The 250,987-nt window shown below is 40.9% G+C and overlaps 2 protein-coding genes across 5 annotated transcripts; both read left to right on the top strand.

Moving 5' to 3' along the window:
* The first annotated feature begins 14,276 nt into the window (after positions 1-14,276).
* Positions 14,277-203,371, top strand: CARMIL1 (capping protein regulator and myosin 1 linker 1). Of its 4 annotated transcripts, XM_030943981.1 has the most exons (39): positions 14,277-14,666; positions 18,472-18,569; positions 92,599-92,649; positions 96,071-96,130; positions 98,351-98,472; positions 100,439-100,536; positions 100,889-100,959; positions 101,103-101,176; positions 106,185-106,260; positions 108,841-108,929; positions 114,634-114,728; positions 118,690-118,776; positions 122,416-122,519; positions 124,442-124,519; positions 124,634-124,710; positions 125,633-125,737; positions 130,537-130,606; positions 132,662-132,673; positions 134,871-134,952; positions 136,246-136,345; positions 136,433-136,487; positions 141,720-141,892; positions 144,181-144,249; positions 148,545-148,638; positions 150,818-150,916; positions 152,611-152,739; positions 153,002-153,133; positions 157,291-157,466; positions 159,431-159,518; positions 162,215-162,364; positions 180,224-180,290; positions 180,609-180,805; positions 184,755-184,861; positions 186,976-187,408; positions 192,382-192,460; positions 195,234-195,467; positions 198,067-198,201; positions 199,789-199,935; positions 202,319-203,371. In XM_030943981.1, exons 1-39 carry the CDS (start codon positions 14,627-14,629, stop codon positions 202,453-202,455), a joined length of 4,290 nt encoding a protein of 1,429 aa, XP_030799841.1. In that variant the 5' UTR covers positions 14,277-14,626; the 3' UTR covers positions 202,456-203,371. The 4 variants fall into 4 exon arrangements, with proteins under 4 accessions (XP_030799841.1, XP_030799844.1, XP_030799842.1 ...); XM_030943984.1 differs by lacking the exon at positions 199,789-199,935; XM_030943982.1 differs by lacking the exon at positions 132,662-132,673 and having other exon boundaries at positions 14,627-14,666; positions 202,319-202,455.
* An 11,771-nt stretch (positions 203,372-215,142) lies between these two features.
* SCGN (secretagogin, EF-hand calcium binding protein) lies at positions 215,143-241,633 on the top strand. Its single transcript, XM_030943281.1, has 11 exons — positions 215,143-215,215; positions 215,766-215,836; positions 225,042-225,134; positions 225,716-225,805; positions 226,703-226,759; positions 227,631-227,708; positions 237,337-237,392; positions 238,846-238,891; positions 239,004-239,063; positions 239,946-240,014; positions 241,359-241,633. Exons 1-11 carry the CDS (start codon positions 215,143-215,145, stop codon positions 241,485-241,487), a joined length of 822 nt encoding a protein of 273 aa, XP_030799141.1. The 3' UTR covers positions 241,488-241,633.
* The last annotated feature ends 9,354 nt before the right edge of the window (positions 241,634-250,987 follow it).

Raw genomic sequence — 250,987 nt, 5'->3', positions numbered from 1 at the left:
CCAAGGTAGCAGTAATAAAGCAAAAGTTCACAGAGCTCCTAGTTTCCTGGGAAATGTGCCTACAACACTGCCCTTGGAAAGGAGCAGTCAGCCTGATTTGTGTCAGACTGTTCGTGCTCAGCATGGGGCAGAAGGGCTATACCCCTCATCAGGAACCCCTCGAAACTCCCTGGAGAGGCATGAAGCAATTGTGGCTGGCACATGGATTAGAAGAAAGCTGGATCTCCTCAACAGTTTCAAAACATTAGTGGTTTTTTTTCTGTCGTCCACCTCTGCCCCAAAGGAATGGGTTTCTCTCTCTCAAACCCTGTCTTTTGGGTGTTCTGCTATTGCTGCTGCAGATCTCAGGAGTCTTGCTGATTTCTCTGCCAGGGCTCTGACGTGGTAAGGTGAATGCTGATTTAGCTCTTTAACTTCTATTTTCACCCAAAACCACAGTTTTCTACCCCGGCTTCCTCCCAGCCCTATCTGCAAGTATTGCAATATGCATATTTTACTGCATACTCACTATATAGGATATTTTTAACCAGGTTGTTTCAATCTCTCATTCTCCTTATTTTGGTTTTAATTTATTCCAAGTGCTACAATTAAAAGAAAGGTAAGAAAACCCTTATATTCATATGTCTGTTTGCAGCACAAGGAGTGTCACTGCCAGCTTCATGTGTCCTTGAACTGAGCTGGTCAGCTGGGCTCTGCTCCAGAGCCTGGGGACATTGGCAGGGTCGGGACAGCCTCTCAGTCTCTACAGACCCCTCTGTCTGCTGCCATGCTCATTTCAGGTCCTATCACCCATCAGAAACACAACCATGCTCACTGAACTATTTAATGCAAGGTTTCTGACAAAGATTTTCAGCTTCTTCAGCTTCATTTGCATTACATCGAATGCAAATGAGTGTGTGTAACTCTGACCAAAGTTTCCTGTGATGAAGCTGCATGTGAATAAGAGAACTCACTTGTCTACCCAGGTAAGTTCAGCTGAATGGGAGACTGAATAAAGCCATGCCATGAATACAGAAATAGATTATATCTTCTCTGGTTATATATAAACCCAGATTCTTGTAACTTTCAAAAAGCCTACGGCAACATTTAGCTAAAAACTATTTTAAAGGTAGAAAAACAATGCCAGGAGCCTCCGTGTGAGTATCAAAATGAAGAGACTTTCTTAAGAGTGCGCCAAAAAAAAAAAGAAAAGCAAGCAAGTAACCAAAGTAATCAACCAGGCTAACCAGGCTGCTGGTAGACTACAGTCCTGTCTAGGAAAGAATTTTAGCTGCCTGTGTCGCTTGGTGTCTCACCAAGCAAACCCTCTCTTCCCTCTGTGCCAACTGAGACAGCAGCCTAGCTGTTTGAAATCAGAGAGCAATGGAATTTTCCAAAGCACAAAATTTAATGGGTTGTTACAAAACAAAAATAATTTTTGACCTCTTGCTGAAGAATGGGGGACTAATGCTTTCTATCAGCAGAGAGCTGTTAATGCGTTGAAAAGATGGCGCTGATTCCTTGATGGAGGCACGAATGAATTAGAATGAGGGAAGGAAAATTGTCATCTTGTACTGAGCACCTCATAATTTTGCTGTCAGTTGAAGAGCTAAGATTACTGCCAGCAGCAGATAATACACAGTGAAAGGAACCAAAAGCATCAAGTTGCAGGGGAAAAAAAAAAAAGTGTGTGTGCAGTGAGGCAGGGAAAGAAGAAAGGGTAATAAAAACCTGTTCTGAACACTACATTAACCACTTAGGGGCAGACTGAAGGCTGCTAAATGGATCCTTTCTGTTGAAATGAAGAAGAGCTTGTCCCTGACACAGCTTTGTTTTACTGCACATAATCATAATAACCCAATATTTTTTTTTAGAAATGATGTTACAGAAAATGACAGCCAAGGCTGGTGACTGGGAAAAATGCTTCCAAAAATCTTCAACAAAATTCATTATTCCCCTGTGGAGGTAACCAGTAATTATTTTCAGAGATCATTTAAGCACTTGAACTTGATGAGAACTGGTGCTCCTATGCCAAAAGCAAACTTCAGGCTGATTGTGAAATAAGTTGTTCTTGTTGTACTAGTTTGTTATGTAAATTGTCCAGGGGGATAACAGAAATATTACCATTTGACCTATACTGCTGACAGAAAAACACAGTTTGTAAACTGTGAATATTACAGCCAGTCATACAGTTTTCTATTTGCAATCTTTATGTCCTGCCTTAAATAATGTGGTCTTGTTTCTGCTTCCCTGACTGGGAGGCATCTGTAATTGAGATCAAAATGTGGGCTGGAGATTAGAAACTGCAGATAGTTATTCATAAACTTGTGCTTTGCAGATCACTGATTACATTCTGAAGACCTATGTGGGTAATTCTTTCCTAATAGCAAATACCTTCAGTTAGTGTGTGGTCTTTCCAATGGTGATTTGAGATCAGAGAAATAGCAGAATGGTTTAAAGCATTCACAGCAAGTTAAAAGACGATCTGTGATTTTTCTGGAGCGTCTGCTCTTTATGAGTGTGATCTCAATATCATGGTATACTGATTTGTTTTTGATATGGATCTCCTCACCTGGATTTCAGTACAGCCCTGCAAAGAGTTGTAACAGCCTGGTCTGTGTGTCAGCCCTGGTGGGCAGCTCAGCCCCACACAGCTGCTTGCTCACTCCTACCATGGGTTGGGGAGAGAATAGGAGGGGCAAAGTGAGAAAATATATGGGTTGAGATAAACACAGTTTAATCAGTAAAAAGGGAAGTATACTAAAAAAGAAACAAACAAAAACCCCCCACAAACACACATGCACACACACAAAAACAATAACAAAAAAAAAATCACACAAGAAAGACAACTGATGCAAGAAACAGCAACTGCTGTCCTTGAGCCAACTAGTGCCTGGCCAGTCCCCAGGTTTATTGCTGATCATTATGTTGTATGGTATGGGATGTCCCTTTTGTCACAGAGGTCAGCTCTGCCCCATGTCTGTCCCCCCCTAAACCTCCTGCCCACCCCCAGCCCACTCACTGGTGCATCAATGTGAGAAGTAAAAGCAGCTTTGACACTGTGTAAGCACTGCTCAGCAGTAGCTAACAAATACCCATGTTATTATCAACATGATTTTTCAGCAAAAACCTAAAAGATAGCACCATATAGGCTGCTGCCAAGAAAATTAACTCTGTCCCAGCCAAAACCAGTACAAACCAGTCAAGTGACTATGAAATGTGGTAATAGGGTGAGCAGAAACGTCTTAGGCTGTTTTTGCTGATGGCATTCCATGGAACTTCAAGGCAGGCTTTCCTTCCACAACCTCCTCATATTTGTGGCTCATCTCAGGAATTCTACAAGTGTTTTTCCTTCTACTGTTCTCAAAGTGCTCCCTTGGTGCTGCTGGCTTCAGGTCACTGCCTCTGCAGCAAAATATCCAGTGATTTCATGGTGCTGGAGAAGTTCTCTGAGCGCCCTTCACCATGCAAGGGAGGAGAGACTGAGCATGCTCAGGCTTAGTGTAAATTCCAGAAATAAACTGTGCCAGGAACCCCTCTCAGCCCTGGAAAGCAAACATTGTATTAAAAAGCTGCTCCTGGATTTGAGTTGCCAAGTGCCAGCTAGCAAACAACTCTCCATCACCGCATAGCGAGTAAGGCGCTCCACGGACCTTTTGAAGGCTAAGGGAGCTCATTAGCATAGACACAAGCCCCCACATGCTCATCATCAGTCTCTTCCAACCCAAACCAGTAACCCAGGTTTGGGTTGGAAGAGACCTTAAAGATCATCTAGTTCAACCCCCTGCAATGGGCAGAGATGCCACCCACTCGACCAAGTTGCTCTAAGCCTCAGCCAGTCTGGGCTTGGACACTTCCAGGGATGGGGCATCCACAACTTCTCTGGGCAAGCTGTTTCAGTGCCTTGCCACCCTCACAGTAAAGAATTTCTTCCAAATATCTGATCAAAACCTACCCTCTAAATGTTTAAAACCACTGCAGCTTATCCCACTACGTGCCTTTGTAAAGGCCCCCCCCTCTCTGGCTTTCCTGTAAGCTCCCTTTAGGTACCAAAAGGCCGCTATACAGTCACCCTGGGGCCTTCTCTTCTCCAGGATTAATAGCCCCAATCTCTCAGCCTGTCTTCAAAGCAGAGATGCTCTAGCACTATAATCATCTTCATGGTCCTCCTCTGGACTCACTCCAACAGCTGTGAGTGAGTCCTCCAACAGGACTCACTCCAACATTTTCTGTGTTGGGGATCCCAGAGCTGGTCTCAGTACTCATCACTGGGCCATTCAAGTTATTAACAGAAAAACAGCCTGTCTCTTCTCGCATGTGGTGTGGCCATGTTTCTCCTGCTTTTCTAAAGGTACTGATGTAAATTTTATCTCTTTTTTTTTTGCTGGTAGCCAGAACACCTGAGATGTGAAGTAATACCCTCAGTCACTGGTAGACTTCCTTGCAGTACCCTGAGGGCCACCATAAATGGCAAGAACTGTTTCTTGCCCAGTTAACAAACCAAAACCTCTCAAAACATTTGGTTCAGTAGTGGCATTAGTCCCCAAATACCAGCCCTCTTAGGAATTAAAAGTAGGGCTTGGAATTAATAGCCTAAAGATACCATTTTTCACTGAGACTGAAATGGCCATATGTGGAAGCAAACCTACTCAGAGGAACATATGCGTGTGTGCTGATGAAAGGAGGTTGTGTGTGTTGGTGATAATCCTATTGCACAGGATTTTTCTTCAGGCTTGAAGAGTGATGATTTGAATATGAAAAAATAGCGCTTTTAAAAATAATTTTCTCCAAGTCATTGATGAAGTATATCCATCCAGAAAACCTGATGTGACCTCAACTTTATTGTGTTAGTCAATTCTTATGTTAATATCCTGTTATGGCCAGACCCGGAAATGGAAATTTCATTTTGCCAGTAAATTCCTATTACATTGCAATACCACATCTGATGCTATTTTATATTAGAAACATGCAGCTAGGACATTCTTGCAGTTTGTTCACATTGCTTTTCCTGCTTGCTAATTCCCCTGTATTTTATTTGTAAAACTTCCATAAGCTGTCCAGAGATGACCAGTGTTCCTTGTTTTATTTTATAAAACATCTATGACAACTTAAGCACTCTGGAAATGGCAAGGACAGCTCTAGAAAGATCTCATCCTCACAGGAAGTTCTCATGAATGTAGAGATAACTGTGGATTTTCAAGGTGGCTGCAAAGATGAGTGAAAAAAAAAAACCAAGAGTCCCCCCACATAGTACTGTACCAAGCTGAGCAATTTTCCAGTCTATGAAAAAGACCAACATAATTTTAGTTTAGAACACCATCCTGCAAGAGTTCTGTAAATGGTTTACCAACATAAGTGTGCAGAGGGTCTCAGACTACACTGTGCAAGCTCCTCCATGGGAAGAAGCTTGTGCAAAGGGAGAAGTACCATACCAGCTATTACTGCTACAGGACACATCAGAGTTCAGGTCTAGTGTGTGAAAGGAGACTCCTGCATGTTCTAGTCACATCCCAAACTTTTCCTAAAAGTGGCTGCAATTCAAAAGGTTGATAGCTCAATGTACCTAGAAAGTTTGTTTTACACTTAAAATTCACATGTAATTGCTGCTAGTGTTCTCTTTAGTCACTATATATGCCACCTTTTCTGGTCCCAAAGCAGTATAGGCCAGGATAATTTCTCCTACACGTTTCTCACCCTTTCCTCTGTCTCTCAGGCTATCACAGTGTGAGCTGGAGAGTTATGTCTCACCATTTACGCTTAGCATGCTCTCTTAAAGGCTCCTGATACACCATATGGTCAATGGCCTCTCCAGAATCTGCTGCTTCTGAGAATGCTTTTTGAGATTTAAAGAATGCAATTTTTGCAGCAGAGGTTGCTAGGTTGAATGGAAGGTACTGGTATTGATGGAAGGACTTCTAGTAGATTCTGCAGGGGAAGAAGTAAGAATAATAAAGGCTGAGAGAGAAGCTCAAACTACTAAAAAGGAGAGAGAATCATGCTCAGTTTGAAATTTAGGTCAGAATTACTTCAGATTTATTTTTATACAGGTTCATTTCATCCACTTCACTGCTACAAAGAAAATCTGTCTTCTTCAGTTATCTCAGCCAGTACAAATAATGCCTGTGGACTTTCACCACCTCGATTACAGGTACTAGTAAATATCACAGGGCTGGAAACCAATCAGGGAGTATTGATTGATTAAACTGGAGTCAATGGTAAGAAAAAGAGACTGCCAAGACATCTGACATCTCCAGTAGATGAGAGATGAGATTTCACATACCCCAAAGCTGATGGAGCTTGCCTTGGGGATATGTGACCCAAGTAGGTGCAATGCTCACATACCTGTTTTAAATGCTTTAAAATGTTAAGTTTTCATTCAGTATCTTGCTCAGTGTATTCCACATGTTGCTAGTAATACCTTGTACAGAATAGAGGAAAACAGGATGCCAGTATAGACAGTTCATTTAGGAATGATCTGCTTTTGCCCCTAGTTCAGCATCTCAAGTTATACAAATTCTAAGTGTCTGAGTGTGATGGGATATGCAAAGGATTATGCTTTCATGAGAGAGCTAAGTAGCAGAAGCAAATGAGCTCTTTAGCAACAAAGATCCTGGTTTTACACAAATATGCCAGCTAAAAATGTTAGAAGCAAGAGGAATATGGAAATAGATGATAAAATAATCACAGAATCATTTAGGTTAGAAAAGACCTCCAAGATCATCAAGTCCAACTGTTAACACAGTACTGCCCAATCTATCACTAAACTGTGTCCCTAAATGCCACAACTACATGTCTTTTAAATACCTCCAAGGAGGGTGACTCCATCACTTCCCTGGGCAGTCTGTTTCAATGCTTGACAACCCTTTCAGTGAAGGAATTGTACTTAATTTTGAATCTAAACTTCTATCTGCCCAAGACAGGCTTCAGCTATCACATCACCCACCAATTCCTCCTCTGCTTAAAAACAATCTGCCCAGCAGGTACATTCCCTAGTTGCCTTCCTTGCCAGTCTTGTCTTGCACACACTCCAGGACCCTCCCAGACTATTTTCTCTTTGCTGTATTTCCAGCAGACATCAGGTAAGTTGAAGTCTGCCAAGAATACAAGGTCCAGTGGTTTTGAGACTTCTCCCAGCTGCTTACAGAATATTTCATCTGCCATTTCATCCCGGTTGTATGGTCTATAACAGGCTCCCATCAGGATATTTGCCCAGTTGATCTTCCCCCTTATTCTTACCCATAAACACTCAACCCTATCATCACCATCACTAAAGCTCCAGACAATCAAAACACTCACCAACATCAGGGCTACCCCACCATCTCTCCTTCCTTGCCTACTCCTTCTGAAGAGTTGGTAGCCTTCCATTCCATTGCAGCACTCCAGTTGTGCAAGTCATCCCGCCATGTTTCTGTGTTGGAAATCTGTCAGTTTTCTTGCTGCACTGTGGATTCTGGTTCCTCCAGTTTATTGCCTGTGCTGCATGCACTGGTGTAGATGTACCTCAGGTGGGTTATTTGTCCTGCCACCTTCCTGGAAGGAGAAGCCCTATTTCCTACCTGACCATTGCAGGTACTTTTGTGGTTTCTGACATATCAATGACCCTTGCATGGACCTCCATCTTCTCCCTCCACTGAGACAGCAGGCAAGGACCTTGCTAGAGCTCTGTGCCTCAAACACTGGCATGCTCCTCCCAGACTTATCTCCAGCGAGCCTGGTTTTATCCCTTTCCCCTTCAAAACACAGTGGAGTAACCAGAATTTTTCTGAATAGATTTTTTAATTTTAAGAGTTTCATGAGGCATTAATTGTTCCTGGTATTTCTCTTCTTAGTGATACCATCAAAGTATGTCTTATCAAAACATACATCTTTGCTGCTGCATTTATACTCACCCTCTTTAAATCAAGACAAAATACTTTTTTTTGAGTGCAAGGTACTGAAATAATCATAGGAGCATATAGAAGAAAGGCTTTGAAAAGACTCAGTCACAGATAACAACAGAAGACTACTTACAAAGTCTGACATTTCCTTTACCAAACTAGGACTGATGTAGGACACACATTTCTCCCTATGAATTTTGTATCAACTGGTGAAATGCAAAGAAGGCATCCAATCATCCAGCAATATAAGATATATTTATCATTGTGTAATTAGCTAGCTGCTTATTTTCTGCTCTTTTCCTAACTAAAGGTTCATGTCAAAAGATCCCTAAGTCCTGGAATATCTACAGGCTTCTAAACATACGCGATCAGTGTGAGGGGCCTAAAAATCACATTTAATGTTATCATACATAAAAAATGAACAGAAAGATATATATTGGGTAAAAGTTTTAACAAACAAACAACTGGAGAGATCCCAAAACTGGAAGTGCTATAAATTATTTTCAGGCTGAATGGAAATCAAGCCAGCATGAATGTGTAGATTTCATGAACAATTGGGCTCAAAAATAACTGCAAGCATATGTCTTAATTGTGCTTCATATACTTCCATAGAATGGCAGATTAGCTGCCTTTTGGTCTTCAAAATGCCCCTAATAATTGCAGTGATTGAAAAGAAACACTTCCTTAAACAATACTACTCAAGGAAATGCCTGGCTGGCTAGTACTGTGGTACTAGACAATATAGCCCTGTTCTGTCTGCCTTCAACCAGGGCAAGAAACAGAATCTATGGGATTGCACAGGCATAGCTGGAAAAGAGTTCACCCCTTCAAATCTCTTAGAATTGCAACTGGCAAACCTGAGTAGTTTATACCTACAATTATTTTTTTTATGAGACATTCTGCCTTTCACAGGATGTTCCAAGTTTATACTCCAGGCTGCGAAGCAGCTTTGCAAATCAGATTGGATCACCTGGTTTCTCCCACCTTGATGCAGCAGGATGACTCCAGGGTGTAACCTGAATGTCAGTCTGACACCTGCTGTTAGCATCTGAAATATTTTCCCTGTCTTCAGGAGGATCATTCAATTGATCATTTCCTGATGTTGATAGTACCATTCTGCTGCTCCTCAGGAAAAAAAAAATAAATAAGTTCTTCAGTGCTGAAGCCATTATACAAGGGCCAGAGAAGTTGCCAGGAAGGACATGCAACACTTGAGACTATAAATACCCTGCCTTATGACAGTGTACATGGCTTGGCAACAACTCATATTGACACCTGCCTTATCTGCAGGAGATGACAGGATTTAGGCTGAGAAAGAGGACAAGGGCAGCAGACAGGCAGGGAAAGAGGAATTTGTTATCCTATACGTCAGTACAGCTTGTGAGGTGCCACGATAATACAGACCTGCAAGAGGTGGAGTCAAAAGTCCATCGAAAGTTACTTTGTTCAATTAATGGTTAATCTGATGCATAAAGGCTGCAGTTTTGAAGACATTTCTCCTCCACAGCCCTTTCTGTGTCAATGTCTTGCTGATCAATGTCTTCTGAAGCTCTTAATGCCTCCCTCCCTGCTCTGTTACTGTCAGTTAAATACAAACTCTGAATGCTGCAACATCCCCTGCAGCCATCTAACCCACATACAATCCAGCCCACTACTCTCGTCAGCATTTCTGTCATGTCAGGAACTAAAACAACTTGAGCAGCCTTTAGAAAAAGTATCTTCAACAAAACCACACTCATCCCATTCTTTTGTTAGACAAACCAGTTATCCTTTGAAAGACTTTTAAAATGACTTCAAAGGCATTCTGCTCTGGCAGAAGACCACGTAGCCTCTTTCCATCTCCATGCACCTGCTGCATGTGTGATATACAATGTTGCGGTGCTACCGCACTAGCCAACTACCTGAAAGGAGATTGGCTCCCACCTCAACACAGTCTCTTCTACTGTGCCTACAGTGAGAGTTCTAAAGGAAATGGTCTTAAACTGAGACAGGGCAATTCAGATTAGATATTAGAAATAAATTTTCATTGTTAAGATGGTCAGACTTCAGAATAGGCTGGCCAGGGATGGTGGAGTCACCATCCCTAGAGGTGTTTAAGTGGCATCTGGATCTGGTGCTGGGTGATGTGGTTTCGTGGTTTAGGGGTTTCAGTGGTAGTACTAGATTGACAGGTGGACTTGATGATCTTAAAGGTCTCTTCCTACCCCAATGGTTCTATGATTTTGCTGGAGTGTGATCCTAACTAGAGCACCTACATTGTGATCATTTGCATCAGTGCCCCTAAAGTGGGGTTACAAGGCTCTGCAAACATAGCCAGGACTGCTTGGGGGCAGCCAGGTTATTAAGTGCACCTGAGAGTTAGGAGAATGCCACTGAGATCAGACAGGAAACCCATCTGCTTCTGTTGTTGCAGTTTAAATTGGGCACCTCCTTAGCTGTGCCAACGTGTGTCTATTGGCAGGCAAAGAGGGATAAAGGACGATAAAAATTCAGCTACTGAAATGAGGAAAGCCCCTTTCTGCCCCCTTTCACTAATTCAGGTTACAAGACAGTAAAACAATTTCTCACACTGGCACAACATGAAAGGGGAAACAGCCACAAGTGGATACAGATGACTTGCCATAGGGAGCTGAACTTCTTCAAGCATCCCTGCCACTGGGACAGATGCCAGTAACACCTGCATCCCTGCTGAACTGACTAGGGAGAGTAGGGGTCAACAGGAAAGGATGAAAAATCACACCTTCTTACAAAGCCAGCAAACTCTCCATGATGAGGCTTTGCCTGTAAACTGCAGAAGAGTCTCTGGAGACTCCAGGAGTTAATTGTTTGGGATCTCTACAATGGTGGTCCAGTCCTCTCTGCACTGTGGGACATGGACCCTTGGGATTAGAAATATCCTTGTATTGACAGGCCAGACTGTAAAATGACACTGTGATAGTGTCAATACCTAGGCATTACTGTAGCTGGAAGAGCAGGAGCAGCAGCCTACCCGGGCAATCATGTTCTACCTCCTGACTAAGGAACAAGGATGGGAAACCATGCATTTTGCTGTTTGAACCTAGTCTTGGAAGCACTAATCTGTTGTATTGTACTGAATAGTTTATTTAGTTGTCTTTGTATGGGTGATGGGAAAATTTTACTTGGTATGTCAGGTCAGGGGGATGGTGTATTCCCCCCTTCCTACCACATGGTCTCTTCCCCAGGTATCCCTTTCCATACCCTCCTGTTTCTGTGGTCTGTCCCATGGGTGGCCCCTCCCCATTGGCATCCCATTGGCCACGGTCCCCTTTCCCCTGGGCACAAAATTCCACTGCCAGGGGGCCCGGCCTTTTTTCCTGCCTGGATGGTATCGTTGTGGGAGTATCCGGTCTCAAGCAAATAAATGGATCCTTGCATCCACACGGGGAAGAGTGCTTCTCGTCTTTTATCCTTTGTCTATGCAAAGTCCGTGCTGGGCTTGAGTTCGGGCTGGCCGAGTTTAGTTTGTACCTTCCCTACCTTGAACCAGGTCCAGTCTCCTAAGCACTAAAGCAGGAATTATACAGTAGCCTTGGCAGCAGTGCTACTTCATTAACCTGTAGTGCTGCTAATTAAAAAACACAAACCAAAACAAACAACAACAAAAAAGCCGTTATCATCCTACTGCAAAAGTTCCATACGGTTGTCTCTTATCACAAAAGTTTCATACCTTCTTGGTGTTTTTTGTGGGCTGCTCCTTGCAGCACTAGCTCTTTCTTCACAAGGTAGCCAACTGACACCAGTTCCCCCTCAACCAGCCACCCCACTCTTTTATAGCATTCTTCCTCTCACTGGCTACAGCTGTGGCCTGCTAAAGTCAGGCCTGCTCCTAATCTTTGATAATTGCCCCAGCTGCAACTCCTTAGGGGTAAGATGACTTTCTACACTATCTTTATTTTCTTATATTCTATCCCCCTACAAAAATCCCTGCCTGCTGCCATCATTCATTCTTCTTTTCTTTTTTTCTTCACACAACCTGGGCTCACTGTATGTGTCAGCTCATGGTAGGAAACTGGGGTGGAGGAGGTCTTAGCAGTATTCCAGTAGAATGCTACAGGCAGGCAGGCAGGCATGGAAGGAGCTCATCATTTTTGCAGCTAAGAGGCCTGTGGATGTCTGGCAGCAGCCAAAGAGGCAAGGTTCATGTTTCAAATACTGTGTCAAAAACAAGACAGTGGGGTAGTAGTGTAAGAAACTGTCATTCTTAAGAGGTCATAGATCCAAAAATATATTTTTTTTGTAGAGCAGGTGAATAGTGGTGGAATAAAAGTTATCTTTCTAGAAGTTTAGCTGATAGGGAATTAGACTCAATATATAAGTAACTATATGAAATTTTATGGCCTTTCTTATGTGGACTTGATGGTCTAACTTTTCCCTCCTGGGTCTTAGAAAAGATATGAAATTTGCAGATTTTTTTTTTTTTGCTTCCTGCCAGAACAAAGAACCCAGATCCAGGTTCATTGGTGGAGGTAAGCCTATGTGTATCCAGTGAGCAAGAAATGCAGTTTTCTGCTGAGCCATGAGGAAAAATTGGCAGAAAAGGAAGGAAGAGGTCAGCAGGTATTCTATGTCCATCATAAAAGGATGCAGTTAGAGTAAGGAAAGAGCAGAGGTGAAAAGGAATACAGTGCATTTTATTGAGAGATATATATTCATATCCAGATAAGATTGGTTGACATTGCTGTATATTAAAAGCACACAGCTTACTTTATTCTTTTACTAATACTTTGATTTTTTGTTTATTTTCTTTAAAGGATATGTTTATTCTATACATGTAAACAGCAAACTGTAAAGACTGCAAATTGTATCCATCTCAGTAGTAATGGTATCTGTTGGTAAAATCATCTCTGACAATTTAGAGATCTGGTTGGTGTCAAGAAAAAACATGATATATTTATTTGATAAGTGACACCAATTTCAAAGTGGTCATGTTTATTCTGAAGACCATGGTATACAGTAGTCTGTGACACACAGAGAAAAAACATGATATATTTATTTGATAAGTGACACCAATTTCAAAGTGGTCATGTTTATTCTGAAGACCATGGTATACAGTAGTCTGTGACACACAGAGAAAAAACATGATATATTTATTTGATAAGTGACACCAATTTCAAAGTGGTCATGTTTATTCTGAAGACCATGGTATACAGTAGTCTGTGACACACAGGAATGCAGCAGCATGGTACTGTACCAGCAAAATAACTCTTATTGGACTCACATTGTTGCTCTCACTGAATGCATTTCAGATTTTTTAATTAGACATAAATGACTTTGATCTCCCAGATCCATCACACACTTGTAGAGTGCTTGAAATATGAGGTTTATCCAGTAATCCACCCCTTTAGGATGGAGGGCGACCAATCGCAGTCCTGCTGCAGTGAAAATGATCTCTGCACTGAAACCAGGCATCACTACCAGAAGTAAGCCATAGGATTTCCAGGGCTGCCGAGCCTCTTCCTCTGCTCTCATCCAATAAGCATCTTTCTGTGCTTATATTTATGAGTGCAATTAGGCAGCTTGTGTGCTGTGTTTCTATAATGTGGCTGTTAACGCATGACAAAAACCCTCGATGGCAAAGTGCAACAAGCAAAAATGCTGCAACTTGTGGATTTTAATTTGGTCCTGAGAAAGGAGGCATGTATCCCTTCAATGTAGCACAGGCTCAGCAGCACGGAGGCTCCCTGCACAAGGAGTTTGCTAAGCCATCCCCAGCCATAGCGTTATCTCACAACAGGTGCCGAGGCAGCCGCCGTCCCCATGGAGATAAGGTGACGGAGCCAGGGAGAGGCAGATGAGTTCTGGATCAAAGGTTAGCCTCTTCTAGGCTTCGAAGTGACCCAGCTTTTCTGGAAAGGAAGTGGCCAATCCCTTTCCCAAGAGGCCAGGACTGACCTAACGATGACAACCACCCCCTTCGTACCACAAACCCGTTTTAATGAACCCAGAGGAGAATTCCCGAGGAGCGAAGGCTGAGGGTGCAGCTGCGGAAGGCACGGGCTGCTGGGGAGGGCCGGCGCTGCTGCCGCCTCAGGTGGTACCCCGGCGGCGGGGCCGGCCCAGGCCGGTGCAGCGCCGCGGCCGCCAGCAGATGGCCCCCGCCGCAGCGCCGAGCGGCGGCAGCGGCCGAAGGAGGGGCCGGCGTCGCTGCCGCGCTAAATCTCCGAGCCCGCTGCCCTCCTCCTCCTCCTCCTCCTCCCTCGCCGCGATGGCTTCCTAAGGGCGATGCTCCCGGCCACCACCGCCTTCCCGCTCTGTCGCCGGGTGCTCGGTGGGCGCGGGCGAGCGGGCGACTCCCGGCGGCTCCCGCGCGGTTCGGGGGCCGGGCCGGGGCCCTCCCGGGGCGGGGGCAGCCGCCGCCTCCCGCCGGTGCCGGGCGGGGAGCCGGGCGGCGCGCAGGCGGGAACGGGGGAGCCGGTGCGGGGGCCGCCGTGAGCCCGCAGCGCCGCGCCTGACGGCCGCCTGCGGACCATCCATCCCTCCCAGGAAATGCCCCTCCTGGCCGCGCCGGCAGCCGGGGGCGGCATGTAGCTCGGGGGAGCGGGCTCCCGCGGGGGCGGGAGAAGCCCCTTCCCTCCGCCCGCGCTCGCAGCAGCCGCGCACACACCCCGTGCTCCGCAGCGAGGCGCACGGCCGGCCCTCCTCCTCCCCCGCCCGCTGGGTGCATGCCCGCCTCGCCCGGCGCAGGGACGGTGCGCCGCTGAAGCAGCCCCGCCGCCGGGCACCCCCGGGCGCCGGGCAGCGCCGCCGCCATGGCCGAGGAGAGCTCCGACGTCCCCAAAGAGTTGATCGGTAAGGGACGGGGCATGGCGGCGGGGATGGGGGCTGCGGGGGCAAGTTTGGAGGCCGCCGTGCGCGGGATGCAGCGCTGCCGGAGATGGGGCTCGGGGGAATCCGGGGCTGGGTGTGTGGAGCCGGGGAAGCGCCGCGGGGACTGGCCAGGGAGCCCGGGGGGCTCCGCTCGGGGCTGGGGGGACTCGGAGGAACCGGCGGGGGGCGGCGAGGCCGCGTTGCTGCGTGCGGGAATGGGCGGGCGGGGGCTGCGGGGCTGCGGCGGGCAGCGGGGAGGCGGCCGCGGGCAGGGACTGAGCCCTCGGGAGCCGCGGCGGGGCACGGTGTGTGTCCCCCCTCCGGAGCGGTCTGTCCAGCGTGCCGGCAGGCTGCGAATGCTGGCGGACACGCTGGGAAGCTGCCCCGGCTCCCCGCACCGCCGCCCGCCCGGGGCACGTCCTCGGTGCGCCTCAGCCTGGCGGCACGGGCTGAAGCTCCACTCGGTGATTCTTTTATTTATCCTCCCGGGTTCTGCGTAGTTTAAGACTCGTTTTCCTCTGGACGTAGGAGGGAGTGAGGGTATTTGTAATTAAAGTTTTATGGCCCCGTGCACACGAGCCTCCATCCTGCATGGTTTACGCTTAGGAACTCAGTCACAGGTGATGGCGAGGACCCTGAAAATGCTGTCACCTTTTTGGGGAGCTTCCAATAAATGGATCGTTACACAGGCGGCGTGTGTGTAACCAGTGTCATTTGGGGATAACAGGTCTGATGCTCCAGGCCCTCAGCTACCTTGTTCAGGCCGAATTTCCTTTGATTTTGCTTGTTGAAGAGCTATCTAAAGATCTCACCAGCGTTGTAATAATTTGAAGTGTTGTCTTAAAGATAGATGGAAACAGAAATTTGTCAGGCAACACGGTATATGTGACATTGAATACAATCCTTCAGACCTTATGTAGGTAATTTACGTTCTTGCATTTCCTTCAGTTTCGTCGGTCAGCAAGTGGTTTTAGCATTCATCAAATATTGGTAAAGTCTGGGTGGACGTTTGCAGCTGCTGCAGATATTTTTTTCTGTAGAGTCAAAATAGCTCTATTTTGCAGTCCTTTTGGTCTCCAAACTATGTGGTTTACAGAGCGACTGTAATCTATAGCTCGCTGCTAAGAAATGATGAGCTGGGAAGAGTTCTAGGAGTAGCTAGGGTTAAAACCATGCCATTTTCCTATTTTAAAGTGGCCAGGCATGTGAGGTGCTAATACACAGTATTTCTTACTCACCACGGGTCTGTACTCTAGTGTTGTAGGTGAAGTGTGCTGCATACTACAGGGAAGAATGAGGTGAACATCTTCACAGCCTCCTCTTTGAACCATCTTAAGAATTACACCCCAGCCCTGGTGTCCTGCACCCACTCAGCTTGATTTGTCAAGGGCTATTCTGAGGTGTGGGGATCTGTTCACATAGATTGGTTTAATTTCTAGCAGTATTTTGGTGTCTGCATGTTAAAATTTAACCTCTAAATAGGCTCTTTGTAATAACCCTGTTTTGAGAGCAGGATGAAAGGATGTGCTTTAACACAGAGTGATTGCAGTGTGGAGATTAAACTGGGGGTAGGAGTGTTTGAGCTGCAGTTTTTGTTCTGTTACTCACTTCCCGTGTGACCTTTGTCAGGTCTCGTAGGTCATAGTCTCCAAAGAAACCCTCTCTTACTGCTGGCTTGCCTGGATCCACTCCTGCCAGGTGTGGATGTCTGAAGCTTCCAGCATTAGAAAAGTGAACCTTAATGTTATGTTTCCATCTCTCAGTGTGAAAATTTATTTTGAATTCGCTTGTCACCCAATGTGGAGGGAATTGTCTTTAGTCCCATGTAGAGTATCTATTAAATCTCTATCTTAGCTCTTTGAAGTAGTGTTTTTAGCCCTTTCAGGCAGATAGAGCCTTGTGAGGAGCTGATGTCCTGATGATGCTTTGTGCAGTCTGGGGTCCCAGGCCCCTTCTCTCCTTATGGCTTGTTGGAGTAAGAGTGCTGGAGCTGAGGGCTTGCAGTCATTCCCATTTCTGCTGTGTGGGACCCGTGGGACAGCAAAGGGAAGCATGCCTCTCTATGCAGGTGTGTCAGGAGGAAGTCCCTGCTAGATGTAGGGACTTGGAGCTGTTTGTGGGAGAAGAGAAACCAAAAGCACAGGCTGCACATGGAGATAAAGTGCCAGAGAGAGCAGCAAGACCTTCTACAAGGAGACAGGACTTGATGAAAAAGACTCTGTGGTCAGCTTGCTACTGGGGTCCCAAGCGGGGGCAGAAAGACCGGAATTGGGCATTACTCATGGGAGAGGAAGCCTTGGGAGAGCAGTTGACATCGGGCTGGACTTTCCCCCGGGTTCCGCTCACCTGGCTGCTCCGGGATCTCGCAGCCTGGCTCCGGACCAAGCGGTTGCTCCGGGCGCCGGCCGCGCTGGCTGCCGGCCACCGGGGCTGCCGCGGCTTGGGACAGGCTTCTCGCTGGGCAAGCCGCTGCTACCGAGGAGCTTTTGTGTCCTGATAGGAAAATTAAAATTCCTGGGGAAAACATGCCGGTTCTGCAGAAAGAGCTCTTTCGGGTGAAGAGTCTCTCTGACCGGCCACATTTCTGACTTGCACACCCTTCTGCCCCGCAGGCAGAACACAGTGGCCTGGGTTAAACATCCAGGCTTAATAAATGGTGTGTTGTTTGTGCTAACGTCTTCTGACTACCGAATGAAAATTGTGCAGAACAGCGCTATACAGAGCACTATAATTAAAAGCCTTAGGAATAGCCTATTATCTTTCATTTTTGCTTTTAAACTTAAGCGTGCCTGAGGGCAAAGTTTATGTGTCTGGAGAGGGTGGAGACTTTCCTTTTACAGATGCCTGTTGTTGGGTTGGAAATAGGTTAATGTGTTTAAAAGATTTCTTTCTCATTCCCTTTCAGTGGGGGCTGGGGAGTGAAACTTACGGGAGGTGCCAAATTGGCTCTTCTAGATGAACTCCTCTGTTTATCTCTCAATTACATCAGTGTCAGTAGTTGTATAAGCTTTCTAGACACAGTTCCCTGTGTGTGTCTGTTCCCTTCAGGCCAGGGTGCAAATGTTCAGGGGAAAAGCTGGTTCGTGTCATAATTGGCAGAGATTGTGTAATCATGTGTGTGCATGTACATATTAAAACGTTATGGCAACTAAGGTAGCTTTGGTGCTGGCACCATGGAGTGGCTACGTTGTTGCTGGGATTTGGACCAAGACCAATGTTGCCTCCACAGCATCCCCTGCATAGCTGCCAGGTGTTACTATCTGGAAGTCTGCTTGGTTTGCTTTGCTCCTTCAATGCACAGAGTGCAAAATGTGTGAACAGTTGCTCTTCCATTGCCTGACCCATTTAGCCTCCTTGATATTAACAAGAGGTTGAAATTTTTGCAATGCAAGGAGCTAATTTGCTTTAGTAAGCTTTTCAGGTACAAATAATAGCAGTGAGGAATTTGTTTCCCCAGAATAGAGCTAAGCAGTGCTGTGGCTTGTCTTGGGAATGCTTTTGATATGTAAGTAGTGTTGGAAAAAAAAATCAAATTGTGTTTAGAATCCAGGCATATGACATCAATAATGCTATCATAGTAGACACAAATTATTGTGTAGATAGCATACTTGGAAAGTTGTACTTGTGTTAGGTTGTGTTAGTACTGGTGCATGTGCATGAGACTTCCATGAGTGCAAGCAACTGGACGACATAGCTCTGAGTCTTTCTGAAAACTCAACAGTGGCATCTGTTTCCTTCTTGTGTTGACACTAAAGGTATTTAATGAAGATATTTTCTTTTGTTTCAGAAAGTGTCAGGGATGTTATTGGGAGGAAGATCAAAATTTCTGTCAAGAAGAAAGTAAAGCTGGAAACCAAGGGAGATAAAGTGGATAACAAAATATTGGTAAGTACAATAGAATTACTCTGATTACAAAGGCAAAGGAAAAGCCAGTATCTTTTCAGAAAGCATTAATTCTTCTCTGGAAGTATTCTTTGAACACTGTATGTGCTATTAGATGTCCATGTGATTTATTTTCTTACTTTTTCTTGCTTTCATGATAGCCTGCGTAGGGTTGGTGTGCAGCTGTGCATGTGTACACACACTTGTTTATCACTGAATTATTTTTCAGAGTTTTGGATATTGTGTTGTGGACTGATGATAAAGCAAGCTATTATCAGAACCTGTTCTAAAATATTTTGCTGCTTTTGCTGGTTAAGTTTCCTGTTTATATTCATAAGAGTTTTAAGTGGCCAAGAAATGCAAAATGAAGTGTGTAGAATTAATTTTGAGAATCTGAAGCTGTTATGCAGTGAAGAGCAACAGTAAAACTGTTGGGCTTTTTGAACTCAAATGACTATTTGTGTTTTTTGGTATTCTCAACATGTTAAGTCTTACATCTGCATTTTAAAATAAATGCTTAATGTGTGGGATTGTAAATTGTTCTTAAAACTGTAATGGAGGAAAGTGTCAAATTAATCTCACTTAAGTATGCTTTCCTGTTTTCTCAAGAATAGTTTTGCTGGTCTCTCTTGATAGGAAGAAAGCTGTGGTAATGGGCTGCTACATTTGCATACTATCTTGAACACGCAAAAAGACATGGAACTGTATTTCCTTGCTCTTGTGATACAATTCTGTCAGGAGAACTCTTAGAGTAACAAACACAATTAAGTACAATGCTGCCTGATATTTTGCAAGATATTTGAAATTTGGTGTCTTGTGTTCATGCTGTTCCATATTTGAAAGTTTTGTTGCCAAAGCTGTTATCACAGGTATTAGGTACATTCTCCACGCAGATGGGCTATTTTGTCTTTCAAAACCACAACTTTTTAATCACTTCTGAATTATCTTCTTAAAGTACGTGTTGCTATTCCTGGGCATTAAGACTGTAGATAATGGGTCACCTTTCTGTGAGAGCCACTACTTAAAGGAACTTGAAATATTTTCTGTTTAATATCTACCCATGTTAAATCTAGTTCCTCGATTTACAGTTTCTGTACTGGAAATAGATTGAATATGTGAATGGTGATTGATTGTCTCTATTTATTTGAAAGCCATGTTTATAGGGAAGGCTGACAGGTTTCACTGAAGTAGTTACACTTGATTGACTTTTGGACTTACATGGAATCATAACTATTATCAATAGTGAAATATATTGTGGAAATACTGAAATACTGTTCTGAACTGATGGGATCAAGAGAATGTCAAGCTTTGAATCATCAGCGAGGTTTCTGAGAGATGTACTACTTGGCTGTAAAATGCCTAAATGTGCCTTGGGTGTTTCTTCTCTCTTTAATCTCCTGAGCTCTCAGGTCGGGGACTTTCACCTTCCATGACTGAAGAGGTACTGAAAGGGAGAGAACATTTCAGAGGTTCATGAGTTAGTGAGCAGTACTTGTGTACATACATGTAGGTTTCAGTGCACAAGATAAGTGTTTCAGGGGAATGATTTACTGGATGTTGTCTGGTATAACCACTCGTTCTTTGATGCAGAAATGCAGGGGATTTATATTGGTGGGGAAAAAAAAGTGTTTTTTCTTAGAGAAATTGATTATTGATCACTGGAATTGGATTTTGTGTTTTCCTTTGCTGTAGAAGGAAACTGCCTTTTGTGAAGCTGCAAATCACTAAAGATGCTTTTTTTACAATATTTGTCTGACTGTGTAAATCTTTATGTGGGATTGTTTGCTTTGGGTTTTTTGTTCATTTGGGTTTTTGGGTTGCTTTTGTCATTTTGGGGAGTTTTTTTTTCTTTGCTGCAGAGGTGCTGAATGTTGTCTGCTGTGGCAAAGGCCTGCAGAGACTCTGGTTCACTTTGGGGATGCAAAGTTCTATGAAATGTAGAATGCTCTGAAAAAAATTACACCAGAAGCGCTTTAAGTTTGGTACCCCAAATTAATGGAGACTTTTTGGCCTTACTGTGTCAGTACAATCTCACTTCTTACCTGCGTAGTAGAGGACATATACCCTTCTCTCATCAAAAGAGTGACACTGAAAATAAATAACCTTGCTTCAGAAGTGAGTGCTTAGTACTAAATGCTACAGGAAATCTGCCTGCAAAACTATGATTTTTTGTACTCTGAGCTGGAACTGAAAGGTTTTCAGTAAATAATGCATATGGCCGCATTCTGACCGGAGTGGGTAAAACCAGGTTGCTGTGCCTTGGGTGAGCCTGTCAAATGGAATGCTGAATGAAGTGCTGGCAGCAAAAGCAGCTCAGTAATTAAAGACTGTATCCTTAAGTGAACGCACCAGTGGGCTCAAATGTGATTGCATGGGCAGCCTTCATGCCAGCACTCCTTGACTCCTGAGAGTTTGGTTTTGAAACATTAATCTTCTGAGTACTGTCTCTTGAGTGCACATGTGGCAGTGGATTGTTTTGAGATTTTTGGTTGAATTTTATTAGTGGTTTGGTGTTTATAAGCAAATTAGGTGCTGTGCTTTGGGTCTAGCACTTAATAGGGAGAAAATACTAGTTACCCTCATCTAGGTAACCCCCGAGCTGTTGTGAAATGTGCTCATAGCTTTAGAAGAGGTTGATCACAGAGGCTGGTGCTGAGCCCTGACACCCAAATCTGTGCTTTAATTAAATGATCTCTTATCCTTTCTTCCTAGGGAAATTCAGCAAAATCAGTACCACTTTGAGCAAGGGAGATTATTTAAAAATCACTGCACTTGGCAGGTAACTATAAAAACGCTTGACTGCTGGCCCTGTTTTTCACAGTGTATTCAAGGTACAGAGTACTAGAATAAGGATGTAACCATCTGCTTAAATCACTCTGTTATAGGAAGTTCCTCTGATAATTAAGATGAAAATTAGAATCTGAGACAACAGAAGAAACAGTGCAAAGCCCCTGGTGTTGCTTGCAATAGGATCCCAGTATTAAACTGGTGAAGTTGGAGGATGAAGACCATGCTTGCCTTAAGATGCTTTGGGATCCCAGATTTGGGTGCCAGAGTTTGGAAATTATGTCTAGGAATTTTGATATAAACCAGATTTTTTCAGTCTGCACAAGGAGTTTGCTGCCTCAGTAATCTCAATCTGCAGTTATTTAGTTTTTCAGTTAGTCATAATGATGCAAAACAGTAAACATCACGAGCTGCTGAGCTGCCTCTGGTCTGCTGGCACCAAATCTCATGTGTTCGGGCAGCAAACGGGTATCCAATCCTGAAAAGGCAATAACCAGCTTGAACAGGCAGAAAAATCAGTCCTCAAGTGATTAGGGCTAAACCCCAGTCCCATCTGTGTACTCTTGCAGAGCCAAGCTGCACTGGGGAAAGTGAGGAAACATGCAGGCATATGGAGACCTTGAAAGGTGACAAGCTGCCCCACAGGGTGAGCAGAACAGACATTGTGGGGCTCCCCAGTGGGACACAGTCCCACTGTGGGACAGGGAGACACTCAGCAGGACTGGGGTGGCAGCTGCGCTCCAGTGGTGACAGCACTGCAGTGATCCACAGCTGGCTCTGTGGGGTGGCCTCAGCTGGGAAAGCGACTGAGTGCAGGTGTAGCTGTGGTGTTCTCAGGCCAGGGTTGAGTGCCAGAGCTCTGAAGCAAGGTGGGGGAGCCCTGGTCAAGGCTTGTTCCTACCTTTGGGGTCACATACCTGTGCCGTGTTGGCTGCAGGCAGCCCAGCTGTGGCAGAGCCCTTGAGCAGGCTGCCCCAGGTGGCCGTCAGTCAGAGGCAGAGTACACCTGGAGTGAACCCAGCTGTGTTTGGCTTCAATGGGATGCTCAGCACAGTATTTTGATTGGGTTAAAATAGATAGAGATGTCACTCTTTTCTAAGCAGCAGAGGATTGCTTTGGTTTTGTGTGATTGTTTTGTTCAAACCTGGTTTTCTATGAGGACAAGGTTGAAGGCATTGTGCTGAGTGCCAGTGTTTTTCCTCACACTGATAACTTCTGACCTTCTCTCCAGTTTCAGCTTAAGCTGATGGGTAAGGAGAGGTCTCTGTTGTGATGATAAGAGGGGAGTGGGGGAGACAGCCAGAAAAAGAAGAGAAACTTTACACACCTACTCCCTCTTCTGAGGCCTCCACCTTTTGCCACCGTAAGGGATCAGGCAGAATGCCCTGTTGCTGTCTGTGAGATACTTCAGTATTTTCTTTTCCTTTTTTTTTTTTTTTTTTTTTAATCCAGAGGACTTAGTGATTATCAGGTTATCACATGCAAACAAATGCTTTTAGGGACTGGGCTTCATCTTAGCTTTGGTGTTTGTGCTGCTGCTTTTCCCCCCTCCAAACAGCTGAGATATCTCTATATAATTTTACTGATTATTTCCTACTGCCTTTTCTTCCTCTCAGATTTATTGTAATTAGCAGCAAACACTGAGAGGTTAAAATGTGAGCTAAAGCCAATATATGAAATAAATGTGACCAACTCCTTATGAAATATTGATGTTTTTAAGAGTGGTTCATGACAGGCCAGAATTCAGGATTCATCTTATTTTTTGTCTTTACTATTAGAAGAAGAGAATATTCCTGCTCTAGTTGCCTTTGAGATTAGTTTTCCTTTCCAAAGTAGTACTATTTTAGACATAAAAGATAAGGAAATACTGCAAGTGGCCATGCTGTCTATATGTTTGGTCAGGTCTCTTTGTTGCTGGGTTTATTTTGATTTTTTTGTTGTTGTTTTTTTCCCTAATCTTAAGGCTATAGAATAGTGTGATGTGGCATAGTGACCAAAACCACTTTAATGGAAATCCCATTGAGGAGTCTCTGTTATGCTTCTGTCCTCAGTCATTTACATTCTCTTTGTTAAAATATCACAGTGTTACTTCTGAAATTGAGACAGTTGCTTTGGCAGGTGGCTCTCCCTAAAATGTACTGTATGCCCAACATAAATTCACTGGGAGCAATTCATATGTCCTTGTCACTTTCTCTGGGACATATGTTTCCACGGGCTTTTAAAACAAAAAACTGAGTTGACTCCTGTCAAAGAAGTTTATATTTTTTTCTGTGCACATGGTCTGAGATTTCGTGTTCTGTTTCTAAAGACTCTCTTATAAAGACTGGAATTCTATTTAAAAAATAAAATCTATCTGTGTTTACTTTCAAAGGAGCAATTATGGCCATTTTGTGTGCTCTCCATGTGGCTTCTGAACACTGCTTGAACAATGTGGCTGACTCTCATGAAGCAATGGAGAAAAGCCTGAGCTCCTGTGCCTGTTCAGCTATCAGGATGGCAGGCTCTGGATGGAGGCACTAGTATTTTGCACTGCCAAAACTATTTTGGGATTAAAAGCTCTGGTGCTTGTTTTCCATTGCTCATCTTTTGTCTTGATCCATCCATGATATTCAGTTTGAATAGAGAAGAATTTCACATCCTGCCTTAAAAAATATGCACTTCTTTTAAACCACTAAGAGCATGAAGCTCACAGGGTTGTCTAAGGTTGGTTTTACATAAAATGTGTGCAATCTCACACGTTATATCATGACAGCTGGTGTGTGATAATGATGTTAAATAGGGACATTCTTTAAAAATAATGGTGTTTCCTCTTCCCTGCCCAGAATATTGACTGTTATGACATATATCTTAAGTGTGTCTTTATGAAGATGAAAGGAGGTAGGTGTTGGTACATCCCTCATGTCAAGAAATCTAAGTGAAGTGAGGTAGGGTAATCAAAAAATACTTAGATGTGAAAATGTATTTTAATACATTTACAAGGTGTATCTTAGGGAGCAACTGAACTGTGGCCTATAAGATTACTACAAAAAACTGAAATAAGAAGACAACTGCAGGAAATAGAATTTATTAATTCAGTCATGCAGTTGCATATGTTTCCAAAATATGACACATTTTTAAAAAATACACATGTGCAAGTTTCACTGAAATTACATTAATATTACTCACGGATCCATAAGGTTACTTTTAACTGGTGGGAAGATTTACAAACCCAGCATTCTGGAGTACTGTCCAGCTCTGAGACCCCCAACATAAGAAGCACATGGACCCACCTGCTGGAGTGAGTCTCCCCAGGGATTCTGCCCCTCTACTCCATGCTTGTGAGACCCCACCTGAAGTGCTGTGTCCAGCTCTGGGGCCCTCAGTGTAAGGACATGGACCTGGAGTGAGTGCAGACGAGTACCTTGAAGATGATCAGAGGGCTGGATGGAGTACCTCTCTTATGAAGACAGGCTGAGAGAATTGGGGTTTTCAGCCTGGAGAAGAAAAGGTTCCAGGGAGACTGTACTGCAGCCTTCCAGTACTTAAAGTGGGCTTATAAGAAAGACAAAGTCAATTTTTTTAACAGAACCTGTTCTGTTAGGAAAAGGGGGAATGGTTTTGAACTAAAAGAGGATTAGTTTAGACTAGATGTAAGGAAGAAATTTTTTATGAGGGTGGTGAGGCACTGGAACAGGTTGCCCACAGAAGTTGTGGATGCCCCATCCCTGCATGTGTTCAAGGCCAGGTTGGATGAGGCTGTGAGAAACCTGGTCTGGTAGAAAGTGTCCCTGCTCCTTGCAGGGGGTTGGAACGAGAGGACCTTTAAGGTCTCTTCCAACCCAAACCATTCTATGGTTCAATGATTCAGTGGTTCAATGAATTGCTGGTGATAGTGCATGTAAGTGTAGAAATTCAAGATGATTTCTTGCACCTTGAGTATAGTGTGTTCTTTCCATGCTTTGGGAGGACAGAAACGCAGCTTGTTTGTTCTCCCTTGCTTTAGCTCTGGGCAACTGGTATCGGCAGGGAAAGAAAAAGGGACTCTTTTCCAGTGCCCTTAAAGCACCTGCTGTTGTCTTGGCTCATGTGCTTTGCATTTGCACACTCACCTGCAGTGCTGTGGAAGGAGGAAATGTGGACATGATCTCACTCAGCATGTTCTGGTTTTCTGTGCACAGTTCTAACTGTTACTGGGGTAAAAAAAAGTGGTGGGAGACAGGAATCCACTGTGGCTCTGAATTGATCATGGAATCTTTCCTCCTGTCAATTTTTTGTAACCCAGTTAGAAAGCATTTCCTTTTTAAACTGCCACACTCTTTCTACTTCTCTTGCTGAATATATAATGTACCAAAGTGGTTTGCTAATATGCTTTTGCTTTGAGAGGGCCTGACTCCTTGCCACCATTATTTATGAAATGGAGCCTTTGCTGAAAGCAAGGATTTTCACTGAAATCTGTGCATAAAAGAGGCAGAAGACTGATTATTACATATAATTTCCCTAAAGCTGAAAATAAAAAATAGAAAATGAGCATTAGGGTCAACTTCTTGTCTCACTTACTCTTTGCCATTGGTGGCTTTTTTTCCCCATGAAAGAGAAGGCTTGGAGGGGAACAGAATGTGTTATTTGGTAGACATATATTTGTGTGGGGTTTCTTTTTTTTCTTTTTTCCTATTACAGCTTGCTTCATCTGCCTGACTTACTTTAAGAGAAGACTTCTCATGCAGAGAATGTGGTTTGCTTTGGTGTGAGTAGTGTGAAGGAGGACACAGTAAACTTGAGAATGGCTGCAAGGGCTCCTAAGTGAAAAGTTAGTGCAGTGTACTGTGAAAAATGCTTCTCATTGCTCAGAGTCCCTCTCTTCAACTATTCTTGTGGTGGAAAAATTGGTGAATGCCACTGATTTGTTTGATTATTAAAATACTTTAGCTCACCTAGAATTCTTTTTTTTTTCTCATGATGGTATTAATTTAATTTTGTGTAAAGTAATTACAGGCTCAGGATATAAAATTATCCTTTAAATTTCGCTGCTGCTAGTGATGCTCTGTACAGCTACCTTGAATCCCCAGGCTGATTTCTGCCCTTGGTCCTGTCTCATCTCTCCCCATTTCTAAAACATCTACTCTGTGTCAACTCATGAGTGATATCTTTGTCTTAGTGATAGCTTCCCTAATTTGATTATTTCAGATGACAAACTGTTAGGATGCCAAATGTAATTATAAGAACCAGATTCTTATAACCCTACACTCCTGAAACAGATTTAACCAAATTAATTGGCCTCCTGAATTAGGGAAGAGAGACCTTGGCTCAGGGAGTTGGGGGTGCAGAATAAGATCTGAATAGCTGTGCCATGTGAAATTTAAGGCTAGCACAACAAAACAAGTTTCTGCTGTGAAGCTCAGAGAAGGAGTCACGTTGCTGGTGTTGATACAAATTTAAAGGGTTTGTGGGTCCTGTGAGGCTACTGGAAAGGTGTTCACAGGTAGAAACTGTTGCCAAGTGAGAAGTAGCTCTTATTTGAACAGGTTACGTTTCTGGATCTTTCTTGCAAAGTGACCTTTATAAAAAAAATAAATACAAGAATTGTGGTCTGGACCTGTCAGTGTATGTGGAGGGATAGAATGTAAGAGAAAAGTGCAGAAGGCAGTCTCACACCTGAGGAGTTGCAGCTGTACTAATCACCAAAGATTAGGAACAGGCCTGCCCTTAACAGGCCACAGGTGTGTCCAATAAGAAGATGAGTGCTACAAAAGAGTGGGTGAGCTGGGTGAGGAGAGAGTTGGAGTTTGTTGGCTGTGCTGTGAAGAAGGAGGAGTCAGTGCTGTGAGGAGGTGAGGAGCTGTCCATGAGAAATCACCATGAGAAGGTATGGAAGATTTACAATAAGGTGGCAACAAGTGTGGGGTCATGCAGCTTATCCCCTTGGCAGACAAGTGACATTTGTATCCCTGCATAGAGCAGAAGGCCTGTGTGACAGCAGGATGGGCTTCAAAGTGTGCATGTGGAGATGGGAAACAGAAGAGGAGATGCTGGGTCTATATTCCCCTTAACATTTTCATCCTGCTTTGCACTTTCAAGTGGTGATTGTTCCTATGCTTTGTAGATCAGTTGATAACTAATTTTCATAGCTGAAGCAGTGGTTAGCAGCATGCTGCCTGTGGGGTAGACATTGGTCTGTTTGGGATGTCTGGAAGCACTCTCTTAGCTAGGGCTTAGGAAGCTGAGGTCCTTTGGAGAAAGCCATTTCCACTTTGTGCCTCAAAGATGCTTGCCAGAGGCATGTCTGTATGCAGTAGCCACTTAAGGCACACATCACTTGAACTGCAATCATTCCCTTGTACCTAAGACTTGGTCAAACCACTGCTTTTGTAGAACTCCATGAAATGTTGAGGATTTCAGTGAAGTTATAGATACCATTTCTTGGGGCCAGGGAGCAAAGCAAGAGGGTGAGATAGCTGCTGCAGAGCAGCTTCTACTGAGATTTGATTAGAGGAAGTGAATGGCTGTTGACCTCAATCTGAATTGGGAGATAGGGCGCTGCTGTGTTTGTTCAGGGTCAGCCTTTGAATGGAAAGGCTTCTCCCTCTCTGCCTTGAAGACCACTAGTAAACCATTCACAGAAAACTACTGATAGAGGGAAAGCCTTTCAGAGGCTCATCTCTTAACAAACACCAGAGGCTGATGCTTAAGAATTATACCTTTTACAGCCATGTATGTGAGCCTCTACTCCAGTGTGGAGCTGAGGAGCCTTAGGAAGGCAGCAGTGAAGCTAGGTCAAAGCGGATGTTTGGATTTTTAGTGCAACTGGCTTTAGATGGCAATCTCTTCTTCTGGTATTTACAACTTTGCAAGTTAATATTTGAAGAAATATTAGCTTTGTTAGGTACTGTTGCTTTGTTGAGTAATAATTTCTGCCACCTTGGTAAGTTTATTAATATCTCAAAACTAAATTATGCATTTGTTGTTATAGCATGAAAAATGAATTTTAAATATAACAAGCAGCTTTCTTGACTGGTTTATTCTTCATGTATGCACTTTGTGAGTGGCAGAAAAACACAGGCTTTGGCCTTTCTCTTTTCTCATCTCGAGAAGGTGCTAAAATCCCTGCACTTTTGGTAAAGCATATTGATGTATTCTGTGTACAATTGTTGCATACACTATGGGTATCTTAATGCTCCTCCTTTTTACTGTCCTTCCATATCATCTGCTTCAAAAAGTCCCTGGAAGCTTTCCTGTGTGCAGATTGCTGTCAGGACTGGAGTCTGCTTTTTAGTTTACCCCTTCTCACTCTAGTATGCCTATTTTTCTAACAGCTCATATTGCCCCACTTCTGTTCCCTTTTCTTAAAGAGATAAGACAAATATCCCCAAATTCCTCAGTATCCCTGCAAATACAGGAATGATGGACATGATGCTGCTATGCTAAAAAGTATTGTAGGCTGCCATAAACTTACTCTGTATACATTTTTATCTTGTTTTGCAAGCCAGGTTATCTGCTTCCTTGTACAATTTAATCAAAGTCTATGCTAGGTCGATGTTATTTGTGTCATGGTGGCAGTTTTCTTCAGGCAGGACATTATACTGTTCTTTCTGTAATTTGGCTTTAAGTTCTTACCACCTTTCCCAAAGCAGCTCTCTTTGGTTAAAAAAAACCCCAACATAAAAAAAAAAAGGCAAAACAAAACAAGCGAAAACTCATCATTAAACCCAAACTAACTGCTAGCATCTCAAGAAAGTGCTGTGCAAATTCTGCTTGTCCTGAGGGGAGGCAAGGCAGTACAATGGCTGCAATTCACTTGCATTTCTCTCTCCACATCTCTAGATACAGGAGCAGTTGGGCTGAGAAAAGGGAGAAAGTTAAAAGAAAACAAGTAAAGAACTGTAGTATAACACGGCAATTTAAATGTAATTAGCTGATGTGGATGGTGCCAGAGCAGTGTAAAAGATTGTGAAATAGCTTTAAAAGGGTTTCATCTGTGAATACAATGCTTTGTTACCCAAGTTTTATAGTTCTACCTCTACTTTGGGAAGGCATCCTCTATGAGACTTGACTCTGCTGGTGGAATTTAACTGTATTTTATGTAATCTGTACTATTTCCTTCACATGTGATTTCAAAGCCAGTTTTCTACCGTTTATTTGCTCAGCTACACCATGTTGGCAAACTGCAGGAGAAGCTGCATGCTGATTCTCTTGAGGTTCTATGTGGGCATGTCAGCTGAAGTTTGGAAAAGCTGCTTATCTGCAGAAGAGTGTGTGGTCAGTCTTTAGCCAAAATGCCAAGAAAATTCTTCAGGACTGACCTAATACTGCAGGGATTTAGATGGTTTGTTTGTTTGTTTGTTTTGTTTTGTTTGGGTGGTTTTTTTTTTTTTTTTCAAATTTAAACTGTTGCTTGTTTTTTTTTTTTTGCCTACTCTGACTACTAGTAAAAAAAGCTAAGAGGTGCAGCTCTCAACTCTTACAAGTTGCATGTTCAAATTAGAAAGATTATAGATGGTTGCAGGTTTAATGGTGATACTGAAAATACATTGCCTTTTTGCCTTCTCATTTTTAAACTATCACCCCTTCCAGATGACAAAGATTTCTGAAACTGAGCAAATGCTTATTGTAAGCCTTGGAAATATATTCCTCCATGTTAAATATTTTGAAAACATTTAGCCAAAAATAGAAAACCTGAAAATACTAATTTCATGTGATATTTCCAGTGTGATGCAATCCTTTTAATGTATTTCCTGTAACGTTATTAGATATTCCTGCTATTGTTTATATGTGTGTGAAATTAAAATTCTGCAGGTTTTTATACGGTATTAGTGTATCACAATGTATCCTTAATGCAATTTTAGTAGGTTTTTGTTCAGCCTGAGGCCTTAAGTCTGCCCCAAATACATTATTCTTCTATTTTATTTTTCCACATTTTCTCTTATTTTTCTATTTTATCTTCCATTGTTTATTTTAGAATATTCCTTATGTTGCTTTTCTGCTTGGAGTGTCTGTTTCCTCTCACCATAAAGACAATTGCAGACAGTTCTTTGATATCAAAACTGGCCTTAAGGACATACTTATAATTGAAGGAAACATTGGCAGGTCAGCTTCTGGGCCTCCCCCTTTCACCTCTTAAACTGCCCCAGTCTCCCACTGCTCTCTGGGTTGTGATTCCTACCATGTCCATGGTGCCTCTTCCTTCAGCTTGGAGCACCGTGAGCCTTCTGTGGAAGGGGCCAGGGAATTGTGCTTGGCACAGAGCATTGAGAACCAACTTTCCTCTGCCTTTCCTGGGAGCCAGAGCTGCCTGGGGCTGGCTCTCTGTGCCTCAGAGCAAAGGCAGGGTGGTGCCTGGGAGGAGGAATGCCCTCGTGTGTGTACTCTTGAGATGTGCTGCAAGGAAAGCTTTGCTGTGCAGTAGCCTCTCTGTTTCAAGTCCACAGCGTGGCTGTTCCTTGTGTAATTCGTGCAGGGGAGCTGGAAGAGGCTGGACTGTACTGGGGGAGGAGGTGTCTCTGCTTGCACAACTCCTTCTGTAATGCTAGACCTCTCTCTTGCCAATGCAGGAATCTGCATGGTGCTGCTGGGCTCCAATGGGAGGAAGGGATTCGCTGGTTTCACTGCTCTCAGAGCACTGGAGAATTGAGAGTAAGGGAGCCTAACAGAAAGACTACCTGCTCTCACCAGCCTTTTTACCATACATGTGCTATGAAGGACCAGCCTCAGAAAAGAAATGTTTCCCCATGTCATCTTCACCTTCTTTTTTTTTTTTTTGCGTTATTGATAGTACTTCTGAAAAACTTCAGCTTGTGCAAAAGGGAATAGACAGTGTGACAGAACTACCAAAAGGAAAAGGAATAACTTTCTCCACCTCCCATGCGTCACTGTTTTTGAAGTGGTAATAGCAGCTTTTCCTGGAACATAAAGGGGAAGAGCTGGCAGGGACATGAGGCTCTTGTCAGAAGCCTGGCAGGAATTAAGCAGGCTTCCTTAGTTGTTATTGTATTTTTGTGTTCCCTTCAAGTGTACTTTCCATGGACCCAGCAAAAATACTGCACCAATTTCACTGGGCATTAGTTATTGGTAAAGTAATTTGAGAACCTTTGGGAGAAGATGTTGTTTTCATATGTTTATTTATTTTCTTATGCCCTTGTAGTTACCTTTGAAGGAGAAGTTGTTGTTGTGGTTTCACAACTTTTGAATAGGTTTTATTTCTGTAGGAAAACCCTTGTGGGAAATTTAGCAAATGGACAGAGGATTGCAGAAGAGTTTTAAAACAGTGCACAGACATTTCTCCTCTCTCCCCCAAAACAGTTTCAAGCTGTACATTAGTCTTTGGGTTCTGTTCTCTGGCTTAATATCTGATATAATAAAGTAGGCTGAAAAAATCCTTAAACATCCAGGGTCCAGATGCATTTTTGCCAAGTTGTGCTGTTTAGTACAGCGTGGTTCTTGCCACTTAGTATCTTGAAAGAAGCTGAGTAAGTTGGGTAATTGACTTTATGTTCATGGATATTGAATGATCTTCCCTTGGGGAGTAGAGAAGTTTTCATAATTGACCTTTGGATAATCTGATCGCGTTGTCTTAAGGGAAAAAAGAAAAATACATGGTCAGGTGGAATTGGTCTTGCCATGTCATTTAAACTTTGGTGGTGAAAATCCATTAAACGCCAATCTATTTTTGGCTTTCTGAATAATCCATCTGTTCACTTATGTTGAACTGTATCTACTTAAGATGTGACCAAAATCTGATTTTGGTTTCTTTGCTGTAATCTCTTGTGGTATAAGAGCACTCTCAGGTGGCTTTTAGACCCCACACACTGGGTGGGGGGGTCAAGCTGAAGAGTGGATTGGATTGCCCTGTCCAGTGTTTCTTGCACAGTCCAAGGATAAGTGGATCTTCTGGTGTGTGATGGAGCCAGGCCAGTTGGACGAGGCATTTAGGTTAATGCTTGGGGCATTTTGGATGCATTGACGTGAGGAAATTTAGTATCTGGGTTACAGTAGCCTCTGGCTGTTATATTTAGTTGATGCTACTGTAAGAAAAATACTCCTTTTCTAATTTTTTTTAATTCCCCCTGTGCGGGAAAATCTGTCCTAAGCTGATTTTAGCATTACGTGGAGGTAAAGATTCATAGTGGTTTGCAGTTATCATTGTGCCATGGAGTGATAAGGTTGCTTTCAAGCATCTGAAATGGAAATATTGACGTTTTTCCGTTCCTGTTGGTAGAGTTCATGCGTAAAATGAACGTTGAGCTTTTACGTGTGCATAGTAATCACTCCTCCCAGGAATGTATACCAATGCCTATAATGTGGCACAAGTTGATGCTTTAAATGGGTTTGTGATGTAAAGAGCTACTTTATTATATATTGCCTAATAGATCACACATAGATTATATAAATTTCAAAGATTGTAGTGTTATACTCTTATTTTAAGGTTAGTAGAGTAATTGAAGCAAGAGGCAATAAAATCAAATTTTCCAAGCCCAGCATGCTGCCTCTTGCGTCAAGATGGTGTTTGGTTGCTGAATGTGTTTTTCCCCAGACAGGGAGTGCATCTGCAGATTCTGCAGGGCCCATTTGTTTCAGCCTGAGCACAGTCCTCTGTTGACTCTTGCTGTGAAATACCAGAGCCTGGTTCACCTTCTGTGCTGCCGAGTTCTTGTAGCTTTATCTTCTTCGTTTATTAATTATTAAATGCATGCTTTCTGCTTGACAAGTGCTATAAAATCCCTTTCACTGTAGCTGAACCTAAGAACCTCTGCTGAGAGCCTAGAAGGGTTATAATTTTTTTTTACTGCAAATATATGCATTCTTACTTTCTGCTGAAGTGCTCTTCAGACCAGACTCCTTAACAGGCTGGTGGATACTCCCTGTCTTTCTCTTTAAGCCCTGTAGTCATGAAAAGATAAATGCTAGAAATTTCCAGATTGCTACTGGAAACAGAAACAAGAATGTCTCGTGTGTTGGAAAAATGTTTCTAGAGGTCTGTCTGATAGTGTATTAGTTCTACATGAACATTAACGTTCATACTGTGTAGTTTGTTTGCTGTTATTACATTCTTCTGTATTGATGTAGCTGGTATGCAGCCCCCATTAAGAACATAGAGCATAAAACTGAAAGGTATGCTATTCTAACAGGGGCCACAAGAATTCTAAATTTCTGAAGCTGTGCTTTTAAATTGAATGTAGACATGCAGTGTTGAAGTTTTTTAGGTTATTTGAAGTTTTATGATTATTTGAGAACAACAGACAAATCAGGGCTTTGGGTTTCCTTCCTAAGCTGTATCTTATATAAGCACTGTATTGTCTTTGAATTCCTATTAGGCGTGTTCTGACTTGTTTTTATTACATTATATTTTATTTATCCTTTCTTAGATGAGCATTCCACTACTTAGGAGCTATAGACACTAATCCAGGACCCTAGGTTTTCCTCCAAAGGGAGAACAACAGAGTTAACCTCTTGATCTTGGTTTGATAAGAAGATATCTTTCCAAATACAGGCCTTTTGCTTCTGATTCTTCTCAGAAAATATAGCCATGGCAGATTTTTAGCTCAGCTTTCACCCGTGTATGTTTACTTGTTTGCTTTGAAAATAATCCGTTTGGGACTGTAAGATTCCTTTTCTGTCCGATTCATGTCTTGATGAATCGGAGCGGTAGCTTCAGGATTTCTCCTGCAGTTGGATGTAACACCAGCAGTGACCTGGGACAGCAGTTTTGCTATCCGAAATAACCAGCAGTGGGAGAGCTGACTCTTCCCCTAGAAAGAACAAAGAAGCAGATGGGAGACTGTCTGAAGGGTATTTGAAAGCAAGGCCAGGAAGAGTGAGATCAAGGCCAGAGGAAATACTCAGACTGCTGAGTGAGCCTTCTTTTTGCTCTTTGTACTTGACAACCCACAGCTGTGAACCTTGTCCTCCTCCATGCAGCAGAAGACCTGTAAGCAAAGGCACAAGTTTTTTTCTCAGAGCACAGGTCAATTAGGGTTTATCTAACTGGGTGAAGAGAAGCTGAGAAGAAAGTGAAGGAGGCTTTGGGGAACTCTGTCTAATGCTGAATGTTTTTTAAGACCATTATTAGTAAAGAAGTCCAAGAAATTGAACCTTCCCACACCTCAGGTTTGTGGTTTTATCTAGTCTCAACTGTGATCATCTTAGAAGTCCCACAGCTTCACTCTTACCTGGCCAAGGAGCAGCTGTGCCTCTGCTCCAAGCCCTACCTACAGCTGCTGAAATGGCTGTCAGGTAGCCACAAGCATGGCAGGTGGTGTGCAAGGCTCCTCAGAATGCTGGCTACCAGAAACCAGTTCCTCCTGACTCGTAGGCTCTTGGTCTCCCACTCAGTGTTGAAATGCTAGGACAGTTCTCTCTGGGTCATAGCATTTCCTCAGAGGAGAGATGCTGGATTCCAGGATCAGTGTGCTGCTGATGGTCATGGCCCTTGACAGACCTGGAGTTGGTACTGGTTTGGTTTAGCTCCACATGTACCACTACCCCTTTTTGCTAAGGAGTGCTGGTTTGGTGCCAAAAGTGTGGTTATTAGGTGAAGGCTCTTCTTCTCAGTAACACTGGATCTGCTGAAATGCTTAAGTTTCCAAGGCATAGGGTCAAACTTTCCTTTCTTTTTAGAGCCACAAAAAGTGTAGAAGTTATAGGAGCACTAATTGGAACCAAGTGTGTCATCTGTAATGAATGAGTAATTGGCTAAATTTGTATCCTTACCTCCTCCGTGTGGTCATGTGTTTACAAAAATGCCATGGTGTTTGTTTTAAAGTGGATTTAACACCATTCCTTGGAAATCTCAGGCACATTTGCAGAGCTCTTTCAGCACTTGCTGTTCAGAGGCTTGAGTCTGTCTTACTGGGTATTTGAATGTTTTTTCCACACCCAAACTTGCAGATGCTACAAACATTTCTGTTGTGAATATTAGTGTATGTCTTCTGTTAATATTCATGGGGCAAAGCCCCACTATCATTTCTGTGAGTGCTTTTCCAGTAAACTTCGTTTCTCAAACACTTCTGGAAGAAGTGAGCATTTGTGTGAGAATGTTAACCTACAGCTGCTCCCGCTTGCTGAGAACAGTGTGTGGTTGTTGGCTTAGCCTTGCCCTCTAAAAACAGTGCTTTACTGAGATACCTACTGCTTTTGTTCTTTCTGGCTTTTGTAATTTTTTGGGGAATGATTGTGGACAAATATAAACTTGGAAATAATCCCCTGCCCCTTTTTTTTTTTTTTTTTTTTTGGCACTTCTGGTATCTGACAAGATAACTTTGTATGAGAGTACAAAAGGATGGCATGAACTCATTAACTCTGAATTGCCCTGAATTTCAGCGGTTGTGTTTATTGGTGAAGAGTTAGAAAGTTGGGATCTGGCAGCTTCTAGTGACAGAAAGCCAGAAGGAAAATCTGTTACCTCAGGTCCTGTTGACAGTCATGTCTGCTGCCACGCTCATTTCTTTAGATAACTGGTAATAAAAATCTGAACAGCAGCTTGAAGCAGTGTATTGATAACTGAGTGAATGTTAAGTATGGTTATTTAATAGCATTAAATACTGAGGTGAAGATGTATAAAAACCTCTAGGCAGCAGCATCCAGTAATCGAGTGGAGCTGTCACCTATTACAGCCATCACATAAATCATCTTACACCCATTCATGCTGAGTCTGTACCTTGGGTCTTCCACCCCATGGCCCCAGCCAAGACAAACCAAATCAATGTTGTTCATTTTTCCCCACCAAATTAAAAAGGTGATTATTTGCATGGAGTGAGGGGAATGGTGTAATGACAGGAGAATAAGGTCTTGAATCCTGGACTTAAAAAATGTCATGTTTCAGCAGCTGTCTGTTTTCATAAGAAGGCAGGCCCTTTTTGGGAAGGTGCCCTTCTGGAAAGGCTCCCTTTTGCAGCTGGAAAAACACACATCGAGCAAAAATACAGTTTGTGTTGGGCTTAGCAAACCAAATCTTTTTTAAAAAGGTTGTTTTCTTCCAACATCTTCTGTGTCTTCTGATTATTTAAGTTATTGTGGCGCAGTTCTGATGCTTTCCAGTTTGTGCTTTCCAGTGAATTCCATGTGACAAGCTCTCCTGGACAAGTGTTTTCTTTGCAGGGCAAGTAATTGTCCTTGAACATTAATAAGCTGTGGTATTCTGGGAACTTTGGGGCAGACATGGCTGCTGACTTAGACAAATAAATGATGACCTGTAGTTAAAAATGTTTCTCTTACACTAATATAGGCTACCCTTCTGCTTTCAAAATGCTTATTTTTTATGAGATATATATATATATATATTTTTGCTTGCACATTGTAGCGAACTATTGCAATATATTATCAAAGGGAAAACCTACCAGAAGGGAATTGTGTCTGACTCTAGATAATATCACCTGTAATTGAGATGTCAAGCTCTTCTCTGAAGGAAAAACCCTATGCAGGAGTTTTATTGTAAATAGGGAAAAACATATCATGAGGCAGAAAAAGTATTTAACAGATTTAATAAATACACAGTATGCAAGGGCATGAGAAAATATTTACAGTATTACAGGTCTGCTAATTTTTCAAATGGCCTTGAAAATACACAAGTACAGCTCTTCTTGTTAATGTGACAGGATGCTGCTTAGGAAAATGTGGGTCTTGTAGGGGGTGGGTCAGATCCTTGCAACTGAAAGTCTTGAAGATATTCACTGGTGACATTAGTATTTGGTTTGATGGAGTTGTGTACAGATTTGAGATAGATAGACTTTAGGAACGTGTGCTAGGATTTGGGAACAATCCCTAAATATTTATCTAGTTTTGATTGATGAGGCTGATAAACAGATATCTTTGCTAAGAAACCAGCTTGAAAATAATGTTGTAGCTTTTAAAGAAGAGCTATTGCTCTTCAATAGTTAAATAGTGGATATGAGCTATATAAATTGCCAGAGAAACTGGAGGCTTTTAAACTTTTTAGGCCCAGTTTGATTTTGGGATTGATTCCTGCTGCACAAGAGGTCTAGGATAGAGACTACTTCTCTGTGTAGTCCGGTAGAAAGAAAATACACTATTTACATGGTCAGGATGGCCTTTGCTGTGGAGTGAGGATGTTGAATGACTGTGTCAAATGACAACAATAAAGTGATTAATTTCTTTGCACTTCTCAGTTGTCTGTGTGTGTAGTGAATAAACTGACTGACCTTGATTCTTTTTGATCTTGTACAAAAAGGTTGTCTAGTTAGGACTTGCCAGATGTAAGACAGGATAAAATTTTGACTCACTCTGGAAACTTGCCTTATACAGAGGGATATGTAGCATAATCCTTTCTCCAGAAGTTAAGTAGTTTCCATTTAGAAGGTCATTAGTGTTTAAAATGTATTTGAAAAAATTTCTAGGAACTTTGAGAAGTCATATACTATCAGAATTTTACCTATCTAGGCTAAGTGAGTTAAACAAATTCCCTGGGCTCTGTGATAATTTTATTTTTTCAGTGAAGGATATGCTTCACCAGGTTTGTTTTCCTTTGTAGAGAAGTCCACTGATCCCTTGAAAACTTGATACCACAGTTGTTAAGTTTCCTTCTGTGTAGAGCTATTCCCTTTCTGCTCTTCATTTTCTGAGTGTTCTGTCCCTTCAAGCAAGGCATTACACTCAGGTTTATGTTCCCTTTGTTAAAGCATCTTTCCTTTGATAAAGCATTTTATTTAAATGTGGATAGCTGTATGATTGCTAAGGAGAGAGCTAGTATTATTGGCACACTTGGCTTTTGCAGCTTCTCTCTTAGCTGTGTTTAAAAAAATAGCTGTCACAGCTGATTTCTTTGTAATGCCCCACCCTTAATAGAGAGAGCAGCAACCACCTATGGATGTTTTGAAGGAATAAACCCATAGCAATAGCTTTAAACCTTCTCTCTCCCCTGGAATTTCCTTTATCATTTATTATGCTAGCCATAGGTAAGAAACCAAGCTCTTTGTGGTGGGTTTTCATGTTTCTCTGGAGAAGAGGAGGGGAAAAGGCTTTCCAGATGGAGAACTACTGCCCATTACCGTGGTCTGGTGTGTTTTCCTGAGTGAAGTGCTGTGATGAGCAGAGTGACAGCCAGTGAGTAAGCCAAGCAGACCTGGGCTGCTGCAGGGCAGTTATACCTGTTAGTGCAGACAGAAGCCAGGTATCAAATCAAAGTGTGGTGTAATAGCTTGTTAGCTGTAGCTAGCGGGCTTCGTGGTGCCAAGAAGGAAAAAGCAGATGGAAACGCTCAAATGCATTTCCTCCCTCCCCTTTTCTGTCTCTTGGATCTTTTATTTCAGTCAGCAATGGAAATCTGTGGTCTGAGTTTTGAATGAAGGGCTTATACTGTGCTAGTGTTAAGTACTTAATGAGCCTCATTTCTCAAAGATCTTGCAGTCTGCCTCAGTTAACCCAGCTGCTTTTTTAGGAGTTCTTGTTTTGGCAGAGGCTTTTCCATGTGTATGAAGAATGCACAAATAAACCGTTGTGCAATTTGCAATTAAAAATGAGGTTACAGGGAAAGGAAGGTTTTTAAACTAGGAGATCAGAGGCTGCAGAGCCAAGGAAAACAATTGCCCAGCATCACTCTGTAAACCCCAGTCTCAGCCAGAGCTGTGTGTCTGCCTTGCCTGCTGAAGAGAATAGAAATGAGTCCATGCTGGGGAAGTCCTGCTGTGCATGTAAGGATCAGGCCCCAGCAAGGGGAGAAGCAACCTGAAGGGGCCAGGAACTCACTTGTGCATTTTTTTTCTTTTCCCTCTCCAAGAAATAAACATTGTATGGCAGAATTCTGCAGAACATGTGCAGTGATAGTGGTTAGGATTATTGAGGTTAAAATGAGTGACACTAGCAACTCGGGAAGTGTGTACTTTCAGAGAGTGTTTGAAAGGATACAGACACATAAATCTAGACTGTATCCACAGCTGTGGAGTTGTTTCAATTCATAGACATCAGTGGTTAGCCATAAGAGTAGCTGGGCTGAGGTTTATCTTTATGCTAAACTCAGATTTCTGCATTGATTATGTTAGATTTAAGCAGGAGTAGTTTGGTCTGATGTAAATTTTATTTAGGATGGAAGGAGAAGGAGGGCTGTTGCCTGGGTAATTGCGTCACATCAGCAGTTTCAGTGACAGCTTGGTATTGGCTAAAATTCCAATTATAAGTGTGGTTTTAAAGATGTACCTGTCTTTTTCTTCCTTTTGTTACAGGGGTCTTGAACAGCTGTCTCCTGGATGCGATGCTTTAAAAATCCTTCACCTTTTAGAAGTACCCACTACATCAAAGCAAGCATAGCTAAAGAGGTTAAAAATGTTAGCTGGGGTTACACAAACAATTGCCTGAATTGCTGGAGTTCCAATATCTGACCTATTTGTTACAGCTGGTGTTTGCCTGCATGCCTGCTCTTAAGCTGTGACAAATCCTGGGTAACCCACCTGCTCTTGGGTGGTGGTCAACTTGTCACATGTGCTGCCAAGCCGCTGAGATGTGATTCCAAATGAGGAGAGAGCTCTGGATCCAGATTCTTCAGATGGTGTTTTAACCTTACATCTCCATCTTAAATAAGAGACCACAGCTCAGTTCATCCCTGAAGGGGCAAGACAGAATCTGCTGCACATTTAGCTGGCTAAAAGCAAAGGGTTTGTTATTTTAGCTATTTAAGTAACTGAAGAACAACTCTGGAATTGGGGGTTGAACCCCATCTGTGACTAGAGAAGGACCAAAGGGGTCGCCTAGGCTTCAGCTTAGGCTAAATGCCTAAGTCTTTTAGATGGCTCACACTGCACAAAATTATTTTCACCTTGCTTCTTTGCACTTGGCTTTCATGTTTGTGGAAAGAAAGAGTGGCTTGGTGCTGCCTTGGGTAATTAACCATCCTTTTCCCTGAGTGCTGTGTCCTGCTGGCATGCAGGGTATTCTTACTGTGATGATTTCCACAAGTGTGTGTGGTACTTGGTTGTGCTGTTGATCTCTCCATCTGTGCTCTGTGGCAGGCTGTAATTGTAGCTTCTGGTTGTCTTCTGAAGCCTATAATGGTTTGTGGGCTTTTCTGCTGTGGGCAGTGGCAGTGCATTTAGCAGATGTTTTGTGGCATCTGCTAGGCACCTTTTCTACCTCCTTCTGGTCTTTAAAGTGTCCAGTGCTGCTGCTCCTCTCTCAGGAAAAGAAACTGTTGGGAGAAATGTTCAGAGGTGTTGTAGAGCAGCCCTGAATGACTGTGGATTTGGTCAAGAGTGAGTTACTTAAGTTACAGGTCTCTTGAGATGCAAGGCTCTCCTTGACTATCCAGAATGGCGACCTTTGATACTATGCTGCTGCAGTAAATTTGGGAAATGCAACAAGTGCTTTAGCAGTCCCCTTCCTGTGACCAGCATGGGTGCCTCTTCTGTGATCCAGGTGTGGCTGGGGTCCCACCAAGTGCTGGAGGAAAGAGGTGTGCTTTTCATTTTGTGATAAATGCCTCTCATCAGCTGTCTTCCAATGGCTTTGGATACCAGAAATTTTTCCTTTGTTTCTGAAAACAGCTTTCCAAAGATCAAATATCAGAATTACTTTAAATTAAATCAATTAATTTAAAAGACCAGAGGCAAATGCTCTTAAGTCAAAGATGTGCAGAATGAAGTGTTGTCTAATCCATCTCCAAAACTCAGATGAACTAGGTAGCAACTGGGGAGTGTATCACAGGAGCAGTGAAGACAGTTCAGGAAATAACATAAGCTTATCTTCCTCTCCTCACGCAGGAATTTCTTGTTATGGTGCTGGTAACAGGGCTCTCAAAAAGGCCTGGTAACAGGCCTCTGAACTGGTGACTTGCTTTGCTCTGATTTAATATTATCTTGGCAGTTTTTGAAAGTCCAGCTGTGAGCCTACTTTATTGTATTAGCCATGGGATCCTATTTAGTATTCACAGAATGTTTGCTTAAACACAATATCCTGGGAAGGGTAATAATCTGTGGTAAATATGATATAACCCCTGAATGCCTTATTTCATGGAGCTCCTAGTCTTTCTCCCTTCCCGCAAGAACTCTTAATTATTTTTCTAGCCTCTTGACGCCGTTCTCTTTAAACACCTAGATTTATTTCTGTCTTCACTCTCTTCTTTCCTACTGCTGTTTGCTGTACTGTGATGTCTGGTCTAAAATGTTGAAAGTTTTCTGGGGTGGGGCAATATCTGTATTCAAGCAGGAGAGTCGACTCTCACTTCTAAAACGATTTGTAGGTGTTGCTTGAGTGGAGATAATGAAACGTGAACTGCTTCTGGTGCTCTTTGGCTTGTGAAATAAAAGAGAGACAAGTTTAATGATGAGCTATTAAAATGGCCAAAGCTACTCTTGGAAAAACTCCATGTCTGGAATCCAAAGCATTTTTCCTTGTATGAACTTTTCTGGCTGATGTCATCAACCACAAAAAGTGTTCCTTGAGCTGTGCTGCTGCCTAAGGTGGCTGGTAGGCATGACACTGACAAATACAGTGTCACAGTCTTCTGGTGAATGGGAGCAACTGTGTGTGTTTCAGATGATCAGCGCGTCTAGGTAACTCATTGTCTCTGCTAAGCCAAGTGAGCCAGGCTGTTATGAATGTGCAGGTTGCCAAGGATGTTTAGGCTGATCATGGTGATGGGGAAGAAATGGAGCGAGTCCAGGGTTCTACATACAGGGTACGAGAGGCATCTCAGCAAAGATACTTCTTGCTGTGACTGAACATGACCTACTAGGGTGCTGCATACAGAGGCCATTTATGTAGCTGTTGAATATCTCTTCAAGTAGGTGTTGGTTCCTATGGAAGTACTAATGAGCAGCTTTGCAAAAGTTCTATATTATATATATGTCCCAGTCACAGACAAAAAAAAAATTAACACGTTAATAGGCTGCTAAGACTTTTTGTTTGCTTTTCCTTTGCACCCAAGTGCCAGATGTCACTTTCTTTCTCAGCAATTTTACTTATGTCTCAAATATGGCATCTCAGCAAATGATGTTCCAGTACCTCGTCCCACTTTCCAGAGGATTTGGGCTAGAATCACCAGATATTGAAAAACCTCAAAATCCTTCAAACACCCCTGAGCCCTCTAAACCCCCTGCTGAAAAAAGAGAATGCAGCAATTTGCATGCAGGATTCTTGGCTACTTTTTCCTGGCCTCTACCTTTACAGGACTGCAGTCCAATGGAGAAGCTGTGGCTTGTTTTCCTTCCTTTGTTTTGGAGAGTGACTTTCTGAGAGTAGATTTGGAATGGCCTGTACAGTCCTTCACTTGAAGACTCCTAGGGTGATCTTTAGATGCCAATTTTAGCTGTGAGAAAAAAGCGTTTGTTGTCTATCTCAGTATTTCTTGACTGTCTTACATTGTTTTTAAGAGGTGCAAGCTACAAGTCATGCTTGATGCAGTTTGTCAGAAATGGTAGCCAGTTCCAAACTGAAGTAATGCAAACTTTCTTTCACCCTCTGAGTGTACCCATACCTGAGAGAATTACCTCTATAGGAATGACTCTTGAAGTGTGTCCCATCAGTGTGCCTGCAGGTGTACCTGCCTCTCTCTGGTTATGGCAGGAAAAGAGACGCGGCTTTTATTTTAACTGCTTTGATTCCATGGATGATGTGGAAGGTAAAAGTGAAACCAGGAAACTCGCTCCTTCTGTCCTTGACTGCTGGTGTGTGGCTCGTGTCTCCTGGCCCTGCTCTGCAGTGATGCTCTCTGAAGGGACATGCTGGAGCTGCAGAGCGCCAGGATGCTGCCAGATCCCCGGGGAAAGAGCTGCCAGGTGAGCTGAAGCACAAAAGCAGGACTGGAGGGAGCTTAGCTAAGCCTGCCTTGTGCTGCCACACACCAGGACTGCAGATTAATGTGGGGCAAGAGGCCAACCTGGCAAGCGTGGGGGAAACAGAAGTGGGGAAACAGAAGTGTTGCTCATCACAGCAAACTGGGACAACAACGGGGGAATTGCTAAAAATTCCACCAGAAACATTGAGTGTCCCGTGGCTCCATTACAGCCAGGCCTAACGTGGCCTGATCAAGTTAGGATTTATTGGCATGGGAGTGGAAATGACAGATTGAGGCTGTCACACAATACTAAGTTAAAAAAAAAACCCAAACCAACCAAATAAGAGAGCATCTATGCAGTGGTGGTAGGCTTTGCGTCTGTTCTACTGTCCAGTACTGTGTAGTTCCACTAACATTACTGACCCCATCCTGTATTCTGTGATGGAAAAGTTCATCTTTTAAAGCTGTATACAAAGGTGCTGTTTTTAAACCTGACTTAGAAAGGTAGTACATGTCTCACATTTTGTTTTAAATCTGGACTATCTCAAAGGAGGAAAACTGTCAGGAAGAGAGTGCATCTGTGTCCTCAAAAAGATGTATTTAGGAAGGAACGAATGATGGACAAATGGTTTAATGGCCTATATTGCATTAATTTATCAATATCTAGCCCACAGGAAGACTTTAAAACGTTTTCTTGATTGTCCCTTCACCTTTCTGAATGCTGGCTAAGTCCTGCTTTTTCTAATTTATTGACATATTATTTTTGAGAGCTAAACACATTAAATTTACTCTGTACCCTAGTGGAGCAAACAGAGAGGATCACTTTTTCTGTTGAAGTGTTTCCTGTAGAAAACAAAGAGCCACTAATTAAGCAGCGATATTAGCTAGGTGTGGCAACATGTGTGGATAGAAGTTTGATAGCAATTCCACATGTTTCTTGCTGCTTTAATTTTTTTTTTTTTGAAAGTAAGGACAGAATTTCCTGTTAAAGGGCATTCTGTCTAGACCTTTTGAAAATCCAGCTTGTTTCATGACTGCATTTATAAGCATACCTTCTAAGAACACCTCTGGAAACCTGCTTTGTAACTGGTAACTGATGGAAGATTAGGGAAGAAATTCCATTAATTTGCATTCTTTGTGAGGATCAACAAAATGAAAGATTCTGTAGGGAAATAAAATTTTCTGAATTATTTTTACTGTGGAGCATTGTATGGAAGTAGCATGAAAAGTTGTTTGTAGTGGTGATTTTGTAGCCAACACAGTGGAATCAAGTCTTGCAAACCATCACTTCTTATTGCCAGCTATTTGTTTATTGTTTCTTTGGCTTCTAAGATATGTGGAAAACTTGTACATATTTCTGACAATGTTCATATGACTGGGATAATTAAAAACCAGGTAAGAAAATGAATGTGTTTGTGATAGAAGGCTAGAGCAAGATGGGTAAGTGAAGCCACTCAATTTTGGTCAGTGAGCCTCCTTCTGTTATCAGTGTATAGATCCAGGGCCTTCTCCAGACAGTAATTAAGAGAATCCAGGCTAAGCTCTTCCTCTGAATCTCTTTGTGGAGACTGCTGTATCTTTCTGTTGATTGTTATTTAGCTTTGAACTCAAGTAATTAGTTACTTGCCTCCACATAAGCAGTATGAATATCCTCTGCTGCCATGCCCCTGAGGAACATGAGTTGGAAAGGATGAGGTTGGTTGGGAGGGAATAAAAAAAAAAGGGAGTACTACAAAAGTTCAGACTTTCGGTATATGTTAAGTGAGAAGAAAAAAAGGATGTCTGACAGTGCCAAGTGCAGGGACTTTAAACTTTCCTTGAAAAGTTTTGCCTTTGACAGTTCATTAGTTTTATTGCTCCAGTTTTGGCACAAACCCAGACACAGCGGTATAATGTCTGCATGGACAATGAAGACTCCATTTATAATTGTTAGAATAAAAACCTATCAGTGTGATTTAAATGTGATGTATTAGTAAGTGCAGTTCTCTATTTCTGAAATTGCTCAGTAGTTCTATGTTAACCTGCCCATCTGGTCCTCCTAGAAATTGTCTTTTGCATGTAATTCCATGTTGCTTCCAGAAGGTATCATTCAAAATTTTTGCAACAGTGTATGTCCCCTATAGGAAATATTGTGAGTGGATATATGTGCTTGAGTTTTGGCACTGGTTGCACTGTCAGTGGACAATGGTGACTTGTCAGTATATGGCTGGATGACCACATCAGGCAGGAATGCCACCGCCGGGGTGGGGGAAGGATGTTCACTAACCAGCAGTTGCAGAAGTGTGGAGATTTCAGAACTGAAGAGAACAGGACTAGGCCAATGTCCCCTTTGCATGTTTTCTGTATCAAGAATTGAAGTAGTAATTTCCAAATATTGTAGAGCATATGACATTTCTTCCCAGTATAGTAAATATTGTTTATTCCCTGTCCTTTTTCCTTCTTATTTTTCTAGTGATAAAAAATGTAAATTGCATTGACTGGCTCAGCGCATTTATAATGAAAAGAAATTAATAGCTAGATAGGTCCTTGTTTAGTATTCATAGTATGGTGTTTTCTAGGAAATAAGATGAAGCTGTTGAAGCATCCAAAGAGGCATTTTTTTTTCTTACCTTGGGACTTGTGATTACATTTAATTATGTATTTTTATCCTTACAGCTAAGCATGTCATGCATCTTCAGCCTCAAACTGTATCACATGGAAGATTAGTTATTATTTCATGGCTGATGAAATCAGCAGAAGCAGATTCTATTTGGCTGTAGAAAACTGGTTATGCTCCCTGCTTTGTGTAGGCAGGGAAGCTGACTTAATGATGACCCACCAAGCAGTATCGTGATAAGGTAGTGCATATCCCAAAATCTGAGACTTGCAGCTGGACTCTGACTCATGGAGTGTGCTGCAGGCTTCCTCTACTTTCCCAGGCTTTGCCCAGGAAAGCATCATACTGAGTTGCCACAGTGGACATGGTGGGGAAACATGCAGCTGAAACTTTTTTTTTACTTTAGGTGTGGTAGCTGTTGTTTACATCTGATAAAGGCTTTCTGGAACTGAAGGGTTTGCAGTTTGTTGAAGCATGATCTTTTTTGTGGGTTTTTTTTCCTCACATGTAGTTATTGGTAGGTCTTGAAACAGTGCATGCTTCTAGAGTAGAAAGCTTAATAAAGATGGGACAAACATAATAAAAGGGAACAACAACAGTAACAACAACAAAATGCTTTTAGAAGATGGAGGAGGTTCTCTGTAATGTCTGGGAGATAGCAGCGGGTTGTTTCCTTTTAGGCATGGTTAAAAATAGGAAGGATGAGTGCAGTTATCCAAAAGGATTGTGTGTTGACAAACACTCGGAAATCCTCTCACTGGCTTCCAGAGAGGGACAGGAGGGTACTAGGAATGCAACCAGGTGTGCTATGTATAGAAACAGGCAAAACCAAGTTTTCCAGAACACATTGTGTGGTCTATGCCCACAACTGTTTTATCTGCAAAGGGGCAAGCAGCACAGTGCTTGTTCAGATTTTTTTTACCATTGAAATGTGCATTTATCTGACTTGGATAAGGATTAGATGATGCTCTCTGAAAAGAATGCGATCCAGTTGCAACTATTTCCTAAGGCTTTGCCTTTTCTAATTCATATGAATATCTGGTGACAGGTATTCATATGAATAACCAGTCACCTTCCTGGTGGACCTTGTGTTCTGTATCTCTTGCTTTTAATAGCTTTTTCTCAGTTTACTGCAGTGAAGTAATAAAGATTTTAAGGCTTTGTTTATCACAGGTTTGCAGAAAAATTGTTATTGTAGAAAAGCAGTTTTGTATCCTCATGATTATAAGGCCAAGCTAGGAATTGTATGAGTTTTCACTGGATTTGAAGGCCAATTCTGATGCTGAATACTGGACACTTGCACATGATAGCCATCCCACGAAATGGGGGTGTTTCATGTGACATTTCTCTTATAAGATTGCATTTTGTAGAGTTACTGCCTTGTCTTTAAGGGGTGTGTGTGTGGTGTTTCTGCACTACATTGGTTTGACTGGATGAAGATGTTCGTTCAAAAGTTTGTGTGGGCTGTGTTAATACCGTGAATCTGGGTCCCAGAGAGCAGCCAGCGTTGGGTATTGCGTGGTTACGTGTAAGAGCAGGATGAAATAATCCCCCAAATCCTATCTGGGATTGTCTCCTGGGATCCTGTCTGCTCCTGGTTTGTCCCACCTCTCCTGGCAGCGGGGTGCAGTAACAGTGCCCGCGTCGCGGCAGCGGGTGGATGACAAGGAAGTGACGTGTGCCGGTGATTAACACCAGGCAGCAAGAACAGGACGTTCAGATCACTTAGGAACATGAACTTTCCTACTTTTTTTTTTGTTTTTAATTTTTTTAAAAAATCTGCTATTGTTTAAAACTGACCTGCTGCTTTCTTAGATGGTGTTATTTTCCTAGAGGAATGTGAGTTCTGTGATTGATTGTAACTTCAAAACAAAGAAACAAGTAATAATTTCATAACGATGAGGAATCAAAACATGATGTTAATGTGGGGAATTTTTCCCCAGCAAGGGTGCAAAATGTGTCAGTGAGGTCGACAGTGATAATGCACTCGCTGTCAAGGAACTGAGCTGAAAGCAAGTCTCTGTTTATGCTTTGTTTTCATATTGCTGGCTTGGCTCCTGATTTTCTACCTTTCACTTGCTGGCATGTTAAGCCAAGTGAATATACTCTTTGTTTAGCAGTTAACTCCCTCTTTTCCATCACTTTGGAACATGGAATGTTGGTAGTGCTCTTAGAAAAACCCCATTTCAAGGATGGATTTCTCCATTCTTAGCTTTATAGTGAAAATCACTACTTACATATTTGCAGCTCCTGTTCATCAGTAGATACTGGGGGGGAAGAGTTAGGGGGAAAAAAGTGCATTTGTACAGCTTTTCACTTTGTATCTTTGCAGATGTCTCACTGTTAAATGTTTCTTTTGGAATACTTGTAAAACTCAGCAAATGAAAATAAAATTGCATTTGCTTTATAATGATCCCTCTTCACATTTAAAAGGTGGCTCACACTGAGCAGTCCATTTGTACTTCATTTTGTCAGTAATAGGACAATTTTTATATAACATTAAAACAGCAGGACTGAAAGGGATAGCATTGCTGTAGTTCCAAGATGCTTTAGTTGTTGGACAATAAATTTGTAAAGTGAAAGTAATGTGTTTATGAATTCTGTAGTGTCAGCTCCAAGTTGTGATAAAATGGCATTATCCAAAGTAGTGTGAGATACCCTTTTTACCTTTGATAGATGATTTCCCTGCCCCATTTGGCAGAGGAATCCCACTCACACAATGCGAGATATGGCTGCTGCTACTTCCTATCAAATCAGTCAGTGCAGGGCATTGTTGGGCGGTAAACAAAGACACAAAGGTTGAGTGACTTGCTCAGGAATGTGCTGGCAGGGGAGAATTCGGGCGTCGGGGCCTGGCTGACAGTAGAAGATGGGACTAGAAAACATCAGTTGTGCCTTTGGACTGCATAAACCATTGTGAGACAAAGAAATGTGAGTGTCTGTGCCTTAGGTGAGACTTGTGGCACAAATGTGAATTACTTGTGTGCAGTTACAAGGGAGGATTTCTGAGGCAGTTCCATATTTTGACATCAATCCCTGGTATCTGGAGCTCCTTATCTGGTTCCATAAAATAGTCAGGGTTTTACTTGATTTTTTTTTTAAGATATCTTCCCTCTGTTCTCAGCTGTTGGGGTACTATTTCCTGGCAAGTATTGCAGGCACAGAAACCAGTTCCATAACTGCTTGATAGTGCTGGCTGTTGTTGCAGGAAGAGAGGAGGTCTGTTAGTTACTGGAAGAACCTGTAGTAGCAACCAAATTTGGAAACGGGCTGAGGACTCTCCTGTTTCCATGGATCTGATGAGTGCTAAGCCTTGCTCTAAGGTGTCAGCAGCCAGCCTGTCTCTGCTGCCAGGGTTTGGGTTGCTGCTCCCCAAGTGTTCCAAGTGCCTGGGCTGGGCTGCAGCCACCTTCCTGCAGGTCCCCTGCCTCCTCCTAGCCGTGTGTTCTCCAGCGCTCTGGGCTCAGCCAAAACTCATCTTTAACCTTGCATGAGCTCTTTAGGGAAAGCTTTCCTGAGGAGGACAACACTTCTTTATTATTGATATAATCAACTTGTATTTATTCAGTTGAGAGGCTGGATTGTAATAGCTGCTTAGAATGCTTCAGTAGAAATGCTGTTGACTCCAAAGCAGTAGGAAGAGCTGATTGCTTATGGGCAACAACTGTCTATGGCATAAATTATTTACAGTGTGCTTAAATTGTCAGAGCTCTTGAGAGAATGGAGGTTAGTTGTGTTCCATGGCAGGGCTGGCTTGTTCAGCCCTGCTGGGAGAGAGGTAAAGATGAATGCAGAAAACATGATGTGTTTGAACAAAATGAGTGTGGGTGCCCGCTCCTAACGCAAGGAGTTTCTGCTCTCCCACTGTGGCTGTTCATGGCCATCCCAGCTTCACAGGTTGGTTGGTAGTTTTTGCTGGAGCAGCAGTGCTTGCTTCGTGTCCTTGGCTCTGGTGATGAGCTGCTGTGAAAAGTGCTGTGTTTCCAGAGAAGACTGCATGAAAAACCACACTTTTATATGTTTGGGTCCCAAATGTGTGCAGACATGACAGCCTGGACGAAGAATACATTGAGCCTGGAGTTTTGTGTATGTATTTATGTGTATGTGCTATGTGTAAAATAAAACCTACAACTCAATGTCTTCTAGGATTTGGTCCATAAGTAGTTAATCAGTCTGTAAAGCACTTGGTAAAGGTACAAAGCATTGTGGTTTTGCAGAACACAAAATCAAGAAGCTTAGCATCCTTTCCCTGTGCTATGTGACCGATTGTGGTGGAGATCTTGGAAAATTGGTCATAGGTCTGTGAGATGGTTTGAAAAGCTACAGCATTGGAGAGATTTAAATATTCACAGAAGACAAATGACTCTTATAAACTAGTTTAAAATGGTTCCAAGATATTTGGAGAAAATAGTGATTTTTTTTTTCACCCCTCTTCCCCTCATCATTCAACAACTCATAGTTATAGGGCAATGCTGTAGACTGTTTTCAAGTTGTTTTTTAGATGCTGGGATACTGTACTTTAGTATCTGGAAAGCATAACTAAACAGTTACATCATATTTTCTGACATGACTGGTACTGTACTTGTAACCAAAACATCCCATTAATTGTTTATCTAACTTAGAGTTATTTCCTCCAGAGGAAAGGATTACATGCATAAATACTTTCCTTAAGACACAGAGGCATTTATAAAGAAAAAAAATGCCATGGATGCATAGCCAAATATTGAAAGTGTGTGCAAGTTACTTCAAGGTTAAGGCAGCCAAGTGCTCTCCAGGAATAGGGTTTATGTGAGAATTCTACAAAGCACCTCCTGCTAAAGTGCTTTGGCTCTCAGAGGGTGCTGCTGCTTCTCTCTGGAGGGTCTAGAATTCTGTTACCTCTTCCCTCCTTTTTCAGAACATAACATCTTGTGCATTTAGGCAAGCACACTCTTTGGATGACTGCTCAGTGAAGAGTTTGAAGGTTTGATCCAGAGCACAGAAAGCTCAGTATACCATGGGAGTAGGAGCAGCAGCAATGGATTCAGGGCTTTGGAGGATTATGTGAGTGGTGGTATTGCTCACCAAAACTTTAATCTCCTGTTTTGAAGCCGGAATAAAGCAACAGAACAAAAAGCTTACACTAGTTTCATAGTTACATTTTTTTTTTTTGACATTGACAAGGTGCAAAATTATATACAGCACTACAGTTGGGGTGGTTTTGTGCAAAAGGAAACATACACTAAGGTTAAACAAGGATTGCTATAGAAATGAGGCAGTAGTAATATTACAACTTTAGAGAAGAATTTGTGCTGTGATGAATTACAAAATAAATGTTTTTTATTCCTTAGGTTAATCTTGAACTTGTGTGACAAACCAGAACATTCTTAGAATAATGAAATGGCTTGTGCAGCAGTAATGCCTTTGTCAAGGCAAATGGCAGTGAAGTATTGCTATGTGTGAGAGAGAGCAATCCAAAAGCCAGGAAGAGTAGTTATAGGACATAAAAGCTGCACATCGTTAACAGAAGCTAAAACATAGATTGTGGAAGTCTTCCCAGTTCCATTCATACACTAGCAGGCCTGATGCCTCAATCTTGCCTCCTCTTTATTTGCTGAGAGTGTAAAGATTGGCTGGAAGAAACAACCACAGCCTAGGAATCCAGCTCCAGCAGCCTGGGCTAAGGAAGGAAAAAGAAAAATTGATGTCTGTGCTCCGCCTGACATGGAGAAATTGGCTCATGAGTTTCTACCCAGTTTACTGTTTGAGCTCTAGCCTTGCATGTATGGTGACACCAGTTCAGCAGGCTTGGGTGCCTGCCTGTGAAAGCCCCTGAGCCACAGAAGTGTGTTGGGACTGACTGAGGAGCGTGGCAGGCACCAGCTCTTGCTGCCCCTCTGGATCAGAGGGGATTGGGCAGCAAGGGCTGTGCCTTGCAGGTAGCCTGTTCAGGCCTGTTGGACTCGCTGCTGCTTTGTGCTTTGCCCCTTCCCTGCTGCCGGGGAGCTGGAGATTTCCTTTGAGCTGGTCTCAAGGCTTTCTCTGTTCTGTTTAGATCATCTCTCGTGCCTCATCCCAAAAAACAGTCTTACTCAGTTCAGTGGGGAGAGGCTGGCCTCTGGGGTGGCCACCAGGCATTTTACTGGCTTCAGCAAAGTCTTTGAATACCTCTCTGAACAAAGCCAAGATAAGCGGTCCCTAATGAGCTGAAATTCACTTAGTAGCTTCTCCACTCATGTTTTCTGAAAGAGTAAAATAAACATTGTAAAGGGGTGCAGTGTCAAATCCCAAACCTTTATTGCCCATTATCTCTCCAGCTAACTCTCTTGTGCCTCTGATATTCGCTGGTACAAGCTGAAGGCTGTGAATGGCAGAGAAATGAGGTTTGGGTGGTTTGCTGTGAATGTTCCTCATCGTGAGATTTACTACTTAGAGTACTGCTATTCATCATCTACTTTTTCTTGTCTTTAACAGTTCATTCACAAATCTGACATCAAGCTGTTAGTTTTGAGAACCAGCCTCTCCTCGTTTATACATAATAAATCCAGTGACACTTAGCATTCCTTAAAAAGCCAAACTTAAATTCAGTTAAGTATTTCTGAGCTATATGGGAAAGACATCTATGTTACATGCTCTACTGTCTTTCATAGTTATTGCTACATTATTAACAATTACTTTAAGTCTTTTAAATATCAAATGAAGATTTTTTTGATAATAGAAACTTTTTCTCAAAATTTCAGTGAATTTATGGCATATAGAAGACACAATTATATTAGTGACTTTAGGTGTTATTGTACCATAAAATTTTAATTGGTGTAAAGTGTTTCTATAAGTCACAATTAAAGAATTTTTTGGAATTCAAAGTAGGATTCACTTTAATTTGATAACATTCAATTGAAATAGGCAGCCAGCAGTAAAAGATAAGAGGGAAGGATGTGATAAAATTATTTATAAGAAAAAAAGCGAAGATACTGTATGGAAAAATTCACAATGCCAGAGGTTTATGTCCAGACAGGAGACAGAGGAGTCCAGTAACTTTATTCAAAAAAAAGGGAGAGGCCATGGGGCATTTCCCTGGCATCTCTCAAATTATTGGGGGACGCAGCCCCCTTTCTATCCTAAGTTCCCAGCTGCATCACCCTCTTCCTTTCCCTGCTGGCTGAGGTACTCCGAAGATACAGATTTCCAAAATCGCCTACTCTATCCCCTCCTCTAATATGTACCCTCCTTTTGTTATATAAGAGAAAGAAAAAAACCTATTCATGATTCTATTAAATCTTTGTTCTTTTTCTCTAAGTTCAGGAATTTCACGTGGCCTTGGCTGAGCAATGGTCTGTGTCAATTAGTAACATTTTCTAGAACTGATAGTTTAAGTTATTTTCCTATCTATAAGTTCCTGGCCATATATACAAGCAGATTTTCATGGTCTGTTTGTAAAGACACATTCATCTTTTTCCTTTCAATATTATTCCACGTTTTATCAACTAATCATTGGTTTTAAAAATTGTTCTGTAAAATGTTGACTGACATATTAGGGGGTCAACAAGTGATGCTGTATTAAATACTGGTGGTTTTGTGGTTGGGGGGATGTTTGGTTTGGGTTTTTTAATCCTTTCTGAAAATACATGCCATTTGCTGAGAAAATAAAGTGATTTTGTTGCTTAAGTTTTCAGAGCCTATCCAAGGCTTTTCTTGACAGACAAGTTTTCCTTGGAAGTGTCAGGCTTGTGCAGTGGTTGACGTCCATCTGTGTTAGATAACTCCTATTCCTTGGCTCTGAAATGGCATTCATCCCAAATCTGTGGTTACCCTGGAACACTTTTTCCTTTTGTTATTAACCATGCTGGTGATTTTTCTTCTACCCTTTTGGATAAAGATATAAACCTTTCTATTAATTTCTATTGTATTTATGAAGGAAGTTCCTCATAAACATTATTGGATTGTTTTGTGAGGAAAGAATATTTTGTAATGGACCAGTCACTTTTCTTGTACATCAAAGAACGAGGCTCCTGTTATACCCAGCAAGTTGATTACAGTATAATCCAGCCTTCCTTGGCAAACCACGTCTGTCACAATTTTCAGGACTGGGACAGTGATCATCATCCCCCTGTAATTGGCGCTGGTGAGCCCACAAAACAAATGCTGTGAGGAGGAGCCCAAAACTGAACACAAGAAGGACATTGAGCTGCTGGAACATGTCCAGAGAAGGGCAACAGAGATGGGGAAGGAGCACAAGTCTGATAAGGAGGAGCTGGGGTTGTTTATCCTGGAGAAAAAAAGGCTTAGCAAGGAGCTCATCACTCTGTAGTACTACCTGAAAGGAGATGGTGTCAAGATAGGAGTCAGTCTCTTCTCCCAATTAACAAGTGATGGGATGAGAGAAAATGACCTCAAGTTGTGTCAAGGGAGGTTTGAATTGAATATTGGGAAAAATTTCTTCACTGAAAAATGGGTCAGGTATTGGAACAGGCTACCCAGGGAAGTGGTGGAGTCACCATCCCTGGAGCTCTTGAAGAGAGGTGTGGATATGACACCTGGGGACTTGGTTTAGTGGTGGACTTGGCAGTGCTGGGTTGACAGTTGGATTGGGTGATTTTAAAGGTCTTTTCCAATGTAAATGATTCTATTATTATAATGCTTAGTAATTAAATTATATTGGATTAAATTAATTACCATCAATAGTTAAAAAAACTCAAAAAGAATCCACAGCAATTGTGGATGTTTCCCCTTACTCCTCCTTCTTTTAAGGTGTAGTCTTTCTAATGTAGCTGCATTGAACATCTTTAATCTGCAGGTTTCTATCCAAAGTTCTTAGAGCCACACAGCTCATAGGTGTCAATCTGCAGCAGATCCCAGGCTTGGACTGCCTTCCAGCAGCCTCACCTTCCACCTAAAGCTGATGTGTCAGCAGGGAATTGCCTGATTTTTGAATTAATTAGATATTCTGCTACTGCACTCGTGGACTTAGTTGAATTAATGAATTAGTAGCTTTGTGATTTATGTGGAGGAAGAAGATCATGAAGACATGTTGGCTGTCCAACATGTTTTTTAAAAAGTTTATTTCTTGTTAAGTTTAGGTTACTGAATGTGTGGCAATAAAAGCACTGATCTGGGTAAGTATTGTATAATTATGATTATTTTCTGAATTAATTTGTTCCTTACAGCCCTTCCCCCTTTCTATAACAGAATATATTTTAGAGAGAAGTTTTTGGTGGCTCTTTTAATGAAGACCTGATTTACATGTTTTAATTCAGTTCAAAAAACTTCAATACTGAGGAAAAGTTTTTTTTTTTTTTTTCTATCCTGCTTCCTGTTATTGTTATTTTTCACACCCTTTACAGTAGCACCCGGTGTCTGCTATTTGAAAGCTGCAAGAACAGAGTGAAACAAGTAGGGCTGAGAACATTTTCAGCCTGGTGGGCTTTGGGGTGTCAGGGAGAGATGGAGAGCTGGCAGGGGGAAGGATTGCCTGCTGGGACAGTGGGCTTCTCATTTCTGCACCTCCTGGATGCTGCACTGGGCACAGGCATTCTTCCACTCTGGACCCCTGTTTTCATGTTGTTTTGAAGGGAGAAATGGGTGCAGATGTAGGCTAACAAATGGCAAAATCCTACTGCATATGCCTCCATAGAATGCATAGTACAAAGCTCAGTAAAGTAGGGAGCTGCTGGGAAGAGCTTCAGTGTACAGTTTATTTTGAAAAAGGTCTCTTACATGTTCCTGTATAGCCATTCTAGACTCCTAAAGCAGGTGTTTCTTATATGTGCCATATTGTTTAAATTTCTAATTTGCCCAACCAAGTCGCCAGAGTGCTAAAAGAAGCACACCAAGTAGAATTTCAGCCAAGTTGATTTTATTACAAATGTCTCCTGTGCTTCTAGTTCCTAGCAAATTGCTCACTGTAGTAATAAGAGCAAATGACTTGCATTTGATTCCCTCAGAGTAAAATCAGCCCTTTTAAGTACATCTAAGTGACAGCTGCATTTGCTGAGGATGGCCGTACCTCCAGAAATGCTTCATGTTGCATTCTGAAGAAGAAATGATGATTGACTTTTCTTTGTTCAAGTTTGGATAGTGTATCTTCTTTCCTGCCACTCATCTGACCTGGGGTGAACTGCCTGACTTTGTGTGGACATATTTTGTGGTCTTCTGCATTAGACCTTTATTAAAGAGGTCTTACAGGGAGGAGTTAAACCAAGAAGAAGCCCTTGGTAATGCAGTGGAAAAAAAAGATAATAAAGAAGGATACTTGTTTTTAAAGTAGGTGGTGAGTAGCAAGAACTGCATAATCTCCCTGGCTGCACAGAACTGGGTGGAAATCACCTTTCTTGCCTCTCCATATTACAGTTTTGTACACTTGGTGACAAGCTGTTAGAGCTCATGAAGTAACCATGCTGGTAGGTTAAAAATAATCAGGAAATATTACATTGGCAGTTTATTGAAGTAATAGTTTATTTAAATAGAAATTATTCATTAAATCAGTAATTCTTTAACTTATTTTACTGCTCTTTAAGTGCCTTTTTGAGGCAAGATTCCTGCTTTTTCAGGCTTGGCATTCAAAGCCTAAGTCTAATGTAGTGTTTCTGCCAAGTGTTGCCAGCTTTTCTTGGGAATGGTGGCATTGGATCAAAGTGTTTTTCACTGATTGATGGTACACTTTCCCACATGGCCTAGGTTAACTTTTAATTTCTGGGATTTTTTAAGCAAGCAGTAGTGTTGAGGAATGATTTATGGGAGCTTGAAAACTAGGTGAACTAGCTGAATAGCAAATTGGTCAGGAACTTTTAAGACACTTTGGTTTTCAGGCCTGCTGCCTGTTATTCTGCCAGTGGTAAAATTGGCCTTTAGTTGACCTCTTCCATTTCTTTGAAGGTTGTTTTTGACTGTTTTCTATACTGATATAAGAGAAAGTTCCTGAACAAGTTTACATTGTGCTACATGTCCCCCCTTGTTTCTTTTCCTTAAATCTCTAAAAGTATGTGGCCACATGGGGTACAAATAACTTGCAGACTTTGTAAATCACTGACAAGTTCGATGTATGCTAATGTTTCTTAAACAGATGCAGGTATTTCTTTGAGGTCTAAACATAGGAAGCCTGGGTGTCTAGTGAAGTACATAACTTTTAAGTTAGACAGTTGTTTATATAATACAGTATAAAATTTTTATAAGTTATCTGGGCACTATTGCAGCAAAGTAGGTTAGCACATGCTGAAATCCAGCTATTTAAGCAATATCTGTATTTCAGCATAGGGTTATGTGTTCAAGGGGCTTCTCAGGCAAGAGTTAAAGAATTTACAGAGGTTTTTCCTTGATTTTTTTGAATTGAAAAAATATATATGGCTAGAGACTTAGTTGTGCTGTAGGAATTGTTTCAGGCTTATTCTTGATATCTTTGCAAGTAATATTTGCTTGGGGTAATTTTTTTTCTTCCTAGGCAGTTATTATCTGAACATTATCACTCTTAAGTCTTAGTTAATAATTGATAATCTGTCATTGAGCAAACTTTTTCCAGGGCAAGGAGGAAGGTTGGAAAGAAACCGGTTGTTCTCTGAAGTGATAGAAATGTTTGAACATGTCTGTTTAGTTACTTTTGAATGGCTAATAAAGGTGTGTCAGGTGATCTGCCAGTGGGGTTCCTCCATGGATTGCTTGATTCTAGGAAGCATCAAACATTGCCTAAATCTTGCTTGAGTGTGTTCTCCTGTATTCTGGGTTATTGATGGCGAGTAAAAGCATATAATAGTATCTAATAAAAGGTTTGGTTGGTGTTTTTTTTTCCCTGTTTCAGAGGATTTTGGTGGTTTTCAGAGCTGTGAATTTGCACAAAACTGCTTTGTCTCAGCAAAACTGTTTCTGAGGAATAACATAAACCCAGAGTGTCCTGGGGTTTCCCCAGGTGACTTCTAAAGAGACAAACTCCAGAGGACCTTGCCTGTTTGCTTTACACTCTGGCAGGGGTCAGACAGCTTGAGGTGCCTTTTGACAAGCCTGGAGAAGAAACTCTCGGGAAAGAGAGATCTGTCCTAGCCTGGGGTATACTGATGGATATTTTCTAGTTTCTTTTGAACATTTGTGTCTGGAGTGGTTTCACAGGGCCACTGAAGCTGTTGACAAACTTAGAGCTAATGTGATGTCTGTCCTTATCCTGTTTGCTGGATGTCTGAGCAGCAGGTCTGATAGAGCTGTGTTGCACCCTAAATGCCTGGGTGTCACACAGCTGCTTCACTAGCATGAAGATTTTGTTATAGCTTCATGTGTGTAGCATTGGCTTTGCACAGTTTTTCCCTGACATGTTAGTATCTCATTGTGTAAACAAGCTGTATGAAGAGGGGAAGCTCGGTGAGAGCTGCTTTCTCACAGAGATGTGTGCAGCAGGAACAACAGCCTGATGAGGAAGTGCTGCAGGGTGAGAAAGGTAACTGTGTCTCTAATGGCTTTATCCTGGCCGTGACATGTCCTGTGAGGCCCTAGATCTCACATCCTTCAGTAAAGGAACTGCTCGTGATGTACACACCCATATTCACCCATTTCTTGGCTGGCCAAGGATGAAGACTGTCAACAGCTGTTTTATATTAACCTCTTCAATTTCAAAACCAGTTGCCTTTACCCTCAGTGAGTTGGTTAGGATCTCTTGAACAGATGTGTCTCCTGCATATGTCTTTTTTCGTGGCCAAGCCTTTAGAAGTGCTACGTGAGTCCTAACAAGAAGAGCTGTAGGCTTGTCTGTTAACAAATATACAAGGTACTTCAGTCTCTTAGCCAGGGAATTCTTTGCTTTAATTCTTGTTTTTCAGCAAGTGGAAGCCCTCCAGGGTTTAGTAAACAATTCCTAATAATTATTTTTTGCAATTGTATTTTGAGTATTTCATCTTGACTTATCTCTGTACATGGAAGTACTCTTTGTATACAGTAAGAAAGAATCAGGTCTCACTAACTGCTTGTTTGCGAATTCTCATAGAAACAGTGTAACAAAATGTGAAGTAATTGACTTCTAGAAGAATACAAAACAGAAACTGAATTAAGATGTGTATCAAGAACTTCTTGAGAATAAAATTTTGGCTGTGGGAGAAGTTTCTTTAAAATACCTTAGGAAAATCCCCCCCTTTTACAAAGAAATTTAAATGGTAAATGTTTGGAGGAAGCCACATTGTCACACCCCAAACATATCTCAAAATGATGTAATAACACGTGAAGAGCTTTTTGTTCTATCTCTGTCTTACCAATGCTGAACTTTACAGAAGTATGGAGAAAAGTCATCAGAGGATAAAATGATTAATACCTATCATGGGTAATAATAAGTTATCATTTTCATTTTGCTTCATCAAACAAGGTACTAATTACATTCTAAAAATGTTATGATTCTCTTATTCTCATAATAGGTTTTTCTTTCTTGTTACACCAATTATGTACTTGAGTTGATTACAGTAGAGCAAGAACAACTAGAATAATTCTAATCACATCTTATTACTTTTAAGCCCAGTGCTACTCATGCAACAGAATCCCTGCATTTTTTCAGTCTCCTTCATGAAGACTTAATTTGTTCTGTGTTTACCCAGTGAAGTATGACAATGTGAAATAAACAGTTCCAAAATAAAATTATATCCCCATAATCTCTTCTCATTATTCTGTGCCTTTTGCTCATTCACTATTACAGATTTCAGTAGGAAATAAATTACTTCAAACAGATATCTTGCAAAAATCTGAGTGAATGGAGAAGTGGGCTCCCTATAGGTTATGTAAAATTAATGACATTTATAGTCTGTAGGTTTAAAAATATGTATGTTTAAGGCATTGTGATAATATGAGATGGAAAAAGCCCCCATGGGTAGAGATTACTCTTAGCACTTTCACTGCAGTTCCCACTGCAGGAAAACTTGGCTGACATGTCCACAGAAAATTAGTGACTGCCATGTCCTAACAGAACAATTTTTTGTGTACTATTTTGTCTTTGCAGTAAGTAAGCAATATTCTTAAAATTAAGTCATTGCTTTAGTGGGTAAAAGGGAAGATTAAGACATACAGTTTGAAAATATAATAAAAGATGGAAATTTTGAAAAGCGTGGGTTGACAGTTTTGAACTTTATTGAATCCTTTGATTGGGAGTTACTTTGATGTTTGAAGTTAGCAATAGTGTCTCCAGGATGAGCAGGCTGGTTTTAAAGGGATTATCTTATGTGACAAGTACCAATATTGAAGATTGATTCTATGCTGGATTTACACATTTGTTGACCTAGTAATTCTGAGAACTCTTAAAACAAACATTAAGGAATTAGTAGGGTTTTCATTTAAACTCACAAAGACTTTTGTGAAGTGGCTTTCTTAGTGAGTAGCTACACAACATGTGTTTAAAAAAGACTATCACTGACAGTGGGCTAAGAAATGAGGTATTTTTAATGCTAGCAGGAGAATCAAATGTTAAAAACCCAAACTGAAACTGCACAGCACCATTTAATTGTTCAAATTAAATGGTACATCTGGCCACCCACAGACAAGTTTTTAATTTCTCAACTTAAAAAATTACTTCTGATGAGCATGTTAATGTACAACAAACTCAACAGCCCTTCTCTAGTGAGTGATAAATGGTAAATGCTGTAGGGTTTTTGTTGAAAAGGAGCTGAATCAGCCAAAAAAATACTTCCTCCCTCTTCTACAGGATAGGCCTGCACAGACCCTGCCCTCTTATTTTTTCAAACTGGGCAATTTTAATTTCAGCATGCATGCTGATGTTCAGCTGGTTACAAGTGTCTAATTATTGTGATTATATGCATGCAGACTTCATCACTTTTTTCCCCCCAAATGGAGCTGGCAATGCAAGATGAGCTTGGCATTTTATCTACTGTATAATTTGCTTGTTTTTATGCTTAGTGTAACAGCTTGCTGAATAAGTTGCTGTAGTGAAATGTAGATAAACAACAAGGGGAGGGTGGGCACCCAGGCTGGCAGGTTCCAAGTGGTCATTGCACATATCTAAAAGACCTGTCAAACAGGCAAGGGGAAGCCGAAAAGGTGAGAGCAAATTCAGAAGTAACTCCTGCTGCTGGGTCACCTGAGTCTTCATTTTTTTTCCTTCATGGAAGTGATTCCTCTGTAGGTGAATGACATCTGTTGATGTCCCCATAGCGGCCAGATGTGTGCTCAGCTGGTGTCTCCTTGTGGTGGTGGCTCCTCATGTGGCAGTGGCTGCTTGGAATACACAGGGGTGTGTGGGGAGAACATCCATTGCCTGAAGTCATGTGCCCCACCAATTCTGGGATGGAAGCAGCCAAGGATGGTGGCATTATTCTGAGAGCAGACCCGGCTGCTACCCTGCCACCAGGGCCACTGCAGCCTTGTTTACTAAGATCTGGTTATAATCAACTCTCTGAAAATATAAGATGACTTCAGTCAAAAAGAAGTGTGTAAATGAAGTCCTGTCTACCCCACTGGGACAGAGTGAGAGGCAGAAGCACCTCAAGGATCATCTGCTGTCAGGACATGGTGGTGGCTCCTTGCTCATCGTGCTGTTGCACTTGATGAGGGAGCCTCCCGTGTACCTGGCCTGGCCCTTGCTGCTGCTCTCTGCAGTGGCACAGCAGCCCCCTCACCCTTCCAGCCTGACTGTGTCACAGAGTGTATGCTTGGCTCCAGTCCCCTGTTTACTTCCTTGGCAGCTGCACGTGGTTTGCAGTTTATGTGGAGACATTTACTGGAGGCCACTACCACGTTCATGTTAACAGCTTCCTTTGCCTCAGATACCAGGTGACAGGCAGTGACTAGATGCCAAAGGCTGATGATTTTGGTTTCTAGCCTCGCAGAGAGCTTGTGACCAGTCCGTATTCATAGATGGGGCTGTGCAACTTGAGTCAGACCAGATGTTAATCCTGGCCAGTGTCCCAAATAGAGGTGAAGGCTCTCCGCAGCCATACTTGCTGCAGCTGTGCTGGGTCTCCTTGCTGCTTCTCCACTGTTGGACTCCTCATCCACCTTCCCCCTCTTTGCATACACCGAGGCTGAGTGGTCATGCAATGAGATAACCCAATCTCAAAACTTGTGAATTTTGTGTGGCTCAATTTAGCCCTTGGGAAACTGACTTAGTCACCTGGCATGGGGCCTGTGGCAGGCCAGTAGGCAACTTCCATGACCTGCACTAAATGTTTTTGTGTGCTGCTCGGGTGGTTCAGCATTGCTTGAGTGTTTCTGTACAGGGCCATGCTCTAAGACAGCCTGCCAAGGGGTGTAACAATCAAGTGACAGGACAGCACGTTACAAAACCAATGTATTTTGCCTGCTGCTTTGGACATGTCCCTGGACAGAGTGCAGGAAACTGTGCTAGGAACCTACTTTCTCTCTGATTTCAAAAAAAGATTTCTCAGTATTGAATCTTTTTCAAAAAAGATTTCAAATTTTTGCAGTAGCACCTCCTGAATTCTGTTTTTCCACTTGACCTTTTAATGGGTTAGGAGATGAAAAGTTGGTGATATTTGTGGTTCTTAAAGCAGTGGCTTGGTTTTATTTGTGTTCTGATTTTATAGCTTTTAAAGTGAACTATGGTAGCACAGCCAAGGTTTTCTTGCAAGACTGAAGTCTGTGTTCAGGTGGTTTTGGAGAATGTGTTCTTATAACAGTGTTCTTATATAACTCTGATACTAACACCAGGATGTGGGATTTATGAAAACCACTAGAATTTATGAGACTTGGCAGGAAAATGGTGAAAGGTAGGTTAACATCCCTTCACAATTCTGCCTGAAGTAAGCTCATGGAAATTCTCAGTTACCTCTAAAAGGTCACTAGCTTGCAGTAGGAATCCTTGGCTTCTGGTAATACTGCAGTTTGTTCATATTTTGTGTTTTTGAAATTTCAAGCATTGTAACAGGAAATTAATGTTTTCTTATCTAAAAAAAAAAAATAAATCCTTAACAAACCAAAACACACTTTTGGGAAATATTCACAAAATGACAATTCTGAAATAGCACTGGGGGTGTGCGTGCGTGTGTTTAAATGTTGAATTTCAGTAATGGTGTTAAATTTTAAGAAAATAATTGTTTAAGGTACTAAATAGAACTAGGACATGTGTCTACTCTTGTGAATACAAAGATAAAGGGCAAAGTAATTGACATAGAAATGTCAATGTCATTTTAGTTTAAAATGCCTATACATCTCCCCATCTTTGTATGAAATGCTGAGCTCTTGACAAAGTGTTTTGGTGGTGGTGTTTGTTTGTGGCTTTTCCTGGTTTTAAACTTTTTTTCACTGAAGTATTCATTTGAAGTGTTTTTAACAGTCAGTCTCTTTCTCTCTTCTGCCCCCTCCCCTTCTTTGATTTTCTCATGTGCCATATGCTATGTGTCTTTCTGCAAGATCACTGGGGATAGATGATATCTAAATATACTTTTTCTCAGTTTTAACAGAGTGTGGCTCTGTTCCTAATTAGGACTTGAATGTTCTTCAGGATAAACATGTTAAGGAATATGATGCCATTTGTGAAATGGCTCCTTTATGAATATGGGAGGTTCTTTGAGCCTTCATCAGAATCAGCATTTCTCCAAACTGTCTCAGTATTTCAACTGAATAATATATCAGCCAAAACCATGGGATATTAAGTAATATGGTTATAAAACAAATGTTTCTGCTTTTTAATCAGATTCCATATGCACAGTATACTCATGTACTTCTATGAGTTGTATATCCCCTGAATAAGGATTTCAAGACAGATATATATTTAGACTGCCTTTAAAAATCTAAAGTTGAATTAAGGAAAAGATATTTCAAACAAATACGCTAAACACATCTAAACTGCCTGTTAAACTTTCTCTCATACCCATAAAAGCAGTTCTTCCCATTGTGTATGATCTCTAATGTGTGTTAATGCTGACATGTTGACGCAGCCTTATCTGTGGGAAGTGTCTGGTTTAATAGAAACCGCCCCATAGGTTTGTGCTGCATTATTCTTTGATCTCAAGTAGGACCTGCTGCTCATCCCTCAAAGCAGGTGAGCCAGAGCCATAAACTGAGGCAGCTGCTGGAATTGCTGGATAGAATTGGCAAAGCATATGTGCACTGCTTGAGCATGTCCTGGGTAAATAAGAGCAGGACATTCGACTAAGCTGTGTTCTGTCCTGGTCTGAAAAAACCACAAGTTTAAAGTGTGATCTGTTCTTCTGTTATTTTTAATTTTAATGGGGTCTAGAAATACAAAAGCAATTTTCCACAGTGTTAAATCTAATGACTAGGGATTCTTGGGTAAGCCTAAACCTCACTAGCTTGGATACTAGAAACTGTATAGTACAGAAAGGAGAGGGTGAAGCTATGAACAGCAGCCTCATAGTGGTATAGCTGGGCTGCTTTACCAGCTAGCTCATGTTTTTCTGTGTGCTGCAGTACATGCCAACTAGACACAGCTACACATTGCCCAAGGCGCTGTCCCTTCCCAAAGCTGTAAAATAACAGACAAAGTAAGGGAGGATTATCAGGATTCTCTGAAGTACAGGACTTGTTTGGATTTGCTGGCAAGGTCCTGAACAAATTGAGGTTTTGTACATGTCCATGAGGCTCTGATCTGTTAGATACAGCCCGTTTGTAGCTTGTTCCCTAATGATTCAGTAGAGGAAGAACATGGGGAGTAAATAAAGGAATGCCAAAAAACTATAAACCTCTTGACAGAGGGGTGTGTGTATAGTAAATTCAGGGAATGGCAAGCATGTTTCCTTTGTGCTCTTGGTTTTCGGGGTGTGTTGCGAGTCATAGACTTTGGAAAGAACAGATTTCTCTGTGAGATCTCAAATGCAGCCAAAAACTGTTTAAACTCTGCTTTACAATTATTGTGGCAGGCTGTAGGGAATGCAGTATGTATCTTTATGGCTAAATTTGTAGTATTTCTATGAATGCTGAAGCATTTATATCTGACAGTTGTGTACTGTTTGAAACTCCAGGGTAATCTTTCTTTAGCAGAACTAATAAGAGATGGACTGATAAGAAATAGAAATCTGCCTCCCGCTTACTACGTGAATTACTTGATTTTCTGCTTCTTTGCCATCTTGCCATTTTACTTCCTCTGTTGGTGATTGTGAACTATTTTTAGGGGATGTGAACTGTTATGGATTTGTAGGTATTAATTTAATGATATTATACTTTCTGGCAGCATTTTTTTTCTGCAACAGGGAAATCTAGAAGTGTAGTGGTTTTTGTTTTAAATACTGGTAATGAATAAATAAATAAAAGTTGCTCACTTGAAAGTGCATGTTATTTCAATGTAAATTTCTGGGCTTAGTGTTTATATAAAGTGAACAATAACTTCCATTTTGGGAATGTTACTGTTCCTGTTACTGAAATTTACTGGAATAAATAAGATCAGATTTACTGACTCATTTTAAGGATATTTTGATTCTTTTTTTATAAGTTGAGCAACTGTTCTGGGATTTTTGTTGTTGTTAATTATATTCTATTACTGCTCACATCATCCTTGGCAGCTATTTCTGTCCACCTTACATACCATGCCGTTCTGGATCCAAGCATGTGGGTGGGTATTTTTTGCTAGCCATTTTTTCAAGACTCATGTTAAATCTTTTCCCTATCACTACATCTACCATTCTCCAGCTTCCTAATGAGATACATCAGTGGGAACATTCTTCTGTAACTGAACTGGGATACAGAATTTTGCTTTATATGTGCATCTGACATGAATTCTGTAGATCCAGGAGATCAGTCTGTGAGAACTGAATGTGCTGCTGGACCTACCTGCATAGAGCTGGGTCTAGCTACACCTACAGACCCTCAGAGTCCCAGGTGTCTGGTAGGACTGCACAGGAATTTAATAAAAATTCCACCAGACTTCCACCAAAGACAGACAAATAGTAATAGGAAAGGCTAGTCTGTGGGGGGAGCAAGAAATCTGGGCATTGAAGTAGAATTTAGATGTGCAGGGTATGTCTTACATGAAAATCAAGATCTTACAGTGCCATCATTAAAATTCACTTTTTCTGATTCTTATTAGACCTCTTGTTTCCTGAGTGAGGTCATTGTTGCATTTCAGCTGTGTAATGCATTAACTAGACTAGTGCTACTTCTCCTTTATCCTCAGCCACTTTGAGGAGAAGGTGTGCTGGATGTTGCTGCCCTGAACCCAGTCCCAGAACTTGTTCCTGCAGAGATTTTTGATGCCTTCGAGACTTGATCCGAGCAAGGAAGCATAATATAATTTAAAACAAACAAATCAACTCTCCTTCCCCTCCCCAAAACCGAAGCTCTTCTGGTATTTTCACACTGTAGGCATATTTAACTGAACAGTTAGTGCAGGCTTAAAGTCTTCTGACAACTTTTATTATGTGACCACCTGTTTGAGTTAGCTCTAGTGGAAGAGGAAGGAGGCACCTGCATCAAAAATCTGTTAAAATACTGATCAATAAAAAAAACCTTTGCAAGAGAGGACTGGTTCATTGACTCTAGTTCCTGCTGTTACAGGCATATCACATCATAATCTAGTGCTCATATGTTAACCAAACTCTGTCTGTAAGGTTCTTGCCTTTACTGTACCCATCCTGTATTTTTATCTGCTGGTGGTAAGGAGTGTTCCAATTTCTGACATGTTGTCAGTAGTTTAACCATACTTGGTTCTAGTCCCAGTTAAAATAAATGAAAATTTAAGTAGTTCTTGTCCTTTTTCAAGATTTACTGAATCAGTAAGAGAGACATTTACAGCCCCCTCAGAATGCAAATACACTGAGCTTTTTCTGGTGTTCTGTTACACAAGGAGTTGCCTCTCCCTTCAAACCACTTGCTGGTGAGGCCTTTAGACTTAGTGCTGAGGACTTTTGTATCAGTGTCTTGGGTTAAATACTGACTGATGTAATAGTCTGGTCTCTATCTAACCCTCATTTTGTCTCTCATAACAAGTTTCCTACCCACATTAAAATTATTCATTTTCACCTCCAGCATGCTCAACAACACTGGTGCATGTTTTAGGGTATGCAGCTATGTTAAAGCTAACTTTTCTTTCACCTGAAGTTAATATTTCCCTCATCTAGAAAATGAGCTACAACACTGAGACATAAAGTCATGTTTGTCTGATGTGATTTTTCTCATTGGTGTTGGCAAGCTGATGTGTCTTATTCTGCTTTCCTTTAGACTTTCTTTAATGATGCCTGCCTTTACAATGTGTTCCAACACCCTGTGTTTCTGCTGAGGTGTTTTATGTGAGCAGTAGTTGCCTGGATGACTTGGCTTCGCTTGCCGTTTCCTCTGTGATGTATTTTTTCAAATCTAGTTACTGTGCTTATTGAATATTTTCATATTATATACTATCCTATACTTAATAGTTTTATTAAAGCCCTTGCACCTAGTCCTGTAATTGCATTTGTCAGTTCTTTAAGAATCCACTGATGATGGTTACGGAGTTTTTTCTAGTTTTGAATGGATTAAACTCTTTAAGTTTGCTGCTGTTTTCATGTTCTTTGCCTTACAGAGGCATCTTGAATTTCCCAGGCTGTAAAATAAGAAAGTTAATTCCATTTTGAGGCTATTGAAAGTGGGCTGTAGGGCATCTTGATGTTGGATGCTCTGCACAAGTGTTGTGGGATAACTAAGTGAAATTTTCATTTCGTTGTTTAAAAGTAGGCATAGCAATGCCATGGGGAATATAAAACCGTGTCCTCATTTCCCTTTTCACCTTAACGGAACATTTCTCCTGCTCCTTCTCTACATGGCTCTGTGTGCTCGTTCATGCTAAGCAGGAGTGGCAATAATTCCTCTTCCCAGTGCTCACTCCACCACTCAGTGATGTACCATCCACCAGGCAACACTGCCAGCCACCTTGTCCTTTTGCCCAGAAGGGAAGTTGTGCTTGTGCTGCTCCTGTGCTGAACTCTCAATAAAAAAAACAAAACAGGCAGAAATTTATCTGCTATGTCTCAGGATTTTGCCAGGACAAAAGAGGCAAAGCCGCATGTCTGGGCATTGAAATGTGGCGTTTCTCAACAGATGATAAACCCCATGAACGTGTGTAGTAAGGCTAGGAATGGGTTAGATGTGAATGATGAAGAGAGCTAGGCTGACTCACTCAGACAAATTTAAATTACTTGTGTAGTTTTAGTTCACAGTGTGTTAAAGTCCATTCAGATTCATAAACACCATTTTCCCATCTAGTGAGGTGAGTAAAACTTGTTCATTTCTGGTTTCCCTGGGGAAGTACAGAGTAGGTAAGAATAGATAAGAAAAATCAAGCCACCACAAAAAAAGCGTATTTGAGGAAGAGTTGTGACTTTGCATGGTGACAAGTTCTCTTAAAATAAAAATATTTTAAAAAACTGAAGCTCAGCAGATGGCTACATAGTCTGTTGTTGAGACTGTAAAGATGGAGGCTGAGGGGACTTCTGGAAGAACCTGACACACCATGATCGAGGAGTGGTACAGTGTTTCTGCTTTCCTCGGGTCCTTCCTTGCCTTCCATCTGGCCTTCCCAAACCCTAGGGAGCAGACACAAACCCCATTAAATTCAGGCTGCTGTTAACAGAGGGAAGCTGGAGGGCTGTAAGCAAGTGCAAATTTTGGAGTTCATAAAGTGTAAATTCCCTAGAAATTGAGTTTTTCTATTCTTTTTTGTCTCTTGAATTCCTCTGGGGACTAGGACTAAATCTTAAAAACTTTACCAAAGTTTTTTACAAAATCTTAAACTTTTAAAGATCTAAAATTATTTCAGTAATTTAGAACATGGTGTTTTGAATCAGAAGAAGTGAGGAGGCAATGATTGTCCTTCTGGAAAGGACAATTTATTCAAGTGAGGATGATGCTATTGCTTAAAAAACTGCCTGCTCGGATTGCTGCTGGAGAGGCTAGTTGGACTCTAATGTTTTTTGTCATTGCCAAGCCAACTTCTTTTAGCCTTTCACAGAGCAGGAAAGGTAAGCCTTGCTCCCATTTTGAGGAGTATTTGAAACCTACTGTTGCCTCGAGCTTTAGCTTCCTGTGCTGTGCAGTTGAGTGTCTGTTAATGAAGCATGAAAGCTTTCTATTTTTGTCTTGTGAATGTAGCTCATGTTTCATGGGCCAGATTGGTTGGGTCTTGTGGTCCTTTTTGGTGCTGCCTTTATTGTGGGGAAGGAGGGAAGAACAACTTCAATGAGGTGCTAAATTTAGAGTGGTTAGAAGTGAGCATGTGTATCTGGGGTCTTCCCAGCTTTTCAGACTCAAGGCACCTGAGGAGGCTGAATTGTGACCAAGCATGGTTGAGTTGAAGGGACAGTTCCTGGGCACCAGAAACCCACTTGTCCTTTACCCCAATGAATATCACAAGTGGCAAATCTGCACACCTTGTGAAAGAAAAGACAATTTTTCTCTCTTTGTCATTTGAAGTTTACACTGCAGACATAGCTGTCAGTGGTGCGGTCTTGATCTAGTCAAACTCAAAATATGCATTTAGAAAATTATGATTGGTTCAGGATGTTTTACTTCTGTATGCCTGGTACACTAAAGAACTTGATACAAAAATTTTTGTTTACACAGAACTATTTTCAGAGATGAGGGACAGTGGATTTGTAGGTGTCTTTGCTAGCAGTGCATCATACAGAAGAGATGTTAAATAGGACAGGTGCAAAAAGAGGACGTAGAGGAGAGACCATGACGTTCCGTGCCTTGCATTTTCTTCACACATTTTCTGCCTAAATTTATTTTGTAAACTTGCTTATCTGAACTGTAGTTATCCAAGTGTTTTTAGTGAATAAGTATAAAAGCAAAATATGATTTGTACTTTCTTGCTGTAATACCCATAGCCTAGCTGTAGAATTACTATATTTTTCATTATAGTTGTTTATACTGGATTGTTCTCCTACCTCATTTTGCTCTCAGATGTTGGTATTTCCACTTTCTTTTTTAGGATGATGGAAACCTTCATTAAAAACATTTCTGCACATGTGTTTCAGAATGAAATGCCATATCTATTCACAGTTTCTGCTGTAGGAATTTTTCTGTGGAGACAGAAGCCTGCATAATTGTGTGTGCAGTGTGAAGCGCTTCAGAGGAGAGGCTCTGTGCTTCAGCACCCATGCCACAGTCCAGCTTGCAATTCTGACTACAAGTCACAGCCAGCAAGTTCTATTGCTCAGCCTTCCTTCTCTTTCTCCCGCCAGCATAACTCCTCTGCAAGTGTGATCTGTGGGAGGGAATAAAGGCTTTAGCTGTTCTGGTGGAGCTCAGGTTAAGTGAATGCTACTGGATTTCACCTCCTCCTGAGCACTGATGCACCTGGACAGCATTCCACACTGAGGGTGGCTAAGATCCATAGCAGTGCTGTTTTCCCTACAAAATAGTTGGGGTTGTTAACACTGAGAGTAGGTGCTGCTTTTTATGAGGGTGTGCCCAAGCTACATCTTCAGAGTGTGAATGGCTAAGATGTTCAGCACCACGCTGTCCTGTTCAAAATGAACAGCCTTAGCATAGTGACAGTAGGTCCTACTTTTTGTGATGACATTATCCAAACTACCATCTTGTGGAGCCAGGTGACAAGTTCTCTTTTGAAAAAAAAATCATGTGGGTGCTGCTGACAGCAGGCAGCAGCTTCCAGGTAAATCTGCTGGGTTGCAGGTGAGTGTGAGGAGAGTTCAGCAGCCAGATGCTTTCATAGAGCATCCACAGCTCCTTGTCATTCCCTGTGTGTGTGGTACGGAGAGAAGCACTCAGCTGCTCGGGCAGCCCTTCCTGCTGAGAGAGGTGGTATCCTGTGGAAAAGACATGGCTCACATGAAAGCCTCTGGGAGGACTTCATTCGCCTTCTTGAGTGTAGCTCATTTTCTGGAAAGCAAGAGCTGCGCTAGGGCATGTGGTTTCATTGCTTTGAGTAAGTGAAAAGATTCCTCCAAGACTAGGAAGATGAGAATAGAGCACAAACAGGGGAAGCTTTGTACAAGAGCTAACTTCATGTTTGTTCTGCAATATGAGCTCAGTGCTTGTTTTTACCTGGTTATGAAAATATGAAGCTTCTTAGGTTTTGCTGTTTCATACTTACAAGACAGCACAAAGGGTGTCTTACAGTGTATCTTTTTGATCCTGTTTGCTATAATTCAAAGCACTGTATTCATATTTATATGTCCAGAAGACATAAAAGTACATCCTAATCCCAGTCAAAATGACAAAAAGGAGTATATTTTGGGTATCTGCATTTGGAGTGTGCTTGAAGTGAGTTGCTTTGTTCTCCATGTGCTCTGAGACAGAACAGGTTGTTACGCAGGACCTTTGTACACTGACTCCCCACCTCTCCCAGCAGCTCGGGAAGCTCATGGCAGCCTGGTCTGATACATGCTTGAACTTGCATTTTGGTAAACAGGGCTGATTGAGTGCAGTCAAGTAGGGTTTGTGTGGAGGATGCAATTAAGGAGGCTCTGACCTGCTACAGAGGGGCAGCATTTGAGGGTCACTGTGTGCATGTTCCCAAGTAATTGTCTCTGGGAAAGGAATGGCAGAAAGCTGACCAGACTTCTGGCTAAACAGTTACTGAATCTGGTTAAGCTATTGCAGGTGGATCATTCACAAAAATAATGGTTTGTTTTTACAGCATCAGTTATGTCTGCCCTGCCTGTTTAGCATGAGACAGGGAGTTGTTTTGAAGAGCATTGCAGGCTGGTTTTGTTCAGCTTCATATCTGCAGCTGTTGCTTTTCCACATGCGCAGGTTTTTTCAACACTGATGGAACTAAATGTTTTTCTTCTTAAATTAAATGTGTTCACAATTTTAAAAAAATCCTCGATAAGCCAGGTTCTTAGTGGCTACAGATTTGCTGGAGGCAGGCCAGTGGGGCTCTCTGACTGAACATAAGAATTGGAAAGCATGAACATGTAAATCTAGAAATGGGAAATGCTGCTACTTGACTACACATGGCTTAGAACTGCTTTGTAAGCAAAGTCTGAGCACATAAAGAGCTGGTGACAGGTCTCTATATGAAAAATAGTTTTGGCTTACAATCCACAATCACTTTCCATGAGTTACAGAGCAAACTTCAATTAGTGTTTGCATTTGGTTTGGTTGGCAGTTCTTTTTCGACATTGCTTGGGTTAATTTGTGCTCTTCTCTTTTTCCTGTCTTCCTTCCATCTTACAGTATGTGGTGCAGCTATCTGTTGGCTTTCTTGTTGTCCTACTTGCTGCTCACCCTGTAGGGAAGGGGATCAGCTTCTCCACCTGTACACTGTGTTGGTAACCAAAGCCACTTCTCTGGAGCATGGCAAGGAAGGGAAATCAGTATGGTATCAGTAATTGTATTTATAAACTCAGAAGTCAGCAAGGTCTCATGCTGCACCAACATGACATTTCTTTTGCTAAAAGGGGTTTCCCAGAGTGGGCAGGAGCCCTTTTGGACTCAGAAGAAAAGAGGTCTGTGTAAAATCACAAGCTAGTTCTTATAAATCAACACCTGTTTATTAATGGTTCTGTCTTTATGACAAGTTAGGTTTGTGGGGTGAGAAATGACTGTATGAATCAGCCCAGAATTACTTTAAAGTGGTGTCACACCTACAATCATTAATGAGTTTAATGAATTTTCAGTATGTCTATTTAAAAAATCATGACTTTTTCTTTGCTAAGAGACAATAAGAATGTACAGCAGTACCTCTAATGTTGGACAGACTCTAATCGAAGGCAGACAACATGCCAACTAGAAAATAACTGCTTTGTCATTTTATTTTTGTGTTTGGTTGGGGTTTTTTTGGGTTTTTTTTGTGATACCCCTGATCACATTTGGCATCACAAATCTCGACTGCTGTTTAAAAGTTTCCCCATAGAACTGAGAGAGAAATCATGACAGTTCAGCAAAAACAAATGTATGAAAATGTTGAAATGTGCATTTGATGTAAGAACATTAGAAGCACATGCAGAAAGGAGAGATGGTGCTGCCTGGAATACTTGTCTTTGTAGAAAGGAGATTTTATTGCTGCCCTGTTTTTCTGAATGCTCTCAAGGTTTTGAGGTATGTTTTGTGGTTTGTAATGCGCAGTGGCAAAAAGCAGAGATGAACTATTCTGATGATAACATTTGGTAGTTCATAAAGAACATTATTTAATATCTTTGCTCAGCAAATGTAATTGTTGCTGACGAAAACTGGGAAGTTAATACTTGTGTGACCCAAGGCAAACAACTTTGAACAAGCCCATTCCTGAAGTTTTCAGTTTTAGCAGATACCTCAAATCAGACAAAACTTCAAATGCATGACTCCTAGCTGCCAGTTAGAAGTGTTGTTCCTAAGGGTACAAAGCAATTTATTTTATATTTTGGACAGTGAGTCATGGCTGAAAAGCAGTAGTGCTTCTAAGCAAGCAGTAGTCAGTAGTGCTTCTAAAGGTAGATTGGGAAACAGTGATTTGCTGGTCAATGGATGGAGTTCATGCACCCTTAGCTATCTGTGCGGATGGACTCTGGTTTGATGTGGATTTACTCATAAAAGATGACTAAGTGGTTCATAAGGTTTATTTTGCTGGTGTTTTGGACCTCCTCTGGAGTCATTGGTGGCAAAGAGCTGTGAGTTTCCACAGTTTGATACTGGTTACAGACAGATAAGACTGTTGATGGTTTTGATCTCATTGCAGGTAAGTCATGGGATTATGAAACGAGCTGGTAAGGCCTGGCCTGGTTCAGCTCTTCTTTTCCTCATGCACCTACCAGGACTTGCAAAATGAGCAAGTTCCACCTGCCGGGTCAGCCAGGTTGCCAGTGCTGTGTCCTATGGCCTTGTGGGGTGTCCAGCCTCTCCATCAGACTAGTTCAGCTTCTGTGCCATCACCTTTGTGTCCGTGTGGTTTCTGACTTCTCGTTGCATTTAAGGTAAAATAAAAGCACCTTGCCATCACTGCAAGCTCACCTGATAAACACTCAGCCTCATGAAATTATAGGTGTTTTGCGAAACCCCTGGTAGGAAGGATGGGGTGTCAGCACTTCCTGTAGTACAGTAGCTGTGGATCTGGAAGAGAAATCTAGTTCTCACCTGCCCTTCCAGGTGAAACACTTGTGCCTGCACATAGTTGGCAGCGGCAGCCATCGATTAAACTGCCTGCCTGCAGGTCTGAAGTTGTTTCTTCCTGTGTGGGAGGGAACTTTGTGCTCTGGGATAAGTATTCTGGCTGCACATGTGTGACTGCCTCTCTGTGGCACCCTCAAGACCAGAGGTAAGTGGGGCATTTCAGCTTCCTAAGCTTCCACGTGTGGGGTTTCTCAGGTTGTGGTAACATCCTGATGCAAAGGTATGGGGATTTGCACAGCTGATTCCAAGTCGGAGGTGGAAGAGCGTAGAGGATGGTTGGCATGTCTTTGGAACTGCTCCCTCATGGGGCACCTCTTCTTTGCTCACGCAGCAGGCAACAGACAAGGAAAAGCATAGAAGTATTTCACAGTTGATGGGGCAGCTGGGCAAATGACTAAGTTCCCTGGTGAGTGCTTCTTCAGAGGCATGGATTTTATATCGTGAAGGGTGTAGACTGCAGCTGGCTTCCCCAGTGACTCTGCCTGTCTGCTGATAGTGTCGTAGATGGAAGATAAATTGCTCATCATTGCAGTCTGACAGCTGCCTAGAGAGCAGAGTAGAATTAATTCCTGAACTTCTTCCTTAACTATTTCATTTACCTGGGTGGATGTTCACTACTGAATGTCTAACTCCTTCACAGGAACGAACAGTAATAGAATTATCTGCTGTGTTTGTTTCATGTGTGCTTAGCATCCTAGACAGCACAGCAAGTATGCTGTTTATCTCTCTCAGGAAAAAAATGTAAGTAGTTAAAATAAGCTGGAAATGCAGTCTTACTCTATTTGGTAGAGGCTGTTGCCTTGGGCTGTGGCTTATCTCATTAACCAACCATGAAAATTGTGCAGTTTTCCATCTTTGCTCTTCATCAGATAGATTACCGTTCATATTATTTATCTACAGTTGTTCAGGGCAACAGTAGGTAGGGTATTTGTGTATTTCTGGTCTATTTGCACCAGGCTGCTCTCTGATTATTGCAGATTCTGGAGTTGGCTCTTTAAATGCATGTATTGATGGACAACTGCTCTGTAATTAAATAAGAAAATGCCCTTTTTATTCGCAGCAGGGGTTTGCTTACCTTGTATTGTGCCTTTCAGTTACCTATTGAGGTATTTATGCTGTGAATGTGCTGTGGTAACAACAGGCTGTTGAAAAAGCTGGTAGCAAAACAATAGCTTGAAATAAAATACTTTCTGGAGGCCTCTCAAGGGTGGTTAATAGACAATTCCTGAGCTTTTAGCTGTTAAAAGTCTGCTCAGAGCTCCAGCCAAGTTACAAAACATGTTTTGTCTGGCAGTTGTGTGGATCAGTGAGCCAAAGGGCTATGAACAGTTAGAAAAATCCTTTCTCACAGAGTTGGGGCCCTTGTTTTGGAAAAGCTGTTGAGATTGTATGAAGAAGGTAGGGTTTCTCCCAGGTCTCCAGCACAGAAGTTTGAGTCACTTAGGTAAGCAGGGTTTGGGATATGTATTTGTTGTTTCAAATCCATGCTCCTCTATTTTGTTTTTCTACTGATAAGATTCATTAGTGGTTGGAAAAGGCATCTTGGCTACTAATTTAGCATGGCCATAACATGTCAGGAGGGAGAACACTCAGAGTACAGAGTCCTGGGAGAGGGCTAGGGGAGCTGCAGGCACCCCAGGCTGGGACCAGAGCAGGAGCAGGCAAGGACCCACTGATAAACCTGGAATCTCAGAGAGGTGCTCTGGCAAGGGCTGGAGTGCAGCCCAAATGTGCCAACTCCAACAATGACTCTGTGGCCACCTTTGCTATTTTTAATAAAATTGTGGTGCTCTGTGAATGTATAAAAAGGAGACCCTGGGAAATGTTGTCATTTGAAATGTCTAATTTTAGGTTGTAATTTATTAGAGCATTTTTCTGAAGATGAGACTCAATTTTTTTTAGGTGTCTTTTGTTTATTTAGTACTTTGAAAAAGAAGATTCTTTTTATAAAATGAAATGTCATTGCTGTGTACGGTTCTGGGACAGATGCTCTATGTTGTCATGTTGTTCTCATTGGAAAGCAAACATAGATATAGTTATAGCAGTGTTAAATGCTGTGACTAACCTAACATACTCTATTACATACTGTTTAGGATTTTATGCAGCCAAGCATGTTATCTTTCACTGAAAGAATGTTACTACAGTTTTATATTAGTAATCTGCAAGGGGCTGCTAAGTGTACATGACAAATGGATTGCTTCTTTCAGTAATGTGAATAAATTTGTAAGAAATTCTTGATGAAGTCTTCTGCTCCTTTAGTACCAAAGAAGTCCTGTGAAAATAAGTCTCTGTATCCTTCTTGTGTATCTTCTCCCTCCATTGTATACATGTATGGGGAGGGAGACTGATGGAGACAACACCCAATCTGAAAAACATGTTTATTTTGTTTTCCTCTATTCAATTGCTGATGGCTTTAAAAGTAAGAGAACTATCAGGTCGTATGTTGTCATGTATTTCCCTTTCTATTTAACCAGCTGCACAGCTGATCTGTATTTTCCTTTGTGTTAGATAGAGGCTCTTTTACTCTTCTACTCCAAGTAGCTACAGTGTCTTCTCCCATGGCGCTGTGAAGCTGACCATGTAGGTGACCTCTGCTTTTTAATTTGCTAGCAAAACAAACTTTGTGTGAGCGCACAAGCATAGGTTTGGTTTCTGATTATGGTTTACTTTTTTAAAAAAAAGCAGAATGAACCTTTTAGAAAACTGTCTGAAGTATAAATGTACTTGTCTTGGCTGATGCAATAGCTAAAGGGGAGCTGAAAGAACTCTTTGGAAAGCCCCTGTGTATCTGTGGATAGCAGGAGTGCCAGATTTACAGACCTCTTGACCAAAACTACATACTTTGTGTATGTTAGGGCATATGAATGAAGCATGCTACCTAGTTAATTTGCCCAAACTGGAAGCTGATTTTACAGTGAACTAATTTCTTTGCTTCAGCATTCTTAGCTTTGCTGTTTAATTCTGTGAATTAGCATCAATACACGTGGGAGGACATTTTCTGTGGATCCTGTATTAAATTATTCTGAAGAGGCCCTGACAGGGAGAGGAGTATAATGTCTGTCTCCTCATCTATCCTCTTAATGGGCCTTGCACTGTGTATTTTTGCACCTATTTGAAGCAGTGATATTAGTTTTCCAATTACTGCTCAAGCTCTTTGACGGTGACTGTGAGCAGTTATGCAACATGTCTGAGTTGCTTCCTTTTTCCCAAGAGTGAGCAAGGACTGACAGAACAAGTATTGGCTTCTTTGTAGAAGTTAACTCTTAAACTGAAATTTGGAGCTCATGCTGTGGGTATTTTGAACAAGTCCCTGATTAATAAAGATGAGAGGTTACAGCTATTAAAGAAAAGGTGAGTGCTAGCACCGTATCAGGAGAGCTGGAGTTGGTTCTGGTTGTTCTGAAAAGCTGAGTACAAGTTCATGTAGCATTTTTGTTTTTCATCCACTGTAGGGAGCAGTGACATTTTATTTATTTTAGGTTAATCAGCCCAAATGGCACTGGTTGTTCTAGTGTAGGGGTTAAACAAATACATAAAGCCTTGTGTGGGCTTGTTACTCTGCTACTTAAGTGCTTCAGTGATCTGTCTTACTGGCCTCCAGCATTTGTTTTTCTTCAGGGACATCCACCATGCCTGTGCTGCCCTTTCAACAGGAAGCAGCTTTGCCAGATTTATCAGCATCTCCAAATGAGTTGTCTGTGTCTGGTAGGATGCTGAGGATGAGCTGCCAGCAAAGGGCTGCCAGGGCTGGGTCTGGATCACAGGAAGACTCAGTCATGCAGATGTGGTGCATCACTAGGTGCTTAATTACACCGACCTTTCTTTTGTGCTCTTTCCTGCAATAATGATACCCATCTCATGGCTGGTCCTCTCTAAAGAAAAGTTAGGCTAGGGTTCTCTTCTCTTTTCTCTTTGGGGGTTTGTCCTCTTGGGGGAAAGCAAAAGAGTGGTAATTAAAATTATGGGACTTGTCCATCTCTCAAGGAAGGCCCTCTTTCCAGTAGCTGAGCCAGCTGCACCCATTCTAGGAAGTTTCCATTTCTGTTTGCCACCTGCCCCTCTGGCAGAGGTCACAGCTCCCCTGTCGGGGTTGGTGGCACAGACCTGGCAAGAGACACCTACAGAGAACTGATCTGGTGTATGTGCAGTGGTGGAAGCCCTCAGCCTGGCTGAGCCACCTGAGCAGCTGGGTGGCTTTGGAAGCGCCCTGCAGCGTGGTGGAATTGTGGGGGAGTGGGCTCAGCTCCTCTGGGTTAGCTGTATTAGGCTGCGTTACAGCTGCATCCTAAGACTGCATTTTGGCACATGCACGGAGGCTTTTCTCTTCTAATTTATTTCCTTCACTTGCTTGCCTGTTTTGTGCAAGTGTGACTTAGAATGTGAAGTGCCAAGTCTGATGCAGTGCTCCTTGCTTTGCAAGCAATTTTATATCTTATTCCAGGGTATTAATTTAGTTCCCTTTTTTAAAAAATTAGGAGATATTCCATCTTGGATTGAATGATTTAAATTTCCTGCTGCTTACCAATGATCTAGTGGATGTAGTTGAGTCTTGGAAGAGAGCAGTTTATATGCATAAAAGAGAAGGTAGATTCTGTTTCTAATACTGGATCATCCTCAAATATTTCTGTGTGAATATGGTTAGAATAAAAGGCACCATGTATTTGCGTGACTGTTATAAAGCTTGATGTCTTCCTCTGTAGTGTCCCAAATTGCGTGTAGCTATTACCACCCCCACTGCCATCTGTTTCAATTAATAACAAGGGTAAGACAGAGATGATTGTTGAACTCTAGACTTCCTTTTGTGTGTCTGTTTTATAGATTTGGTGACTGTATTTTGATAACAAAATTGATTTATGGAGCTGTACCAGAAAGGTACCGGTTTTATGGGTTGTGGAGATAGCACTGATTATAATTTTTAGTTAGTTAGTTTGTTTAAATACATCAGCTTTTAAGTCTTGTCCTTTCCTTCATACTTTTCAGATGGCCTCATTTGTTTGTAGGTTCAAAAGGTTTCTCTCTTCTCCAGGAATCAGCAAATTAAACACTAATCAGTATGTTTTTTTTCCTTCTCTAAAACTGTTGGTTACCTTGTATTTGTAGTCTCTCTGTGTCAGTTTGTTATAATGAGCCAGAAAATACTTGAATCACTGCTCCATTATAAAAGTAGTACTAGCTGTACATACACAGGAGTAAATGCACTGCAAGTGGTGGTATTTCAAACTAATAATCTGGAATAGAACACAGCACTGCCTCATTTAAAGTGTGGTTCTGCAGCTATCTATGCATTTCCTAATGGAAAAGGTGGGTTTATAACATCAACAGAGTGAATTTAGAGAATCAAAACATGTTCCATGGTAAAAGGGACCTGGAAAGAAATATTTTCACACAGTTCTATGTTACCACTGTTTTTCATTCATTACACATACACACATCCCCGACTGAGATGTTTTCTGGTCTTGTTTGTTGGTTTCAGCTTCCTGGCTTTCACTAAGAATTATTTAGTGTCCCAGATCTGCCAATTATGAGCTTCTCAAGCTATGGGCACAGGAGCAGAGGGACAAACCTCCAGGCAGAAACATGGTGCAATAGCACTGAAGCAGCTGCAGACAAAAGGGCAGGCTGTGCATTTGATGAGGAAGGATTCAGTGTACTAGAATTGCAACACAGGCATATGAAAGGTGACAAATTTAGCCCAGGGTAAACTTGCCTTTGGGAGAGAGCTCAGTGTTAGTGTCAGGTGTTCAGAGCTTTTAAATCAGGACTGCTTGTCTTGGCACAGATTAACCCTTTTGTGAACCTCTATCCTTGATCTTGGCAACCCCCATGCATTTGAGTTTCTCTGGTCATGTTGTCTGACTGCACTTGGGGTAGGGGGAAACCAGAACTTGGTAGAATATTGAAGGTAGGTATGATGCATTTCTCCTGGATTTCCAAGCCTTTGGTGATCCAGGAGAAACCATGCATGCTGGATATCTGGAGATCGCAGCTACTCTTTTAAGTTTACCTGAACTCAACAGCCAAAATCCAGTATGTCTTGCACGGGCAGCGTGTCAGGAAGGGTAGTGTATCTCAAGCATGTTGACTGATCATGAGCAGAGCTGCTATCAGCAGAGCAGCCCAGGCTTTCCAGATGTGGAAATTCAACTTGCTGTGTGTAAGTGCAATCTCTTTGTTTCTGCATAGAATAAATCTTACAGAATCACAGCTGAAGAGGTCGCTCAGCCTCAGCCTAGTTTTTCTTCTTACCAGTTCTTCCTCAGAATGCTGGCATGTTGCCGGCAAGTAGCAACTTGAGACAGTATAAATAAAAATCACTGTCCTTAGCAATGAAGGTTTTTGTGTGATACTGGAGTCTTTGGACAGATTACGCAGCCTGCTGGAAGCAGAGATGTAGCAAAGACTAGAAATTGAGTGAAGAGGAAAAATTATTGTGTTACTCCTTAAACTGAATTACCTTGCCATTTGTCACTTCTGTAGTGTTTTTCCTTTGTATTAAATCTTCTTTCTAGTTTGATTGCAGGGAAGTATCATGTGCCACTCCCTAGGAATGATACCCTATTATGAGAGCTGATGCTTCTCCCTGTTTAGTTGTGTCTTACATCACATTTGATGACCTCACTTTTTTTTATCTGTTGCTGCACTGGCTCAGTGCAGGGCTCCTTGAAGCCTGTGCTCTATAGGCTTTGACCCCCTTGGAAGGAGCATTATTGAGTACCCGGGTTTCCAGACAGGTGTGGTTCCTTCATCATTTGTTTATAGTGATGTGATTGTTACAGCCAGGGTCAGATCGCATATTGTGAACCCTGAGGAGCTAGCGAAGCTTGTGTTTTTTCTAGCTAATTTACCAGGCTCCATAAACTTCATAGAATTGATTGATTTTTACCATGAGTGAGTCAATGATGTACTTTGAAAGCTGTTATGTATCTTCATGTGGCTGCAGGAAAGTGAAACTGCCCCCTCTCCCCCACCCACTTTTGCATATTTGAAAGCAGAATTCTTCAGACTTTTTATTAGCAACCACAACAGATGCTTCGCTTCTGAAACGGCTCTGAGGCATCAGATTGAGAGGAGCTGAGGTTACAGGCTCGATTCTCATATTATTGGATGAAACACTGTGGTCTTTATCATGCAAAGAGTGGGCATAGATATATTATTTTAAAACACTGGTATTTGGCGTCTCTTCTTGAACGGGTTATATCTACTTGCTTCTGTCACCTGCATTTTCAGATTAAGGCCTTAACTACATATCTGTGTATGTTAACAGCTTCTAGGGTAGGAGCGGCCTCATTAAAAATGTACTTCATGATCGTGATGATGAAATTGTTTGAGGCAAACAGCCAGATTTTGTTTTTTCTGTTAAACATGTTTTTTCTGTTAAACAAGTGAGCACTCTTGCTTTTTTAGCTTGAGCAAAACTGTGTCTCCTGGAGCTTCTTTACACAGCCTGGAGTAGATGTCAATGGGGTATCCCATTGTTTCCACCTCCCTTGACCTCTACTTTAGGAGATACCTATATTTGAAGACAGAAGATCTCTTAAGTTCCCATCTAATTTATGAGCAAGGCGGAGGTAGTGGCCTTTTCAGAACAGGTGTGAGCTCTGCCACACAACTGAATTTGAAAAGTCATTCCACCACAGACACGTTGACATGGATGCTTTCTGCTCCTTGTCTTCATTTCTTGGTGCACTTGTAAATGCTAGGATTTAAGGAAGGGAAAGAGAAGACATCTGTATCTAGCCTGCAAGAAAATGAGAAATGATGATGTAGACAAATTGAGTGATTACAGGACCCTGACACAAAAGATATGGAAGATAAAGCTTGGGGGATTTTTCAGTGTTGCAGTTGTGGGTGGGAGGTTTTGAGTTTTAATGGCTGTGCTGCTTTACTGACATCATTAATATTCTCATCTGAATAATGAAGTTAATTATTCAGTAATACAAGTGTTTGTGTGTGGGCAGGGTTCAAATCTTCCATATATCTGATAGTCTGTTGGGTAAAATTTTGTGCAAACCTGCTACCAAGACACTGATCATTTATTTATGGCGTGTTTGGGAACTTAGCTGTGTAATTCAAAATCTTTATAGTGATTTCTTTAAAACTTCTAATTTTAGTTGTACAAAACTCCTCTGTTGATATAAGCATCAAAGCTCAACAAAAGGAAAAGAAAACATTTAGAACTTCAAGCAATGAAAGATCTTGAGAAGAGATAATAAACAAGAAGTGGGTAAAAAAAATGGTGATGACACACACTAATCAGCTATTTAGGCAGCACAATTGAATGACATTTTTCTTTCTGATGTCTGTGAGAATACCAGCAAATTGACTGAATCCAGGTGAGTTTATTGAAGTGGTTGAGGTGTAACTCCAATGACAGTTAATCAATGTTACTTTGAATTTAGGCTAAGGGTGATAGGCACATTAGAAGCAAATTTAGCTAAACTGATGTGTGTATATGAATGCCATGCTTTATAACTGGCATAAACTTAAAATTGCACTTGCAGGCCTTGTTCTTACAAACTAAGATGGACTATGGTGGTTTAAAACCTACCATATAAAAAGAACAAAGGCCATCATTCTCAGCTTTACTTTCCTTTTTGGCAGCCTGTGCTATACCTCCATAGAGAAAAGTAAAACAGCCCACAAATTGAAGAGCTTGTAAATCATTACTCTAGATAAAATTATAAAGCCCAGGAGGATCTAGTTCACTCTACACTTCTGCAGCTTGCTCTGACAAGCAGAGTGAGTTGTAAGTTCACAACTTAGTGAAGCTGCGAAGTAACCTTTTAAAAGCTCTCTTCCTCTCTCTAAGACTCTTGAGTTCTGAAATCAGCCATAGTTAACTAGCATCAAGCATGTGGATCAGTGGTTATAAAAGCAAAATTCACACACAAAACTGTTCTGAAAAAGAGTTTGATTTAGAAGACTTTTGTGTCATGTGCAGAACCTTCGAAGGCTTTCTGGGGAAGCAAGAAATTTTTTTCCAAACTTTCAGAGGCATAGGTAGTTTAAAAACTACTGAAACTTTTGAATGTTGGGTACCAAGTTGCAGCAATTGTTATACTTAGCTCCTAAGTTTGAAGAGCAGAATCATTTAGTGGTTTTTGCAGTCAGTGAATTGTTATTCCCTTCTTTTTGAGCATGGTTTCTGACTTTTTGTTTGTTTGCTTGTTCTTCCATTTGGCTGTTAGAAATTGAAGTTGTTCTCAGATAAATGGGGATGTTTTGTTATTACATGCATTTTTCCAGGTTAATATATTGTATAAGAAGCTGCATAAATAACACATAGCCAGTAATAGTGTGATACACTCAAGAATCTTTGCAAAACCAGAAATTCTGAAAATGGCTTTTATATTGAATAGGAGCATATTAATTTTTAATAATTAACAGCATTACATAATTGACATCATATTTAAAAATCAGCAAAAAGAAAAACAGCCCTCCATCCATGGTTACTTAGTGGTTTTTGCCCAGCTCATGCAGCCTGTACTTTTTAGGTAGACAAGATAGTGTTCATTTGGAGAGTGGGGGAGACTGCCAAGTATTTTTTTGCAGCATGTTGGAGGCAGAATTGCTTCTCTGGAATGTGGCAATTCCTGAATTTCTGTTTAAGGGGAAGCCAGATGCAATCAGCTGTATCACTGCTTGAGGCTGGCCTGGTTGCTGGGTTTCCTGCCTGTTAGATACAGAGTGGGAGCAGGGAGGGGACTTTGTTTGGTGCAGAATTTCCTGAGAAAGAAATGCATCCACCACCATGCACCTGCATGACAAGAAAGTGGGAACACTCTTCGCACCTCAGTTATTTAGCTGCCCTGGCTGTAAGAGTAAAGTGCATGACAGGCAAGGTGTTGTGAGTTTTCTCCAGGAGATGGTAGCTACTCATCAGCTGAGGGGGTGGGTGGGTGGTTGGCCCTGGGGAAGCCATCAGGGGATGCCCTAGCCATCTTCAACTCCCACCACTTAAATAATGAAGTATGAGAGCTGTGGGAAAGCTCCATATTGGAAGGGGCCTCCCTTTCACTGCCCTTTTCATGCTGGGATAGCAGTGGGCAAGGGGAAGTCCTTTTCAGCCTTGCTTTCTTGAGCAGGGACAGGGGAGTAGTTTGCTCCATTTTTGCCATTTCTGGAAGGTTATTTTAGACTCTGAAAGAAAAGATTTCTTTAGCAGAGGTGATATGTGATACATTAGAAATAAAATAGCTGTAAAAGGGATCATATAAAATGTAAAACAGTATAACAAAATATCTGAGTTTGAGTGTCCTGCATATAGTGGTGGCTTTTAAGTATTTTAAATGACCAAGTAGCTGGTTTCAGTACTCAAGCACCATCCCTCTCATGAAAGATTGATGGTCTTAAGATATCAAAGTATGTAAAGATGAAGTCTTGCAGTGTAGCTCAGGTGATTAGGGATGAAGTGGCTGTCACAGTCGTGTTAGTTCCAGCGGGTACATCGTATTTTACAGATGATAGGGATGGAAAAGGGGTACTGTGGGGAAGCAAGAGGAAGAAAAGGAAATCAAGAGTGCACCTGAGGACAGCAGTGAAGCTCCTATAGCAGTGTAGGGGAGAAGACCTTGTATCCCCTCTGGACCTAGTCATGAAGAGGGTTTTGTCTTGCACCCACAGCAATGGTTTCATTGGGAAAGAACTGCTTTGGCTTGGGTTTTTATGATGCTCTGCCCATTGGTTTGTGTTTCAATTTGTGTATGCCGTGGAGAGTACACAAAAGACTTAATTATACAGATTTATTAAGCTGATATCTTTCTCTGGCCCTTAGCTCTTGGGGCTGTCCAAGGTCAATTTTTTTGAAACTGCAGTTTATAGCAGTGCTATTGAGGAAAACTGTTCTACTGTGCTTATTTTATTTGTTTCACTATCCATTGTAGCTAAGCACATTACACTTCAATAATTAAATCTTTATTTAATTGTTGGTAGCTAAAAGTAAACAGGAATGTCTGTAGAAGAGTTTCTTATAAAATGCTTGCACTGTGGATCAAATTGCGTTTCCTCTGAACCTGAAGTTTTTGTTTTGTTTCGTTTCCTGGTCTTTAAAGTTCTTCATTATGGTTGCTGTGACACACTTAGAAAGAGAGCAATCCCCTCACTAAGGATCACTGCAAAATGTTTAATCTGGCATTTCCAAGTGATGAAATTAAAGAAGATAAGAATAAAAGCACTGTAATAGCACAATCTATTTCCAGCTACTTCTGCATGGAAACAGTGTCATTTGCAGCGCACCAAAACGCTTCCATTTTAACTGCTGTGCGTAAACACAGAGAGAAGCTGTGCAGGAAGGGGGAAAGGGTATGGGCTTTTCTTATTATTAACACCATGGACAGGTAATGGGAGGGTTTTTTCTAAAGGGTGCCTGTACCATCTTTTTGTGATGGAGAGAAGAGCATAAAAAACTGTTGCACAGAAAATGCTGGAGCCCAGGCTCTTTTGAATTACTAGTCAACAAAATGTTTTCAACCCACTTTTTAACCAGGTGTTGGGGGTCTAGAACATTGTAAAAGGTGAGTATGTGGGAATCCTGCTGAAGGACATTGTAACCTGAATTTCAGCACTGAATCTGTGTAATGGTTGTATACAGATAAGAGCAAAAGTAGGAAAAAAAGTGAAATAAAGGTATATTGACACTAATGTGCTAGTGACCTATTTTTGTATAATGTAGGTACAGAGAAAAAAAAACCCCTTTGAGGTGTTACCCCTCATTGATGAGCTGACAAATTAAGGTATGTGGTTGAACCTGCTCCCCTCTTGTACCTTTGCTGGGATCAGCCCTGGCTGTGTCCAGTGCCATGGAGAGGACTTTGAATTGTTGAAATGCGGCTGCTGATTCCAATTTTTATGGCTCAGAGCAGGCTTAAATAGCACTCCAGGTGGGTCTTCTGGTATTTAGTGTTTTACAGCATTATGGTTTTTTGTTGTTGGGAATTGTGGTGTGGTGTGGTGAGCAGTATGACAAGGAAGCTTTGCAGCCTTCAGGGGATTGTGTTTAGTGCTCTGTGTTGGACATCTCTCATAATGCCATGAAACTGTTCCATGACTGATTGTTTGCTAGAGCAAGGGGAGCCCTGTGCACACAGGCAGTAGGTGGCTGCCCCTCCTCAAGCAGCTCTGTGGTTAATAAAGCCTAAGATAGAAAACTTTTGAATGTAAAATCTGTAAATCAGGACAGTCCCAGTCTGCACCACTGGTGACCACATCCCAAACCACTTCAACGGGCTTGGCAGTTGGAGTGTCCGTGGGTCCTGTTGCTGCCATAGGTGATGTCTGGCCAAAGGTGAGCACATCTCAGTTTCTTCTGAAATCCCACCTTTACTAAAACAGCTGGATAGTTTGCTTGTTGCAGACAGGGTTATAGCAAGTGTTCATGTTTCTTTGTGCTTCACAGGTTTTAAAGAAGCACAATTTGATTCATGTGTTTTTTAGAAACAGTTCACAGGCCTAGGACACTGCCTGTAGGTGTAGTGGTAGTGTTGGTAGAGCTGTTGGAACAAATTTAGTTATGTCTGGAAATTTTGTCTTAATTTGCTGATAAACCTCCATGCTACTTGTTTTCTTCTCAAACATCAGAATTAGGACCCTTTTTACTCCAAGCTTCTCTTTCAAGCTTTACCACTTCATTTTGCCTTTTTGTTTTAGGCAAATTTTTCAGTGTCCGTGCCTTAGTTGTTATTAATTCTAAAACAAGGATATTTTTTTCTTACCTGTCTTCTAGGCAGGATTTGCTCATTTCTGCCTCTGAAGTAGAAATTGCTCTGCAGATTTGAACAGCTTTCCAGGAGCTAAATAAGCATTTCTCTTAATGGGTCCTCTGACTTGGACTGAAAGGGAAATGTGTGTGAAGCACTCCATTGTGCCATCTTGTGGTGTCCCCTGTCTTGTTCCCTGCAGTAACGTGAAAGGTGCTTCTCTTCTCTAAAAATGGCAGATTTATTGGCATCTCTTCTGATATTTGAGCACACATTAAAAAAAAACCAAAAAAACCCCAAAAAACCAAAGCAAAACAACAACAACAAAAGACCCGCTAAAAACTGTTCCCCATATACTATCCTCTGCTATCCAGAAAATACAGAAATTGGTGGCCCTTAACAGAGTAGGCTTGAATTTTTAAAGTAGTGTGGTGGCAATAAGGACCAGTGAAAGCTGTGATCTGCACAGCATTCCCATGGCAGGCAGGCTCATGCTCTGTCCATGGCTTCAGTCAGGGAGCCTTGTTGAAGAAGCAGTGGTTGACCTGAGGAATGATAATAGAGAAACATGCAGCAGAGCAGCCCTTTATGGGGATGGCTGAGGTAATTATTTGTGTTGCAGAGCTTACCCCTGTCTTGGGCAGGAGAGAATTGTACTGATGCAAGTAGCAGCTCCCCTTACTGTGTTTTGGTCTTGGCTGGCCACACAGGCACCAGCGACTTAGGCGAGCCTGGGAATGTGTTCAACTTGGCTAAGGGTCATTTCAGTGAGGGAGAAACTCTGTTTTTTGTGTGTGAACTGAAATGCACTAAGCCTTTCCTAACAGTACTTCTTCAGCAGCAAAAGACTGCTTTAGTATTGGTGTATAAATAAGGGGACATTTGGAGTAGGAGTGAATAAGGTCCGTCAGTGGTTTTTTCACAGATGGTGCTTCAAAAGTGGTCGAGACCAAATGATCAGATTCAGACTCAATGGTGAGGGCTGTGTGGGTGAAGGTGGTGGTGCTGCAAGCCCTCAGATTGGGGATTTTTCACTGGTGTCAGCTCTCTGCAGAGAAACCCACCATATGCCAAGCAATGCCAAGCGTTTCAGATGATGCTGCATACGTGTTCCTGTTGTGCCTGAGCTGATCAGCCCTCCAAAAAGCCCTCCAGGATGTCAGCTAGCCTCTTTGTGTAGCGAGGCTCAGTGCTTTTAGCAGGAAGTGCCTCTCTCAAACCCAGCTCTAATATCTCTACCGTGGTGCTGAAAGGGGCCTTTTATCTAATCGAACTCCAGTTGCTTCAGGATGAAGCATTTACAACATCAGGCATGCAACCCGGGAAGGGAGCGGTCGATCCTGTAGGGACCGAGGGAGGCTGGATGCTCTAACATGTATTGATTCATCTGTGTTTTAACCAAGCAAAAACTGTATTAGTGCTGCTGCTTTACCTCACATTATTGTGTGCACATTGGATATTGAGTCAGCAGTAGCAGTGGAAGGCTTATGAGAGAAATCATAAAGGACCTAATAGAGGTGGAAACTTAAAAATGGTGATGTTTTGGATAATAATGGTAATGAATAATGAAAAAAATGGGGATGGTATAACTAAGATATATATAGAAAAGTGACTGTCTTCTGGATTCAAGGCATTCTCAAGATGATGGCTATCATTAGAATGTGACAAGAAATAAGGAAAGCTGTCACAAATGCAGCTTTCCACAAGTACATTATAATGGAAGAGACTGAATCAGTTTTGAGGCTGACAAGATGGCAGATGCCAGGGGCTACAGAAACTATGGCAGAAGGAAAGGGGAGTACATTTTAAGGAGTAAAATTGCAACAGTTGATCAAAAAAAAGTACAAAGTTGGTTGTTGGTTTTGATTTTGGATTTTTAAAAGTATCTGTGTTCATCGGTTCCCAGCAAGGGAAAAATATTTGGTTAATCATCTTTATTTTGAGATTTCAGCACAAGGAAGTTTCAAAACATCTGTGGTAGTGAGTGGTGGGAGCATCATGCAACTTCCCAGGCCCATGAAGTGCTGAGGAGGTTTGATTTCATTTCATGTCTAGTCACGAAGCCCAAGTATGCTCACTGTGTTTTCCAGAACTCTTCATTCCTGAGCATTTTAAAAAGGGTAATGGTGTTTTTCAGAAGATTTGCATTTCCTTATGGATTTGAAAGCGCTTTAAATATAGATGAGGTAGTTTTAGTTGCTGTGGTTTGTCTGGCAAAATAGATGCAATTAGCACAGAGCTGTGTTTCTCTAGCGATCCTCCTAAGAGTGACTGCCAGGTAGGGTGGCTGGGTTAACCCAGTGCAGCCCTGTTAATTTAACTTAGAGTGCTAAAATGGGTAATAATGCCAGGATTTGACAATAAATGACAAAATGCATCTGTGTATTTGTTATATTGACATGCTCACGGAGGATCTATGTTATTTACTGAAATATATTATGTTTCTGGTAAATAGAAGATGACCTTGTAGGCCATGAATCTCTGGAGACAGTAATTTGCAGGATATGTTTTTGGTGAATGCTTCCCAATTTTGTTTCATGGACATTATGAGTAGTATAGGGAGCGTTACAGAATTTGGAATGAAAAAACATTAAGAAATCATCAACTTGGGTATGTATCTGTGAGTAGGAGTCATTTAAAATTCAAATAATAATCCTATTTTATGCTTCAAAAATGACAGAGTAGGAAGATAGACCAAAGCTGCTGTTAACTAAATATAATTCTCTTTTGTTGTCCTTTCCATTGAGCAACAGCCAGGTTGTGTATCCTGTATAAAATTTGCCTGGATTTTGCCTGATGTGCTTGGTGCCTTCACATCAGTCACTCACTAACCTTTTGGCTTACAGGTGTGTTAAAGCATGAATTAACTCCTGAGCCTCTTTCTTTACCCTGCCTGTGCTTATCTTTTGATGGGATCTTTTAACTTCATTAATGATTGAGTACTACTGGTACCCAAACAAAAAGGTTCTAGAGGAGCGGGGCTGTGACGCATTAAGTTGAACAAGTGAGATCATTTTGTTATCAGATGATAAGGTGGATTATACACCGTGCCCAACTGACATTCCTGATGGGCTGTGAGCCAGGGAGCTCTTTATTCCAGGTTATCCCTGGAAGTTAGGGTGTCTGCTGCTCTGAGCCTCTGGACTTCCAAGCGACTTTGACCATGACACTTCTGTGCTCAAGGTTCCCTGGGTGCAAAATGAGAGTAACAGTGACAGAACCTTCTTGGTGAGATGCCTGAGGATTGCTTGAGAGTAAGGGTGGCTGCATCTGCTTTTTAGTTTCTTTGTATGAAGAAATCAAAAACCCCAGGAAATCTAGAATCTGCCGGTTCATGAAAAACAGCACTCTTGGATGTTTCTGAAAGCCCTAGACAATTGTGCAATCAGACACATACTCATTCTTGTCAGAGGAATGCACAGAGACCTGGGTTTTCCTGCACAAAAATAGCTTGTTTCTCAAGAGGGAGCTTGAACTGTCATGTGAAAACACCTCCAGTGCCTCTGCCTTTGGCACCAGCATCACATTTCTCAAGGGAAGGACTAGAGTGGTGTGGTTTTGAGTAGGCTGCAATACATGTTCTGTTGCCCTTGCAAGTCCTAACAACCATGCAGAATCCTATTGTCAGAGACTTGGGTGAGCCACATCCTAAGAGCCATTACTTGTTTTTTTGCTGCAGCCTTATTGAGGAGAAGGAAGTCATTGAAAACAAACCATTTATGTTTCACAGCTCGTCCAGCAAGTCTTGGGTTGAACTGGGGTACAGGCTACCCTGTTGCTAAATATGAGCAAAACCAGTGATGTTAAAATGAAGATGTCACTGTAAAATTTTGAAAATATTCGGAAAAAAACAATCAGAAAGCAGTAAACTAAAGTGGATCCTTTCAAAGCTATACTCACAGATTTTAACAGCTAAAATTGTGATAAATGGCAAGCCTCAGCCAATTCTGCCATTGTAAAAAAAGTTTTTAAAAAGTAATAAATCTTGTCCTGCTGTTGTCAAGATAGACCATTAATTTTGCAGTAATAATTGACCTTCTCTTCAAGTGATTTTATGGAAGAATCAAACTCTTGTTTGTGAGAGTCTTAACTCTGAAAACTATAGAAATTTGTGTTACTGGATTAGAAATTTAAGGCTTTTGTTTCTTTTTGGGTACCATCTTATTGCTCAAGAGTAGTCATTTACCTGCTGAGTGGGGAGTATCATCTTACAGCAGGCCTCTTCTTTGTACATAAATCATCTTAACGTTTGTGGGTTTTTCATCTCTGTTGGTTTTAGAAAGATCACTTTGGGATCATTGGTATGTCTGCCACAAGAATATACACTGCCATGTGCTCTATTGGAACATTCTTTTCCAACATAATTTTGTTAGGACCTTCTGGTTACCTGGTTTACATTTAGCTTTGTTGTTTGGACTGCTCATGTGTACAGTAGTCATGTTAAATTGACCCTTTCTAGGCTCATAAAGTAGCTTGAACCCTTATATGCAAGCAAATATTTTAAAGCAAGACTGTGACATGATTCTCCTGTAATGAGCTGTCCCACTGTGGTGACATACACAGAGCACTCACATCTCTAATGTGTTGTTGGCCACTACCTAGCAGGTAAATATGGAAAGCAGTTCTTCAAAAAGTTTCCTTTCCCCTGTCTCACTTGGGCATCTCGGGTGTAGTGACCAGAAGCTGCTCTGCCTGTGACCCTGAAGAGGATTTTTTGGTGGCGCCAGTGCAGGGAGGATGCCTGATCACCTACCCCTCTTGACACATTGGCAGCTTGTGGATGGGTTCACAAGTAAGAGGGGCACTCCTGCTGAAAGTGAAGCTGTTTGGTGAGCATGGGGTGTGATCTTGCCAGAGACTCCCGGGCGAGTGGTGTGCACCTACTGTGTGGGGCTGCCCTGAGGAGGTGGGTGAGGCAGGGAAAGGATCAAGGTTGTATTACTGTGAGAGAATGCTGCTGCTAGGCTGGGGAAACTGTGGCTGAGCAGTGGAAAAACCCCTTGGGTAGGCCCTTCCCCTTTCTCTTGGTGCTGGACTGTGGAAGAGATACTTGGGATAGGCATAGCTGGGAGTGGAGCACGAGAGGCTGTCTCTCCTCTATGCATGAGCAAGGAAATGGAGCAGCTTTGTGTGACAGGGCCAGGCTGTCATAAGAGGGCTTCAGGGAAGGGTTGAGCCTTCCAGGAGGCATGGGTTATTCTGCAGCAGTTTGGCTCTATGCCAGTGGTAACCAGAGCAACCGGCTCTAATCATGTGAACCCCAAAATAATCTGCTAATATTCAACACTGGTGCAGCACTGGTGCTCCTGGGACTTAGCAAGATGTTATTCAGCTGAGGAACTGAAGCTGAAATCCAATCCTTGGAGTGTTCAAAGTTGGACACTGGATTGCATTCTCAGCCTTCTTCTTCCTCTCCAAGTGAGGAACATGCTTAGTGTCAACCTTGATCATGGACACAGGGAAGGGCTGAGTTCAGGAGGTCCTAGCTGTGGGAAAAGCTCTGCGTGTGCTGTGGGATTTTGATGCAGGTGTTTGAGTAGAATTTGCTTCTCTTTTTTTTTTTTTTTTTTTTTCAATCTGGAAAAAGATGTAGCAAACAGCAGATATTTCTGTGGGTAAATCAACAAACAGTACTGTAGTTTTGCAAGATGAGTAACTCCTTTTTGAAAGAGTAAGATCTGTGAGTGGGATGTGCTACCGGAGATTGGAATGATATGATATAGAATCATTATATTTTGATTGGCAGTAGCTTGCAAAATGTTTGTTTTGTTGTGCTTTCTCCCCAGAGGGACTGGTCTCACTAGTCTAACTGCATTTTTCCATTGCCTTTGCTGGAGAAGAAATTCAGATGCTATGAATGAGAAATCTTTGCGTTCTTACTCAAGAAATGCCCCAAATGTGTCCAAAACTCCCCTGTTTGCTTACAGTCTCTTATATTGCTAATAACATCATGATAATCTTCTAATTTTTTTTTTTTACATTTAAATACATCTTGTGTTCCTGGACTTCTCATCCTTGGTTCTTTTTAAAATGTCACTAAGATTTCTGTTATATGATCTTGAGAGATTGGTTGAATAGATTTCTTCAGTTCACTGCTGTGCTAACTGGCTTATAGCTGATCAGATTGCAGCAGTCTCTTCAGTGTGTTCTACTGGATCTGATCCCAGTTTTGCTTCTTCTGGTGTATGACAGCAAAGGGAATCTACACTCACTCTGCTAGAGGCTTTTTCCCTCTGCTTTCAGGATTTTCCTGGAAAAGAATCTTTTATAATATTAAATGTTTCTTACGAATCCTGTTCTTTTTTATTTTTTCAATAGGTGCTGGCATCATGTCGAGCGTTTCTTTTAACGTCTCGGATTCCCACCAAGGTAAAATCACTGTGTTCCTATAAATACTCTGGGGCAATAAATGAAAGTTACATAAACTAAGTAGCAAAAATTAGCATATTTTAGTTATGTACATCTGTTTAAAAAAACAGAAAACTGAGGAATGGTATGTTGCATGCTCTTGAGTTAGAATGGTGCTTCTATTAGTATATGCCTTAAATGAATCTATACATACATATATATATATCCACACACTCCTTTTCCAGAGGAATTTTAATTTCTAGAAATGCAGGTGGCTGAAGGGTTGCGTTGTAAACTCCAACCTGAAGAACTGTGAGAGGAGCCTGATGAATTTTATAAAAGGACAGTTTATGTGCAAACAAGCTGATGGTATTATTCCCTCTAGTGTTTGTAGTGTCAAATAGGATTATATTTGATTTGGAGGCAGAAACTCTGAGTTTTATTAAATTCAGCTGTTTTCTAATGATTTTTGCTGTTCATTTTGAAAAGCAGTTTGGCAGCTTGCCTCGCCAATGCTGGTGAATTATTTTTTCTGTGCCTGTGACAATTCGTAATGATTGTTGTAGAAGAGAAATATGATTTCCACATGAATAAAAATGACTGATGTGAAAGAATGTCTCTTGTCCAGTTTGGAATCAGTGAATGGGAATTTGGCACATATCCTATTTTTTTGTATTTGACATGTGTGTGTCTAAGTGTGTGTGTGTGTATATTTATATACACGCGTATATATACACACATGTTATAGAAATACCAGAATCCAAAAATTGAGCTATTGATGCCAGATTTTCAGTTATGGTCACTGGTAAATGTGACCATTGGTAGCTATAATTTGAAGATGCTGACTGACAGGTAGGATGAACTGCAGCTTGAATTTCTGCTGATATTCATTTTCCTCAGTCGATCACCCTGTCCCTGCAGCACAGATGTCTCCAGTTGGTTGTCTGTTGGTGTTTGAATCACTGCAGTTTTTAGCCAGGGCTTTTGCTTGCTTGGAAAGATAGATCCAGTTGATGAACAGCTCAGACTTCAGTGCAATGGCAATATGATAGACAGGTGGTAATCATGATTTTGTTAAACAATAGCAAAGCCATTATAAGTCATCAAAAAGCTCTTGAAGGCTGAGGCTTGGAATACTTTGTGATAACTCTGTTTAGTTGAGTGTTTCAGACAATTCTCAGCACTCATTAAGTAGATTTGCATAGTTGAAAAACTTGGTTTTGTTTTCATTAAAATCTAAAATACGTATTCTGTAAGTAGAAATGGAATTTTTCTGATAGCAAATAGAAGGGAAGATGATGAGAAGCTGTGCTTATGATTTATGTAAAAATTAAACATTTTATGTCTGAACAATTATTAGGATGGTTGAAAATGCATTTCTAGAAGGGTTAGTCAAACTTAGTAAATTTTCTAATGTCTGCAGTATTTTCAATAGCTGCTTAGAAGCTTTCTGAGCCCAAGTACTTCCAATACGTGATAGGCAGTAACTCCTCAAAAGACAGCTAAAAACATTGAGTAAAGACACATTATTTCTCTGGGGACCCCAACAAAATTGAGTATGCCTAGAGATGGGCAGTTCTGAGTAACTATTACTGCTGCATTCAATTCGAAGCTATACTTTTGCTTAAACAATGCTGTTGAGATGTATCTACTAAACAAGGATCAAAGTTAAAAAGAATTAATGTTGTTTAACTCCAACTCTCACTATTATCCTAGGAGCGAAGATTTTACAATGGCCACCTCTAAACTTCACACTCTGGTCCAATCAGTTCATTCGCACTAATCAACACAGACTGATTGGGAGGGAAGGACAGTACTTAAAGCTTGCTAATTCTTGCTACAAATTATATAAAAAGTAATCGCAACATTTGTAATGTTGGATATGTCATCAAGCCCTCAAATAAGCATATAAAATATTTGTAGGAATGTAATTCAGATCTGTGGATGCATTTCTAGTGCAACTTTCATTAATTTTTGGTTGAAAAAATTGAAAACTGTGAAATTAGCTGTCTGGTTAACTGAAAGGTTCCTAAATGAGAAGCACACATAACTTTTTAAGAGGATTTAAAAAACATATAATTTTGGGTAATAAATGAGATTATGCCTTTTAAAACCTTGTAAAATTTATGTCTTAGTTTGAAGTAGATGATGTTTAGAACGTGTTTTACATTTTTGCTGCAAAGCAAGGACTATAAATTCATATTTTTAACTAGAAAAAAAATGAACCAAAGATTAGCTGTAGAGATAGTGCTATGTTTCCTGACATTTGTTAATTATAGGCAACAGGATTTGCAGACTAAATTCTTGAGACTGGATCTGTGTGAACTTTTCAAATATTTTTGATTGTGTATGCACGTAATGACAATATGTGTTTGGACATACATACTTCAGCAAAAAGAAGAACCCTCAAGTTGATAGGTAAATTATTTTCAAAATATGAAGGATTTCAATTACAGAACCCCCCTACCCCCCAAATTTCATTGTGATTTAGGCAAAGAAATATTTACTTAGTACTGGAAAAAAAGAACTGGGAGCACCCTGACTGTGAACCTAGGATAAGATAAAGTACAGGAAACTTTGTGCAATTCAGACAGACTGCTCAGTTGCAATGGTTTCAGTGATAACTAAAAGGAAATGACCTAATGTCTTGCCCTGTCGTCACAATTCAGTCCAAGACGTTTGTTTCTTTCTGTATATCTCAGCTGTCAAGATGATTGTCGACATAATTGTGAATTCAGACCTTAGCAAACTCCCTGTAGCCCTAGATTTGTCCTTGGAGAAGAATTCCCTGCCGCCTTCTCCACTTCCATTTGGAGTCAGTATGTTCTTCCCTGCCTAGTCTGACTGTCATCCAAACAAACCACTTAGACAAAGTTTATGTATCACTTCCTCTCATACTTTTAGATAAGCTAAAGCAGTCCTTGGACATTTATGTTAATATCTTTACTTATTTATAGATGTTATTTTTATTCATATATATGTATAGTGTATATACATGTCCCTTCAGCTTCTGTGCAGTAAAATTTTTCACATCTGTGATCAATGTAACTAATGAATAATTGTGAAGCTGTAAAGATTGTAATGAATGGTTAATCAGCCACAAGAATACACATCAGTAGCGTATTGTACTAATGATGCTTTTTATAGGATAATTTTTTTATTAAATTGATTATAAGCTTTATGTGCTTATAGCTTGCAGTAAAATGCCCAGTGTGGTATTCCTATAACATCTAATAACCATTTAAACCTGTAAGAAACAAATGTAAGTATTTTTTAAATGAAAAATGCATCCAAGTATTAAAAAATACTTAGTGTCAATTACAGAAACTGATATCAAATATCTGCAGCCTGCTAAAAGTTTTTTTAACCTCATTGAGAAATGTAAGTGCTCTTAAAATAAGATGATGTTTGCACTAATGTCGTATTTCTTTTCTAACTACAGTTAGAACTAACTTTCAGCTACTTGGAAATCCAAGGAGTAACTTCCAGTAAACCAGGCCAGGTAGGTGTATTCTAGATAAAAGATAGTTGTTTACACATTGCTAAATCTGTGCGAGTCGAGGAGGTAATGCTCTACCATGCAGGTGTCTCCTTCCACTGAGCACACTGTGCATTTGTCTTCTTGCATTCTTGCTGGTCAAAAGTCTTAAAAATAACAATAAGAATTTAAAGAGTCATTTTTAGGAATGTTTGTGCACTTGGAATAATGATAAGAAATAGGGGTTTTCTCTAGTTCAGTATGGTACAAGTTTCCGTTTGTATCATAAGTGTATCATTTTCTCAGAGCCTGGTATGCAATCATCACCACACAAACTGCAGTGGCTTCTGTGGTGAATACCTTTATGGGGCAGCCAAAAGCTAGTGCTTATATTGCAGGCAGGAATGCTTTGCTTTCAACTATTCTTTGTGCCTTTACTGTGTACAACACAAAATATATTTGACAGCAAGTTACGTGCCCAAAAAAGTAATGTCAAAGGGAAGGTGCTGAAAAGAAGAATGCCTTTAGAGCGTTTTTAATTCATAAGATGAGCATGTTGACAAGATTTGACAGTTCAATTGTATCAAAGTCTTCATGTGTTTCATGTGTGTTTGGCTTTTAAAGAGCTTTTAAGGAATAGGAGTGCGTGAGCTACTTTGAACTCTGAAAAGCTCTCATTGTATTAACATCTTGTCTTTTTAATCTGTCTTTTGAAGCTTTCCTTAAAGGAGGTAATATAAAAGGTCCAGGTGTTTTAATGGGGAGACATTTACTAAATTCTAAGTTTTTGTGGCTTTTTTTTAAATTAAGGTACTAAAATGCCAGATAACTATTACTAATTACTCCTGGAGGCATAGACAATCACTGTTATAGCAGTATTTAGAAGAGATTTTCAGCAACCTCAATGAGCATACACTGTTCCTAAAATATTTCTTAAGGTTTTTCATGTTTACATTCATTTGTGTTTGAATTGTGTGAGACGTCTAACTGAAGGCAGAGAGAATCTTAGATTTCTTGTGGAGCAAATGGTTTTGTTGCAGTTTTCCTGCAAAGAGCATATTATAGCTGTGATATCAGAAGGGTGTAGTTTTGTGCTGGGCATCTTGCAGAGAGCCACGAAGAGCTTCCTACTGTAAGGTAAGTGAACAAATGGACAGAGGAATATAAGGAAATGTTGTGCTAATATTGGTGATGATGAAAAACTGTGGTAAGTTGCCCACTCATTCATCATCAGGGAATGGTGGCAGCAGGCTCAGAAAGGAGTTGAATTGATGGTAAAAGGTGTGAATAGTCTCAGTGTGCTTTAGGGGTAATACAGCCTCTTCTAGGATTATCAGGGTGGTGACCCTGGGCCTGAATTGGGAACCAAGATAGCCCTGGGAGCCAGCTTCAATAAGAAGCAATCCCCTGTATCATACGGCATAGAGTCCCCTCTCCTCCTGTCTGTCTTCACTTATTTATTCCTCATATTACCTTTTCACTGTGGGTGCACAGCTTCCTATCTAAAAGAGGTGATGGCTTGGGCTGTGCTAACTATTCACACTAGAGTCAGCAGAAACATTACATTGCTTCCTGTGATGCAGCCAAAAGCAGCAGCAGAGCTGATGTGTCACTCATAGCCTAATCTGATTTGGTTCTGAACACTCAATATCTAAGAGAGGCACGGTGCAAAAGGCTTTATTTATTCATTCCCCTCTCTGAAGCACACATCCCCCAGACAGCGGGACAATCATGCTGGCTGAGTTACTGCTTCATCTGCACAGACAGACAGCACAGCACCACAGCATTTTCTTAAGCAGCACAGAACAAAGCACTAGAACTTTTCCAGAGGATCACAGCCATTAAAGACTTTTACTTTTTGCTGGAGGAAACAGGCACCCTGCTCATTCAATAGTTTCCTGTAAGGCTGTGCTTGCTTCTCCTGGTGTTCTGGGACATGTTTCAAAAGAGGACAATGCTGTGAAAAGTTCTTGGTTTTCAAAGTGTCAGCTGAGGTCAGGATCCTTTGAAAATTGTATTCCCGTGGGAAGCAGGGCACTGTTAGAAAAAGCAAAGTTTGAATACGGGGGTCTTTGTACGTTCAAGAAAAACTTTCAGAAACTTTACCTGGGGCGTTGCTGTGTCATGTTTTAAAGAATAACAGATTCCTGTGAGCATTCAACTGGCATTTAAAATATTTTCTTGTTTATTGCTTGACATGAATCATATGATACCCTTCTCAGCCTATTGCACTTTTTTTAATAGTTGATTATGGAAACGGAGAAATGCAGCATCTCCATGAAGATGGCATCCTCAGAGGATGTGAACGAGGTGCTGGCACACATCGGGACCTGCCTCAGGAAGATATTCCCTGGACTCTCACCAGTGTAAGTATCCTTTAGGGCACCTCTAGTGGGAACTGACTGTATGGAAGCAGTGACAAACCACCCCTTTTTGCCTGCTGGTCTCCCCACCCCAATCTCAGAAATACACTGAGGATATAAGAATCATATCCACAGGCATTAAGCTTTTGTCCAGGTGTATGGCAGAACCAGGACATGGTGTAGAGCACTGGTAGACTGTGTGTCATCCTGTAGGGTCATAAGAGCTTTTGGGTTGAAGAGGGGTGCAGTTATTTGAGGTCTTAAGTTTCTTGCCTCTCCAGCCTCAGGTGCAGCTTAGGTTCTGTCTTTTTTGTTGTAACTGGCTCCATGTTCTGCTTTATTTTCTCCCCACCAGAAGTAAAATCTGAGTTGGGAGAGGAGGGAAAAGTTCCATTTACTTTCAGTGTTTGTGAAACAATGCACATGGTTGTGAGCCTTGTTCTTCAAAACTAAGCCCTGGGCAGTCTTGTCATATACTTCCCATGGTTTAACTGACTCCTTGAATTTTTGTCTCCTTGTCTGGCTTTTCTTTTCATTGCCTTACTTGTGCCTTTGGTTTTCTCTCTTACCTGTGTCTCTGGATTCATCTTGCAGCAATTCTCCGTAGTTTTTCTTCATTTTCTTTTCTTTGTTTTCAGTCATTGCCTCATCTTCATCACTCTCTACCAAGTCGCGCAGCTCTACTGTATTCTCTTCAGCTCCTGGTTTTCAGCATTATTTAAAAAAATGGGCTGTGGAAAAGAGTTTTCCCAGACATGTTGATTTTTATATGTGAACTTTAGTAACAGACTCTAGATGTGAATGGTTAGGTTAAACTTATATGTTTTATTTTGGGTGCATGTCTTTATTATTCACCTTTCCTGTAGGTGGAGTAGGAAATCAAGTTCATAAACTCTAGATGGCAGTTTTTTTTTTTTTTTTTTTTTTTTTTTTTTCCCACTTCCAATTTTCCTCTTGGGCGGTGTAGTTAACTGCCTTAGTAGAGATTGAGCTCTCCCTTCAAAGAACATGAACACAACTGAATATTTGTGAGGAGGGTTGCTATAAAACCTCAGTAATAGTGTGAGAAATGCAGACAAAAAGAATAAAGAGGGTTGCAAGATTGTTTCTCTGGTTGTTTATGAAGGCCTCAAACTCTCTATATGTTTTCTGTGGGTTTTCTTGAGAACATTGCTGGAGCAGGTTGGGTGCTCCAGCATGGACTGCTTGCTTCCCAGAAAAGAAATCAAATTGCTTGCCCTCCTCTCAGATGGCAGTTTTCCAAAATGAAGGCATTGGAGTAGTTTAGATGATAGAGGACCAGATCAGGCAACAAAGGGGGAAGAGGTTTCTCCAGTTATTATTGCTTATTAATTCTCTTCTGCTCCACCTCCCACCCCCTTAGACCCCTCATAAACTCTGTAGTTTATGAGGCACTCTTGCCATTCAGAAAACCAGATAATTTTATTTCTTAAAAGGTAGGAAGGTATTGTGTTTCTTGTCTGTCTAGGGAAGGAAACTGCTATCAAATTACAAAGATTGGAGCTGGATATCAAGAGTGCAGCCTAGAGGCTACATGGAACTGCTCAGCTCTTTGCACCATGGTGCTGTTTCTGAATAAAAGCAGTGTATGTACAGCAGTCGTTTCAGGGTAACCATTAATACCATGTCTCTTCCCTATTTTGGGCATCCTGGTGTCAGATGAGGGCCACAAGCCTCCTTAAGTGGAGTGATCTTGAAATACAAAAGGATTTAGTTGCTCCAGTTGTCACAGGGTTAGTAAAAAAAAAAGAGAGAAAGAAAGAATGAATAAATGTTACTCCTGCTGTGCTGCATAATGGTATGTGTGCCTTTTAGGTAGGAAAGTGGGTTGTATTAAAAATGGTAATTCTTCCTATACACTCATTTAAAAACACTCTTAAAAAAGGTTTATGTGTTTAAAAATACTTTCAAAGCCATGAATGATGTTTTCCCCCTCTTTTCCATCTAGGAGGATTATGAAAAAAGTAACTATGGAGCCTTCAGAAAGACTGGCTAATCTCCAGGCCCTGTGGGACAGTCAGACTGTGGCAGAACTTGGACCTTGTGGTGAGAATGAATTTAAATGCTCAAATATAAAAGAGGGCTGGAATTGCAGTGTCAGGAAGTTTAATTCTATTTTGAGCAGAAGCTTGTAAAGGTGTAATTAGTTTTAAGGTGTAATTAGTATGAGGCAGACTTCTGATTGGTAAGTGAAGGCACTATATTAAGCTTTCTTGCAACTTACCATGTGAAGATAGGATAGCCTCTGTTCCTTTCATAAGCACAATGCACAGTCTTCTGAGAGAAAAAGAGAGTGAGTTTTAAAAACTGGATCTTTTAGTATTGAAGTGTCCTTTTAGATGTACATTTGTTTGCTAGTGTGACTACTGTGTTAAATAGTCTCTTGGGTTGTTTGTAGGAGGCTTTTCGCAGATGTATGCCTGTGTTTGTGACTGGCTTGGATTTCCCTACAGAGAGGAAGTACAGTGGGTAAGTGCTTGTCTTGTTCTGAAGCTCTTTTCAGCTACCTGTACTAATGATGAAAGAACAGGCAAATCCATAGTGCTTGACAAAAAAAAAAATCAAACCACTACACTTGTGTAAAGATGTGTTTGGTTATGTATTTTCAACAGGATGTTGATACAATTTATCTGACACAAGACACCAGAGAGTTGAATTTGCAAGACTTCAGCCACCTTGACCACAGGTAAACCATGTGCAGTAATCATGCTAATATTGATCAAGTGGGATGGCCCCATAGCTGTTACTGTGAAATTTCCATCTGTAGCATTTTTAGTTTTCAGCACAAAGCTGCTGTTTTTGCACAAAAGCCCCATGGAAACCTCATTTCATTCAGGAGCCAAAGAAGATAAATATATATTTTTTTTGGAAGCAATCCAAAAAGTTAGAGTATAGATACTTTTCCTGTGATGGCAGATACAAGAGCTCAAATTCAGCAGATAAAACATGCATCTACATCTGGTGGGCAAAGCAGAAAAGGAAATTATGAAGTCTTTACTTCTGCAGAATCTTTTTCTCATGGTGTACACAGTAAAGGAAATTAATTTTTGTCAGCAAGTCAGTAGAAGGTTTAAGTTGTTCAACTGAATTCCAGCCAGTTGTCTCTTCACTTATAATAGATGCTATCAAAAATATATACTTCCAGAAAGGAACTAATTGAGGGTAATTTTGCTGTGAGATGGTGAAACCTCACTAAGTGTTGTTTTTAGTTTACTGAATTTATCTGGCTGAGAAAATTGTATTCTGAGAAAGTTGAATCTGGAGATATTACAAGTAGGAGAAAACAGGAGAGAAGTTTAACTAAAATTTGTCATTATACAAAGGAAACTGCAAATTTAAGAAAGTGTAAATAAGATTGAGAAAGCATTTGTTTCTTTGGGAGAATCCAGTGAAAGAATTAAGAATCTACCACAGATACAATGTTAGAATATCATAACAGAAAGGCTGACCTGGAGGTAGGTAAATAAGAGTATTTTGCCACAGCAGTCTTTGCAGGTTTAAGCTATCTGGTGTGTGAACTTGCAGAATGCCTCATTCAAAGATGTAGCTCATTTTCTGTGCCACATTTTCACAGTCTGCAGTGAATCCCTTGGCAAAGTTACCAAGCAGTATCTGTGTTGACCAATGCAGAGGGAACTCAAGACTACAGGGCTGCAGCTGGTGCGTGACAGATGTAGTCAAAGACTCTTTCCTTGCTTAAGCCTTGCTGAAAGAGGATAAGGGGAGGAATACTTTTAAGCACAAGCAAATTTGGGGCAAGAACGTAACGATGCTTTAAACATTTATTGCAAGAGGAAGTGATGAGAAGACTGTGGGGCATACCTACAGATACCCAGTCTCAATAGATATTAAATGTTTGAACAGTTCATTAGGAAATAGTAGATAGAATTGTTTTAAATATTTAGAATATCTCAACGGGTGCAAATGAGTTTGGCTTCTAGAAAATGAAATAATGGGTTTGTTGTTTTAGAAAATCTTTTCATTAAAATATACCTTACAAAATAGCTGAAGAAATGTATTTGTGCTGTTAAGCAAAGTCTTTTTTAAGTGCTTCAAGATTGTCTAAGTCCAAATGTTCAGATTATTTTGGAGCCATTTACATGCTGTGGAATCCATCTTGTGATGAGAACATCTACATGTTGAGGACTGAACTGAAGAATATTTTGGACTGAAATTTCAAGAAGATTAAAATTTTAAGAAAGCCAAACTCTTGCTATTCACTAAAAATACAATTTAGGAATCCCAGTCAATTCAAGAATGTTTGTAAGCATTTTCCAATATATTTAAGATGGTGGAACTGCTGTAAATTCACAGTATGCCATTATACTTGGATTTTGAGAGACTGTTGTATATCTCATTCACCTAATTTTTGAGATTGCTGAACCTATATAGTTTATGTTGTGTAGTGGCTCTGAAGCAAGGTAGGACAGGTGCCTCAGTTCTTTAAATACAGGGGCTATGCATTGCAAAAATAAACAATTTGTGTTTTTCCAAGTAAAACATTTCAGTTAAAGGTCAACAGAAGATGGCATGAATTATAGATGAATTTAAGTTCCCAGAGCATCACAGCATGGCTTGCTGCATGGGAACATGACTTCTGAGGTTTTATCTGAAGCTATGTTGTGTTGTGAACCATATAATTGTTAAAAAAAAAAAAAGACCCAAAGTGAAAAGTGACAAAGGGCTTATTTGATACGGTTGCATGATCTTCATCTGTGTTGCATATGTTTTAGGTTATTTGGACATTCAAAAAATTTTAAGAAAAATGTAATTGTTTAGATTTTTTTCATTGTGCTGTTGAGATTTCTTGCCATCTGAAATACGCAGGGGGACTGGGATGTTGAAAAAATGTGAAGGCATTAGATAAGCTGGAATCTTGTTGAGGCTTGGAGAGATTGTCTGCATTCCAGAAGTACAGAATTTGTTTTTATTTTAAGATGGCACAGATTTATCTTTTATAAACACTACTTTATTCTGGATGGCAATTTTAATTACTGTGAACATCTTAATGTAACTCAGTGAGGGAAAGTTATGGGAATGCCCTGCTTTTGTAACTGGTTCTTAGCTTTCTTTCATACCATATTGGAAAAGAATTCAGGCTATTGTTAAAACTACATCTAGACTGCGGTAAAATAAAGTGAATAAAGCAATATATAATTTTGAAAAGAAAAACTCGATAACAAGAATATTGGGGTTAAATGACCTTAAAGCAAGAGAAGGAGTAGAGGTAAATTCCTGAAGGGGACCCTTCTGCCCCCCAGCTCAGAAGCACCTTCAAAAATTGGAACAAAAATGGAGAAAAAAAAAGTCTTCCCTTGAAATCAGATGGTAGAATTTGATAAAGCAAAGTTTGTAGACAATAAGTACAGCTGCTTGCAGAACAGGCAGGGACTCCACTGTCTGCAGGAATGTTGTGAGTAGGGAAAGAGATGTGTGGAGGGGAGCAGTTGGTGTTTGTGAAGGTCCCAGGCAAGAGCTGTGGGGTTTGAACAAACAGGCCTTGGATACTGCAGAAGATGAAACTATTCAAGAAACATTGTTGCAGCTGGACAGGAATATTTTAAAACAAATCAGCCCAGCTGATTTGCAAGTTCTCATCTTTAAGTATTTCTTGAAAGTGTCATAGCTCTGCCCCCAAGACTGAGCACCCCTTGTCCTTCAGCTATTTCTCTCCTGAGCCAGAGAGGGAAAGGGGAGAAAGGCACAGCCTCAGGCAAGCTCTGTCTGCAGCCACTCTCCTTTCCAGAAGTTCCTGAGCTCTTGCCAGCCCTTTGAGCTGCCTTACCACCTCCCCGGCAGTGCGAACACTTGCAGTTGGTGATCCCAAATCATTATCCCTCTGTTCCTTTGAGGAACTGGGCTGCTGCTGACAGCTGACCTACAAATGCTCGTGGTACCTTCTGCTGCTTTTGGAGGTGGTGCTCCACAGCATGACCAGCTCTACTCCACCAGTGCCAGCCTGTCCACTGTGTGCCCAGCTGTGCTGCCTGGTTACTGCTGCATGAACAAACCAAAATTTCACCTGAAAATTGCTCTTGTATTCATTCCACTTCCAAGGCAAAGGCAGCGGCAAGGGAGGCATCAAAGCTGCAAATCCATTACCACCTTACTGATCTTACCAGGGAACCACAGAGGAGAAGCAAACCTCTCTGTCTGTGGGTATTCCATACTCCATGGAAAGATTCCTGCCTGCCCAGCCTAAGGGGGAAGTACTTCTGGGTTGTTATTTTTTCTCACCTAACATTTCTGCAGTTAGCTATTGCTTTACATGGAGATGAAGCGTGTGTGTGTGTGTGTAGGAGCAAAAACAACGTGGGGGACAGAAATAAATCTATACACTCCACGAAGCTGCTAAGTCTCTGCTGTGCCTGTGGAAACGAATTCACCACACAACGTGATGTGTGCTGCGAACAAGATGGAAAGATTGCTTAAATCCTTGAAGGGCACCCCACACTAGTTCCTTTGCAGGAGTGTGAAAATGTCTATTTGCATGAGCTTCTCAGTTGGTGAGCTACAGCCTTTTGCTGCAAAATGCTGCACCTTCGAATCTGTTACCTTAGTGATGCTTGTACTTCCAAATGTAGCAACTGTAGTTCCCAATATAGCCTGTGGATTGCTTGTCCACGTGACCTCGCCTTGTCTCCTGGCTTTCCTGTGTGTTTAACTATCTCCCCAAAGTGTCTGCGTGTTTGCAGAGGAAAACTGGAGGAGGGGAAGAATAAAAAGAAGATGGGAGAAGGGTGCTGCATGTTAAGTGCAGACCTGTGCCTACCTGCATGTGTCCTGAATGAAGGGCTGGGCGGGGTTGGACTAGCTTATAAAAGCCAATACTTTAAAATTCTCCCTAGAAAAACAGGCTTGAATGGCACTGGTTTGCTGGTTTGATAAGTTAGTTTGTGTATGTTACAGCTCTTTATTTCATTATGAAGACAAGGACTTTCTAAGGAGCTGTTAAGCCTCTGTGTAGGTGTATGTAAGTGTTTAATATGCAGCACCAAGCTGATCCAAGTGCTGCACTGCTAAATGGTGTGATAGTGCTTGATGAATGAATCTGCTGGGGGGGAGTGTGCAGACGTGACATTCATCAACGCCTGCTGCTGGAGAAACTTAACACAGGGAGAGCAGATCACGTTAAGAGGCTTGGAGTGAAGAAAATGGGAATAATTTAGAATTTCATTTGTGAAATCCCTTTCACAATTAAGGAGGGTTTGTGCTGAATGTCGCATTATCCTGTTGCAGGTCTCCTGTTTCCTGGGGGAATTTAACTATAAGCGATGAGACAAGGAGGGGTTCTCTAGAAGCATTCAGTCATGGAATTCTATTAAATCATCAGACTGCCAAAAAGCTTTTTAGCGTCATGCTAAATTATAATTAGAGGTGATTAAGAAGCTTAAACATGTCATAGGCTGAAGAAAAAGTTATGCTAAAAGTAGGAATGGCAGCCCAGACAGATTCCTGATTTAAAAATTCATACTAGAATGGATGCCAGTTGTCCAGTCAGAAATTTTTATTAAAATAAGAGGAAGACGTGCAGCTGCGGCTGCTGTTTTTTAGAATGAAGAGCTTTCAATAATGGGGATGGTAGGCAATTAGCATTGCAAAGCTATGGGGAATGAGACATGGAAGAACACTTAGGAGATTGTTTCAAATGTCAGTTATATGAAATGTGTGTAAAAGTGTTTTTCTTTTTCTAGAGACTTAATACCTATAGTTGCTGCTCTGGAGTATAATCAGTGGTTTACAAAGCTGTCCTCCAAGGATCTGAAATTAGTAAGTAATAAATTGAAACAATATATCTGCTTCTGCCAGGCTGTGCTGTGTTTTAAAGGATGCTGTTATAATTTTTAAAGTGAAATATTTTTGGCAAGTACAACTGGGCAATCGCTTGCCAATTTTTTTTTTATCCTGGAATCATATCAGGAAAATATAAACTGTTGGATAGTCAGTTAGCACCATAAAAACACTGCTGAGAATCACGTCTTGTCAAAATTTCAAATTATATAGTTTGAAAACTTAATTGGTTGATAGTAGTAGCCTATAGAACTTCATTAGGCATTGCTGACTCCCCCAAACAGTATTATATGACTGATTGTAAAGTAACTTCAAAGCAGCTAGAAATCTTTGTTGCCTTTTGGCGGTGAAGAGAAAAGGCCAATATTATGGGGATTTTTTCCTGCATAAAGCACATTTTTTATGTGTAATTTTCATTGCAACTTGATGATTTTCTCTCCCAGTTTTCCAAAACACTGATGTGTGGCACCGGTATTTTTCCATATCAGTTTTCATTGCTAAAAACAAAAAGAGGGCATGTCTAAACAAGTTGGACTACTGAAAAAAGGGCCAAGAAAAGCAATAATTCAGTGACAATTTAAATATATCAAAATATGCTATTTCTCCCAAAGATTATAGTCACAGGTGGAGTTAGTTGTTTGCTTGAGAAACTGCTTTTATGCATCCCTCCAGAAGCTTTTGCCTTTAAAAATTAATATTAAATTTTCTCTTGTTTAAATTGATGCCATTTTATTGATCTGTAAAGCTCTCATTATATTGCTAAGCTATCATTTCCAATGAAAATTCAATAGGAACTTACGTGATTCTTGGCAAAAGAGTAGGCAAAAAACTTCTTTCCTGCTGGGAGATCTCTCTCAAAGTTATGCCTGGAATGAAGATGGTGGTATTTTTAGTGCTGTTGTAGTTTGATGTTAAAATCAACCTTGTTAAAAGGTACAATGCAATTAATCGGTTTCTGCTTCAGTGAAATGAGATAGTTTGCTTAGTTAGAAGACTGGCTGGTGTAGTTTGCTTAGAACAAAACCTGGCCCTGTTATCTATCTGAGATACATTTCTGTGAATGTTTCGGGGTTTTTTCTTAGTAGCTTTCTTGTGGAAAACAAATAAACTTAGTCAGTCTGGAAAATGCATTGGTTACTCAAAAAACCCCAACTTCTTATCTTCCACACATTCAATTTTTAAGTCAAAAATGAGGAAAATGTAGATTGTTGGACAGTAAATCCATGCTATGAGAACACTGCCAGGGGTCACTATGAGGTCAGACATGTCTGGAGGCCATTGAGTGCATTGTATTTCACTCTGACATTGTGTTTTATACACAGTACCCACAGTGGTTTTACAGTACAGGCATGAAACTTTCCACTTGCAGTCACAGTACTGTAGAAATATTGTGATAATATTCTGAACTGTTAAAACATGGATGGTTATAAAGAAAGCATTGGGAAGATGGCTGAATTGACAGTCTTCACCAAAAATTGTCAACCTTTACTGTGTAAAGGATTAATAAGATTTTACATGTGCAGTAGAGCAGATTTATTTTGTTTAGGGTGGGGTTTTTTGCACATTCACTTAGTTTAAAATGAAAAAAAAACCCAAACCCTGAAAAATACACAAACTAGAAAATGTCAGACTGTCATTAGAGACAAAGATATCCCAGGTATGAATGTCACATTGTTGTCTTTAAAGGCAGGTAGCAGAATAGTTTCAGCACTTCATGATCATGACTGAAATTCAGCTTAGGGTATCACATGAACGCTGGTTAGTGTGAGCTTGTAGGGGGAAAGAAAAGTCAAATCCAGAAGCAAAATAAAAGTTTATTTTAAAGGTGATGAGGTACAGAGTTCATTGCATAGCTTTTGAATGATTACGGTTTTATCTCTCTATCTGAATGAAAAGAGCAAACAAACTCTTTTGTTGTCATGTTTTGTTCATGGCACTTGTAAATATCCATGCAAATTCTAGAATTCAACCACAGTAAGAACATGAGATGGGATTTGCTTCTCCATGGGCTGGAAGAATTCATACTCAAATATACTGGCCCTTAACCACTAATCCTTGGGAGCCTTTGGAGGACCTGTCTAGCTAGGGTACTTTTGCTTCTGGGGTTTTTGGGATTTTTTTTGTTTGTTTGTTTGCCTTCTAACATATTTCTTTGTGTTTAGTTGTTATTCTTGGTCAGACTTTATTGTCCTTTGCACTAGTTACCACTTTTTTCTGCAGGAGTTGTGTGCATAGGAATAAGATTTCTTTTAAAATTGAGTGAGAGTTTTTCCTGAACCACATGATTTAGATTGGTTTCATTGTCATTATAAAAATTCTGTCCCTTTTGGTTAGGCAGCCTGGTTCATTAGTTACTTGCTTTTAGTCTGCCTCCTGCTTCTCTTAAGTCTTTTCCAGAAGTCTTCTGTTCACTCCCTTGAATGTTTCTGGTATTTTTACTTCCTATTTATGTATAACAAGAAGATGGTTGTGGCCTGGATCCCATTACAATGTACAGCTTAACTCAATAACTGTCTGTTCAGTGTTTGTGTTAACTCTGTTCTGTCTTTTCTGTGGCAGTCCGCTGATCTCTGTGAGCAGATACTGCGAGTGGTGAATAGGTCCAGTCGCTTGGAAGAGCTGGTATTAGAGAATGCCGGGCTTAGAACGTAAGTAATTCCTTCACAATGTTGCTTCAGGTGCTGCTTGCTCCCACTAAAAGGGATGTGTGGTGTATGTTAGCCAGAATAAGCATTAAAAAAGCTGTGCTCAATGTCTGTCTAGTTCTGAGGAGCCTCTAGTCACAAGCTTTTTATCAGGTTTTCCAGAGGGTCTGTATGTCCAGGAAATCCCTTTTTTTGATTCTGCCTAGAGAGTTGGGCTAAGTGTAGCAAAGTGATTGAAAGAAGGCATAAACCTTAAACTGGCTCCTACTGTTCCTCTCCCAAATATGGGTCCAATAGAAGTATCAACACGTTTTTGTAATTTAAAAAACAGTGGTTTAGGTTTTGTTAAAACAAGCATACTATGCCATATTGCATAACACGTTGTTGTTTCATTTCCAAATGAACTGGTGTTATCTTAATGTGGATTGCTGTCTGCTCAAACATAACAGGACTTCTACATTAACAACTCTTTTGAAGAAAGTAGATCAGTACATTTAATGGCTTGCCATAGACTTAGAAGGAAGATAGACAGAAATAAGCCATACAATTAAATCATTGCATATGTTTTAAATACAGTAAGTTGTAGTTACTAGGTATTTGCTTTTTTTCCCCCTTCACAGGAAATGGAAGCAAAGTTAAAGTTACTTCCAGTTGTGCTAGTTTATACTTGCTGTGCTTGTTTTAGTGTTAGGATAGTGTCTAAGACAATGTAGACAAGATAAACTCTAGAGCCAATGCATTTTTTTAATTAAAAAAGCAGTGTAAAGATGGGAGAAGCAGAACCCTATGCAGAATTACAAATAAAGGGAAACAAGCACAGGGGAGATATTTGGTGTGCCTTACATTGTCTCCTCTTCCATTGTTGAAGTCTTTTTCTTCTTTTTAAAGTGCACTTTGCATTGAAATGCCTTTAAAAGAAAATTGCCTACATGGCACAAGAAATTTGAGGTCGAGTTTGGAATAATATGGGAACTTTCTGATCACTAGTGCACTGCCTTTAATAGCTGTCATTCAAACTTAAGCCCCTGGTTTTAATCTTGTTTTCCAGTATGTGCCTTGAAATCTAGTGATAATCATTAATATTAAAGGATATGTTGAATACCTTTGCACATTGCCTACCTTAATTTATCACAGTTGGATTAACTGCTTTCAGTTTTAACAGGACCTGACAGATAATCAACCTGTGACTTTGGTTTTCCTGTCTCTATCTATATGCAGAGTGTTTGGCATTGTGCCTTGGTGTGTATCTGTTCTGATCAACACTGTCTGTTTTTGCCAAGGATGCATTTGTCAGTTTTGCCATTTTTCATATCTGTTTTCTAGAGACCCTGTTGTTGCTGGCTATCTTCCTTCCCATGGCTTACAGACCAGTCATTTTTAATGAGCTGTGATAGAATGCCAAACCAGGGTTAAGCAAGAGCTACCAAGAGTAAAGCTATAGGAAATAACCTGAGCAGCTGCAAGAACATATTTCTTCCTGCAGCAGAGTCAGTTTAAGATAATTCTGTTCTTTTCTATCTCCAGCCATTCATTTCTGCAATTTGGTTTGGGCCACAGCCTCATAAACACATGTCATCCTCCCAAATGATGAAACAGCAAACTATTGTGCAGTAGCAGTAATAAGGACCTAGAACTAGGGAAGTGTGAACTTCCTGTTGGGAAAAACAGGATGTCAAATGAAAGCCCTGTCTGATAAGATTTGTGCTTTCCAGTTTAGATGCTCTTAGAAATTTTATCCCCATTTCTATTGCTTTAACTACACATAAAGGATGCAGTTTAGATAGCACTGGAAGGCTTCAATGCATATAGCAATCACTAATGGTTTGGTGAGTGTTTTAATTAACGTACTTGATGTCCAGGTTTCAGGGAGAGCAGAGTCATTCAGGCTGGCCCAAAAAATAAGCTTGAAAAGAGGGTTAATCTCTGAGGTATTTTAGAGGAATGAGGCAGTATGTGATAACCAAAATATTGATTTCTAAGTGGGCAGCTCAGCCAATTGATTAGGCTGGGCTTTGGTGTCTATCAGGCTTTGAAGCTTGGCCTGACAGGCACAGGCTGGGTATGGTGGGAGCTGCCTTTGGCCTGCACTGTTGGGAGATGCTGAATGGCAAGGACTTGGATATTAGGAAAAGGTTCTTCCTCCAGAGGGTGGTTGGGTGCTGAAACAGGCTCCCCAGGGAGCCAACCTGGCCCCAACCCTTCCAGAGCTCAAGGAGCATTTGGACAACAGTTTCAGGCACATGGTGGGGTTGTTGGGGGTGTCCTGTTCAGCACCAGGAGTTGGACTCAATCCTTGGGAGTCCCTTCCAACTCAGGATGTTCTGTGATTTCCATGGAACTGCAGGACAGACTTCCCAGTCTGCAAAGGCCTGTTTGCAGGAGCTGGTGCAAGTGATTTATTTGTTGCGCTTCTGTGCTCTCTGAAAGCTGGGAGACAGAATGTCCCCGCTTCCTTTCACACTGTCCTGTGCAGCCTTTTTCCAAGGGGTGTGGCCAGCTGCCACATGGGGAACAAGAGAAGTGCCTGTTGATTGCCTTTGAGGGTCTAGAGGGCCTTTGACAGTCATGTAGATTCTTATCTTTCCCTTCTTGACAGGGTCTTAATGTCCTTAGACCTAACAGTGTTGCTTCCTCCCATACATCCTCTTTTTTCTGTTACAGGGATGTTGCCTAGACAGATCTCAAGGAATTGTTTTGTTTGTCTGAGATTTCCAGATTGGTAGTATTCTTTCCCTTGATGAAATATCCTTAGTCTGTCATATGTATAGTTGAATTGAATCTTTTTGGGGCTTTACCTCCAAGCCTGAATGAGCTTGTTTCAGCCAAGCATGGCTGTGTAATGCATATAGGTCAGGCTTGATGCTTTTTAGAATGTTTCCGACTTACACCACATGCTCTGTTCCTAAGTGTGCAGCCAAAAGAAGTAACAAATTTCATGACTTGAAACAAATAGTGAGCAAAGGAGGAGAAGAGATGTTCCCCCATGAGCAGAGCCAAGGTGCCTCTATTTATGGCAGAAATTTCACAGGGAGTGTGTTATTTGTTGTATTATTTTTTTCCAAAATGAGCCTTGGAAATGAGCCCTGTGAGCCCAATATAAATAATCCAGGGCTTTATGGTGGAAGTCACTTTGCTGTGCCTTTGCTGAGTAGTTCACACACACTCTAGTTGTCCAAAACACTCTGGTAATCCTGCCTTTATTGTTGGCAAAAGCTGGAGCAGAGTTTGTAAACAAGCCTGGAGGTATAGGCAAAGTATTGTAATGACAAGAATCTATTAGGGATAAAGGAAGAGGAGGAAACTCCTCCAGAGGAAAGGGTTTGTTGCTTTTTAATTCAAAACCTCATTTTTCTTGGCTGGACATAAGGAGCTTGATTCAGATGCCTAAGGGCAGGCATCTAGCACCGTTTGAAATGCTGGAGGATTTTCAGAGTGTTGGCAAATGTCATTGAGGACCTACAGGAGATCTGTAGTCTTCTGCAGCAGCAGCTGGTAGCAAAGCAGGAGACCCTGGGGCCTGTCAGGTGGCAAGGTTTCAAGTCCAGAAGTTCTTTTTGTTGAGTGTTTGTATCCACATGCTGCTTGTATTTTAGGAAGAGAATATGTTTTTCCTAAAGGCAGCTCTTCATCACGCATCTGCAGTGCTGGAACCTGTTCTAGCCCCAGAAGGACATAGGATTTCAAAGAGAAATTAAACTTCCCTGGAGCATCCCTGTACTCCAGTAAACTTTGCAACTTCAGATAACCAAAACCTATTGAGGCTATTGCTGTTCAGCCTCCTTTCTTTTCCAAATACTAGAAGAGGATGCTGCCTCCACTGTGGTTCTCAGCACAGAGTTTGGTGGTAGGCAGGATCTGTTCCAAAGAAAGAGGGCAGTGTTAATTAGCATTTTGGTAGCTCTCCACTACTGGCCTACAGGAGGAGAAATAATGTACTTCAAGGCAGAGAGAAAGAAGGAAATTGAAGACATAGTTTTGCTTTCTATCTTGGTGTCTAACTTATGTGAAGTAAGAATACCGAAGTTACAGCCTCACTTTATCAAAAGCCCACAGCAGGTCTAGTCCCTTATCACATCGTAACTTCTCAGCTGGTATGAGAACAGGTTTGAGGATTTGTCGTAGAACTGATAAGACATCAGCCTTCTGACTTCTTGCAGGGAATGTGTCTCCACCAGAGTGTGACAGTGTGGGGTGCAACAAAACCCAAGCTAGCTTTCAGCTTAGCGCTGATGGCAGGTGCATCAGAGATTGCAGGCAGGGCAGTGCTCCCTTGCCTCTCAAGTGGCTTTGGAGCAGAGGTAATTTACCTACCATTGGTTGGTAGGTAAATTACCTCTGGTTGGTTTGGTTGGTTAAGGTTGCTTTAAAGCTCTCTGTGCTGCCTGGCCTGGCTGTTGGTCAGCGTTACAGAACTGATACTCTGCATGTCTGTCTTGGTTTGGGAAGACAGGAGTCTGCTAAGGAAGGCGGGAGCCTCCCCTGAAATGGAGAATGTAAACCCTCCCCACCCATCCAAATTGCTATAATTTTAAACAAAGGGGCTCTCAGGCAAAAATATGGGAGCAGGAAATAACAGTTCTTTAATAGTGAAGAAAAAAGGAATAAAACAAACAATGCAGTCCACTAGAACAACACTGACAGAGTCAGAACCCAACCTGACACCCTGTCGGCCAGGGTGTTGGTGGCAGTCCGATTGAAAATGTGGCTGCAGTCCTCTGAACTATCAAGTGTGGTTCTGTTGGAGCAAGGAGGATCTGTAGAGAAGGATGTAGTCTTCCTCTGAAGATCCAGTGGAGGAAGAGGCAGCTGCTGTTCCTCTGTGGAATCCCGTGCAGAAAAGCCGTGCTGGTGTTCCAGAATCTCAGAGTATATCGGGGTAGCCATGCTTGGCTTCTGCCTCTGGGCGGGGCATCTCACAATGGGACGTTACAGTTCTTATCAGTCATGCACTGATATTCAATAGTCTGTTATCAGCAGAGGTCCCCTCCCGAGGAAGGTGTGAATGTGGTCACTCAAAGAGAAAGATAAGGCAAACTGCCCACTTGACAAAAGATAATCTGCCATACAGATGGTAGTGGAAAACATCTTGCATGCAATCCTCAACAATCTCTTTTGGATCCATGGCTGGGGCTGTGATGAGCCAGTCATGCCCTTTGATGCTTCTGACTGTAAAAAGAAGCAAAAGACCAGCTCATCAGTGTGCTGCTGCTCTTTGAGAGAGCTATTCCTGCTGTTTTATAAGGTTAGAAATACTTCTGGATGTGCTGCAAAAGCCTATCTGTTTGAGTGACTATCGGCAGAAAGCTTCTGCAAGTGAGCTGGATGGCTTGTGAGTGAAGGAGCTGGTGGTGTGCAAGTTGATGTGTATCTCCAAATCCTGTGGCATGCAGAGAGATGGAAGATGTGGTCAAGTTTTGAGTTATTCTGTGTAACTCCTGTTTTGTACCTTCAGATCTCTGTGAAAAGCATTTTAGGCTTTGATTGTATACTCTTCAGTCTCTTAGGTCACAGAATGAATAAATAAACTCCCTGTGAAAGATAGCAAATTAGCCAGATAAGCATTGTTTAGAACTACAAGGAATCAGTTAGTGCTCTGCACTAGCAAGGGCCACTTGTGTCTAGTAATCCCTGGATGCTTTTAAGCTTTGTATGTGCTGTTGGCAGAGGAGATAACAGGATTCCTTCTCGCTCTCTTTTTTTGTTGCAGGGATTTTGCACAGAAACTAGCCAGTGCCCTAGCCCATAATCCCAACTCAGGACTCCATACGATCAACCTTGCTAGCAATCCACTTGAAGATAGAGGTACTGTAACATTTACATTTTTCCCTTTCTAGAAATGTAATAGGAGGATTATTCTTTGCCTGAAGAATAGGTTATTGTTTTGTGCTAATGTTGCTGTAAATTTCTGTTGTTCACAAATGACTGAGAATTGCCATTCTTTTTGACTTATGCGTATCCATTGGTGAAATATTTAAACGTCTAAACCAACCCAAGATTTTAAAGGAAGACAAAACACAGTGATTGTTTTAAAAAAACCCTCTAGTTTTTAAGAGGTGTACATTTTTAAAAGCAGTGTAATCAGTAGAAGGATGAAGTGTAAGGCAACTTTGTTTTTTTGATTTGCATTTTTCTGATGGTTTTGAATTTTAATTCAGCTGTAATGCCATATTTCTTTTCAGTATGAAAATTATCTCTTTTTCTCAGCTCTGTGGTGGCCTGCCCTGTTGTGAGGTCTTAGTGATATTCAATAATACTGGCATAACTGGCATTCCTATGGAGCAAAGTGCTGTTAACTCCACAATATGGAAAATCAAGCTGAGCAGCTCAGGTTTTCTCAGACTAGGCACCCCTAGGCATGATTTCAGTACATATCAAGTCATTCCTCTCCCTTGTATACTCTTTTTTCACCCAAGGGGCATTTATTTTTAAAATAAGGTTACATTCTTTCAGTCTGGAGTTGACCCTTCAGTGTTGCCCATGTGAGATTTCCATTTGCTTCACTTAATGCATTCCAGGCACACAGTGTTCTGGGATCACACTGTCTTGTGCTCCTGTTGGGCCAGAAGAAAAATAAGAAGTTTACACAGTGAACCTTTTCTTGTTTTATTTGGTTTGTTTGGGGGAATATTCTATTCTCTTTGCTGTCATGATTCAAAATAGAAAAGCTGTTCATTCTGATTACAACCTGATGGACTCAGAATGTTGTTAACACAGAATTTTGTAGGTGTCTCTTCTCTCTTGCTGGTTCAGTGAGGAGAAAAATAGCTGGGAAGGGGGTTTTCTTCCTTTCTCCATGTGTATCACTTTTTTTTGACTAGAAGCAAGTATAATAATGTTTTTGTTTTTAACCTATTCTGAGTAGTTTTTTATTTGAAATTGTTCACATGAATTGCTTTAACTCTCCTGATTACCTCTTGCCTGCTGATTATTGCTTGTCCTCGTTAAGAATTCTCATCACATGAAAGCCAGTGCTTCGCTGAAGAGCATTATTGTTACAATGTGCCGCAGGCCTACTGCATTTTACAGAAATGTCTGTTGTAAGCTGGAAAAAAGGCTGCTACGTTGTTGATTCTGCTTTTGAAGAAGTGTATTTAGGTTGTGTTATTTGAAAGGGTTGTTTTTTTTTTTCCTAAGGAACTAATTTTTATCCTGGCAGCAAAACAATTGACCGAACATTGGGTACTCTACGGTGCAGGGGATCTTTTTTTCATTTTTTAAACATATCCATGGGGGTACTTTCTTTGCAACACACCTACAGATTCAAGCCATTCCACAGTATCCACATGTAAAACAAAAATGGAGTGCCGAAACTACAACTTGGAGAAATTAGTAGGGTTTTTTCATTATCTCAGCCGCTCCTATCAAATATGCAATTAAGATTGGACCTTTTCATTAGAATGCGATAGGTTATAGAGTACTTAGAAATTAATTATAATTGTAATGTGCAAATACTGCAGCTTTTCAGTTCAAGAAAATTCACTGGGTGCAAGGTAGTTTTGACTTTGGTAAAATGGGGTGGTAGGAAGGATTTCACAAGTTAAAGCAGAGATTCATATAAATGTATGGATTTTGGAAAATACCTTTTGAAAAATGACCTGCAGGAACTGGAACTAGATTATTTTGCAGTTATAAGGGAAATCACAGAGTTGTTTGTTTTCTGGAGAAGAACATCTTGGACCCTGTATGAACACAAAGATACACTAAGCTATTATATATTGCTCAGTACCAGTAACTGAAGGCATGACATTATTACATATTAATGCAACTGTCTGTATTCCAATGGGAAGTGGGTTTAGTTTACCTAAAGCATAGGACCTCTCTTCAGTTCAAATACACTGCAGTGTTTATATGCAGTGATTTTTTTACTGAGACGAGTCTCTTAATCTGTGTTTGGCTGTCCTTTACGGTACTGTCAATATTTGTGAGACTAACACCTGAAAACTGAAAAGTTTGTTATCAATCTTGTCTGTAAAAATCTAGCCACACTGAAGTGATGGTGGCTTTACTTCTGGCTCTGCTAGGATCAGAATTTAATCTCCTATTTTGTTAAAAATAATGCAAAACAAACATACTGAAACCTAGTAGTACTCAAATTCCAAACTGTGTGCCTGGATGCAGCTAACTCCATTTCTGCCATGTGAGCTCTCATCTCTGTTATGCCGTTAGCAAAAATGAGTGACCTAAAGGGTGTTCAAGGGCCAGAGTAACCAGAAGCAGTTTTTCTCTTCTGCACCTGATTCCTGTATCATATAAACATGACTTAACTTAACTCCCATGCTAGTAAGATGTGAAAATTATTCAGCTTGGCTAGCAATAATTAGCCTGCAGATTGTTAGCTAAATACAAAGATGGAGAGGTAAAACTATTTGCTGCATATCTTAGTAAAAATGCTTAACAGCAAAAATTACATTTGTTGTATCCTTAGTGATAGTGATTGTCCTTATAGAGATATGGAAGAAAATCCTGTTAGTATTTGATTCATTCTTGCTGAAAATTGGTGAAGGTATATGGTTACCATTGTGCTTTACAATAAGTTATTCCAGTGTCTCGTGGATCTAATGCTTTAGCAATATAAATAAAAATTGTTTATTGTTTTTAGCTTACATGGGTGTTGCACACAATGCTTTCACAAAGAGCATTAAAAAAGACCCTACCACAGTATCTGCAAGGTAGCTGGCTCCTCCATTATAAATAAAACAGAATAAAACCAGAGTAAACGTAGGTATGTGACCTACAGTTTCATGTTTCATGTCTGTGTATGTGAAAAGGGTATCAACTTTTTAATTTACTATCTTTTCAATCAAGTAAAAGGTTTTACCCTCTTTCTCTGTGCCCTTTTCTCTCCAAATGGATTGCTGCAGACAACTGTATTACACACCTCAGGTTAAGCCTGGAGTTTCTATGCTGATTTATTACTCTAATAAATATTTCACAGCTTTGTTGCATTGCTATTTAGGATGTACCCTCTTAATCAAATATCAATCTTTTGCTTTAAATGGAGCATTAAATTTCTGGAGTCAGGAACTTGGACACTCTGGGTAAAGGCTTTAATGCAAAGTGCCTTCTTATGGTTTTCTTCTTTTGTTGAATTTGTACTGAGGTAGTCCAGTCTCAGCATCTTAATAGGTTTTTACTCTTTAGGATTGCAAGCAGTTGTGGCATTTCCAAGCCCATGTCCTGGCTGGTAGCCTGCAGGCTGCTGTAAGGGAATTAAGTGGTCATTATGACTTGGTAAAGGTTTCAGGCTCTTAGGGTTTGCCTTAGAAAAAGAGAGTGATGTTGGCTAATGTGGGTACCTTTCTTGCCTTGACAGCCCTTCCTTTTAAAAGAAAATAAAAATAGTTTGAAGTTTTGTGTGAAACACCATTGTTGGGTTTTAGTTCACGCTTAGATTTTTTTAATTTAGTTTTTTTTCCTGACACATAAAGCTTCCAGATTTTCCAAGTGCTGACTGCTTGGTGTGTGTAATAGCTTCACTTTGACTCCTTCCCAAAAGTACATGTGTATTATAAAGTTTTAAAGCTAATTAAGGAGGATTACTGATGGTTAAAAACAAAGTTTCCTATTCGTTCAGTGGTTAGCAAAGCAGGGATCTTGATTACGTCAGCAAAAGGTTCATAAAATGACAGAGCTCACCTGCACAGTGAGTGCAGTTCCTCCTCAAGTGCCACTGGTGCAGTTTGCCCCTGCTGAGATTTGCTGGGAAAACCTGAAGTCACAGAGCTCGCCTGAAGACATCTGTTTTGTCTTTGCTCCCCAACAGGTGTGTCATCTTTGAGCATCCAGTTTGCCAAACTTCCAAAGGGACTGAAGCATTTAAATTTATCTAAAACCTCCTTGTCACCTAAAGGTAGGTTTTATAAATATGCCTCTTTTTCTCCTCTAAAACTTTCAGACTTACATAAAAAGAATACTTTTTCTTAACAGATTATAAAATGATTCATTTTGTTAATTATTTACATGTATTTTCTCAACAGTGCAGCTGCTTTTTTTGCAGTCCTGGGTTGCTGAACCCTGGGCTGGGTTCTGAGTACCCTTCAGCACTTTGATAAACTCACACTTGCTTCTGTAAGGATTAAGTTTGAACCTGTATTATAAAGGAAGACTGAAATTAAGATTGACTTGAAAGATATGTTTCATAGGCACTTCAAAAAATGTCTGAAGCAAAAATGTGTAGGGAAATTTCCAAATGTTTTGTACACAGTTATTTTATAAAACCAAGCATTGTGACAATAGTTGGTGAGTGACTTGGTCTGACGTAAGACTTATTTGTTTTATAATTTACAAATTTCTGATTTGGTATTATTATTGAAATGGTTGTATATTTAAAAAGCAATAACAGCAGTGAAACAGAAACCAGAAGCTTTCAGGATTTTTTACATTTTTGTTTTACAAATAACAGGAGCAGTGACCTCTTACACAGATGGCACAAACCCAGGGTCTCCTGTATAGGTAATGGGTGTTAAAAATAGAAAAACCACACTGACATTATTGCTGCTTTTTTGTAGATGTTGATGACCTGGAAAAGATGACTGAGTTAGCAGCATGAAGGACATCAGTTGATAACAGATAGAAACCATGCCCTTTTATCCTGTTTATTATTGCTCTGTGAAGTGCAGATTCTGTGTTCTCCTTAGCTTCAAGGATTAACCTGGGGAAATATGGGTGGGGTAAAGGACTTTTTGTTGTTTTATTATGAGTACCTATGGCTCTTATTATGCTTACATAAACAATAAATCCTAAAATGAGTTTATTCAATAAATATTTTCACTAAAAATACTTTTATTGAACTCTGAGGTTGTTGTTTTCTACTCCTAACTCAATTTTTGGTGACAGTTGGTTAAGAATCTTGACTAATGTAACATGTACACTTGAAATGAGATACTCGTGAATTTAACAGAAATTTATGCAGTTCTGCTATGTTCATTCATTCTCTACTTTTCTTCATGTGAGCTGAATTATTTCAGCAAGTGATAGTGAAGTTTGAGTCGAGAGAACATTCTAGCAACATTTCCTTCTTCATAAAGAATAAATGCCAGCTTGATGAAGTTCACCCACACATCTCTTGTCAGTGAAAGTGAATTCTGAGGTTATTAAAAGAATCTGAAGGTTTTTAACATCCTTTTAAAAGATCTTTAAGCAAAATCTGAAAGTATTTTCTAGTATCTCTAGTACTGAGGACCTTCAGATTAACATGTTACCATTAATGTTGTCCCATGGAAGTTCCTCAGTATTTATTAAAAATAGTATATGCCATGTCTTAAAGTGGGAATTCTTACAACCCGCAGGACCTGCAGCAACTCAGGTTGCTGCAAAGCTGTCAATTCCTCTCTAACCGAAGAAGACAGTAATGATTTGGTTTTAACTTGGGAGGCTATTTTTGAACTTGTAATACTTTCTGTGGAGAAAGTCTAAAAGAGTCCCTGGATCTTGGATTCAGTAGACTCCAAAGTGCATGTATTTTTTCCTCCAATCTTTTTTTAATTTTTTTTTTCCTTTTATCTTTTTTTTTTTTTTAATTTTTTAAGCTTTTCATAAATTCAGAACAAATCCTCACAGGTTTTGACCTTATTTTAAAAGTGCTTTCTATTTGAGATAAGTTTCTAAGATTGACAGGTGAAGTTCAGGTGGCAACTTCCCAGCTGATCTTTCTTCAAATATTGTATCTCAAAGTTCCTGAGAGCTATTAACAGTCTGAGCCTCCTGAGAGTGGTAAAAGAGCATAAAAGATTGTCTGCAAATGAAAGTGAGATTACTGTTAGAGTCTAGCATGAGGTAGTGTGAAGTTCAAACATAAATTTGTTGATTTGAAGATTCTGGTTAAATGGAAAATTCTAGTATAGTCATTCAAAGATAAAGCTTGCTTTTCTGAGTCCAAGCCAGAGGTTAATTTAAAAAATCCCTCATTCACATTGTTTGCCTTCACTGATGTGTCTGATTATGAGCAGTTGGTCCTTTTAAAGCATGAAACAAGCAGCAATATTATTAATTGTTTGCTAGCTCTTCTCCCTCAAACTCAGACACTACTTCTGAATTCCCAGAATTGGTTCTTGGTTGTACATACTGAATTGCTGGTAGTTTAACCCAGCTGGAACGCCAGCTGATAACAAGGTATCATCAAGCAATCAGGACAAAATCGCTTTTGTTCCTTCTTCTTGGTGTTGCTTGCAAATGTTGTGAGAAGGCTCGCTAATGTGAATCCAAAGCTGTAATGTCACATATTTAAACAGAACTTTTAGTTTTTTTGAAGTTTCAAAATGTATTGAATTTGACCTTTAGCAACAGGGTGTAGATTCAACAATACCATCTCAAGCTAAAAGAAAAATGACACTAAGCAGAAATTATTTGAGACTTGACAAAGGTGTTGTTGTGCTTTGATACTTTCCAGTTTCAAAAGTCTCCTGAAACCAGGAGCCACACTACTAATATGGGAGACTGTCTTAATATTTGAAAAGCACTGACGTCGGTATTTTTGTCTTCAGTAGCTTGCTAGCTGTTTCTTCCACATCCTCACCCTCAAATCAATTTCATAAGTTTTTAAGTGAAGACTGGATGTGTTTCATCCATTGAATGCCCATCCAGTCTCACTGACCAGCCAATCATTGAATGTTGTGTAGTAGATCATTTGCCTTCTGTATAGCTTTGGCCAGGAACTTAGAAAAAAACTGCTGCATCAACTAAAGGACACAGTGATGCTTATACATTTAAGAAAAACATTCATGTCATGCTTGAAAGGCAGCAAAGACCGTCTACAATAAATTGATAAGTTGATGATAAGCTGCAGAGTCCTCAGATGAAATTTAGATTTGAAGGAATCAGAAATAGCCATGTCCTAATTTGTGTTTTGAAAAGCTGGAAAGTTTCAATGGAAGAAAGCCCTGACTGGTTTGTTCCCAATGTGAGCTCTTTAATTTTAATGTGTAAAATATGTGTTTGTTCTGATAAGCAACCCAGAGTCTTTATGCATCTCTTGGTACTTTTAATACTATTTTTATGGAATTACAGGCAAATACATGAATTGAAATATTTTTAATTTCTAAGTCTTGTCAGTTGCTTTTGAAGTTCTGGCAATTATAATTGTTAATGTACTTAGTCTTCCACAGATGCTTACATCTACTTCCACAGATAGCTTTATCTAAATATAATTGTTTGTAGGAAGACAGTGGCTTAACATTATGGAGCATTATGTGTTTTTAAAATCTGTTTGAAAATGGATCTGGATACATCCTGGATCTGGGACATATAACACACTGTGGCTCCATCAGGGAAGTTGGGAGAGTGTGGTCCTGGTGGAACTGGGCAAGCTGTGCCAGGGAAAGGTCTCATACCTGCCTGGTGATCTGTGTTCCTCAGCTGCAGTACAGTGATGGCAACAGGAGGTCATTAAACATTTGCTCGTGTCTGCGTTCACTGAAATTGTGCACTTGCAGGCTCTGGGCCAGCTTTGTGTGGAGCTGGCTCAACTGAGTTGTGACCTCTTTTTTGGCAGGGGTGAACAGCCTTTCCCAGTCACTGAGTGCCAACTCGCTGATCGCCAGCACGCTCGTCTATCTCGACCTCTCAGGGAACGCGCTCCGCGGAGATGATCTCTCAGTAAGCGCTTTCCTCTCGCCGGGAGATAATGAATGTGTGTTAATTAATGGTTGGGAGAGAGGAAGTAACCTTTTGGTTTAGATCCTTTTTGGCCTTTATTTCTGTACAGTTTTAGTAGGGATAGAAAATAACAGTTTTATTTCTGCTCTTTGGTATAAAGTCAGAGAACTGCCCCACACAACTAAAAAAAATCCACATAATTTTAGTTCATGCCTTTAGTCTTTGGCTTCTCCTGATACATGAGAAAAGTGCAAGGATACCATTTTTTTCCAGTGGACTTACTATTCTCTCTGAGTTCTGTTTGAAAGTGACAAAATGCCATTAAAAAGCCCTCATCATCTTTCTAATGATAAGAGTATTACAAATTTTTCATTGGAAGGCTGGAAGCAAATTATTTCTTTTTACTTGTAAAGAATTAATTTCTGCTTTTCAATATTTTTGTTTGTATAAATAAATTTGAGCACCTCGTTGACATGTCCTGTTGAAACCCCTGATTCTTTGAAGAATGTAATTACTTTTTAGACTCCTTTGTTTCAGTTCATCAATTGCCATGAAGGTGGAGCTCTATTTCCTCCATAACGAAATCCATTTACTTCTCAATTTGTATATATTCACTTTCTAACTATTACATTTGCATTTCTCTTTCACATCAAAAGTTATGTGTATGTGACTGTCGGGTTTTGAATTCTAAGTATTGAACATCTAGAAGATTCAAAACTACGGTCAACCAATCTTATAATTTAAAGTGGCTTTTTCAAATATCTTACTTGCAGATTCATCAGCTTATTCAGAGAACTAGCCTTTTCAGACATGAGATTAAAGGATCAGAGGGACAACAGGCTTTTAAAGGTAGCAAATAAATAGTTAAATGTAAGTAAAGACACACAGTAAATTACTCTGAGAGAATGACATAGTAAATAATGTAAAAATAAAAGGTAAAATAAAATGTAACAAATAAATCTTTGGCAGACTGTTTTAAAAAAGCTAAGGTCTACCTACAATATGTTAAGAGATAAATGTAGGAAGTTGGGCTTTTCTTAGCCTATCAGAGGGATGGTTCAAAGATAGAGATTATTAATACTGAGGGCTCTTAATCTGTGGAATCAGTTTTCTAACAGGAGCAAGGAAATCCTGTTATTTAGCAATTAAAATAAACCCTAGGAAAGTACGGAAATTTTTAAAGTGAGGACCTCTCATGCATTGTAGTTATAGGGGCTAAATGACCTAGTTTTTGGGAAGATGGATCTATTTTAGAAATGTTAAGTGTGCACTGTTTGGCTGGATTTCATGTGGAGTTGAGCTTTCCACTTTTCTCTGAATTAGGTCACACTTTTATCTTTCTGTGTTGCTCTCCGAGACTAAAAAGAGCCCAAAATGAAACAGTGTATAGTAAGAAATTTTACATATGCTAATATTTACAGGACATATTCTAGGCAGTACTGAAGCCATCAATGTTAAAATCTTGTTACTGGTTCCATATTCTCCCTTAAACCTGTAATGTGCAGCTGATATTAAGAACTAACCATGGACTTCAGGTGCAAATTAGTTGCTTCCCTCATGCTGAAGGAATCTGGCTTTAACTTACAAACCAATTAGCCTTTCTGAAATGTAACAGCAATCTGAGCGACATCACAAATCTTTGTTTAATTATCATCTTAATTAATTATCATCTGCTGCGAAAGTTAAATGCAGTAACTCAAGACCTATGCTTTAAGAGAAGTGTTGGGTAAGTGTAGTCTGAGCTCCATTTTTCTACTATTAAAAAAAAAAAGGCCTACAAACGTAAAACATGTTGTATGATTGGGTGAAGTTTCAGGTGATTTTATAGTAAAAGCCAAAATGCGATGACAGGTAGACATCCAGTAACAGTTGTCATAATATAAAAATTAACATCTGTAATTCTTTCTGTCAAATCATTATAGAGCCTGTACAATTTTTTGGCCCAGCCAAATGCCCTTGTTCACCTGGATTTATCCAACACGGAGTGTGCACTAGATATGGTAATGATCATTTTTGTTGCTATTTCAATACCAAGGGAACATTCCCCACCTTCTATCCCTAGGTACTTTTTTGGGTTAATATAAATTAAAATGATTTGTCCTATTTTGAACCAGGTGTGTGGAGCCCTCCTTCGTGGATGTCTTCAGCATCTAGCTGTCCTTAGCCTCTCAAGGACTCTGTTTTCTCACAGGTACAATTTAAATGTCATTACCCTCAACTCCTGCAGTATTTTGGTTTATAATTTTTTGCACTTATGTAGCACATTTTTTTATAGGAATAAATCTAAGACTTTTTATTTATAAAGCCTTAGAAGTCTTAGTGCTCAATGAAGTAGGTACTACTTATTCTAAGCAAAATATTTTCTTTCCCTTCTGCTCTTTGCTAAAGGTCTGTAAAGTAAGCTACCTTGTCTAATATGTGTTTGTATGATGCTGATGCAGCAGAAAGTCTGTATATATCTTTTGTCTCTAAAGGGCAAAGCACCACACTTTGAAGTCTGGCTGACTTGATTCCTCTTTATATATGATTTTTAAAGTTTGTATTTTTCATGATTTGATGATGGGTACAAATGCTTTTTTTCCTCTTTTGTCTTCTGGGAGGAACTCCCTTTGAAAGTCTTTGAGATTGAACATTTACATTTTAGAGTACTTGCATTGTAGAAAATATTAGGTTCCATTTTCTTCAGATTGAAGCTTTGGGTCCCTATCAGAGATGACACCTAATTGATGCTAAGGTATTCTAGCACTATGTAATTATTTCTAGTGGTGAAAAAGCAAATTCAGGGTTTTGTTCATGTCCTGTTTGATCTGCTTGTGAGATGTAAGTATGTTCACTATTAACCAGATCTAAATGATCATTCTTTGTAGTTCACCAAACAGGAGGTAGATAGTAATGTCTTCTGTGCAGCAGTGCAGTTGTGAGGATTGTTTGTTGAATCAACATTTTGATGACATTATAATTCTAAGCTAATTGAGAGCCACTGATTACAGAACTGCTGAAGGTAGAGCAATTAAACTGTAAAAGATCATTACATTTCTGATGGCTTGCATTCACTATTTATTGGAATGAGGAGTGTCTAAATGCTACTTCTTAATGAATCTGTTTATTTACAGAAAAGGAAAAGAAGTCCCTCCCTCCTTCAAACAGTTTTTCAGCAGCTCACTTGCTTTGATGCAGATTAACCTTTCAGGAACTAAACTCCCTCCTGAGCCTCTAAAGTAAGAATTTAATTTCATTTTCTCCTGTGCCTAAAACCTAGTTTGCATTTTTGTTATATGAGTGCCTCATATTTAAAAGGAAGGGGAAAGAATTTTGCTTTCTTATTTTGTTTTTCCCATTGTACATTATTGATATTAGAAGAATGAGTTTTGTGATGGTCACACATTCATAAAATGTTCTTTCAGTCTCACAGTTGAGGCTATTAATCATATTTCTTACTCTGGGAATGTCACGGTTGTTTAGCTTCTGTCAGCATTTTTTGGGGATATATTTCTTTCTTTGTGGCTCATGAACAAAACTGCAGTGAAATGGGATTATAGACTTGTGTTAGCACCATTCCTTTGGGACTGCATTATTGCAACAGCCATAATGAAACAGAACCTGTTGCAGTGTTTGGGAGGAGAAACTTATTACACTGAGCTGTGTTCTCCTTTTGGGGGAGGAGGCAGTGGCAGCAGTTTCCAGGAGTACTAAGTGGAATGAGTCTTTTTATTGTATGTCACCCAGCCTGTGACTAACAGGTTCTGCAGGCTGAGGGAAATTGTGAAGCGCTTGTGATGTGTCTGGGTTTGAACTGTGTTGAAATTTTCAGACATTAAATTTTTAAAGTGTGTTTTAAAGTCAAGAGAGACCTAGATAGGCTATTCTGTGATTCTGGCAGAATATTGGTGTTTATTTGGCTTAATTAAAGAAAGGGCTCTTTTCAAAGTGTCATCTTCCTAAATAATATGCATTAAAATACACATAAACTTATCTGTAGCAGACACCTAGACACATTCACTACCTATTTTGCAATCTGAATATGGATATAGGTGCATGGATGTATCCCTGTATTGCTGGGAGCCTGCCTTCTGAGGGGGAGGGGAATGGGGAGCATCTAATGGACAGGAGTTGATGGCAAAATTGGAGATGTGGGATATAAAGAATAGTTAGTGAGAATGAGATGGAAAGCTTTTGATACACTCTGGAGGAAGCTAAGGGAAGGAAGAGTGACAAGTGCAACAGCAGAAAGAGTAGTGTACGTAGCTTTGGAGTATTTTTTCTTAAGGCACTTCAGTATTGAAGGGGGCAGTACAATATCACAGAATGGGTCAGGTTGGGAGGGATCATTGTGGGTCATTTGGTCCAACCTCCCTGCTTAAGTAGGGTCATCCTGCAGCACATGGCACAGGATTGCATCCAGATAGTTCTTGAATATCTCCAGTGGGGAAGACTCCACAACATCTCTGAGCAGCCTGTTCCTGTGCACGGTCACCTGCACAGTAAAGAAGTTCTTCCTCATGTTCAGGTGGAACTTCCTGTGCATCAGTTTTTGCTTGTGGCCTCTTGTCTTGTTCCTTGGCACCTCTGAGAAGAGCCTGATGGTTAAATGAGATGCACTGGATTGAAATCCATATTCAACTGCAGGAGCCATTTTAGCTCTGACCTTTCACTTTGTTCTATGTGATGCTCTTTGTTGTTGTAGTGCTTGCTCAGACTTTGCCAGTATTAGGGAGGTGTGGTAGATGTGTTTTCAAACACAAGCTGATTTTTTTGAAACACGCTTGATTCTGATTAATTTAGAGCTATTGATCCTATGGTGGAGGGCAGCAGGGAAGAAAAACAAGGATGGATGTGACTACTACAGAAGACAGCATTGGTTGGGCAGGAAAAAGAGAATACTGTGGGATGTTGAATATATCCCCAGAGATTAGGAAAGGTGAGAAGCACCAAACATTAAGGTTCATTAAGGTTCTCTTCTTGTCATGTTGAGTATCTCTTATGATATGAGGAGTGTGAGCAGGTGAGTGCTGTACAATTGCCTGTGCTCATGAAAGATATTATTATATTAATTTATCCCAAAAACTTGGGACCCTTTGCCTGCCAGCTGGGCAGCAAATGGCATCATCGTAGCCCTTTTCAGTCAAAATATCCATTAGCAAAAAACTGCTTCTCGTAGCGTTTAAGATAATCTGGCTCAATTTGACTGAATGGGTTGGAGGGAGTTACTTGCCTGACTGGTGTTGGGGAAGTCGAGAGGCAGTGATGGGGAGCATAGGATGAGCTTAGAGCAGAAACTCTTTCACTAGCTCAGAAAGTTTCAAGGAGGGGAATCTTTGCAAAGTCCAGCTGGAAGTGTATGGTCTCAGAGCATCCATACCACTCTCAGCTATCTGGTACTTTGGCGTGGTCTGCTTTTGTTCTGGTGGCAGCATTCACCTCTGCCTAGGAGGTAGGACAGGAGCTGTCAGTACTTTTTGGCAATTTCTGTGATGTGCTTTTTCTCTGACCGAAATTTTTCATTCAGTTTAAACTGAATGTGTCGCAACACTACAGAGGACTTCGATCAGCAGGACACCTTGTTTTACCTCTCAAACCCTACTTGAATGATCCACTTCAAAAATGTCCTGTTAAGTTAATCTGGTGTTAAAAGGACTGAGGATGTGTATTGTGGGACAGCTGCTCGGCCTTTTGTTCTTGCCTGCAAGAATTACCAACCGTGTCCGGAGCCATCAAGATCACAGTGGTGGTTAAACACAAGAAGATAGAAAAACTTTTTTTCAGGCAGGAAATTGTCATTTGCAAGACTGCAAGAGCACATGAGAGATGGCTTCAGGAAGCAAAAAAAATCAAAGCTATGGCGTATCATAATAGTACTTTTCTAGCATCATTCATCAGCATATGTCAAAAAGCTTTTGGAGCTGGAGCTGTCCAGTGACAAAAGAGAAGTTCCTGGTTTGTGTCCATGAACCAGAGGTCACCACATTGAATGTGTGATTCAAGGCCAATCCTGCCTAGAGAAAAAAGAGATAGATAAAATGCGGATACCTGACATTCTGAGTTCCAAATTCCTCTACTTAATTGGTTTTTTATTTCTTTATAGGCTTCCTTTAGCTCTACAGCTGTGGTATGTTTAATTGCGTGTGCTAGCTCAGTGAGTTCAAAGATATTGGTTAATCAGTGCAATCTGTGAAGGACATGAACTTGCTTGGACAGTGTAAATCAAGCCTTTCAGGGAGCAGGTTTGCTGATAAAGCTGTTCTATGAGGATGCCATGTGGTGGGTGGAGAGAGGGTATATACCTTGTACATAGGTAATATAGCTAATGTTCCATTTGCAGTTCACTCTTTTTTTCACCATTTTTAATGGAGTCAGTTTGTACTCTTGTCCTTGTTGAAGTGTAAGTTGGCATTTTTGTTGAATTTTACAGACATTGCCAGAAACTGTATTTTGATCTGTCAGTGCTGTAACAAGACAAGTTTCTGATATGCTTCTCATGCAAATGCTAATTACAAGGCCAATTCTTGCATTCTGCATCATGCACAGTTGATAAGACCTCTCCATGTGTTGCCATGTGTGTGATTTAAACATAGTGGCCAAGTGTAAGTATAAGATGTCTGGCTTCAGGCCCTTTGAAGGCTGGTGATTTTTCATGAGAAAGAATTGAGAAATAAGGAGATTTTCTTAGGGTGAATTTATGGGGAAGAGGTTAGGGAAAAAAAACCTTTTTTTTTTCTTCCTGTGAGAAGTGTACAACTGAAGCAGCACTACGTGTCTTTTTTTAATCTGTGCTTCTTTTATGCTTCCACTGTATTTTTTTGTTTCCTGGAAATGCTTCGGAAGCTCTTTGCAAACTTACCATCAGCCAGACTGACTGAATAAAAAGCATGTTTGGGTAAGAAAGATAGACAAGATCATCTAAAAATTTGTGAGAACTGTTGCAGAACTTTCACTTCTCTCCCCACCCCCTTCCCCCCCTCATATATTAATAGCTTAAGTAAATAAGCAGAAGACCTCTGCCTTTGTTAATAGCGAAGGTCTGATTATACCTGCAGGACAGAAGACATAAATAGGTTTAAATGAAAACCTGCCCAAGGCACACACATTTCAAATGTAGCTTTGACACACTACTTGCATAGCAAGTGTGTAGACAAATGGCTCATCAGAAGGGGTTAGTTTTTATCTCCATGCATCAGTCACTTGGTTAGCTGCTTTTGGCTGAAATGAAGTTGGAGAAGGAAGTCCTTCTGTTTCTCTGTTGAATTATTAATTCAAAACTGCATCTATTCTGAAGATATTAGAAAGTATACACAGATTTTGTTTGTTTCTTCTCTATTATGCATACTATTGTGCTTTCTGATATGACAGTATTAATGTAAGTGTGATATTAATGCTAACTTTTAGATGTGGAAACAAACTTCTGTGAGACTTTAAAAGTGGATTTATGAGAACCATAATTAGTAGTTTCTTCATGCGTCTGCCAATATGCCCAAAGGCAAAGGATACCTTTGCATAGGAATACCATTTTGAAATCTGTAAATACTTGTTGGGTTGTGGATATGGGGAATTTTGTGATACTGGAACATGCTCCAGCTTTTGAGTGTTACAGGCATTGTGCCTGACTGAAATGGATGGCTGCATGGCATCTACGTATTTTAAAAACTTTATTCTTTCCTAGATTTTTCGGAAAATCTGAGAGTTTGTATGGTTGTATGACAAAACACCCCAGTTATAACCATTTGATGCTCTTTGAAAGCAAATGTTGAAAAAATTCATCTCTGATGAATGTTATTAAATGTTGATGGTGCATTAGCTTTGGAGTTTCTTCATTAGCCTTGCATCCCTGCAGTTTTTGAAGCTCCTGGAGTGTTCTGAGTGTGCAGGCTTGTGCTGCCATTGTCATTTAAGAAATAACTGCTCAGCTGGTGTTTTGAAATGAATCTTTGCATTATAGATGTATTAACCTGTGATCACTTAGATGATGATGTAAAGCTGCCCTTTATCTTTTTAAAACGGTTCTAAAATTGATCTTTTTCAGAGCGCTTTTATTAGGCCTGGCTTGCAATCACAATCTGAAGGAGGTGTCTTTAGACCTCAGTAGCTGTGAGGTAAGGAATATTTATCAGGATGTGTTCGAAATGTGCAATTATGAGGTTTTAGAGTTCCTGTGAAATTCACTGGGCAAGATATTCTTCCTCTGTAGTCAGAAGTTGTGGGAAAGGTGAGAAGCAGAGAACTCAGAGAAGCCCTTATGATAAAAGTTAGGATGTGTGTTACAGCATCCTAAATAATGAGCACAGAGGTTCAAAGCACCTTATTAGCAAAAGCCTCCTTGCAGTGCAGCTGTACTACACACTGAGCCAGCCTGTTGGATGCTTGGCTGTTTCTGCTCTCTGGTGGTGTGATTAGCAGCAGGATTTTCCAAGGTGCCGAAATTTGTATGGCTCTAAGGAAGCTGCATGCCCTGAAGGCATGTCTGTGGTTCAATTGTCTTCCTTCAGAACCGAAGGCATGCTCCATCTTCTGCAGGTTTGCTTTTTAACCTTGGGAGAAATTCCATTTTCCTAATCAATTAATCAATTCAAGCCAATAAGGAACTTTGGTAAAAGTTATTAACATAAGAAGCACTGTCAAAGTGGCCTCAAGAATAAGCAAGAACAATTGTGGCAACTGGTTTGCTTTATCTTGTTTCCTCTTGCTTCCCTGTGCTTTGCTGTGCACTCTGTTTCCCAAGATTGCCCATACTCTTGCAGGGTGACTCTGTCGTGGTTAAAGCAGAATTAGAAAAGTTCAGACACAACCCTGGGAAGCCACTTGAGGCAAAGTCATTTTGTTGAGAACTGTGTGGTGGACTTTTGCCAAAACCAACATGAACTAGTTTAGGCTTTTTCTGACTTCCCCGGTTTTTAAGCTGCAAAGAAAGCCTCCCATTTGTTAGATATTTCCAAGGCCATCTGAGTATTAACTGTTCTAGAAGTGCCTGCAGATACAGTGGTTGTCCTTTAAGTAGAAAACATGCAATATTGATAACCATGTTGAAGTGCAGTAATCCTTGCCTTTAGGTTCGTGATCAATTGCTTTTGAAATGTGCACAGATTTCCTTATGAAGAAAAAACCAAATAATTGTGAATGCGTATCATAGTTTCTGATATTTTAGACTTCTTGGAAAATATTATTACTTTGAAGAGCACTACACGTAAATTCCAAATAGCAAAGCTTTCAAGTCCAGTACATATGCTTCTGATTTCTGAGTAGAGGGATCAGATGGATGATAATTTATCTTCTAGAGTAAGGAAGGAAAAGGGAGGAGTAATTCACATAATAAAAATTAAGTCCTACGATGATGATTTAGCCTTAAATGAATAAATCAATAAAACACAAATATAAGTAATGAGAGTATAAATTAGCATGTAAATCAACAAGGGCTGACAGGGGAGAAAATATTACCCTTTCATGAAACAACACCCAGGGTGGGAGTGAAAGAGTCCTTCAAGGAGCAATGAGATTTATTGGACACCAAAGCACTTGTGGTCATGGCTGACTCTTGTGACAGAAAGGAAGGAATCCTGCCCAACTCAGTGTTGTCTTCTGTAGCTGGTCCCTCCAAATTGACAGTACTTCCTTAGATCCTTCCCTTAACATTTTTTTCCCATCACTGAGCTTTATCCATTCTCATGTGCTTTGGAAAGAAGTGATGCTTCCACCAGCAGGGAAGTTGATGTGCCAGCAGCTGGGAGTGCTCTCAATGGGCCCAGCACCTCAGGATCCTGCTCCACCTCTCCCTGACCCTCTGGGATCTGGGCAGGGTAATCTACACCTGGAAAGAGAGTGGTGGGAAGCTTGGAGCCAGTCACCACTGCTCCCAGTTCCTGCAAGCACATGCTCCTAGGGGGCTATAAAGCTGATGCTTCAGCTTTGCCCTCTTCTTTCCTGCATCAGGCAAGCTGTACTCAAGTATGGAAGGATAAATCTGTGTTCCTTCCCTCTTCCACCATTTTTCATTTGCTCCCATAATTTTCTGGTAAATTATCTCCAAGCTTAATCATTTTCTATTGCTTGTTTGGTTGTTTTTTTTAATTATTTTTTTACTATGAAAATTACATTTTTATTTCTACCTGCTCAGCACTGATGTATTTCACTCTTTTCCCTTCTGCTTCCCTTAGCTTGGTCACTGTGTAAGTACTCTCCATGCTTTACCTTAATTGTTAAATCAGTAAGCAGCTTTGTTTGCCCTTCCCATATTAGTACCTCATAGCTTTGAACACACTTGGCATTTTTAATTGTAGAAAGGTTATACTTTGTTTTCTGATAAGAGCTTTTCTTTGTAGTCTCAGAAGTATGTCATATAGAAGGTGTTGCAGAGAGTCTTTTTGTCAGTATCACAGTCCACATTGACGAGCAGCACTTCAATTTATCTCTGCTTTTATATATATATATTTATATGCATATTATTTTAACACAGTTGCAGCAAATTGTGATCCTAAAAGTGGAGTTTTTGTCATCACTTTCAGATCAAATAGACATCACCATTTGTGCTCATGAAATGTTTATATATTTAAAATTTTGAATGTAGAATTATCTGGTACAAGATTGAAAGCTACTCCTGAAAATTTGTCCACTTCAGCCCTCAAAGTATATATAGCCAAAGCATTTGGATTCTATTGTGAGTACAATTTTAGTGTATAGAACTTTACCCTACCAACAACCAATCCAGTTCCATGTATGATCTGCCATAGATTCTGCAGTAGTAGATGTGACACTCTGTGAGAAATGTTTGTCTTGTGGTGAGCCACACTGAGAGAGCAGCACAAAGCAAAACAGAATGATTTTGGCTCTCATACAGCAAATGCTATAAATGCTCTTACTAAAATAAAATTGAGTTAAATTTGCAGCACTTCTGGCCCAAATACAGCCTGTAATATGACTACTTATTGAGAGGATGAGGTGAAGGATAGGCAGGCTTTGATTTATGGAGAGGGGAAAAGGTGCCTTATGTTCTGTACTTCTCACACTCTGGATGCGATTTATGATTTAGGTGCTATCTTTGGCCACCAAAGATAATCATTGGCTACCAAAGGCCATTCTCCAAATACTCAGGTCATGTTGTCCAGCTGCTTGTTAACCCATCATATACCTCAAACATTCAAAAACGTGCCAAATCAAATCTTTATTGAAAAATGCTTCTAGAAGGCGTTTGGGGCTCTTTAATTATAACTTGGATAAAAGCTGACGGTCCACAGAAATATCAGCAGGTAGATTCAGGATATTTACCCAAGCAAGTGAACAAAATAAAAAACTTCACAGTTTCTATGCACAGGAGGTGAAAAAGCTTTGAGGACGTTTGAAAAAGCTTTCCATTCTTTTTGAAGCAAATAACGTGAAGATAGAAAATGTAAAAATGAAATTTCCATAGAATTTTTTCCTACTTCAGCTAAAATCTTTTACAGAGAGATGTTTATAAAGTGAAATGCACCTTATATAAAAGTGCATAGCTGCAAAAAAAAGAAAATGCTTTTGCTCCTTTGGAAAAAAAAAGATGTTAATTCAGTAGCATTACTAAATAAGTGTGTAAGATTTCACATTTAATGTTGATGTTTTCTCTTAGAACATTTCATTGTTTTTTCATTAAATCCTGACTTTTTTTTATAGTAATGTAATATTTCAGATTAATAATATCATAATTGATACTTTGCAGCCAGGCATTTTTGTTATTGTTGCAATTTTTTTCTTTTATTGCTATTTCTTAAGAATGACTATATTACTTTTTTCTCTTGTTTATTGTCTTTTATGGCTGTTTTACAATTGGATTATTTGAATTTTCTTTTCAGCAGCAGAGAGGTATAATTTGAGATTTTTTTTGTATGCTCCCCACTTATCTTTTTGGGCACCTTAGCATTGTGCTAAGAGCTGGAAGAAGATGCTCACTGTAAGGCCTGACTGTAGTGGAGTTCAAGGGTGCCAGGGTTGCAAGCTGATAGACTGGTCTAAGTTTATTTTTTTGTATGACCAGACCCTGGAAATGTTCATGTAGAAAATGCTCACCCCAATACTTCAGGCACTGCCCAGCACAAGTGCTAAAGGATTTGCTGTGTTCAACCATTTAAGTATTTTCCTCATTTAAAGGCTGAGAGATAGTTTTCGAGAGAAAGCAAAGAGAGTCCCTTTTCTCATTTGTATGCAAATACTGAGAGTAAGGATGAGGACAGTAGGAATGTGTGCATAGGCTGTCATTTTGATGTCTATAACTTCTTCTGTTGCTGTTGTTTTTGCCGCTGCTAGTGCCTTCTGTATTCACAAAGCTCCTACCACTGTCTTCTGTGTGATCTTGAATCCATAACTAGTTTGCAAAAATGGATGATGTTTTGTCTCTAGTTAAGATCTGGAGGTGCACAAGTCTTGGAAGGATGCATAGCAGAAATACACAATATCACCAGCCTAGATATTTCAGACAATGGTAAGTACCCAGATCAGGAGCGGAGGGTTGTGCACGTCAAGAAATGCTTTTTGTTTCAGCTCTCAGTGTAACCAAGGGTGGTTGCTCTTGCTTTGTGATTATTGGCCATGCTGTTATGGAAATGTCTCAGACCAAGGCCTCTTACTAAGAAACATTGGAAGACTAACTGTACCCTCAAAAGTTTGTTGTTTGAGATCAGTGTAACGCAGCAGAATAAAATAATGGCACCAAGCTCATATTAGATCCAGAGTAAATTGGGCGTAAGTACAAGAGGTTAAGAAGCTGAATGAGAATTGGAAGTGTAGTGAAAGAACAAAGGGAAAGGTCTGGTACAGAATGAAGCTGAGGGGAAAATTTGGAGCAAAGAGCCAAGAGCTTCAGGTCAGAAAAGGCCTGCTTGAGTCTTTGGAAAAGTCTTTGAATATTTCTGCTTTGGAGTCTCTGTGCTTCCTAGCACAGGTATTCCTGGAAATATGAACTGGCTTCTCATCTTGCAGATTCAAGTTGTAGATGTATGAACTGGAAAAATTCACCTGCTGTGTTTGCCCCTCTATCAGCCAAGTGCAGAAGTATTTCAGAAACAGATTCCCAGTACAGTGAAATGCCCAGGAAGGGTGGGATGGACACGCGGAAAGCTGTGATTCAGCCCAGTTAGGCAAAAAGATTTATTGTTATAAATAAAGATAGATATTTGAAATCTAAATTATGCTGTGAATCTGAATTCTAAATCATTGTAATCCAGCTAGTGGACTCCTCAAATACATAACTAGCTTGGGAATACTAAAGTTAATTTTCTTTTACTCAGGAGTAGAAAAAAATCTGCCTGGTTTTTCTGGTCATTTTATTTGTAGTGTATTATGTTAGCCTTTTTTGCAGGCTTTTGAAGGCTTTGAAATATTGTTGGTACACAGCTCTACTAAGTCTAGATAGTGATTAGCATTATTTTAGAATTCTCCAAGGAACTTAAAACTCTGCCTGACTGTGCAAGTGGCTGACAGTGGCTGGACTGTGGATAAGGGACTGAATTCTATTCAGTGTTTCTGAGAGGTGTCTTTAATAGCTGATTAGCATGGAGATGTAAAGGGTTTATTTTAGAGAAAGCATTTATTCTCATAGAAAAGCAGAGGCACTAATGAGAAAAAGATTTAAAGATAGAAGAATGGAAATTTTCCTACACATTTTGGAAATTAGTACACTGACATAATTACTTGAATATAGCATCAATAATTGGACCTGGTCTGGATCTTTTGTGAAAATGTGTTTTAATTCCTAATCTAATCTGATTCTTTACAGGCCTAGAATCTGATCTCTCAACCCTTGTAGTCTGGCTTAGTAAAAACCGATCGATAAGACACTTGGCATTAGGCAAAAACTTTAACAACATGAAATCCAAGTAAGGATTTTCTTTCTTCTAAATAACAAGAGAATGGATGAGGAGAAACTGCTGATTTCATCATCTTCCTAACTTTTCTTCCCTCAGAAATCTCACTCCAGTACTTGATAATTTAGTTCAGATGATTCAAGACGAGGATTCAGTGAGTATCTTTCTGCCTACTATCATCATGTGTATTTGTACCCTCACAGTCTATTTCTGATAATTTTCTTCATTTTGTTAATTTGCTGCATAAGATTTTGATCACAACCCTGCACAGATACATCCAGCATTTTGGATTTGGTTTTTTTCAGATTGTAATTTTGATTAACTTGTGCCATGTAGTTGAACATTTTCTGAGAATAGTCTTAGGATCTCTGGTTGTTGAAAAATATTCATTTTAAATAGTTGGATGTGTGTAACCTAGTTATTTATGTCTAAATTATACAGCCCTTTAGGCACAAATTTTCAGAACTTTTGTGTCCTGATAAGAGATTACAATGGTAGTGTTCTCAATAGCAATGCTTTTTTTTTTTTATTTATGGAATGCATGATTTCCTGATAGCTGTTCTCGTGTATTAACTTTTTTTTTTCCTTGGCAAAATGCAAGGTCACTGCAGTGATCTCTCAGAATTCCTTCCTTCTTCAAAAGATGCAAATAAACCATTCACTGTGCTGTTTTTCACCTTTCTTAGTCTTGGGAGCAGTTTCATAAAACCTTCTTAGGGTACCTTGCTGGGATGCTTGCTCACTTCCTTAATATCTCTACTTTTTTTATTCTGAAAGACTTTTGTGGTTGAATTTGTGTTCTTGCCCATTCTTGGCATCCTAGTTATGGTTAGAAGCGGATCTTAAGATGCTCTGTTACTCTCATGCTTGTCAATCTTTATTTCTCTATCTTAGTCCTTTCTTTCTCCTTGATTTCCTGTGCAAGTACCAAGCAAGCTTTCCTCATTCTCCAGAGACAGCCGACTGTAGACTCAGGTTGTCTGAACACCTGCTACTTCCTGTTGTCTTTATTGTCTCACCTCCAAGTTCATGCTCTTCATATTAACTGCCTGGCTGTCTTGTCCTCCCATCTGTGTCTGTATCTGGCAGTTTTAACCAGGATTCCCAAGGTCTCTTGCCTTGCAAGGTCATTCAACTCATATTCCGTATTCCCTTTTTCTTAGTTCTCAATTGTATTTGAAGTGATTTATTAAACTAGTCCTCTATGCTCTTTCTGTCCTCTTAAATGGGATTAGTGGTACTGGTGTTTCTTGATTCTGTGCCTTCCTCCCCATTTTATTCTTTAAAACATGGGATATCAGTGTGATGTGGTAAAGTTCTTCATACAGATACCAAAACTAACTCTAATTGAGGTAACACCTGTAATGAAAGCACCTTAATAAAAATCCTTGTTTTCACAAGTTAGATGTAGGGTTGTGCTAAGTAATGTATTGGTGGAGCTCTGTGTTGCTTCTTGGTGTACCAAGCTGGCCTTTTTGTTTTGTGCTGTGTAACCACCTCTTTCTACTCTGCCTCTAAAGGGAATGCTGCAGGACTGCCTTCCCCTCCTTTCCTTTTCCTTTTGATCCTGTTCTGAGTGATTTCGTTTCATCAGATACTACCTGCTGCTTCTGTGTGGGCATTTGTCTCTGTCCTGCCCTGTTTCTCATGCTTATCCTTTCACAGCTGTCCTGAAGAACTGAATCACCAGCAAATGTAATTTAGTATGTTTTCTATTTTCATTATTCCTTTGTTCTGTTGCAGGTGAACATTTCTTGCCACTCAGACCATACCTTAAAACACCTCATCAATGCACTCTGTGTCCTTGCAGTGCCCAAATCATCTTATTAAACACGCTGTTGAATTTTTTCCCCTATTTTATGACTCCTTTCTTTACTATCTTTTCTTAAGAACAAAAATTTCTACTTTCACTGTATTATTTCTACTTAAAGTGTTACAACCTTCTGTTTATCTTTCCTGGCTTCTGGTTTTGAAACTTCCAGGTTATAGGAAAGAGTAGCTGCTAAATTTTGTGTGTATTCTTGCAGTTGTCTCTCCTTTGCATCATTAGCTTCCACTTCTTGCATTCCTTTTCTTTTCTCAGCCTCATTTGTTGTTTGACTTTCTGCCTTTTACACTATACACTGGTCAGATGTGCTCCTGTAATTCTTACCATGTTTTCCTGACCTAACCTAACAATACACAATGTATTGTCATTCTGTTTTCAAACAGTGTTATAATGAAATAATTCACCAAAAAGTTGCTTTATTTAGTTACTTAGAATAACTGTGTCTCCTTCATGTCACTTCATTAACATTTGGGATATAGCATATGATCCTTTTGGGGTTACGCTGCCTCTTCTTTCCCCATGTTCTTTTCTCTTGTTAGTTCTCTTCAGTGAAGGAATCTTGGGTTTTTTTTTTTGTCTCATCAAGCACTAAAACCAGCGTGAACCATCTCCTAGCAGCAAGAGAGTTGAGGACAGACTCTGTAGCACTATGGGAAAAATATGTTGCAAAAAGCTGCCTAGTATTGTCCTCACTGTATCTCGATGCTAGAAAATTATTTTAAGTCTCTAGCTATTTCAATTTGAATCTTAAATGGGGTGGTCCCCATTCTAACAATACTATGCATTTACTGCCACAGGACATGAAAAATTTAAGATGCAGTTGCAGAGACCAGGGTGTGATGTTGCCCAGAGCACACTGCATGGTTTGGGGACTGCACATTGTCTGCATGGAAAGCTGAAGCAAGTGGCTTTAACCTAAAATAATAATCTCTAAATGCTTCTTCATGTGTTTATGCACACTTTAAATAGCTCTGTTGCTGTGTTAGTGTGAGTCATGAGTAAAACGATTTAAACAATCAGTGGCTTGCTTCTATGACTGTTAAAATAGAGTGATACCCAAATGTAATTCTGCATAATTTAAAAGCAGTAGTAGTAACCTACATAGCAGAGCTTCCCAGGTGTTTTATATAAGAAAGAATGTAACATTTAATTTCATTTTTTGGGTTCTTTTCATGTCTTTTCTATATAAATAGGTGCTATACTGTGCAGACTATTATAATGTATTCTTAATGTGCCCATTCCTTTTCTTGTTGCAAAAATGGATGTTACACTGCAGGTATGCAGTGTTGTTGCTCAGAGTGGTAATCACTCCTGCATAGGTGCAGTGAATTTCTAGTGATGATTATCTTTAGTTGTTAGTTCAGTGCTTGCTGCAGAATTGGCTTCTGGAGGCTTTTTGCAGCATTTTTGTTCTTAGGAAAAACAAATTTAGCTTGATTTAATTCCTAGGGTTTTTTCCAACAGAAATATGACTGAATCAATGAATAAAATCATACAATTTCTAGTTGTATATTTGTACTTCGAGAATTCCTCTTCCTTAAAAAGATTGGCGTTTTCTCTATATTGGCAAAGTACCTGTTTTCTGTAGCAGGGACACTGAAAGTGCTCCTTAGACTTCTATTTTCTCAATATCTAGCTAAAACTATTAAGTTATTAAAAGAAGTTAGTGTTTGTAGAGTATTGCCCATATTTGTTGGGGATTTGGTTTTGATTCGGGTTTTTTTGTTTGTTTGTTGTTGTTTCATTTGGGATTTTTAATGTAATGATCAGATAATTTAATGAATATTTAGATGGTGCATAGCTGTCAATCCTTACAGAACACAGTACAGAAGTGTTTTCAGTCATATATTGTTTTGTCAGAGTGTTGGAATGCAAGAAGCTTCCTGGGAGGATATATGAGATTTAGAAAAATTATGTGGGAGGGATCATGTGCAGCTCAGTTACTCCAATGCCCATTTCTAAAGTGACACATGAAAAAAAGAAACAATCTCATATTCACAAGTTTATTGCTGATTTCTCCTAGTGCTGCATGGTGCTGCTTTACTGTGAATCTGTCAGCAAAAGAGCTTCTCAGACTTCTGTCAAGAGCTCCTGAGTGCCATTCTAAATGTGATGTTAGCATTTTTATGTTAATGTTGCTTTTAAATTCTTAATAATTCTTTACATTTCTCTTCATGTCATGCAATAAAAATTGAAAACAGACAGATTAAGGGTATTAGCATAGTAGTTTAATAACTTCCATTTAAAATAAAACCAGCATGTGGCTTGTGTTATTATTAGACTTTATAATTATCAACCTGCTGTGCCTCCAAATTTTTGTGCTTTTCCTCATTAGTAAGTGCATTTCTTGCATTGTCGCAAGTTTTTTGGTTATCACTGTAATCCAGTGGTGTCTCTGGGGTCAGATCCCATTGTATAGCAGGTATGATGCAAGGACTTTGGACCCTGGAAGGTGTGCACAGTTTGGTTGGTTTATTTTCACTAATCTAAACTTCAGGATCTAATATAAGTTCTGTGGCTCATTGTTATAAGATGTTGATTTTCTTGTACTGGCTATTTGAGGATTTTAGGCTCCAATATTTCATCCTTCAACACATGCCTAAGTGGCTATATAATGACGATACACTCCCCTGTATGGACTCACACTTGAGCAAGGGAAATGTTTTGTGGAGTCCTCATCCATCACCAAAGACAAATTACACTTTTAGGAGCTGTAATATCTATGCAAGGCATGGGGATAGATTAACCATGGTTCTTGAGCTCCTGATGTTGAGTGTTGGGGGCATTTTTAGCAAAGTTTTTTTGAGGCTTGGAGTGTGACTTGCTGGAGCCAAATAAGATAGTTTCAGCTTAATATGCTTCATGAAAAAATAAAGTTACTGAAAAATACTGTAGTATCTATTACAATGAATAGACCTACTCATTGTAATAAATACTCAATATTGCTTTGAATTTCAGACCTACTATAGTTTTGTCTTTTCTTGAAAAGCCCATGCCCTTTGTTGAAGGAACAGATATGCAAAATCATTCCTAAATTTGAAGTAACCATAATAAAACACTTTAAGGAAACTGTTTATGTTTTAACAATGCCTTGGACTGTAATTTGCCCTTGGGCAAACATCTCAGCCTGAGGGATAGAAGGGGAATGGTAAATACTTTTATTTCTCACTGAAAATGTGAATGCTGGTTAAGCAAAACGCACTGGACACTGGAAGATATCTTGTGAAGCTGGTTGTTGTCATCTTGCCTTTTTTGAGGTTTACACTGTATTCTGTATTTAGTAGAACTCAGGAAGTTGGAAGCACTGCCACTTGAAAATAATTTTTTCACAAGGCGTTAAAATTTAATCTGCTTGTGAGCATGTTTGACACCTGTGCTGTAAGTTATTAACTCCCAATTTATCACATGTTGTAGGATCTGCAACTAACACAGAAGTAATTTTTTGATGTTTACTGCTGTTCCCAAGGGTTTGGCAAGATTGTAACTTCTTTTAGTTGGTGTTTGAGGAATGAGTGCATTATCAGCTTCTGTTATCATTGCATTTTCTATAATCCACAGCCTCTACAGTCACTGTCCCTCGCGGATTCCAAGCTGAAGACTGAGGTCACCATCATTATTAATGCTTTGGGCAGCAATACTTCTCTCACAAAAGTGGATATTAGTGGAAATGCCATGGGAGATATGGGAGCAAAGATGCTGGCAAAAGCCCTACAGATAAACACCAAACTCAGGTAAGGGAAACTTATTTGCAGTAAACAGTAGAATGGCTTAATAATACTGAAGTTGTTGGCTTATTCTCAATCTGTTTCTCTTCAGAACCTTTCTATGTACAGCCACTTAAGAGTGTCTTTATTTGGAAGGATTCTCATCCTTCTTTTACTTAAGAGAAAGGAAAATAACAACAGAAAAACAAGAGAAGCAAGTTGTCCCATCAAAAACATTTCCTTAACTGAAACTGGGACATTTTTCTACATTTAAACAGAAAGGCCTCTTCTTAGAATCAAAAGACTTTTCAAATTTCTAGAATGACAGAAAAAATCACATTGTTATGGAGCTCTCTATTAATTAAATCCAATGTTCTTCTCAAAGCTGGGCCAATTTAAAGCTATGTGAGGTTGGTCAGGGACTTGCCCATGGAGGTTTTGAAGATCTTTAAGTACCAAGATTCCACAGTGTCCCTGGGAACTCAATTCTAGTGCTTAGCTACTCTCTTGTGTTCTGCTCTCTCTTTCTTACTGGAGGCTTTCCCAGCAGAGAAAATTCTGACACTTGGGTAGGAAATTGAAGTGAATTATTCTTTGTCTTCTGAAGTGTCAGTTTGTAGAATGTAGAGCATGTGGAATTCAGAATGGGGAGCAGCATGGACCATCCATCCTTCCTTTCTCCCCTTCCTACTGTGTTGATGGACCTTGGCATATCTTTGCAACTTCATCTGTCCAACAACTTCGCTGCTTTTTAGCATGTCTGGCACTGATGGCTTGAGAGTATCACTCTTTTTCTATCCAGCATGTGTTTCACAAACAGTAAAACCTTCAATCAGCATAAATCTGGATGGGGACCCCTAAATATGTCACCCTCATCAGGAAAGATAATCCTCCCTCCTCCTTGTCAGACTGTGCAGATGAACCTTCCTTAGTGTATTGTCAGTGTAAAAAACCCACTTTTTACTTGGTCTCCAAGTATTTGTTCCCTGGAGGATAAGAAATTCCCCCAAACAGTCTTGGCTATTTTGTTCAAGAGGCAGGGGTCCTCTGGCCTTTGTGTTGCTATGCCCAAACTGAATATTAAAAATGTGAAGAAAGCACTGGAGGGATGGCTTAGGTTTATTGAATGCATTAACCTGAAATGACCACAATATTTGAGGAAATAAAGTCTTGATACATTTCAGGGTGGCAGACTGAAATGTTTCACAGTATGCTGAATGTCACAGCTGACATAATGTCACCACAGTCTGTGGTGTGATTACAGTCTGAATAATGCAATGGTAACCAGTTCTGCCAAAATGTTATAAAATGACACCCAGGTAGAAATATAAACACACTTTCCAGTGGCAGAAATATTCAAGATTTGACCCTTAGCATATCTGATGTTTGCAGAGTGAGTGTAGAATCTCTCTTCCTCTCTTTCTTACCTTTCATCTAAAAAACAGAGGGATAATTCTGGAACAACAGAAGGATGTCAATACTTGTGAAAGCATGCCATCTATCTTTTTTTTTCTCTCTTTTAAACACCAGAAATCTTTGTTTGGTTTTGTGCCCTTTTTTTTTAAGAACAGCTACAACTGGTGCTCTAGCAGAAGCAAGATTTATCTGCTTGTCTGTCTCTTCTGCCTACTAATGAGATCTTTGAACATGTGTTTGCAAATTGCCAAGCAGTCTGCTTGAGTGGTCTGAATTGGGGGAGGAGGGAAAGGCTTGATCACTCTTAACATTACTGTGTATTCAAAAGAGCTACCATTTATGCACCCAACCTAATGGTTTATTTTGGCAGCTACTTGTGTTGCATGGGGAATCATATGAATGGTGTGATGAGCTTAGTGCAGGGCTGAATGTGTAATAGCCTGCAAATTTTGACCTCTGATCAGCATGAATTTTTAAAATACGTGTAGCCTATGTGGAACAGAGATTGACCAGTTACTGCAATTTTCTGTTTTTTCAGTATGGCCTTGCAAAGCAGACATTTGAACTTTGGTTTTGATGCTATTCCTGAAAAAAGCAGGAATTTATGTCCAAATCTTTCTGTTAATTGCGTTTTAGAAAAGTAAGGTACTTATGTTAGTGATAGAAAATACAGTAGAGTCCCCTTTGAAGTAAGAGAAACTGGATTTTGGGTGTTTGTCCATAATTTCTGTCATTTCAAGGATTTACTGTCTAAGTAAAGACGAGTTTTTAAAGTGCTGCCTTCTGCAATTTTGAATATTCAGCAGTGTGTTATTTCAATATGCAGAGCTTCATTATGGATTTATTTGGTGGCTCTTGTTTAACTCCTACTTTTCTTTCTTCTTCCCACCACCTTTCAGAACGGTAATATGGGACAAGAATAACATCACTGCACAGGGCTTCCAGGACATAGCTGTGGCGCTGGAAAAGTAAGTCTCAAGTAATTGAATGTCTGATGAAGAGGCCAAAGATCCTGAATGATCTGAGCAGCTGCAGTTCTCACCGCAGTCAATATGATCTTGAAGATGCTGAGTGCTCTCAATTTTAAGCGTCAGGATGTTTAATCTAAAGGAAAATTCATGACTTCACATCCTTCAAAAGGATGGGAAGAGGCTCTGTGACTCTTTCATCCATACTCTCCTATCAGCATTAAGGTCCTTGAGTTCTGCTCTTAGCATTAAAATTCTGAATTTGGTAATATTTTCCCTTTGCTTCATTCTCTTGTGTCGATAGTGTGCAGAAATTCTATTCTAGTGAATGAAGCTGTACATAATAACAGAAAATTACTGAAGTGGGCCTTTGTGGTCTGACTTTTTTTCTTTCCCCTAGCAAGTTGAAACTAATAGTGATGATCTCAGGAACTGCAGTTTTTCGTTGTAATTGCTGTGCTTTGGGTCATTTTGTTTCCATGAGTTTACTCACAGATGCAGCTATTACCAGTGATAGAAGTTAAATTGCTTTCATCTCCCTCCACATCCATCACATTTCTTTATATGTTAGTATTACTTTTCTTAAGAGAGAAAAATTACAGATTTAAATTAAGCAGCAGCTGAAGTTTTTCACATCATGAAATCCCTCTGGCAGGAGCAAAGGCTGTCTTTGGAAAGTGAATGTAACCTACTATTGCTAGGTCCTAGACAAGGTATCTTGTAAAACTGTGTAACTACTTAAGGGAGCATCTTAACCCTTGCAGGGGGCATGAGGCTAGAGCTTATAAAGTTACTTGGTTTGTGAAACTATTGTAGTCTATATGGTCACTTTTGAAATGAATTCAGTTCCTCTGATATGGGAAATTAGATAAATTATGTATAATTAAGCAAATAATTTTGCAGTGATTCCATTGATAGTAGTGAATAATAATTTGCAAAGGTTATTTGTCAACTTGCAGACATTTCTCTGTTAAAGGGCAATAGTGTGGGGAAGTCTGGTAGAAAAAGAAATGCACTTGTTTTCTGGCTAGCATCAGCTTTGTTTCTCTGTTCCAAAGTGTTTGGATGAGTAAATAGAGAAGGGGTGGGAATCCTGAGGCAAAAGCAAGTAATTTAAACAAAAACACCCCCGGAATGCCCCAGTTAATTATGTGGCATTGTACTTTTTCTGGGTGACATCTCATTTATTTAACTTGGAAGCTGAGGTCATTTTATGTTGCCTTAAAGATTTTTAAATTGTCAAAAACATTGATAACATCACACACTAAGCCACAAGCAACAAAGGTTTAAACATGAAGAGAGGAACTGTCAGTACTGGCTGAAAACAATTAGGCTGTAAACAATCCATCTTGAAGACATTTTGAGAATATTCTTCACCATATGTTTCCTAAAAATACCTGAAGCCATCAATATTCTGTAGAAAAGAACCATTGCTCAAAATTGAATGAAATATACTGAAGATGTTTGAGGACATGTGTTCTACACGTTATTCTGATTTTTTGAAAAATATTCATCTACCAAACCTCAAAACAAGAAGAAAGGTAGACTTTAGTTGCATGGGCAGGAGGCTGAGGTGATTTGTAGCAGACTTTAAAACAGGCTGAAGTAATTGGAAGGTTTTTTCTTTCCTAATCTCCAACTTTTCTTCTTCTGCTTGTTGTTGTTTGAAAATGTTATTCCTGCAAGGGAATTCCAGGAGCATGGCTGGTGGCAGATGTTGCCCCAGGGGCGTCCCAGACCATGTGAAGTCCTGAGAAGATTTTCTGCAGAGTCCCTTGTAGGTGTCAGTTCAGGAGGGCATTTGAGAACAGTGGGCATCCTATTCAGCTTGGCCATTAAGCAGGGTCTCGTATCTCTGTAATTTTAATCTGAAGATAAACATGTGATTTGCAGCCTAGAGCCCCCTCTGTCACAGGACTCTGCAGCATTGTCTCATGTTAATTTTTGAAAGATTTTTTTTCTATATGGACTGACTGAAGAAATAGCTGAAGTTCTAATATCTGAGGAGAAATGCTGGAGTCTGTTAGAGGGCTGTGAATTCTTCCATTAGCAGTGATGTGAAATTCACACACCCTGACCTGAAAAACAGATAATCTTATTCCTGTAAGTAAAATCTCCGCTGCAGCACAGAGCATATGTAGCGTGTGGATCAGAAGTTACTACAGGGAAATAATGTGATGAAATGTAGGACTGTTGTCACACATGTTGTATCTAGAAGAAGAGGTTTTGGGTACCTCTTTTGGGACATCCTCTACAGTCTTTGAGCACCTCTCTGAAATTTAACATCCTTTAAATATAGGTATTTTGCTGAGTATATCGATGTCTTAGGAAATTACTGGATTATTGAGTTTGCAGCAAAATGTACTCCTTTACAAGAGACAAGTGGAGTGTTAATAAAAAGAAGAATGGGGGAATATTTTAGACTTCAAGGAAACAGAGAAACAAAGCATAATGATAAAGTTGAAAAGTGAGCTTTAAATTCTTGCTATTTTTCCCTAAGGGCTGGTGAATTCTTAGATGAAAATAATACTGTGTGTCTGAAAGTAACCCAAGTACAGAGGATTTCCTTCCTCCCTTAGGGCAGTGGTCTTCTAAAGTTTTGCCTCTGTGATTGTGTGTCCATGGAAATCTCCTTACCGTCCATTTGCTCTCCTCCAGCTCTGTGTGTCCATATGTGTGAGGGAAGGGTGCACCAAGCCTTTGACTAAATTGAATTTAGCATATAGGTGCTAGCATGAGAGCTGGCAATTACAGATTTCAATGAATGGGATGTATTAAATGTCAAAGAGCTGCAGAGATCCTTAGAAATCTACCTTCTTTTTTTTTAACTAAATAAATACCCCACCTGTCAGGCAATCAGCAAGTTCTGTAATTATCTGTCTTTGAGCTCAGCATCTTTGACATTTAAAAATTCTCCCCATGGTGGTGGACACTGGTTAGTATTACATGAGGACACATAGCAGGGTCTGTATAGTTTGCAATGTTCTTTTGAAGGACAAGACAGCTAGAAAGAAGAGTTAATTTTCTGACTGATGCAGTAGACAATTGGACACTGTGGAAGGACAGGGACGTTGCCTGCCACTGACAGCTATACATCACCATTTGCATTGGGGAAGAAACATAAAAGCCTTCCATTATAATTTAAAATGTTGGGTGGTATCAATGAGGAGTTGGTGTGTTTGCAGTTCAGGAGGACACTGCCCTTGCGAGAATGGTGTTGCACGTGTCCAAGCACCTGGTGGGAGGAGAAGGGAAAGAAGCTTGGAGTTTCGCACTATTTAAGGTGTCTGCTGTTGGTAGTAGCATGGTCTGCTGTCATCAGTGGTGGTGACTCAATTGAAATTGCCAACTTCAAAGCACTCAAGAATAGAGGGTTCCAAACATATTTGTGTAGCTCTGGGTGGAATAGGAGCAGACGGTTAGTGGGATGTTTGCAAAAGGAGGAGAAAGAAATGTTTGCAGGAAATAAAGGATTAATTGAAAATAGAAAGAATAATTTCCTTTCCAGGTTTTAAAAACTTCCTGCTGGATTTTTTTCCCCCATTTATTCAAGTCTGAAGTTGTCTGGACATACCACTTTAGGTGGCATTTTAAGTATAACTGTGTTATGGTAGTCAGTTTATGCTCTCAGAGTTTAAATGTAATTTTGACTCAGGCCCAAACTCCTGTCTTTAATTTCTTATTGCAGCAGATGGACAAAGGTGCAGAAATATTTTGCAAGCAAATAAGGAAAATGCAGGGAGCAATTGTTTGCATAAAGCAATGTGGAGATGCTATGCTTGTTTTGTCAGCTTTTTATTAAAAATGCAGCAAGTGTCTTCAAATTGTTGTAAACATGAGAAGTTATTAAATAGTACATTTCTAAAACTCAGTCTCTTAGTTGCTATCTGTCTATTACTGAATATTTCCATTTAGTCTTAGATCTGATACTGTTTCCAGCAGGCACGGATTCTCCCTATACTGTTTAGATACACAAAAATAATCTAGCCTTGTGCACAGAGGTACAGAGGGCAGTATGCTTTTAATCAGCAGCCACTGGGCATCAACCATGTAACTGTTTTTCAAAATCTACCCCTCTGTCTAGTAGTAAAGAAGAATTAGCAGCAAAAAAGAGCATGTATACTTCCAGCTATTCTGCTTAAAAATGTGAAAAATATATTCTTAGTGCCTTCCATGGACAAGCTGCATGCACTTTATTTCTCCCTTCTAGGTTATTTTTCATTAAAAAAGTACAGTGATTATAAAGAGATACAGTAATTAGATTAACATTCACCATCAATTTTTTTTTTCTTTAGGAATTATACATTGAGATTCATGCCTATACCGATGAATGATGCCTCCCAAGCGCTCAAAACAAATCCTGAGAAAACAGAAGAGGCGCTGCAAAAGGTATTGCATATGCCACCAATGAACAGAAATCAAACCAGCAAAAATACAGTCATTTTAAGTTTCTGAGACTTCATAAGAATTCTATACTGCATTCAAGGATTGTTTGGTTTGCAGAGACATATACGTGGTAATCAAGTGCTGCAAGAGCTTTTTATTCCGCAGAATGCTGGGAGTGAAGACTGATGGAGTGCAGTGGTGTAGTGTCAGAATATCATAACTAAAATAATGCAAACTAGACCTGGTATTACTGTGTGCCTGACTATGAAAGAGAGAGTTAGAAACTGCATGTTTGTTACATATGTGCCTGTGGGTATTACCAAATGTTTAGAATTACTGGTGCATGCTTTTTATATTGGCATAAAAAGTGCAGTCAGCTCTGTACAACACAAAGGGTGCTCTTCAGTTTGAGGGAGGATGAAAACATTTACTGCCTGTATTTTATATTGTACATATAAAATTCACACACTGTGTTGCCCTAAGTAGGCAACTGCACCAGCATGTTCTTTTGGATGAAAAGGTGTTGACAGTATCTGTAGTGTTTCACTTGCCTGAGTTATAAAATTCCCAGCTGAGTTTTAATATGGTAAATCTTGCAAGCTCCAAACAAGCCTCCTGCTCAATCAGGAGGCACACATTTCACATCTCTTTAATGAGCAGTTTCCTTCAGCCAGGGTAAGGTCATAAAAGCGTTATAAGTAGTTCTTACAGATAACTGTGATTAAAAAGCAAATGTGTATGATCCTTGCTTTCTGTAATTTGAGTATCAGAGGGAGAAGTGTTGGTAGTTAGTATCTTTTTCTTTGATGCATGAAAATTCTCTCAATTCTGCTTTTAAAAATCTGATTCATGGGGGATGGACATATTTCTTACATCTCATTTAATATAATTGGCCTGGTTCACATCTAGACTGGTAGGTGCATTTCTGAAAAAAATACTGGGAAGCTTCTGGCCATGGGGATTTAAATTCTGTGTGTTAATTAGGCACTGTGTACAAAGAGCATTTCCTTTTATTCATATCAAAGTTGCTAATACTGTTAGACTCGGAGTTTATTTTAATGTGTGGTTCAGGCTTTCCTCACACAACATGAGGAAGTTACCTCCTAGAAAAGGTATCAGTGTCAGGAGTGGTGCTGTGGACACAACACAGGTGATTCCCTGCAGGTGAGGAATGCAAGCCTCCCTACATGGGCTGAGCCTGGTGCTGGAACAACCGCACTGACTTGACTGATGAACACAGCAGCCACCCTCCCGAGCTCTGGTGTCTCTGCAGCACACTTGGCTTGGGATGGGCAAACTGGATAAACCCAGGGATTTGCTCTGGGCCATGGTCAGATGTTGCAGTTCTTGCTACTGCTACCACCTTAGAGGCAACTGTCCCCACTGATCTCAGCCTCACAACCTGCTGGCTACTCCACTCATCCTTTCCTCCCCTCTCTTTTTCAGACCAGGTCCATCACTTTTGATGAACCTTGAACAGTTTGTTAATAGGTGTTTTTGGCTTCGCCAAGTTTGATAAAGCAGGGTTAGGGGGTTATTCTGTGTGCCATGAAGCTAACTGATGGTGGGTGTGTACTACTGGTGACAACTGTGGTGGCCTGTCAGCAGGAATCACTTGTCTCTAAAAAGCACTTCTGTACTGCTTAGCTTTAATTAACCAACAGGTGAACTGAAGCTGCACTATCAGCTAGGCACTTTTAGATAGTTTATTTTCTCTTCAGACATACTGCTATTCAAATTTGTGTCTTTGCAGCAGGACAAAGACATCTAAAATAAATGAATCAAATATCTTGAGTCATCATGAGCTCTACAACACCTAACAGTTAAGAGTCCCTTTAAATATTTCTCAAACCAGGATCTAATCCTTTGTCAGCATAACTTGCTAAATTGTTCAAAATAGAATAGTCTTTCACAAAATATTGGCAAAACCACAATGTTTAACCATGTTTCACTAGTTTGTGAGTGAATTTGTATTTGCCGATGTGGTTATTAAGCACTGAGGCACAAAAAATAAAGTTTGCAGATGATAAACAAATAATTAGGCAGCTTTTCTTGTTAGTCCCTAATTCTGACACAGCAGAATTGAAAAACTGAATACACAAAACTGAAAACAAATTACAATATGAAGACACAAATCAGTCTCCTAATCTGACTTTTTTTCTGCCTTTTTTTTTTTTTTTAGATAGAAAACTACTTGCTTCGTAACCATGAGACCAGGAAGTACCTGCAGGAGCAAGCATATCGGCTGCAGCAAGGCATTGTCACTAGCACCACTCAGCAGGTAAGAATTTCTTATTTAATGGACATCTCAATTCCTAAAATGTGCTTGGGGAGGAAGTTCTCTTTCATTCTGAGTACTTTTAAGATGCGCCTCATGGGTTATACTGTTTCCCAAGAGATATTAATTATCAATGACAATGTATTTGGAAGCAAAGCATGTGTGAGATGAAGGTCTTCTATACAGCAGTACCATGTGGAGAAAGACTCAAGGTATTACCAAGTAAACTACTGTTGAAACCAGGAACAGTTTGGTTTGCTTGTGCTCTACCTGTGTTATTCAAATTTAATGGATAGTGTTTTGTTACTGGAACCTGAAGTTGTACTCTAACCTCTTGAGAGAGAAAATGGTATATGGAGATATACTGGCACTAAAAACTGCAAGACCAATTGTTCTATTCTAGTAATTTTTCTGTTCCAATGTCACTTTCTCCCCCCAGTAAATAATCTCTACATGAAATAAGTTCAGATTTTTATATCTTGTTGGTTTTAGTTGTGCTTTTCTCCAACACCACATACACATCAAGTTTCAGGAAATGTAATTTATTGTTATTTTGAAATAAAGTTACTAATTTCTGTACTAAATTGTGTACAGTAGGGATGGATTTTAAAAACAGTTTTAAAAGAGAGCTGAAAAAGACTCTCTAGTATGATAGAATTGCATTATTATTCCCAGAGTGTATTTTTTTTTCTGTCCAGATGTCCCAATGAGACTTTCTACTGTCTAATAATTAATTAGCTTTTTGTACTTAAAAAAAATACCCACCCAAAACCCTTTGAAGAGAAAGATTCATGTGGATCTGAAAAGGAGCATGCTGTGAAATTATTTCAGTTCTCATTGCTAATGATATAAGAAGCTGGAGCTGTAGCCTTTATATGATGGTGCGTGCACTCAGATGTTGCCTCAAAATGTCAAATAGCCGATTCTGATGTATGCTAAGTGGGCTGATAAAGACTTTTAACTATTATATCTCCCCGCCTCATATATCTTAATCAAAGCTGACTATGTGTCAGGCATTCTTAGTGGTTTGTCTTGTAAGATACAGATATACCACCTGCCCTGCATTTGCAGCATGTTGAATGAACTGTCTTGCGGGTACAGATTAAGTTCAATTTATCCCACTGTGAAATGTCTGATGGAAACTTCTGCTTTGATAGTTTTAATTCCCTTGCAACTAGGAATATTTACATTTAAAAAGAATACTGCAGAAGCCTGCGCATTTGCGTTTTGCTTACACTGGAGAAATCGCTGTTAGTATTTGTTGAATGAACAGAGATTTCTTTTACTGTCTGAACTTCTTAACAATTCAGAGACCTTTAGACTATAGTCTTAGGTACATCAAAAACGTTTTCAGCATTTAATTTGATCCAAACCAGAGTAACGCTTACGTAGGATAACTTGTTGATTATTTGCAGTTATCCTGGAGGTTTCTGTGGGGGAAATATTCCATAGCATTTATTTTTCCTGATGGTAAAGTTTTATTTATTTTGCAATGCTTAGGGGTGTCTTCATGAGATGTAGTTCTTTCCTTCAATAGTATTGACGTACTGCCAAGGTCTTATCATGCCTTTCCAGGTTGTTATATTGTCACTGCAAATCTCATCATGCTACTATTGATTTTCTACCTAGACTGGATTAAGGTTGTGTTTGACCAACGTTCTGATGTTTTATCTTTTGTATTCCTTTTGTTCAAGTAGATGATTGACAGAATATGTGTAAAAGTGCAAGATCATCTCAACTCTTTAAGAAACTGTGGTGTGGACGCTGTACAGGAGGATGTCAAATGTGCAGAACGGCTGATGCGGGATGCTAAGAACTCCAAAACAGTAAGCCTTTCCCAGCATGCTGGCAGTGCTGAGAGCAGTTCTGTGTGTGCTTGCAGCTTTTCTCTTTTTGGGCAGTGAAAATAATAATATGTGTCACAAAAGAGTATTTTCTTCAGATCACCAACTATAGTTAGTATTTAAAGTGATAAGATAATTCTAATTTATGAAGACTTTGTTTCAGTCAAAGAAATTTCCTGCTTTTTGTCCTGGTTTGAAGACAGTGATCAGCCTGTTTTCTGAAGGTACTCTTCATGTCTTACAGCTCTTACCAAATCTGTATCACCTCGGTGGAGCTTCTTGGGCAGGAGCAAATGGTTCACTCTCCAATCCAATCCAAGAGACACTTGAATCCATGGCTGGAGAAGTCACAAGGGTAGTGGACGAGCAACTTAAGGTCTGTGGATAGATGTGTTACCATCTCTCACATGCAGAAATAACTAAGTCTGAGGTTTTCTGTTGCTAAATGCAAATGTGCCATGCTTCATTTTTCTTCTCAGTATATTTGTATGTAAGCTAGTTATCTTTCCATTATTAGTTTCTTATAACTTTGGGCCATGTAATTTGGATTTTTCCCAGTTGGAATAAAGTAAAAAGTTGCTTTAGTGTTTTCAGTGGGTGGAAGGAGCATATACTGATTATTATCATCTTTTCTCATCTGCTAGAAGGGGAAGACTGATTGATTGCTCCTTCAGCCTTTTATAAAGGCATTTCTCAAGCACCCTAAGAAGCCTCGTGCCCTGCAGGAAAGTGCTCAGTAGTTAAGGAGTCCTAGTAGAGTGAAAGCTGCTTTTTTATAGGCTCCATGGCAGGTTTTTTTCTCAGTGGTCACTTTGAACCTGATGCAGGATTTCCACTCTGTTGTTAATTTGTAGGTATTGAGAGTGCCCAAAAAACTGGTACAGGCAGTACCAGTTTTTACAGGAAATCTTCTCACAAGTTGCCTGCCAAACCTCAGCTTGAAATAGATGTCATTGATCTGTCAGTATTCTCACCTGTGTGCTCAGCCAGCTCCTGCTCAGAAGCTTGCACCTTCAGTTATGTTTTCTCTTCCTGTGTAACAAGCAAAGAGCCATCCATACAGCATGTGCAAAGGTATCAGTCCAGGAAGAAGACAAGGTGGAGAAATTTTAACAACAGTAGGGATCTGTATGGAAGCTGATGAATTTAAAAATATGGCTCTGGGGCAGCTCAGATCAACTTCTGTTTGTGACTAAGCTGCTTTGTCTGTGTTCTGCAGTATTTAAAAACTTTACAACCTTCATCTTCAGATTCTTTGATCTTTCAATTGAAACATGAAAATGCTTCAGTCAGTGGGAATATAATGAAGAACAATAATAATGCCATATTACTAATTACTTTTTTGAAATTAAAAAGTTAATGAGGAGGAAAATGGAGCTCTATTTTTAGTATGTTTCTCCCTTTCCCCGTTACATGAAATATGGTGAAGATTTCTGCAGACATGGTTTATCCATAAGATTCTTCCCAGCGGAACCTCTGGGGTATTAATGGGACAAGAGTAGTCAGGTCAGCCCTTTGCGCTGGGCTTATGCACTTAAGTAAGTTCATCTTGGAGAGTCTTATGGGGGGTGAAAAAAAAGCCTCTTCAGCATTTGGAATGTTCCTGAATTAATGTGTTTTCCATTTACACTTTTACGCATTTACAACAAAAGGCACTTTAGCTCAGCCATTCTAACTTTTACATTTACTTTTGATCTGTGTGACATTCACATTTAAGTGGTTTACAAAAAACTATAAAGCCATAATGCTCTTTGTATACTCCAACACTCATTTTATTAATTTTCAATTAAGGTGGAAGGATTTTCTTTTAAGTTCTATGTATGGAGGAAAAACTGTTGAACATGGATTAGAATTACTTTTTCCCCCCAGTTGTTTAGGTCAATTCAAAACATCATAAGCAGTTTATTATTTGTAAAGATAGATAAGGGAGCTCACATAAGGACAATTCTTTTTGTAATTGTTGGGGGAAAAAAAATCCTGTGTGCTGTAAGATGAGTTTTGATTTTTAGTTTCCATAGCAACTGGACTGTGATTCTAAAATGAAGTTTGGAAATTGGTTAAAGGCAATGAACATATTTTAAGTAAATAAGAGGTTCTTTTCCTTTTTTTTTTAACTAAAGGAAAGGAAGACAGATGAAGAAAGGAGTTAGAATAAGGAAAAACAATATATTGGAATCAGTTGAGTTGACCAGAGGAAAAATTATAGCAAGACCCTTGCCTTTTTCTTCTCCTGCTGGTGTCACTGTGGACACACAGAACCTGGAGATGCATTATTCAGTCAGCAAAAGCCCAAGGGAAAATAAGCAAGACAAGTGGAACCTATACAAACACGATTGCTTTGTAATGACAGAAGTGCTCAAAATATTCTTCCTAAATTTTGTCCTGGAGCAAAGGGTTTGTTGACTCCATCATCTGTTCCAGTTTTTATTTTGATATCATCATTCTTCAGTCCTTTTCCTCACCGTATCTTTCTCCTGAATGTTAAAATTCTTTAACTGTGTGTAGTACTTTGTTCTTTTCTTTCACCTGGTGACTGGTACTTGCAGCCCTGTGACTGAAATGCGTGCACTTTCACAGTCAATATTGATAGCTATGGCTTTCCATCAGTAAAAGGTTTGGGTATGGAATTAGGAGGCGAGGAAGGGTTTCTGTAGATACCTTCTATAGATAATGGTCATGTGACATCAACAGCTAAAATCCACCAGTAGAGAAATTATGTTGAGCTGCACAATTAAAGATAAGATCCAAACTCTGTTTGACTTAAATTGCACATTCTCTCAGTTTTTTTGAGTGAAAATTGATTTTGGAAGTTTCAGGAAAGGTCTAGTTTTTCCTGCTACTTCCCGGTGATGCCTTCTCAGAGCATTTTTTCACATGATCTATTTTGAAAGACCCTGCTTAGACTGCAATTGTAATTCAGCATAGCAAGTCTATCACTTTTATCATTGTGATTCATCAGTAACTCTTGGATGATTTTTTTCACAATAAACTACACAATTGTACCAATGAATAGATGCTATGGAAAAAAATGGATGTGTCAGGAACTCTGATTAGTAGTTTACTTGGCACAGTGTTCTCTAACATTCAAGTTGTTCATCCCCCATGGGGATATGGCCACAGAGGCTTGAAAGTCTTTTCATTAGTCATGCTGCCCCAGAATCTGCTTGAGGACTGAAGGAGGTCATGTGGGAAGAGTTCTTAAAGGGCATCTTGAGAACCCAGCAAGAAGATATATTATTCGCTATAATGGCAGTTGTCCCTAAATCAAATGTTGCAAAGATTGGATTTTCCTGTACACTGTGGCTGCTTCGTGTTGCTTTGTTGTTTTTTTTCCGGTCTGTAAAAGCTACAGACTGAAAGATGCTGCTTTGAATCACTGAAATTTTTATGCAGCAATGGTGTTTTTTTCTTGCTCATTGTCTGCATAAGGAAATTACTAGTTATGGTAGGGCTGTGCAAAGAAAAAAAAGCTCTGATACAATGGAGTTGAATTTGCAGTCACTCACCTGTGGTATGGGATTGAGAAGAAAAAGGAAATCAATAGCATTTTCAAGGAGTGCAGTTCTTATTTTTGTACAGTTTACAAGTGCCTAGGTAAGATTTAGGCTTACCATTCCATGGAAATGTTGTTTCTTTTATTTTATTATTTTGCTTCTCAACCCTCACTCTTATCAGAGACAAGTTGGCCCATTTCAGTAAACTGGGCTCTGGCCTGTTCCTTTTTTTTTCCCCACCCTCCTTTGGATTTTTCCTGTGTGGGTGGCCATGCATTGCAACAGGTTGCCTGAAGGAGGGTGTGGAGTCTCCCTCACTGGAGATACTCGAAAACTCTCTGCACACTATTCTGTGCCATGTGCTCTAGGGAAACCTGGCGCAGGGAGGTTGGACTAGGTGACCTTCAGTGGTCCCTCCCAAGCTTTCACCCATTCTGTGATTCTGTGTGAATAAAAATTGTTGGCTATATCTAAGGTTTGCTGTAGATTTACATGTATAAATGTATATGAGAGCCATATAAAGGTTTGCATGGCAACTGCAGATCGTGCTTGTGTCTACTTCTTAATATTCAGCTGGTATATTCCAGCCATCTACAGCCTGCTGAGTTCTCAGGATCTCTCTTCCTCATTTACTGATGCTTCTTACAAATTGGCAGGTCTGGAGCACTGATGAAAATTGGTGATTCAGGGCACAGTTTAGTGGGAAGGCAGCTGCAGCAGAGCATCCACTGCAGTGGTGGGTGCACAAGGGAAGCTAATTTGTTCTGACAGTTCAACACACAGAGATGTAAATGTTTCATATTTGAAAAGGCAAACAAGTGCAGTCGCGGGTCATTTTCAGAACAAGTGTTTTGATTCTCAAAGCTATATTTTGTAAAATGTCTTATATTGCAGCTGGATGCAAAATAGATTGGGAAGCAGAAGAAGAATTGTAAAAAATACAAGTCTAAAAGTGTCATATTCGACAGAATAATGCTGTCACCTCCCAGCTGAAGTGAATGCCAGTGTCTAATGTTATTTTTTGCTTACTGTGCTGCAGACACTCCTTGAGTCTATGGTGGATGCAGCAGAAAACCTTTGCCCAAATGTAATGAAGAAGGCTCGCATCCGTGAGGACCTCATTGAGGCCAGCACCGAGAAGATTTCCATCCCACGCACTTTTGTAAAAAATGTCCTCTTGGAGCAATCTGGAATTGATATCCTCAATAAAATTAGGTACTTGAGGAGGCTAATCTAAGAAAATTGAAATTTGGATTTTGGGTTGTGTGTATGTGTGTTTGTGTAGTAGAAGAATTTTGGAATGCTTTTGTGACTCACAAGGAAGCATATTGTGGCATTCAAAGAGCAGGAAATTGTCCTACAGGTCTGGGAACTCAGATTCATATATTTGGAATCTCTAGGGATGTTAACTAAGATCATGAATGCATGTGCTCTCTTATTTAGAGAAAGATTTTATTTGTGGTATGCAAATAACATTTTCATGACTAATACTTTTTTAAAAAAAAGTTATTTTCTCACTTAACACTGGATTGATGAAATAGAAGGAAATTACACTATTTGCTTTGAGTGGCAGTGCTTTCTCTGTTGTTATGTTTGGTCATGTCCTATAGCTGGAGCAATCACTTTAAGACTTTGTGTGGGAGCTGTGCACAGCAGACAGACGTACTTAAAAAATGGAAACTTGGATATTCAAACCACAAACCTGGAGCAGAAACCACTACCCTAAATAACTCTTAGTTTGTCCTGTAAAAAAAAAAAAAAAAAAAAAGAGGCTTTTACCTGACCTTTTATTGCTTTTTTCCATACTGAATATATACCAGACAGTATATTTACACAGTATAATGTTGTTAACCTGTACTTAAACCTTTTCAGTTCCTTTCTGCCTGATGCTTGAAAAGCGTGACATTTTGCATTGAGATGCTAATATCTTTGAGGAGGAAGGAAACAGTTTTGCAGAGTACAGCAAAATAGGCAGGAAAAGGTGTTAAAGACTTTTGTTATACCTTCGGAGTGTTTAAAATGGTTCAGGGAGTAAGTTTTCTTCACTTCAGTGCTATCAAATAAATCTTGGCCCCAGGGCAATAATACTGTCTCTTCTTGTAGAAGCTGGAAATGTCAGTGAGGTGAGGGTGCCACACTGTGATCTTTCCTGCCTTATATTATTTGAAATTAATTTTGGTAGCTGAGGGAGATTCCTTCACTCCTATTCTCTTCCCACTGTGGCTTGGCCATTCTTCCTCCCTATGAATTGCATTGCCTTTCCAATGAATTCCTTACCTTTTTCTCCAGGTTCTCTGCAGCAGTAATGCTAGCTCCAGACAGCAATAGCTTTGTTAATCCAATACAGCTCAGTCCACACATAAAAACCATAAACCAAAATCATGTCACTTGCTGGCAAATGCCAGTTGAAAGAGTTGTTGTTGAAAGCAGAGGCAGCAGAGGTGGAGCTTTGGGCTGCAGCAGTCATGCTTGTTGGCTCCACATCAGCTGCCCTCCACAGCCAGAGCATTTGGTGCTGTCACCAAAGATGGGACCCCAAGGGAGCAATTCAAGGTACATATTTCCTTGAGGGGGAGTTACTAGGGTAACCTAAGCTCACTGTGGAGGTGTGGTGGTGTTCCACATATGTCTGTGCAGTGGAAAAATGGCTGACATGAAGTACTTGAAACAGAAAATGGTTACCTAGAGCAAAAGAGGAAGCAAAGTTGTGATGGCATTGGCTGAAGAAACGGCATTGTACACTTGTCCTTACCAGCTGATCACAAAAAAGAATTGAGGAAATGAATGGATTGTAGTTGTTCAGTGGAGTAGTGTTCTATAGGCAGCACTGTCCTAATCCCATTCATCTTGGATACGTGTTTGTCTGATTTTAGTGGTGGAGTATTCCTCTCTGAGTTTCACTTCTTATTTTTATTCATCTCTCTTACCCAGATGTTTTCATTTCATTTCATGGAAAACTGTGAGAAGCAGGTTAAATATGGTACAGAGGCTCCTGTGTTTATTGTGTGATTCATGAGTTTATTTCTGAAACCTGCAGTCATGTATCCTGACACCCTCTAATGTTTTACTTCAAATAAAATGACAACACAGTGGATAATCGTCACACTGTTGAATGTGTAATAAAGATGAAAATCTCCTGTGTGAATTAAGAAGTTCTCTCATTTTTAATCCTCACACAGTGAAGTAAAGCTGACAGTGGCTTCTTTCCTGTCTGACCGAGTTGTAGATGAAATCCTGGATGCACTTTCCCATTGCCACCACAAACTGGTGAGTTTTTTCTTGGTTGATATCTAATATATCAGATCTCAACAATGCATTTATATTTATAACTTGTTCAGTTTCTCTTTGACAGCTCTATTTTGAAATTTGTCTTATTTTCGTTGACATCTTGACATCTTTTGAAATATAATTTTGGGGCTCTTGCTGTAAGAAAGATGTAACCTTGGAAGAGACTGTGTTACATACTTGTCCTATTATCTTTTGAGCTGTTGTCAGATCTCAAACTAAAAATGCCATCAGAATGCAGTATTGAGTTGTTAGTTAAGACCAGTCCTAGTATTTATAAAGGTGAGAGTACAAGGCTTGGTTGCTCATGAAATGAGAGGTAAGATTTCATTCTTTAGGATTCTTCAGGTACTGCTGGGACCTTGTTCCCTGAATGAATATGTTTTGAGGTTAACTCAGAAATGGAGGTATCAAGTTTGAAGAGAAATGAGTCGGAAAGTAGGAAGCACTCCTACTTGAAGGTCCTGAGCTGTTGGAAGGCACAAATATTTATTATAGAGGTACTTGCCTCATCAAGAGTAGAAGAAATAAACTACTGTGTATCCACAGAAGATCTTTTTTGCTTCTAATGCAATGAGGCTTTAACGACAATCCAGTACTCTTTTTTTTTTTAAATAACTTAGTGGGTGGTTGTTCTGATTAAAGTTGCTCTTCAGTTCTAATTGAAATTTCTCTGGCTTCAACTTGCAGTTATGATTTTTTCTCAGATGCTTTTCTCACCAAGATAAGGGAACTATATATTCTCTTTATTTCCTCTCTGTGAAAGTCCTCACACACATAAAACAAATAAACAAATCACTCTTTCTGCCCCCCCTTTTTTAATGGACTTTTAAAAGACTTAGTTACTTAGTTACTTGAGCATGCATCTTTGTAATACAGAGCAGCATTGTGTAAAGGTACAACTTCTGGTATCTGGAGCTATGCAGCAGCAGCAGCCTGCTGTGGGAGAGAGCACATGAAGGAGCTCCAGTTTGTCCTGGAGGCAGCTCAGCTGGAATGAGCAGTGACTGGGCTGTGTCTGCCCAGCGGTATTGCATAACCTGGACATGCCCAGGTTCCTGCACAGTACATCATTTTCTCCAGCCTTTGAGTCACTTCACTGAAAATCCTCTGCAATTTTTCCAGCTGTTTAAGAAGTCACTTTTAAAACTGTGGTTTCCAGAACCATACAGACTATTTAAGTGTTTTAACCAACAGAGTCCACAGGAATGAAGTTGTTTGTCTCCTGATATTCCTTATTCCTTGTATTTACATGGCCAAGAATATAAGAATTCCTTCCTTCTGTCAGAGTTTCAGTGGCAACTTAATTTTAGGACCAGGTTTGCTGGACCTCCCTCCCACTAAAGGCTTCTGGATGCTTGTTGTTTTTCAGGATTGTGGAATTGGCTAATTGCCAGTGCTCTTGGTTTCTAAGGAATGACTGTACATTTTGGGTTGGGTTGATTTGCTTTGTGATCCATTTTGGCCTACATGACTAACATGTCCCTTTGGCCATTTAACTCTGCTGTGTTTCTGTTACCTCTAGGTTCTTTGAGATGGTATAGCACTGATGAAAACCTTGAGGAGTACAGATCTCAAAAACATTGCTAGGGAAACTCCTGTCTAATTTGACACTGTTAATCTTCAACTGACAGCTGCAATCTGAGAGCTGGCAGCTAGTTCTTCGTGCAGCAAAGATTAAATGCACTGATGCAGTTCTCAGCCAGCTCCTTAAATTGGAGTGTCATGTTCTACTAATTCAACCACCCACAAATGTCTGTGTTTGTTGCATTGGCATGGTAGTGTTTGAGGCAACTTTGAAAAATTAACCTTGTTTGACAAGACCTCAGTTTGCCTAATGAGATGACGATTAGCATTAATTATTATTGCAGCTATTTTAGTGTGCTTGAAGATAAAATCATTGCAGCTCTCCAGTTGCTTTTCCTAAGTAGACACCAGACTAAATGGGCTACAATTAACTCAGGTCATCTGTTGACCTTTTTTGATGGTTAACAAAACAGCAATCCACTGGTTGTGCTGCATTGTGCTGATGTGAAGCAGTGGACTACAGTTCTCCCTAGGTGCCTCTTTGAAGACTTCTGTGACCAACTGATTTGGGACAACTGATCTTCAAATATTTGCTTTTAGCACATGTTTTATATTTTTATATTCTTTTCAGTTATCAAAATATTCTCTTCAGTTATCAAAAGAACTAGAAAATATTTCATCATTTTCATGACATCATGAGCCCACCCCATTCCAAATACAACCCAGGGTGGTTTCTATAACATTCTCTGTGGTCCTAGTAGCAGTTTTTGGTATGCAGGTCTAAAAACAAACTTTACTGTTGTTACAGCTTTTCCCCATCTATTTCTTCAGTGAAACAGACCTGAGGTATTTAAAACTGTGGGGTTTTTGTGAATAGCAGATTATAACATTTTGGTCATTGAATAATTATGATTGGCTGATATTGTACATGTCTTTGTTAATTTAAAAAAATGGTTCAAGAAAAACTTCCCTTCCCCGCTTTTATTTTCTTTATAAGACAAACCCAGTGTGAGGACTAACCAACATAACTGAGCTTTGCTTTTGTGCTTGGTCTTCCAGGATTTTTGATCACTGAAATTCTGTAAACTTACTGGTTGGGTTCTCTTTGTCTTTTTTAAGTTTGACTGGCGTGTTCCTGTCTTTATCTCCAGGCTGACCATTTGACCAGACGTGGCAAACCGCTTCCACAGCAAGAATCACTGGAGATTGAGTTAGCTGAAGAAAAGCCCACTAAACGCTCCATGATCACAGTGGAGGAGTTGACAGAGATAGAACGTTTGGAGGATCTGGACACTTGTATGGTAAGACACATTCCACAGCTTGTGTGGTTAAGCACACAGGTGCTTAATGAGGGAAGATGCTTTTCAGAATATCATTTAGCACATTTGTGGTACCGGGAGACTGAAGTTAGGAATTAGCTTCTAAAAGAAGTAAATGTTAGCTTGGAAGACTTTTCCTGAACTGCATCTTGTTATTCAGCAGAAGAAAAGCTTTTCCCTTTTCTTCACTTCTTTCCTCGTGCCTGTTCAAGGGCCTTTCCCTTGTATACACTGCTAGTGCAGTAAACACCTCTTTCATGGGGCACAGTTTCACAGAGCTTCAGCTGAGGTAATAATTTGGACCATTCTATGCTTTGACAACAAGTTGCTTTCTGCCTTTGTCTTTCTTCTAATTAGTTTTCTTTCACCTGTAACAAAAAATATTTCTGCCTGAAAGTTATGTTACTGACCATGAACAGAAGTTGATTTATGTGTGACTTTATTATAAAGATGGCTCTGTGCCATATCATCATCCTTACAAGATGTGAACCCACATGATTGCAAATATAACTGTTCTCAATCTCAAATTCCCCTCCACTCAGCTCTGTCTGTTGGGGAGCTTTACTGTGGACAGGAACTTTAGCACGCGTTTTCTCTATTACAGATTAGTCAGTCTAATGGGTGGTCACTCCTGCAAGGGATGAGCTCTCTGCTCTACCTTCCTACCTGATTCCTTGGCCATGTGCTTTCACCAGAAGCTAAGATGGTAGAAAAACTGATTGCAGCTTTTTGTAGAAGGTTTGTTGATTCAACTCCCTGAATAAATGTACTGCAGAGTCAGACAGTACCAGAGAAGGAGCAGCAGGGCTGCTGCTGTCTCCAGGAGCTGTTGGTCTCATTTATCTGTAAAACAAAAGCACACCTTCATTGCAAATATCAGCTTAAAATAGGTTCTCCCTTCCAAACCTCCTGTTTCACTGAGAGCTGATTTGAGACAATATTTGTCTGAGCATCACAAATCCCTGTGAGGTTTGTGGTGTTGATTACATCATCTGGTTCATCGCTGGTACTGTCACGTTCCAGAAGCTTTCTGTGGCCAACATTCAGTAATCATTTTGAGCCCTAGCTCCTATGGGAGAGACATCCCAGTAAAATATGTGGCATCTGAACGCTGTACCTGTAAGTTAGTTTTTGCATGCTGGCTTCATATATAGAAAACTAAAGGCTTGTTTTGACACCCCACACTCTGCCTTTAAATTTATTCTTGTAGCCTGTTAGGATAGTAATACTGGAAATGTAAAAAATAGCTCCTGTCTTTATCTCAATCACCATGGTTATATGACAGCATCATATCACTCCACTGTTACCCTTCACTTTGGCCATATTAAAATAATGGAAATGTGATGCTGTTTACACTCTCTAAAAAATGCATTAGATGCTAACTGTACTTATCTTCAGAAGTGTTTATATGTCTTCATTCTCTTCATTCACCCTCATCTTGCACAGAGATTCAAATACCTTTGTGATCCAGATTCTCATCAGTATCTAATTTCTGAAGAGAATGAAGCATCAAATAAACATGAGACAGTAATCTTAGTCAGTGCTAAAGAATCCATTTATTAAAAACTGTAATCCATATTTGGGAGCTGCTTTTTGCATCCTGACTGCAAATGATGTTGCTTGCTGCTGTAAAAATACACAGATGAATAAATAGATGAATTCATAGAATAGTTTGGGTCAGAGGGGACATAGAAGATCATGTTCTGTGGACAGGGACATCTTCTATTAGACCTGGTTGCTCAGAGCATAATCCAGTTTGGCCTTGGACATTTTCAGGGACAGGGCATCCACAACTTCTCTGGGCAACCTGTTCCAGTCCCTCATCACCCTCACAGTAAAGAATTTCTTCCTAATATTCTTATCAAAATCCATCCTCTTTCAGTTGAAGCCATTTCTCCTTTTTTCTATCACTACATGTCCTTGTGAAAAGTCCTGCCTTTTTGCAGCTCTCCTTTAGGTACTGTTGTAAGGTCTCCCTGGAGCCTTCTCTTCTCCAGGCTGAACAACCCCAGCTCCTTCAGCCTGTCTTCATAGGAGAGGTGCTCCAGCCTCTCATCATCCTCATGGCCTCATCTGGACTCATTCCAGCAGGTCCATGTCCTTAAATTGGGGGCCTCAGAGCTGGAACACAGCACTCCTGGTGGGTTCTCACAAGATAAGAGTAGAGGGGCTGAACCCCCTCCCTCGCTCTGTTGTCCACTCTGCTTTTGATACAGCCCAGGATACAACTGGCTTTCTGGGATGCAAGTGCACATTGTCAGGTCTTTTTGAGCTTCCCATCCACAAACACCCCAAGTCCTTCTCCTCAGGGCTGCTCTCAGTCCAGTATCTGCCCCAACCCACATGTAGGACTTAGAACTTGGCGTTGTTGAACTTTAACATTGACACAATGGCACAGCTCCAAAAGGCTGAGTGATACAGGGATTTTTACTGAGCTAGTGTTTGTACTGAGTTTCTTGCAACTAAAAACACTTCAAGAATGAATCTTCTGTGTGGAGTTAGTAACTTCAAAGAGAGCACTTTCCAAGTGATTCATTTTAGCTATGGGAAAATCCTTCAGAGTTCAGATATTATCTTGATAAACATAACCTTATTTGTGGCAGATTTTAAGTGTCACATAGGTATTTGTGTGGAAACAAGGAACCTTCTGAAAGGGACATCAAGGAATGCTTTATGAGCTGGTCAGTGCAGGACACAGATATATAGCTGAGAGATTTTACTAGAAAGAGAAACATATGCTTTTATGAACTATAATCGGGAACCTAATTTTGAATATTTTAAATCTTAAATGTGAAATAGATATTTAGATAAAATGGCATTAGTCCAAGACTCTGCCTTGCTTGGTCATTGGAAATCCTTAGGTAGATCTTAGCCTTTTGATTAAATGCACCTGGCTGTGTGTTAGGCAAAGCTCAAACCTGAAACCCTGAATTGCAGCTTGGTATTGTGCTTGTTTGGGAGCCTAATCTCCTACAGCCAAAAGTATTTGGAAAGTAGGATAAGGCTGACTATGCTGCTGGGATGCCAGAGAAAAATTGCCTGTTCTAAGCTCAGCCTTGCTCCAACTGGCTGTCAAGATGTTTTGGGAAGAAGAGATTTTGGCCATGAAGGAAGGGCACTGAGCTTGGACCACCATTTGGGGGAAGCTGTTTCCCATTTGCAAAACAGGATTTGTTTTGCAAACCCCCATTATTTTCATCAATTCTTTGTTCTTGTTTTCTTCATCCATCCTATTTAGATCAGTATTTTGGCTGGGGTAAACCATACAGCTTCATGTTGTTATTTACCAGCTTCCCTTGAATCTGGATTTCAACAATGGGGGGAAAACTGGGTCTGGATTCACATTTGACTGTGGTTGTAGGTAGATTGTCTATCACTGAAGCTATATTAATGACTGGGAGTGAGGAGGATATATTGGTAATAAAATGTTTATGAGCTATTTGTTTTCATGTGTGCATTGAAAGCTGAATACAGAAAAGTTTGGAATACTTTGGCAGCAAAGGGATCTGAAGCCTCCGTTGCTGGTGATAGAGGGAACAGACAGGCACTATTTCAGAGCCTGCCCACCTATTCTCAAGCAGAGAGCAGAGTGGCTGTGGCTGGGAGGATTTCCCTGACAGAGAAGAAATTTAGATATGTATAAACAACACAGACAAGACAGAATGAAATATCTACAAATGGGCTCACAAAATGTATCACTGAAAAATACTGAATGTTATTGCTAGTATTTTCTGTTGTGAGGATTAGGATTTCCTAAATACCAAACTCTGCATTAGCACTTATTAGCTTCAGCTTAGGGTAAATTTCTTATCCAGCCTTTAACAGTGGCCTGAGAGCCCATAATATGAAAGACTTGTCAGTCATGCCAGTATTTGCCAGTATGTTAAATGAGTTGTGAGGAACACTGGGAGCAATTGAGTGGTCCAGTGTAGGATGAGATTGCTGGAACATTACACATCCAAGAGTTTCTGATCTCCCTGAGCTGCACTACAGTAAATTGATGCTTCCCTAATCTACAGCTTAGGGAAGCATCAAATGTAGTCTTAGTTGTCTACATTTGATTAGAGCTGCATTGATGGTAATGAGTCATTAGATAAAAGTTGCATGCAACTAAGATGGAAAAAAAAATCTTTATGCCGAAAATGACTTGCTCTTCTCAGATGAAAGGAAAACCCATGGCCTGCTTTTCATAGCTTAGACTCAATCATGAATTAAGTTCATAAAATAGTGTGGTTTGTCTAAATTGTCCTGTGTGTATATGATGAGTGTGACACATATTCAACTCATGCATGCATTTTAAAACTGCCTTTAAATAATGCACCCTTTTTTTAACTGAGACTGAGTATTATGTGTCCTGGTATGTGTGATCATGTAGGTAGGTACTATCTGATTTTGATTTCCATAATGCTTCTAGTTGTCATGTACATTAGTACTTTGCAGAAGTAAGAAATACTAAATAATGCTCATTCCCCACTGAAAGATAGTGGAGCATCTTTGTTAGATTGTGTTTAACAGTTATTTTCTTAAATCTTTTTTTTTAGTTATTTGAATATTATTTTGGCTTGTAGAGCACTAAATAGAGCTCAATAGAGTCGAGACACTATTTAAAGATGTTTTGAGAGAAACAGCTTTTCTTTTACTAACAATCCATGTACCCATCTTTTTAAAATATCTCTTTCAGCAATATAACTTTATTACTATAGGTAGTAATAAGCATACAACCAGGATAAGTATTGTTTTTAGAGCAAAGTAGAGGTTATTTATTTTGTGAAGAGATATGGTAGGAAGTTGTTTGAAACATGTAAAGCAATTGTAGGTTGCAATACAGAAGTTTGCCTATAACTCTTCTTTAAAGCATTTCAGTCTAAGATTGAAACACTTGGATGGTAAATTGTGTTTGAAAAAATGCTAGTGGCTAATGGGACAGGACTGCCTGTGATGAATATTGAGTGCTAGCCATTTTTCATCTACTTCTAATTTTAACAACAGAAATTGTTCTGTGATTTCAATGAAGGAAAGTTTAAAAAAAATCTCATTAGCAATATATCAAAGTTCTTTATTGAACAATAGATTTCACCTGTAGAATAGAGAAGAAAATTTCCAGAAATAGCAGAACACTTGTGGATTGGTGGTGTATGTTTATGACAAGGAGTGTATGGACCTCAGTGTTTTCAGAGAAAAGGAAAAAATGGCACTCACCAAGAATAAAATTATTGAAAACAAGCAAACAAACACAACAAAAAGACCACCCCAAACTCATGAAGCACCACCTGTAAGCTTTTCTCCCCTGACCCACCCCCAGCCCCTGCCCCCTTCCCATCAGCGCAAGTTTGAATTAAAACAACAGAAACCTCTTCAGTTGTTTTCACTGGCAGAAGGAGGAGATCATGGTGCACACTCAGGAACATGTGCACTGATGCTGTAAGAAGGAAAACCAGTGCACAGATTCTCTGGTATGCCCTGACTTACTAGCATATCAGATTCTTGCTGCTCTCTATTTACCTGCAACAGAATTGTCTCAAGCATAGACTCAGCTTTTTGGATGAAAGACAGAACACCTACTGCAAATGAACCCAGTTTCCTGTTGGACTCTATATTCTCCTGCTCTATAAATAAAGCTCCAGCTCTGTGACTGACTTAATCCAGCAAAACTCTTCTTTGTGCTGAAATGAGCATTTCCACTTTCCCCCGTACACAGTTCGCACTTTCCTGCCCACAGGCTCACAACAAACTGGGTGTGGGAATTGATTCGACTGACAGTTCAGCTTTTCACAGAGGATTTCTTTCCCAGGTTAGTTTACAAACCAACTAGTCCCCTGGTTGAGCCCACAAAACAAATCCTGAGTGGCAGAAACAGGCAGATAGGGGTGAGGGCAAAGGCAGCAGCCTGGATGAATGCTGGATTAAATTGATTGTGACACTTGAGTTTCTCTCTTGTATGCATTAGCCAAAATGGGCCTTTGATGTGCAGTAAATACAGCACTCTGTGGGAAGCTAGAAACTGGCATTATGGTATGTGAGCGTGTTCTTGGCTTCTGAAAAGGCTCACAGGCATGTGAGCAAATCTACTGCACTGGGAGTCCAGTCATATTTCTGACTCACCCTGAACTAGGACAGTTTATGGAAATATCACCAGGAGGAGCAAAGCACAGTGCCAGAGTCCTCCTTAAGCCTTTCCTCACACATGCAGTGCTGTGGCTGAGAAAGTACCATACAAAGAGAATCAGTGGGATCATCTTGCAGAATGTCGTGTTTATTTGCAATTTATGTGTTATCCTCATTAGAATTATGAATACATTAATTTTAATAGTGATTATTCATTACCTATCTTTTCCTGATTTCCTCTGTATATAATTTTGCAGCATCCTCAGTGCCCTTACCCATGTTTATTCAGTACTTGATACATGTATAGAGTACCAAGTACAGGCTTATGAGGGTGTTACGTGTTCTCAGCTGAAACACTCTAAAAGAAACCTGTCTTTCAATGTCTTTTCTTGGGTCTCTAAATGGAAGGAGGTGATGGATAATTTATAGATGGGGTTTTTTTCTTAAACCAGCTGAGATTTCTTAGAGTTCAAAGCTGTTTCTTATAATCTAGGGTTCATTATTGGCACGATATGAAGTAAATGAAGAAAGTGATGAACTGCTTAACAGCACTGCATTCATGTTTAAGAAAAAAAGTAGTATAAATTTGGAGATTGCTTTCTGCCTAGGTTATAGGAAGAACTGTGGAATGCAGCTGCTGGATATTCTGTTTGGGTGGTGACACCTGTACCAGGCACTTGTCTTCCTGCAATACTGGTGCCTTAGCAGACCCATATTTGTGCTGGGGGTGGAGAGGAGGGCGTGTAGTTGTTGTGATTTCATCTGGCAGGCAGCTGAACATCACGCTCACCTCCCCCACAGTGGGATGCGTGAGAGAATCAGAAAAAAAGTACAAAACTCATGCTTTGAGCAGAAAAACAAGTAGAGCAGAAAAGGAAGGGGGTATAGTAATAATGATGAAAAAATGTACAAAACAAGTGATACATGATGCAGTTGTTCAGCACCTGCTGACTGATGCCCAGCCAGACCCTGAGGAGCAGCCACCACCCCCTGGCCAATTCCCTGCAGCTTTATGAGCTGAGCATGATGTCATATGGTCTGAAATACCCCTTTGGTCAGCTGGGGTCAGCTCTCCTGGCTTTGCCCCCTCACACCTTCTTGTGCACCCCCACTCTCCTTGCTGGCAGGGCTGCATGAGAAGCTGAAAAGTCCATGATTTAGTGTAAGCACTGCTCAGCAACATGTAAAAGCACCATCATGTTATCAACAGTGTTCTCATGCTAAATCCAAAATACAGCACTGTACCAGATGCTAAGAAGAAAATTAACTTGTTCCCAGCTGGGAACAAGAAGGCACTTACATCCTTTGTGGCAGTAATTGTCTTACTGATGCTGAGTTTCCATTGGTTTACTTCATGTGTCATGAAAAAGCCACATGGAGAGGAGAGTTCAGTAACAAACCAAACACCGGTCTTGAGAGGTGAACTTCCCTGCAGGGATTTTAAGTTCTTTTTCTACTAAGAAGTTTGTCTGTGGTGGACAGAAAGGTCTTGAATGTGCAGCTGTGCAGTCTGTGGGTAGTGCCACTCCTGGCTGCTCAATCCAACCCTTTGCCACTCTGCAGGCAAGAATTTGAATGCCCAGGCTGCCAGCACAGGCATCTCAGCAGGCACCAGCTGGTCATAGGCTGTCACAGCCTGCTGATGGACACCCAGCCACCACTTGGTGCAGAGGTGACTGTCCCTACCTGCATTTGCTTGCCCATTAAGCCAGTAGCTGAATCACCCCAGAACTCACCTGCCTGCTTCAGGTAGAGTTAACAGGTTATGAGGGCAAAGCCCTTTTGCACAGGTTGAGTCAGGGAGCACTCATGTAATCCCTTTTGCCTGCAGCACCATAGAGTCAGTTGGTGTTCAGCACAAACAGATACAGAATCATCTTCCCACAGCCTCTGCTTATAAGAATCTTCTTGTTATTTCCCTGGTAGATCAGCAGGAGCTCCTTTGGAGTAGTTCTTGCCAAAATATCTGCTCTGGAACCTTTGGCAGAGGGGCAACAGCAAGCAGCATGAGAATAGCCTGTGATAATGCTATTTCTGTAGCACACATCTCTCTGTAGCCATGATGTGACACAATTCAATTAGCATCTGGCAAACTGACCTTCTCAAATGGCTGAGGAGTTTTCTGTATAGGTTGTGTGGTCCTTTCTGCTGCTTTTTTGATTCTTCCAGCATCTCAGATGAACAAGTTGGCATCAGGTACTTAATCTGTGTTGTCTGGGGAAATCTTGTTTACTCTGAAATCTGGAGAGCTTACTGAAAATAGCACAAGCATGAGTCTGTCTCACTAAGAGTGCTTCACGCTTCTTGTTTCACCCAGAAGAACATGAGGCTTGCCATGTTTTGCTCTGCAACGCTGATACTTCATATTGCAGGGATAAAGAATAGTTCCTCACAGGAAGAGGGGAGATAAAGTCTGTGTTAGGGTAGGCAATTACAGAGTACCGTTAGGCTTTGCTATATTTTGTCAAGGAAAAGTAGATTAGGATGAGCTGGGTTACCAGAATAGGAACGTCAAAATAAATAAATAAGTAAATACAATCAAGTATACATACTGCCAAAAGGTCAGAAGACAGCTTCCAAGTCATCAAGTCTCATCACTGCTATCATTTACAACTGCATCACACAGCCTGATTCATAAATCTATCAGGCTTCCTCTCAAAACATCTTATGTTAGACTAGAGGACAACTTAGAGGAAAACGTACTTTCTTTGGATGTTATTCAGGTCAGCTAAAACCTCATTACAAAGTGGTGCATCTATCCCTGCAGTGAGATTGTATCTCATGTTAGATCAAGTTAGTGTGAATTTTTGAGGTCAGTATAGGGGCAGGACTGGAATACTAATCTGAAACCAAAAACACTTAAACAGGTGGAAGAATGTTCAAGTATGCAGATATTAAAAAAATGAGAAGAAAAAAACGAGAGAAGAACAAAGTGATTGAAAAGTCAGATCGAAAAGTTTGGTTTCACTCAAAGCTGATCAGAACCTCATTTTATCTGCTACAGTTTATCTATGAGTAATTTCCAATACCATGGTATTTAGATACTCCTGGGAAGTTTGTGTCTATACAATCAGCATTTAATTCCATGCTTGTGGTGAGCAGCGCTGCTTTGCAGGGTAGGCATCTTCCAATCCTTTCATTGTGTTTCTGTCCCTCCTAGGCTCATGTGCTGCCCCATGACTGTCTGACCAAGCAGCATTAGTTAAATCAGGTGTCATACTTTAGTGTCATCACTGCATAAGTCACCTTTTGAGTTTTGCCATCCTCTCTTGGGTAAATAATGATTGACATTTTCTATCAGTTTGTTTTATAGAAGAAACTCAAATATTCTATTCAAGTATTTCAGTTTCTCATGCAGGGTCTTTGAATATTTGCTAGTTGCCTGTCAAGATATTTCCTGTTTTCAACAGGAAGATAACTTGATAAAGTATAGGCAGGACTTAAAATTCAGAAAGTTGAGAGGTTTTTTTAATGTTCTAGTTCATAAAGTATATTTCGAAATGTCTGAGGGGTACAAAGATTTATTGTGCATGCTGGAGAGATGTCTGAAGCAATATTTTCTGTGAGAAAATAACAACAGCTCAAGTGTGCCTGAGTTTTCAAGAGTAAAACTTCCCATCATAATTCTGAGCATAGAGTCCACTTGCCCCTCCAGAGTAAACTCACTGTGATAGTGCTAGTCCCTGTAGCATTTTCCCTGTCAAATGCCACCACAAGCAATGCATCATCTGCCCACACAGCGTCTGACAACGGTGTGAGGATGACTAGTAGGTTTTTGTCTGGATGACTGCTTATCCTTTTGGTAGCTGTTCACTTCAGGTTGTTGGATGGAAGGAGAGATGCAGAAGTTGTGCTGGTTCTCAGTGCTGGAAGCTCTAGGGCAGACAGGTACAACAGTTCTTTTCATAAAATCATCAAATGGTTTAGGTTGGAAGAAACCTTTAAAGATTCACTAGATCCAAGTTCCTGCTGTGGGCAGGAGCACCCTTTGCTAGATGAAGTTGCCCTAAGCCCTGTTTTTCCTGGCTTGAACACCCATTCAGGAGTACATTGCCTCTGAGCTGCTTTAATGATGTTCTTGCCCAGGGCACCTGATACATATGGTAGCTGTTAAAGGACTGCCTAAGGCTATCTTGAATAGTGTCCACCCCTGCATGTTTGCCAAGTTTAAGAGCTTTTTGTTCTTACTGTGTGGAAGATTAGGTCATGAGCAAAGTAATTTTAGGGTCGGCTTTTGCCAGCTGAAGGTAATAAACAATGACAAGCAAGCAGGTTATGGTGACTTGAAGATATAGTTTGTGCTAGCTGACCCGCAGCAGCTCTCTACCCTGCACTTAGTTTTTAACTAAAATAGCTATAAAAGCAAAAGTAATGTAGTTGGAACCATCCTCTTGGATCATCTTGAAGCCCAGGTACTGCAGAAGATGTTAACCTCTTTATGAGCAAATAGAAGGCAAAACTGATGCTATGGAGAATTGCTTTTTCTTTTGCAGGTGGTAGTTGCAGGCACGAATTCTTTGCAGGATACTAATTCAGAACATGGAATTAAACATTTGGTTTAGTAATTTTAGGAACCACTCAGTCTAATTTGTGTGTCTGATTTTTCACTCTTCATAGTTGAAGCTTTGTGGTTTTTTATGCAGGGATGTTTATTAGCAGGAATTTTACACGGCTCAAAAGATGTAAGTGCAGAATTATTAATTAAAAGAAAATACTGAAATTCTTGATGAAATATCTAAGTACATGCACCACATCTTGGCAAGCAGAAAAGCAAAGGTTTCTTGGCTAGTAAAATATAACAAGCTCAAGGGCAAATCTACTGAGCTTATCTTACTGCAGTGCTACTCCTTTTCTTTCAGAAAATATTTCTGTACAAAGTAATTCTAAAGGTTAGGGTGGTTTATATGAGACTAATTGAATTAATAGTGAACCCATAGCTTCTTCTCTAGAAATTCAGCTCTTCAGGGAGGAAAGACGAGTAAACATACTCCTGAAAATCACATATGGAGTATTTGTATGCCATACTTATTTATTCTATCTATCTATCTATCTATCTATCTAATCTATCTATCAATCATTTCCAGATAGAGTACCAAACTCTGAAATATGAAGGTAAGAGCTGATATGAAAGATCATGGTCCCTACATTCAGAACTGTGGGGGGCTTTGCTCTCCTGTCTACTGAAAAACAGTCCATTAGGTGTCACAGATTTTAGCATTGCATATAACTTTCCAAGGACAATGGCATTCAAGGGGCAGATTCTAAGGAGAGTGGCTCAGGTTACTGTCACTGCTGGTGGGAAGTGCATCACTGGTTTTCAGAAGCCACATGGGGGCTTTCACCCTGGAAATCACATCACAAAATCTTTTGGAGTTGAAGTAAGCAGTAGCAACTTCCTAGTCCCTAAGGTTTTCTATATAGATGGTGAGATACCTGCATGTCCAAAGATGCCATGTGCAAAACCCAGAACTGGTCAATTTGCTGCTCTGCTTTGATAAGAAATTTTTGTTGGTTTTTTTTTTTTTTTTTTTTTTTTGATTGGTTGGTTGGTTGGTTGGTTGATTGGGGTTTTTGTTGTTGTTGTTGTTTTTTAATGAGACAATAGGTGTGTGACACTATCAGAGGTGGTTAGGAGACTAAAGGAAGCGTGGCAAATGTTGATTGACTGAACTGGTGTCATGGCAGTTTTGCAGGTCAGATTTCCTTACAGCAAAAGTAAACAACAGGACTTGTGATAAAATGCCTTGTTTTCTTATACCTCTTTCTTAAAAAGGCGTACCCCACAAAACGCATACAGCTGAAATGGTATAGCATTGAATAAATATGTTCTGTAAAATTCCTTTGAAATATTTTTATGACATCTCAGACCTCATTGGTACATTGTTAGAATGCAGTTTCTGATTTTGTTTGGGTTTCGTTTTCTTGGGGTTTTTGGTTGTGGGTTGGTATTTCATCTTCAGGGATGATCCATGAACACTGCGAGGCAGACCACTTCATATTGCAATTATGCTGAGCACAAACAAAGAGGGGAAAGGTTCAGAGGCCTCATGGTCTCTAGCACTTCAGGGCTCTGGACAGTGGCATTAGGTTCCCTGCAGAGCAGCCAGATTCCTTGGTGGCTTCAGGCAAGTCCCTTGGTCTTTGCTTTGCTTAATGGCGCTTCCTCGTCTAACCTGTTGCCTGCTGTGCGCCTCTTTCTCCCTCCTGACTCCCCACCCACAAGGTGTTTGGCGCCTTGTAAGTGCCTCAGTAGTCAGGAGATCACTGAAGTATGGAAGATAGGAGTTTCCATAAGCCCTTGTTGGATCAGGACCATAGACTGTAAACTCCCTCAAATCCTGGGATTGCTTCCATTTATGTGTGTTACTTTGCACTTTGGTCCTCATCGCATTTCCAGCTGCATATATAATACAAATAACTTTCCTGCCTGTGCATTAAATACACAGAAAATGCTGGACTACTGCCCCAAATGCTGTCTGAAAGAGAATCAGTATTGCTGGTTTATTTTTTGAAGTGTGCAGGAGCACTTTTTTTAAGATTGTATCAATTTTCAAGGTGTTTGTCAATTGGTTCTGCAGTCTCTCCAGCAATCTCAGAGCAGCTGTAGCGATTGGTAGTGTAGAAGATGGGCAAGAGAAGAGAGAACATAGATTCTGACAGTGAAATTGAGTCATATGTGTGCATGGAGAGTAATGAGGTGGTTTGCCTGAATCACTGCTAGCTGAGAACTCTTGCATAAAGCCAAAGTTTCTGAGGGTAAAAGAAAATAAAGACAAAAAAAACCAAACTGAAAAACCCCCAAAACCCTGAAGCAAAACCCCAACAAACAAACAACTGACCCTGAGGACAGCAAGAAAATAAAGGAGAGGAGCTGGGTGCAAGAACATGCAGCACTTTCTTGACAAGATGCTTAATCCAGACCATGATTACTCCTGCCACATTCTGCTAACACCTGCAGTGTTGTAATAGCAGCAGTTCCCATCCAACTTGAAAACAAAAGCACACTTCTAATAAACATTTTTTCTAACCCTAAATTCAGGAGGAGCATGGTTGGTCTTGAGCCATAGAAGAGATGGGATATGGCATTTGGGATTGCTTCATTTCCTGTGATGGCTGTGCTGCTTCCTTTTTTTGCTTATAATTTTTGAAGGGAAGAGAAAAGGTTTTGCTTCAGTCATGAAACAGCATCTTTCTCATGTGCCAAAAGTGCTTGAAAGTCAGCGCCTCTAAACCTCCTTATGGGAAGGAGAAATACTGTTGCCTTTAGTTTAGATTTATTTAAACCGCAGGAGAACAGACTTCCATCCTTTTTCATTCCTTCAAGAGAAGCTTTGTTTTATTTTCCTTGCTTGCTTGCACACCACAACAAACTGGCAATTTTTAATTCAGAATCTTCTTTCAGACTAGGAAGTAGGAGAATTACATTTTTTTCCTTGCTACTGGTGCCAGCAAAATGGAAAAATTGGGACAGCAGGTGGCAGGTTGGCACCATTGGCGAGTGCCTTATATTGGAAACAAATGTCAGAAAACCTTACTTTGTCCCAATGTAGATCAAATGAGAGAGCACATATTTCTGTGGTTATCCTCTGGAAATACAAATTTGTATAGCACTTCCAAATACAAGGGATTTTTACCTCATTCTTGCATGTCACCTTTCCTGCTAAGACTTCCAAGTGTTTTGGCTTTAGTTTTCTTTATTTTGGTGATTCCTGGTTTTGCCTCCTTTCCTGAGAACTGCTATTGCTTTGTCTTCCCCATTCATATTCTTTTTTCTTTCTTTTTTGCTGCATGGAGACTCTCTGCTGTACAAGTGTAAGTATTTTTTTAGCTCTGCTGTTTCTGGCCTACTTGTTTATGTTTTTGTGCTCCATTTGCCTCTGTACTGCCTTGAGAGTCTCCTGGGAGACTGTAGTGCCATCCATCTGCACCTACAAGTGAAATAGGCAGTAATTCAGGAATGAGTTGGATTTACAAAAAGGTTCAGCTAACATAGCATCTGAATTTAAGGGATCCCTTGGTTTTAAGACCAAACCAAAGCAGAGTGCTGATGTCGGAGGTATAAGCACAAATATTACTGCTCAGAAGGAAAATCTGTTGAGTTGGTTTTATATTCAAGCATCATTCAGCTTAATGAAACATGTTCTCAAAGCTGAAAACCCATATGTTGAAGGGAGTCTGGTTGGGGAGATAAATTTCAAGAGGGAGCAGCAAGTTGTTCATTTGTTTGTTTGAAATCTTCTGGAAGGGGAGTGACAGGAGGGTCACAGAGCATCTCTGTATCTAATAGGATTGAATATAATGACTGTGAAGTAGGAGGAGAAAAACATGGAAATAAGCATATCCCTCGGCACTTGGAGTAATTTCAATTATCTGTATAAACAAAGAATGTCTGAGATCCTGTTTCTGAAAGTACATTGTTTTCTAGCATTCAAAACAGAACTATTTCAGTTGTTGTTTTTAATTCCCAAGGTACTAGTGTTCTTCTACAGCTGGTAATACAATTTCAGAAAACTCCAGAGAGCTCAGACAGTTTTGTGAGGAAGGCAGTCAGAAGGGAGGAATCTGGAAAAGTGATCAGGGGAAGAGATACTGGGAGCTTAAAGTTAGCAAGGACACATGACAGTGTGTTAGTAAGCTCTTATTTGGAAGTGTGGTAGAGATCTGCTGGCCCACATCTACTGCAGAAGGGCACATTCATGGAGCCATCTCCTGAGATCCTCTCAAATTCCAGAGATGCAGTTAATATTTCTATCTGCTCTGCCAAGCAGCCTACAATGTGCTTATGGAAAAGTAGGCAAAACAAGGAAGAATTCAGGAGGTGGTGTGCTAGAATGGAAAGTCTGTGGAAGTTGTGTATGAGAGGAGGTGATACTAGCAGCTATTCCTCTGTAAAGGCCACAAGGGAAGCCTAAGGACAGAGAGTTACGTTGTGCTTGTGGGGCCAGAGGTGGTGAGAAGGCAGAAGATGTGCTTCTACCAAAGCTGAACTGCTTCCATGAAATGTAGGAAATGGGACTCAGGCTGGGGAGTTCAGATATCTCCTCTAGCAATGACATGTGCACTGCTGCTGTAGCAGACTGTGTGGTGGCTGAGATGTTAAGCAGAGATTAAGCCTAATATTTTGTAAAAGAGCACACTGGCCTATTTAAATTAATGCTTTGACCCATTTTGCTCTGCGTGTGATCTAGAAAGTTCACTTGGCAAGAAGCCTTTCATCTGTGCACTTCCTAAACAGGAAAGAAAACAGAAGGTTTTCCAATAAAAGTGTATGTGGAGCTGTTATTCATGCTGTTATAGCAAATGGGACGCATCTCTATCCCTCTGCCTTCATCCCCAGCAACCAAGCTGCTGATGAATCATGCCAAGCTGACAGTAAGTTACAGCAGAAACTGGCTTATGGTCATCAGCATGAGCTCTGCAGGGTCATCTGGGGGCACTTTCTTGTCTGGGAAGGAAAATGAAATAATTCTGTTCCTGGCTGTTGGAGAAGTATGTGGAGCATTCCAGTCCTTGCACAGGAACCTTAAAACTTGCCCTGTGATGTTTTGCATTGGTGCCCTGGGCCAAGGCAGCTCTCAGCTTATAAGTGTTCATGCACTCAGAACACTGCCCATGGCTGTGCAGCTGCTGAGTGACCAGGGCTCTTCCATCAGTGTTTTCTGTCCTTCCTTCTGGTCTTCTTTAGCACAGAAGTTGCTGTATCTACTAAATGTAACTTCCAGTCACACCACCCAAAAAATCAGGAAACAGACCGAAATGCATGTGAATGTACCTTCACAAGTGAAATGGGCTGTGTCTGGAAATGTAACCAGGACTACTGATAGTGACTTGTGATTGCTGTCCCCCAAATGCTGAGCTGCTTCAACTCTGTCTTAAATGAGGTGTGAACGCTTTGGTTGTTTCAGGTTTGGGGGATGGATGGACAGCTGTTGAGGTGTGCAGTTCAGAGGCTGCCCAGCTGCCTACCTCTTGCACAGTCCACTGCAGTTGTGGCTGAAAAAATTCAGCACCTCTCCATCCACTTACCATCCAATCCATTGCATTTAATTTATTGGTAACTCTGAAAGTAGTGTCTGACCTTTTGATGCAGCAACACTTTGCCTGCTCATTAGTGTCAGAGCGAGTCTGCTCAGGTGGCAAACTACTTCCTGGCTCATCTTGAAACTATTGTGTCATTTACTGATGGTTGTCAAATGTGGAAGTGGAAACGTGCAACAGCTGAAGGTATCTTTTTTCCCTAACAATGTACATGTCAATAAAAGCAGAGCTCTGGTTTATTTATTTATTTGTTTGTTTATTTATTTATTTATCTATCTATCTATCTATTGCCCAGGCAGTGCTATCACTGCCCACTCTGTAGTCTTCAAGTCCTTTTCTGGTCTTGAGAACATGGGTAATAGCTGTCCTGTCACAAAAAATCTGTCATAACCCTGAGCATGTGAGTAGTGGTGCAATGATCCTCGGGGCTACTTTGGGAATATGAATTCGGCACACACGAGTCTGTGCACTGAACTTTCCATTGATAAAAACCAGCAAATGTTTACCCTAAATAGTCCGTGATTTGTCTGAAATATTAATGCCAACTATGTTTTTTCTGGCTGATATAAAATTGATACTCCTAACCTTCATTAACAATTCTGTTAATGACTGGAAAGCCATAACAGAATTTGAAGCCACTAGATTTGAAGTCACTAGGATTCAAGACTAACGGGTTAATGGAAGTATATGGGTATCACTAAAGCCAGCATGTACAACTCTACCCCAAAAGGAGCCCATCTTTATAGAACCTGAGTGATTTTAAATTAACTCTTGAGAAAACCTGCAGTTCAACTTTTAAACAAAAAGTCTGACAATGCCGAGCTGTGTTAAGAGGTCTGAAGTTGGTGATGCATCCATTTCCTGTAGCAAAACTGTCTTTCTCACCATGCAAACTTTCAGAAGGCTTCAGTAAAGATAAGACAGACAACTTTCTTCCAAAAAGAACAAACTTGAGTCCTAAGTCTGGGTATTTACGCTCTTAAGGCACCATACTCCTTTTTTGGGCAATGTGAAGATCAGAAGGCTGATAGCAGTTATCCAGTAACTGTGTTGGATGTACTCTGAACTTGCCACCTCTTCTCAATATGTCTTAAGTCCAGGGAAGTCATGTGTTTGCTACAGATACTGCCGACACTGACATGGTGGTTTTGTTTTTTGTACTCCCCAAGACTCATTTTCCTAGGGAAGTTCAGTGAGCTGTGTGGTGATGTCCAGAAGCATCGATTCCCAGTGACATACCACTAACAAATGAACTGAGGAAGTGTGTTTTGTATCAAAAATAAAAGCCAGAACAAGGGGTATATTATTCCTGGTATTGTCATTAACTGCAGTGTTGTACAAAGTAATTAAGTCTTAAATGAGTCCCTCGTGATCTCTGCAGAGGTGAGATTTTAATAGTTCCCTTGTTTTACAGTTGGAGATCAAAGAGTTAATGCTTGGACAATTTCAGTAATCATCCTGTGTGCAGCCTGCACTTTTAATGGGAAAAATGAACTACCTCCCTGGTTCTGTTCAAAGTCAGTTAAAATACAAATTTAGAAAAAGTCCTGAATGTATGAGAGAGGGAGGAAAAGCCCCATTATTCCCTTCTGGTGTTAAATCAAATCAGATCTTTAAATGGTTCATAGGTTGAAAAACTGTTTTGTTGTAATTTCTTTTGTCCCCTAAAGTAATTGTTATTTTGTTTTGTGTTGATAGATGACTCCTAAATCAAAAAGGAAAAGCATCCACAGTAGAATGCTCCGGCCAGTGTCCAGAGCTTTTGGTAAGTGAGAATTCCTTAAAACCATTTTTTTTCTTTGCTTGCCTGAGGTGGTTCTAGATGGTTCTTGATTGAATAACTCAGGTGATTCTCCCTCCCTCTGGATTGCATTTGTGGCCCACACTGGCTGCTTTGTTTTGGGACTCTGCTAATGTGTTTGATAGTAAATAGTTGCTCACAGTGCTCTCTCTGCTCACAGAGATGTTGTGGCTAAGTTCCCTGAATGTGCTTATAATTATTTACCACCAAAAAGATGAATGGCATTGTCTTTTGTTTTAAATATCATGAAAAATCTAATTAGAAAGTTTTGATTTCTCTTAGAAATGGAATTTGATCTAGATAAAGCACTGGAAGAAGTACCTATCCATATAGAAGACCCACCATTTCCTTCCAGCAGGCCAGACAAACGAACTTCTGGATTCATTTCGGAGCTGCCATCAGAAGAAGGAAGGAAACTGGAACACTTTACAAAATTAAGGCCCAAAAGGAATAAAAAGCAGCAGCCCAGCCAAGCAGCAGTGAGTCTACGTTAAAATATTGCTGGCAATGTCGTGTGTGGATTGCGTTTTGCCATGAGTCAGGTCTTGCAGTGTAATGAGGACAATGGCTGAAGGTGTAAAAGCCATAAGCAACTACTTAATTTTTCTTCTGGTATTCATGTCTTTCAGTGTGCTATCCCTATTACAAGCTTTTTGTCTTGTTTGACACAGCCTAAATCCAGGATATGTTTTATTCTTTTTTATTTTGCTTTTGGTTTTTTTTCATGGAGGCAGTTTCTGGAGGTGCTTGGAGCTTTCACAGGAAATGTACAAAATATCACGAGACTTTTCAATTATATTGCAAGGGTTTGTTAAGTCTTAATCCTTTTTTCTGCCTGCATTAAGATGTGGTAACTTGGCATGAATTCTTCTTTCTCTCAGCTCTCAGAGGAGCTGCTCTGTGACACCCAGCTTCCCACAGCTCCTAAACTGAAGATAGTGTTTGGGCCAGCAAATCTGCATAGTCACAGATCTGCTTTTCATGCTGGAGCCTGCCATAGAAAGGCAAAACAGAAGAGCACTGTCTGTTCACAAAAGGCATTGGTGTGAACTCAATATACATGTGTGGAGTTCCCACAGCTCCACTTCCTTGGCACACGGCATCAGTAAAGATTTATTTCTGTGATGGTGTGTCCTCAGGGTATGTGAGGACAGATCTGGAGGAGATACAGAGTTATCTCACAGCAACAGGGCACAGCTGATATGATAAGTAGCCCCATCAAGGGGCAGCCGTTGCCTCTCTGTGTTAGGGTGCCTCACAATAAATGCCTGTGGCCTTTTTTGCTTCCTGAGGATTTCCAATTGAGAGGATCCTTGAAAATTTCCCTAATACTGGGAAAGATCGTGGAGTGGAGTGCTTTTTGTACCACTTGGAAAGGGAGAAACATTCAAGCAAAGGGAATATTCAAGCCAACTTTCCATTCCCTTGTGCTTCACTGGGAAGGTTAGAGGTAGCAGAAGAATGGATTTGTCTCCATGTAGTGAAAACACATCTGTGTTTACTCTCCCAGTTCCACTGCTGCAGAACACACATGTTTTCCCAGTGGCTTCCAAGCTCAGCATGTCCTGTGCCATCAGCACAGGGAGGTGCAAGGACTGGGGGCGTGGGAGGGGCAAGTGCTTCACTACCAGGCATGGAACTAGCACATGCAGTGTCTTCTTCAACAGCCGCAAAAAGGTCACTCCTTGTAGACAAGTCTTACTTCCCATGATAGTGCAGTGTTGTGGAATGCTCATCCATATTGAATTAATTAGGAAATTGGGAGTTTATTTAGTTGCAGAAATTGAAAAGAGCTTTTTTTTTAGTTAAACTCATATGTCCCTGTCTTGTTTTTATGAACCACTTAGTTCCTTACTAGTTCTGGCCTCAAAATGAGTCCAAAATTTTTTTGAAAGACTTAAGATGTTTGTTTTGATGCTTCTGAAAATAAAGCAGCCAGATTTTGGAGGTCAGAGTCATGAGTGGACTGTGACATTGCTTGCAGAGTTGATTTGCTGCTGGTTTTGCCACTTCAAGAATACAGGAAACAGTTCTTAGGGAAAGCACTTGAAATGTGAGAGGCAAAATCTTGACCTTTTCTGCCACTTAAAGCAGCTCTGTTGGGTTGTTTGCTGCTCCCATTATTTGTATTTAGTAATTCAAGGGGTCTCAGATGATCATAGCTGTACTTCTCTGGTTTTGCTGCAAAACAGATTTGTTCTTTGGAAGCTGAAAAATGTTAGAAAAGAAAGGAGAAAATGGAGAAAAAAGAGAAACTTTTAACTTGAGTTGAGTGGATGGGCAGAAGAAAGATTTATAGTTTTGTCAGAGTTTCTACTGGAATGAATGTTTAGAGAGGGGGAAAATGAGAGGGAAAAAAAGAAAAATGCAAAGCTATCCAGTCTCAAGTAGCTTTAACTTTGAAGCAAAATGATAAAACAGTTGTTTATAATTTAGATTTTTGTGAGATCTTAACTTCATGAGTTCTTCCTTCATGTGTGAAGATTTAGTACAGCAAAGGAGGTGAATCTCTAATGTATGAAAGAGATTGTGATTCATCTTATTTATTTCTGCTTCAAAGCCATTTTTTTCCTTAACAAAGAAACATGCTTGCTTTTAAACTTAAGCATAGAAAAGAGATGAAAAAGGACAAATGAAGGCTTAACACTTTTTTTTTTAAGAGTTAGGAGGGTAAAACACAAAATAAACCAGAGCTCAATCTTACAGTTAATGCTGATACCAGAAGGTGTTACAATAAACAGCTATAAGAATATCCTGTGCCTTGAGGACCTTATTAGACCTTCAACATTTCTGTACATCTTTCGTTGTTTTTAAGGAACTTGCTGCTGTTTCAGATGCAAATTATATATTTTCTCTTTATGAGGTAGATCTCATTTGCTGTAGATCATTAGATCCTGGAATTAGTTCCCCTTCAAGAGATCCTCTTGCTTTTGATACTTTCATGTTTATCCCTACTACCTGGAGGACTAGCGTATCAATATGAAGTGTTTTCTCATGTTTGCTAAAATGCATCATTCGCTTTTATTTTGTGTTTTGGTTGAGATGCCAGTGATAAGGGGTTTGTCACTGAGACCAACCCAGATGAAGGCATGTGCACCTGCCTACTGTGAGAGGTTCCAGCTCAGCAAGCTCGCCACAGAACATACCACAGTTGGAAATCTGATAAATCATTGTGCTAACTTAGACTAGAACTGTTCTTCATAGAAAATCTGTTGCCAGCTTGGCTGGCAGCAAATGAGGTGGGCTCCTTTCAGATCAGTGTTAGATTGCTACAGCATGTATCAATAAAATATTAACTGTTATCTTTGATAACAAAAATAACAGGGTTCAGGAATGGAAAGTTAAAAGTTTCATGGCTCTGTCAAAGTATGGTTCATATGAAGCCCACTTTCCTGACTTAATGAGACTGAGTTTGATATTAATAGCAGCTTTTAAGAGTATTGAAGCATAGAAAGTTTGTATTCCACATCAGAAGAGAAGCTGGGATTACTCTTGAGTTATAGTGGCAGCTAGGAGATTCCTTAAATTGAATTGTTTCAAATTACAAACCCTGTTATTTTGTGTCCCGGTCCCTAACACTACCAAGAATACAAATGGGTTGGGTCTTAGGGAGTCCCCTGTAGTCATCTAAAATGTTTCCATGTGGCATTTAAATTAAAGGAAAGTCTTTACTGGTAATAGAGCTTTTCCACATCAAAGCCAGGTACAGGAACTAGACCACATGAGAAATCCTCCCAGGAGACTGCTTGTTTCATCTTCAGGAGGCTGCAGAGTCACCAGCTAATCGTCACAGGGCCTTTGTGGTTGGGAGGTATTTCAAAGCCAGCCTGGTTTATATGCCTGAGGTCACCCATATTCAAAATGTGGGCATTGAAATCAAAGATGGGGAGCAAGTTTGTTGTTTTCAGACATTGAGCAAAAGTCTCTGTTTGGTTCCTAAAATGGAACACCTGATTCTGTATTTAGAGTCTCTGCTTTTAGAAGTGCTAGACTGAATTAATTATAAAAGGCTCTGTTAGCCTGCTGGAGCTCTAAGTCCAAAATCCAGAACATAGGTTTTTCTCCAAATAGGGAAACAACTGACTGTTGAAAATACTTTCTCTTCAGGTCACCACCTGATCAGGATTTATTTTTTCTGTGTTTTGTTGCTTGTCTGACTGACCTCTAGTCTCTCAAGCCCAAGGCATTTGATTCCTGGCCTCATGCATTGCAGCATCCAGTTTGTCCCCGGTGTTTTGGGTTATTTTGCATTTGATGGTAATGAATCAGCTGGCCTGACTAGAGGGGGAATTCCAGTGGTGATTCTGTTGTCTGCACTGAGTTCTGGTTGGCACACATAATTTTATAATGTCTTAACTCTTAATTATTATCACTGGAGCAAACATGCTTAGATAATTATATAACAAATAGAGTTTTTTCTTCTGTCAGGTGTCTGCTGGAGTACCACCAGAAGGGGATCAGAATGGCCTCATGGGGAGAGTGGATGAAGGTGTGGATGAATTTTTCACTAAGAAAGTGACAAAAATGGATTCAAAGTAAGTTGAAAAAAATTTTTAGAAGTTATTTTTTTAAAAAATCCATCTTGATAACTGGGCAAGCAGCTCTTTCAAGCTGTGTTTGACTCCTGTTCCCAATATCCATGATTGCTGTTGTCAAAGTCAGAAAATACCTTAGTAGTCAAGACATTGTGAATTCAATTACCTGGCCTTAAAAGTGGCTACTTTGAAATAAATTGCTTTACTGTACCACGTTGAGGGGATTAATGGCTAGTGTGTATTTTTATATTTCAGTTGACTTCATTTTACCCGTCAGTGAAGCTCATTAGAGCTGAAGCAGAGCTTTGTATTGGTTGAGAGTCTCCCCAGTGCTCATTGTACACATGGTGTTTCTCTCTAGTGAAGAGTGCTGCTGGGTACAGTGTTTCCATAGATGACAGTAGATTTATGCTGGTTTTGAAATATGCTAAAGATGTGTTTCACCAATTTGTAGTATGCTAGGTTTAAGCAAAAGATGTCTCCTTCTTTCTATAAGGGTTATATATATATATAAGAGCTTATGCAGTTGCTTTGGAGCTGGCATATTTCTGTATTCTATATTTACAGAACCATGCATGTAGATGTTCTTAAATTCACACATGTTTGTGCACGTGCACACACAGAGTATTTCCATAACTAAATGAGAAAGCAAGGGTGATTTCCAGGCAACTTGGAATGATCCTTTCTTTGTTTTCCATTAAGGAAGACAGTAAATGTGACTGGTAGATAGCTGTGCCAGGAAAAGCAAATGTTCCAAAGTCACTATGAGTTACAGATATCTGGAGTGACATGTGAAACCATGTGTGATATACTATGTGGAGGCATGAAATTATGGTAGCTTTGAAAAATGCCCTAAGCAGATTAAGATCAAGGTGCTCACAGGCTTGCATTCTCCTGTGCTTGCCTCGGGTGCCTGCCAGCTGCTCATTTCAGATGTCTCTGTGAACTTGCACCATCCCTGTTTGCCCATCCCTGGCCATGTTCTTTGCTGAGGATCTTTATTTGGGACACCAGTGGCTCTCTTTGCAGTTTGGTTGCTTTTATGTGAATGTGTATGCGCTCAGCTTTGCCCTTAATTGTGAATACTCTGCAGTGGCAGGTGGGCTCTTTAGGGATTGGTTTTGGTTGTTTGTTCTTTTGGGTTTTGGGGCTTCTTTTTTTTTTTTTTTTTTAAGATGAGCATCTGCACTATAAAAGTGACCTCTGTATTTCTAACTGAGAGAAAGTGGCTGTGCCAGCTAGTTCCTATTTCAAGCAGGGCCCTTAAGGAACAAGATCTCCTAAAAGCCATGTTAAACATGTGCCTAGAGAAGTTCTTCTCCTTTTACTAATAGGCAGGTGCAAACCACAGGTAGTGCATTCTGGAAACAGAGGAGAGTGAAATTGTATATTGTGGTGGATTGACCCTGTGCCCACCATCGCTGCTCTATCACTCCCCTCCTGCCAGACAGAGGAGAGAAAATATGATGAGAGGCTTTTGGGTTGAGATAAGAGCAGGGAGAGATGTCTTGCCAGTTGCTGTCATGGGCAAAACAGACTCAACTTGGAGGAAAATAAATTTAATATATTACCAATCAAATCAGACTATGTTAAGGAGAAATAAACCATATCTTAAAAATACCTCTTCCCCCCACTCCCTCTTTCCAGGGCTCAACTTCACTTCTGATTTTCTCTACCTTCTCTTCCCCAGTGCCACAGGGGACAGGGAATGGTGGCTGAAATCAGTTCATTACACATTCTCTGCTGCTCCTTCCTCTTCAGCAGGAGGACTCCTTACACAGAAGCTACTCTTGTACACGCCCTGCTACCAAAACCTGGCCATGCAAACCCAATATCTATGTGCATAGACAGCTTGGTTAGAGCTGTCTGGTGTTAGAAACAGCTGGATGCCCAGTGCAGATGAAACAACTGCACAAAGCAGCACGGGAATCCTCAAGATATGATCAATGCTAGTTGTCCTGTTTTTAATATAGATTCACCAGGTAATGATTGGGCCTAGGGCAATATATAGGTCATATAAAAGATTAGCTTTGCCTGGAAGAAGTAATTTGATACTATATTAAAAAGGATGGGGTGGAGTGGAGAAAAGTTTGAAATGTCTGTGTCTTTTTTAGGAGACCATCAACTAAAAGTTCAGACAGCAGCGAGCACAGTGAAGCGGGCGATGAGAAGAAGAAAAGGGACTCGAGGAAGAGTGGTTTCCTTAACTTAATCAAATCGAGAGGCTCCAAATCCGAACGTCCCCAGACTGTGTCAGTGGCTGAGGAGCCCTCCTCACCCAAGGTTGCTGCAAAAAGCCCAGCTTTAGACACAAGCAAGAAGGAGGCAAAGCCTGCAGAGCAGAACGGTGGCACAGAGCGATCCGAGGAATTGAAGACACCAGACTCACTGGAGGAGGTGCAGACGGATGATGTGGCAAAAGCTGAGAGGGGTGACAGCAAGGGAAGCCCCCAGGGAGGCCGGAGGTACGGTGTGCAAGTGATGGGCAGTGGACTTCTCGCAGAAATGAAAGCCAAGCAGGAGAAGAGAGCTGCCTCTGCTCAAAAGGTGAAGGCAATTTGATTTCTTTTGAGTTGTTAAAAAAAAGAGCCAAACTGTGTGTCTTTGGGAGAGGTGGTTTGGGACTGCAAGGGTTGGTGGCTGGGGCGTGACACATCAGTCGTGCTTTCCAACAGGGATTGTGGTGTTCCTTCAAGAGGACTGCTCTCTGCTGTGGTGGTTGAACACAAACAGCCTGGCCAAGGCACGGGCTGCACATGTGGTGCAGGAGTTGCACCCTTAAGTCTGGGCTTTTGTTCCCCTTGGGGAGGGAGTGACATCTCCCTTGTACTTGGTGTCAGACCATCACAAACACAGAAGAGGACGTGTAATTGTTTGCACACGTCACAGAATAACTTGGGGCCAACTAGTAAGCCCAGCTCAGTATCTCCACTCTGTATGATGTGTGGCTTGTTCATGGTGCATACTGGAATTGCTTCAAAAAAGGTAAAACTAGGACAGGCTTCTTACTGTGTGCCCCTTGCACAAAAATACCTCTGGTATGTGGCACAGTTAACTACAGTGGTGGCTGGCTGTACTCTTCTCTTTTAGAAAATGATGTAAACAGATGGAGTGGTCTTCTGTATCTTAAATTATATATTCCATGCAGAGAAGTAAATCTGGCTACCAATCACTCTTTACAATATTTGGGATATACTTTTCTTGTTGTACTTTTTGATTTTTATGTCCTTTTGTACCACACCTAATTATTTTTATGCCTTTGATTTATGTATTTCAAATACTAACAATGAAAGAAAATAACCTGTTAAAAATTATTTTCAGTTGTCTGTCCAGATTCCCTTTGCTCTCTGTAATTTTCTCTTCTGTAAGTGCTGATCCTGGGCAGGAATTCTGCTTCACTCTGCAAATTTACAGAGTGGAATATCCTTGTGTTCCTCCAAAGCATTCTGTGCTGGCCTATTTTGCCTGATGCCCATTTGCCCGTTGGTCTTCCGCATTATTATCCTCTGCTTCCTGCCAGCTGCATATTTCACAAGCACCAAAGAATCAGCCTTTTTGCACTTCTCTCCTGCTGTTCCATGTGCAGGGCACTCAGATGTTCTCCATTTGCCATCACTGTCCCCTGTCATTTAAAAGGTGTTACCTTACAACAAAGCTCGTGCTTTGTTGTGTTTTCCTTCCTTTGACATGTACAGAGTTGTCTTGCTGTGGCCAAGCAAGGCACCCAAAGTCCATTTTTATCTTTCTTCATAGCCGTACAGTGCTTGCCATGATGTGTGAGCTGTTCCTGACAAGACACCAGCATCTTGTCACAAGCAGATTTGAATTAATGCAGTTGTCTATGGATCATTAAAGGGATCCTCAGTGCAGAAATGATTTTTCTAAAGAATGACCAATTCCTTCCTTTCTCATTGGTATTAAGTAATGCCCATGAATAGTCTCATTGACTTCTAAAGCACCAAGTTTTCAAATAAAATGCCATATGATTTTAAATAAGAGTATTATGCCCAGCCTGTAATTTATAAAATACCAAGCTGTTCCAGATTATATGAATTTTTACAAGTGCATAATTGTGTATGCCTTGTGCTCTTTGGGTCCTTAACTGTTGTTATCTCAAGTAAAATCTGAGTCAAGTGAGTCAAATCTGAAAGGATGTGACTGAGGTAGAATATTAGCATGTGTACTTTTTTTAATAAGTGGGGAAAGTAAAAGTCCTCTTCAATTTATGAGCTTTCATAACATTAATTGGAAACCTTAATTTCATCCTTCAGAAGTAAAAGTTGTTGATGTCTATTCAAGGTTTTGGGATGGTTTTTTTACCACACTTAACCTATTTACCGGCTGGAAAGGTTAGTCCTCTTATTTCAGGTTTAAATTATGAGAAAATAATGTTATCTATCTTATTTTTTGTACAATCTTATATTTATGGAATGCAAAACTATGTCTTTATACATATACATATATAAAAGAGTGACAATAAAACTGAACTGAAATAGGAATCTGTACACAGCAGAGTACTGAGTTCTATCCTTAATGTTTCTCAGAGGACACAAATTTGAACTGCTGTTCAAAAGCATTTTTCACATACTTCATCCATCACAATATCAAATAATTTAGGTTTGCACTTTTATTCATGATACTCATGAAGGTGGAAATCATACAGTGTCCTGACACCTGGGCTGCAGAGAACAGCATCCCACTGCTACATTGTTTAGAATGGTTATGATATCAAGTTCTGTAACATCTTCAAATTTATCAGAATTTCAGTATGATAGAAATTGTATCTTCTGCAAGGTACAGATGGCTGCTTATATTCTAAGCTATTTTACGTGAAAACAAAGCCAGAAGGAATTTACTATTTCATTCATACCCTACCACAGTCTGGTTACAGATAAAAGTGATGAACAGGTGCAGAGTAGATGGAAAGATGGTAAATGCATTTTTGTTTTCTTGTGCTTAGAATACAATGGGGGAATTGGCACTAATGGTAGAGTCAAGTATTTGGAGATCAGTGTTACCCCAGGGCACACATAAATAGATCTTTTAGCTCCATCTAGCGTTACACACTGGATTTTTAAATACCTGAGCAAGGCCCACGAGGAAACCATCATTCATAGCCTGTTTGTTCCCTCTCAGTGTCACCCAGCCCTGCAGTGTTTCCCAGCCTTGCACAAATTCCTATAAAAATACAGCTTGGGCATTATTTATCTACATGATGAATTCACCTGCATTGATCTGACTCATTGGGGTAAACTTTTGCTGCCAGTGTTTAGTGTTGTTTGGGGACCATAAGCTGTTTGTAATGTGTGTGCAGTAGGTAGCCAAACATGCTTGCATCCTAATTGCATTTTTAAGTACTACACTAATAGGTGCCAGCACTGGCTTTTCTGCTTGTCTTGGTACGTGGTCATATTTCCCCAGTTGTCCCATAACTGGAGAGGGAGAAAGGAACTACAGTGAAATTAGTTTCATGCAGTCATGCAGCTCTCCTAAGTCATTTACTGTAGTTAAGTGTTATGTATCTTTCTTCAGTATTTGCATAAGAAAATTAGCTTCTCAGTGAAAGTTCAAGAGAATTTACATTCCACGAAAAGATTGTTGCAACAAAAGGTGGTTTTTCCAAGGTACAGAAGAAAAATCCAGCAGAAGGAGAGTGGTGTTCCCTTAAAAAATATATAGCCAAGACACTCTTATAGAAAAACATGTAACTGTAGGAGGTAAACAGGTGAGAATTTAGCCAAAATATCAGTGTCAGTCAAGAAATAGGAACAAAAACTGAATTTCTGCCCAGTGGCGCAAAGCACTAATGTTTCTGTCTTTGGAAGTGACTTTGTTTTGTCCGTTGGACACCGTAGCTAAATATTCTGGCCCTACAAGTCACAGCATTTCTAGAGTTCATCTGTCCAGAAGACTTCATTGTATCAGGGTAGTTTTACAGCGCAGGAAGCTTAATGATTATTCTAATAGCACCCTCCTTAATGCAGTGTGCCATTCTAAATGTTCTAAGGGGAGAGGTTGGGAGATATCATCACCCTGCCAAGTCTTACACAGGAATGGCAAACACTCAGCATCTCCATGCTCTTTGTTGTATTGAAGAGAGGCTTTGTTTTGGGAGCTGTGAAATTGCAAGAGCAAAGTGGAGGTATCAGTAAATCTGTAAGGCCAGCTACACTGTCTTCTGCATCACTCCCCAAAATCAGCACAGGAAAGGCACATGGCCAGCATGGATATTTAGAGATAGTTTCTTGATGCTTGCATTTGAAATACTGATTTCACTCTAAATACATCAGTTTTTCTGTAGTAGGCATGTACTTCTGCTACTTGTAACCATTTTCTTCCTTCCTGTGTTGCCTGTTGTCCCATTTTAAACTATATGCTATACTTAGCAGTCTTCCAGGCCATAACCCCCAAAAGGCAGTGATCATGTTTACGCTGTGTGGCACATGGTTGAGATTTCTAAATGCTGTGGGAAGGACAGTCAGAGTTGGTGTTGGAGCAGTAGCAGTGACCTGAACACATCAGTGTTACTTAGGCATGGGTATATAACCAAATGCAGTGCTCCCCAGAACAAATAATTTGCTTTCTGTCATTTGCCACACTGACTGTCTTGAAATAGCCAATAAAGATCAAGATTGAAGCTGCCTGGCTGCAGACTACTGAGACTATCCCTACTTTTATAGTTTAAAAAAAAAATCTCACTTCTATCCCTAGTCTTTATAAGACTTTCTCTCTTAGTATATACTGCACCTACTTCTAGGTGCTTTTTTTGAATCCTCTCATTTGTCCTTCTGCCCAAGCTTTGGTAGCAGGTAAGGCAGTAAAAGGAGATCCTGCATATCTAAACTTCTCCCGATGAAAACACAGGTTTCAACCACACTTAGCTATAACATGACAAAAGCCTTCAGAATTTATGGGTTTTTTTGAGATCAAGATGTTAGGAAACCTATTATTTACAATAGAAGAGAGGCAAAGTATCAACACATAAACCAGAAGTCCCTTTTCTTTTGAGGTGCTGAGCACCTAGCAGTGCTGGTGATGAGTAGCTTTAAAAACTTTTCAGTAAATAAGGTTTGTAGGTTTTTAGAGGAATCTTGTAAATATGTGAACACTGCTACTTCTATAGTTCCAGTTTTATCTAAAATAATAAGTTATTCTTCTGTGTAGAAGAGCATAAGATCAATTCAGCAGTTATATTCAAAATCTAGGTCTTCAGAAAAAGATTTTCATTTCAAACAAGAAGTTTTTAGATGCAGAGCTATGCTAGGAGACCTGTTGCATAGGAGGCAGTGTGTCATTGCAGCTCTGATAGGCATGTGGCAGTGTTAGGTGCCAATCAGGGTTGTTTCCTTCCCACTTAGCTCTCCAAAATCTGAAACAAAGAGAGAGAGTGCACCATTTCTTGTTATCACCGATTTCTCTGCCTCGTGGCTTCCAAATTAGAGGGTATTTCTTAATAGGATCACTGAGTTGTATTAATTGCAGATATGCTACTAATCTGAGAACTTTTCTCACTCTTTCAGAAACTTGGGAATGACATAACCCCCAGAGAGTCTTTTGACACAGCAGTGAGCTCAGAACGACTGGATGGAAGTGGCACAGGTACAGTATGAGTTTCTTGGTATAAACTTCCTAGAAAATGCAAAATGCCTGATGTCCAAAATCTTACTTCCCTCTTCAGACTGAATGTCTGAAATTGGTTATGCAAAGTAGGAGTTTACACTATATGAAGAGCATTAGAAACAAGCTACTTTTTGTGCTATGGATGGCACTTCTCATGAAGTCAGCTCTAGGGCTGAGTTTGTGGCTCCCTTTTTCACTCTTGTTGCACAGGAGAGAAAGTACTTGGTGCGGGTGGCTGGGGTGCCTTTGGAAGGAGGCTGGCTTTTAATGGGATCAGCAAAGCTGAAGCTCAACCCAAGAGCCAGCAGAAATGCCTGTGCACAAAGAAGTGGAAGTGCTCAATATATCTGAGGATGGAAATATGACCAGTTTTCAAGCTTTAGGTGTGCTCATACTAACTTGAGTAGTGCTGACTTTCAGCTGACTGCGGTGCTGTCAGTCTGTCAGCAGTCCTGACTCATAGTCAATGGCAGCTGGCTCTTCCAGGATTTAACCAGTCTGATTGAAGCCAGGGCTGTCTGCAAAGCTGTGGATGCCCCTGGACCCTGCTCATGTGCACAAAGCAGCTCTCTCTCTGCATTGTGTACAAAATGGTGTTCCGCCTTGCAGTGCTTAGAGCACCACCTCCCTCTGCACCTCATCTTTCCATGCCCTTGTCAAGCCACAGTCCTGGGCCCTGACATGGCACACTGCAGCCAGCCAAGGACAAGGCTGACAGACTGGTTTGCATGTATACTTTGGGGACTGGCCAGTGACGGTTTCAAAAGGGATTCAGCTCTGGTGGTTTGTGTTTACTACATGAAAGGAGTGGTCTGAACTAGGATATCCAGGTCTGATTTCTCAGCAGAGGTGGTATCCTGCAAGCCTGGCACACAAGATTGCAAAAACATAGAGAAAAAAGGCTGGATCAAACAGGCTGAAATCAAAATCCAAATGTGGCGATCTTGATTGAGCACTTCAAATACCAATTTTGAAGTTTTATGTCTTTCTAAAGCTTTTTTAAGAAAGAGTATTCAAAGCATGCCATAATCTATAAATCAGTGCTTTTAAAGCCTGCTTGTCTTTTGAGGAGGACCTCGTGTGTCCCCTGAAGACAGCATACTGAAGTCAGAGGAGCAAGAATAGTCTGCACTTTGGGCATTGCAGTAGCTGGGGGTGTCTGACTCAACTTTTCTCTGGTTGTTTTTTCTGTATATGACACATTTCACCCCCACCACACTGCACTGTGCTTGCCCCTTCCTTTTGGCCTCCAGCTGTCAATTGTTTCCTTACCAGTCTTGCTTGAGAGCTCCCCAAGGCTCCTTTTCAATGTTGCAGCTACAGTTAGTCTTTGGCTTGGGCTAATTTATTTTAAATTACTGTGCTCTAATAATGTTAGAAGGCCTGAGGTCAGGAAGAAAAGAAAGAAAGTTAATGGAAAATTGCTGGATATTGTTACAGGAGAACTAAGCTAGTGGTTCTGAAGGAGAATAAGTTTAGGGGTTTTATTGCTTGCTTTGTGTGTGGATGTTGCCTGCTTCTTTTGTATGCACACATGCACAGGTGCAGGTGGTGCCCCACTGTTTCACTTGCAGCAAGAAAGTATTTCACATGTGCAGACACAAACTCTCCCTGTCACACACTCATGCTCATCTCTATGCACCATGCAGCTGTCTGCTTTGCCAGAGTTTAACTCCAGCTGGGCTGGAAAACAGCTACATAGGCTGGAAAAACATACTGGAGATTGGCTTGTAACAAACTGTATAAACACTCACCCCCCCCTTCCTCCCACTGCCGTTAAAATGTCTGTGCTCAGCACTTCCATGTTCAGTAGGCTTTCTGAATGGGAATAGCAGGTAGGTAGGTCAGGTCAGCATCTGTGAGCACACACTTGGTTTTGCCAAGTAACAAGGCTACCAGTCTGCATTTCAGTTAGTCTGAAATTCTCTTCTGAGATTAAAGATGTGAAAACTGTAGAAAGTCCCAGGCTAAGAAACAAGTTCCAAGATTATAATTGAAACTGCTAGATATAAACTTTCTACCTCCTGAAAGCTGCTGAGTAGGAAAGTAGAGCAGGCTTTTTGCTTGTTAGCAACCTGGAGTCCAGCAGACTTTCTACCAGCTTGCACAGCTAGATGGGACTGACTTACTACCTGCAAGTCACTGTAAATTGATCTCTAAATACTTTGGTCTTTGTTTGGGACAAATAACACGTTAGTAAACTTACTAATGTGTGGAAACTGTAAGCCATGTACAGTGTTATTAGACAAATCAAAATACTATATAAAGAATACTTTGATCTGGGCTGAGTTTCAAAATCTCTTCTAGCACTTGCTAAAAGCAACAAATAAAAAGATGTAGCCTGCTGGTCACACACTTGGGATTTATTTTCTGGGCTAGGATTTCTCTGTTGATCTTTGAAACATAACCTTTTGTCTGTAGAGACACAAAACAGTCAGGAGCGGCTTTTTCCACTGATCCATCACTGTTTTCTCAGCGGGTAGGCTGTGCCATCTGCTCCTAGAAATGTGAAGGAGGAATAAGGTCCAGCTAGCCATCACCTCAAATATATTATAAAGGGAGACATGCAATTGCTATCTTGGACAATTGAATCACAAACCTTAGCACATGTCAAAATTAGCAGGTTTAGAGGCTTTGCTTGCAGTGATTAGTGCATGTGTTAGCTTGTGGTGGTGTTTTCCACACCACCATAGCTGTGCATGGACTCTTCTGTGCTGCAGCAGACTGTATTTTATGTGTCTATTTATTTCAGTGCCTAAACAACAGCACACCCTTCCAGAGAGTCGGTTTGCATCGAATAAAGGCGACTCCATCTCAGCGTCGTCAGAAAAAAATTCAAAAGCTGAACCAAAGGCAGAAGCTGGTGCAAAGGCAAGAAGTTCTTCCAATACACCAACTAGTCCAAAGCCCCCACTGCAGTCAACAAAGCCCAGCCTGGCAGGACGACCCACAGTGCCACAGAAACCACGCTCTGCCTCTCGTACTGGTGAGAAGCTCTTCTGGGCAGTTGTTATCCCCAGCTCTGGGTGCTGTTCATGTGGGCTGTGGTGGAGACAGCCATTGCCACAGCCTGAACAGAAGTTAAGAGGAGAGGGACCGGTTCTTCATTGCCTTGCTCTTGACTCGCATCCTTCTTTTCCACCTCCTTTTGCCCTAATTCAAATAAACTTATTAAAATGGTTTAATCTGTGATCCTCAAGAGTAAAGTGTGAGAAGCAGTAGTGGCAGTGGCAGAGCTGTTTTTGAGTTAGCTGCTATGACAGAAGAGGTGAGCACAGAAAGCTACTTCAGCATCAAAACCCTATTGTAGTAGCACTGACAAAAATAAATGTGTTTTCTCTAAAAACCTGGCTCTATATACTAATGTTCTTGGGGTATTGTGGCAGGCTGCTCTTAGCCCCTCAAGCAAGTGCCTGTTTGTTAATAACTTGTACAAACCAGCTGTCTCTTTTTCCTTGTTTAGCCTTTGTTTATTTCCTTATTGCTTTTGACTGAAAATAATTGAACTGGGCTTTATAACCCTGCAAGGCTGTCTTCTGCCCAGATACTATCTTAAGGTTTCCAATAGTGAGAAATGTTTCAGCACATCTCCCATGCATTTGTCTGCCTGCTGTTTAATAGACCAGTGTCACAACCTCCTCTTCCCAAAGTACAGCCACTGCAGTTGAGGAGAATTAAAAGCCAGTTACAGACTTCCCAAGTATCTACAGCAAATACAGCTCATTAACTGCCAGGGAGTGAAAAATATGAGTATGGCAAGAGCTTGCAGCCCTCTTGACTTTTCCCATAACCACTGTTGACCTTAGAATGATGTAATTTCTGATAAGGATGAGGAGTCAAAGGGATGTTAGGGCCTCCTCCCTGCCCTTCATGTGGAACCTGAGCCTTCCTTAGTCTCTGCACTCCAGTGGGCAGAATGTTGTTCACATACAATATCACCTTCAGATTTTAGGTGGATTTACGTTTATTTTATTGACCATTTTAGAAACTGTTAGATGCTCATGAAGATGAATACAACAGGGAGGGTATAGATTATTTGGTGGTGCTCAGTCTGTAAAATAGGCAGTCAGGAAGACCTGAGCTGTCTGTTTCTGCCAGCTCCTATTTCCTGCAGAGAGAGCATACTGTGGATTTAACACAAGGGGGTAATTAATACTTACCCATAATAAGCCAGCTCTTTGGCCGATAGTAAAAGCAGCACAGCTCTGTTGCAGTCTAACTTCTGTCCTAGTACTTATAGTAACCCACTGCCTAAGGATGCCCAGGCGATGTGATGAAGAAAACCAAGCAATCATCCTTTCTGTGTTCCTGCTCTCGCTGATGTTTCCAGCACTGTGGCCACACAAATAGTAGCAAATTTTTTGCTAAGTAATCTGGATGCAAAGGAGCACAGCTCAGATGTCCACCAATTGTCAAAGACTGAAAGTCTATATCTAGCTGTGTTTGCCAGTCAGTGTGCTCCTCCTTGTGTTGATATTGAGCTTTCCCAAGCAAGTGGCCTCACAGGCATATCAAATGCATGGAGAAGGTCCAAGAATTATTGTGTCTGTTTGTACCAAGTTGCATTTTGGAAGCTCATGATTTTCCTGTGCTGAAAGTGAAATAGTTGACTCTTTGTGGTCTCTCCTTAACAGAGATAATTTTTGATTAATTTCTAGTATGCAACTGAATTAACTCTTTTTACAAATACATAATACAGATGATACTCTGACTTCCTTTTGTTCTTCTGTCAATGCTAACCTATCTTCCTAGTTCCTCTGTTATGTACACATGCCACTGTTTACTTCTTGAAAAGCAAACTTAAAAGCAGTTTAATAATCCACTCTGGCCATACTTCCCTACTGTCTGAATGAGGCCTGTGGACCGTAAGACTGAAAAGGTCTTCCTGTAAGGACTGTAAAGATGGTAGTCAGCTTGCCTTACATAATCCATATCCAGCCTTTTAGAGAAACAAGATATCCAGATGGTTTTAAACCATAGATTTAAGTTTCAGATTTTCTCACAGTCTGGAAGATGGAAGTATTTTTTTTTTTAGCAACTCTTTATGGATGCCCTTGTGTTATGCTCTGGGAAGTTATTAATGGAACTACAGAGTTCTGTAATGCTTTTTGTGTATATTTTTTCCCCTGCTTCACTTTTAGACCTTATCATTGTGAAACAGGACATCTAAATTGATGAGTTTATTATGTTTCAGAGCAACAAAAATATAACTAGAACAAATATTTCCAGAAATCCATCCAATTTTTTTTCAGGTGTTCTTTACAAATTGCTACATATATCTTGCAGGTAAATCACATGTTCACGTCAGATTTCTATTTGCACTACAATACCAGCACACATGAAAAATGCTGAAATTGAGATCTTCTGTTTGACTGCTTAAAGTCTTTCACCTGGACTGAGGTCCATACAATTTGTTCTCTTGTTGTAATGTAAATACCTGAATCCTTCTTTTTCTGACACAGGTTCTGGCTAGTTTTTGTTTGTGTATTGTGTTGAGGTTTGGTCCATCATAAACAACTGTTTCTGTGAGCTTTAGTGTAGATACAATTTTTCCTTCTCACCTTTTTGTTTGTGGTACTCCACAGAGGATGCTCCAGAGTCTCCCTCCGGCCCCAGTTCCCCAAAAGTTGCCCTGCTTCCACCAGTGCTGAAGAAAGTTCCTTCTGATAAAGAAAAGGATGGTCAGAGCAGCCCCTCAGTCAGATCATTTTCTCAAGAAGGTAGGAGTATTTGTGTAACCTGGTGCCTTCTAGCGAAATTTGATGTGTCATTGTCTCCTGATTTGTTGTCATCTGGAAGGGAAGAGGGTTATGCATTTGAAAGGGCAAAAAGCAAGGAAAATTTATCTGGTCACTTATTCAGCATTTTTTCCACCTATCTTTGATCAAATCAAAATAAACAATTAATCCCTGGGTATTAATAATGTAACTGAATAATTAAGGGATTTATGTGTACATTTATGGTTGGTTTGGTCTGAATGAAGATGTTCAGACCAATAATGTGAAATTTCACACAATAGTGTGAAATGCAGCTCTGTGATTCAGCATGTTTCCAGGGGAGCAGCCATAACTTTGTTCCTTGCAGCCAGCCCACTGCTCTCTTTGTTTTCCTTCCTGTTGGTCTCTGCACATGACTGGGTTTGCCTCCCCATCTTTGAGCAATGAGTCTCTGTGTGCCAGGGCAAGGCTTGGTACCTGCTATCTTTTATACACAACAGTTGGCTGCTCTCTTCTCTTTGCTGATTTCATGTGTGCACTGAATTTTTACTTTTGCTGATGCATTCTCATGCCCTGAGTTGATTCTTAGAAGAGCTCAAGCTTCCTCTGATAGCATAGGGTATGTGGAGAAGTAGTCACAGGAATGTTGCTCACCATGGTGTTAGCTGGCACAAGTCATGACGTTTGAAATCTGGGGGTGAGATGTCTTCCTTCCTGGGTCTCTCCTCAAAAAAGACGTCTAAGGTGATTCCCATCACTTAAGTTGTGAAACAAATGGGTGCCCTTTCACACTCTGACAGCAGATTTTCACAGCATAAAATGGGAAAAAACGAGTTGAGGTAGCTACATAATGCTGGGTTGTGAAGACTGAGAAGTTGTGCTGCCTACAGAACCCACTGTTGTCATTCAGATGATCCAGATTGCCAAAACAAACAGAAGTCAGGCACTGTGCTTTCTTACTCCTTGCTCCTCAAGCCCTTCCAATCAAACACAGAATTTTCTATTCGGCTCTACATGGCACTGTACATATTTTATCAATAATAGTTTAGACTTGCCAGGTCCTTAAGGAGCTGCTGGGCTTTGCATGAAATTGTTTGGGAAAGAGTAAATTCTGTTTATTTTATTTTTATTCATTTTCATGTTTTCTTTTTAATTCATTACCGTCCTACTTCCTCACTTAGCCATTCCTCTGTCCTTGCTTTCTGCCTCTCTTCAGGCTAGCATATTCAATTTATTTCTGCAGCTGGTAAATCACTGCAAATCTGTCCGAGTTAGTAACAAAATTAAATCTCCTGTGAAATAAAGCTACAAATTAGATGATACTTGATTGTAAATTTGCTTTATGTGGATGATTTTAACTGTACTTCATGGGACAATCTGAAAATACGCCTCTTTGCGCTGTGCAGCTTTGAGATCGGGCTGCAGTTACCAGCACCTCAAGATATCTGGACTACATTTAAACAAGCAACTGGCATACTGATTACTGCTCTCTGATTAAATAGGTTGGATAAGTGAAAATTTTCATATTACCTTCTGTATGTGGGCCTACAGAACAGCTTAGGAGTATAAACAAATTCTTTTCCTTGCTAGAGCTAACAGGAGATTGTCAAAAAAGAGATGCAGCTCTTGACTGTGCCAAGCCATCTGGCAGTGTGAGAACCACTCCGGGGCAGTATTCTACCAGTGCAGAAGAGGAAGCTAATGTGCTTGGGCAGAGGATGGCACAGTCAACTTCTGGTTAGAAGTTTTCATTTTTCATCAAGGTGGTGCTTGATAACTGGCACTAACAGTTGTTAAGAAATGGTAATAGCAAAGAAAACACAGAAGGGTGTTGGTTTGTCATCTGTCATTATGAGAAAAGTAAAAATCTCATGGGGTTCTAATCATATTTCTGCCCTCATGGGATTTACATGGCATGAAAAAATTCACAGAGAAAACATGTTTTGTGCATTTTTCCTCTGTGTCAACTCCAGTGACCAGTCCCATCTAGCACATGCAGCCCCTCTGCAGAAGAGCACTCACTACTGTCTGTGACTGCTCAGTGCAACAACACTGGCACGCTGCAGGTAGGCTGGCTGCTGCTTGCTGTGCTTGCACACCTGTCATTTCTAAGATCATTCACTTTTGTGTTTCAAAAGACTTTTCAGCTTGAATATTGTTAGTGCCAGTTTCAGTGCATCACTCACAAAACCATTTGAGAACTGGGTAAATCAAATTATTTATTCTTACTTTGATTTTCAGTTGCAAAAGCAAATAAAAATACCACCTAAAGAACCCAAGCCCAGCACCTGTTAGTTGAAGGAGCAGCTTTGACTCACAGTGAGCTGATTCAGTAGGCTATAAAAATGTTCATTTCCTTTATGTGCTTTTAAAATATAAAAGCTCCTGTTCTCAAATGGTACATGTTTATATGTTTTTTTACCTCTTAAATGGTTGGTTTGAACAGTTGTTCAAAATTACTTTTTTTTTTTTTTTTAAGGTATTTTAATTGTGTATTTGAACATCTTATGCAATTCCATTTACCCACAGTTTTTCTGTTTATAAGACATCACATAACCTTTCCTCGGGCCAAAATTTATCCTTTTTGTATTATAGAATCAAACTTAGTCCATCCAAACTGGGAATCTCCCCTCCCTATCTGTGAAATGGATTTAAACACTTTTCTCAAAATCTCTTCCTGTTTCCCAGCTTGTAATGCCAGGATAAGAATGCAGAGTGTGTGTAGCTGCTGGCCCTTATTTCCTCACATATTTTGGGCTAGCACAAATGAGAAAACTGGTATTTTGGATTCAGGAGAACTATCTGGCTGCCTTGGGATCCCTCTCTGTACTTCCCACATTCCTGGCAGTCCGTGACACAACCTGCCAGACTTCGAAATGGCGGCAGGGATGGTCAGTGGCAGGCTGCTGCTGTGGCTGGAGCTGCATGCTGGGGACAGGGTAGGCTGTTCCCTGCAGGGGGGAGGCTACAGGTGACTGGTACATGGGGAAGGAGAGGTGGTGCTGCATGGCCACAGCAGCTCCTGGTGCCTTGTCAAGAGAGGTATTCACAAAAGTGGTCAGGAGCAAGGATCAGTGTGAACCAAAGCCGACCATCCCTACCCGAAATGGTGGAGCAAAGAAGGTCTTGTAATGACAACATTTAATTTTGTGGGAGTGAAGTGAGGTGACTTGCAGCAAGGTCACATTTAAGGGCCACTGTGTGTTTGAAGTTTCACTTCAAGTGCAAGTATGAGATTTGTAATGGTATCAGTCCTTGGGTAAGGTCACCCTGGTTGATGTGTATAACCATCTTGTTACCCTAGCAGTTGTAGGCCACTGGTTAGGTCAGGAATCTCAATAAGGTTTTACAACCTTCTTTTCCAATTTATTTTGAAGCTTATAGGTTTGGAGAAAGCCCTGGCTTTATGGAGATTTCAGAGTGCTTGGTGAACAAAATGTGTACTGTTGCATTTAAATCATGAGAAGTGAATATGGCCTCCTGCTTACCCCATTGCCGAGCAAAGCAAGGTGCAGAGCCATGGGTGACCTTCTTATCAAGGGACTGGGAGGACCTTGGGACCTGGAAGTGTAGAGGAGCAGAGAGAAGAAGTTTGGGTAACTTGGATGCTGAGGTGAACATCTGTCCTATTTAAAGCTGCTGAGTGAAAAAGGAGAGCACAGATGTGTCCTGCTAGGGAGACAGGCCTGCCTGAGATGTGCTTCACTGGTCTGAGGGGCGCCCAGCAGGCACATGTATCAGCCTGAGCCATCAGGAGTACACTATCTGAGATCCACCTGGAAAAAAAATGCTGTTTTGGTTTGGAAGTGGTGTGATAAGAAGAAAATTTCCAGGCCATTTCTAACTGTAATGCCAATCCATGTCACAGTGAAATACTGTGTCATGTTTCAAGTTTGCCTGCTTGCCAGTCAACCAACCAGTGGAATAAATCCTGCTCAAACTCTCTCTTCTCACCTTTTTCTGGAGTGAAGAATTAATGGGCCTATGCTACTCCTCCTAGTGCAAATTAATTCAGTGGTATCAGGAGCAGCTCCCATGTGCATTAATGACTTTTTTAATTGTTTTTTTTCTTCCTTTCTCTTCTGCAATCATTAGTAAGTCCTGTTTCTGTTTTATGCAGCTGCAAAAAGAAGCCCTGGGCAGCAGTCTCATGAGTTCCAGGAACTGAAGCAGAGGTCCTTAAGTAAAGACGGCCATCAGGGAAGCAAGTCCAGTGACTCTGGAGAAGAAGCAGATAAAGATTTTATTTTTATTTAGCAATCAGTACAAGTGCTTTGTAGCGCAAGAGCTTTTCATAACAATCAGGGTTCAGCAATCAACAGCCCTTTTAGTCAGCTGCTCTTTCACCACAGGTACATTTCCCTGCAGAAAACCTGATCTTCCAATCGTGACTTACAGTATACCTGGCATTGATTCGGTCCTTAATTTCTGGTGTGTACAGTGCAAGGCATTCCTTTCCATGCCTTTGCCTAAAGCCAGCTATTCTTTCATGTATTCGACTTGAATTTCTCTGAAGCAGCTACAAGGAGTGCCCTGCATTAGGGCATTTAGAAAGCAAAGCAAATTAACTGGACACTGTCTTACACTAATACACTGTACAGCAGGTAATGTGTTGTACTGCTGAATGTAAATGTGTCAGATCTGCACGTGACTTACCTATAAATATATTCTTGCGATATGCAATTGCACATTGTAATTATATTAAAAGAGCACACTAATAAAATAATTTGTATAGATTATATATATTAAATGCTTGGGTATGGTTTTTACATTCTCCCATAGGAAACTTCTTTCTTCCTGTTCTCCCACTGTACATAAAGCTCCAACGCTTACATTTGTGTACTGTCAGAAAGCACAACAGAGAAGGATTTGGATTATGTATAACCATGGTATGCTTCCACATTCATATATTAATGTATATAGTTGATTGGAATGAGAGCAATTGAAATTTTATTAATATTGGTGTTTTCTGGAGGCCTTCCTTGGTTCTGTCTGCATATTAGCTTCATTTCAATGTGTAATTCTATGAGAAACATTGTTCGACATCTGTAAAAACATGTCAGCTTTTGAGGGAGGGGATGCAAATTTCACAGCTACCCACTTACATTACAGGTTGAAGGGATTTTATTCATATGTATATTTGTAACAATAAAAAATGATTTTACAACTGAAATACTAGTCTTCATTTTTACAGAACTGTTTGTGGTCTGATGGTCTCTGATCTTTGAATGCTGGCATTGGGTCACATGGGCAAAGTGTGCAGTTAAGACAAAACCTGTTTAATTTTTCTGCTTCTAGCAAAGTGCCTGTTCCAGCTGAAAGGGACACATACACATCATAAAAATACTGAAGGAAGATCACTTCACTATTCTCCCCACTTGGAATCTTCAGAAAAATACCCTTTCTGTGAGCCAGAAACACCTATTACTTAAATTCTCAACTTTGGTCCAAAAGAACAAAACAAAACAGGTTTAGTAACTCTGTCCCATGAGCAATTTCTCTAGACCTTTTGTGGCTTCTTGAGGAGACAAAAGTGCTCAGATACCTGCCTGTCTGATGACCTTCAATCTGATCCCTGTGCACATGAAAAAAAATCTTCTGAAAGAGAAAAGAAACAATTACAGAGACTCTGCAAAGAAGATATGATCAAATGAAATGCGATTGAAAAAACAAAAAAAAGCAAAAAATCGGAAGATTTAGTGACTACAAGAAAATGCTCTGGGAGGAAATCAGGTGCAGTGCAAAGGACCAAAAGAGGCCAAAACTAACCTCACAGATGTTGCAAAAGCAGGGGAAAAATTCAAGGAGGAGGACACAACTTGGAGGGGAAGATATGAGGGACATGGCATGGCATGCCATCAAGTGCTGGGACATGTACCAAAGCTTACCCAATTGATCCCCATTAAAATCACAAGATTTCGTTTCCCTTCCGAAAACACTCAGGAAAAAAGATTAGTCAAATGAAATGCAATTGAAAAAAAACCAAAAAAACCCTGAAAATCAGGAGATTTGGTGAAGGGAAGGGAAACAAAATCTTGTGATTTCAATGGGGATCACTTGGGCAAGATTTGGTGCATGTTGCAGCACTTGATGGCATGTCATGCCTTTTGATGGCTTTGACTTTGGGGAAGATTTTTTTTTTCTAAGTATCCATGCCATGTCCCTCATATCTTCCCCTCCTAGTTGTGTCCTCCTCCTTGATTTTTCCCCCTGCTTTTGAAACATCTTTGAGCTTAATTTTGGCCTGTTTTGGTCCTTTGCGCAGCTCCTGATATAATCCCGATCCATTTTCTTGTAGTCACTAACTTTCCTAAATTTCCCAAATTTCTTTTTTTTTTCTTCCAATTGCAATTCCTTTCGTGGTGTCTCCATTCCAGAGTGTTTGGAAGTCCTTCTTTTCTGTTTTGGCCTTCAGCATGGACCAATTTTGGCAAGCTTTGCTGCATGTCCCTGCACTTGATTGTGGAAGGATAGAATGTAAGAAAATAAAGATAGTGCAGAAGGCAGTCTCACACCTGAGGAGTTGCAGCTGTACTAATCACCAAAGATTAGGAACAGGCCTGCCCTTAATAGGCTACTGCTGTGTCTAATAACAAGAGTGCTACAAAAGAGTGGGTGAGCTGGTTGTACTGTGAAGAGAGCTGCAGTCTGTACTGAGAAGGAGGTCAGTGCTGTGAGGAGGTGCCCATAAGAAATCACTGAGAAGGTATGGAACTTATGTATTAAGATGGCAACACTTGATGGCATATGTCCTGCCTTTTGATTACTTTGACTTTGGGCAAGATTTTTTCTTTTTTTTTTTTTTAATATGTATCCATTCCATGTCCTTGTATCTTCCCCTCCAAGTTGTGTCTTCCTCCTTGACTTTTTCCCCTGCTTTTGCAACATCTGTGAACTTTGTTTTGGCCTGTTTTGGTCCTTTGCACTGCAGCTCATTTCTTCACAGACCATTTTTTGGAGACACTAAATCTCCTGGTTTTCTGTTTTTTGGGGGGCTTTTTTCAATTGCATTTCATTTGATCCTATCTCCATTCCAGAGTGTTCCTAAGCCTTTCTTTTTGGGTTTGCAAGATTCTGTTTCCCTTCCCAAAATGAAATGAGATTTTTGGCCTCTTTTGGTCCTTTGCAGTGCACCTGATTTCCTCCCGGAGCATTTTCTTCTAGTCACAAAATGTCCCGATTTTCGGTTGTTTTTTTTAAATTTTTTTTCAATTGCATTTCATTTGACCATATCTCCTTTCCTGAGTGTTTGTGTTTCTTTTGAGATGTGCAAGATTTTGTTTCTTTCCCTAAAGGAAGTTTCATTTCCTTTTGGGAAGGGAAACGAAATCTTGCGATTTCAATGGGGATCAGTTGGGCAAGCTTGTTGCATGTCCCTGCACTCGATGGCATTCCATGCCTTTTGGTGCCTTTCAGGACAAAAAGATGGTAACCTAGCCTCACAGATGTTGCAAAAGCAGGGGAAAAATTCAAGGAGGAGGACAGGACTTGGAGTGGAACATATGAGGGACATGGCATGGATGCTTATAAAAAAAAAATCTTTCCCAAAGTGCAAGCCATCAAAAGGCATAGCTTGCCATCAAGTGCTAGGACATGGACCAAAGCTTGCCAAAATTGATCCCCGCTGAAGGCCAAAACAGAAAAGAAGTGCTTGGGAACACTGCAATGGAGATACCATCAAGGGAAATGAAAGTGAAGGAAAAAAAAATTGGGAAATTTCGTGACTACAAGAAAATGCTCTGGGAGGAAATTAGGTTCAGTGCAAAGGACCAAAAGAGGCCAAAACTAACCTCACAGATGTTGTGAAAGCATGGGAAAAAATAAAGGAGGAGGACACAGCTTGGAGGAGAACATATGAGGGACATGGCATGGATACTTAAAAAATAAAAAAAAATCTTTGCCAAAGTGAAAGCCGTCAAAGGGCATGGTATGCCATTGAGTGCTGGGACATGCACCAAAGCTTTCCCAATTGATCCCCATTGAAATCGGAAGGTTTTGTTTCCCTTCTGGATTGTGAAACTTGCCATTTTTCCTATTGCTTTATTAAGGTCTTCTAAGTCAAAACAAAACATCTTAGAAGCTATTGGTAGTGTTTCATTTTAAAAGTAGGCAACAAAATGGTTGTAAAGAGGTCTTCAAGGCTGGAGGTTCCTTCCTGGGTTTTCCCTGGCTTCAAATTATATATTTATCTAAAATTATTAAGTAAAGCGTCTTTGTATTCACATATCTTCTTTTGGTTTTTTGCTATCAGTATGAACAAATGATAAATTGCAAAGGAAAACTTCAAATACCTGTACTTTAAATGAGAATTAATTTATAAATAAATAAACTCCAATTTTTATTCTTATAGGTCATAGAAAATTCAACATTCTGAGAACCGTAAGTATGGAAGAAGGGGTGCTCTATTGGTTTTGTGAGTTGAAGAAAATTACACCAAGGATTGTGGTATTAAGACAAAAATTTAAAATAGTCTATAACTTCCAGAGCAGTTAGTTGCTGAGGATTTCTTGCTTGTGCTTGATGTTCTTCTCATCAGTTATCTGATTGTGTTCTGCTCATGCTGTGAGAAACCACAGCAGTAATGTGTGCTCATCACCCAAATATCAGTAAACCCACAATGCTGAACCACACAAATGCTGTAGACAAAGCATCTGTTTGTGCTGTTAAGAAGCAGAAAAGCTTTAGGGCTGTAACATTTGTTTGCTGGAGTATAAGGATTTCATTAGACATCAGTGTTTTCCATATTAGTTATGGAAAGCCATTTGTCTTTATTCCAGCCATCAGTGTGTTGTGGGCAGGCTGAGTGGTAGAGAAACAACTATAAAGGAGTGCTAGTGAGAGCTCTTGAAGACCTGGGGTCTGGCTTTTTGTGTGTGTGGCTTTTTGGGTGGGGAGGAGTGAAGGTTTTCATTTTTTTACTTTCTTTCTGCCTGGCACATCCAGCACTATCAGCCTGACTGAAAAGAATTCATGTTGCATTCAGAGCACCCCTCTTGTACCTCTTTTGCATTTCAGAAATATTTACTTTTATTTTCAGTATCTTGAGCTCATGGACACCATGGGCAAGTGCCAGTGTGTTTCAGGAAAGGAACAACCATTGTCTCTTAGTGCCAAACCAAGCCAGGAGGTTTGGGGGGATCCTTGCAGAGCAGGAAGGTGCTGCCTTTCTATGAGCTGTGGGCCCCCCAAGCAGGTGCGTAGCTGGCAGAACCCTCATTTCTTGTTTCCTCCCTGCTGCTTGAGCTGCTCTGGGGTGGCCCCCTCTGATCCCTGCCTATCCTGGCCCATGTTCTTCTCTGGGAGGGTGAGGGGCAGAGCCCAGAAGCCACATTCAGCTGCTTTAGTGGGCTGTCAGTGGCAAGGATTCCTGGAGTTCCTGGGAGACTGAACAGAGATCAGGCAGAGGTATTACTGAAGGGAAGGGTTGCTAACTTGTTCTCCCAGGGCATCCATAATCTTTGAGTATCACCAATGCTCTGTGTTCCTTCCTGTCACACACTGGTGCTGTGCTAGCAGCTTGCTGGCAGTGGTGGGAGCAGAGTTTGGTGAAGAGAAGAGGTGGCCTGCCTTGCAGGCATGCTGCTGGCATTCATTCCCCTTGCAGCTGAGGGCATCTCCACAGTGCTGTGCTGCACAGTCTGGTCTCACAGGAAGGGCTCAGAAGGTCCAGCTGGGGTTATGTGTGACACCATGGCTTGGTCCCTGGGCCATGACTGCTGTCAGACAAGAGAGCAGTTGCCTTTACCATATTTAGGGGTAACAGCAAAGGGGAGGCAGCATCTGAGGTGACAGCAAGGCCCTCTGCTTTGCACCATGCACATAAGCATGTGTACATTCTGTATGAGTAAACAAGAGGGAAGGACCAGCAGCCCTGGTCATCCAGTTAGAAATGCTGCCCTGGAAGGGGTCTTACCATGAGCATCTCAGTTCAGAATTGCACCTAACTGATCCACCTTTAGGAAATGGGGGCAAAAAGCTCTTCTGGATGGAGCTGCTCTGCTCTTTTCTGCCCTTAAATCTGGTTTTCAGGTTTTGCTGGCAAGGAATTTCACCCCTGATGTGCATAGTGGGAGCACCTTCCCCTCTGAGAGGCACTGAAGAAGGGCTGTGGTTGTGTGCCAGTGTGAACTCAGACAGCTCTGTACCACAGCTGCAGGACCTACTGCCCACTCCCTGCTAAAGGAGGTTAAAATCTGACTGATACATTTTGAGCTTTTTAAAGTATTCCCTGATGTGCAGTAACAACAGTAAATAGCTGCTTCCTAAAATGGGACTTCTAATCATCCTAAATCTTCCCCCTCTGCCAGAGCCAGCCATCCAGGCTGAGACAAATTGGGAATTAATGTAGTCCATTAGTCACAAATCTGTGCAACCCACCACACTTAGCTCAGAGCTCCCACCAGCACAACTTCTCACCACCATTGCTTATTAATTGATTAATGTGGAGATGATTTCTCTCTCCTATTGCAAACAAAATAAGGTACTGAGAATAATTTTTGGGAAAATAGCAGAAGGCTCTGCTCCTGTTTGAAACTCATGAGAGCTGTGCTGCTTTCCTCATGCCCAGGGATGCTAATACCAGGTTGGTTGTGCCTGAATCCCACCTCTGGAGATTATCCTCCACTTGTGCTGAAGCTTGGGGAAGGTTTCACGTAGAAGCACTGTTCTTTGCTTCTCCTGGAGCCATGAGCCAGAGGAGTAAGAAACAGCACAGATTGAGTAAGAGACTATAATTTAATGCTGGTGTCCTGTTGATCAGGCCTGGAAAGCAGAGCAGTCTTTCCCCATCCTAAGAAAATGCAATTTAAAATTGCAATTTTCAATTTGTTTGAAAACAAATTTTCAAATTGTTGAAAATTGCAGCATAAATACAAGGTGCCAACCTTTCCTTCTAACGTATGATCTCCTCATCCCAGAAGTAAGGGATCATAGGAAGATCTGCCAGGCACCTTCACAGCTTTCCTACTCATCTCTGTGCTCATCCTCCTGCAGTTCCTCATGCCTCCTCCCAACAGGGGACTCTTGTCAGCACCATAGCAACTGCCTTTGGAGCCACCTGAGCCACCCTCCACTAGTGTCCAGCTTTTCCAAAGCCTCCTGACCACAGGCAGGGCAGCACTTCACAGCAGCTGGGGTGCTTTCCCCAGGGGACAGAGAGGGGTGTGCCCATTTTTAGTTGAGAGCAACGAGCTTCACTAAATAGACAGTGCTCGTGGAGTTCCTCAGGCCATGATGGCACCTTGTTTCAGCAGGCATTGCCAGCGACTGGCATCTTAAAATGCTGCTCTTATCATTGCATGTAGAAGTCTTTTTTTTTCCCTTCCTGAAACTAAGATTTCTCCAGCTCTGGAGGGCAGTCTTCCAGAGCTGTGCAGAGTTTGTGAATTCAGAGACCTGGGGAACAGGCATCTGAATGGGTGAAGAAATGCAGAAGTGAGGCTTCAGGGCGATCTGCAGGGCAGGGAAACAAATCAAATAGTGATTTGTTGGCTGATGGCAAGTCGCTAGAAAGCAGCCTAGTGAGGGGACCGCATCCAAGTGCCTCTTGGGATTGTGAGGTGCCCTAGAGGTTCCAGGGTCACATGGTGAGGAGAGAAATCCCAGCTGATGGAGAAAGGCTGGTGCAGGGCAATGGCTGAGCTCCTGATAAAGCTCCTTTTTCTTCTGAGTCCAGGACAAAGCTGTCAGTTCTCAATCAGCAGCCAGGGACAAGGTGGTCCACAGGATGAGGCACTTGCTTAAGCAGGAACCAGAACCAGAACGCCAGCTCACCCCCTCCCTGGGCCCTCTCACCTGTGCTTGCTTCTGCTGCATCAGGGAGATCCTGCAGGGGCTGCAAGTGTCCTGTGGTAAAAATTCCCTCCATGCCAAGTACCAAAGAGGAATCACTGTGAGAGCAACAATGCTCATCAGCACCTAGAAGCTGAAGAGTGAAAATACAACTGAAGAACTGTATTTTTGACTAGAGGGAAAACAATCTGTGGGTCTCTGAACAGAAGATGGTGTCATTGTGAGGGATCTGTTATTGCAGGACTTAATTTCTTATACTGTATCCCACAGCAAACTGAAGAGGCTCCTGCAGATAGGCTCTCTTCCTAATTAGAAAGCTGCTCTGCCTTTGACACCCCTACATCAGCTGTCCCAGGAATTTATTACATGCAGGTTCCAAGTGTCCATGTTTGGGAAGCCTGCATGGAAAAGCAGATATGCTGCCACTGTCCCTCTCAGCCGTGAGTTGAGGTTTTTGCTCTGATGCCTCTGTGCTGATGCTGCTTTGGCTGTTTATGATGAGTTCTGCCAGCTGACCCAGAATCCTTCAGAGCCTGTTTTTTCTGCTTTTCCAGTAAGTTGCCCTGAGAATAAAAAAGCTGCATGGGAGAAAGAGTATTTAATTAGATTGATACCAGCCAGGGAAGGCAGGAGAGGGGCTGCTAGCTTGGCAAATCCAATTTGGTTTCACTGAATGGAGGAGTCAAGTTAACTCTGTAATCTCTGTTTAGCATCGTTCCAGGAATGCCTCCTTCCCTTCCTGTTTGCTTAGGTGAGTAGGACCTAATAGAGGGTAGAGGAGAGTGTTGTGGAGGCTGTACAGCCCAGGCTTTATTTGGACAATGTTAAATCCCAGCCAAAGACTAAAATAATGACAGTCATGAATTGTAACTGAGACTGCAGTCCCTGGGTAGCAATGAGCAGCATGTAGCTGGGGGAAATATCAGCTTTTCTTTTGGGAAATCTCAAATCCCTTCTGTTGTCCTGACCCCTCATTTCAGTGGAATCCTTGTGGGAAGAGGTTGTCTGCTTCCTTATAACACTCAAGGGATCCCATTGCTGGTCCAAAATGAAGAAAACAACAGAGGACTGAAGCTTCAACTTGGAGGGCTGGCTGGGAAGGCTGGAGAAACTTAGCTTTGATGGGAATCTGTAGATGGAAATGTCTGTGGGATGGTAATCTTTGTGTCACACCACATCCATCAGTACCTGACCTGAACTGATATTGCCCTTCTTTGCACCCTAAACCCACACACTCTGCACTACATGAGCCAGAAGGATGGACCCAGGATCTAACCCAGCGCAGGAATGTGGGATTTGCTGGGCAGAGGGAGGGAGCAGGATGGAAGGAGGGGCAAGAGAAAGGCATCCTTGTTGGAGGTGGGGGTCTACTGCTAATAAGCAGCTTGTACCCATCTGAGGATGGTTGGAAAGAAGAGTCTATTTCTTTTCTGCAGCAGACAGCTTCATCTGTGACTTGATTTCCAAGAAATTGCGTGAATAGTAGGGGGTTTCACTGACTGTATTATTTCCATTTCAATTTCCTTTCAGTTTGCCTTTCATTGCTCCTGCAGCATTTTCCTTTGCTGGGATGCTCACAGACCCCTTGCTGGGCAGGAACGCATCATCCCCACCCTTGGCAGCCCGAGCAGTGCACAGCAGCTCAGCCAGCATACCCACCTCCCACACCCACCACCCTGATACAAACCAGGGTCTGGGGAAAACGGGGCGCACCGAGGATCCGGGCTGCGGCTTTCTGCAGGATCTATGCAGGACCCAAACCACCTGCGAAACACCTGCCCAGTGAAGGATGAAATGCCGATGGCTGGTGTTGGCTTCCTCAGTGTCTCCAGTCAGTGCAAAGCTGAGAGAAGCTGAAACCATTTGATGAGGAAAATTATTTCCATTTAACTGTGCATGTATTTGGATTTTTTTCTGTAAAGGTGAGGAGCAAAGAAGTCCTACCACAAATCCAAATATTTGGTTTGGTTTTTTGTTCCCTAGTCTGTTCATGAGAACCCAAATGTTTCATTTCACATCAATACTTTGAGTCTGGCCCAAAGAATGAGGCATTTGTCAGCTGCCCCTCATTTTTGTTTCCAGATAAACAATCTGCACTTTTATCCATGTTTTCCCATGTACAGTTTGATTAAGCCTTTCTGCAAAGCTGGGGGTTTGGCCACGAGCTCCTTAGTTTGCTCTTTACTTGGCAATAGTTGCCATTTATTATTTATTATCAATATCAGCTTAATAAAACAGCATTGCTTGTGTCCTCAGCTGGAGGGTTCCTTGACCCACAGCAGGACCAGGCAATGATTGTGCAAATGCTTCTAGCCTCAAGGGTCCTACTGAAGCACATTCTTTTTTTTTTTAAAGCTTTCCAAAACACAGGTTTGAGCTCTTCAGCCTTGAATTTTACTGCAAGTGCAAAGCTGAAGCTAAAGTCCTTATGTAAAAGTGTTCATTACTTTTTAAAATACTGCCTACCTCTAACACTTATTTATTCCTCTGAGGAAATAAGCCAAAGCAGAGTGGTTGCCGAGTTTGGTACATGAGCTGCGCACACAGCAGCTATCTTCAGTGTGTTGCTTTAATACTAATGCCACTAGGTCCACAGTTCAATATTCTCCTCAAATTTACAGTGTTCCACAGGAAGTCCAGCTGGATGAGTAAAAATTGTTCTGAGCTGTTTTTTGTTTAGTTTGTTTTTCTTCTCACTCAGGCTTAGCTGAGTCACCTAAAGCAATTGGAGAAGCTGAACACATTTTAGGCATGCAGCAAGACAGCCACATTCTCTCTGCAGGCTGGGATTTTACCTGGTTCCAACCACTTTGAGTTAAATTTTACAATTCCACCCCTAAGAATCCTAAATCCATTGTGTGCAAGACTTGAGGTGGGGCAGAGCAGCTAAGCTGTGCATCTATGGGGTGGCCCCTGTATCTATAGGATATTTCAGTAGAGGATTTTGTGGAGAGAACAAAGGCTTAGCTGGTGCAGTCAGAAGAGGAATCCATCATCTCTGCTCCTTTTTCCCCCTTTGCAGGTATGGTATGAAACCAAAATCCCTCTCTGCCAGCACTGAGAGTGCCTGGGATGACGAGGATTCTCAGATGGATGGACACTTATCATCCACATCCTCATGCACAGGTAACAATGAGTTCTTGTGAAAGTCCTTCAAACTTGAAGGTCTTTTTTTCTCTCCAAACTGGACCTGGTTTCACTGGAATTGTGTGAGATGCTGGATAAATACAGGTAGTTTAAACAGGGTGTCACTTCTTGCCTGCTCTTCCTCCTGTGAGAGCATGGGGGAGAACCAGCTGTGAGAAGCTCTTCTCAGTGTCCTGAGCTTTGCATCTAATCCCATAAAATCTCACTGTCTCCATCCCTGCCAAATGGCAGGGTGCTTTCACTTGCAAAACATTTCAAAGCATGGGTAGTGTTTCCTCAAGTTAGTTTTGTTAATGATATTTTTTAGTAAGAAACCAGTTGGCATGATCATAATACCAGGGGACCTTGTTGGTTATCAGCCATGCCAGTGGTTTCCAAAGCCAAGTTGCAAACCATGTTAGAAACTGATGAACATCTCTTTCCTAAAAACTTGGATCAGTATGCTCCCTGTCTGGGGTAGATGGGCTTTGGGTCCTGGGAAGAGAGATGGCCCCAAAAAGTGACCTTCATGCCATGGAGCAGTGCCAGGTGCCTTCATCCCACACAGGAGATCAAGCAGCCACCATGGGCCACATGAGGCCACCACTGCCAGGGAGTCATAGTGGGAAACAGTGGGAAGAAGAGACTGAAGGACAGTTTCCATGAGGGAGCCCTCAACCTAAGGCGAGGCCTGACTTTTGGCCATGAGGCAAGGAGAGATGACAGAGAAACCTGGGGAGTGACTCTACTCTTGCCTGCAAGGGACTTGGGTAGGTGTCCCCTAAAAATTTAGACTTTTCCATCTCATTACCTAATGAGTTCCTCTCCCATGCTGGGGGTTTCCCGCCTGAGCATGGTCAAGGAATGCTTGTGGCCTTGCTGTTGCGTTAAGATCTTGATGATAATTTTTCAGAGGTCCAAAGGTGACCCCAGGCTGCTGTCCAGGGAATCACTGTACTGAGATGCTTCCATGCTGCTGTTTAAACACATCAGCTTTACAGCATCTCCTTTTTCTTGTACACTGGAAAAGTTGGACATTGCTGTGTTGTGCTCTGTTGTGATCTCCCTGAAAGAATTTCCTGAGTAAAACACAACTCAGTTCCTCAGGGTTTTTCCCCCCCCTCAGATCAAATAGGAACCTTCTCAGGGCAAACACTAAATACTTTTTTAAAGCCTTTTCCGCTGCTTCTGAGAGCATCTCTAAAGCAATCATTATGTGAAAAAAAAATCAAAATATGTATACATTGAATCAAAGGCAACCTAGAAATAACTGTAAGGGTCTCAAAGGAGTTAATAATGATTCTAGGAGCACACATGGAGACTAGCTCAATCCCAGGTGCCTAAAATCACTGCAGGTGAATACACAAGTGACATTTAAATCAAGTCTACTCCCAGGCTGGGCCATCATGAATATAATGCTCTACAAGTACAGAGAACTTAAACCCCACGGTTTCTGTTTGATTAGTACTATAGGAGGAAGATGATGCAGGTTTCTGTTTGTCTTCATCCTCTGGCTTCTCATTCTGGTAAGGGATACCCACCCAATGGCTGTGAGGAATGAGAAGGTGAGAGAACTCTGCCTGCTGCTGCTCTGCTTTCACAAACCGAGTAGAGTTACCAGCCTCAGAAAATTCCCTTTTCTCCCCTTAAACTCCACAACTTCTCTGAAGCCTCATATTTCCCTCCAGTACTTCTGCCTTCGTTCGGGGGTGGTTTGAAACTTTAAAGGTCGTTTGCAAGCGGCGCACGGCTCTTCCGAAGCGGGGGCTGCGGGGTCGGGCTGCTCCAGCCCGCCTCGACGGCCGAGCTCCGTCCCGCCACAACCCGCACCCGAGAGGGATCCGGGCGGGCGGCAGGTCGGTGGGACGAGCCCCGGGAAGGGGGAGACATCCCCCCGGCGATCCCCATGGGGCCGCCCCCGGGGCGGGGCCGCCGCCCTGAAAGCCGGGTCCGGCGGCGGGGCCGGGGCAGAGGCTGCGCCGCCGAGTGAGGGCGAGGGCCAGGGCCGGCAGCAGCAGCAGCAGCACCATGGAGAGCGGCGCCGACGGGCGCCTGGACGCCGCCGCCTTCCTCGGGGCCTGGCGGCGCTTCGACGCCGATGGCAAGTGGGGACGCCTGGGGGGAGCCGGCGGAGGGGTGCGGAGGTGCCGGACCCGCTGGGGGCCGTGCAGGGGTCTGTCCGTGCAGGGGGGAGCGGGACCGCCGGGCTGGGTGCGGTGTGGGTGCCCGGCATGCTGCACATGGGGCCGAAGTGTCTGAGCTTTACATCCACGAGGTCCTGCCCGTGTTTTCGAGCCCCCCTCTTCCTCCTCCCCATGAATATCATAGCTGTAAATCGCCCTTTCCACCCCAAAAGTTTTGCCTTTTCATCACTTCCCTGTTTGATCTGCTGCTCTCTCTTACGGTCCCAGTTTGGGACTTTTTTTGTTTCTGAAAAGTTTTCTGCAAGAAAAACTCCAAAGGGAGCACTGCAGCTGTGCCCAGCCTTACACAGAAGTGAGCAGATGAAATTGAAGAGACGTGGAGCTCCCCTGAGTGGGCAGGCAGGGCCCCCAGCTGAGATCCTGACCCTGCAGCCTTGAGCTACCTGCATGCAGCCCATGACACGGATCCTGGAACCCCGTCCATTAATATATTTGCTCTTTATTTAGACAATGGCTACATAGAAGGGAAGGAGCTTGACGATTTTTTTCATCATCTCCTGGAGAAACTAGGACCAGAAGTAAGTAACTGTGCCGCATTCGTTGCCCATCGGATGCAAGCAGAAAAGTTATGCTGAGAGATGGTTTGTGTTTGTTGTTCCCTGATTGCCGACTTCCTTAGCAGTCCCAAGGTAAAGAGCTTTTCTCTTGGCAACGAGGTGGCATTTAAGCACATACAACAAGTGCAGTCAGCTGAGCAGTTTGATCAGTTGTTTCCAGCCCAACAGATGCTGATCGTGGGGAGATCTCAGGTGGCACCAACTTAAGGGGTTGGTTGGCAGCGTGGAGAGAAAGTAATTTACTGTTGTTGAATAGAACCAAGTGAAAAAGCATGGCACGCAGCCTAGCTGAGCAGGAGGGCAATGTTCATGGTTTATTTGTCCAAGCCTGTGCTGATTAGTTTTGTTCATATGATAGGTTTCTTTCCCAGGTCAATTTTTAACAAATATACTGTCGTTAATTTTAAATGGTGCTTAGGAAGAAGGCTTAGGTCTATATTGCTGCAAATGGCTAAAAGCCAAATGAGCATCAATTCTCCTGCTTGTAAGATCCAGACCTGGCTCTACAGTGTTTCTGGGCTTCTCCTCTGGTTTCCTTTCCTGGTTTTGGCAACATTTCCCCTCTCTCCTTGTCTGCATCTTCATACAAACAGAAGTTGCATTACAATTTACAGGGGCTGCTTTCCTCAACTCCAGGTCACACCTTGCCTACGAGTGTCACCATCAGTGAAGGAGAAATCCTGCCACTCAGGCCAGCACTCAGAAGTTTACAAAGGATGTAGTAATATTTTCACTACACAGAGTCTGCCCAGATAGGGAAAGGAGGAAACATCTTCCAAATGGAAGGAGGGGGTGTGCCAAAAACCAGAGATGAAACAATTCCTTTAAGCAAAAATTAATTAACAAAGACAGAAAAGGTAGCTGATAAAAGGCATAAATTCATGAGTATCAAGTATAAAATCAGAATTGTACTTACAAGCCAATTAGTACTCTTAGATCCTTAGGGCTGAAATTAAAAAAAATAGAAGCTGTGAGTACTTTTTTCAAGCGTATTTTTATTTAATTTGTGAGTAAATTTGGATTGAAATATTGGCAGTTTCTGCAGAAATGTCTTTCAGAGCATGAATGGTTAGATGAAGAGATAGGCATGTAAAAAGGCTTCAAACAAATCAAAAAACACTCAGCAATAAGAATATTTAGGGACACAGAAAAGCTGATTTAAAGAGAAATCAGAAAGTTTGTGATTGTTTACCCAGGAACAAAAGATTAAATTGTAAGCTGCTAGTCTTGGGGTACTGAAAGAGCAGCAAAAAGAATGTTCAAACAAACTCAGTGACAGCAAACATGGGATGTTGAAGGAGATGCTTAAAATGAGGCTGCAGAGCTCAGTGCTGCAGTGGGACCTCCAAGTGGGGCTCTCTGGAGTGAGCTGATGGTGATAAAATCCAGGGATAATCAGAGATCTCATTCTGAAGGGAGCCTCCTAAGGATTTGAGTCAAGAGAAACTCCAAGCCCTGCTCTAGCCCATAGCTGCCCTTGTGCACCCCTCACATGAGGTCCTGGGACAGGGTCACAGCAGCTGAGTAGCTAACCAGTGTGTTACAGCAGTTTTTGTGGTCTTGCTGATACAAAGTGAACTCCATTACATTGTGTCCTTTATCAGCACACAGAACTTGCAAAATGAGGGTGTTCTAGCAATGAACTTCCTGCTTTAAGAAATCAATAATAGTTTTATTGCTTGATAGAAGTCCCTGCTTGGATGACTCCAGCTTAGCTCAGCACCAGCCAACCCAGTTTGCATCTCCTTTGCTTCTGCTAGCTAAGTTTTGCCATTAAAAGAGATAGTTTAACACAATTTGAATGGAGAAAGAACCAGCTCCCTCTCCTCCTGTTAAATAGAAGAAACAGGCTAATTCTGAAGGACCATGCTCACTAACTTTCAGAGTGCTCAGTCAGGCTCTCAAGTGTTTTTGGTTTTTTCCCTCTAGTCTTCTTGTCAATTTTTGGCAGTGTTTCCACTCTGGCAATATTAGTGATAAAATTACATGGCAGTTTTCAGGCAGAGCAGGCTGTCTTTGTGGCAGAAAACCCAAGGGGAGCTTTGTCCTGGGAGGCTGAGAGCAGTCCTCTGCCCACTCCCCTGGGTATGAGGGTCACTTGAGCACCAAGTTAAACCAAGGTCTTCACTACCTTCATACAATGAGTTTGTCAAACAACATTGAGCCATTTTTCTCTTTTTCATGTGATTTATATTGTACAGGCTTGTATTATGGCAGAAGGGGTAAAGGGTCCCCTCTGCATTGGTTTTACCATCCTACAGAAAGTTTCCTCTGTGATAAAAGCAGTGAACTGGGACTGAGCATCCCTCTGCTGTACCACTCATCTTGACCTTTACTCCTTTGGGTTTTTAATGCCTTAGTTTCCTTGCACAGTAAAAGGGGGAGGCAGCAATACACTGGCACAACTTATAGATGTGTCACAAGGATTAATTAGTGACTATGTCTGAAGTGCTACACAAGTGATAAATAATGTTATCAGCACCAGAAGTTGTCTCTGCTTGAATAGAGAATGGCTTCATAATTATATTTTCTCAGCCTGCATTCTCTAAGCTGTTATTTTTCTTAATGACCACTGTGGTCCTTCAGCTCTGTTTTTCTTCCCAGTTACTCTGCAGCATCCCCAGCTGACACTAAATGCCAGGGGATGGGAGCAGCTGGGAAAACAATGCAAAAATGAGCCTGTCGGGAAGCTGAGAGACAGCTCTTCCTGACAACTCTGAGAGAGGAAAGAAACTTGAAATAGCATCCAGTGATGGAGGCCAATTTATTGTCTTTTATTGAACCATTGACAATTGTGGGGGGAAAGGAAAAACTTTGCAACAAAGGTGGACTTGTAGTAAACCAACCAAATCCTAGATGCTGCTTCCTGTCCCTTCTCCAGCAGTGGGTGGTTGCTGGAGGCATTTGAACAATGCACTTAACAACACATTTTAACTTTTTTACAGACCCAAAGTGGTCAGACGATTGGACTACATGTTTGTTGTAGGTCCCTTCCAACGGGAATATTCTGTTTTGTTCTATTCTATTCTATCTGAGTCCTAAGAAAATCCTTTCAGTTTCCAGGTGTATATAATTCATCCTCATGCTAGCATTCCATCTTCTAGCTGCTGGCATTATCCACCTGTTTCTCTTATCATTGCTGTGACCTCTCTCTAACCATTTGAGCCTCCAGCTTCCAAGCTGCTACTGCATGGCTGCCATGAGCTACCTGAGCTCTCTTCTGCTCTTTCATAAACCTCTTTCTTCTACATTATGGCAACTCTATCCATATATTTTCTAGAAGTTTTTATATTGAGGTGAAAGCCCAGTGGAAAGGACAGTTTCTTTCAGTGTCAAATAAGTAATTTTATTAGAACAGGAACTATAGCTTCTGCATTTCTATCTTATATTCCTGTACATCTTTCTTTCTGTATCAAGATCTTCCTTGCTTGCTCTTTTCTATGGTTTTAATGAAGCTCTATGTATATTCTCATAATAATTAGAGAAGAGTTTTATGGAGGAATGACTATAAATTTTGGGGTTGGATTACTGAAAGTTTCCATAAAACCAATGATGTCTGGGCGGATATGGAGAGAAATGCATTTCCCAATGGCCATTGGGCTTTCTCAGAAATGTATTTCACTTTGCCTAAATTATACTCAAATTAGATAGAAAACTTTCAGATAAAGGATGGTTGCCTGCACCTGACTGTAAGTATATAGAAGACCACAACAATTGTTGAAGTATAGATTTGATCAGACAAGACAGGTATTAGTCTTGTTTAAATCCCTCCTGCCTGAAAACCACACGGATACTTATGACTGGAAGGGACTGAAGTTAATCCTCTGGAGCTCACTCTGAGCAGCCATTAGGGATTTGTCTTTGCTTTTTACTTCCAAAGAATAGAAACACCCTCCAGCTACTCTTGCACTTCATCCTTGCCTTGTACACTGCATTGTCTGTCTAAATAATATGTATAATTTAGCATGGCCAGGAATGCAACAGCTAGTCAAACAAGTTTAATGGCCAAAATATCAGTCAGCCTCAAAGCCATCCAAGGCAGACTTCCCCTGTGCTTTACCACCCCAAGAGACCTAAAGTCAATGGTGACCAGCCGGTGAATAGCAAGAAGATCCCTAGGAGAAAGCAATCAGCTTGCATCCACATTCAGAATATTTCAGAATTCTAACCCCCAGGCAATCCTGGCTCTTTAAATATTAGGACAGAATTCTTTCCTGTTAGGATGGAGAGGCCCTGGAACAGGTTTGCCCAAGGAAGCTATGGATGCTCCATCCCTGGAAGTGTTCAGGTTGGATGGAGCTTTGAGCAACCTAGTCTAGGGGAAGATGTTGGAACTGGATGATCTTTGAGTTCCTTTCAACCCAAACCATTCTATCATTCTGATTATTGCCAAATAGAGTTCTTTCTTTAGGTGTGGCTTCCATCAGCCTTCATTATCCTGGCCAGCTCCTAATCCTGTTCATCCACATTAAGGCATGGAAGTGCCTCGAGGTATTTCTTAATGCTAACTCAACATACCTATGGTAGAAATGACACAATATGTTTTCATCACCCAAATGCACATCAAACAACTTTCAGCCCAGCAGAGAGGAGAGAACAGAGAACCTGTCCAAAACCTAACCACAAAACCATGATGGCACAGGGAAGACTGAAGTAGCCTTTGTTGGATGCTAGTGTCTACTATGGGAAAAAAGCTTTCCCACATTTGTGCTGATGAGAGTTAGAGAAGAAACCAAAAACACTATGTGGGATGACAGGGTAAGTGCTCATCTATTGTCACATGCAGGAGTACAGTAAATCCTAACCAAAGTACAGGGCCAAATTCTCAAGTGAAAGCACTGAAGTTAAGGGAGAAAGATTGGCCCAAAGGAGAAATTGGCCTTGGAGGTGTAGGGTGAAAACCAACAATTATGAAGGCAATCCAACCTACAACTACATGGGGGTAACAAAATCATTAATGAGATTAGTTTTTACAATGAAGAAATATTTGGCCCAAAAATGAAAGGTTCTTCTTCTAAAGTCAAAGCGTACATTACTGATGTCTCTCATCTGGTCCTTGCTGGCTTCATATCTGTACTGTGTGACTTCTGGCGTGATAATAGTTGTTGGTTTTCTTTTCCAGCTTCCCTTCTTGGCAGACACAATTTATTTTCATAGATCTTGTAGGAACTCTTTATCTGTGGGACCCTTAGCCCTTCTATCATATTTGGCTGAAACACTAGAAGACACGTATTTGAGCCAGCATTTTCAGAAAATTCTCTAGGTTGTTTTCAAGAAACAGGGTATAATAGTCACTTAAATGTAGTTTCATCTTTTTTTATACCCTAATCAATATAGCAGCTTGCTTCTAAAATCATGTCAAGAAGGAAAAATAAATCAATTTATTACAGGATTTTCTTGACCAGCAGGCATTAAATGAGACATCCCATTTCATCGAGTAGGAAAGGCCTAGCAGTGCTCCATTCACTTTTTGCCCTCCAAACCAAGTGACTCATAACTGTGTTTTCATCAAGGCAAAATTCTGCCGAGCACATGAATCCCTTAAGGAACAAAAATTTAATTAGTCAGCATGAGGCAAAGAGTGCAACAATATAAAAGGAATGGAGTAACAAAGAAGATAGATTACAGCCAGGTTTCTAAATCATAACCAGCCATGACAAAGAAATAAAATGCTGCAGAAATTTTTAAAAAAGTTATCATACCCTTTCTGTGATTAAAAACACTATTAAAAACCATATTACCTTTGTGATGCTACAAATACTTCTAAAGGGTTTTCACAAAAGGGAAGACAGAGACTGGACATGGAAAGGAGAAAGGAAAAAATTTATTTGTTATGGTAACTTGAAGCACAGAAGCTTTTCTCTCTTAAACTCTATGGAAGAACATCTGTAGTAAGAAATTTACTTGTTAACCCTGAAAACTATGTGAACAAAGTCATGGCAATATTTTAAACTGTGTCCTTTATGAGAATAAAAATTATCTGGCCTTCTCATGGTAAGTAGTGAAGATTTCTTTCCTGGCTGCAGTGAGAACATGCAGCAGCCCTTGGAAACCACACATCATCCACAAATTTAGGGAGGTGCGTGCACCAGGGAAACAAGGAATTACAAGGAAGGCTTCTCTGTACAGAGTGACTGGAAAGGATGCAACAGCATTCACTTAAACCCTCACAAAAGGGAAAGCTTTGCAAACCTTTGAAACTGGTTAAGGATCTGTTGCTTGAGCCAGGCAACATAATTAAGGCAGCATTTTCTAATGACGATGTGCTCAGCTACAGACTTTTACTTGCTGCAAAGCCATTTCCTCCTGTTCCATCCTATGAGACAAGAGGCACATGTTTGTATACTGCTCTTTGTTACATCATGATTTAACACAGCAGGCAGCCCCACACAGCCACTCACTCACTCCACTCACTCACTCTCCAGTGAAATGGGAGAGAGAATCAGAAAAGTAAAGTGGGAAAACTCATGGGTTGAGATAAAGATATTTTAATAGGTAAAGCAAAACCCAAGGGCACAAGCCAGAGCAAAATGAAGAATTCATTCACCAATTCCCAAGGGCAGGCAGCTGTACAGCCATGTCTGGGAAAGCAAAGTTCCATCATTCTGACTTCAGAAGACAAATGCCACACTTTTTTTTTCCTCCTTCTTCCCCCAGCTTTATATGCTGACCACCACACCATACAGTATGGTATATCTTTTGAGTCAGTTGGGGTCAGCTGTCCTGCCTGTGAACCCTTCCAACTTCTTATGCAGCCCCAGCCTTCTTGCTGGTGGGGTGAGTTGAGTCCTCAGATCATGTCCTTGCTTGAACAAGGGGAACAGATCAGGTACATTTTGGAGTTTTTCCAGCCTTTTAAATGTTTTTGGAGTAGAAAGGAAAATAGAGCAAGCTACTTATTTGCACCACCAGTAGGTCAGTCTTGAAAACCTGATCTCCCAACCTTAGTTTCTGTTTGGAATATCTTATTTGATCTGTTGGGGTTTTTCAGTCTTCTGAGTTTTGGTTTTTTTTGGTAAAATCCCCTTTGAAACCTAATGGTCATAACACAAGGTGTATTGTTCTTAGTGTAAAAATTTTTAATATCGGAATAATTTTGTCTTGAACATGCACCTTGGGAAAGCCAGTTTGCACTTTATTATTTTATTCATTGTGAGTAAAGGCTGGGTTTTGATAGAACTATTACCAGTTTTGTTTCATAAGTAGAATATTTATGAAGATATGAAGATTGTCCAGATTGAAAAATCCACTGTAGTGTAACCCCTTGGACTAAAAGCTTTTGGAGCTGTGTAAATATTGTAAATACTCCAGGCATTTACTTGATATATCATATAGTTTAAATCAGAATATAAAAAGAAGAAGGCTGTTGTATTTTTATGCAGGTAACAATGTCCCTGCCACAGGATAGCTCAGTGAAGTGGTGGTTAATAGCTGACACCAAGTTGAGCAATAAGCATTTTAACAAATGACTAGTTTGATATGCACAGTACACATTTCAAATATCAGCTGTGATTCCAAAATGTGATTATCATTTTGGAAATAACTCATCCTCCTGGGCTTGAGAGAGGATCATTTCAGAGTACTTTGCAAGCCTATTGAAGTTGGCAACTGCTAGGCTTGCCTAACTCCTGGGAGGTGTCTCAAAGTGTCAAGGGGCTGTCAAAAGGCAATTTAAATAGCATGGGGCTGAGTTACAATGCCAAGGGGAGAGAAAACCAAAGTGTATGTTCAGTGATGAGCTGTACCCTCAACACTCAAGCCCACAGAATTTTCTGGACACCACTGTGGGAAAGGAGGATCCTGCAGGCATGCCCTGGGACCTACTCAGCCACTCTTCCTGGGGCCTGCCACCTTGGGTGCATCCCGTGGCATCCCTGCTTGGTGTTTCATCCCCAGACTGGGAGCTGCCACCCTTGGAGTTACACAGCAAGAATGCGTCCCAAGGGCTCTGCACTGCATGGAGCTGTGCACTGGGTAATTTGGGAAAGTCACTCATGGCTTTGTGTCACAGTGATAAAACGGGGAGTGTACAATATTATGGATCTTCAATAGCAGGGAGTGTACAACATAATGGAGCTTCAATAGCAGCTGGAAAGAATGAATACCCAGGAAGGAATAGCTGCAGTCCCACATCCACCTGGTTGTAGAGATGGTAAAAACTTTGAAGGACTTTTATTCAGGGATTGGGAAGAAAGTAATTTCTTGTCTTGTAAAAATTTCTACAAAGGTATGCCACAATCCAGTGTGGGTTATCCTTCTCCCTTCCTTCCCTCTCCTCCCAGAGAGGGCCAACTCCTACACAATTGGGAGAGAAGCCAGGACCCACTCAATGTGCATGGTGAGGGTAACATGGGTCTTAATTGCTTGGGAAGATTAACTAGGTGAGCTTCCCAGCCCAGCCACTAAGCTCATATGACTGGAAGCCTTTTCACATTGTGAGGAAATTGTATTTTGTATAGTCCAATCAGAGTGGGTATCCTCGTGGTTTCTGCTAAAGAAACCATGCCTGATGAACCTAAGCATTGTATTTCACCTGTCACAGCGATGCCTGTCAAAACACATAACCTGGCAAGTCTGGAGAACTCCTCACTATGTATAAATCGATTATGGGGTTGAGCAGATACAAAGAGAATGTCAATTGCTTGAAATTCTGTGCTATTAACCCAGAAACACTGACAGGGCTTGGTGCCAGGGCTTAAATCAGCTGACAGGCAATAATAAGCAACAATCTAGCTCCACTGACACCTTTCAAGGCTGATGATCTAATGAACTGCAGAGATGTCATTCAAGGATGAGGATATCTTCCTGAAAAGCACAAGTTAAAAACAAGCAGCATGGAAACTGCTGTAACACACACTTGAGCAAAACCAAAGCCCAGTGATATAATGGGAACAGTTGGGTAAAGAAGCAGGCATCACTGAAATATTTTGGGGTTTCCAAACACTGATCTTCCAACTGAAAACTTAGTAGCTGCAAGCATGCACATAGGACTTATTTCCAAAAAATCATCCACAATGGTGTGTCTGTGGGTTTTTAAAAGCATTACCCCCAACTGTAAGGATGCACTGCTCCTGGTGATTATTTGTGAGTGAGGAGAGATTTCTTCCAGGAGGGTCTTCTGGTGTCCTCAGCAATTTTTATGCACTTTTTGTTTTCCCCATGGCAGAGCACCATCACAGAAGAAGAAGTTCAGAGGATGAAGGAGCAATTCATGTCTGTCTATGATGTCACCACAGATGGACGCTTGCAAATCCAAGAGGTATCTCTGCCAAACCCCAGACCAGGATTTCTTTTATAGAAGGATGGAGAATTAGAACAGACTTTTTATAGGGTCTGTAGGAATAGAAAAAGGGGTAATAGTTTTAAACTAAAAGGGGATAGATTAAGAGTAGATTAAGGAAGACATTTTTAAAATGAGGGTGGTGAAGGACTGGAAGGAGTTGCTCAGGGAGCTGGTTGATGCCCCATCCCTGGAAACATCAAAGGGTAGGTTGGATGGAGCTATGAACAACCTGATCTAGTTGAAGATGTGCCTGCCATTGCAGGGAAGTTATATTGGATGACCTTTAAAGGTCCCTTCCAACCCAAACCATTCTGTGATTAAGACCTGTAGCAGACTTGGGAGATCTGGCAGATAGAGCCTGGGTGCAGAGGAGGTGACTCACGGAGTATTACATTGGCCAAATCCTTTGGTCTGGAGTTCATTTCCAAGTTTATTTCCATGCCAAACCTATATTTCATATACTGGATCAGTAGCTACCCAAGTTTTTTCCTTTACTTACTTTCATGGTGTGGGTTTGTTTTTTGTTGTGGAGATTTTTTTTAATGTTTTACATCCAGCTTGCAAATATGATGTTGCCGGATGATGAGAATTTCCTACTGCTTTTCCGACGGGAAACTCCCTTGGACAACAGCGTGGAATTCATGCGGGTCTGTATCTCCACACGGCCTCCTCCGCCTTGCACACCACCGGCTTCTTCAGCACCAGCCCTTATGTCCCCTGTAAAACACAGCTTGGGAAATAGATGGGTATTGTGGAAGCAAAACACATTCTGACCTGTCCAGGTAGAGAAGGTTTTACATTATTTACACCAGCAAAACAGAGGTGTGGTGTCTAGGGCTGGACCAAGGGTACCCAGAGAACTCATTACATTTCACAAACACTCTCAGCCACCTATCAGTCATGCCACTACAGACTACAGAGAAAATGTCCCTGCCCATCAATTTGCCCCTTCAGCTCCTCACCTGCAATACAATATAGATCAAGACAGCAGAGGAGGTACATTTTAAGCACCATTTTATTCTGAAACATTAGACTGTTGGGGCATGGAGAGAAACCTCCATAAACTGGGTCAACAAGCCCATAGAACTTTGCCCAGTCTTCCTCTGATCTCTGCCCCTTAAGTATCCCAACGGGGAATTTCAGTTGTTCCAAGATCTCATGTGGTTACTTTTATTTCACATACAAGCTGGGGGCTTCTGCAGATCAATGGCCTGTTGTATATGGCCTTGACTCAGGGCAATAAAAGAAGCTGTATGTACAAATTAGGTAAGAAATGCAAACCAGTTTCTTAGTATTGTCTTCCTTTTATAGACAGTGTGTCTGCATTAAACATGTGATAGCAGTATGTAGCATGTACAGCATCCAAGTGTGAGTAAGAACTATTGTGTGAAAAGTTTATTTTATTTCATCTAAAATTAATTAAATGTTGGCTAATGCAACAACTGGCTCATTATGGAAGTTCTGCTTTGCATCTTTACAATGTATCACAGAGCAGATGAGTAACTGCAATATTTATGTGCTCACATCAATCTATCCCCATTCAGATCTGGCGCAGTTACGATGCTGACAGCAGTGGATTTATTTCAGCTGGTGAACTCAAAGTAAGTTATTCTAACAAATCTCTTTGGGCTTGACCTACAGCTCACTGATGTCAATGGGCTTTACCAACTTGCTGTCTTTTTGTGTGAGTGACAAATGGCATTTCTGGCTTGTTCATAGTGAGTTTAAGGACTTGTGCCTTCTGGCATGGTCTCAGGGGCCCTGCCAGAGGGAGGATGGTTTGCTGTTGCCCTCCATGTCCTGCTTCCCCCTAGCCTTGTCCCATGACCCCGGTTGTCTTGGTGACCTGAGGCATCCAGCGAGCCCCACAAGGCTTTGCACATGTGCATCTCCCAGCTGAACAGAGCCAAAGCCAGTGTGTTTTAGTAAGGGAATTTCTTCTCAATCTCTTCCTGAACCTGCAGGTTTTCTGTATGTTGATTTCACATTAAAGCTCAGGCTATTGAAGCAAGAGCCTGTTCAGAAACCATAACTCAAACACTTTGAGCCAGCAATGACAAAAGTTCATCCCTGGGCTGCACATCATGTGCTGAAGTCACAGTGTGTGGCTTCAGCCTGTGTCTCCACAAAGATGTAAGAGGAGGCTTGAGTGTTTTACTGAATGTAAATATTTTGATTTGAGATCAATTAGCAAGTATTGCAGGACTTATGTTGTCTTTTGTTTATTTTGTGAGTCTGTTGGGACTCACACCAGTATACCTGTTCTGGGGAAATTTAGTTACTTTCTAATTTATTCAAAAAAACACCATGTTGTAGCTAAAAGAAATTGAATTTTGTCAAACTGAAGACACTAGTACTAACCAGGAATGTGAAACTAGATTTGTGTAAACCTGCTGAATTTGAATTTAATTTCCTACCGTTGTTTTTTGAATTTCCACTAGAGAGTAAAATTTCTCTCTTTTCTTACGACAGGATTTCCTGCGAGATCTCTTTTTGCAGCATAACAAGATGGTTGCTGAGGTAAAGCTGGAAGAATATACTGATACTATGGTAAGAAAATATAGAATTAATGTTGTTTAGGTCTGAGTACAGCCTAAAATCTCCTTTAGGGTCAATGTCTACAGGACCATAAAAGCCTTGCAAGGTACTTAAAAGGTGTGTCAGAGATCCCTGGGGGCAGTTAGCACACACTGCTGCTAACAGTTTTTGCACGGGACATCAGCTGTGAATGCATTTCAAATAGTTTTGCTGAGAGTCAAACTATTTCCTATGAGAAAAGAGCTCCACTTTACACCAAAGCAGGCTGAACTCTAAACCCCTTTAAATACAGGTGAGGTGCATCCTTCTTCAGGATATGTTCAACCTCAGGCAGATCTCCAGCTCATGCACTTCCTCCTTCCCTCTCTTCCTCCTAGCAAATCCTTTTACTCCCAGGACATGCAGGTATTTGGCTTTTCTGCTCTCAAGGCCCAGCAAACCTTGCTGGCTCCCTGCTGCTTCCCTGAAAGACTGAGAGGTTGAAAGTTTCAATTCTCCACCTGATTTATCACAATATAGCTTTTATACTGCAATCAACAACGTAGTATTTGGTGTGGATTTAGCAACAGTCGCCTGGATTTCAGAGCAACTTATTATATTTAAACATCTAAAAACAAGAAGGGGAAAAAAAATCTAATTTCTGGATGTCATTCTCAAGGGTATAATTTGAATTCCACTAGCAGACATCTATCACTGCAATTTTCTAAATGGTTTTCAGATGGGACTGCATTGTTTCTTGGCACAAAATCTGTGTTTGTACCTAAAAACCAGTTTGGTATGCAAGCAAACAAGAAGCTGCCCCCATATTTTGCAATACCATGTTATGTATGTGTGATGTGTGTGTGCCCAGAAATGTGACCCTTTAGAGCAATGTGAGAAACTGTGCTGCTACAGAAGAGTGTATATTTTGTTTTTCATATTTATAAGACAGTGAAGAGAGAGGAATGCCAGCTGCAGAAATTATTTTCCAACTGTCACAGTTTGAAAACAAAAAAGCCCAGAAGCTACAGCTAAGACAAAAATATTTCTGGTAGCATTTGAGATAGCAATATCTTTCATTCTGCTCCATTAAGGTTTCCATCCCTGGTGCTTAATCTCCGATCAGGTGCTGGGGAATAGGTGATCTGAAGCTTGTAGACAGTGGGTGGTTCATTTCCTCCAACTCATTTCCCTTCCCTTTAATTTCCCAAGAAAGATCTGTGATTCTGCTACCCCAGTGCAGCTAGATATCAGTGCAGCCCAGGGCTGAGAGCCAGGAGATCTGGTTTCTATTCCCATGGTTTCTTGTAGAAGGGCTTTATATCTCCAGAGAGGCAGTTTAATCTCTATGTTGGAAGATAAGATTTGATATGGGAAAAGGGATGCTTTGTCTATCTAGGGAAATCTATGATCTGAAATGCAAATCTGGCTCCTGAGGACAGAGGTTTGCCAAGCTGCAATGCCAAAAGAATCAGGGATGTTAATAGTTATTAGAAAATGAGAATATGGCAGATGATTATTTTTTCCCTTGTAATTCTTTTCTTTAAGCTGAAGATCAAGGATGTTTATAAACACACCTGATCCCAAAAGCTTATAAGGCAAGCTGTGAAATTATCACTGGCATAATCTTATCCTATGATATCCTGGAATACAATAGAGGATGTGAATTCTGTATATATCAGCAAATTATCCACATGGGCAGTATCCTATAGCATCAGATACACTCCACAAATTATTGCATAGGAAGTTATCTGAGGTAAGAAGGCAAAATTCCAAGGAGGGAAGGAAGATTCAGCCTTGCATTTGCAGGGCTGGATTAAGGAGGGAAAAGTGACTCAAAGGTTTGATGACAAGACCCAGGGTAATGGCAGCCCTTCACTTCCTCTCTCTCCTTTCCCACATAGAGTGAAGAGCTACTGGAGTGCAGAGTCCCACTGCCACTGGACTCCGCCACCATCACCACTGTTTGGGATAAATGGGCCAGAGGCCCATCCATTTTTTTCCCTGGCTCTGTTATATCTTTGACAGCCAGCAGCAGTGATTCCTTTTCTGCAGATTGGACATACTTATATTTCTCTCTCCTATTGCTTTGCTCCCACCCTTTTATCTTTTTGGAGCACAAAGTCCTTGGGAGCAGGACCTGTTTCTGCTGCACACAGCTACAGAGTCTTTCAGGGTGGCCCATCTACTCAGCTCAGGGCTTTCAAGGGCCAATGTAATTATTATTCAGTTGAAATAAGCTGTGTCCCAAGGACCTGTAAATCCATCTGTCTCCACAGGAATATACAGATCTCTTCCCTTTTTTCTGTATATGCACAGCTGGCTGCGCACATCTTAAGCAGCTACTGATATCCTGAGCGGACCCTAGGGCCTTCTGGAGATAGAGATAAAGGGGGAAAGGCAAAAACTATAATTTAAAAGAAGCTAGCCTAGGCTTGAGGAAAGAAATAAAGGCAGGATTTTATGGTTCTGTGCTGGGTATTTGCAGTTTGTGAGCAGATATCATATCAACCAACCAGGGCATGCTAAATTCTTGGGCCTTGTGCTGCTGTGAATGATCTCATATGACATTTAAAAAATGCTGGGAAGAGGGAGAGAGTATTTCTTTTGGAAGAGATTGGTCTTCTCTGGAAAGGAGCATCAATTTATCAGGTTGCTTAGCAGCTGCTTCTTAAGAGGCTATTCTGTTTCCTTGTGACCTTGGCATCCTTTCATCAGAGAACACTGGTACAGATCAGGGCTTTGATGAGCAAGTGATGAACTCCTATAAAGACAACAGGTAGTGAACACATCGGCATTGCACAAACTCTGTGAGTCTGCTAAATCAAATCTTAAAGAGCACTAAAGCCACTGGGGAAAATCACAAAAGAGCATTTGAGTTCTCAAGACTTTTCATGGGGGAACTGAAGTGACAGTGCTGTGGTGAGGAAGCCTCTTTGTAGGTACTGTTGTTTTTTCTTCCATGACTACATAGATACATATTTGTATTAATAGTCATTAACTGAGTGTGTATTAATAATTATTTACATGCACCCGCTTGCAGTTCTTAGTCTTTGAATACAATCTGTAGGTTTGTTGCCTTCCCACAGGCAGTGACCAAGAGCTGCTGGCAGGGAGCAAGTGCTTGGAGGTTGATGTGAAGTCTGGTATTGCTCTGAACTTCCTGAGAAGAGGCCCCAGGGGTCCTGCAGTGTGTGTTTTGGGAGACAGAGTGAGCATAGCTGAAAATGGATGGAGGGTTTAAATAGCATGGTGAGAATTTTCTGCCTTCCTGAATTAAAAACATCTGGAGAGATGAAGACTGACCCCCTTGACACTTCATGATGAGGATGCTGTGTATGATGACAGTAGAACAACCTTTTCAATCCCTCCCACCTCCCCTCCCCCCCAAGATCAAGCTGTTAGTAGGTTTCTGGGTGCTGGTGAAGTTTCAGCTCAGAAATACCCATCTCATATATGCATTTGACAACAATTTTAAAGAGTGACAGATTCCATTATCTGTGTGTGCACACAGCTGTGCACTTAAGCAGAATATTGTAAATGCCAGGATATGAACTAGATTTGAGATATGGTTTCTGATAGTCTGCAGCTTCCCAGATAGCAGCATGTTACTTCCAGTTTGTAATCCAGAAGTCTACAAGCTGCATGCAAGGCAAGCTCATTTCTGAGTCAAACTTCAGCAATTTAAGTTGTTTATTCTGCTGAAACACTTACACGTGCAGCCCTGACATTCACTTTTTTCATTGCCTTATGTTGATAATGTCAGATGAAGCATAGAAAATTCCTTTAATCTGAGCATTATTATATCTCAGTAAAATGCAAAGGACAGTTCTTGTCCAGCCTGCATGCCATTTTTCCTCACCACAGGTTAATATTCTAGAGAGGCAATAATGTAAATTGCAGTGACTAATAACAAGTATTGGTCATGAACTACAGCATTAGAAAGCTTGCAGATGATGATGGCTGAGGATGAAATCTTAATGCCAGAGAAGTCAGAATAGGTATTTTTCCCAGCTGTTAGGACATCAGGCTTTTGCTGGGCTTGTTTGTAAGGATTCTCCTGGGCACTGAGCTGTGTGCCCTGAGTGCACAAGCCCACAGCTGAGGGCTCCTCATCTTCTCAGTGCAAAGGGAAAGAGGTTGTCTTCTCTCTGAGGATGGTCTATGTCCACAATTATTCACCTTTATTGTACATTGAGAGGATTTCCAGTGCTTTTGTGGCTGCTGCTGGTCCCCTCTGCAAGGATAATGCAGAGTTTCAGTGTGGTCAGTTCCACGCGAAAGTCTGTCTGTGTTCAGTGCTGATGCCAATGTACTCATGTGAGTAAATAAAAGCCAAAGCACAGAAAATTCAGGTGATTTAGACCCTTAATATCTTACTAGTCAAGGTAGCATATCTTTGTTAACAAAGTCTCATATGACCACCCAACAAGAGGTGTAATAATGGAAAGACAAATATTTTTTGTATTGAAAAATAGCCTAAATAGAATGTATTATGTTTGTGAACACACCAAGCAAACTTCCCAAAGTTCTAGAAATACTACAGGAGTCGAGTGTAGCCTACAAGATTGGTTCCCAAAGTGCAGTGTTTGCTCATCCCTTCTCCTCCTGGTAGTGGTCCATGCCAGCCTCTCTCCTAAGTGACTGAAAGGACCCACAAAGCTGATGAACACAAATCTGCCTCCTGTGTCCCTTCTCATTTTAATGCTAGGGGTGCTGTCACCTCCAGTTTTGCACCACCCTTGCTGTGGCATAAGCCAAAGGAAGTAGAAAATCCTGTGTAAGCTCAAACATAATTTCTGAAGATCAGAACCAAAAGAACTCAGGAGCTTGCAGGCTTCTGAATACCCCAACAGATAATGCCTTGGTCTCATAAGAATCAAAACACGCTTAGAAATCCTGTGCTAAAGAACTTGTTTATGGGACACAGGTGGTCTGGCTGGGCAGGACACTGAGCTTTGTCCTGAGGGTAACTTGCTGGCCACTGGGCCCTCCTGTCGCTCTGCAAATGCCTTTGTGACCCCATCCTTCCCTAAAGAAAGAGGCCATAGGCAGTCCTGCAGCTTGGGCTGATGCCTGTCTTTATACAGCCTCAATAACCTCTGCTGTCCATGGCCAACTTTTGTTTCAGCTGTTGGGCATAGCTGCCCATGATATACACATGAAAATATATTTGTGAGAGTAGGAGGTCAAATAAAACGGACTCTCTTAGTGTCCCACTTAATTACACACAAAGAAAGAGAGACAAAGAAGGTATGAAAGCAGGTTTTATTGAGTCTGCTGATCACAGAACTATTTATTTTGGTTGTTTACGTCTTTCCTTATCTCTGTCATGGAAAATAATTCAGATTTATATTGCTATTCAAAGAATGTGTGTGTTTGTCATATTGCGATGTTTCAGTGGCCTTTAGAACACTGGACTGAGAAAGCAGAGATATTTCCTTTGCTGAATTAAAAGCTGACGGCAGTTTTGATTTTGCACTTTTAAAAAATGGAGATGTAACAACTTTTATTTGCAAACCAAGCTCTGACATATTCTCTGTCTGTCTCAGAGTGCCACAGAGTACATTCAAACAAATGGGGTGTGCCCTTGGTGCACTGCCATTAAAATGTCAGTGATTTAATTTGTGCAAACACTTTAAAACATGGGGTAGTTTGACAGTAACGGAAATGCATCATTTTATAAAGCATACTGCTAGATGCAACAGAGCTTTTAGTAAAATTGAGTGCTATTTAAACATGCCAGACCTTGTCCTTAACCACATTGTGATGTTTCGTATCAGCCTGCCAGTGTAAATACACCTTTCATAAGTGTAAACTGAAAATCCATCAAATTTAACATATCAATATGGTGTGTGAAGGCAAAAGTTTAAATTAGAAACAACCTCATAACCATTGCAATTATCTGCTTCTCCCATTATGTATGCTTTGTCAGATGGGGTGGCTACCTCTGTCATTCTTTGTGTACTCATGCACACAATTAGCAGATCAGATCAAACACTCACATGCTTGAAACTTGAAAGTTTGATTAAAAAACACTTCCCCAAGCTGTTCCCTGAGTAATGCAGCACACAACTGCCGTGTAGTGGATATGCATGAGCTCCACTTGTCCCAGTAACAGGATTAGGTCTATCTTATTAGCTGTGGTACCTAAACTAATTCAGTGAACACTAGCCCTTCTCCCCTGCATGTTTTCAATCTTTCTTGTGTTAGTCACTGGGCAAGAATTAGCTTGGTGTAGCTCTTCCAGCCAGACTTTCTTTCTGTTGACTGGTATGGATGATAAAAATATTGCATGTGTTTGAAAATTGTATTCAGGGTAGTTGTGGCAGAAAAAGACAGATAGAAAACACTAAGGCTCTCTCTTACAGAGCTGAGTGAAGGAGGTCAGGGAGGGGAGTTGTTTAGCTGTAAATAGATGTGGTCAGTCACTGAAATTTCAATATCAAGTTGAAAGATAGTGTGCAGGAGAAGAATGTTTCCTTCCATTAAGCAATCCACCAAGGAGTTTATTACCTCTCTATTAAATGTGTTTTACTGGGATCTGCACTGCTGCAGGAATATTGTAAAGGGTTCAGAAACTGGTAGGATTGAAAACCATACGCTCACAAAATTGATAATGAAGCAGAAAGCCTTTCACATCTTAACCACCCTCTTTCATCTAGTCTGTTTCATTAAGAGTGCACAAAACTCTTCCTGGTTATTTGCAACTTCTGAAACCATGAAAATATGCTGCACCCACAAAGTAGAGCAGATGCAGGGCAGGCAGGACACATGAAGTCCCAAGGCAAGGACAGCCATGCTGGGATCCTTATTTATTTTTTTCCTGGAAAAGGACATGAGGCTGGAGATGTTTCACTGGAAAAGAAACATGAGACTGGTCCCAGACAAGCCTATGTGAAATGAGAATTGTGCCCCAAGTCTGGCTCTTGGACAGGAAACCACCAGTTCGGTTCTGGTCCCATAAGCTCGTATGGAGACCAGGACATGGTGATCACAGAGTTGAACTTCTCCTAGAAACTCAGTGTTTGCTTTTCTGAGGTATCACAGAGAGAAAAACACATCTGAATTTGAAGTCTAGGCTGAAGCACTGAATTTTAGCCTCAAGACAGTAATTCTGAGATGCAGCAGAAATGGGAGAAAGTAAAACATATGCTTTCAGGAGCTCAGAAATATGTGGGAGAATCCAAGTGAAGTACTAAGACTACTAAAGGCCATAAGTTTTAGTGTGTTTTGGTAAGGATACTGTATTTTTGTATGAACCTAAGACCAGTGCCTTCAGCCAGAGCTGCCCTGACCTGACAGCAGAGTTCCTGAGAGCTGGGCCCTGTGTTTCCCACCAAAAGCTATTCTTTCCCAGCAAATGCTGTTCTATCTCACCCCACCAGCTGCACTGCTTTGTGGTGACCTTCAGACCATGTGGGTAACTAATGCTTCTTGGCGGCCTAAACCAAAGGATTTAGACTGACATTTTCAAAAGACCTGAAGTTACTGTTACTGTAGAGCACAAGGACTATGGTATTCCCACCACCCTCATACTGGTGCTCTCTCTAGCCAACTACATAGGGGTTGTCTCCATAAGCTTCTTTTAGGCAGCATATTTTTCAGCAATGATGTAAGCTGGATGTAGCAACGTGACTGGTGGTGGAGAGTATGCCAAAGTGAAGTAGTAGGGGTATTTCTCCTCAAACAACAGACAAACCAGGTTAGGCATTGATGTTCCATTTGGAGAGAGGCTTTTAAAATCTTATCTGGGCTTATTTATTTCTAGAAATATTTATCCTTTTCTATGACTTTCAGAATAACTGCTTTAGCAGCCAAGAACTGAAGGCTTGGGTTTATCTCTCTGATGGCAGAGGGCGACTGTCATTGCAAGGACATTTCTCCCCTTGCTGGCACCAGCAAATGCAGCTTCTGCTCCCATCCCTTCCTCTAGCCTTGTCCCACTGCTGCTCCAGCAGAGACCAGGGAAAAGTGCCATATTGATGTGGGAGATCTAATGGGGCAGGAAGCAGCTTGCAAGAAGTTAGATGAGCTGCAAGGTAACAACTTGGACTGACGCATCCAGAGGGAAGTCCTCAGGATGGCCTGGCAGCTTTATTTGTCTCCCCAGCTGTAGAGTGAAGGAAGATTCAGAAGTCTTTCCTTTGTCATTTAGTGGCTCAGAGAACGTTTGGCAGAGGCCATTTAAATGAGAAAATAGCTTTCTTTGTGCCACTGAACACCCACATGGCTCTTGTGATGCCATTTTTCCAAATATCTCAATATGGGCCTTCAACCATTCGTAGGTCTTTCATGCTGTTTCAATGGGAGGAAAAGTGAGCCCATACCAAATGCCTCTTCAAAAATTCCACCCAAACCTCACAAGGGTAAAATACTCAGAATAATTAATGGTATAGAGTCTGTTGCAGAATCTCAGTCTAAACGTGGTACAATAAAGGGTTACCATGGATTTGCTGTCCTTGCTCCCCTTGAGCAATGGGCGGAGAAGAGGCAGCACTGACAAAACAGGTGAAATCTCCCTGAGAAATGGCAGCTCTCCAGATGCTCCCTTTTCTCACATGATTATTAGGCTCTGCCTTGGCTCCACTGCTGAGAAGTGCTCAGGACATGCTGCTGGCTCCCATGCTATGTTCAGGCTATGTCGTAGGGGATAATCCTGTCCATCTGAGCTTTGTCAGATGGGGCTGGTCCAGGTCTTCTCCAGCAGCTGTGCAATGCACAAAAGATCTTTAGTGAACCAATTATTCTGCACAACCACTAAACAAGCAAATGTGATCTATCAAGGTAAGATTAATGCATATTCCTTAGCTTAGTATTTGACAAGAAAGGTAATCTGTCATAGTAAAATATTCATGTTCCCTCCACACACAGTGTGGAATATTTTTTTTTCTAGAACTTTGAGCCATGAGATATTCAGGTTTGCAACTCATTAAACATCCCCCCCACCCCTTTCTTTATATCAGACCATTTTTTGTGCCTTGAAGAGAAATTCAGAACCAAATACAGCAAATAAATAAATAATTTTTTGTGATGGCTCATCAAAATTATGCTATTCAGTAAAAGAAAAGAATAAATTTTAAATTCACATTTAACCTCTTGATGTTGGCAGCCTGACCTTCTTCTGAGTCTTAGTGCATTCTAGCAGCAGGCCTTGAGCCAAGCAAGCCCCACAGCTTTAGTGGTGTAAAATCCTGACCTGAGTGCTGATTAGAAGGTGGCATTTGCACCTCAGCTGCTCAGAAGCCACAGCAACAGTCAAACGTAAGGATGGAGTCCAGGTGGAAGTGTTTAGAAATTTCTCCCTTTTTCTGGCTTTTTTTTTTTTTTTTTTTTGGGACCAGGGCAATGTCAGTATTTTGTTTCTGAAGGCCTTTCCTACAGACCTGCTTTATCCCCATGTAAGGTGGGAAGGGAGCAGTACTGGTATTTGATTGCTTTGGGTTGTTGCTGTCAGAAAGCTGGTGAGTTTTGCTATTCCCTTGTGCCACCCTTGCAGTTTGTGCTAGCACAGGATGCCATGCTGCCTGGGATTTGGGCAAGCCCCCTGAGCAAGTAGAGGGAAGGGCACAGGGCAGAGCAAAATGTATATTGCCTTTTTTTTTGTATGTGTGTTCTCCTTGTGGCCCATGTGTTTTATCTCTGTCTTCTTGATTTATAGATGAAAATCTTCGACAAAAACAAAGATGGACGACTGGACCTGAATGACCTGGCAAGGTAGGATTTAATAATGTTGATGGGGTGTTTCAGCTCACAATGGTCAATCCACACAAGGTGAATGCTCTCCCTCTAGGGATGTGCAGTTGAATTCTACCTCCTTTTGAATTAGGTCTGCTCTGATCCCACCTCTTCAACACGTGGTCCCCGTTGCAATAATCTGAGAATCTGGAGCCAGGGATAGGCGCAATGCCAGGATCTGTTTGTACAAAATTAATGTGCTCTGGCATAATCGGAGGTGCTTCCCAGGAGGTGGCAAAGCAACCAGTGGCTCTGTTTCTCCAAAAGAAGGATGACAATCCTTTCAACGGGGTCACAGACATGCATTTATTTTTCATCATTATGTGCAGCAGGGATTGCAAAGAATTTTTACTGCATTTTGAATAATGAAAGTGCCACCACAAAAGAATTTGGCAGTGGCAGTAGGAAAGGATTTGGAGAGCCAAGGTGAGATGCTTGTGAATGAAGCTGGAATCTGTCATGGGCCTCTCTCTTTTCTGTCCTTGATACCTCAGAGGCTTTTAGATGATTTTCACTGCTTAGAAAGTATGCCTCTCTCTGTAAAACTATGTCCATTGGTTAGACAGGACTTTAAATTTGCAGATACATTCTTAAAAGGCCAGTTTAGAGGATGAGGGGACAGAGGTGCTGCTTTGCCACTGTAACTCTGTGCTTCAAATCCCAACAAATGCCAGCACAAATAACTGCAGTGCATACAGCAGTTCCCTTTGACCATGAAATATCTGAAGAGAATCTGAGGTAGGATGGAGAATATCTAAAGGGTGTTGCTGTTACAATTTTCTCTTAAATACCGTTCCCTTTTGGGAACCAGGCCATCTGAGGCTCTCTTCCAGTCTGAAAACGTTTCTCAGACTACAAAATCCCTACATGTGCGGACACAGCTCAGCAATGCCCTGTGCCATGGGCTCTAAAAACCTCAGGGTTAGCAGAGCAGTTGGAGAGAGAAAAGGATTTATTAGTGCCTGTCAGGCTTTAGGACATGAAAAGAGAGGAATTCTGCCAGTCTTGGTGTACAGGCCAGTATTACTTTGTCCTTTACTTTTACAACCACCAAGTCCTCCCTCCAGTAGAGAGGCATAAATCACTTTCTTTAATGCAGCACAGCAATCCAGTTACAAGGAATGATTGTCTGTTAGCTCTTACTTCAGAAGCTGACACCTTCTGTTGTGCAAGACCACCAGAAATCTCTGGGAAAAGCAATGGTGCTAATAGGTATGTCTGTGGTGAACTAAAGGGCACCCTCTGTGCCCCATAAGACAGGGAGGAAGGCGTGTGTTCCCACAACAGCCCACTGTAAATAACCCCAGAGGCAATTTTCTCTTTTATAGGCCTTTAATCTAACATGCCTTTGCTTTGTAAACAAGGAGAGCTCAGAATAGTTTGTGTGCAGATGATAAAGTGAAAAGATCATAATTAAAATCTCTCCATTCAGGATTCTGGCACTCCAGGAAAATTTCCTTCTACAATTCAAGATGGATGTAAGTAGCACTAATTTTTGATACATTGATCCTGTCTCCAGCTAAGGTGACCTGGGCCCAAACTTGAAATTTTTGCTTTAATTTTTCATTTGTTTGTCCTCTCTGTATGCAGGCTTCCAGCACAGAAGAAAGGAGGAGAGATTTTGAGAAGATCTTTGCACACTATGATGTTGTGAGTCCCATGAATCAGTTCATTCCCTTGTGGTTTGTAAATGACAGAGTTAGTGTGTGCTGCTGAGACTTCTTCCTCCTGCTGGGTGCTACTGGAGTCACTGAGGAGTGGCAGCTGTGCCCAAGCCTGTGGCCCATGAGACCAGATGCCAGACTGGGAGGGGTAAAACAGGGACAGAGAGGAGCAATGCTCAGAGATCTTGTGTCAAGGACCCATTTCGACTTTCTCCATTGCCATGGCCAGTGCTGCTGCATTGGCAGTTTTCCTGCAGGAGATGCAAGGGAGGAGGAGGAGGTGGTGGCTTTAGCGCTCACAGTCTCTGGCAGTTCAGGACCTGCATCACCTCCACACTGAAAAATAACCCCCTTTTCCATACCAAATCCATGGTTGTTTAGAGAGTCTGGCTCAGGACAGACATAACCATTTAGCTGCCTGTTAGACAGCAGCAATTCAGTGCTGCTTCTGGCAGTCACACAACTCCCTCAGGATGGTGGGAGACATTGCTCCCAATTTGTGGGAAGAGATGGTTTGGGAAAAACAGTGGGCTCTTAGATATTAGATATTGGGAAGAAATTCTTTACTGTGAGGGTCTTGAAGCACTGAAACAGGTTTTCCCAGAGGAGCTGTGGATTTCCCAACCCTGGAAGTGTTCAAGGCCAAGTTGGCTGGGGCTTTGAGCAACCTGGGGTAGTGGAAGGTGTCCCTGGCCATGGTGGAATGGTTGGAATTGGATGATCTTTAATGTCCCTTCCAACCCAAACCATTTCATGATTCTGTGAACTTTATGCTGGAAAGCTTGCTGCCCAGGTATTGGTATTCACCAGTAAACACTGTAGTGGTTTTAACTCGCTGGGGAGTTTTGATGTTTATTCCTTCTTTCAGAGTAAAACAGGAGCGCTTGAAGGCCCAGAAGTGGATGGGTTTGTCAAAGACATGATGGAACTGGTCAAGGTATCTTCATGGCTCTATTTGTTAATACTCTGTATTTCCTAAAGATCAGTGCTTTTGGAAAGGCTATGTACACAGAGACACTAGTAAGAACATAGAGTCAAATTTTAGTTTGATCATCAGCAGAAGGCAATGTCACCAACTCAGTATGTATACTGTAAAACATTTCACCTTATCACATAAATTCTGCCTTACAAATTAATACAGCTTCCCTCAGCAACTCTATTTTTAAAAGGTCCATTCTAGTTCATACTTTGAATTAGGCAGGTGTTACAGCATGACATGATATGGATGGGTCATCACAATTTCTTTCTTCTGGTTTTCCTTGTGGATATGGTTCTCACCAAATGACCTCATGGTTCATTAGTTCATCTCAGGGCTACAATTGAAAATTACTTGAGGTCTGTAATCAAGAATACCATATCTGGTGTGTTTCTTCAGCTCCTGATGGACAGAAGAGTCTGTCTTCTTTGGATTATCTTAATTTTTCTGATGCAGTGCAAGATAGAGCTTTTGACCCAAACAGAATCTGATCTTTAGCTTCCTCTAAGCCTGAACTGTTGCATTTCCACACAGTGTGAGATATCTGTGCTGCCATGTCCATTCAGGAGAAAGCAGAGAATGGCAGCTGTGTGCTGATGGCTGCATGTGTGTGTTCTGGCCATGCAGTGTGCAAGGAAGGGTGTGGGGATGGGCAGGAGGCTGGATTTGTGCTGTGTGTGAGTGTGTGTAAAGAAGGGAAATTTGTACTTTGCCTAAGGGCCTTCATCAGCATTGCCCTTGGACCCCACAAACTGTGCATGGGAATTTGATCCCCTCCTGAGAATGTGGGAAGCAGAGCAAGCCATACAACATTAGGAGCATACAGAAACTGTGTAACCTGTACAATGTGTCTTCAACATGAACTTGATCCCCAAAAGGTATTTTTACATTGCTGACTAGCCTGTAAAATAGCAGTATGCTGACAGAAATGTCACGTTAGTCCTTGCACAGCAGGTTTGAGAGAGGAAACCAGATGAAAGCACAGGTCTGGTAGAGCAGGGATCTGCATTGCACAACTTTCTGAAGTTTTCTTTTATATGGATCGGATACTCATGGCCTTGACTGAGCACAAAAGTCATGGTGCATTTCCATACAGTCACTTACAGTTCCGTGCACCTTCTGCTTGTTCAGGGCATCCTTTCCCCATCTTCTGTTTTCTTCCCCATGGCATATGAGATGATGTAGGGCCTTTTGGTCACTCTTCCTTGGGTGGTTTTTCCAGTTGCTGCATGGTGGGCTGCTTCATAAGCTGGGGAAATCCAGAGCCATTTTCTCTCTCAGCATTCTTTTTCTCTTTGCCTGCAGCCCAGCATTAGTGGGGTGGACCTGGACAAGTTCCGCCAGATCCTGCTCAACCACTGCGATGTGAACAAGGATGGGAAAATTCAGAAATCTGAACTAGCTTTGTGTCTTGGGCTGAAAATTAACCCATAGCTGGGAAAGTGCTTGTGGTTGTGTTTCCCTTGAAAGATTTGCCTGCTGCTCCTCGTAGAAGTATGTTCTGTGCTGCTGCGGGAGTGGTGGGGAGCTGAGGCACCACGCTGCCAGGCTGGAGAGTGGGATTTACACGATGGCCTCCTCACTCCACCAACTCCTTTGTGCTGTTCACTTGCTGCTGCCTCTTGTGGGTCTCCCTGGCAATGTCTGCTCAGAGGACAGGTTGCTATTATTTTCATGAAACGCTGCCCTGCCCATTCTCCCAGGATAGGAACAAGCATCTCCTCAGAAACATCCCCTCAGTGCTTTCAGAGTGCAGCTACTAGGTGTTTCTGATGGTCACTTTGTATGTGTGAAGTCATTACTTTGGTGAACATTGTGCCTTGTGCATTTAAAATATTGGATGGATGACAGTGTATTTGTGCAGAAATAAAATGGCAATTACAGAAATTCACTAACATCAAAGTTTATGTGTTATGTACAGAAAGACATCTGCCACAGGCTGGCAGACTGTACACAGCTTTTTATGTAACATGCATCAGATGGCAAGAGGTTTTGTGATGCCTGTCAGTTGTGGGGTCCAAATCTGCTATGAAACGTATTAGATCCTTCCCATGTGGAAGCCACACACACCATGTGTGGTTTGTGTGTCACCCGCCGGATGAAGCCACAGAGTAATATCACTTCTGGAGGACACTTCTCTTCTGACCCAAACTGAAATAACCTACAAGGTTTCAATAAATTGGAAAACTGAAAGGACAGAAGCCTGATGAGAGCAAAGCTCCTACACATGCTTGGTTTTTTTTTTTTTTTTCAAATCTGTTTGAGTTGGTAGATATTTACAACCCTTATTGAATTTAAAGCTTTCTATCACTCCTGGACCATGAGTGTAATCCCAGAGCCCAATGGCAACAGCATCCTTTATGCCACATATTTCCCTATTCCAAAGGCTTTGACTGAATATTCAGAAAGTGTCATGCCCACACTATCATGCCAAAATAATTCTTTCTTCATTTCCCAAGAGAAAATTGTGGAGGAGGGGTTGTTGGCAAAAATTCCTCACATTTCACAGTTTCTGTCTTCTACATGTGACAGACCCATACTTGAAACTACAAGGTCCTTTCTGGTTATGTTTTCTGCCCCAGGAAGCACAATGCAACATTCCCATTATACTCAGTTTTGTAAAGAGTAATCAGAGGTTGCCTTCAGTCTGCGTGAATAGAGATGTAAACATGGATTACATAAAGCTCTTAAGAACATGCTCCACTTATGCATATTTTTTATTTTCACTGATGATAATCTCACAGACCCAACAAGTGCTAAAATGCTTGTTTAACCCCAGCACAGAGCTAGGCCCTTAAATTCTGAAACTACTTTTTATCACCCTGGCAGCAGCAAAATCGCAGCCACAATAACAAAGCTTTACAATGGTTAAAAAAAACCATAAACAAGGAATCAGGCCTTAGCATTAACTCCTCAAGCCAGCAGGGTTGCAGTTTTACTCATGGATGCTCACAGCCCTCTAAGGGAAGAGCTGTGGTCAGGAGTGCAGGACCACCAGCAGAGAAGTCCCCCACACTGCTGTTTATGGGACATGCTTTATCACAGTCTTTGAACAACTTGTAACAAATCTAGCAGAGTAAAACAACTGTTGTTTTATTGTACCTCAAATAGGATGTAGGATGTGACTGATCAGCATAAAGAGTTATGCCTTTTAAGTATATTCTTCTGTTTCTCTTCCTTTAGTCTGTATCATTCTAATTGTTTTTCATCTTTTCTTAAACTACAGGTTTTATTCCTTTGGACATGGGAGATATTTATGTACAATCCCCTTTCATATATTTCCACATATAGATGTAGGGTCTTTTTGCTCTTTGTATTTCCCAGTGATAGCAGGTCTATTTTTTGTTTCCCCTCTGTTTAATCCTACTCATATCAGTAGAACTGTTTCTTATTTATTGAAGTATAATTTGAAGCATATCCTGTCCTGCCTCACCAAAACTACAGCAACTCTTAACCTAAAGGGAAAATTTATTTTTAAAGACTTGATACAACCACAGGTCTCATTTCAAGGATTATAAAACACTTCCTCTTTATTGAACCCCTATGCTTTTCACATCCTCTACAGCCAATAGTTTTTATTCAACAGACACTGAGCAGTTATGAATTTGAGATGTCAGTCTCACAATGTATTTTGCTTCTTTTGTACAAGTCTGGGATTTATTTTTTTAAATACTGATTTTGACACAGGCTTCACACAACTAGTTTTACTAGTTATTATAAGTGAGTATGTAGGCTCCAGTAAGTGAGTTTAAAAGAGCATTTTACCAAACATTAGCAAGAAGTAACTTGTAATCATAGATTAAAAGATTATATATAGAACTCAGAGAATGAGAATTTTTTATTTTTTTTAGTTAGTTAGTTTTCCATTCCCGTGAGAGTTTGTTTTTTTATTGTGTCCTGGCCAGAAACCAGAGAGCAGGAAGACAGACGTACATACTGTCTTGTTTGCAAGGACCATAAGGGAGCGCCGTATCCCAGTGGGATTACAGCCTCGGTGAGCTGCAGATCCCCTCCAAGCAAAACAAAAGATGAGGTGCAATGGGATTTGAGCCCACATTGCAAAGGGCAGCGAGGCAATCACTAGTGAGACATCAATTTATAAACCTGTAGCCTCTGAAAATCAACATTAAGGCAGGACACCGGGATTTTGAGACTTCTTGCAAAGACCTGTTCCTTGCAGAGCTTTTGTTGTTTTTGTTTTTGTTTTTGTTTTGGGGGTTTTTTTTGGGTTTTTTTTTAGCTTTATTTTTCACTTCAATAATAATTGATCTACTAGGTCCTTTTGTCTCAGGCTCTGGTTATATCAACCTTTTAGGTTCCTGTAGATATAAAGCTGGGCAATGCATCTGATAAAGTATAGCTGTTTTCCATTTTGCAAATTTGAAGGGCACTTCTATGTACTCCTATGTACAAAATGCAAGATAATATTTCACATTTAAAGGGTTACACAAAAAATACTTGTTTTGCATTAGATATATGAAAACAGCAACAATTTCTATGGTTATCACTCACTTTTTAAGAGGCTACGTTGTGGTAACTAGTATTTGAAAGCAGAAAGTGAATAAAAATCTTTGCAGATATAGTTTTCCCTTGGTACTTTCATGTTTTTCATTAGAAAACTGGAGTTAAGGGATTCACAGTTTTCTATTTCTTCATAGTATGCAAATCTACTGAAATAAACTTTTAACTGACTCATCATATTTCATAGATGTATTTCCAAAGCACATTTAGCAGCCACAGGTTTAGTGGTCAATATGCACAGTTCTCCCAAATGTGCATTTTTATGGTTGGTTTTCTTCCTTTACTTGTATAATGGGCAGACTGCTGGATCTGGAAATCAATGTGTGAATTTCCTCAGAACAAAGCTGTTCCTTTGCTTCCCTTTTCACTGTGAGTTGTATGAGATCATGCCCTGCACTCCTGTCATGCTCCCTGTTTGTCTTGGCCCTTCTCATTTTTGGTATGTGACTTTACTTTTATCTGGATGACTTGACACGACACCTTTGTTCAGGAGAAGCTGGCTCTGACAGCTTCAGTTGACTATGTAGAACTGATACCCATGAAAAATTAACATTTATAGGCTTTTAAAGTCAAATGCATCCCTTGTTTAACTTCACTGGTTCTACTGGGAATTATGGTCTCTTTTCTTCCATCATTTTAAAACTCAACATAGTGTTTGCTTGTCCCAAACCATCATCACAGGGACTTGCCACTGGAAGCCCCCATTTTCCTGAGTCAGCCTCACAACCCCAAATGGCTCGTGTGCCAGCCATGCCTTGGTCTGTGCAATTTTCCCCCAAGAAAATGAACCCACATATGCATGCTTACCTCATTCCCCAGTCTGAACACAATTCCAGCAATATCACATCACTGACACACAAATTGGAAACAAATGAGATGTTTAGGAATTGTAGCATTTAAATTTCATCAGTGCTTTATTTTCAGATTCTCAAAAAATAATTATCTCTCTTTGTTCTCACAATTTTGCTTTAAATAACAGTGTGAAGCTGCCTGCACATCTTACAAAAACTGTTCTTTATTCCAATTGAAAGCTTAGAATTGAGCATCAGTCCAAAAGAGGGGTTCAGAGCAAAGGAAACCAACACAGTATTTTGATTAATCTCCTTTTCTATTTGTCTGGTAAGAGAATAGTGTCAATATTAATGAAAACAATTGTGATTAATGCAGTCAGCAAGACTATCAGAGAATCTTCCACCATGTTATAATAGGAACCCATCACTAGAAACACCTTAATTACAGCTATTATCTCTCGAAATGTCTGAGTAACTCTTAACATTGATCTGATTTGAAATAGAAAGTTCCCATTATGTAGTGAGATGTTAAACAGGGCTTTGCAGTGTAATTACATGGGGTAAAGTAACTATGAAAGTGGATTTTGTATGAGGGCTACACTGACAGCTAATGAAAAGATCTCATTTTCTGGCACCTGTATTTTCAGTATTTCTGTGGAGAATTGAGTCTCATTTTAAGTAACATTTTCACATGGAAAAAGGGGAGTAAAGAATGCAGTTATGACCACTGTGAGAGAAAATAAGGGAACCATTTGTTAATGCCAAGAGACCTCTACAGGGAGCTCCAACGGGGTCCCAGAGGTAAAAACATTTCCCTACCCTCTCTCATAGCTTGAAATCACTGATTTTCACAAACTTTTCCATGGTAAAGCATCCTGCTTGCTGCCTGCCATATGCTTAGCCTTTACACTGGCTTCAGGCACTTCAATTTACTCCTTCAAAGTTGTTCTCATCCATAAAAATACACCCTGCAGGTGTGCTGGACACCTTGCATAGATGATGACAGAATCAGAGTGGATATCTCTGCCCAGAAAAAATGTTCAGTGCAGTAGCACACACAGTGTGGACAAATGTTCAGGCTGCATCTCTGACATCTGGCATCTCTTTAGATGAGTTGTTTCAGGAAAAAAATTAGTTTGAGTGTATTTTAGGGAGGCAGCACAGCCCATGAGAGATAATATCATTAGGCAACATGTCTGGAGAATGGGTGTCTGCTCCAGGCTCAGAGAGATCTGGTTTGGGGTTTCTGCTCTCCCCGGCATCATGGCTGTGAATCTGGAATGTTTTCAACCTGCTCAGTCTTACCAGGGGAAGGCATCTGTTGAGGATGATGAGAGCGTATAACAACATATTTCAAAGGAGTCATTTTGGTTTGGAATCGTACTTTCAAGGGATATATTCACAGTAACAGCCATCATGTTCCAACTAAAGGAGAGCTGAAGGTTCCAGTGCCCACATGCAGTGCGAGGGACTGCATAGGTTGCGCTTTACTCTAAGCCTGGTCACCCCTTTGAGGTCTTCCTGCATTAGACCCTGGATTCAAAACCCAGGGAAGGATCTCCAGAGGAAATACAGGGAATTTAAGCCCTAAATTAATTTTCAATCCAGCTGCGGCCTGCATCCCTGCGCAGTAATGTTTGTTCCAACTCTTCCATGGTTCTATTTTGTAATTAACACTTGAATGTAAAGAGAGAGAAAAGGGTCACTGCTGATGTGGTGTGAAGAAATCACCCTTCCTGCGTGTCTCTGTGAGGTGGGAGATGGGCTTTAATGACAGAAGCTGCATGGGACAGCCACAAGCTGCTTCCCCTGGCTGCTGCCATCCTGCAGAGCCCTCTTGGCTCCAATGAGTAAGATCAGCTCAGGATGGAAGGAGAAATGGCTGTGGCTCTGTTTCCAGGCATAAAGCATTTAAAGATTAAGGCTTCTAACTTAAATAATGACAGTGGTATGAAGTGGCAGCATGAAGGCTTGCTCAGGCTGACACCTCAGTGAAATACCTCTTGCTCTGACAGAGGCTGTTGTCTGCTTTACACAGATAGAGGGCTGTTACAGAGTTGTCAAGGGGCTTCTAGCAGCTGGTAGAGCTAAGGAGAACACGTTCTCAGTTTTTGATTCCCTGCCAAGTCTTGTGTAAAATATTACTCCCAATGCCTCATAGAGAGGATGATAGAGATGTGCTCAGCAGTCTTGTTTAGGTGGCTGTTTGAATGGAATGCTATCATCTGTCACTTTGGCCAATATGTCTCTTTACTTTGATGGTGTGACCAAGAAGTTTTCATTTATTATTGATAATATGTAGGAAAGGGGTTCAGTTGTCCAGCATATTAAAATTAGGAGCCAGGAGACTGCAGGGGTGTTCTGTGCCAAGGTCAAGGAGAAGCCTGGAAAATTTTTTGTTTTAGATGAGGATCCAGGTGGCAGCTGGGTGGCAGAGCTTGGAGTAATGTAGAATCTCTGGTTTTTAGATGAGCCTTAATTTAGTTGAAAGACAGACCAAGGGCAGCCGGTTGCTGCAGATTAAGGGAAGATCAGTGCCTTTTCAGACACACAAAACCCACAAAACACATGAAATTCAGGCCAACCCATTCTTTTTTCAGTTCCTCCTGCTAGCAGAGAAAACACACGTGATGGCTCAGATGATACGCGGAGCTTGCCAAGCTGCCACAATAACTTGAATTTTGCCTAAGACCTAATAATTGAGATCATTGAAGGCAACTGTTTCTGTCTTCCTGATACTTAAATGTGCACAGGAGCATAGACATGCATCTGGAACACTTTCTGGTTACTAAACTGAGAGGGATCTGCTTGGGTTTAGGCTGTATAGGAGATTCTAAACAAATCAATAGATACTTCCTATCTATACTTTTATCATAGGGCACAAAATGCTAATATAGGTAGCATATTACAAGGACCTTAAATGATTGATACAATGACAAGATGGCATTTAGAGACTCATTCTAGAATTTCTTTATCCATCTCTGTCTAATACATCTCTGTCTTTACAGTAAGGATTTCTTTTCATGTCTAAACAATGGGATATTCTATGGGCTTGGCATTAACGACATTCAGAAAGCTGTGTTGTAGTTTTTAAGGACTAGAAATTGCCTGATGTTAAAAGGGTCTTGTCGGTGTTATTTTTAGGTTCCAATAAATTATCATGAGTGTTCTGCCTTCTGACTTTCCGACTAAGAAACTTAGCATATGTTCACCCTGGCCACCACTTCCACTCTCTGGCTGACAGGATCCCAAAGTGCCGTTGCCAACACTGGGCATGAATCAGGCCACACCAGACTGAGCAGCTGGCTTTAAAACTGTAAAGTCTCTAGTTTTTCCTTTTCTCATTGCCCCCCCGCATCTTTGCCTTGTTTTTCCTTTTTAAAGGAACCTGTGGGACTCTTTTTATCCTGTCTTCTGTCTGAAACCTCTTGACTGCCACATCCACAAGCTTTGCTCTTCCTTGATTCACTCTTCTGGGAGACAGAGAATTCCAGTCTGGTAGGTGGAAAGAAGAAAAGAAAGGTGAGAGTATGCCAGTCCAAGGCAGAGGGATATGCCCTACTATCACAAAACATGCATCCTTGCCTGAATTCACACCTTTAAGCACCTGAGTCAAGAAGTGCAGTTCTTCCCCTGTACTGAGGAGATGTCTCAGAGCTGCTGGGGTGGTGATTAAAATCTCACCAGGCTGCCATCAGAGCTCAAGCTCAATGAAGCAGGAGGCTGTACAGCTTTTCAGTCCAACAGAGAAGGACCTGAATGAGGGATGGCATCAAGCACAGTCCTGACAGATGCCTGAGACTTCCCCCTCAACTTTTTTCCACTGCCTTTGATGTTGCTGGTGGTGGGGGTGTCCTCTTTTGAAAAAACCTTAAGTATATATTCTGTTGGCCACATTCCTGGTTTTTAAAAGTCCTCCTGATGCTGCTGGGCCATTGGAAGCAGGAGTGGACATTGCTTGGACTCACTCATGGGAAACCACATTGCTGAGGCTGCTCCTGACCACATGAGATCCCCAAAGGCTATGTGTGAGGAGCTGCAGCATACAAGCTGAGGAAATTCTATGTGCCTCTGGCATTTCAAAGCAATCCAGGGAAAATACTCCAAGAGTGGGGAAGGCATTGCCCCTCAGCTGGAGAGTATTTGGAAAGGAAGATGCAAAATGCCTCATCCCAAAGTACAGAGTTCCCAAGGGCTGCCTGGAAAGATGCTGTGGCCCCAGCTGGAGCAGGTAGCTGAGGAGCCAAAAGTCCCTGGCATCTGTCACACAGCTTTCCCTAATACATTTCCTTACATCCAGTACCTTAGAGGAGCACTAGTAGTACACAACTGGTGGCCCAGCACCAAAACCCTTCAAAGGGAGGAGACAGCTCACATCAGTGGGATATTTATCCTTTCTTGAAGTTCAAGCTTTTCCCTGCATTTCATTTTTCTCCATTAAAATGGCAGCAAAATTTCATTCACAACAATTCTATTTGTTGATACCAATTTTTGCCTTTCCATCATAGAATAACCTAGGTTGGAAAAGACCTTCCAGATCATCAAGTCCAACTGCAGCTTTTAATAAAAAAAAAACCCATTACAATTCAGCTCTAATGCTATAGCAAACATGCAGATATATGTATCACCTTGGCATAGGACAATATCAGTAATTTTCCCAAAGTGATAAATTTGGGAAGGAAGCAGAAACTGAGACAAAGTCTCATAACTTTGTGGAGATGTTTTAGTGCCAACAAGCAGCACTGAGGCAGCACAGTTGTATGTAGCCCGTCTCCCTGGATCCCACTGTTGGAAGGACATCCCTTGGTCAGGGGCACCTGGCAGGGCTGACAAGCCTTAAAGTGTTTGCAGAGGTTCAGAGCTCCTCTGCTCTTGGGACTTTTTATGACTTTACTTGTCCTGTGCCTGGCAGTGCCTCCAGGTGCTGCTCAGCTGTTGCTTTTCCTGCCCCAGCTACACAATGTCTTTCTTTAGATTTGCAAATAGGCTTTCCTTGTTTTTCTGATCTCTTCCTGCTCTGCTTAAGGAGTCTTAAATCACTGCGTGGCAACTGCATCTCGGGGGGGAGCGGGGGGATTTGGGGTTCAGACATGGGTTACATGTGATAACAGCTCTTCATGCCAGCCACAGCAGTCTGATGGCAGCATTGCAGGAAATGCAGGTTATTTCAGGAAACAGCTTGGGAAAAGGACATCTTGCTTTTTCTGGACATACTGGGTCTGTCCAGGCTGCTTCTCAAGGTAGGATGCGCTGTAGGAATCAGCTCCATATGAAATGATGCAGATGGTCCCTGCCAGGCATGCAGCCACCAAGCAGGGACTCTTCCTAGATGTCACATAAATATCTCAGGTTGACTAATGACCAACAATGTCATCAAGGGAGCACTTGGTGGGCACTGCTTTTCCTCAGCAGCAATGAACAGTTAAACAAAAAAACACAGGTCTCCAAAACCATGTCATGTGTGGGTAGAAACGGATCTGAAAAGGCTGATGGATTAGTCAATGGCAAAGATGTTTCTTACTTTAGTGGGAGAATAACAAAAAGGAATGGCTTGTGTTAGCATCCTCTGTGTGTAATCTTCTGCTGCATAATAATGTAATAGTAAGTTAAAATATAGTATAT

This window comes from Camarhynchus parvulus, chromosome 2 (assembly GCF_901933205.1).
Source record: "Camarhynchus parvulus chromosome 2, STF_HiC, whole genome shotgun sequence".
Lineage (NCBI taxonomy): Eukaryota > Metazoa > Chordata > Aves > Passeriformes > Thraupidae > Camarhynchus > Camarhynchus parvulus.
Note: the sequence above shows the minus strand (reverse complement) of the source record. Positions and strands in the feature narration are given on the sequence as shown.

What these genes read in the sequence shown, in the direction of transcription:
- SCGN (XM_030943281.1), top strand. Translation starts at nt 215,143, where the DNA reads ATGGAGAGCGGCGCCGACGGGCGCCTGGACGCCGCCGCCTTCCTCGGG. An exon ending in GACGCTTGCAAATCCAAGAG is followed by an intron (nt 225,135 to 225,715) that starts GTATCTCTGCCA and finishes TTTTACATCCAG; the next exon opens with CTTGCAAATATGATGTTGCC. An exon ending in GACCTGAATGACCTGGCAAG is followed by an intron (nt 237,393 to 238,845) that starts GTAGGATTTAAT and finishes CTCTCCATTCAG; the next exon opens with GATTCTGGCACTCCAGGAAA.
- CARMIL1 (XM_030943981.1), top strand. Translation starts at nt 14,627, where the DNA reads ATGGCCGAGGAGAGCTCCGACGTCCCCAAAGAGTTGATCG. An exon ending in CGTCCCCAAAGAGTTGATCG is followed by an intron (nt 14,667 to 18,471) that starts GTAAGGGACGGG and finishes CTTTTGTTTCAG; the next exon opens with AAAGTGTCAGGGATGTTATT. An exon ending in GAGAATGCCGGGCTTAGAAC is followed by an intron (nt 108,930 to 114,633) that starts GTAAGTAATTCC and finishes TTTTTGTTGCAG; the next exon opens with GGATTTTGCACAGAAACTAG.